This window comes from Oncorhynchus nerka, linkage group LG8 (assembly GCF_034236695.1).
Source record: "Oncorhynchus nerka isolate Pitt River linkage group LG8, Oner_Uvic_2.0, whole genome shotgun sequence".
In the NCBI taxonomy this organism is placed as follows: domain Eukaryota; kingdom Metazoa; phylum Chordata; class Actinopteri; order Salmoniformes; family Salmonidae; genus Oncorhynchus; species Oncorhynchus nerka.
The window spans coordinates 30,728,831-31,017,188 of record NC_088403.1 but is presented as its reverse complement, the minus strand read 5'-3'; the positions used below and the strand labels follow the sequence as shown (position 1 = coordinate 31,017,188).

The 288,358-nt window shown below is 43.4% G+C and overlaps 6 protein-coding genes, 2 long non-coding RNA genes and 1 pseudogene across 26 annotated transcripts in view; 8 read left to right on the top strand and 1 right to left on the bottom strand.

Moving 5' to 3' along the window:
• LOC115133126 (patatin-like phospholipase domain-containing protein 2) overlaps window positions 1-14,257 on the top strand; it is a 29,353-nt gene extending 15,096 nt beyond the window's left edge. The window contains exons 4-9 of the mRNA XM_029666037.2: window positions 1-101; window positions 7,720-7,780; window positions 8,374-8,556; window positions 10,403-10,535; window positions 12,298-12,417; window positions 12,548-14,257. The exon at window positions 1-101 is cut by the window's left edge and continues 109 nt beyond it. Of these exons, the coding sequence (XP_029521897.2) occupies window positions 1-101; window positions 7,720-7,780; window positions 8,374-8,556; window positions 10,403-10,535; window positions 12,298-12,417; window positions 12,548-12,776 (827 nt within the window). The 3' untranslated portion in view covers window positions 12,777-14,257. The remainder of the gene's footprint in view (window positions 102-7,719; window positions 7,781-8,373; window positions 8,557-10,402; window positions 10,536-12,297; window positions 12,418-12,547) is intronic.
• A 20,413-nt stretch (window positions 14,258-34,670) lies between these two features.
• Window positions 34,671-51,473, top strand: LOC135572910 (patatin-like phospholipase domain-containing protein 2; annotated as a pseudogene).
• A 57,890-nt stretch (window positions 51,474-109,363) lies between these two features.
• Window positions 109,364-111,441, bottom strand: LOC135572909 (uncharacterized). Its single transcript, XR_010464537.1, has 3 exons — window positions 111,401-111,441; window positions 111,151-111,193; window positions 109,364-109,771 (listed from the first exon to the last, which is right to left on the bottom strand). It is a non-coding gene; the product is annotated as an uncharacterized LOC135572909 (long non-coding RNA).
• Window positions 111,442-116,603: 5,162 nt separating this feature from the next.
• On the top strand, window positions 116,604-119,448 carry LOC135572908 (uncharacterized). 2 transcript variants are annotated; one of them, XR_010464536.1, is made up of 3 exons: window positions 116,624-116,861; window positions 117,069-117,111; window positions 118,489-119,448. It is a non-coding gene; the product is annotated as an uncharacterized LOC135572908 (long non-coding RNA). The 2 variants fall into 2 exon arrangements; XR_010464535.1 differs by having other exon boundaries at window positions 116,604-117,111.
• Window positions 119,449-123,278: 3,830 nt separating this feature from the next.
• Window positions 123,279-154,031, top strand: LOC115133125 (uncharacterized). Of its 2 annotated transcripts, none has more exons than XM_029666034.2 (4): window positions 123,279-123,539; window positions 146,110-151,386; window positions 151,569-151,664; window positions 152,928-154,031. In XM_029666034.2, the coding sequence occupies exons 2-4, from the start codon at window positions 146,742-146,744 to the stop codon at window positions 153,143-153,145; spliced, it is 4,959 nt and encodes a 1,652-aa protein (XP_029521894.2). In that variant the 5' UTR covers window positions 123,279-123,539; window positions 146,110-146,741; the 3' UTR covers window positions 153,146-154,031. The 2 variants fall into 2 exon arrangements, with proteins under 2 accessions (XP_029521894.2, XP_064877753.1); XM_065021681.1 differs by having other exon boundaries at window positions 123,282-123,539; window positions 151,569-151,634.
• A 6,193-nt stretch (window positions 154,032-160,224) lies between these two features.
• Window positions 160,225-236,535, top strand: LOC115133124 (DENN domain-containing protein 5B-like). Of its 12 annotated transcripts, none has more exons than XM_065021670.1 (23): window positions 160,225-160,585; window positions 198,728-198,787; window positions 201,770-201,879; window positions 205,932-206,610; window positions 211,019-211,206; window positions 213,282-213,854; window positions 218,778-219,009; window positions 220,496-220,646; window positions 220,908-221,001; window positions 221,336-221,446; window positions 223,714-223,845; window positions 224,043-224,195; window positions 225,638-225,719; window positions 225,992-226,073; window positions 226,236-226,364; window positions 228,096-228,217; window positions 228,863-229,008; window positions 229,773-229,814; window positions 230,542-230,848; window positions 230,954-231,036; window positions 232,420-232,546; window positions 233,203-233,377; window positions 233,582-236,535. In XM_065021670.1, exons 1-23 carry the CDS (start codon window positions 160,477-160,479, stop codon window positions 233,763-233,765), a joined length of 4,071 nt encoding a protein of 1,356 aa, XP_064877742.1. In that variant the 5' UTR covers window positions 160,225-160,476; the 3' UTR covers window positions 233,766-236,535. The 12 variants fall into 12 exon arrangements, with proteins under 12 accessions (XP_064877742.1, XP_029521893.2, XP_064877745.1 ...); XM_029666033.2 differs by having other exon boundaries at window positions 160,226-160,585; window positions 220,911-221,001; XM_065021673.1 differs by lacking the exon at window positions 198,728-198,787 and having other exon boundaries at window positions 160,226-160,585; window positions 220,911-221,001.
• A 743-nt stretch (window positions 236,536-237,278) lies between these two features.
• LOC115133123 (SIN3-HDAC complex-associated factor-like) lies at window positions 237,279-251,714 on the top strand. Of its 3 annotated transcripts, none has more exons than XM_065021669.1 (7): window positions 237,279-237,415; window positions 239,837-240,422; window positions 245,434-245,561; window positions 246,144-246,243; window positions 246,494-246,608; window positions 246,838-246,988; window positions 247,292-251,714. In XM_065021669.1, the coding sequence occupies exons 2-7, from the start codon at window positions 240,336-240,338 to the stop codon at window positions 247,479-247,481; spliced, it is 771 nt and encodes a 256-aa protein (XP_064877741.1). In that variant the 5' UTR covers window positions 237,279-237,415; window positions 239,837-240,335; the 3' UTR covers window positions 247,482-251,714. The 3 variants fall into 3 exon arrangements, with proteins under 3 accessions (XP_064877741.1, XP_029521891.1, XP_029521890.1); XM_029666030.2 differs by lacking the exon at window positions 237,279-237,415 and having other exon boundaries at window positions 237,423-239,936; window positions 240,236-240,422; XM_029666031.2 differs by lacking the exon at window positions 239,837-240,422 and having other exon boundaries at window positions 237,281-237,415.
• A 4,099-nt stretch (window positions 251,715-255,813) lies between these two features.
• caprin2 (caprin family member 2) lies at window positions 255,814-263,484 on the top strand. 2 transcript variants are annotated; one of them, XM_029666028.1, is made up of 21 exons: window positions 255,814-255,970; window positions 256,775-257,009; window positions 257,127-257,189; window positions 257,288-257,374; window positions 257,956-258,191; window positions 258,339-258,421; window positions 258,569-258,709; window positions 258,825-258,865; window positions 259,019-259,252; window positions 259,401-259,439; window positions 259,520-259,648; window positions 259,844-259,928; window positions 260,021-260,073; window positions 260,202-260,330; window positions 260,444-260,563; window positions 260,665-260,811; window positions 260,930-261,080; window positions 261,345-261,458; window positions 261,793-261,833; window positions 261,955-262,021; window positions 262,126-263,484. In XM_029666028.1, exons 2-21 carry the CDS (start codon window positions 256,788-256,790, stop codon window positions 262,704-262,706), a joined length of 2,763 nt encoding a protein of 920 aa, XP_029521888.1. In that variant the 5' UTR covers window positions 255,814-255,970; window positions 256,775-256,787; the 3' UTR covers window positions 262,707-263,484. The 2 variants fall into 2 exon arrangements, with proteins under 2 accessions (XP_029521888.1, XP_029521887.1); XM_029666027.1 differs by having other exon boundaries at window positions 261,345-261,521.
• Window positions 263,485-285,582: 22,098 nt separating this feature from the next.
• Window positions 285,583-288,358, top strand: part of LOC115133120 (importin-8-like) — a 25,382-nt gene continuing 22,606 nt past the window's right edge. For all 3 annotated transcript variants that reach the window (XM_065021668.1, XM_065021667.1, XM_065021666.1), the window contains exons 1-6: window positions 285,583-285,775; window positions 286,727-286,808; window positions 287,114-287,270; window positions 287,530-287,688; window positions 287,914-288,070; window positions 288,193-288,282. In XM_065021668.1, the coding sequence (XP_064877740.1) occupies window positions 285,692-285,775; window positions 286,727-286,808; window positions 287,114-287,270; window positions 287,530-287,688; window positions 287,914-288,070; window positions 288,193-288,282 (729 nt within the window). In that variant the 5' untranslated portion in view covers window positions 285,583-285,691. The remainder of the gene's footprint in view (window positions 285,776-286,726; window positions 286,809-287,113; window positions 287,271-287,529; window positions 287,689-287,913; window positions 288,071-288,192; window positions 288,283-288,358) is intronic.

The following is a 288,358-nucleotide window of genomic DNA, read 5'->3' as shown; positions in this document are numbered from 1 at the left end:
CCTTCAACTTCCACGAGCTTCGTTTCACCAACACCTCCATCCGGTTGAACCTGAGCAACATGTACCGCCTCAGCAAGGCCCTGTTCCCCCCAGAACCCAAGGTACACACTTAGCACCTTTTCTTCTATGTAGAACCTAAACGGGTTCTTCGGCTGTCCACATAGGACTCTTTGAAGAAACCTTTTTAGTTCCAAGTAGAACCATTTTGGGTTCCATGTAGAACCCTTTCCACAGAGGGTTCGACCTGGAACCAAAAAGGGTTCTCCTATGAGGACAGCCGAAAAACTATTTTGCAACCCATTTTTCTAAGAGTGTAGGACGCCCACTATGACTGCTTACCAATGTGTTATTTATGTGTTATGAAGTCTTTATGTAGGCCCTGTTGCCAAAGGTAGGATGGAGGATCAGGATGCTCCTTAGTCCCATTCATTAGATGGGTTGTTTATGACTGCTTGTAAATGCCGTATGTATGGGTTATGAATGTGTTATGAAATGTTTGGGTTACGGTGTGTAACTGAAGGAGTCGAGGGAGGCATCTCACTATGGGACACGCCCTCTTCTGCGGGTCATTTGTTGAAGTCTTATTCAATCATGCCTAACAGGCCAATCAGAGCTTTGTGGGTGTATGCATTGCATGTCTATATAACACCCTGCACTGCTCTGGTTTCCTCATTCTCAGAACTACCTCTTAGACAAGTGCAATCTGGTGAGATGTCTCCCTCATCTCCTACACTGAACTGGGGTTACATACTGTAATCCAACCTTTTCTTTCACTCGACTCGGTTCGACATTTCACTATGGGATACTTGCAAAACGCACCGATTGCCAATAGTCAGTATCCTGAGAAGCCCGTTTTGGTACATGGTAATGTACCTGATATATCCTACTGAGCTCCAGCACCAAGGATTCTGTGCACCAGGGAAGGCGCAGTATGTGAGGGGAAGCTGTGAGGGGAAGCTCAACTATCCGCCACACAAATCACCAAGACGGAGATGCCTCTGAACAGTGGCAATTCCTATAGTGGAATGTGCCCGAACACCCAGGGGAGACTGCAATCCCTGACAACTGTATGCCTTGGTGATAGCCTCCACTACCCACTGGGAGAGGCGTTGTTTGGGCAAAGCCCTTCCCAGAGCAGGGTTGCTGAAGCAAACAAACAGTTAGTCACAACTCAGGAATGGCCTAGTACTGTCTATGTAGATGCGCAGTGTGCGCACCGGACTCAACTTGTTAAGGCACTGCTGCACTGGAAAAGAGAACAGCGGAGGGTGGAGGGGACAGAGGTCAGTGGCTTGACTATAATAAGTCATGGGAATGACCTTATGAATGAATGCAGCGTGAGGCTGTATCATAACCTTGGAGTAGTCAGGGGCAAACTGAGTGCATAAAGGATGAACCGAGAGCGGATGAAGGTCGCTAACGCCTTGCCCTTGTCGAAAAATTCCTGTAGGAAGGAGAGAACGGCAGGGAAGGAACACTGAAAGGACACCAACTCTTGTCCCGAACACAACCTCTCAACCTTCTTGTAGAAGGAGCTGTGGTGCTCTGAATTGTGGCAACCACGCTCGAAGGCAAGCCCGCCGAGTCTAAGTTGGACCTCTCACAGGTCAGGTTCAGAGATCCATCAGCTCGGGATGAGGGTGGAATATTTCGCCTTGCTCTTTGGATAGCAGATCCCTGAGCTGTGGGAGGCGCCATGGTTGCGCGTACAGGAGAGGTACAATCTCCGTCAGCCATGGCTTCCGGGCAATGCGGAGCTATCAGGATGAGGGATAGACTGTTTGCTCTCACTCTGTTCAAAGTAGGGGGGGTCAGGACCACTGGAGGGAAGGTGTACAGAAGCACGTCTGGCCACTTGTGGGCCAGCGCGTTCACGCCTAGAAGAGCATTGCGTGATCTCTCATCACGAAGAACATGCGACAGGGCACATTGTCCAATGTGAACAGATCGATGGCAACCCTGCCTTAACGCCCCGACACCTCCTTGATGACTTCAGGATGATGTCACCACTCCCCTGGTAGGGGGTTCCCCCACGACAGTAAATCTGCACTTCAGTTTAGTCTACCTGGCATGTGTTGCAGCCCCGCGTCACATGCCAGGTAGGGCAGCCCCGCGTCAAGAGGGATGGATCTTTCCAGTATTGAAGTGCCGATATACACTTTGCAGAGAGAAGCACGCACCTGTGCTGGTGGAGAGACGGGTCCAAGTGGAGTGAGGTCACCCATTGCTTGAAGTCTCATGAGGAGGAGACCAAGCGGAACTGCCACAATCATGGAGGCCATGAGCCCAAGAAGCTTCAGACACATCCATTACGTGACTGATGTTGCTGGGCAAAACACAGTGGCGAAAAGCCGTCGCTGTCTCCATGGTGAGGGCTGCTCAACAGGCTACAGAGTACAGAGACAATCCCTAAAATATTTTCTGCTGGGTCGATAAGGCGTAAGCTTTTGGCACGATTTACCCTGAAGCCTAGAGCGAGCAGGTGAGACAACAGCTGGGCTATGTGCTCCGTTGCCTGCACCCGAGTGTCCACGCAGATCAACACGTCAGATCAACCAGTCATTCGAAATCTGTAGACTTTCAGATACTTGTTGAGGTGCTGCAAATCCAGGATCCCCTTTTTTTGGGGGGTCAAGAAATAATGTCTGAATAAGCCCTGGTGAGCTTCCTCCCTCAGCACCACGCATGTGGCTCCTTTGGCCAACAGAGACTGTTTCTCATCTCTAAGGATTCGGGCCGCTGTACTATTCCCATGAAAAGCGGGGGGGCCCCTGCGAATTGTAGTCTGTACCCCTGGTCTACAGTGCATGGGACCCAAGGGTGGACTGCACTCGTGCCCCACTGCTCTCTGTGAGATGTAAGGGAACCCGCCTGTCCCTTGGTGGGGATGAGGAGCCCTGTGGCAGTCACCCCACTTGGGGCAACTCCACATGTGGGCAACCTGTCTTGTGGAAGAGACAATGACACCCTCAAGAAGTTGATTGTTTTGCATGGGAACATGCTGAACCATCACCCTCAGCCCGTGGGCCTGGATGTGATGGGAGCTCTTTATTTGAGAACTATACTTGGGGAAGAGTAGTGTTGACCCGCCCCAACGGGGGCTTATGGATCTTGATGGGAGCTCCTGTGCAACATCTATACCATGTGTAAATGAGCTTGTGTGACCTCACACAGGACTCCGAGGAGACTCTGGTCGCCAAGGTCAAAGGAACTCTGCTGGATCTTCGAGCCCCACACCTAGCACTAGGTGTGCCACTTCTTCCCCTTCCCTCCAGGTGAAGCCGACGCCGTCTCCGCTGCTCGTTGCTTGGAGTGACGTCTGTGCTCTGAGGCACCGCGTTGCTGGTGAGCGTGCTGCTGGTGAGTGGACTGTGTCTGTCTGAAGAAACAGCACCGCTCGTGCTAGTCAAACAAACCAGAATTGTGGTTTAGCCCAGAGGTTGCTAGTGTCGTGGAGAATTGTTTCAAAATATAACACTTACAACAACTTGTGAATTCAATATAGGCTTTTAATACAAACATATCAGAAGCCTAGGTGGTCCGCGGAACACACACTTTCCCAGATCACTGGCTCTGTATTTATACACACACAGCATATGAGTCCATTCCATATGTTTATGAAGTTACTTCCCTCAGGTCATCTGCCACCATTATCTTTCAGTTCAGGCTTCCTGCTTGTTCATGCCCAATAACACCTGTATCCGCTCTTGATTAGATTATGATTAGATTATAATGGTGGCAGGACCCTTTCGTGTCCTATGAATGATATATGTACTATGTCTATAGTCCATCTGTTGGTCATTTGGCTGGCACCCTCCTTTGTGTGTCCCTCTGACCTTGGTATGTCCAGCTGTCCTATGCACTCATGGCCTTGCTTTGATTTCCTGTCCTCTACAATAGACGATGCACTTTACCCTAAGCATTTATGCATTTTATGGCTTTGGCCATTATGTCTGTTATTTCTTGGTTTCCTGTTTTTACCAGAATGGCAAATGCACTCTAAGTGTGTCCTCTTCCTCTTGTGGTCTAATGTGCACCTTTGCTCTACAGTATTATGTTTGTTCCTATATGTACCGTTTGCGCCCACACTAGCTAAAACACCAGTGGTGCCGTTAGCCCACTAACAAGCCAAGACACTCGAAAATTCAGCTAGCTAACCCCGAACAGTGGGAACTGATGGAGAGCTAGAAGTAGAAACATTAGTGGGAACCTGCTATTAGCGGGATGTTAAAGCAGTATAGCTAGCTAGCTAACAACGCCAATTGTTTGTAAGCCAGGCAACATGAGTACTGTAGCCAGCGGATGACAAAAAGCTCTGCTGACAAGCTAACTGAGGTAACTTCAATCGGTAAAGTGAAGCTGAAGTTAGCAGAATTTCTGAAAATAGAAAATAAGGAACTCGATGCTCCGTGGTGGGGTGGTAACCCACACCGAAAAGAACAGTTAAGTTAAGAGCTAGTTTTCGGAAGAAATTTGCTTAACTGGCTAGAAACCAGATAGTAACCAAATAGAAGAATAAGGAAACCAGAGCAGTGCAGGGTGTTATATAGACACGCGGGGGTGTACACCCACATAGCTCTGATTGGCCTGTAGGCGTGATTGAATAAGGTTTCAACCAAATAAGGGCATGTTCCATAGTGAGATGTTGAACCAAGTTGACTGAAAGAAAACCTTATTTAGGTACCCTTGAAATAGTAGTTTTCCATGGTTCTAAACATTCTATTTACTTTTCTATAGGAGAGTCTAGTGGTCTGGAATGGGTGACTGGACACCTTATAACTTGACCCCTGACCTCCCACTATCCTATTTCCTAGTTATATAACCCCAACTTCCCCCTACCCTGTCTCCTCTTCGGACTCTGCCTCATACCCTCACTCCCCATACAGTACTTCCTATCTAAACATTAACCTGCCCTGTCCCTCCCTAACTCCACAGTGATCAGTACTGGCAGGACATTATTGGCTTCTGTTATTGTTGATACATTCCCTGTGTTCCTCATTCTCCTTCACTGTCTGGAAAATGACATGGGAGTCAACTTTTAGCGCGAGGTGAATTTATCCCTTTTTGAGGTTGATCTGTGTCTCTTAGTTTAGTTTTCGCTGTGTTATTATTGTTGCTGCAATCCAAGATCTGACACTGTCTTTTGCCTCCATGGAATGTTGTGTTTTCTGGAATTTCAGGATTATGTAATCCCTGTGGCCACAAATCCCACTGACAGAGTCATGTGCAGAGGCCCTACTTAGAACAAGGAACTGTGTTTTTTTTTTACTCAGGCGTCTTTACATTTGACATGACCTTTACATGACATGCACACACATTCACACAAACTAAACCCTTCATTTTCCCTCACATGTACTAGTGTTTAACCAACTCTGACTAACTTCACACATACACAGGCTGTGTACGAATGCCCATACTTTAATCAAATCAAATGTAATTTGTCACATACACATGGTTAGTAGATGTTAATGCGAGTGTAGCGAAGTGCTTGTGCTTCTAGTTCCGACAGTGCAGTAATATCGAACAAGTAATCTAACAATTCCCCAACAACTACCTAATATACAGGGATCCAAAGGGATGGAATAAGAATATGTACATATAAATATATGGATGAGCCATGGCCGAGCGGCATAGGCAAGATGCAATAGATGGTATAAGATACAGTATATACATATGAGATGAGTAATGTAAGATATGTAAACATTACTAAAGTGGCATTGTTTAAAGTTACTAGTGATCCCATTTATTAAAGTGGTCAATGATTTGAGTGTCTATTCAGGCAGCAGCCTCTCTGAGTTAGTGATTGCTATTTAGCAGTCTGATGACCTTGAGATAGAAGCTGTTTTTCAGTCTCTCGGTCCTAGTTATGATGCACATGTACTGACCTCACCTTCTGGATGGTAGTGAGGTGAACAGGCAGTGGCTCGGGTGGGTGTTGTCCTTGATGATCTTTTTGGCCTTCCTGTGACATCGGGTGCTGTAGATGTCCTGGAGGGCAGGCAGTTTGCCCCCGGTGATGCGCTGTGCAGACTGCACCACCCTCTGGAGAGCCTTGCAGTTGAGGGCGGTGCAGTTGCCTTTCCGGGCAGTGATACAGCCTGACAGGATGCTCTCAATTGTGCATCTGTAAAAGTTTGTCCGGGTTTTAGGTGACAAGCCAAATTTCTTCAACCTCCTGAGGTTGAAGAGGCTCTGTTGCTCCTTCTTCACCACACTGTCTGTGTGGGTGGACCATTTCAGTTTGTCTGTGATGTGTACGCTGAGGAACTTAAAACTTTCCAGCTTCTCTACTACTGTCCCTTTGATGTGGATAGGAGGGTGCTCCCTCTGCTGTTTCCTGAAGTCCATGATCATCTTTGTTTTGTTGACGTTGAGTGAGAGGTTATTTTCCTGACACCACACTCCGAGTGCCCTCACCTCCTCCCTGTAGCCTGTCTTGTCGTTGTTGGTAATCAAGCCCACTATTGTTGTGTCGTCTGCAAACTTGATGATTGAGTTGGAGGTGTGAATGGCCATGCAGTCATGGGTGAAAAGGGAATACAGGAGGATGCTGAGCAGGCACCCTTGTGGGGTCCCAGTGTGAGGGTCAGTGAAGTGGAGATGTTGTTTCCTACCTTCACCACCTGGCATCGTCTGTGGACCTGCTGGGGCGGTATGCAAACTGAAGTGGGTCTAGAGTGGCAGGTAAGGTGGAGGTGATATGATCCTTGACTAGTCTCTCAAAGTACTTCATGATGACAGAAGTGAGTGCTACGGGGTGGTAGTCATCTAGTTCAGTTATCTTGGGTACAGGAACAATCGCGGCCATCTTGAAGCATGTGGGAACTGCAGACTGAGATAGGGAGCGATTGAATATGTCCGTAAACACACCAGCCAGCTGGTCTGCACATGCTCTGAGGAAGCGGCTATGGATGCCATGCGGGCAAGCAGCCTTGCGAGGGTTAACATGAATTTTGGCCCATTCCTCCTGACAGAGCTGGTGTAATTGAATAAGGTTTGTAGGCCTCCTTGCTCACACACGCCTTTTCAGTTCTCCCCACAAATTGTCTATAGGATTGAGGTCAGGGCTTTGTGATGGCCACTCCAATACCTTGACTTTGTTGTCCTTAAGCCATTTTGCCACAACTTTGTAAGTATGCTTGGGGTCATTGTCCATTTGGAAGACCCATTTGCGACCAAACTTTAACTTCCTGATTGATGTCTTGAGATGTTGCTTCAATATATCCACAGAATTTTGCTACCTCATGATGCCATCTATTTTGTGAGTTATAGCAGTCCCTTCTGCAGCAAAGCACCCCCACAACATGATGCTGCCACCCTCAACATGATGCTGCCACCCTCGTGCTTCACGGTTGGGATAGTGTTCTTCGGCTTGCAAGCCGCCCCTTTTTCCTCCAAACATAACAATGGTCATTATGGCCAAACAGTTCTATTTTTGTTTCATCAGACCAGAGGACATTTCTCTAAAAAGTATCAGCAATAACATGATTGCTAATCAGTAAGTGAAATTGTAATAGTTATAACACATGACATGATGAATGTGTCTGAGCCGTTGCCCTGTATTTTGTGTGGTTATATATCGGTTGTTATATGATTAACAAAATCTCGGCCTTATGGGTATCCTCTGTCTCTTTTATATGAGCAGTATATTTATTCAATCAACCTCTTGCTTATGATCCCCTACCTCAATAGGTACGATCTATGTGTTTTCTTTGACAGGTCATGGCAGAGATATGTCAGAGTGGCTACAAGGACGCCCTTCGCTTTCTTGAGGAGAACCGTGAGTATTACCATGTTGCCTTTGACAGTAATAGTGGGCTGTGCTACAATCATAAGCTACTGTGACATATACGCAGTGAGCATCAATGATGTCAATTGTACAGGGTTCAAAATGAAGTGTAAAGTGTAAACCAACACTTATTTATGGTGTAATATTTGTATAGACGGATTGGCTGACAACATCAGTAAAATGTGCGCGCATCGATGGTGCGAGAAGCCGTGCTTTGTTATGATTCTGAACAGTCAGATAGCTAGCAACAATGACAAGAAGCTATCGTGTGGGGACTCGTAGGTGGCTTGTTTCATCTAGTTTAATCTTGATTACCATGTCTTGTTTTGAGGTGTTTTAACTGATTTCATGTCAATGCTAATATGGCTAGCTAGCTAACCAACAACTGTAACAATGTATTTGAGAGACAACAGATGCTCATTGTGCAAATGTATTTATGGTTTCAATAAACATTGAGACAAAAACAATCTAAGCCAACCCTGTCTGTTTTGCCCCATAGTTGCCACGCTCCGTTTTTTGTGCTAAACAAACAACTAGTCTATGTTGTATTACAAAGATTATTAATGTATCGTTTATGATGTCAGATCTGCTAAAGCTGGTGTGTCCGACTGCCGGCCCCAACCTATCAGAAGCCACCTGCTGCTGCAAGCCCATCCCCATGGAAACCACTAAGAACGGGATGTTCTGGCGGCTCCGCTTCCTGAGGAAGCAACACTGGTGTTTGGATGAGCATATTGTTGACAACCTGCCAACCCAAATCAAGAAAGGTAGATAGGAGGTCATCCTAGACCAGGGATGGGCAACTTGCGTCCCGTACCATTTTGTAGACCTACGTATCGATTTCCACTTTTTTGTATATATATACCGTTCAAAAGTTTGGGGTCACTTAGAAATGTCCTTGTTTTTGAAAGAAAAGAAACGGATGATGTTTTAAATGGAATATCTTCATAGGCGTACAGAAGTCCATTATCAGCAACCATCACTCCTGTGTTCCAATGGCACGTTGTGTTAGCTAATCCAAGTTTATCATTTTGAAAGGCAAATTGATCATTAGAAAACCCTTTTGCAATTATGTTAGCACAGCTGAAAACTGTTGTCTCGATTATAGAAGCATTAAAACCGGACTTCTTGAGACTAGTTCAGTATCTGGAGCTTCAGCATTTGTGGGTTCAATTACAGGCTCAAAATGTCCAGAAACAAAGAACCTTCTTCTGTAACTCTTTAGTCTATTATTGTTCTGAGAAATGAAGGCTTTTCCATGTGAGAAATTGCCAAGAAACAGAAGATCTCGTACAACGCTGTGTACTACTCCCTTCACAGAACAGCGCAAACTGGCTCTAACCAGAATAGAAAGAGGAGTGGGAGTCCCCGATGCACAACTGAGCAAGATGACAAATACATTAGTGTTTAGTTTGATAAACAGACACATCTGGCAGCTTCATTAAATAGTACCCGCAAAACACCAGTCTCAACGTCAACAGTGAAGGGACGACTCCGAGATGCTGGCCATCTAGGCAGAGTTCCTCTGTCCAATGTCTGTGTTATTTTGCCCATCTTAATCTTTTCCTTTTATTGGCCAGTCTGAGATATGGCTTTTTCTTTGCAACTCTGCCTAGAAGGCCAGCATCCCAGAGTCGCCTCTTCACTGTTGACGTTGAGACTGGTGTTTTGCAGGTACTATTTAATTCAGGCGGTTGAATTACCTGACGCATGACAAAAAGTCACCACCAGGCTGATGGAAACATGAAATGGCGGTACAATTTAATAAATGCAGACATGGTGTGCGCTACGTCATCATGACCAGTCTTTTAGCCGCAAAAAGTCAGTTTGATGGAAACACATCTCTGGTGGGAAAATGTGCATATTGTTTTATGCAGATTTTAGAATATTCACTTGAAAATCTGTCACAGATTGGATGGAAACTTAGCTACTGACAGTCAGTCAATTAGCCCATGTCAGCAATTCTTGGGGAGATTGATAAATTCCAGTTTAGCCAGCTATCTAAACTTGCAGTAATCATGATCATCGTCGAATTACCGATCAGGGAGCCCCCATTGATTTTGTTAGTCACTCAGATATAAAAACTTTAAAAACTGCAAAATCTTTTCTCCGCCCAATGGAAAAATGTGTAGAATAGTAGCAAACGTGGTTTAAAACTGCAACATTTTCTCTACGCCCCATGGCAGAATGTGTAGAATTGCAGGAACTTAGCTCTTAAAATGCTATTTTTCCCCTCCTCTGTCAAGAGGGGGATGCTTAAATGTTTCACTTGCAAGGTGGGAGCCCCCCCCCCCCCCCCCCCAATTCAAAAAAAAACTTACGGCCACCTAAAGGCTAGGGCTGGCTCTGACTGCATGTGTGGGCATGGATGTATGTATGCAGACCTGCGAGTTCAGATTTTTTTGTGGGCACCACAGTCCCACCCCCATCCCTGACCTAGACTTTCCAATCTTTTCTGCTCAAAGCTGTTAAAATCTGTTGTTACCTAGTTATAACATTGTGTTGTCACTATGCTATTGTCAGTGACGTGTGATTGATTATGTGTCACTGAAAGTGATCTGAGGCTGTGCCCGTATCAGTGAAGTGTGACATATTGTGTCTCTATGACTGTAGTGTTCTGTGAGGCGTGCCAGCAGAAGCCTGGTCTGTATGCTCAGGTGTCTGAGATGCTGCTGGTCAGAGTGGCCTCCTACATGCTCCTGCCCTGCACACTACCTGTGGTATCAGCCTACTCAGTGGGCAAGAGGTAAGACGACATTGTATACCACTACTAGTGCTACCTACCACAAACTTACAAGCCCTCAATGACAACAGTAACGCAAACAAATCATCTTCTAAAAAGCCCAGTAATAGCCTTTAACATAACTAGCCTTTAGCATACAGCAGCCTCATTAGCCCACCACAACAACCAAATAACTACCCTCTGTTCTGTAAGCTGTAGACCATACTATCGATGCGACACTAAGACTGCACTCAATGAGCTGTATAGGGCCATAAGCAAACAAGAAAATGCTCACCCAGAGGTAACTCTCCTAATGGTCGGTGACTTTAATGCAGGAAAACTGAAATCCGTTTCACCTCATTTCTACCAGCATGTCACCTGTGCAACTCTAGACAAAAAACTCTAGATCACCTTTACTCCACACACAGAGACGCGCACAAAGTTCTCCCTCGCCCTCCATTTGGCAATTCTCACCAGGGTGGCCTAGTGGTTAGAGAGTTGGACTAGGGACCGGAAGGTTGCAAGTTCAAACCCCCGAGCTGACAAGGTACTAATCTGTCGTTCTGCCCCTGAACAGGCAGTTAACCCACTGTTCCTAGGCCGTCATTGAAAATAAGAATTTGTTCTTAACTGACTTGCCTAGTTAAATAAAGGTAAAATAAAAAATAAATAAATAACTCTATCCTCCTGTTTCGTGCTTACAAGCAAAAACTCAAACAGGAAGTACCAGTGAAGCGGAAAATATGGAAGTGGTCCAATGAAGCGGATGCTACGCTGCAGCACTGTTTCGCTAGCACAGACTGGAATATGTTCCAGCACTGTGGAGCAGGTCGAGAGCTTCAAGTGCCTCAGTGTCCACATCACTAAGGAATTATCATGGTCCACATCACACCAACAGAGTCGCGAAGAGGACACGACAATGCCTCTTCCCCCTCAGGAGGCTGAAAAGATTTGTCATGGGCACTCAGATCCTCTAAAAATGATAAAGCTGCACCTTTGAGAGCATCTTGACTGGTTGCATCACTGCTTGGTGTGGCAGCTGCTTAACATCCGACCAAGGTGTTACAGAGGGTAGTGCGTAAGTCCCAGTACACCACTGGGGCCAAGCATCCTGCCATCCAGAACCTCTATACCAGGCAGTGTCAGAGGAAGGCCCTAGAAATTGTGGTACCGATGCACCATGTCTGGAACCAACAGGACCCTGGACAGCTTCCATCCCTAAGCTATAAGACTGCTAAATAGTTAGTTTAATAATTAATCAATAGCTACCTGGAATACCTTCCTTGACCCTTTTCATACTAATCCCTTTTGATTTATCACATATGCTGCTGTTACCGTTTACTATCTATCCCGTTGTCTAGTAATTTTATCCCTACCCATATGTACATATCTACCTCAATTACCTCATACCCCTGCACATCAACTTGGTACTGGTTCCCTGTGTATATAGTGTATATAGCCAAGTTGTCGTTACTCATTGTGTATTTGAAATCGATTTTCTGAGGGGGGTCACATACACATGGTTTGCAGATGTTAATGCGATTGTAGCGAAATGTTGTTGTTATTTTTATATTATTTGTCTTTTTTTATCTCTGCATTGTTGGAAGCATGTGACAAATACAATTTAATAGGTTGAGGTTTCTTACTAAACCCAATCAATTTGAACGCACTGCACAGGGCCGCCACCTAGTGGACATTGTCACAAAATAGGCAAGTCAATCCACTGCACCCCCTACTGCTACATGACAGTACTTTGACTCTCTGTTGTCCCTCTCCTGTACTCCAGAATTGTGGAGTGGATCCCAGAGGTGCCTGCAGACATGCGTTGGCTAGCTGGGGTGGCTGGGGATGTTGCTGGGAGCTTGTACAGACAGGCCTGGAGAGGAGCGCCAGTAGACATAACCAGGTGAGAGACATGGAGTTACTACTACTGGGTTATATGATGTATGGATGGATGGAGTCTACTTGTAGATTTGCATGTCTGTCATAAAGTATGAATAAAGTCTAATGGCCTTGTGTGTTTTTATTTTTTGCAGTGATGGTTCCCTGAGGAATTGCATGAGCCTGCCCCCACCCATGGAAAGTGACGGACAAAGGGAGAGAGAATGTCACCTGTCCGGGTTCGCTCGCTCTGCTCTCAACTTCCAAAGCCAATACTGGAACATCCCCGCAGCCGCCTCTTCCCACTGTTCCACCAGCCCCCACACGTCAAGCCCCTCCCCACGACAGATCTGCTTCAGTGTTCATTTTGGCACTCTTTTTTAGATTCATTCTAGTCTGTCATTTTGACTAAAATATCATAAAATCTTAGTCACATTTTTGTGATTTGAATAATGATTTAGTCATTGTTAAAATGACGAAAAGAGAGACGTTTTAGTCAACTAAATGCCCTTTCATTTTAGTTATATTTTAGTCCACAACACATTTGTATTGCCTCATTAGCCACAAACCACGTTTCCATCCAGTTTTTATGGGAGTAGTCATATCAAAGATTTTTATAACTAACCCAAGATGGACCATAACTACTGAGATGTTAGGCTATTCAATAAATGCATGTTCAATCCGACACCTACAAGCAGGACTGCATGATTCCAGATACAGTATTTTGATGTGCAACCGAATCCAGCGATTGTCATGAATTGTGAGTTGACGATAGGGTATTGTTGTTATATTTTACTGTTAAAATAGGGCTCCAGAATGTTCTGTTTTTTTTTTGTTGTTCAATAGGGATGAATTTGCCTAAATCTTTATGTGCACTAATATCATAGGCTAAATTATTTTGGGGTTGATACACCACATGATACAGTGAAAACTCAAACACATTAGCTAGATCACTAACACTAAATATAATACCCACTGCTAGTAGTCATGTATTAATCTAAAAGTTTTTTACAGTTGTAGCACTGCTAACCTACAGACATACAATGCGCAATTGCGCATTTCTTGGACTCTGAAAGCCATGTCTAATATTTTGATTGTATAATAGTTGCTATTGAGCCAATATTAAGAGATGACAAATATAAAGTATACCCACAGAAAGCTGAGAACAACATTTGCTTCTAAATCTATGAATTTCCCGCAATTGGATTTTCAGATGTTATAGTGAAATGTTAGTGAAGCTTTTTTTCACACTCCCGGAGTGCACATCGTGGCTTGCTCATTACAGCAGCAGGCTTCAGCAGAACAGGTAAAGTGGCTGGGCAGACACTTTAATTACAGGAATCATGAGGATAATGCACTTTACTGTTTGACCAAATCATGGTTTTAGCCACTCAAAAAATAGGACGTTTTAAAAACTTTTGAGTGAGGTGACCATGTAATGAATGTTCAGCTCGCACGCCACCAATTACAGATTGAAGTCGCACAGCCAAGTCAAAGAGTTACAAAACGCCATTAAATGGTTGCAATCGAGAGCCTTGACCCTTGAAATACTGTAGCTATATTGTAATCAAAGTTGTGTCATAAGTAGTGGTCTGATACTGTAGGTTGCAAGAAAACTACAAGGTAGAATTATCAATCGGTTATTAGCCTATCTGAGCGTCAGAGGAGACTGGTGGCGGGAGGAGGAGCTATAGGAGGACGGGGCTTTTTGTCATGGCTGGAATGGAGTTAATGGAACATATCAAACATATGGAGACCACATGTGCCAGCTCAAGTTCCCTCCCAAGGGGCATGTCTACCTACCTGTGTTCAGTCAAATGTAGCATGCATTCCTCATTCCAGGCAGATTATTGATATGACTTGACGTTGACTTTTTGCCTGCACCACAGACTCCGCTAATACAGAAGCTGTGCTCTGTTATTTATTTTGTATTAGACAGGACCCTTGCACTAAACAGTGAACTACTGTGATGAGCTGTGATGTCAAGACATTTGAAATCACAATATTCTTGAAAGTTCCCTTCAGAACTTCTCTTAATGTTGACATTTGCTTTTGCTCAATAACTTTAGGTGCATAGGATTCACAATGTTAATGGCATAATCAAATATCATATTTAAGTTATCACACTGCCCCATTTATAGTAGGGTACATACTGCACTTATATTTGTAATGTGTGTAACACTGTGAAAACCTCTTCCTACTTGTGCCTAGGATGGCAGGTAGCCTAGTGGTTAGAGCATTGGGCCAATAAAGGAAAGGTTGCTGGTTCAAATACTTGAGCAAACAAAGTGAAAAACCTGTTGATGTACCCATGAGCAAGGCACTTAAGCCTAATTTACTCCAGGAGGTGCCATACTACTATGGCTAACCCTGTAAAACTGCACCTGTATGTGACAATAAACCATTTAAACATATATACTTTATTGTTGTTATTTCATTAAGGCCCTTATCTTAATAACATAAAACAAATCACATTTTTTATGATGTGACATTCTGTGTTTAAATATACTGTAACTGTTAAAATCCTATTGTGGTGCCTCGTCATTATGGAAACTGTATAATAAGTAGGGGAGAGTGGGATAAGTTGAGCCAAAGTGGTAAATTGATCTTTGTTTATACACAAAATGAACAATTTGACCAAATATTTCAGAAGAGTCCACCATTTCATGGAGTCTGAAGGAAGAAACCATGTGGAAAAAGTGGTAAACTAGTTAGGTAAAAAAAAAAAGATTTTCACCAAATCAAATTCATTTGTGTTCGAGGTTTCATGATGCTTGTATCTAAACCAACATACGTAGATCATTTTAAGGTTGTTTTATACATCAGTTGGGGTCTCAATAATCTTCAATATGAGATCCTAAACCTAGCATGAAAGTGCATCCTTGTAGCTGTGTGGGCAAATATAGTGAAGATGTTTGCCTTGGGGTAAGGTGAGACAATGACCATGGGGTAAGTTGAGACAATAACCATGGGGTAAGTTGAGACAATGACCATGGGGTAAGTTGAGACAATGACCATGGGGTAAGTTGAGACAATGACAATGGGGTAAGTTGAGACAATTACCATGGGGTAAGCTGAGACAATGACCATGGGGTAAGCTGAGACAATGACCATGGGGTAAGCTGAGACAATGACCATGGGGTAAGCTGAGACAATGACCATGGGGTAAGCTGAGACAATGACCATGGGGTAAGCTGAGACAATGACCATGGGGTAAGCTGAGACAATGACCATGGGGTAAGTTGAGACAATTACCATGGGGTAAGCTGAGACAATGACCTTGGGGTAAGTTGAGACAATGACCATGGGGTAAGCTGAGACAATGACCATGGGGTAAGTTGAGACAATGACCATGGGGTAAGTTGAGACAATGGTTGAGGAAATGGCAAGTTGAGCAAATGTAAGTGTTTTCTTCCCAGGCTTAAATGCTATGCATTATTGCTGGGATATGAGGTAACAACAGGGCCTGGCCTATGTTCAAAGTGTTTAACAAAGTACAACGTGTTTGTAACACGGAACCCAAACCGGCTGCGCGCGTGCGCCATCGTGCTCTATCATGCATACATTTACTTTGCCCCCCCACACCAAACGCGATCACGACATGCAGGTTAAAATATCAAAATAAACTCTGAACAAATGACATTAATTTGGGGACAGGTCGAAAAGCATTAAATATGTATGGCAATTTAGCTAGCTAGCTTGCACTTGCTAGCTAACGTTAATTTGTCCTATTTAGCTAGCTTGCTGTTGCTAGCTAATTTGTCCTGGGATAAAAAAATGTTCTTGTTATTTTACCTGAAATGCACAAGGACCTCTACTCCGACAATTAATCCACACATAAAACAGCCAACCAAATCGTTTCTAGTCATCTCTCCTCCTTCCAGGCTTTTTCATTTTTGAACTTATATGGTGATCGCATATAAACTTTTATTGTATTACCACGACAACCGGCAACAAAGTTTGTCTTTCAATCACCCACGTGGGTATAACCAATGAGGAGATGGCACGTGGGTACCTGCTTCTATAAACCAATGAGGAGATGACTTTCAGCGCGATCTGCGTCAGAAATAGGAACGACTTCTATTTTAGCCCTTGGCGTTGGCGTCGCAGACGCTCGTTGGCGCGCACGAGCAGTGTGGGTGCAATAATAGAATAACATGGATTTCTAAATTTATTTTGCGATGCTCGCGCACCCGATGTGTCCGGTCTGGTCAGCATGTTAGGCGTTAAGTCTGTGTTAAAAGATGTTTAAATGATTAAAAAATATGTTGTGATTGTACTGAATTGTGTTTGGGAAATAAAGATAGACATGGTTTTAAAAAGGTAGTGGTAATATTTAATTCAGTACAGACATTTGTAGGTGGCTTAACTTACCCCATACCCAGGGTAAGTTGTGCAAAGAGACAACTCAATATTAGGAAGGTGTTCCTGTTTTGTACACTATGTGTATAGTATTGCTGTGTTGCAGGCCCTGTCATTCTGCCGCCTTAGGCAAGATATATTCTGCTATACCCCCCATCGAAACTAGAATAGTCCCAGTAAGCAAAACGTCTAAAAGATATATTTTCCCAGATGTTGAAGTTAGGTTCATTTTCAGTTCTGAATTAGTTGAAAAGTTGAAAAGATGTCTTGAGTAGAGTACATTAGAGTAAATTAGGGTACAATACAGTACATTATACTTGCACTGTTGTACTCTACTGTACTTGTGAAACATAGATGTCTATGATTGGTTCAGATTTGGTCCTGTCTGTAGATGTTAAAATCAAGGCCAGTCCGGACCGCACAAAAAAAAGACAAGACAGTCAGTCTGGGCAGGACCAAAACAAAGCATCTGTGTCGATCCGTGCTTACTGGGGTGTAGCCTACAGTGTGGTCCTGCCATGGAATTTTATGAATGCTCATCCATGTGGTAGGCCCACCGTTTGTACTCGAGGCAGTTGCATTGACTTTATTAGTCCTGATTCCTGTAACTAATCATTTTGGCCATTTAAGCTCTGAATATAATCTATTCCGAGCCTATTTGCAATAAGAATCAATGCGTTTACACAGCTGGAAATGAAATGGAGAAGTATTAAATTTTTTGCTATGATCATCGTCAAAAAATGTACGGATACAAACTTGAAACCACTGATTATCATAACAATTTAGCCCAAGGGGTAAAACCCCTGGACAGCAGTTGTGAGTATCCTAATTTTCCATTCCATATTGTCCATTGTACTTTGATCTGTCCTGTATTTAGGATACTATGTTTGTTAACATGACATATTTACATCAAAGTGCATTTTTATTTGATTGGGCCCCATTTAGGTTAAACTATTTGATCTGAGAAACATGCATGATGTAAAAAGTGTCTGCCTCATGACGTTGACATACATCTCATCTCCTGCCTGTAGGCCACAGAAAAGGCCATAGACGCTTTCCACCATAGACTATAGACCCTCTTCCAGTACACAACACACTGACGTCAATCAAAGATGCATGCAATTCTTGGCAGCAGTAAGAAAGCCATGCCATCTGCGACCATTCAACAAAGCCTAGATTAACGTTTTTATTACTTCTAAACAAAATAATTTTTTTGCTGTCTCTTACGCTTACTATGATGTTTTGATTCTTGCTTGAACAGTCACTAAGATTATATTTTTGGTTGTGATCTTTGCAAAATAACTATTTTGGATGCAGCAGTCGTTAGCTAGAATGCTAATGCTCATTGATATAGGCTGTCGCAAAAGCTAGCCAAAGAGCCATTTTAATGGTTGAAGTTGAAGTGTTTTTTTTAAAAGTATAATGCAGTTGATTTGCGATGATGACACATTATATTAAGCAGGGCCTTCATAAGAGCCTTAATCAAATTCTAATCCAAAAGTAGTGTGAAATGCACTCATAAGCAACATGCAAATGCAGGCTTTTTTTTTGCGGCAATGTGCAAACACAGCAAGGTGTCTATAGGCTACATGGTTTATGTTATGCCTCGTTTACATCGTGACGTTTTTCACACGGACAAGTGTAGTGGCTGTTACGCAAGATGGAGGAGAGCCTGTCTTTCATCAGAGGTCACATTTATTTTGGAAGATTGCAAAATATTACATTTTCATTCAAGAAAGGATAAATACATTGTTTCAGGTGATAATAAAACATGTTTCTTACTTTATCCTCAACTTGTTTCTGTAACTTTACAGCAAGTCAAACTAGCTTGCACTGCAGAGTAGCTTGCTAGCTAGCTAAAAGCTAGGCTAGGCTGAAGAGAACAATGATGTAGCTAGTGACCACCTAATAATTATGATCAGAAATCAAACGTCATTACCATCCCAATAAACGGGAGGCGACAGTCATATCATATAAATGGCTTAACAGCCAACGTGTATTATTTAACATTACTATTAAAATAGTACTCACTCATAGGAATGGGTAGTTGTTTACAAGTTGCTAGCTATCCCATAAAGCCATCACCAAAAAACACATTTTTCAATCTTCTCGTGGTTTGGTAACTTCCTGTTCTTTGACGAACTCTGTCTCGACTGAAGACCTCTCAAGTGTATAAACATCATAAAGCAGCCAATGTAGCATCCGTGCATGACATGTAGCTGAAATAGCTGAATCCACTCATTTGAAGGGGTATCCACCTACTTTTGCCATGCAGTGTATATATAAAGTATTTTCACCCTTTTTAATTCTCTACTTTAGTATATTTTGTTATACTGAATGTTATCAGATCTTCAACCAAAACCTAATATTAGACAATGGGAATGTTAGGAAGTGCTATTTCTTATGTAAGTGACCAGCATACTGCTATTGCATTGTTATAACTGAGACAACACATAGCAACATATACTCACAGTAAAGCCTGTGGGGTCCCCCACAGGATAGCTCCCACATTACACACATAATCTCCTTTTATTTTTAACCGAACACTGTGCCCGAAGAAGATCCTACGATGACGGACAGACAACTGAGCCAATGGCGGAAGACTACAGACTACAACCAGCTGAACCAATCCGGAGATCCGATCTTCCTAGGGTCAACCTACTTTCTGTGACGTATATAAGAGCTGTGCTGACTGTTTACGCTCTCTCTGCCTGCCGTTCCACACGAACTAACGGAAGAGCCGTATTTACGTGTACCAGATATTCTCCCTCTGAAATAAACTGTCGCTTGTCGTACAATTTTAACACCTGGTCTGAATCGATCCTTAACGGCTCACCCTTCTAATATCCTTTTATCAACAAAACATGGTAGCCAGAGGATGGTTGAATAACGGTCCGGTCGAAGTGAGTTGATTGGGTGTGAGAAGGAGAGTGACGGAAGGACGGTTCCAAAAAGAGACGGGTGAAAGAAATTCGGGGGAGGACAATAATTCTGCTCAACTCGGGAAACTGATCTAAAAGGTGCACCATAAACAAGGTAAGCAAAACCTGTTAAATCAAACTTTGCATATTGTCGTATAGTCTGTCTAAATTCTGATCAGTATTTCCGAGTAAGTATGAATTCTTGTGTAAATTTATAATTTGCTGACGAGTCAAAGAACAGTAGAGTGAACATATGTGGTACGAGCCAGCGACGGCTGGTGTGATATAAATCATTGATGAGATATCAGTAAGGGGATAGCTGATTACTATTCATTAAATCTGGCGCCGAGGGGATAGATTGTGTAATTTTGTCCCGTGACCCGGTCAGCGCAGTCTGATAGCTTTCAATGATGAGAGATCACTTAAAGGCCTAAAAAGTTCCAATAGGGATCGGACATATATAAATTCAGTTCCGATAGGGGTTGGACATGTGTGTATTAATTCTGATAGGGGTTAGTGTGATATAAATCAGGAATAGAGATCGGTAAGGGGATAGTTAATTACTATTCATTAAATCTGGCACCGAGGGGGGAAAGTGTCATTTTCTCCTGCGACCCGGCACGGCACAGTCCGATAGAAATTCACTGATAAGGATCGGCTTTCAGGGGTCAGAGAGATAACGTGTATTAATTTTGATATTGTTAATTCGATAGGGGTCAGTAGGGGATAGAGTTGGATTCTAGAGTTGAATTCTATCCAGTAAATCCGCTTAGTTCGGTCTGATAGGGGTCGATTAATAAGAAATCAGAGATATAACCTGTAATTGTGTGTTTTGTCTTGTTTTGTCTATTTGTAACTGTTTAAATGAAAATGAAAGGTGGTTGTAATTGTTTCCATTAAGATTGTTGGTGGTCACATAGAGAGAGAGAGATAGAATTATATAATAAGGATTATTGGATAAATCCGAAACTTCTATATTGTATGTATCAATGACTTCTGTGTTGGATGTATAATCAGGAATGAAATGACTGATGTATAATTGAAATAATATCTGAACATAATATTTGAAAGTTGAGACTAATTAGTCGAATAGATCCCTTGGTTGTGCGCTCCACAAATCCCATACCGACTCATGCGTTTTTCTCGAACTAAAACATACAAAGGAGAAGCTCAGAGATAAGACAGAGCACGTGTAGCAGTGTCTCTTCAGTATATCGTGGGTATTAATCAACGTCGGGCGAAGTATATGCTAACTATATTCAGATAGAAGGAGAGGATTACGATTAAAACTACGATTAAATTCCGATTGAATTAAATTTAATTACGACTAAAGCAAATTCACAATGGCGACCCCCAATACTCCAAAACTGAGGTTTAATGAGTTTTTAGAACAAAAAATAGAATATAGATCAGGGGGAAAGGGACAATGGAAGCACATGAAGAAAGTTTGGGAGGGTTTAAAGCTAAAATGGACACAGGAAGGTCATTTAGGAGGAGGACCGCCATCCGCAGTTCAGCTGAAAACAATGGAATGTGGGTTAAAAGAGACGTTGCAGGAAGCTAGAGAGAAAGAGACAGAAAAGAACAAAATTCAAGTATTTAAGAAAGAAGGGTCAGATACGAAGGGAGCGAGATTAATGAGAATCCTAATTGAGGGAAAACTTTGGGCGTTTAAATTAGTGCTATTTTCTGTTGTTCAGATGCCGGAGTAACAAATACAGATAACTGTAAATTGGGTCTATTTGCGGAGAATCTCAGTTCCATAGCATTGGTGGTTCAGTGGTGGAGTTCTCGCCTGCCACGTGGGAGGCCGGGGTTCGGTTCCCAGCTGAGGTGTAAAGAATAGTTATATATGTCTGAGTCTTTGGTTGTAATTGAACTGGTTGTTTTGCAGAGAAAGTTATAGTCACTAGTATTGGTATAAGATATAAACTGAACGTTTTAAATAGTTTGTTTGGTTCAAATTGAAAGACTAATTCATTCAACTTAATATAAGAACGGAGATTTTGATGCAAGGCGATGTCTGTTCACTAAATGATTTGTTGGGAATAATACATTGGGAAAAGAGTCGTAATTAAAATGCTAATTCAAAGACGAGACAGTAACTTAAATCAAATTAATTCTGAATAATAACGAGGGAACAATTACGATAGATTTGTGTCCATCGAAATGTTTTTATAAGATTAGCGAATTGAGATGTTGATTGATGTTGTAAACTCTAAATCAGGATTCAACAGATGTGATAAATTAGGTTTGGTTTATCGAACCCGAAATACTGTTGTTGCAGACAGCCAACCATTATTTACAATGAGTTGAAAATCGTTGCGAAATAAGTCAAGATTGAGCGCTTGTTGATGACATCACTAGCGAGGTTTCCGTCGCCACGGAAATGATGTCTTGACTGGGGGTGACAGAGAAAATGGTTAGTGTCCTTAAAAAGGAGTATGTAAATCGTCAGGAAAGATGCTAAAAACTAGCAGCTGATTCGCTGGGTGGGTATCATTGATTTGTGGCGTTTATTTGGACTGTAATTGGGCCGTGAGAGAGAGGGATTGGATGTCTGAGTCATAAAACATCGTGATGGTGGATTCTGATGGTTGTTGATTTTTGGTTTGATCGTTTGAATAGCACCAGTGAATTTGAGCACTGTTTCCATTATGTGGAACGGTGTCAGGGTATTAATGGTGAAAAGCAACCTCTATGGTAAAACATAATTGTACATGTTTCGGTAAACTAGCGAGGTTGAATTTGGTTATTTGAACATTTCCCTTGATACGTAACAGGGGCAAGTTGTTTTTCCTTGAGGAGCACGCAGATGGTGTTTTGTTTTATTGAGATGTAAATGTGAGTTGAAGGAGCCAAGGGAAAATACGTTATTTTTATTAAATATCAGGGATTATAATATTGGGGAGAATGAGGCCATAAACGACCAAATTGGAAAGGCCTGGAAGTTTTGATTAATCATTAAGGTTTGCAAATATATACACATAAAACATTTGTTAGGACTATTTGTTTTGGTGCAAAGGTATTTTAAAGAGACACGCTCAAATATGGAACTTTATGAGTTTTTATTTTATGAGTTTTAAATTACACAAGTGAATTTGGATTTTAAGGATAAAGGGTTCTTTAATATGTCTAGTGTAGTATAGAACTTGACTATAAAAGGGTGGGTTGACTCATGGACCTTATCATGACTGTCTTCTAAGGTCTGATCAGCCTTAGGGGAGAGTCATTGGTATAATGAATGTGGTCATATTGAGTACTAGTTTTAAGGTAAATTCATTATAAAGGAGTTTAGGTTATGAGGTTAGGATAGGATATATATTAAGCCAATAGGGCAGGGAATTACATAGAAAAATAAGTTTCAGTTCTTAGGGGTGATAAATCACTGTAGACAAGGAATTCTGCACTCTGCAACATATATTAAATTCATGTTATTGTCAGATAGAATACTAAGAGTCCTTGAAGGAAGGATTTTGATATGATAAGCATTTGTTTTGATTTTTTTTTTGACCATTAAAAAAAAAAAAAAGAAATAGTATTAAATTTAACAGGTATATAGGACATCTGTGATGATTTAGGATTATTGTTAGATGGATTAAGGAAATGTAAGGACTTTAGAGATTGACACTCATAGACATGATTTTGGATAAAGTCAAACAGTTAGAAGCTTAGTGGTATTTGAGAAATATGAGAGAAAAGGTTTAAATTGGTAAATATATATTTAAGAAAATATATAAGTAGTGCAGATAGTTCTTAAGTAGATAAGAAACTTGACAGGGAATTGGTACTGGATTGACGCCCAAGGGAGAATTGGACATGTGGAAAACTAAAAGGGGCTCCTTCATGATGTCAGACATAAAGATAATATACTAATCTTACCTAAGTCATTATTTAGAGTAGGTAAGGTTGATACCTGGGCAGAGTCAGGTATCAAAAGGGGGATGGGTAAATTGTGGTCTAGGATAGGATGGGGCTTATTGGATAAGAAAAAAAAAAAAAAAAATGTAAGCTAACAATTGGGCATAGAAGTTAAAGATATAATCAGATAAAACATATGAGAAATTGTTTGTTAACCAAGCCTGTATGTCCAGGATTGTATGCATTACAGGTGAACTACAGGTGAAGTCACTCAATCCAGTCCCAGAGGCTTGGGGACCATAGAAGACCCCTGGTGACAGCTAGCTGAAAGAGCTACCCAGATTCATATCGCACGGCGGAAGGGTAAGACATTTTTCACTGTCGGACAATAAACAGAGTTCGGGAGAAGAACTGGAATTAACAGAATTCCGGGGCCAACTCTCGAATGAAGTAACCCTACCTGTCCTATCACCCCTGTTTTTGTTCATAGAGGTGAAGATGTGTCTGGCTCTGGCTAAGTGATGTGTATTTTGTTCCAAAATAAGCATAAGAGATCCCTAGATCTGGGTAGATAAGAAGTTAGAATAGAGATTACACGGTAACCGACTTCGGACAGTTCTGGGATTGGAGAAGAGGGTATCCTTATAGCATGGAGGATCCCACAAGGGTGGATAGGTTTTCCATGATATGGGGAAATCTGGGAGCAATGTTGAACTTTGTAAAGGTGATGAAATCCTACTAACCATCAAAACTATTAAGCTCTCTGATGCAGGAACTCACACCCTCGGACTACAAAGGACGAGGACAGACATGATGGGTGTGTTTTCTATCAAGGTACTGCCAAGACCAGAGGTAACCGGACACACTCCTCTACCACCACTGTGTTAAAAATACCATTCAGGTAATTAATGTTAGAGACTATTCGGCTATTGATTAATTAGAAACTGAGACTGGTTTTGATAGTAGGGACAATTTGTGGCTGTCTTATATGAGGTACACAGCTAAAACCCTGAGAGGAAAGGACTGTATTATTTGAAGTTATGCTAGACCTGTTCTGGCTACACCCATTTGCTGTAGGAGAAGGAGAGGGGTGGTTGTGTATTTTGAGAAGTTTTTACCAGGTTAAGCCCAATTCAACCCTCTGTTCCTCTTTGAGCCTTGTGTTTCCTGCAGTACCTCCTCATCGGGCCTCTTGGGGTGTTGAGGCATATGGGGGCAATTACGAGTGCATCACGGGTACAGGTAATGGCATTGATTATGGGAGATTGCCTGAAGCTGATTGCAGGAGTAACATAACCATTAATTCCACTTGGCCAGTTACAGGCCTAAACCAAACTAGTGGTCTGGCTGATGTATGGTGGATGAGTGAAGCCAAAAGAGGGCTGAGACCCATTCTTAGAGGAGAATGGCAAGGTACGTGTGGTCTGACCAGTTTGATAATTCCACGGACCATTGTTGATGTTGTTGCTGAACAGCTGCTGAGTTCTGTAACCAGGGGACCTGAAAACATTCCATCCCATGGGAGACAAATGTAGTAGTGCTCCATGGACAGAGGATGTAGTTGACATACACACTAACCTGTTGGGAGTGCCAGTGGGGATTCCTCATGAGTTTCAGGCCTTGGGTAGGAATGATGGACTCTGGCACTTACTACCTACTATGGGTCCAGCCATGGTGGATGCTGGACAGACTGCATGGATTAATTATATCTACTATGACCAACAGCGTTTTGTGAATTACTCCGTGATGCACTCACTAGTATGTCTGAACAGCTTGAGGCCACATTTGGGGTTTCCAGACAGAATAGACTTGCCTTGGATGTGCTTCTTGCCAGTCAGGGGACGTCTGCAAGATGTTCGGTAAACAATGTTGCACGTATATTCCTAATACCAGTCCAGATGATAGTTTTTAAACTTCACAATCTAAGGCGGGGTTGATGCACTATCTGCTAAGATGAGGTCCACGGGGGGGTGGAGGAGTCTGTTCTCTTGGCCTGGTTTGGTAAGTGCACTGGTAGGATGGTTACTGGATTTCTGACCCTAATTCTTGTATTATTTGTTATTGATGTGATGTGCTGCTTGCATCATACTGTGTTTTGACAAGTCTGTTACAGATGTGGTGAGGGCTTCAGGCATGATGCCTTTGCTTGATGCTCCAGTTGGCGATGCCGATACGGAAGCATGCTTTCAGGGAGGATGGGACTGACTGATGATGACACATGGTTTGGAGTCCCTGGGTGGCAAGGAGCCCACTTGGTACAGGATAGAAGTAGCTGAGAGGACCAGATGGTTTCTAATAATTCTTTACTCTGTTTTCCATGACCAAAGTTTTATCCTACATCTTACATGTCAATAACAATAAAGTTTTATCCTGTTTTTGATAAGTGACACCCTTGGGGGGAACAAAGGCATATATAACTTGTTATTAGTAATAAACTTTTTATTATTTTCATGAAATGCTATGACTGCTGAAATAAAGGATAAATGAGTGACACCCTAGCAGGAGTAAGGAGGGGGATCCAGTTGCTTATATTGATTAAGCTTCTCCATTGTATGTCGTGTCGCATCTGGGATGGGAAGAGGGGGAAATTATTTTTCTTTGTGGGCCATTTCCGGATAGACATACCTAGTTTAGGATATTTTTCCTTTTTGGATTATGTCTTCGTTTTTGCTTGGAGTAATGTATCTGGACTATATCACATCTCTTAGGAGATGTGAAGAGAGGGTATCAGAAACTTTTTCCTGCTGGAAAAAGCTGGCTAATGTGGACAATAATTTTTACTTTTATTTTGAGCTGTTCTCCGCTCTGTTAAATGAGGGTTGTAAGCCAACTTAGTACATAGTGGGATAGAATGGAGAACATGATGGGAATACATATATATCTATTTCTGTTTAGTACCGTGCCTTATTTCATAGTCCCTTAGGGAGAAGTTTTTTGTTTTGTTTGTTTTTTTTTTTTTTTTTTTTTTTTTGTGTTGTGTCTGGATCTAGTTAGGTGGTGTCACGTCTCTGAGGAGACGTGAAGAGAGGGATTTGTTAGGAAGTGCTATTTCTTATGTAAGTGACCAGCATACTGCTATTGCATTGTTATAACTGAGACAACACATAGCAACATATACTCACAGTAAAGCCTGTGGGGTCCCCCACAGGATAGCTCCCACATTACACACATAATCTCCTTTTATTTTTAACCGAACACTGTGCCCGAAGAAGATCCTACGATGACGGACAGACAACTGAGCCAATGGCGGAAGACTACAGACTACAACCAGCTGAACCAATCCGGAGATCCGATCTTCCTAGGGTCAACCTACTTTCTGTGACGTATATAAGAGCTGTGCTGACTGTTTACGCTCTCTCTGCCTGCCGTTCCACACGAACTAACGGAAGAGCCGTATTTACGTGTACCAGATATTCTCCCTCTGAAATAAACTGTCGCTTGTCGTACAATTTTAACACCTGGTCTGAATCGATCCTTAACCGGCTCACCCTTCTAATATCCTTTTATCAACAGGAACCAGAACAAATAACACAACGACATACTCACTTAATTGATTTCAGAAACAAAGTTATGCAACACCCAATGCACCTGTGTGGAAAAGTAATTACCCCTTACATTCAATAACTGATTGTGCCACCTTTAGCTGCAATGACTTCCTGTAGTCGTTGATCAGTTTCTCACGTCACTGTGGAGGAAGCTTGGCCCACTCTTCCCGCTCGTTTCAAGTCATGCCATAATATCTAAATTGGGATTAGATCTGGGCTTTGATCAGGCCATTCCAAAACTTAAAATGTGTTGTTTTTTAGTCATTTTCATGTAGACTTGATTGTGTGTTTTGGATCATTGTCTTGCTGCATGTCCCAGCTGCGCTTCAGTTTCAGCTCACAGATGGCCAGACATTCTCCTGTAGAATTATCTGATACAGTGCATAATTCATGGTTACTTCTATTAAGGCAAGTCGTGAAGGTCCTCAGGCAGCAAAGCATCCTCAAATCATCACACTACTACCACCATGCTTGACTGTTGGTATGAGGTTCTTACTGTGGAATGCAGTGTTTGGTTTTTGCCAGGTATAACGGGACCCATGTCGTCCAAAAAGTTATACTTTTGAATCATCTGTCCATAGAACATTCTTCCAAGAGTCTTGATGATCTTCCAGATGCTTTTTTTTAGCAAACTTGAGTCAATGTTTTGGACGACATGGGTCCCATTATGCCTGGCGAAAACCAAACACTGCATTCTACCTTCCTCCTGGCTATAAATTGACTAACTATCACTCCTGCCCTACTGGACTATATTACTGTCCCATGTGTCTTAACCCCATGTATTAACCCTTTACTGTCTCTTGCCTCCTCCACCACCCTCCAGCTCTCATGTTCGTTTCATGTTGGTTTTGTTTTTGTGTGTACTGTCTGTATGCTGTGATGTCTGTTTCTCTGTTCTTGATTTGTCTGTTGTTGCTTGTTTATAATAATTATTGTAGAATTTTTTATTTCTGTAATGATTTTCTTTTTACATTGTTTGAAAACGGATGTGATAAGGATTAATGTCAAAATAACATGCAAAACAGGCAAAAAAAAGTATACATATTATATATATCAGTAGTCAAAAGATTGGACACACCTACTCATTCAAGGGTTTTTCTTTATTTTTACTATTTTCTACATTGTAGAATAATAGTGAAGATATCATAACCATGAAATAAGACATGGAATCATGTAGTAACCAAAAAAGTGTTAAACAAATAAAAATAGATTTTAGATTCTTCAAAGTAGCCATCCGTTTCCTTGATGACAGCTTTGCACACTCTTGGCATTCTCTCAACCAGCTTCATGAGGTAGTCACCTGGAATGCATTTCAATTAACAGGTGTGCCTTGTTAAAAGTTCATTTGTGGATTTTCTTTCCTTCTTGAGCTAATCAGTTGTGTTATGACAAGGTAGGGGTGGTAAACAGAAGATATCCTTATTTGGTAAAATACCAAGTCCTTATTATGACAAGAACAGCTCAAAAAGCAAAGAGAAATGACAGTCCATCATTACTTTAAGACATGAAGTACAGTCAATCCGGAAAATTTCAATAACTTTGAAAGTGCAATCGCAAAAAGCATACTCAGTGCTGTAGACCTACCTGTATGATGTCTAGGCCAGGCTGAGGGTACTCCAGAACAGTAGTAATACTCAGTGCTGTAGGCCTACCTGTATGATGTCTAGGCCAGGCTGAGGGTACTCCAGAACAGTAGTAATACTCAGTACTGTAGGTCTACCTGTATGATGTCTAGGCCAGGCTGAGGGTACTCCAGAACAGTAGTAATACTCAGTACTATAGGCCTACCTGTATAATGTCTAGGCCAGGCTGAGGGTACTCCAGAATAGTAGTAATACTCAGTGCTGTAGGCCTACCTGTATAATGTCTAGGCCAGGCTGAGGGTACTCCAGAACAGTAGTAATACTCAGTACTATAGGCCTACCTGTATAATGTCTAGGCCAGGCTGAGGGGTACTCCAGAACAGTAGTAATACTCAGTGCTGTAGGTCTACCTGTATAATGTCTAGGCCAGGCTGAGGGTACTCCAGAACAGTAGTAATACTCAGTACTATAGGCCTACCTGTATAATGTCTAGGCCAGGCTGAGGGGTACTCCAGAACAGTAGTAATACTCAGTGCTGTAGGTCTACCTGTATAATGTCTAGGCCAGGCTGAGGGTACTCCAGAACAGTAGTAATACTCAGTACTATAGGCCTACCTGTATAATGTCTAGGCCAGGCTGAGGGTACTCCAGGACAGTAGTAATACTCAGTACTATAGGCCTAACAGTATAATGTCTAGGCCAGGCTGTGTCATTGATATTCACAGCCCAAACTAAACCAGTATAGTGCGATATTTAGCAAACATTTATCAAACTGTATATCTCTTTCCAAATCTTGTCTTCCTCAATGTATTTATTTAAGTGTCTCCTACTGTCTGTGACAGAGACTTGCCCTACAGTAGCGTAGGACAAGAGATTTCACAGCTATGCCAACCTCACACCCCGAATGATCTAGTTGGTTTCCATGAACACTCTCTTACAGGGAAACTAACACTCTTTCCGTGAAGTAGAGATCAGATACTAGGCAGCCTGGTTACCCGTCATTGTGCGTATAAGCTCCAGAGGCAATGACACACCACATTAAAATCCCACAGAATCAGCAAGTCCCACAGAATCCATGCATCCAACACATGATGTCTTACTGGAAACCAACTCTCAGAACAGAGCACAGTGGCACTGACCACATTCAAATAAAATAGAAATCTCAAGGTATTCCAGAAGCTTGCTTCACTGGTATTGGCTTCATGTGAGGCTTGTGAAGTAATGACAGGCCACATCATGTCCCACAAAATGAATGCCTGTCTGCATATTTTGAGCTTTTACTGGGGACAAGATGTACAAAACTTACAATATAGAGTCTAATAAGATCACATTTGGGTCCATGAAAAAAGCTATATAAAACCAGAGTGGTATTATAATTATAAGAGAGATGAGTTGTGTGTAGGGTGATAGAGTCAAAATGTCATATCACAATATTTTTCACATTTTATGTTTCTAGCGTTAGCCTAGCAGTTAAGAGTGTTGGGACATTAACTGAAAGGTCACTGGTTTGTATAACTGTGTGAAACAGATGGACGGCAGAAAATTGTTTGTAACTGAGAAGATCCGTTGGCTGCAACTATGTTAAAGGGAAATAAATAAAACCATATCCACTTTGTATTCATCATCTCCAGCACCACCGCCAACAATCTCAATTGTGATAAGGGTCTAAAATCATAAAGCCTTCTACTTTCATATCACATCAAAAATAATTGAACAAATGCAAAATATATTTACCTTACACCGTTTTAAAGAGATTATTTATTTTTTTACATTTACTGTACTTTACGCCGCATGTCTTGTTGATGAACTGTTACGCTCCGTATACATTCCGTGGCATGATAAGAATATTCCTGGAAAATGTGGTGTAGGTGCAACATAAGACAAAAACATGACAAGGGTTTGAGAGAGAAGACTGGTGTATCCAAGTAACCACACACCCCTCCAAAGTGTGCACATTTCCTAAGTAATTTCAACGCGCCTTCATGACTCAAAGAGTCTTAAGCTATAAGGTGCTTTTCTTTAACCTCCTAGCGGTGCCGTCGAGGAACTACGACAAGCACACCAGTTGTTTTGTTTGGAACACAACCCTGCATCCCCCGCCACCAGACAATTACTGTTGTTGTTTACGCAATCCAAAAACGCTCCATTATAAATCGCAATCTGGGTCAGGTGGACATCATTTGAAAGCCTGTTCTATTGCCAATACGACATTACAGTGTTAGGCTTTCCCAATGCAATTCAGGGAAACAGTCATTCTGGTGCGCATGGATAGGAGTCATGAGTGCATTAAGAGGCGTGTGCCACGGCAAATTTTCTTCACAGTAGGCAAACACATGCTCATTCTGTTCAGAATAACACAGAGTATAATGCCATGTCATCTTGTAACTGTACATCAAACACAGTGATCATAAACATTGGCCTTGTTGGCGTGTTTTATGATATAGAATTGTGAAGTGCACAATTTTGACTTACAGGTGTTTGTCTTGCTTGTATGACAATTAAAGGAGTATTTATGACAATCCTCAATGTCTCATCTTTCAAAATAGGGGGGGGGGGGGGTCAGCCAAATGACCAACTGATGAATTACAGACATCAATCGCATGACAGTGGAGACACATAAGTCTGTTTGATCTTAGACAACCATATGAAGAGAAGGTGACACATGAGCACCAGGACAGCAGCTGGACACACTAAAGCTAGAGGAGATAAAAGACACATACAAAAGGACACATGGAGTTAATTACATGGTCTAAACAGGCCACAGGAAAGAGGGATGTATATTATCTTTAGGTCAAAGCAAGGGTCTTGTCATCATTATAATCTGACGGAAAGCAGATGTGGGCGTTACTGGGCTGAACAAGCAGGATGCACAGATTGGGATGTAACTGTATTTGCATTGGGGGATGAACTGATGATGTATGTGTGGGTATAAAATGAAGAGTGAGAGCTCTGGAAAGGTGTGTGTTCCGCGGACCACTCCGGCTGGCGATACTTTGATATTAAAAGCCTATTGATTTTTACAAAGTTCTTGAGTGCGTCATATTTGAGCCGATTTGCCACTACAACAGTTACAATGTATTTTTTTAATGTTTGGGCAAAGATCGCTGGGAAATATGCAAATACTGTCCAATGCCAGGCTAGTCCTTTTTGGCCAACAAACATGTTTCACATATTTCACTGGCCATTCTGAAGCCTTTCTATTAGTTGTCTTCAGGTAAAGATCAAAATAACATCAACCCGAGCAGCTGCCACGGGACATTGTCTTTCTGAAGACACTATAGACCTACACCAGTGGCGGTCGGTGCTGTTTAAGATTAGGGAGGACAGTCATTCATATTCAAGTCAACCAACTCAATGTAACATCGATAGGTTTAGGCTACCACTCTAATTTCCCCTATACGCATCATGAGGTTCCTACAACCTAGCCTAAGAATGAAAGTTTATAGCGTAAGTACACACGTCGAGAGACAAATTGGAGTTATCAAGGTGACAGACACATTGAATACCGCCTTGCAAACTCTTGCCTGCATCTACTGTAGCTGATCTAGGGTGTAATCATTAGGCCAAACAGTTGCCAACGAGAGTTTCTATTGGACAAATTCATGTAGATTCATTACCGTTTCATTCCATTTGCTTCCATTTAAGAAACCTTTTTCAACAGAATCGGCCGAGTGAATACACCCCTGATCACCCGCACACACATAGTAGCCACATACGAACAGCATCATCACTTTGCTCGTTGTATAATTCCTTCTCGCATCTATGCACTCTCCTCTTCTCACCTTTTCCCTTCGCTCGTAGAGTTCAGTGCACAACACAATAGCTGTCTGTGACCAAGCGAAAAACCTTTCCAAGCCAAACCTTCATACCAGAACCGCTAACCGTTACACACAGCCTACATCATTGTCACCATATTAGCTAACGTCATAGTTAATATAGCTACTAGAACTAACGTGTTTGTAAACCCGCTATAATCACGTAGTACAGTGTACAGCAAGAAGTTAAGCAGTTACACCAGCAGGACCCGATGGCAATAAATTAATAAAACCGAAAGCTTACCTTGACTTGGAAGAGTTCCGGTGTTGGATAAGCCTTAGCCAGCTACTTAGCATAAATAGCATTCCTCTCTGTTTGAGCCGGGTATTTGAGTAGGCTAAATCAGCTAGCTGCATTAGCTAAGTAAGCTAAGTAAGGGAAAGTGAAAAATATACAACAAAATATAGCTACAGTGCCTTCAGAAAGTATTCAGACCCCTTGAATTTTTCCACATTTTGTTACTTTACAACCTTACTCTAAAATGGATTTAAAAAAAAAAATCCTCATCAATCTACACACAATACCACAATAATGACAAAGCAATGCACTGTAGCTCTCTCTCTCTCTGCTGCTTCTGTTCAAAACTCTTCAACTATAGTCTTTCTCTCTTTAAGTCAACTACTCACCACATGTTATGTACTGCAGTGCTAGCTAGCTTGATTAAGCTTTCAATACTAGATTCATTCTCTGATCCTTTGATTGGGTGGACAACATGTCAATTCATGCTGCAAGAGCTCTGATAGGTTGGAGGACGTCCTACGGAAGTTGTCGAAATTACGGTGTAAGTTTATGGAAGGGGATGAGAACCATGAGCCTCCTAGGTTTTGCATGGAAGTCAATGTACCCAGAGGAGGATGGAAAATAGCTGTTCTCTGGCTACACCATGGTGCTACCCCAGAGAGTGCTGTTGAGGCTACTGACCATTGCAAAACAATGTGTTTTAATCAGTTATTTGGTGACTTCAATATTTTTAGTATAGTTTTATCTAAAAATGATAACTTTTTAATTGTTAACTATTTTTATTTTTATGAAATTTACTGAGTAGGATGGTCCTCTCCTCCCTCCTCTGAGGATCCTCCACTAATACACCTAAGACCCTGCATTCTCAAGTCTACAGCATGCTTCATCTCAGGGTAGTGAGGGTACTGCACTAATATATTGCATAGCATCAACACATGCTAATATTGTTAACCTGACTTGGGATATGTGACAATCCCTATGTCGTTACATCTGAGGGAGAAGTTGGTGATCTGCTCCATCTTTCCTCTGCAGAAGGGTGGGAGCCGCACTCCAACAAACACGAAGTAGGCCTATTTGGTCACAAACTCTATCGGGGTGCTTTTTGCATGTCTGCCTCGCTCTCGACCATCCTCAAAACGGGCACCAAACGAAAATGTCTTTGTAATCAATTCAAAGGCTATAATTAGATTTGATTTGTGAGCGATAGTATGGCTTGGCTAGGACGTGATAGCGCACGAGCGAAGAACGCCTTGACCTTCAGGCTTCAGCCAATCACATCGTTGCAAATTGATGTAATTGGATGCACTCATGTGATGCGTGCGCCCCCTCCTCAGCATCAGCACCAGTTCGCTGTAGTCTCTGTAGCCGGAAGAGGAATGCCTTCAAGCATACATGAAGCATTCAAGATGATACAGGTAGGCCTGTTGTTCTTGGAAGATCAAATCAACAGATTAGGTTTTTCAATATACGTGAATGGTATCATGAGCCAATGGAATGCTCCGGTTGTTAGCCTGAATGACTCAAATCTGTTAATAATGAAGTTCGACTTGTCACACAAATAGCAGGCAGGTGAAATAAATATAGATTTGAACAGAATATATTGGAATAGAATAGACACGAATAGAATGCATCACTCTCATGTTTTACCGATGCATAATGTGGGGCGTGGCTCCACCTAAACAAGACTCAGCCTCCTTATTCCAATTGGCCAGACCAGCCCTGTTCTAGAACCGGGAAGTTATGGAAAGTCAGCGCTCCGGCGATTCTCAATACATCTCTTTGTACGTTACACAAGAGAAGTAGACAGAGTAGTGTGTGCTAGTTTGAGCCGTTCTCTTTCGGAACTGTTGTTGACATTCAGTAATGAAGGGAACTTGTCAATGACTCAAGGGTAAACATTTTGGAGTGATTATTACAAGCGCATTACCAACACTTGTAGGTCCTCGTTAAAGACTGTCCACCCGGTATGTTCGACCTAAAGAAGGAATGGAATCTGTCATTCGCCGGCTGCGGGTTCCTGGGGATTTATCACATCGGAGTGGCCAGCTGCCTGTTGGAACAAGCGCCCTACCTTATCAAAGGTGCCACCAAGATTTACGGGGCTTCGGCCGGTGCCCTAACCGCCTCGGTGCTCGCCAGCCAGGCATCCATAGGTAGGCATACTATACCCTACACTGGCCACTTGAGTTCACCACACCCTGTCATCAGTAGAATGCCTGGATGGGGACTTTCACGCAAAAGAGGCAGACTGGTAGCCTAGGCCTCTCTTTCATGTGTTTAGGCAACTTTAGATTAGCAACTAAATTACCTTTAAATAACAATCACTTGTGGCCTTGATACATGGGGTGAAAATATTTAAACAATGCTTAAAACTTTGCTCTTATGTAATAGATAGGTGGTTATACTGGGGCTCCTTTGTAGCTCAGTATAGAGCATGGCGCTTGTAATGCCAGGGTAGTGGGTTCAATTCCCGGGTCAACACAGACATAAAATGTATTCACACATGACCGTACGTCTCTTTGGATAAAAGCATCTGCTAAATGGCATGTATTATGTAATAAACTACAAATTATGCATAATTACATAATTACATGGTCAGAGACAAATGCCTGCCATAAGTATGGTAGCCTACCATTGATAAATGCCATCTGAGTCAGTTATAGGACCTTTGGCCTGTTGGTCCTCTGGATCAGAGGCCTCCCAATGGTACTGATTGATCTCGCTGACTAAGGGAAAACCCAATCACGATTAAGAGCAAATATGCCCCTGTGTGACATAGAACGTGACATGGAAAGCACTTAGGTGAGTCTCTGTGTGATACCATGGCTCTTTCACTTTCTTTTATACCTGATAAAGAGACAAAGGACTGGGGGACTGTAAGTGTTCCAATTGTGTCTTGTCTAAATGAGAGAGAGAGACAGAGAGAGAGATAGAATGCTATTTGGCCCTAAACAGAGAGTACACAGTGGCAGAATACCTGACCGCTGTGACTGACCCAAACTTCAGGAAAGCTTTGACTATGTACAGACTCATTGAGCATTACCTTGCTATTGAGAAAGGCCGCCGTAGGCAGACATGGCTCTCAAGAGAAGACAGGATATGTGCACACTGCCCACAAAATGAGGTGGAAATTGAGCTGCACTTCCTAACCTCCTGCCCAATGTATGACCATATTAGAGACACATATTTCCCTCAGATTACACAGATCCACAAATAATTTGAAAACAAACCCAATTTTGATAAACTCCCATATCTACTGGGTGAAATTCCACAGTGTGCCATCACAGCAGCAAGATTTGTGACCTTTTGCCACAAGAAAAGGGTAACCAGTGAAGAACAAACACCATTGTAAATACAACCCATATTTATGCTTATTTATTTTCCCTTATGTACTTTAAACATTTGTACATTGTTACAAAACTGTATATATACATAATATGACATATGTAATGTCTTTATTGTTTTGAAACTTCTGTATGTGTAATGTTCACTGTTCATTTTTATTGTTTATTTCACTTTTGTATATTATCTACCTCACTTACTTTAGCAATGTGAACACATGTTTCCCATGTCAATAAAGCCCCTTGAATTGAATTGAATTGAGAGAGAGACTTACTGAGTGAACAGTCAACAAAGGGGTCATTAAGAGTCAAATGAAAGTACTGGATTGTTGTGAAAATTGCCAGGAGAAAGATATAGGTTACTGTTCATGACCTCAGTTTTTATAGGGTTACATTTTTCACTGTCACTCAGTGACTCCCAGGTGTTCCACTGATAAGACTACCTCGGTATGTTTTTAATCACCCGATCTTCTTTACTAGAACTCTGTCTGTGAGCATAAAACACTTTAGATCCATTCCATCCAAGTGTAGATCAGATGAACACACATAACTAGCTCAGTACAGTTGCAGGGCAGTTAAATAAGGGAAACCAGTGGATATTTATTTTTTGTGAGCTTGGGATCACTGTTTAAATCAAATCAAATCAAATAGCACGGTGGCTAGGAAAAACTCCCTAGAAAGGCCAAAACCTAGGAAGAAACCTAGAGAGGAACCAGGCTATGTGGGGTGGCCAGTCCTCTTCTGGCTGTGCCGGGTGGAGATTATAACAGAACATGGCCAAGATGTTCAAATGTTCATAAATGACCAGCATGGTCGAATAATAATAAGGCAGAACAGTTGATACTGGAGCAGCAGCACGGCCAGGTGGACTGGGGACAGCAAGGAGTCATCATGTCAGGTAGTCCTGAGGCATGGTCCTGGGGCTCAGGTCAGTTGAAACTGGAGCAGCAGCACGGCCAGGTGGACTGGGGACAGCAAGGAGTCATCATGTCAGGTAGTCCTGAGGCATGGTCCTAGGGCTCAGGTCCTCCGAGAGAGAGAAAGAAAGAGAGAATTAGAGAGAGCACACTTAAATTCACACAGGACACCGAATAGGACAGGAGAAGTACTCCAGATATAACAAACTGACCCTAGCCCCCCGACACATAAACTACTGCAGCATAAATACTGGAGGCTGAGACAGGAGGGGTCAGGAGACCCATCCGAGGACACCCCCGGACAGGGCCAAACAGGAAGTATATAAGCTCAGGTGATGCACCCCTCCCAGGGACGGTATGAAAGAGCCCCAGTAAGCCAGTGACTCAGCCCCTGTAATAGGGTTAGAGGCAGAGAATCCCAGTGGAAAGAGGGGAACCGGCCAGGCAGAGACAGCAAGGGCGGTTCGTTGCTCCAGAGCCTTTCCGTTCACCTTCCCACTCCTGGGCCAGACTACACTCAATCATATGACCCACTGAAGAGATGAGTCTTCAGTAAAGACTTAAAGGTTGAGACCGAGTTTGCGTCTCTTACATGGGTAGGCAGACCGTTCCATAAAAATGGAGCTCTATAGGAGAAAGCCCTGCCTCCAGCTGTTTGCTTAGAAATTCTAGGGACAATTAGGAGGCCTGCGTCTTGTGACCGTAGCGTTAGTTCCGTTGAGAATCAATCTTCCTTTGAATAGAAAACATTGTCCAATTCCTCCCAATGGAAGGCCCTAACACAACTGACAGACTGTCCCTCCTTGCCTCCCTTCCTCTAGCTAAGTGCTGTGAGGATGTGATCGAGACTGCCAAGGAGGCCCGGAAACATAACCTGGGTCCCCTCCACCCCTCCTTCAACCTGGTCAAGATCATCAGGTCGGGCCTGGAGCGCGACCTGCCCGCCGATGCACACACACTCGCCTCCGGGAGGCTGTGTGTGTCACTCACTCGCGTGTCTGATGGACAAAACGTCATCGTGTCCGAGTTCAAGTCCAAGGAGGAGCTCATCCAGGTCAGTGTCCTCACTCAACCCACTTGGGCTGCTATTCACAAAACATATCCGAGTAGGAGTACTGATATAGGATCGGTTTTGCCGCTTGAGACCTGATCGTAGATCAGTACTCCTACAATGAAACACATTGTGAATATGGGCCTGATGGGAGTTTTTCCATATCCCACATTTATCCCATACATATCCCAGACATATTTGTCCTTTCAGCTCCTGGCCTTGCCATTGACTGTTTACATTAGTTGTATGAAGTGTAAACTGGGTTGGACTGTGTAACATCTCTCTCTGGTGTGTCTACAGGCGCTGCTGTGTAGCTGTTTCATCCCCATATACTGTGGCCTGATCCCCCCATCCTTCCAAGGAGTGGTAAGTGCCCAAGGCCCTAATGCCTCAACTGCTTTCTTACATTTCCTTGAACACGGTTTCCTTCATTTCTAAGAAAAATCAGCCAATGTTGGACTGAGTTTATTATGGTCTTTAAGATGCCTTTATTGCTCAGGTCATAGTCATAAGGAGTCATAAGGAGTCTGTCTGTCTGTCTGTCTGTCTGTCTGTCTGTCTGTCTGTCTGTCTGTCTGTCTGTCTGTCTGTCTGTCTGTCTGTCTGTCTGCCTGTCTGTCTGTCTGTCTGTCTGTCTGCCTGTCTGTCTGTCTGTCTGTCTGTCTGTCTGTCTGTCTGTCTGTCTGTCTGTCTGTCTGTCTGTCTGTCTGCCTGTCTGTCTGTCTGTCTGTCTGTCTGTCTGTCTGTCTGTCTGCCTGTCTGCCTGTCTGTCTGTCTGTCTGTCTGTCTTTGCATACACATTCTTGTACTTTTTTATTTGTCGATCTACCTCACCCTAGTAGCTAATCAGCCCGAGAACCATTTCCCTTGGCAGGCCAGTGGTGTTTTATATACTTCCAGACTGGCTTCTGGCCTCAGCAGATTGGGACCAGAGTCCAGGGTGGCTCCATTCTAAACTGAGTCACTAGGACATAGGAGCACAGTCCTCCAAAACAGGGTGTCTCCATTCTAAACTGAGTCACTAGGACTTAGGAGCACAGTCCTCCAAAACAGGGTGTCTCCATTCTAAACTGAGTCACTAGGACTTAGGAGCACAGTCCTCCAAAACAGGGTGTCTCCATTCTAAACTGAGTCACTAGGACATAGGAGCACAGTCCCCCAAAACAGGGTGTCTCCATTCTAAACTGAGTCACTAGGACATAGGAGCACAGTCCTCCAAAACAGGGTGTCTCCATTCTAAACTGAGTCACTAGGACATAGGAGCACAGTCCTCCAAAACATTACATTTACATTACATTTAAGTCATTTAGCAGACGCTCTTATCCAGGGTGTCTCCATTCTAAACTGAGTCACTAGGACATAGGAGCGCAGTCCTCCAAAACAGGGTGTCTCCATTCTAAACTGAGTCACTAGGACATAGGAGCACAGTCCTCCAAAACAGGGTGTCTCCATTCTAAACTGAGTCACTAGGACATAGGAGCGCAGTCCTCCAAAACAGGGTGTCTCCATTCTAAACTGAGTCACTAGGACATAGGAGCACAGTCCTCCAAAACAGGGTGTCTCCATTCTAAACTGAGTCACTAGGACATAGGAGCACAGTCCTCCAAAACAGGGTGTCTCCATTCTAAACTGAGTCACTAGGACATAGGAGCACAGTCCTCCAAAACAGGGTGTCTCCATTCTAAACTGAGTCACTAGGACATAGGAGCACAGTCCTCCAAAACAGGGTGTCTCCATTCTAAACTGAGTCACTAGGACATAGGAGCACAGTCCTCCAAAACAGGGTGTCTCCATTCTAAACTGAGTCACTAGGACATAGGAGCACAGTCCTCCAAAACAGGGTGTCTCCATTCTAAACTGAGTCACTAGGACATAGGAGCGCAGTCCTCCAAAACATCAACTACCATATAGCACTGACCTATTTATGCAGCTTTTTCTCTAGTATATTTCACTGCTATCTGCTCTTGTTATTCTTGAGGGCATATAGCTGCTATCTGGGCATGTCCCTGGCTCAGTGCCAACGTATACATCCATAGAACATAGGCAGAACACACTAGATTGTCCAATAAATATAGGCAATAGTTAGTGTGTCCTATAGTCGAGTCGGGTGAGTCAGGTTCACAGATAGCTATTTAGATATCCTGTTTAAACTCCTCCACCCCCATCCAGTCTCTCTTTCTCTCTGGTTGTCTGCTGTACATTGTGTACCATTCTGTCTCTGGGGAAGAACGGGCTCAGAGCCAAGTTTACATTGTGACTTAACACATTAACACTCATACCTGTCGTATGCCCCATCTCTCTATATAGATGTATGTCCCATCTCTCTATATAGATTTATGTCCCATCTCTATATAGATGTATGTCCCATCTCTCTATATAGATGTATGTCCCATCTCTCTATATAGATGTATGTCCCATCTCTCTATATAGATGTATGTCCCATCTCTCTATATAGATGTATGTCCCATCTCTCTATATAGATGTATGTCCCATCTCTCTATATAGATGTATGGTGGTGGAACAGCCACTTTACAATAGTGCATCTAAATCTTTTAAGGGGGGTGAGAAGGATTACTTTATCCTATCCTAGGTATTCCTGAAAGAGGTGGGGTTTCAGGTGTCTCCGGAAGGTGGTGATTGACTCCGCTGTCCTGGCGTCGTGAGGGAGTTTGTTCCACCATTGGGGGCCAGAGCAGCGAACAGTTTTGACTGGGCTGCGCGGAACTGTACTTCCTCAGTGGTAGAGAGGCGAGCAGGCCAGAGGTGGATGAACGCAGTGCCCTTGTTTGGGTGTAGGGCCTGATCAGAGCCTGGAGGTACTGAGGTGCCGTTCCCCTCACAGCTCCGTAGGCAAGCACCATGGTCTTGTAGCGGATGCGAGCTTCAACTGGAAGCCAGTGGAGAGAGCGGAGGAGCGGGGTGACGTGAGAGAACTTGGGAAGGTTGAACACCAGACGGGCTGCGGCGTTCTGGATGAGTTGTAGGGGTTTAATGGCACAGGCAGGGAGCCCAGCCAACAGCGAGTTGCAGTAATCCAGACGGGAGATGACAAGTGCCTGGATTAGGACCTGCGCTGCTTCCTGTGTGAGGCAGGGTCGTACTCTGCGGATGTTGTAGAGCATGAACCTACAAGAACGGGCCACCGCCATGATGTTAGTTGAGAACGACAGGGTGTTGTCCAGGATCACGCCAAGGTTCTTAGCGCTCTGGGAGGAGGACACAATGGAGTTGTCAACCGTGATGGCGAGATCATGGAACAGGCAGTCCTTCCCCGGGAGGAAGAGCAGCTCCGTCTTGCCGAGGTTCAGCTTGAGGTGGTGATCCGTCATCCACACTGATATGTCTGCCAGACATGCAGAGATGCGATTCGCCACCTGGTCATCAGAAGGGGGAAAGGAGAAGATTAATTGTGTGTCGTCTGCATAGCAATGATAGGAGAGACCATGTGAGGTTATGACAGAGCCAAGTGACTTGGTGTATAGCGAGAATAGGAGAGGGCCTAGAACAGAGCCCTGGGGGACGCCAGTGGTGAGCGCGTGGTGAGGAGACAGATTCTCGCCACGCCACCTGGTAGGAGCGACCTGTCAGGTAGGGCGCAATCCAAGCGTGGGCCGCGCCGGAGATGCCCAACTCGGAGAGGGTGGAGAGGAGGATCTGATGGTTCACAGTATCGAAGGCAGCCGATAGGTCTAGAAGGATGAGAGCAGAGGAGAGATAGTTAGCTTTAGCAGTGCGGAGGGCCTCCGTGATACAGAGAAGAGCAGTCTCAGTTGAATGACTAGTCTTGAAACCAGACTGATTTGGATCAAGAAGGTCATTCTGAGAGAGATAGCGGGAGAGCTGGCCAAGGACGGCACGTTCAAGAGTTTTGGAGAGAAAAGAAAGAAGGGATACTGGTCTGTAGTTGTTGACATCGGAGGGATCGAGTGTAGGTTTTTTTCAGAAGGGTGCAACTCTCGCTCTCTTGAAGACAGAAGGGACGTAGCCAGCGGTCAGGGATGAGTTGATGAGCGAGGTGAGGTAAGGGAGAAGGTCTCCGGAAATGGTCTGGAGAAGAGAGGAGGGAATAGGGTCAAGCGGGCAGGTTGTTGGGCGGCCGGCCGTCACAAGACGCGAGATTTCATCTGGAGAGAGAGGGGAGAAAGAGGTCAGAGCACAGGGTAGGGCAGTGTGAGCAGAACCAGCGGTGTCGTTTGACTTAGCAAACGAGGATCGGATGTCGTCGACCTTCTTTTCAAAATGGTTGACGAAGTCATCTGCAGAGAGGGAGGAGGGGGGAGGGGAGGAGGATTCAGGAGGGAGGAGAAGGTGGCAAAGAGCTTCCTAGGGTTAGAGGCAGATGCTTGGACTTTAGAGTGGTAGAAAGTGGCTTTAGCAGCAGAGACAGAAGAGGAAAATGTAGAGAGGAGGGAGTGAAAGGATGCCAGGTCCGCAGGGAGGCGAGTTTTCCTCCATTTCCGCTCGGCTGCCCGGAGCCCTGTTCTGTGAGCTCGCAATGAGTCGTCGAGCCACGGCGCAGGAGGGGAGGACCGAGCCGGCCTGGAGGATAGGGGACATAGAGAATCAAGGGATGCAGAAAGGGAGGAGAGGAGGGTTGAGGAGGCAGAATCAGGAGATAGGTTGGAGAAGGTTTGAGCAGAGGGAAGAGATGATAGGATGGAAGAGGAGAGAGTAGCGGGGGAGAGAGAGCGAAGATTGGGACGGCGCGATACCATCCGAGTAGGGGCAGTGTGGGAAGTGTTGGATGAGAGCAAGAGGGAAAAGGATACAAGGTAGTGGTCGGAGACTTGGAGGAGTTGCAGTGAGGTTAGTGGAAGAACAGCATCTAGTAAAGATGAGGTCGAGCGTATTGCCTGCCTTGTGAGTAGAGGGGGAAGGTGAGAGGGTGAGGTCAAAAGAGGAGAGGAGTGGAAAGAAGGAGGCAGAGAGGAATGAGTCAAAGGTAGACGTGGGGAGGTTAAAGTCGCCCAGAACTGTGAGAGGTGAGCCGTCCTCAGGAAAGGAGCTTATCAAGGCATCAAGCTCATTGATGAACTCTCCGAGGGAACCTGGAGGGCGATAAATGATAAGGATGTTAAGCTTGAAAGGGCTGGTAACTGTGACAGCATGGAATTCAAAGGAGGCGATAGACAGATGGGTAAGGGGAGAAAGAGAGAATGACCACTTGGGAGAGATGAGGATCCCGGTGCCACCACCCCGCTGACCAGAAGCTCTCGGGGTGTGCGAGAACACGTGGGCGGACGAAGAGAGAGCAGTAGGAGTAGCAGTGTTATCTGTGGTGATCCATGTTTCCGTCAGTGCCAAGAAGTCGAGGGACTGGAGGGAGGCATAGGCTGAGATGAACTCTGCCTTGTTGGCCGCAGATCGGCAGTTCCAGAGGCTACCGGAGACCTGGAACTCCACGTGGGTCGTGCGCGCTGGGACCACCAGATTAGAGTGGCGCTGCCACGCGGTGTGGAGCGTTTGTATGGTCTGTGCAGAGAGGAGAGAACAGGGATAGACAGACACATAGTTGACAGGCTACAGAAGAGGCTACGCTAATGCAAAGGAGATTGGAATGACAAATGGACTACACGTCTCGAATGTTCAGAAAGTTAAGCTTACGTAGCAGGAATCTTATTGACTAAAATAATTCAAATGATACAGTACTGCTGAAGTAGGCTAGCTGGCAGTTGCTGCGTTGTTGTTGTTCTATCTCTCTATAGTGCTGTTTCTTGTATTATGGTCTCTTGTTTCTTTAGAGGTTTCACTTTGTTGTCCTTTTTCTTTTCCTTTTTCTTCTGTCCTTATTTTGTCTTCCTTTCTTCTGTTAACTAGATATTTTTTTGTTTGTTATTCTTTGTAAGCTAGCTAGCTTCTTCCAGGAGAGTCCCTAGCAACTGCTTAGCAACAAGTAAACAATTCAGCTAGCAATTCAGCTAGCTAAGATAACTGTACAATTTTATGAAAAATAGTTACTTCTTCAAAAGCCTGTCTTTTTGGTTTGTTCCTTGTTTTGTCTTCTATTGAGTCTTGCAGTTTTCTCTTGATTTTTTCGATGTACTTCACTCTAAAAACCATTTATATCTCAATATATACAGGAGCTCATTTTTCAGCAGCTGCTCAATTTGGAACTCCGGAACACATCACATCTATCCGTCTCTCCATTTTAACGGAGGCACAAGTTTCCGACGCCGCTCATTTGAATCCGCTTTGCCACTTTGCTGACCTCAGTTGTATATATACATGTATATAGATGTATGCCCCATCTCTATATAGATGTATGCCCCTCTCTATATAGATGTATGTCCCATCTCTCTATATAGATGTATGTCCCATCTCTCTATATAGATGTATGTCCCATCTCTCTATATATATGTATGTCCCATCTCTCTATATAGATGTATGCCCCATCTCTCTATATAGATGTATGTCCCATCTCTCTATATAGATGTATGTCCCATCTCTCTATATATAGATGTATGTCCCATCTCTCTATATAGATGTATGTCCCATCTCTATATAGATGTATGTCCCATCTCTCTATATAGATGTATGTCCCATCTCTCTATATAGATGTATGTCCCATCTCTCTATATAGATGTATGTCCCATCTCTCTATATAGATGTATGTCCCATCTCTCTATATATATGTATGTCCCATCTCTCTATATAGATGTATGCCCCATCTCTCTATATAGATGTATGTCCCATCTCTGTATATAGATGTATGTCCCATCTCTCTATATAGATGTATGTCCCATCTCTCTATATAGATGTATGTCCCATCTCTCTATATAGATGTATGTCCCATCTCTCTATATAGATGTATGTCCCATCTCTCTATATAGATGTATGTCCCATCTCTCTATATAGATGTATGTCCCATCTCTATATAGATGTATGTCCCATCTCTCTATATAGATGTATGTCCCATCTCTCTATATAGATGTATGTCCCATCTCTCTATATAGATGTATGTCCCATCTCTCTATATAGATGTATGTCCCATCTCTCTATATAGATGTATGTCCCATCTCTATATAGATGTATGCCCCATCTCTCTATATAGATGTATGTCCTATACTAGGCCTAAGTAGGTCATGAACAGTCATGAATGGGACATTGTCTTTCAGTCATGAATGAATTTTGAAAAGCATATCTGAGTGCATGAGTTTGAACTTTTTGCCAGTTGACTGAGCATGTACTTCTTCAGAATACTGTACATACTATTTATTTAAAAGTTTCTTGTGAAGGTGATGCGGTTTCATTTGAACTAGATTTCATCACTGGACTACATTCTCGTAACAGTTGGTTTTGACACTCTGATAAAGGAAATATAGTACATTCTTTGCCCTCAGCCCTGAACTCATTGCCAACCTCACTGCCAAATTGAGTCTTGATCATGTGTCACGATCGTTTAGAGATGGATTGGACCAAGGTGCAGCGTGTTAAGCGTACCTATTACTTTTATTTAAATGACACCGAAAAAACAACAAAATACAAAAATGAACATAACTCTACATGCAGTGCAGAAAGCAACTACACACAAACAAGATCCCACAATCTAAGGTGGGAAAAAGGGCTGCCTAAGTATGATCCCCAATCAGAGACAATGATAAACAGCTGCCTCTGATTGGGAACCATACTAGGCCAACAAGGAAATAGAAACATACATTTGCCCACCCAAGTCACACCCTGACCTAATCAAATAGAGAATATAAAAGGCTCACTAAGGTCAGGGCGTGACATCATGCTTTGGAACTGGCACTGATATCCTTTTTCCCCCTCAGATGTTCTAAGCCTTTTACACTGGAAAATTATGAATTCATTTTGAAATGTTAGAGGGTAGCATCTGAACTTGAAATAGAGCTGCATCGGGTAATTACATAAGACTGGTGTAAAAATGTATTAATTCTCCAAATAGTGATGTCAGATTGTTTGGTCGTGAGTTGGCATTGTGGAGAAGCTGGCTAAGGGGAAATCTTGTACTGACATGCCTAATATGGCCTCAAGAGGGGAATGTGTCCTTGAATATGTCGTATCGTATCATATTAGATTTCAGTGATAACCCGAGTCGGGTTATAAGTGACATATTTTTTCGCAGAAGATAAGCGGAGGAAGTCAACAACAAATATTTTAAGTATATAAATAGAGATGTAGAACAGTCATCTCTGTCAGCCCTGAGACATCTTGACCACAGTATGCCCAGGGTCTTGTTCTGTGGAGAGGCTGTGGTCCTGATGTAAGTTGTGCATGGTTCCAAAAACACCCAAGTATTCTCACTTTCGCTCTCCCTCCTCCCTCTCTCCCCCCTCTTCTCTCTCCAGCGTTATGTGGATGGGGGGATCAGTGACAACCTTCCTCAGTCGGAGCTGAAGAACACCATCACCATCTCTCCGTTCTCAGGCGAAAGCGACATCTGTCCCCGGGACACCTCCTTCAACATCCACGAGCTTCATTTCACCAACACCTCCATCCAGATTAACCTGGGCAATATGTACCGCCTCAGCAAAGCCCTGTTTCCCCCAGAACCCAAGGTAGGGCGACCGCTATGACTGCTTACCGATGCGTTATACGTAGCCCCGGGAAGACGTTTGAAGTCCTTTATGTAGGCCCTGTCCACGAAGGTAGGATGGAGGATCAGGATGCACCTTAGTCCCATTCATCAGATGGGTTGTTTATGACTACTTGTAAATAAATGCCTTATGTATTGGTTATGTGTTGTGAAATCCTTATTTAGGTACCCTTGAAACATTCTATACATTTCTGTAGGAGAGCGTAGTAGTCTGGTATGGGAGACTGGACCCCTGACCTCCCACTGTCCTATTCCCTGATTGTATAACTCCAACTCCCCCATTTCACCCCCTACCCTATCTCCTCTTTGGACTCTGCCTCCTTCCCTTACCCCCCATACTTCCTATCTGAACTTTGCTCTCCCCGGTCCCTCCCTAACTCCACAGTGATCAATACTGGCATGACATTATTGGCTTTTGTCCTTGTTGAATTGCATTTCCTGTATTGCACATTCTTCTTCACTGTCTGGATAATAACATGGGAGTCAACTTTAGCGTAAGGTGAACTTTGCCCTCTTTGAGGTTGATCTGTGTCTCTTGGTTCAGTTTTCGCTGTGTTATTATTGTTGCTGCAATCCAAGATCTGACACTGTCTTTTCCCTCCATGTGTCTGGAATGATGTGTTTTCTGGAATTTGGGGATTATGCCGAATCCCACTGACAGAGTCATGTGCAGAGGCCCTACTTCGAAAAGGAAGTGTGTGTTTCTCTTGACTCTGCCCACCTTTGACATAGTGTTTACACATGACATGCACAGACACACACACAAAGAACACTCCACCCTACCTTTTCCCTCACGTGTCATAGTGTTTAACCCACCCTGACTAAATTCACACCTACTGTAGGTCGTGACACTGTGACGTTAGCTATCCACATACCTCTCTCCCTGTTGCTTTGTTGTTGTAGGAACACAGAATAAGGAGTAGCCAGAGAACAGGGAGAACTCTGCCACGTTGACCTTTAACCCTTAGTCTACCACTTCCTGGATTGTTGTCCATCCACAAATACAGGAGCCTGTTGCACAGGAGGGTTCTGGCTGATATAATTAATTCCCCTCTGTTTTATGTGGTCATATACAGCTGTACTTGTGTAATACGGTTGTTAACTGTCAGCAATAACATGATTGCTAATCAGTCAGTGGTAATGATAGTTATAAGTAATCACATAATGTGAGATCATGCTCTGTATTGTGTGTGGGTGGGTATATCTGAGTCCTGATGATCCTGTGATATGATTATTTATTCAATCTATCTCTTGCATATGATCCCCTACCTCAATAGGTATGATCTATGTGTTTTCTTTGACAGGTCATGGCAGAGATATGTCAGAGTGGCTACAAGGACGCCCTTCGCTTTCTTGAGGAGAACCGTGAGTATTACTATGTTGCCTTTGACAGTAATAGTGGGCTGTGCTAAGATCATAAGCTACTGTGATATACAGTACATGCAGTGAGCATCAATGATGTACAGGGTTCAACATGAAGTATGGAGTAAACCTGCACTTATTTATGGGGTAATATTTTATTGTTGTGTCGCAAAGATGATGAATTATATTGTTTATGATGTCAGATTTGCTGAAGCTGGAGTGTCCGACTGCCGGCCCCAACCCATCAGAAGCCATACACACCTGCTGCTGCAAGCCCATCGCCATGGAAACCACTAAGGACTGGATGCTCCGGCTCCGCCTCCTGAGGAAGCGGCACTGGTGGCTGGACGAGCAGATTGTTGACAACCTGCCTACCCAAATCAAAAAAAGGTAGATAGGAAGTTAACCTAGACTCTGATCTTTTCTGCTCCAAGCTGTTAGAAACTGTTGTTATCTAGTTAACATTGTGTTGTCACTGCTCTGTTGTCAGTGACTTGTGGCTGTTGTGTGTCTCTGAAAGTCTTCTGAGGCTGTGCCCGTATCAGCGAAGTGTGACATATTGTGTCTCTATAACTGTAGTGTTCTGTGAGGCGTGCCAGCAGAAGCCTGGTCTGTATGCTCAGGTGTCTGAGATGCTGCCGGTCAGAGTGGCCTCCTACATGCTCCTGCCCTGCACACTACCTGTGGTATCAGCCTACTCAGTGGGCAAGAGGTAAGACAACATCCAACACCACCAGTGCTACCTACCACTAACAACCCTCAATGAACTCAACGCGGTCACAGTAGCTCAAACAGCAACCAAGGATGACAACACTAATGCAAACAAATCAGCTACTAAACCCTGAACTAGCCTTTAGCATAACTAGCCTTTAACATACAGCAGCCAATACCTTCAAATTAGCCCTGACAACAACCACTGACAACAAAGTAGTCTTTAAAGCAGTCATTAGCCCACCACATCAACAAAAATAACACTGTGAATGCAAACAAACTAGGAACACAAACAGGTTTCCTACTAAACACAATCAATTTGAATGTGCTGCACACGCCACCTAGTGGGCAAGTCAATCCACCACAGGAATTATTGTGAACTGGCCCCCACAGTGGTACATGACAGTACATTGACTTGCTGTGTTGTCCCTCTCCTGTGCTCCAGGATTGTGGAGTGGATCCCAGAGGTGCCTGCAGACTTGCGTTGGCTAGCTGGGGTGGCTGGGGATGTTGCTGGGAGCTTGTACAGACAGGCCTGGAGAGGAGCGCCAGTAGACATAACCAGGTGAGAGACATGGAGTTACTACTACTGGGTTATATGATGTATGGATGGAGTCTACTTGTAGATTTGGGTGTCTATCATACAGTATGAATAAAGTCTAATGGCCTTTTATTTTTGCAGTGATGGCTCCCTGAGGAATTGCATGAGCCTGCCCCCACCCCTAGATAGTGACAGACACAGGGAGAGAAACGGTCACCTCGCCGGGTTCGCTCTCTCTGCTCTTGACCTCCAAAGTCAATACTGGAACATCCCCACCATCCCCTCTCCCCGCCGCCCCACCAGCCCCCTCATGCCCAGCCCCTCCCCACGACAGATCTGCTTCTTTGTTGGCTTGCAGGACGAGACTGACTGACAGTCCCATCCACCAATGAGAGGACACTGTGACTATAAAAAAAATATATGATAGGACAGTCCAGCAACTGTGAAGGGTGGTTTGGGATGGACAAAATATGGTAATGTGATCGAATAGCTTTGGAATCCAGAACTGTTTCTATAGACACACTAATGACTCAATCATGTCTTTTGATCACTCCACCATCCATATTTCATTCTATTGTACCACATTGGAAAATAATTTACCAGCTCACCACCAAAGACCTCTGCAAGTTAATTCTTTTTTGGAATTACACATTTTATAACTAACAATGTCTAGTTTTTCCAGATAACCTGTTGTCACTACAACTCTACCTACCTACCTACCTAGAGGAGGCTGGTGGAAGGAGCTATAGGATGACCGGCTCATTGTAATGGCTGAACGATATCAAACACATGAAACATATGGAAACCATGTTTCACTTCGTTCCATTAATTCCATTCCAGCCAATATAATGAGCCTGAGGTCATTTAGCTCCTCCCACCAGCCTCCCTTGCTACCTACCTACAGACAGTACACAAGAGGTTGGTAGCACCTTAATTGGGGGGGGGGGGACTCGTGGTAATGGCTGGAGCGGAATTAATGGAATGGTATGAAATACATCACATGGTTTCCATGTATTTGGTTTCATTCCATTATTATGAGCTGACCTTCCCTCAGCAGCCTCCTTTGCTACAGTACCCACCTACCCGTGTTCAGTTAAATGTAGAATTCATTCCTAACGGACTGTTGACTTGAGTTGACGTTGACTTCCTTGACTATGAGCTGTGTGTCCAGTTTTTGGGAAAGTTTCTTATTTTAAAAACATTTGACATTTTTGCCAGAATTTAGAATTTTTTTACAGCAAATTCTCTTTACGAAAATCCATTCGGATTAAATTCTCGGGTCATTTTTTTAAATTTTCAATCTTTAGAAAAACAAATTTATATAAAGAAAACACAAAATATGTTGCTGTAGTTTGTCCATACATCATACAAATTGTAGACTAGTTAAGGTTTACATTAAACTATTTATAATTAAAGTTCAAGTAATAGACACATCTGTTCAGAGGAGACTGCATGAGTCAGGCCTTCATGGTCGAATTGCGGAAAAGAAACCACTACTAAAGGACACCAATAAGAAGAAACTTGCTTGGGCCAAGAAACACGAGCAATGGACATTAGACCGGTGTAAATCTGTCCTTCGATCAGATGAGTCCAAATTTGAGATTTTTGGTTCCAACCGCTGTGTCTTTGTGAGACGCAGAGTAGCTGGACAGATGATCTCTGCATGTGTGGTTCCCACCATGAAGCATGGAGGAGGAGGTGTGATTGTGCTTTGCCGGTGACACTGTCAGTGTTTTATTTAGAATTCAAGACACACTTAACCAGCACTGCTACCACAGCATTTTGCAGCGATACGCCATCCCATCTGGTTTGCTCTTAGTGGGACTATCATTTGTTTTTCAACAGGACAATGACCCAAAACACACCTCCAGGCTGTGTAAGGGCTATTTGACCAGTAAGGAGAGTGATGGAGTGCTGCATCAGATGAACTGGCCTCAACAATCACACGACCTCAACTCAAATGAGTTTTGGATGAGATGGACTGCAGATTGAAGGAAAAGCAGCCAAGTGCTCAGCATATGTGGGACCTCCTTCAAGACTGTTGGAAAAGCATTCCAGGTGACTACCTCATGAGGCTGGTTGAGAGAATGCCAAGAGTTTGCAAAGCTGTCATCAAGGCAAAGTTTGGCTACTTTGAAGAATCTAAAATATTTAATATATTTTGATTTGTTTAACACTTTTTTGCTTACTACATGATTCCATGTGTTATTTCATAGTTTTGATGTCTTCACTATTATTCTACAATGTAGAAAATAGTAGAAATAAAGAAAAAAAACTTATGAGTAGGTGTGTCCAAACTTTTGACTGGTACTGTATGTGTAACACTGAAAACCTGAAAACCTTGGACTACTTGTTCCTTTACTGTTGTTATGTGGTGGAAAATTGTCTTAGAAATATGACATTTACAAGAACTTGTGAATTCAATAAGGGCCTTTAATACAAGGGTATCAGAGGCCGTTGCGGGTCCGCGGAAACAACAAGGTTGGTGCGTTGGAATGGACAACTCCCTATTACATCTCAAAATTCAGGCTTCATCTGATTTATCTCTACAAAAACTGTACATCGAGATCAAAGATCCCCCCCCCCCCCACACACACACACACACACAAAATGGAATTTAAATAATTGAACAGACGTAGGTTAATTAGTTGTTTAATAAACAAAAAATAATGGACATTTCGGTTATTTGCTCAGCACTAACGAAAACGTTTACCGTTTAAGAACCAAACAGAGCCAATGGAACAAAAAGGGAGGAACCTAATTAAATGTGTCTAATAAGAAACTCTTGTTTATGTTGTAAAATATTTTTAGTTTGGAGTAAACGTTTTGCAACACTCTAAACGTTTTGCAAAATAATAAGAGTAATGAATACACCCCAGTTGGTACTGTCTGGTCCTGTTGTTGTTCATTCCATAGAGATAGATAGAGGACTCTAGTGCCCGAACGGCTATGTCAGCATGGGCAGCGGCATCGAGGACATCCACCATTCCTTAACCCTATGGATTAAGAGATGATCACATAATTCCATCCAGGTCACCAGGAGGGATAAACCAATGAATTATACTTGTGAGTAAACATTCCACAACTGCAGGTGGAAGTAAATCGTCAACCTTGGCTTTATAGAGCAACCTGTTCAAACAACACACTCTAGGTGGCAGTGTATGCTTTCCAACTCATAAAAGTAGTAGAAGGAAATTGACTATCACTGCAGTCGTGTTAAAGTACTTATGTAAAAAGTAAAGTACAGATACCCCAAAAATTATTTAAGTAGTAATTTAAAGTATTTTTACTTTTTTGACAAATTTTACTTTTACTTCACTATATTCCTAAAGACAATAATGTACTTTCTACTTTCTACTTCCCTGACACCCAAAAGTACTAGTTACATGATGAATGCTTAGCAGGATAAGAAAATGGACAAATTCACACACTTATCAAGAGAACACGTGGCTGATCTGGCAGACTCACTAAATACAAATGCATCGTTTGTAAATGGTGTCTGAGTGTTGGAGTGTTACCTTGGCTATCCATACATTGTAAAAACAAGAAAATGGTGCCGTCTACATTGCTTATTATAAGGAATTTGAAATTATTTATACTTTTATTTTTGATACTTAAGTATATTTCAGAAATTATATTTACTTTTGATACTTAAGTATATTTCAGCAATTATATTTACTTTTGATGCTTAAGTATATTTAGAACCAAATACTTTTAGTTTTTTACTCAAGTATTTTACTGGGTGACTTTCACTTTTACTTGAGTAACTTTCTATTAAGCTATCTTTACTTTTTCTAAAGTATGAAAATTGGGTTTTTTTTTCCACCACGGTCAAAATGGAGATGGCCTCAATGATGCTCATGGTCTAGTTACCACAACCACAAAGTCCTAATCCCCACCTATTTCTACAATTTATCTTCTTAAAATGTGATTTTAAACCTATACTTAACCCTAACCTTAACCACACTGCCAAAATAATGCCTAACCCTAACCTTAAATTAAGATGTTTACAATATTCTTACAATATTGCCAATTTTGACTTTGTGGCTGTGCTAGAGGAAACTGCTGCCCATGCTCTAACACAGGAATTCACAAACTTCACCCTTCCCCCATGATATTTGAGTGACAAAAATTACAACACCATCTAAACTACAATGGCAAGAAAAAGAATGTGAACCCTTTGGAATTACCTGGATTTCTGCATAAATTGGTCATAACATTTGATCTGATCTTCATCTAATTCACAATCCAATTGGTAGTTACAGTCTTGTCTCATCGCTGCAACACCCGTACGGACCAGAGAGAGGCGAAGGTCGAGAGCCATGAGAAGCCACGCCTCACTGCTTCTTGACACAACGTCCGCTTAATCCGGAAGCCAGCCGCACCAATGTTTCGAAGGAAACACAGCACCTGGCGACTGTGTCAGTGTGCTTTGCACCCGGCCTGCCACAGGAGTTACTAGTGTGCGATGCGACAAGAACAAACCCTCCCTAACCGGGCGATGCTGGTCGAGCCGGCTGCAACAGAGCCTGGACTCGAACCAGGATCTGTAGTGGCACAGCGTTAGACCACTGCACCACTCGGGAGGCCCCCTAATTGATGTTTCTAAAATATGTGTAGGAACTCTGGATGACAGACAGGGGGCGCTATGTTGAACCCACAGCACAGCCTTGATACTCCTCCATGTAAAATAATGTTTTTGGAAGCCATAGGAATGCATTTATTAATATCTACATTTGTTTATTCTATTACATACACCTTGATGCACACTTTTAATTTATATTATGTGAGCTAAACATAATCTTAAACGGCACGACCTCTACTGGAGCTAGGCTAGTTAATTAGTTCGGCTCAGTTTCAGATCCAATGCCTGTCTGAATGAATGCAATTTCAAGGTAATCATTCTGTGCATGTAGTTTGGATTCAATTGGGTTTTATTGTTATCTGGCTAGGCTACCTAAATCTGTCCTTGCTGTTCAGATCTAGGGGTTCGATGCAGGAGAAGTGTTTGGCATCATGCAGGTAGAACAGGATGATATGTAGAGAGAAAGAAGGCACATACTCTCTTTCACGCACTCTTTCTTTATCTCTCTCTCTACCACCCCCCCTCTGCCCGTCTGATACATCATGGATGAGTTTGGCTCCCAGGTGCTGCACTCTGACCAGGCTAGCTGTTACATGGCCCCCTTCTTCTACACACAGGGCCAGCTGGCCTACACACAATCAATCAATCAATCAGTCAAATGTATTTATAAAGCCCTTCTTACATCAGCTGATGTCACAAAGTGCTGTGCAGACACCCAGCCTAAAACCCCAAACAGCAAGCAATGCAGGTGTAGAAGCACGGTGGCGAGGAAAAAACTCCCTAGAAAGGCCAGAACCTAGGAATAAACCTAGAGAGGATCCAGGCCATGAGGGTGGCCAGTCCTCTTCTGGCTGTGCCGGGTGGACATTATAACAGAACATGGCCAAGATGTTCAAATGTTCATAGATGACCAGTGTTATGTTCTGTTAATTACTGATGTCCCTTTAAGGATGGAGCACCCTTGGTCATGCGCAGTATTGTTCTATGTTATTCTGGTACTAACTAGTTTGAGTAAATGTGAAGCTCCAGTTCAATTGCTTGTATTCCGAGTCTTTCTTATTACATAAATAAGTACTAAGTGTTAAGACACTACAATGGCGACGAGGATGATTACCTGCAGTGTGCATCACGAATACAGATGGAGTTTGTAAGGAATTGCTATTTCGTATGCAGGTGACTAACTTACTGCTAATTACATGGCTACAACTCACAGTAAAGCCTGTGGGGTCCCCTACAGGATAGCTCCCACATTACACACATAATCCCCTATGTAACCAAACACTGTGTGCCCGAAGAAGATCCTACGATGACGGACAGACAACTGAGCCAATGGCGGAAGACTACAGACTACAACCAGCTGAACCAATCCGAGATCCGATCTTCCTAGGGTCAACCTACTTTCTGTGACGTATATAAGAGCTGTGCTGACTGTTTACGCTCTCTCTGCCTGCCGTTCCACACGAACTAACGGAAGAGCCGTAATTACGCTGTACTACATATTTTCACTCTGAATAAACTGTTTACTTGTCATAAAATGTACTACTTAGTCTGAATCGATCCTTGACCGGCTCACCCATCTACATATCTAATTACTAACAAGTTCGTAGGAAGAGAGGAAGATTTTGACCCTGTAAGCACAACAGCTAGCAAGCAGTGAAAACGAGGGGAGAGCTGACGAGAACGAGGCGGCAGATCAAAGACCCGTGGAGCCGGAGGTAAAGAGAATGGCTAGCATCGGGAAAATAGATGTGTTTGATGACACGCAAGAAAACTGGGCAACTTACATTGAACGACTGGAACAGTACTTCATTGCAAACGACATTGCTGATAACAAAAGAGTACCAGCGTTGTTGAGTTTAATTGGCCCAAAAACATACAGTTTGCTAAGAGATCTGACTGCCCCTCTGAAGCCCTCAAATAAAACATTCACAGAGATTGTGGAGATATTGCAATATCACCTAAACCACTCCTCATCGCGGAACGTTTTCGTTTCCACAAGAGAGATCAGAATGAGGGGGAGGGGGTTAGTACATATGTAGCAGTGTTGAAGAAACTGTCGGAACATTGCCAGTTGGGAGAGAACCTAAATGACACATTAAGGGATAGATTTGTTTGTGGACTGAAACATGAACACATTCAAAAACGTTTGCTCACAGAATCAGAGCTCACGTTTGCAAAGGCTGTTGAAATTGCTGTGGCTATGGAAATCGCGACTAAAGATGCATTTGAGTTGCAAAGTAAAAGAAGTACTGACCTGTCACAAATTTCCCTGCACAAGTTTTCACGCAGTCGACAGCGCCCCCGTGTGGCAGGTGTGACAGAGATGGTCACAGAGCAGAGGATTGCCGTTTCAAAGACGAAATTTGTCACAAATGCAGTAGAAGGGGGCACATTCAAAGAGCATGCAAAGCAAAATTCAATCACAACAGGAAAACTGAGAAAATTAAAGGGTCTGTGAATGCACTAGCAGAGAACAGTGGCAGTGATTCAGATGAACGATTAATTGGTACAATGGAGTTAAACACAGTGACTTCTCCCAGCAGTAGCATAATATGGGTGACACCAGATATCGAAGGCAAACCCCTCAAAATGGAGCTGGACACAGGATCTGCAGTGTCTATAATTTCCACTACTGTCTACAATGAGCATTTTAAGGCTATCAAGCTGAAGAACACAAATGTGTTGCTGAAGACATACTCAGGAGAGAGATTGAGCCCAATGGGGGCGTTTGCAAGTCAGAGTGCATTATGGGGGCAAACACAGCAGTTACAGCTGTATGTGGTGCCTGGAACTGGCCCCCATTATTTGGCAGGGAATGGCTTTCAAAAATAAAGCTGAATTGGTGTGACTTGAAAATGCTCCACACGTTCCAGTCCAAAGAGAAAGGCACAGACCAAACACTGGAACACTTGCGGAAGAAATACAACACAGTTTTCAGTGATCAGATGGGAACAGTAAAAGGCTTCACAGCAAAACTTGTACTAAGAGATGATGCAACCCCAAAATTCTGCAAAGCCAGATCTGTTCCATACTCCCTGAGACCAAAGGTGGAAGCGGAAATCGATCGCTTGCAGGATACAGGGATCCTGACGAAAGTGGACAGAAGCGAATGGGCCACACCCATAGTTCCTATTGTGAAGAAAGACGGGTCTGTTAGAATGTGTGGGGACTTCAAGGTAACTGTGAATCCAATGTTGCATGTGGACCAATACCCCTACCACGTCTGGATGACATCTTTGCTGCACTAGCTGGTGGGAAACACTTCAGTAAAATCGATCTGAAACAGGCTTACCTGCAGCTACCGGTTGAAGAGAGTTCCAAACAGTACCTGACAATAAACACACACAAAGGTCTATACAGGTATAACCGCCTGGTTTTTGGCATTGCATCAGCCCCAGCCATTTGGCAACGAACTATTGACCAGATTTTGCAAGGAATCCCAGGAACCCAGTGTATCCTGGATGACATGATCATAACAGGACGCACCGACAAAGAGCACCTGGCTAACCTGGAAGAGGTCCTGAAAAGACTGAAAGAGTATGGTCTACAGGCAAACTTAAAGAAGTGTGAGTTCTTCAAAGACAAGATTGTCTTCTGTGGATATGAGATTGACTGCAATGGATTGCACAAAACACAGGACAAAATCGAGGCAGTGGTACAGGCACCACGACCACAAAATATCACAGAAGTGAGATCTTTCACGGGACTGATCAATTACTACAGAAGATTCCTCCCAAACCTTTCAGCAGTACTCCAGCCTCTAAATCAGCCCCTGGAAAAGAATAGGACATGGCGGTGGACAGAGAAGTGTGAAAATGCATTTCTGGAGGCAAAACGGCTCATAACATCTGAACAGGTCCTGATGCATTACGACCCTGAAATGCCAGTGAAGTTGGCTTGTGATGCGTCCCCTTATGGATTAGGGGCAGTCCTTTCACACACACTGAAAGATGGGTCAGAGAGGCCAGTTGCATTCGCGTCACGAACATTGAATGATGCAGAGAAAAACTACTCACAAATCGACAAAGAAGCACTGGCACTAGTGTGGGGCGTCAAGAAATTCCACGCATACCTATATGGCAAGCGTTTCACACTGGTTACAGATCACCAGCCGTTGCTTTCCATTTTCAGTCCAAAGAAAGGCATTCCGGCAATGACAGCAGCCAGGTTACAGCGATATGCCCTGTTCCTTGCCAGTCATATGTATGACATTGAGTTTAAGCCGTCATCCTCCACACAAATGCAGATGGATTATCCAGACTGCCGTGTACAAGAGAAAGACAAAGGAGGGTGGATGCAGTGGACATGTTCCATACCGCTCAGCTTGAGGCCCTACCAGTCACAAGCACAGTTATCAAACAGGAGACAAGGAAAGATGTGACCTTGTCAAAAGTGTACACCTACACCATGTCAGGATGGCCAGCTACTGGCAGAAAGGAGCTGACTCCGTATTTCCAGCGGAGAAACGAAATTACAACGTACCAAGGATGTTTGATGTGGGGAATGAGAGTCATGATACCCCAGAAATGCCAACATCTAGTCTTGCAGCAACTACATGAAGGTCATGTTGGAATTGTCAAAATGAAGCTGCTCGCAAGGAGCCACTTCTGGTGGCCAGGTCTGGACCAACAGATAGAAAATATGGCAAAGAACTGTAGTGGATGTTTGGAAACCCTTCACATGCCTGCTCCTGTCCCAGTCCACCCATGGGAATGGCCCACAGAGCCATGGTAGAGAATTCATGTGGACTACGCTGGTCCCTTTGAAAAGCACATGTTTCTGGTTATAGTTGATGCCCATTCCAAATGGCCAGAGGTGTTTTGCACTGACTCCTCCACCTCAGCTCAGACGATAGAGTGTCTCAGAACAACGTTTGCACGCTTCGGTTTGCCACTGCAGCTGGTAAGTGACAACGCGCAAGCTTTTGTAAGTGACGAGTTTACAAGATTCATGTCAGTAAATGGAATCAAACACTCAACCTCAGCTCCGTACCACCCTGCCACCAATGGGCTGGGAGAACGCTTTTGTGCAAACCCTAAAGCAAGGACTCCGTGCAGCAAAACGAGACGAAGGGACTTTGCAAACAAAACTGGCCAAGTTCCTGGCCTCCTACCGAAACACCCCACATGCCACGACAAATGAAAGCCCAGCCGCACTGATGTTCGGGAGGCCTCTCCGCACACAGCTGGACATCATGAAGCCAAACAGGCGTAATGAAGTGCTGAACAAACAAGCCAAGATGCTCTCCGGTGGCCGGGAGCGCCATCTCCAAACAGGACAGGAAGTGATGGTGCGAGACTACAGAAGAGGAGGGAAATGGACAAGAGGGACCGTACACACACAAACGGGACCCAGAACTTACCAGGTTCAAGTGAGCCCAGACATAATGTGGCGGCGTCACATTAACCAAATGCATTCCACGGAAAACAGCACAACAAGAGAGAGAGAACAGGCACAGAGAGCTCCTGAGAGTGACACACAGGGAACTGTAGAGGACGGTGGGGCAGTAGAGAGACCCCAGGCTGAAAGAAGGGAACGTGTTGATGAAGGTGCTGCTATAGCAGACGCTATAATGGAACAAGCACACACTGAGGATGTTCAGGAGCCTCCAGACAATCCGAGGCGCTACCCAGAACGAAGGCACCGTCCACCAGACAGACTAGACTTATAAACAAACAAACAAAAACGAACTGTTCAAGTTCAAATTAAAAGATGCAAAATAACTACAAGAAGTTCTGGGAAATGTTTCAGTTGTGGTTTGGTAAAAGTAACTCTGATTGTATAAGAGAAGGAATGTTATGTTCTGTTAATTACTGATGTCCCCTTTAAGGATGGAGCACCCTTGGTCATGCGCAGTATTGTTCTATGTTATTCTGGTACTAACTAGTTTGAGTAAATGTGAAGCTCCAGTTCAATTGCTTGTATTCCGAGTCTTTCTTATTACATAAATAAGTACTAAGTGTTAAGACACTACAACCAGCAAGTTCAAATAACAATAATCACAGTGGTTGTAGAGAGTGCAACAGGGCAACACCTCAGGAGTAAATGTCAGTTGGCTTTTGTGGTGGAATATTGCCTCAGAAATATAACACTCTTACAAGAATTTGTGAATTCAATATAGACTTTAATACAGAGAGTAAAGCCGTGCTGATCCGCGTAACAACCAACCCTCCTCAGCACTGGCTCTGCTCTTATACACATACAGCATATGGGTACATCCCATATGTAAATGAAATCACGTCCCTTGTCCTTCTGCCACCATTATCTTTTAGTCTGAGTTCTTTGCTTGTTCACGCCCAAGAACGCCCATATCTACTTCAGGCTAGATTATAATGGTGGAGGGACCCCTAATGTCATACAGAAAAAAATACATTTATTGTATACTTATGTTTCACATCTTGGTCATTTTGCTACCATCCTCCTTCCTCTGTTCTCCTAACCTTCGTATGTCCAGATGTAACAAATGTAATTATGGCCTTGGCTAATTAATGTACCCATGAATTATGCCCTTGGCATGTTATCTTACTCAGAAATGGCAAATGCACTAGGTGACACCATTTCTCCATCTGGCCAATGCAAATATTGTCCTCATTACTTCCTGTTAATGTAATTAATGTTCTTATGTTTCCTCAGCATAACAGCTGCACCTATTTACATTACATTAACATTAACACTCACTTTTCAAATACGATCATTCAGAGTATCTTCTACCGCTCCTGCTGTCTCCAGAGAGTTGAAAACAGCAGGTCTGGGACAGGTAGCATGTCCGGTGAACAGGTCAGGGTTTCATAGCCGCAGGCAAAACAGTTGAAACTGGAGCAGCAGCACGGACAGGTGGATTGGGGACAGCAAGGAGTCATCAGGTCAGGTTGTCCTGAGGCATGGTCCTAGGGCTCAGATCCGCAGAGAGAGACAAAGAGAGAAAGACAGAGAGAAGAAGAGAGAATTAGAGAGAGCATACTTAAATTCACACAGAACACATAGACACTCATGGACATGTACATATATACACACACATATTCACAGTGTAGGGTTCTGAGTCTTAATGAATACAGTGACCAAAATGACAAAATCACTTCAAGATTTTATAAATCACCAGCCGTGAAGATTTGAACACGAGTAGCATACAAACTTTAACACACATGGATCTCAATCACCACTTAATCTACATTAGAGAGAGGGGAATTTCCTCAACCTGTAGAATCCATGCAATAGTAATCATAATAAATCTCAATGACAGAAGAAAACTAAACTGAACAAAAATATAAACTCAACATGCAACAATTTCAAAGATTTTACTGTGTTAACGTTCATATAAGGAAATCAATCAACTGAAATACATTCATTAATCAATGGATTTCACATGACTGGGAACTCAGATATGCATCTGTTGTTCAGATACCGTCAAAAGAAAAAGGTTTGTGAATGGACCAGAAAACCAGTCAGTATCTGGTGTGGACCACAATTTGCCTCATTCAGCGCGACACATCTCCATCGCATAGAGTTGATCAGGCTATTGATTGTGGCTTGTGGAATGTTGTCCCATTCCTCTTCGATGGCTGTGCGAAGTTGCTTGATATTGGCGGGACCTGGAACACGTTGTTGTACACTTTGGTCCAGAGCATCCCAAACATGCTCAATGGGTGACATAAAAAATAACATGGCTAGAAACATTGAACATAAAATGGCGATATATAGGGAGTACCAGTACTGAGTTGATGTGCAGGGGTAAGAGGTGATTGATCTAGCTATGTACTGTACATATACAGTTGAAGTTGGAAGTTTACATATACCTTAGCCAAATACATTTAAACTCCGTTTTTCACAATTCTAGTAAAAATGTAATTTAATCCTAGTAAAAATGTAATTTAATTCTAGTAAAAATGTAATTTAATCCTAGTAAAAATTCCCCGTCATAGGTCAGTTAGGATCACCACTTTGTTTTAAGAATGTGAAATGTCAGAATAAAAGTAGAGAGAATGATTTATTTCAGCTTTCATTTCTTTCATCACATTCCCAGTGGGTCAGACGTTTACATACACTCAATTAGTATTTGGTAGCATTGCCTTTAAATTGTTTAACTTGGGTCAAATGTTTCAGGTAGCCTTCCACAAGCTTCCCACAATAAGTTTGGTGAATTTTGGCCCATTCCTCCTGGCAGAGCTGGTGTAACTGAGTCAGGTTTGTAGGCCTCATTCCTCCTGGCAGAGCTGGTGTAACTGAGTCAGGTTTGTAGGCCTCCTTGCACGCACATGCTTTTTCAGTTCTGACCACAAATGTTCTATAGGATTGAGGTCAGGGCTTTGTGATGGCCACTCCAGTACCTTGACTTTGTTGTCCTTAAGCCATTTTGCCACAACTTTGGAAATATGCTTGGGGTCATTGTCCATTTGGAAGACCCATTTGCAACCAAGCTTAAACTTCCTGACTGATGTCTTGAGATGTTGCTTCAATATATCCACTTAATGTTCCTCCTGATCCTCCATGATGCCATCTATTTAGTGAAGTGTACCAGTCCATCCTGCAGTAAAGCACCCCCACAACACGATGCTGCCACCCCCTTGCTTCACAGTGGAGACGGTGTTCTTCGGTTTGCAAGCCTCTCCCTTTTTCCCCCAAACATAACAATGGTCATTATGGCCAAACAGTTCTATTTGTATTTCATCAGATCAGAGGACATTTATCCAAAAAGTACGATATTTGTCCCCATGTGCAGTTGCAAACCATAGTCTGGCTTTTTTATGGCGGTTTTGGAGCGGTGGCTTCTTCCTTGCTGAGTGGCCTTTCAGGTTATGTCGATATAGGACTCGTTTTACTGTGGATATAGATACCTTTGTATCTGTTTCCTCCAGCATCTTCACAAGGTCCTTTGCTGTTGTTCTGGGATTGATTTGCACTTTTCACACCAAAGTATATATATCCACAGTAAAACACGTCCTATATCGACATAATCTAAAAGGCCGCTCAACAATGAAGAAGCCACCACTCCAAAACCGCCATAAAAAACACAGACTACGGTTTGCAACTGCACATGGGGACAAAGATCGTACTTTTTGGAGAAATTTCCTCTGGTCTGATGAAACAAAAATAGAACAGTTTGGCATAATGACCGTTGTTATGTTTGGAGGAAAAAGGGGGAGGCTTGCAAGCCGAAGAACATCATCCCAACCGTGAAGTACGGGGTTGGCAGCATCATGTTGTGGGTGTGCTTTGCTGCAGGAGGGACTGGTGCACTTCACAAAATAGATGGCATCATGAGGGAGGAACATTATGTGGATTTATTGAAGCAACATCTCAAGACATCAGTCAAGAAGTTAAAGCTTGGTCGCAAATGGGTCTTCCAAATAGACAATGACCTCAAGCATACTTCCAAAGTTGTGGCAAAATAGCTTAAGGACAACTAAGTCACGGTATTGGAGTGGCCATCACAAAGCCCTGACCTCAATCGTATAGAAAATGTGGGCAGAACTGAAAAAGAGTGTGTGAGCAAGGAGGTCTACAAACCTGACTGTTTCAACAGCTCTGTCTGGAGGAATGGGCCAAAATTCACCCAACTTATTGTGGGAAACTTGTGGAAGACTACCTGAAATTGTCACGCCCTGACCTTAGAGATGCCTTTTTATGTCTCTAATTTGGTTTGGTCAGGGCGTGAGTTGGGGTGGGCATTCTATGTGTTCTATGTTTTCTATTTCTGTGTGTTTGGCCGGGTGTGGTTCTCAATCAGAGGCAGCTGTCTATCGTTGTCTCTGATTGAGAACCATACTTAGATAGCCTTTTCCCACCTGTGTTTTGTGGGTAGTTGCTTTCCGTTTTTGTCTGCACCAGACAGAACTGTTTCAGTTGTTCTCTTTGTTGTTTTGCTATTCAGTGTTCAGTTCAACTAATAAAAGATGAACTCGTACCACGCTGCACCTTGGTCCTCACCTTCTTCCAACCTTCTTCCACCATCAGTCGTTACAGAAATGTTTGACCCAAGTTAAACAATTTAAAGGCAATGCTACTAATTGAGTGCATGTAAACTTCTGACCCACTGGGAATGTGATGAAGGAAATGAAAGCTGAAATAAATCACTCTACTATTATTCTGACATTTCACATTCTTAAAATAAAGTGGTGATCCTAACTGACCTAAGACAGGGCATTTTTACTAGGATTAAATGTCAGGATTTGTGATACATTGAGTTTAAAAGTATTTGGTTAAGATGTACAATATGTAAACTTCCGACTTCGACTGTATAATACATAGCCGACAGTATCTGCTGTGTCAACAGTTTTCATTGTGTAGAGACAAGTGTCTGGCCCCGTATAGAACAGAAACATTAACTCATGCTCTGGAATGCTCTTTAGGTTTTATCACCCAAAAGACATCATAAATCTCCTGTCAGTGTTATCTCCCAGAGGCCCATCCTCAGTAGGACACACACACAATAGTTATAAGAATACTCTTTTCTGTTGCATTAAACCAACCATTTGATGCAATTAAAGTATTATTACATAGTTTTGCAATTTTCCACCGTAAGGGTAATAGGGTAATGAACCATAATTTCTCCCTTCAGGGGATCTGACCTGACCTCCTTACCTCAACCCTCCTTTGTCTATTCCACAGATGTCCATCAACTTCCCCTATAGCAATCCTGTGACTTCCTTCCGTCCACCCAACACATTCCAAGCCATCTGTCTTTCTACAGAGAACCGTTAACTTTTGACTTTAAAACCCGTTCTCTTTCACTCCTTTAGATACTATGCTTCTGATCTATCATGTCTTTGGTTTCTCACTGTTCAAAGTTTACCCCTAGTCCAACAATCTTAATTCCATTCTTTTACTTTTAGATTTGTTGTGTATTGTTCGATAATACTGCACTGTTGGAGCTAGAAACACAAACATTTTGCTACACCCACAATAACATCTGCTAAACATGTGTGTGTGTGACAAAATGCTCAAGTCATTTCAAGTCCATTTTTATTTCATTACCATTAATTAGCTATGACATATCATGCTCACAAAACCCATTTTAACAGTGTACACAGATGGGGGCTAGTTCTAAACAATCTCCATCACCCCCGGTTCACCTTCACAGAGACTGAAGAGGAGGCTGATAATTCTTTGAACCTTCTCCCACATCAGAGATTACAGGTGAACACACGCGCACACACACTTTCAACAAGTACCCAAAACACTATTCCATCATTTAATCACACTGACTCCTGTCATGGAAATTCATACCGAGAGAGACTTTGTAATTTCTTCAAACAATCATCTTTATTTAATATCGATTCATTATTGCAAAAAATGAAACTAGTCAACCCATCACTCTTGACTGTTGGACCAAGCAGCCTAACCTTTACAGAAAATGTTGTTCTTTATATAGTAGACACATAGTAAAAATGGTTAGTCATGGCTGGTTCCACCCTTCACATGCAGACCAGGGGGCACCATAAGCCACTTTGGGTTCATCCTGTGGTCATCTGCCTCTGGTGTTGTTTCCCAGATGCAAGAATGATTAAACACAATAATGGTTTTGTTATATTCCTCCAGGCTCTCTCTATCTTGGTTACACCCACCACATTTTATCTATGGAATGCCAGTTGTAGGTTTTTAGGCTCCTCTCAGTTCACACAGACATAGATGAGAACTACGTAAATACCCTCAAATATTGCATTAATCAACCATTCGTTGCATAAACAGTATTATAACATAATCGTAATCGTTTCCCACCAATACTCCCTATGAGGATCTACCCAACATATCAAGGCATGTCAAACTCCTGCATTCTTATTTCATAACAGATAGTGTTCACTTCTACAACAAATGTGGGGTGTTCACTAGAAGTGGGCTTTTTGGTGTGCTCTCTGAGCCTGTTGCCTTTGGCTGACACCACGGTGTGGTCTTAGTAAGATCACGGCTCACTTCACCACAACCCATATCTTGTGTCTGACTGCAACTAGCTGTGACAACAGACGGCACAGATACGTATATCACGCAGGTGGCCTTGCAGATTTGAGCACCTTAGTAAGAAGTGCTAAGTGACATGTAAATGATACTTCAAATTATAGTTATTTTATAGTGCATTGGGACAGAGATGGATGCTCTCTGTCCCAATGACACACACCACAGAACACTTTAACCAAAACCTCCAGGCTGTTTGGGCGGTGAGATAAGCCTCCAGGGATCTGGCCTGAGTCTTTAGGGCACCACTAATGAGAGTACAAGTGATTTATTGATAACCTTCCCATCTAGGATCAGCTCTCTCAATCCTAGCCTCGATGTGAAAAATACCAAACTAATAATAATCCTAAACTGACTATCCCCCTGCTCAAACCCGGGGTCTGTATGTCTCTCCACGGGAAGTTAAGCGAGGTACGTCCTCACGTTGTGACCATTCAGTTTCCCTGTGAGATGGTTGTCACAGTGAAGGGCTACCTCTCCTAGTGTCGCAGAGGGCACGGGGGTCCAGGGGGGCGAGTGGCCACCAGAGACATTTCACCTGCAGACCAAGGTAACACACACACCATGGTCATGTGAAAACAATTATGGAAAAGCATCCAAATTTAACCACTGCACAGCTTGATCTCTCATGTGTTTCCAAGATGGCGGAGCAGTACGACGTGCTTGTTTTCGTCCCATGTAAATATTGTATTTTTGGGTCTTGTTTATATCCATTTCATTATATCTCAATCTCTTTTTTCCCATTTTTGGATTAAATATACCTTCCTGCAACCCGCCTCACCCATTGTGGTACGGATCTGCAATTTTGTTAGACCTTATAACTGGAACCTCCATCAGAAGCTAGCCAGCTAATTAGCTACTAGCTTTATAGTCATTGTTAGCCACTGCTAGCGGTCTTTACCTTTAGCTCGAACTCCAGCCACTTTAGCCCGGATTGCCTGGATAATACCTGCCAGTCTGCACAGCACGATATCAGCCCTGAGAATATCGGACTGCTTTTTCCCCCACTACATCACCGGATTCCTGCCGCAAGCTCTGGACCATCACACGGATCTTCGCAGCTAGCTAGTTGCTACCGAGTGGTTACTGTGGCTAACACCCTTATCCAGAAGCATGCACCAGCTAGCCTCGAGCTAGGCCCATTTCCCTGCTAGCAAACGAAGTACACCAACTACAATAACCCTCTTGCCAATTGGCCTGGACACTTTGTCGACACGGAGCCCCGCCGATCCATCACGACTGGTCTGCTGACATAATTCGGCTGATGTGCGCCAACCAGCCTCCTCATCGTGGATGCTGGTGTTGATCCATCTGCTAGCCCCGGATTGCTAGCTTCCTGAACGCCATGTCTACCGCCTGCCTTATGTAGTAATCGACTACCGAACGGCTCCCTGTTTCATCTTTGCTGCTCATTGGACCCTATGATCACTCGGTTACACAGCTGATGCCTGCTCTGCCCATTCATCGCCATTTACCCGTTGTTGTTGTCCTAGCTGTTTACCAGTTGTCTCACGTGTTGTCTTAGCTCTCCCAATCAACACCTGTGATTGCTTTATGCCTTTCTCTAATGTCAATATGCCTTCTATACTGTTGTTTAGGGCAGCTCTCATTGTTTTATTTTACTGCGGAGCCCCTAGACCTGCTCAACATGCCTCCGATAGCCCCGTGTCCCACCCCACACAAATGCGGAGACCGCACCAAGCTTAACTGAGCCTTCAGAGATGAAACCTCTCTCATTGACACTCAATGCCTAGGTTTACACCCACCGTACTCGCACCCTACCATACCCTTGTCTTTACACTATGCCCTGAATCTATTCTACCACGCCCAGAAATCTGCTCCTTTAATTCTCTGTTCCCAAAGCACTAGACGACCAGTTCTTATAGCATTTAGCCATACCCTCATCCTACTCCTCTGTTCCTCTGGTGATGTAGAGATTAACCCAGGCCCTGTGTGTCAACAGGCGCTCTCATTTGTTGACTTCTGCAACCGTAAAGCCTTGGGTTCATGCATGTTAACATCAGAAGTTTGCTTTATTGACTGCTTTAGCACACTCTGCCAACCCTGATGTCCTAGCCGTGTCTGAATCCTGGCTTAGGACATTTCCATCCCCAATTACAACATTTTCCGTCAAGACAGAACTGCTAAAGTGCCCTGGACACCATATGCGAATTGATTGCCCCCCATCTATCGTTAGAGTTCGTACTGCTAGGTGACCTAAATTGGGATATGCTTAACACCCAGGCCCTCATGGAACCAGGATATATTTTAAGCCAACAGGACAGAGAAAAGATGAAGGTAGAAAAAGAGTGATTTTTATAAGCATTAAATTTAATTATGAAAATAAATATGTTGCAGATCTTAGGGATAATAAAGTACTGTAGATAATGGATCCCATACTATGCAACATATATACAATTATTGATGCGACTGAGTTAAGATTAACCCAGGTTATTGTTAGATAAAATACAGTGGACTCCCGAAAGAGAGATTTCATTAGTACAGAAAACATAGGCTATGTTTAGCAGCGTTTTGGCCTTATCTAATCATTTTGAAGGTTTGTCTTTAAATAGTAGAAAAATGACAAGAATATATGGCATCTGTTGTGACCCAGGGTCATTGAGAGTATCGGGTTAATTAAGTTGAACAATATAATTATCTTATAGGTTACTACATAGTAATGTTGAGTTCTATAAAATTCATTAGTGTAAACAGGGAGACAGTGAGACAGTCAGTCAATATTTGGAAACAGAGACCATATCTGGTACTGACAGTATTAGCTGCGGCAACAGGAAGCAGATGCGGAGGCAAAAAAGGCCGGTTTTGAACCACAGCCATTAAAGCAGCAGTTAAGAGGAAGTTAAACATAGACATAACTACATTGAAAGAACTGAGACAGATAGTGACCCGTGTGCAAATGTATTAGGTCAGTTAGACACTGACACAGGAGTAGGGGAATGGGACTTTACATGGAAGTAAATAATGCAAAGAGTGGACGCCTCGGGGTAAAATTTCAGGATGGACTTTAAAAAAAGATATGAAAATAATAAACCACTTACGGATAAATATGCTACAAGGAGAAGAAAATCTCCTCAGCTTATCGGACGCTAAATAATTATAAGTAAGGGGAGTCATAAATATTTTTTGGGGTCCAGACCAAATAGAGAGAGTCAGAACACACATAAAATAATTGGAGGAGTACATAAGCCAGGGAAGCAATGCAAAATAGCCAGACACAAAAGAGGCCTTAACCAAGTTGAATACTGCAGGCAGGAAACTGAATCTGACAAAATGACAGATAGGCAGGAAGGAAGTCAGCTTTCTCGGTTTCACAATCAGCGACGGAATAACTGCGAGTGAAGGATAAAAAGTGAAAGAGAATGGAGAAGTGCAGAGAATGGAGAAGTGCAGAGAATGGAGAAGTGCAGAGAATGGAGAAGCCACAAACAGTGATTGAGATGCAGAAATGCCTAGGTAAATCAGGGTATATTAGAAACCACATACCATGCTATAGCAGGGTAGCTAAGCATTGCTATAAAGGCATTACTAGACAAAATGACCAACTAGAGCTGTCACATAAGCAATATGGGAGAGAGCCCATCATTTGAACAGACAAAATGACTGAATCATGGATAAAGTTAAAAAAGATGGCAGCTGTAGCTCAGACTAATGAGCCAAGAAACCCCGATCTTCCCCTATGGATATTTGTAAAATTAGAAGGGGAGGACATAGATAGGGATGGGTTCATATGAGTGGCCAATGAAGGATCGGAGAGAACAGTGAAGTGCTACAGTAAACACTTAAAGGAACCAGTGATGAAATATACGTCTGAAGGAGCCAAGATGGCCCGATTTTAGAAATATATTGGAACAAGATATTATCACTGACTCAGGGTCAACAAATTATAATAAAAAACCAGGAGCTAAACAGGCTATGGGCAGACAACCACACAAAGAAAATGCTAGAGGTGACAACCACCACCTGGGACAAATGGAGAAATGTAGTAGGAACCAAGGGAGTACTCTTTGTAGCAGACAAAGGTTGGGAACAAGAAGATGAACCTCCTAAAGCAAGGCAAAGGAAGCATAAAACACCAAAAGAAAAACGCAGTGATATAGTGGTGTTTACGGATGGAAGCGAGAAGTCAGAAAAAAACAGATGGGGCTTTATAGTGAAAAATAAAGCTACAGGAGATACTCTGACCAAACAGAGTCGAACAATAACAGAGACAGCCCAAAAGGCAGAGGAAATGGCAGTGCTGGAGGCACTTTTACACTGTATAGGGTCTAACCTGAAAAAGATAGAAATAGTGACCGACAGTTATTACTGTGCGCGAGCTATGGCCTCAGATAAAAAGATTTGGCAGAATAACGGGTACAGAGGTGCCAAAAATAAGCCAATTCAATATGAGGGTGAGTGGAGGAAAATCCGTGAGTTAATGGATAAAATGGACATAGTGGTAAGTCATTAAAAGGCTCACACTGCCGAGTCAGTAAGTGCAGAAGCAGACTTTAACCAACTAGGCAATAAATAGGTAGATTAACTAGTTCAAATGGGAAGAATAGTTCTCTATAAACGAGAAAAAGACTAACTGAGAGCACTCCATGAGGATTGGGGCCACTTGGGGTCCTGAATATTCATGAAAAGGCTAACAAACGAGGGTATTTTCTATACTAGAGAAGAAGTACTAGAAATATGCAAGAAATGCATCATATGCCAAGAACAAAAGGTTAGTAACCTAGGCAGGATAGCAGGTCAACACATTAAGTGCAACACACCATGGAAGCAAATAGCATTAGATACTATGGGTCCTATGAAGATGGCCACCTCCTTAGGGCACAGGTACGCTATAGTATTTCCAAACTGCATGGTAGGAGTACAGGTAGTGACATCAGGATGGGAGCCGAAGCGGTGCACATGTGTATGGACACACAGAGGTGTGTTGGTCCAGAAGAATTGTGTGGAGTGCAGACCTCAGAAACTGAGAGGGGGGAATGACCTGTTAAGAGGTAGCCTACTCACTCCTGTGAGAAGGGAGGAAGGCCTATGGCCTGTGGAAGCAGGGCCCTTCAGATTGGCTGGAGGAATAAGTACCTACAAAAATTGTGAACAGTGGCTGGAAGAAAGGAAAGGTGACCCAGTCCCAGTGACAGGATATGGCACACAACCAGGAGAACCAGAATGTTGGATGAGGGTAGACGGGAATTTTTCCCTATGGAACCCTAGGACTTACCTAAGTCAGATGTTGACAAACAGACATGACTGGGAACAAGATGATGAATATGAATTAGACAATAACCATGAGAGAAACGACCACCATGGGGTAATGAGACGATGCTGGTGGGAAGGAACATGTAAGCCAGTGAGAGAACATCACTGGGGCAGGTTAATGAGGAAAGAGAAGACAATGTGCTGTGTCTCCAAGCTTATGGCCATAGAGGATACAGAACCCGTAAGGCAGGGGTGTCAAAGTCAAATGGACGGAGGGCCAAATAAAAAAATCAGCTACAAGACGAGGGCCGGACTGTTCGAATGTTCATTGAAAAAATTTTAAATGACGCATATAGTCTAGTGAACCTAATTGAACCTACTGAAAACCTAACAAATATATTACAATATGATCAGATAAATAAAGCAATATTTTCTTATGGCTCTGTCAGTAATCTTTAATTTTCAACAGACACAAAAGACAAATTTCCTTTATATAAATATCCCCATAACATGAACATTAAATGAAAGAAACCGGTATTCAAGGCACCATCAGTAGACTATATTTTCTATTTTAGCAAAAGTGGGCTAAATTTACTTCAAAGAAAAACAATAATAGCAATTTTCTATCATCCACTCAACTGAAATATTTTTAAAATATAATTGGATTGAAATACAAAAAAATAAAGTGCAAAAATCTATTAATCAAAAACAACACTTTGTTTAAGGAGAAGTAACATGCAGTGAAAACAAATATTAAATTTTAACTTTTAAACTTGAACTGAGTAAAAACTCTAAATATGTGATTGCACAGTAATGTTCACTTGTTTGAGGTTGAGGGTGATACTTGGTGGTGTCCCATCTTTTCCACAAGTTCATCAATGTTCGGGGTAAGGCTCTGAGCTGAAGAAATCCTCAGAATTGAGTGGAGGTGTTCAGCAGTAAGTCGACTTCTGTGTGATGTTTTGTTCAGGTTCATCAAAGAAAACAGTTGTTCACACAGGTATGTGCTGCCAAACATAGACAACGTTTGAGCAGCCTGGATGCGCAGCTGGGGCATTGTGCCGGGGAGGAAACGGGCGAACTCCGCAGCACCCACTGCCGCATATTTTGCCCTCAGTGCATCATTGCATTGGAGGTCAATCAACTCCATTTGGAGGTTTGGTGGTGAGCTTTCCACGTCAACAGCAAATGGGTTACCGAGCAGTTCCAACCTGCTTTTTTGTGCTTCAAAGTCAGCAAATCGGCGCCGAAAGTCAGCGGCAAGCATACCTATTTTATCAGCCAACTGTGTGCTCGGGAACGCACTGGTAGAGAGCTTCTCTTTCATGGTCTGGCAGCTGGGAAAGTGGCTCAAATTTTCTTTCCGCATCTGCGTCTCCCACAGAGTCAGTTTGGTTTTAAATGCCTTCACTGTACTGTACATATCAGAGATGACACGATCCCGACCCTGCAGCTGCAAGTTTATTGCATTCAGATGACTCGTAATGTCACACAGAAAAGCCATTTCACACAGAAACATTTCGTCTCGGAGTTGTGTTGTGTCTTTCCCTTTGCTGTCCAAGAACAGACAAATCTCCTCACGAAGCTCGAAACATCTTTGAAGCACCTTTCCCTGGCTTAGCCATCGCACCTCTGTGTGATAAGGCAAATCACCATGCTCCGTTTCTAACTCCGTCAGAAATGCCTTGAACTGGCGGTGATTCAAACCTTTGGCTCTGATAAAGTTAACTGTGCGCGTGATGATGCTCATTACATGCTCCATTTTCAAGGCTTTACCGCACAACGCTTCCTGGTGTATGATACAATGATAAGCTGTCAGCTCACCTGTCGCGTTTTCCTCTTGCATCTTTTCCCGTATCTTCGCCACCAGTCCGCTCCTGTGTCCCACATCGCAGGTGCTCCGTCGGTTGTCAAACCCACGAGTTTTTCCCAAGGCAGCTCCATCTCATTTACACATCTTGACACCTCTTCATACAAATCATGCCCCGTAGTTGTGCCATGCATAGGACGTAAAGCCAAAAACTCCTCTGTCACGCTTAGGTTGGAGTCCACTCCGCGGATGAAAATTGACAACTGGGCAATGTCAGAAATGTCGGTGCTCTCATCCACAGCCAAGGAATATGCAATAAAATCTTTTCCCTTTTTCACAAGCTGCTCTTTTAGATTGATGGACAACTGGTCTACTCTCTCGGCAATGGTGTTTCTGCTCAGACTCACATTTAAAAAGAGTTGCCTTTTTTCTGGGCAAACTCGTCACAAACTTTAATCATGCAGTTTTTGATGAAATCCCCCTCCGTAAATGGCCGGGCTGATTTAGCGATCTCTTCTGCCAAAATAAAACTGGCCTTGACAGCAGCCTGGCCTTGTGATTTGGCTTTTTGAACAGAGCCTGTCGAGATTTGAGGCCTCGTTTTAATTCCTCTGCCTTTTGTAGCCTTTGTTCCATGTCCATATTCTTGTTTTTGTCCGCGTGTTTCGTTTCATAATGTCGTCTCAGATTATACTCTTTCAGTACCGCCACACTTTCTCCACACAGAAGACACACAGGTTTTCCAGCTACCTTCGTGAACATATACTCCGACTCCCACCTTGTTTGAAACCCCGGTTCTCAGTATCCACCTTCCGTTTTGCCATTTTTGATGGGTATCTGAAAGTTAATTTTACTGTGATGCTGACGACTGCTGTGCCAATAAATATTGAAATGAAGCAGCCTACTGCTCGGTGCGTCACCTTTGCATTGTGGGAAATGTAGTATTGGTGCGTGTAAAAGATCTGCGGGCTGCCGGCTTGCTGCGGGCCGGTTCTAATAATAAATCAAGATCATCCCAGGGGCCGTAAAAAACCTTCTTGCGGGCCGGATGTGGCCCGCGGGCCTTGACTCTGACATATGTGCCGTAAGGGGTGACAAAAGAGAAAGGCACATGGTGAAATTGGGCTGGCAAATATACATTGCCCAGGACCCCAAAACCAAATTGGACTGTGTATATTATTATTATTATTTTACCGTATGCAAAAAATAGGTAATATAAGTATATAATAAGTATCCAGGATTTACTAATGGCCCATTAGATAGATTCCACCGGATGGAATATGGTTTCCCCCCAATAGGAAGATTGAACACTGATACCCTTATATGGATGCAGGGATTAATGCTACAGAAATGGAATACAACCATGGGAAAAATGATTATGAATGCATTGATAATGAAAGAAATGGTCATTAAAAACTTTTGACCCAATAGCAATGGGATGGGATAAACGCCCGTTAGACCCCACTCCGTTAACCGGAGGATACGTACAATTAGCATGCTATGGAGGCATTAAATTCCATGTAAACCAAGGGGATATAGCTGGCACCAGGGATCAGACCCTTCGAACAGATCCCTCTCTAGCAGATTGGGCTAGATATACCCTTGAACCCATGACCGCCCGGAGGCTGATGGGAGGGTATAAGGAATGGGCCATAAAGCTAATGTGGCCACAACAGGACGAACCATGGGGAGACCTATGGGGAAAAGGGTCAGACTGGGATAAGAATATGACCCTGACTTGGAATATGTCCACGTGTAAACAGTTATTTGACAATGGTACAGTATCAGAAGGGTGCAGTATAATTAAACGAAACTTGGAATTGTTAAAAACTATGGGGCAGGAAAACTACTGTAACATATTGAAGAGAAGGTTCTGGGACGAAGGAGCAGATGGCATAACGTGGTATCGAGATGAGGACACCACTATGAGTAATGCTTTAGGAGTTAACTGGTTAACTAGAGCATGGGGAGGTTTTACCACAGGGATGGCTAAAATGGCAAATGATATAATAGTGGAACCAGTAAATAAGGTGGTCACAGCCATAAATTACAAATGGGAAGAAGTCACTTCATGGTGGCAAGAAATAAAAGAAAGATTCTGGCTAGGGATAAGTATTACAGTAGGGATCTTGATATTCATAACGCTTATGATAGCCCTAAGCTACGCCAAAAGAATGGGACTTCCAGTAGATGCAGTACTGAGGAAGGGGTGGCTATCTCTATTTAAAATAATTAAAATAACCCTTAGACTACTGAGAGAGTTATTGAAGTTAATGCTAAAACTCTTGTGGAAAATATGCAAAGGAGTAATAATATGGACTATGGTATACGAGAAAGTACATCAAAGATCTCCTGGCCGATTAGAGCAACGGGAGACAGAGGGAACACGGGTAGACCTACTAGAGGTCACGAACTTGTGACCTGCCGAGGTGTCAACCGCAAACATACACTGCTCTAAGAAAAGGAAGTAGGCAATGCATGACAAGGGGAGGGGCTGAAGGTGAATAAAGGGGAGCTGTTTCTGCACAATAAGGCACAAACGACTTAAGTAGCCTGAGTGCAACACAATAAAGAAAAGCTCCTAAACCATAGAAACTACCAACAACCTAAGAAAATGGCATCCAACTCCTCCAACCAATCCGACTTTGAGGACAGGGACCTGACTCAAAGCGACCCCCAGGAGGAGGTAGCTATAACATTGTGTCAACTACTACAGATTATGATTTGGGGAATGTTGGGTTGGAAAAATAGGCAGGGTCAGGGGGTTATAACGTTTTTAGCAATAATACTTACTACCTTAGTGGCAGTGATTAAGTTTGGTTTATCCAAAGGACAGACTGTAATGTTGTCTATGGTACCTGTGGTGGTAATACAACAAGTGGCACCAGTACTGGGGAAGCATTATGGGTTGATACAATTCGGAGAAACTATGGCAGCAGTCTTCGGGGCAATAGGCCAGATAGGAGGCTTTAAAGTAAACATGACAGATACCACAGGGCTATGGGAACAATTGAAGGGATTTGCATACGCTGGATGGGTAATGGAAGGGCTAATTTTGGTAATAATAATAATGCAGTTGTGGAAAGAACTACAAAAACTGAAAAATAAAAGAAGCCAAATTAGGAGACAGGTTTTTAGGAAAAGCACTACCCATGGTAATATAGGTAGTTAGAGTAGAAGAGAGTAGGTGGCTATGGTGTAAGGGAGCTGAGGACAGAGTCATGATAAATTGTGGGCGATGTGGGAGATTGGCCCCCGGAGAATCGGAGCAGGAAGACATACATGGGGTAGTCCTATCTGGAACCACATGGCTATGCGAGGATTGTTATGAACCTCATGAGGCATATCTGATAGAAAGAATAGGTGAGGAGGAGTACTTTGGCGCAGTTACATCCTGGGGATTCGGGGTTAACATGAAAGCCACAGCAGGAAGGCGTAGAGTGGCGATAGGAAGGAAAGAAAATACAATAGCAGACTTCAAAGATAGTAGCAAATGCCCATGTCGGCCAGCGAATTGGAAATATGGATCACCACCTCTGGTGATGAAAAATTGAAGGACAACAATGGAAAGAGACACAAGGAGAGAGCCCCAAGTTATGCTAGGGGACTTGGAGAAATTTTGGACCAAAGAGGACTTAGAAGTCCTGGAGAAACATCAGTGCTACATGAGGCGGGATAAGGCCAGGGCGGAGTGGCACGAGAGTACAGTCAGGAGGTTTGGCCTTAAGTGGAAGATGTTGGATTGCAACATAGGGGCTTGCATGACCGACAACAGATGGGTAGAAATGATGTTAGGAGATATCCATAGGCCAAGAGCTAGTAAACAGGAGTTAGGAGGCAGACGGCACAGGGGCCAGCCTGGAGACCTATCTGGGCACTAAAGGCAACAGAGGAAAGACAATGGCCCTAGTGGGCTGGTAGACGCAGGAGTTAGGAGGCAGACGGCACAGGGGCCAGCCTGGAGACCTATCTGGGCACTAAAGGCAACAGAGGAAAGACAATGGCCCTAGCAGGCTGCCAGACGCAGGAGTTAGGAGGCAGACGGCACAGGGGCCAGCCTGGAGACCTATCTGGGCACTAAAGGCAACAGAGGAAAGACAATGGCCCTAGCAGGCTGCCAGACGCAGGAGTTAGGAGGCAGACGGCACAGGGGCCAACCTGGAGACCTATCTGGGCACTAAAGGCAACAGAGGAAAGACAATGGCCCTAGTGGGCTGGTAGACGCAGGAGTTAGGAGGCAGACGGCACAGGGGCCAGCCTGGAGACCTATCTGGGCACTAAAGGCAACAGAGGAAAGACAATGGCCCTAGCAGGCTGCCAGACGCAGGAAAGAAAAGAAAGAAAAGGTAAAACCATACAAGGAGATGGATCAGAGCATGAAGGCGAGGGACCTAGTTCAGTAGTAAGGTGTGAGGCAGCAGCAGGAGATCTGAGAAGGGAGCTGAAATACATTGGGGATGAACTTATAGGTATGGAAGAAGTAGGAAGGGCAAGAAGAAGGCCAAGAAAGGCAGGCGACAATAACATAATGGTCTAACCAATCTTCCCTGAATTATAGGAATCAGAAGCTTCAGAGGAAGAACAGATGTATGAGGAAGCAAAGATCCTAGGAGAATGGTGTATGGCTAGAATGGAGACATTCATTAAACATTGGCAAATAATGGATAGGCCTGACCTGAATGACTGTTGCGAGGGGCATATGTTGTGTTGGGAAAATACCAGGGAACTAGACTTATGTGGAGGGTGTGCATTTAGTGTAAAGGGAAATCTACAGGGAAGGCTAAATTGGCGAGGGAAAGATTTGGAAAGTGTGTGTTTATGTTGCTTAGAGGAAGCCAGAGATTGGCCAAAAATGAGGGTAATGGTAAAAAGAGGGATGGCTTGGGAAATGACCCAGGACAGAGAAGAGGCAAAGTTGAGGGTTGTGTATAATGGTAAAGAAATAGAATGGGGCAGGCAAACGGGGAAGATAGAGTTATCAGGGCTAAACAATGCAATATATTACACAGGATGGAGCCAGGACTAGGGGAGGATGGAACCATCGGTGCGAGCGTTGTTCTAGCATAACCAAAGGGAAAATAATTAGAGACACAAGATCTGGAAATAGCCTTATTACATTTTTTTGTAAAGCTTGCTTTTGTGGTGCAACATGCAATAAGTTAGGGTACTGTAAATATAATGAAGATGAAGCAGAGGACTGGCCCAAAGATGGGGCATATGCAAACATTGTGGTGAACGGAAGATTAGCCGTTAAGTCAGTAACGAGTGATGGTCAGTACCTCAAGAGTAGGTATTGGTTGAAGATGGAAGACGGACAGGAGGTTAGCTATGGCATGGTACAGAGGATAGATGGGCTAATGTTAGTGGTACGCTATAATGGGAGAATAATGAGGCAAGGAACTAAGAGAAAGGAGTGTTCAGATGCTGGAGAGGGTGTGACAAGAGATAAAAAGAATCTGCCCACTCCATCAAACAATGGGTACAACAACACAGGGCATTCACGGGACCTCATGGAACCACGGACCGCACCTGCAGAAATTGGACAAGCACCTGCAGAAACTGGACAACAGGGAGAAGCAGAGGAGATACCTATCATAGACTTCCCCAGCTGAAGCTTGACATACGCCACCTCCAGTGGTAGAAACAACCAGCTGGTATGATTGAGTGGAATCAGCCAACAGTAACACGGAAGCAGCAATGTGAGAGTCAGTAGTGCATGACCTTGAACGGTAATAATAGGAAGCTTCCGTTTAACACACAGGCCTAAGATTACGTAGGTCTACAGCCCCAGTGGGAACTTCCCCTTTAAAAAGATATATAAAGAGAACAGAGATCATAAGACAGTATGATCCTCACTAACATATGAAACAGACTTCATATGGAGAATCATCATAGGTAAATTTACTATTGCACTATACGCTTTTTGATAGAGTAAAACAATATTTTGGGAACCGGATAATTGTGCTTAAGTACTTATTGGGTCATACTCTGAAGAAGCTGGTTGAATCTTGTGAACCTGACTGAGTCTCCGAAAAACAGAGGTCTAATCACCTCTTGATCACATGGACAAAGCGGGCGTTCGCATTTTTGACACCAGAAACCAGAGGTGATTAGCAATTCAAGGAAAAATAGCCAAGTACCAGTTACAATATATTGAGTCCATACACAGAGTTGGAAGTGTATAGAGATAGTGGAATTCGGAATCTAGCGTCATAGCTGTAAGAATACCGATTATGGGAAAGTGACAAAGGGGCTGAGCCTTTAAGGTAATTGAACTATTTTTGCTATTTAGTCAATATTGTTAGAAGTGTTAACGCATTTAAAGTTTTGCAATATTATCTGGCATAGCTTAAAGCATTAAGGATTGATTGAGCATTAGTGTTGTATTGAGAAACTGTATAACCATTGAATTGTAATGATGTGTATAAGACAAAAAACAGAGTGACTTAATAAAAGCTTGAAACTTTGACAACTAGGCCAGATTAACGATCTGGAGAGCAAACGCCTTTGACACTCTCACTGAACAGAAAGTGACCCTGGTTATAGGTTAAAGTGATTGCACTAAAGAATATTTCATTGTGTGGACAATAATATATTTTTAAGAAAGTCAAAACATATACCAATACTAGTTTCCGAGTGACTACTAGCTGACGAGCATAATAACTACTAGGAGTTGTTATTAGGTATTGATATATACATAGGTAAAGATATCTTGAGGGTAAGGAAATATAGGAGGAATCCATAACGCTTAAGAATATTTAAATAGGAGTATATCTATCCAAGGCCTCATACTAGACCGGAAAATAAGGGAGTGACAACGTGAACGAAGGAACAAACCCAACTCACGCAAAGGGCCATTACGAATAAATAGAAGGGTTGGTAGGGCCGCACGGCAAGGCCCTTGTTACACCGAAGTAACTAAAGTCCCAAAGTACTCTGCCCAGCCAGAGGACGGGTAGAGGCTTTTGCTGCAGGCATTGGGCAAAAGTCAGCACCGTGACACCACCATGGCCTTTTTTGCCTTTTTACCTCCCTTATCTCACCTCATATATAGACTTGTTTCTACTGCATTATTGACTGTATGTTTGTTTTACTCCATGTGTAACTCTGTGTCGTTGTATGTGTCGAACTGCTTTGCTTTATCTTGGCCACGTCACAATTGTAAATGAGAACTTGTTCTCAACTTGCCTACCTGGTTAAATAAAGGTGAAATAAAAATACATTTTAAAAATCCAGGATCTCAGCGATCACTGCCTCATTGCCTCTGCCCGTTATGGGTCTGCTGTCAAACGATCACCCCGCATCACTGTCAAGCGCTCCCTAAAACACTTCAGCGAGCAGGCCTTTCTAATCGACCTGGCCCGGGTATCCTGGAAGGATATTGACCTCATCCCGTCAGTAGAGGATGCCTGGTTGTTCTTTAAAAGTGCTTTCCTCACCATCTTAAATAAGCATGCCCCTTTCACAAAATGTAGAACTAAGAACAGATATAGCCCTTGATTCACTCCAGACTTGACTGCCCTTGACCAGCACAAAAACACTCTGTGGCGTACTGCATCAGCTTCGAATAGCCCCCACGATATGCAACTTTTCAGGGAAGCCAGGAACCAATACACACAGTCAGTTAAGAAAGCAAAGGCTAGCTTTTTCAAACAGAAATTTTCATCCTGCAGTACTAATTCCAAAAAGTTCCGGGACACTGTAACGTCTATGGAGAATAAGAGTACCTCCGCCCAGCTGACCACTGTACTGAGACTAGGAAACACTGTCACCGCTGATAAATCCATGATAATCAATAAACATTTCTGTTTATTGGCCATGCTTTCCACCTGGCTACCCCAACCCCGGCAAACAGCTCTGCACCCCTGCAGCAATTGCACCCCCCGATTCTCCTTCAGCTGATCTTCTGAATACATTTTTGGGGCTGCCACTCGGGCTTCCAACCGCGCCGCCGTGCTGCCTCCTCAATACCACCGCCTCTCGGCTTTCGCTGCCTCCAGCTCAGCCTTGGGGCGGCGATATTCTCCAGCCTGTGACCAGGGTCCCTTGCCGTCCAGAATCTCCTCCCATGTCCAGGAGTCCTGCGATCGCTGCTGCTGCTGCTGCCAGTTACCACGCTGCTTGGTCCTTTGGTGGTGGGTTGTTCTGTCATAGCTGGCTAAAGGACTGAACCAAGGTGCAGCATGGTAAGTGTACATTTTCTCTTTATTAAAAAATGACGCCGACAAAACGAAGAACAAAAACCAAACCGTGAAGCTTTGGGCTATGTGCCCTGAACAAAGACAAAGTTAACTTCCCACAAATCAGGCTGGGGAAAAGGGTACCTAAGTATGGTTCTCAATCAGAGACAACGATAGACAGCTACTTCTGATTGAGAACCACACCCGGCCAAACACATAGAAATAGAAAATCATAGAACATAGACTGCCCACCCAAATCACACCCTGATCAAACCAAAATAGAGACATAAAACGCTCTCTACGGTCAGGGCGTGACAGAGTGGTACTCAGCAATGTGGTGTATTGGATTTGCCCCAAATATAACACTTTGTATTCAGGGCATTTTTTTGCAGTCTTACTTTAGTGCCTTGTTGCAAATAGGATGCATGTTTTGGAATAATTTTATTCTGTACATGCTTCATTTAAAAGTCATCATTGGCCTCATAGTGAAATCCCTGAACGGTTCCCTTCCTCTCCGGCAACTGAGTTAGAAAGGACACCTGTATCTTTGTAGTAACTGGGTGTATTCATACCCCATCCAAAGTGTAATCAATAACTAAACCATGCGCAAACGGATATTCAATGTCTGCTTTTTACATTTTTAGTGTTCTACCAATAGGTGCCCTTTTTTGCGAGGTGTTGGAAAACCTCCCTGGTCGTTGCTTAACTTCTTGCGTCGAGCCATCCCGGATCCGGTATCGTGACTACAGCCTCAAGCTCATTACCATAACGCAACGTTAACTATTCATGAAAATCGCAAATGAAATGAAATTAATCTATTTGCTCTCAAGCTTAGCCTTTTGTTAACAACACTGTCATCTCAGATTTTCAAAATATGCTTCTCAACCATTGCAAAACAAGCATTTGTGTAACAGTATTGATTGCTAGCGTAGTATTTAGCATAGCATTTAGCGTTAGCATTCAGCAGGCAACATTTTCACAAAAACCAGAAAAGGATTCAAATAAAATCATTTACCTTTGAAGAACTTCAGATGTTTTCAATGAGGAGACTCTCAGTTAGATAGCAAATGTACCGTTTTTACAGAAAATATTATTTGTGTTGACAAATTGTTCCGTTTTCTGCGTCATGTTTAGCTACGAAAAAAACCTGTATCCAGGATTGTGTAAATCTATCCGCAAGCTCATTAGCATAACACAACGTTAACTATTCATGAAAATCGCAAATGAAATTAAATTTATCTATTTGCTCTCAAGCTTAGCCTTTTGTTAACAACACTGTCATCTCAGATTTTCAAAATATGCTTTTGAACCATAGCTAAACAAGCATTTGTGTAACAGTATTGATAGCCTAGCATAGTATTATGCCTCTTTCACCATGCAACATTTTCCACAAAAAACAGAAAAGAATTCAAATAAAATCATTGACCTTTGAAGAACTTCAGATGTTTTCAATGAGGAAACTCTGTTAGATAGCAAATGTTCCGTTTTTACAAAAAAATATTATTTGTGTCGACTAATCGCTCCGTTTCGTTCATCACGTTTGGGTAAGGAAAAAATAATAATAATAAGTCATTAAAAACGCGAACTTTTTTCCAAATTAACTCCATAATATCGACAGAAACATGGCAAACCGATGTTTAGAATCAATCCTCAAGGTGTTTTTCACATATCTATCGACGATAAAATCCATCGTGGCAGTTTACTTTCTCTTCTGAAGAAATGGAACGCGCATGGACCTACAGATTACGCAATAATTTCGACACAGGACACCGGGCAGGACACCAGGTAAATGTAGTCTCTTATGGTCAATCTTCCAATGATATGCCTACAAACATGTCACAATGCTGCAGACAATGGGGGGAAACGACAGATATTGGAACACAGCGCCTTCAGAATCAGGGGCATTTCCTGTATGAAACTTCATCTTGGTTTCGCCTGTAGCATTAGTTCTGGGGCACTCACAGATAATATCTTTGCAGTTTTGGAAACGTCAGAGTTTTGTCTTTCCAAGGCTGTCAATTCCATGCATAGTCGAGCATCTTTTCGTGAGAAAATATCTTGTTTAAAACGGGAACGTTTTTTATCCAAAAATTAAAAGAGCGCCCCCTATCTCGAAGAGGTTAAATCTGTGTTTTGAAATTCAATGCTCGGCTGAGGGACCATACAGATAATTGTAAACTCATCAAAAAGAAACGTCCTCTCACTGTCAACTGCGTTTATTTTCAGCAAACTTAACATGTGTCTATTTATATGAACATAACAAGATTGAACAACTAAGACATAAACAGAACAAGTTCCACAGACATGTGACTAACAGAAATGGAATAATGTGTCAGTGAACAAAGGAGGGGGGGTCAAAATCAAAAGTAAGTCCGTATCTGGTGTGGCCACCAGCTGCATTAAGTACTGCAGTGCATCTCCTCCTCATGAACTGCACCAGATTTGCCAGTTCTTGCTGTGAGATGTTAACCCACTCTTCCACCCAGGCACCTGCAAGTTACCGGACATTTCTGGGGGGAATGGCTCTTGCCCTCACCTCCGATCCAACAGGTCCCAGACGTGCTCAATGGGATTGAGATCCGGGCTCTTCGCTGGTGTCGTGGATAATCGTTTCAAAATATAACACTTACAAGAACTTGTGAATTCAATATAGGCTTTTAATACAAACACATCAGAAGCCTAGATGGTCCACGGAACACACACTTTCCCAGAGCACAGGCTCTATATTCATACACACACACAGCATATGAGTCCATTCCACATGTTTATGAAGTTACTTCCCTCAGGTCATCTGCCACCATTATCTTTCAGTTCAGGCTTCCTGCTTGTTCATGCCCAATAACACCTGTATCCTCTCTTGATTAGATTACAATGGTGGCAGGACCCTTTCGTGTCCTATGAATGATATATGTACTATGTCTATAGTCCATCAGTTGGTCATTTGGCTGGCACCCTCCTTTGTGTTTCCCTCTGACCTCGGTATGTCCAGCTGTCCTATGTACTCATGGCCTTGCTATTGTCCTCTAAAATATACAATGCACTTTACCCTCAGCATTTATGCATTTTATGGCTTTGGCCATTATGTCTGTTAATTATTTTTTATTTTTTACCAGAATGGCAAATGCACTCTAAGTGTGTCCTCTTCCTCTTGTGGTATAATGTACACCTTTGCTCTACAGTATTATGTTTGTCCCTATATGTACCATTTGCTCCCACACTGGCCATGGCAGAACACTGACATTCCTGTCTTGCAGGAAATCATGCACAGAACAAGCAGTATGGCTGGTGGCATTGTCATGCTGGAGGGTCATGTCAGGATGAGCCTGCAGGAAGGGTATCACATTAGGGAGGAGGATGTCTTCCCTGTAATGCAAAGCTTTGAGATTGCCTACAATGATCACAAGCTCAGTCCAATGATGCTGTGACACACCGCCCCAGACCATGACGGACCCTCCACCTCAAAATCTTTCCCGCTCCAGAGTACAGGCCTCGGTGTAACGCTCATTACTTCGACGATAAACGCCAATCCAACCATCACCCCTGGTGAGACAAAACCGCAACTCGTAGGTGAAGAGCACCTTTTGCCAGACCTGTCTGGTCTAGTGACGGTGGGTTTGTGCCCATAGGCGACGTTGTTGCCGGTAATGTCTGGTGAGGACCTGCCTTACAACAGGCCTACAAGCCCTCAATCCAGCCTCTCTCAGCTTATTGCGGACAGTCTGAGTACTGATGGAGGGATTGTGCGTTCCTGGTGTAACTCTGGCAGTTTTTGTTGCCATCCTGTACCTGTCCCGCAGGTGTGATGTTCATTGCAGCATTGCAGATTTTGTGCCGATAAAATCAAACATGTTTGAACATTTCGGGAGGTCCGGACTGCTCAAAGACTAGATCGGTAGCCCTCAGATTGCGTCGTTGATCCGCTCACAATAAATGAGCATCGGTGACGGCCGCTCGCCATGAGTAGGCAGCGACATGGGGATTTTGTCTCCGATATCAATTTTTTTTTAGGACAGATAAATCGTGGTCAAAATCGTGTCCTGGTTTTGACCACTCTGCCTGCCCTTGAGCCTTTGCCCCACCTCTGGATTACCAACCTCTGCCTGACCCAACCCTGAGCCTGCCTGACCGCCTTGAACCTTTCCCCCACTACACTGGTTATCGACCCCAGCCTGCCTTGACCTGTGGTATGCTGGCCCTGTTGCCATAATAAACATTGTTACTCTGACACAGTCTTACCTGCAAATCTGACATTGAGTCTTGTCCTGAAGCCACTCCTGCATTGTCTTGACTGTGTGTTTAGGGTCATTGTCCTGTTGAAAGTTGAACCTGCACCCCAGTCCTGATCTCTCTGTACTTTGCTCTGTTCATTGTTGCCTCAACCCTGTCTAGTCTTCCAGTCCCTGTCGCTGAAAAACATCCCCACAGCATAATGCTGCAACCACCATGGTTTACCGTAGGGATGGTGCCAGGTTTCCTCCAGATGTGACACTTGGCATTCAGGCCAGAGAGTTCAATATTCGTTTCATCATATCAGATAATCTTGTTTCTCATGGTCTGAGAGTAGGTGCATTTTGGCTAAATCCAAGCGGGCTGTCATGTGCCTTTTACTGAGGAGTGGCTTCCGTCTGGCCACTCTACCATAAAGGCCTGATTGGTGGAGTTCAGCAGAGATGGTTGTCCTTCTGGAAGTTCCTCCCATCTCCACAGAGGAACTCTAGAGCTTTGTCAGAGTGACCATCGGGTTCTTGGTCACCTTCCTGACCATGGCCACCGATTGGCTCAGTTTGGCCGGGCGGCCAGCTCTAGGAAGAGTCTTGGTCGTTCCAAACGTCTTCCATTTAAGAATGTTGGAGGCCACTGTGTTCTTGGGGACCTTCAATGCTGCAGAAATGTTTTGGTACCCTTCCCCAGATCTGTGCCTCGACATAATCCTGTCTCGGATCATCTACCGACAATTCCTTTGACCTCATGGCTTGGTTTTTGCTCTGACATGCACTTACAAGTGTTGGATATAGACATTTGTGTGCCTTTCCAAATCATGTCCAATCAATTGTGACCAGAGACCCGTAATATGCTATCTGGTGCAACCGAAAGACTTCTGTTTTTTTTTATCCAACATGTTTATTACATAAAGTTAATAAAGGTTGATTAAACAATGTTGTTTATTGTAAGGTTCTACTCCAGGTACAGACCAGACAGACACTGATAAAAGCTCAAACTAGATATATTCACCCAACTGGATGCTTCAGCTGAATAGCATAACGTAAGTCACACAAGCATATTCAATGAGTATACGAAACATTTAAGAACACATGCTCTTTCCATGACAGACTGACCAGGTGAATCCAGCTGAAAGCTATGATCCCTAATTGATGTCACTTGTTAAATCCACTTAACGTAGCGCTACCCACTTCCCCGGTTTAATCATTAATTGGTCATGGCACTTAAAACCTTGTATTAGAACCGAAAACGTAGCGTTTGCGAATTTATTACTGGAGAATATGGATGACTTTTAATGTCTTTTTCCCGTATTGCCTCAACTATCACTATTATTGATAACACACATCACCAAAATGATTAATACTTGCTTTCCTATTTCCACATAACCTTTCATGGTTCCCCCTTATAGGGCATAAACCAACCTCTCTCCGAATTGATACTGCTACTACATGTAAATCAAACTGTGATTTTTCCATTTTGTTTTTTAACTCACTGGCTTCTAGAACTCTCGTCTTACAAAAATTCACTAGTTGCTAGAACTCTTGTCTTCTGCCTGCTCCATTTTACCGCGCAGATCTTTCTTTTTTCTTTTTCTAGTTTTATCCGCTGCTGATAAAATGCTGTGATTAGGATGCCTGTATTGTGGTTTGGACCGTTCCCTGATCTCAGTGTTCCACATTACGATTCCATCCATACACTCTTGGCTGGTTTTAAAATGTCCATCTACCGGAAAATGTGTACCAATTTTTTCCAATTTGGTACATTTTCCCAAACATTTATTTGGTTCTTAGTTTTGATCATATGCTTTTTTTGTGCCTCTAAGGCTATGGTAACATTTTCCTTTTCTACTCCTCCCTCCCCAGGAGTATCCTAGCCTCTAGAAACCATTTCAGTTCTTATTAGCACGGCGTCACCACACAATGGCGTTAAGTAATAACAGTGTAGCCTATTAGTAATTTAGTCACCTTTTATCCTTGAACCACCTTCTCTCTTTCCTGCTACTGTTACTACAGACTATGGTTGTCCAAACATTCATACACCCACATACACCTCTGACTTCATGGCCATTGTGGCTGGGACTTTTGTCTCTCTTACAGATCTTGCAAGGGAATTCCCCCACTAGGGACCTATCCTTCATGGACCCTACCCGACACTGTAATGACACCCATGGATCTCGCAGAGAATCACACACCCACTTGGGACCTATCCTTATGGAACCTACCCTACACCAGATATTCATCTGGATGTCGCAGAGGAAAACCTCTACTCGGGACCTATCCTTATGAAACCTACCCTACACCAGATATTTACGGTCATTACACAATGGGCCTACCGAATTAAACTCAGGTTCTCCAGGTCCGTATCCTATAATTGTTACCCCTGTAGGGTGGTAGGGTCCCAAAGACCCTCCCCATTATTGATTAAGGGGACCTTAAGATTCCTATGCTTGTCTCACTATTGTACTGTTGCTACTGTTGCTACTGTCTGGTTTTGACATTTTGATCTTGTGTGACAGGGGACAATGCTAATTCATTCAGAGAAGCTACTGTACTAGGTTACCTCAGCTTATTACTGCACATATACATTGAGGTAGGTGATCACATGTATATAATCAGCTGTGCCCTTTGGTTGGTTGCAGAACGTACTCTGAGACATACATGCTGTGTTTCTATTGCTAACATCTGTCTGCAATTGCATTAATAACGGTTTGATATGTTTACTTAAAGAAAATATTGCCTGACTGCTGTTTTCACCAATAAGCCAATGATTGACAAGGAACAAGGAACCTACCCCGACACCCCCAACACCGTACATAATACAGTTGTTATTGTTCTTTCTCTACTCCCATCCTCTATCTCTGTCCCTCTATCCCTTATCTCCACCTCTCCCTCATCTTTCTCTGCCTACCTCCTCCCTTTGTTTATTTCTCTCTCTACCCCCTTCTCACGCTTTACCTTGTGGGAGAAATTATATACATGATTATAGTAACACAAGAGAAAGATACACTTATGGGTTCATTTCCCGTTCTGGTAAAATGCATTGTCTATTGTATAGGACAGGAAGCCAGAGACAGGCCATGGGAGTATGGGACAGCTGGTAACACTAAAAATGCAGACACATAAACGCCTAGACCAGCTGGACATACAAAGATCAGAGGGATAGACAGAGGGGGTCAGCCAAATGACCAACTGATGGATTACAGACATCAATCACATCACAGGGGAGACACAAGTCTGTTTGATCTTAGACAACCATATGAAGAGAAGGCGACCAGGGCAGCTGGACACACTAAAAACTAGAGATGAAAGACACACATACAAAGGGACACATGGAGTTAATTACAGGTTCTAAACACAGGCCACAGGAAAGAGGGACGTATATTATCTTTAGGTCAAAGCAAGGGTCTTGTCATCATTATAATCTGACGGAAAGCAGATGTGGGCGTTACTGGGCTGAACAAGCAGGACGCACAGATTGGGATGTAACTGTATTTGCATTGGGGGATGAACTGATGATGTATGTGTGGGTATAAAATGAAGAGTGAGAGCTCTGGAAAGGTGTGTGTTCCGCGGACCACTCCGGCTGGCGATACTTTGATATTAAAAGCCTATTGATTTTTACAAAGTTCTTGAGTGCGTCATATTTGAGCCGATTTGCCACTACAACCTCTCCCCCTTCTCTCCTCTCTCTCAGAGGGAGTTGTTCAAGGCATTTGCAGAGCTCTTCCAGGCAGCCTCGTCCCGGGCCGGCCCCCCTGCTGTTTGTGTGCCTACCCCTCCTCCCAGGCCATCTATGCTGTAGACCCAATGCTCAAGTGGGGCACTGGGGACAGAGGTGAGGCCTGGGTGTATTACTGCATATGTTTGCGTGTACGTTTTGTGTACCTCCCCGCGTGTGTATGTGTGAGAGCTCTACGTTCCTCACACATTCACAAGATGGGCTAACTGTATACACTGTGAGAACAGGAGGAGAGCTAGTCTGGCCTTGAACTGGCTACAGTCTCAGAAACAATAGATGGGCTAACTGTATACACTGTGAGAACAGGAGAGAGCTAGTCTGGCCTTGAACTGGCTACAGTCTCAGAAACAATAGATGGGCTAACTGTATACACTGTGAGAACAGGAGGAGAGCTAGTCTGGCCTTGAACTGGCTACAGTCTCAGAAACAATAGATGGGCTAACTGTATACACTGTGAGAACAGGAGGAGAGCTAGTCTGGCCTTGAACTGGCTACAGTCTCAGAAACAATAGATGGGCTAACTGTATACACTGTGAGAACAGGAGGAGAGCTAGTCTGGCCTTGAACTGGCTACAGTCTCAGAAACAATAGATGGGCTAACTGTATACACTGTGAGAACAGGAGGAGAGCTAGTCTGGCCTTGAACTGGCTACAGTCTCAGAAACAATAGATGGGCTAACTGTATACACTGTGAGAACAGGAGGAGAGCTAGTCTGGCCTTGAACTGGCTACAGTCTCAGAAACAATAGATGGGCTAACTGTATACACTGTGAGAACAGGAGGAGAGCTAGTCTGGCCTTGAACTGGCTACAGTCTCAGAAACAATAGATGGGCTAACTGTATACACTGTGAGAACAGGAGGAGAGCTAGTCTGGCCTTGAACTGGCCACAGTCTCAGAAACAATAGATAGGCTAACTGTTTTTGTCCACGTTCCCATCCCACTCATGGTTTACACAGATTTGTGCCTACGCTCGATTGATAAATGAGGCCTTGTAAGTAAGCATTTCACGGTGAGGTCGGTGCATGTAATTTAATCTATTGTTTCTGAGGTCGGGCCAGCTGTCTAGCTGAGGCTAGTTCAAAGTCAGGCCAGCTGTCCTCCTGTTCCCACGGCGTATACATGGCAACTGTGATAGATGATACTGCCGTTGTAAGGAAAGGAGGGGGAGCAGCGGAGGACCAGCAGCAGATGAATAAAACAGTAACACGTGTGTATGCATTAGGTTGTTACTCTGTATTTTGTCCCTATATTTACAGACCTAAAACTCATGTATGGCTACTGGTCTTGTTGAGAATAATACATTTTTTCAAGGTGTGGAAAATGCTGGATAACAGGATAAAGAAAACATGTTTTTTTATTTTAAAAGGTTTAATAGACTCACACGTGCATGTGGGGAGACACACGTCCCTCTGAAGGTCTGTACCAATCTACTGAAGGACAAACCACTCATTACATACTCATCTTATCTCTATTCGCTCTCCAATTGCTTCGACACTGGTCAAAACATCTCCACCCTCTGGGTCAGAGTAAACTCTCATTTGAATTTGTCTATAGCTGATTACAGCTATCGGCCTTAGCTTCAAAAAGGTCAACTAGGATACCGAGTTCTATTTTATGATCTCAGGGGGGGGGAGCAGTGGAGGACCAGCAGCAGCTGTATAACATTTTGTGGACATAAAAAATGAACGACCCAACAGGCTAGGAGGGTGAGAGTGCTGTTGGTTAGTTGTCTTCTGTTATTTCAAATGTGGTCATGTGTGGCTCAGTTGGTAGAGCATGGCGCTTGGAATGCCAAGGGCTATGGGTTCCAACTTTGCTGGGGTCACCCATGCGTAAAAAGGTATGCACGCATCGGATAAATGTGTCTGCTAAATAGCATGTCTTACGCTCTCAAATCTGTCAGAGGTAGATTGGATGGTTTAACAGGTGATTAGTGATATAAAACACAGATTCCGACAGAGGTTTAGTTTCTCTAATCTGCGAACACTTCAGTGTGTAGGAAAACTGCTATATATCTTATTGGGAGTTTCCTGTAGTGATAGTTTCCCCCAGGGGATGGGTATAATGGCACTGTTCATCTATGAATCAATAGTGATACCATTACAGAGTATTACCAGTGTAGACCATTGTATACTAAAGCCCATATTCCTAATCAAATTTCTCACACTGAGTTTGTATTTCTTAATTTCTCATAAACCTCATTTTAGTTCTATTATTTAATATGTTCCATTTAAATGTCATCCATTATTAAGCCCTGCTAATAACATCCAGTGTATGATCTACCTTCTATGATATGTTCCTGGATCAGGTGAACATGTGATGAAGCTTCAGATCCTGGAGGTGAACTTCAGTCCAGACTGCGCCCGGGCCTGGTTCTACGACCACATGTTCCAAACACTCTTCCTAAATGAGGCTGATCACTGCCCTGTCACTCAGGTCTCATGATGACCTCTAACCCCGGACCTCAAACCCTTCCATATTATGCAGTTGAAAAGGTCCATTTGGAAAATGTGTATTTCCTCTTTTTAGTGGAATTTGATATTGAGTAACGGTCTGGACCAGAGGTGCCAAATACATTTTGCCTCATGGGCCACATTCGTTCTCCCCCGAGGTCTGGAGGACCTATGGACTATATTTCCTCGCCATCAACATTTGCAAATAAATTGTTTTTAAATCACTTTTGGAATGTTCTATGCTCCATAACTGTTGTTGTGGAAATATTGAATGAGCCGAGCAACTCCATGGAAGAACTGACTTGTCTTGTTACAGACCTCTGGCTTTATAGGTTTCCATCTTCAGATAACACACACAGTCACTCCCATCTATGGAGATGGTTAACTCCCCTTGGCCTTACGCCAATATTTTCTTCCTGTCCCAATTCTTGCTTGTTAATAACACCCACATCTGCTTCAGTTTAGATTAAATTGGTGACAGCGCTGTAGTGTTAATACAGAAAATAATACATTTATTGCATATATACTTTTCTAGTATAAGTGCTTTTCTAATAATACTTGATTAGTACAAACATAGGTTCTTATTACAGATACATGGCTTTGGTGCCTATATTTATTAACTAAAGTACTCATTTTCTGCCTATGTTCTGTTTTTAACATGTCTAGTGATTAACTCCATGTTGACCCAGTCTGTACACCCAGGGATTCTGCTAACGTCCTGTTTGTATATGTCCAATGTTTGTTTATCCAGCTCTTTGTCCATTCACCTGAGCTCAGCCTTTTATCTGTCTCAATATGTCTGGGAGAACAGTCTGGATACTGGAAAATCAACAATGGTCATGAGTTTTTCACCTACACTGTCTAGATTTTGTTTCGATGACTATAAGCAAACTGGAAAGACTGAAGAGACTATAAATGTAGGTTCAATATCATTTCTACAGTTTTGATTTGGCTTTAGTCATTTTAAATGTCAAATGAGTTCAGGTTGCCCCTCTCACCGGAGCATTCATCCGGGGACCTTGTGTGGTCTGAATGGTGCGTTTGTTTGCTCTCTTTGGCTAGACTGCCTGGCCTGGTGTGGGGCTGCGGCTACCTGGATATATTGTCAACACAAATCAAATAAAAACATACAATACCACTTTTAACAATTAAGAAAAGATCTGCTCTGGGTAGATTATTCACGATACCTCCCCAAGACGGGTGTCCGCTTAGGTGAATAGATAGGGCGCAGTGGGACGTTGACCCGATTTTGCGATGTTCAACTGGAAAATAAATCCTGCAAATAAAATGCTCCGTCTGGCTAAACAGGGATTTTTTAATTAGTAGGTCACTTTACCGCTCTGACGAACAGAGGACTGCACTAGGCGGGTGAATAGGGAATGATGGGACTGGACCCGATTCGGCAGAATTCCCATCATACCACAAAATCCTACAGAATAACTTCTTCCTGTGTTTGCGGAATTGTATCAGTCTAGGCTAAAAACTATAGGTCGTTTTGGGTCAAACATAGTATGTGTATGAGTAAATGTGAATAAAAGCTTGAATGAGTGTGAATAAAAGCCTTAATAAGCATAAGCTTCTCTGTGTAGCGGAAGTGTATCAGAGTAAGCTAAGACTGCAGTTAAATAAGAAAGAACATTGTGTGTGTCACTGGTCTAGTGAAGGATTACGCAAGCCTCTCTGTGACAGTTAATTGAGCGTAATTTGAGAAGGGCACATCTAGCGCTCACTGGGAAGAGGGAATAGAATCAATAGGTATTGATTAAAAATAACTATGTAAAGATAGGACATTGGCATAATAGTGTATTAGATACTGTAACTATTCTGGAATGCATAGAAATGGTTAAATAAAACCTTAAACAAGACCCATGTAGTATATACCCGTGTGTGTAGTGGAGAGATAAAACAGACAGGCATAAGCTATACTATATGGTTGAAATAAACCCAGGCTATTTAGAATAAATAGGGCAACGAATACATAGAGAATAGTATTGTGGCATAGTTCATAATGGCATTTGCTAGAAGACAATTAAAGCATCGTGAAGGACGATAGGAGAAAACAGGGAGCGATCAAGCACTCTGTAGCAACAGAATCCCTAGGGAGACATAGCCTGAAGGGAAGGACAGGAATGTAAGGTCACAGCAACTAGGAAGAGAGAGTGGGTTGGGAGAAACTCATTGAACTAGGGGATTCTAGTGCTGAGAATAGATAGAATAAATTAGGAATAAAGCAATAAGTAACAATCGGATAGGATAATATAAAGGAATAAATAAAAATAGATAAGGTACAGATATTATAAATAACTGAATTAGAAGGAAAAGGGTATTAAATAGGATTCAATACACTGAATAAAGTTAACCTCTCTAGGGTATGTGGGACGCTAGTGTCCCACCTGGCCAACATCCGGTGAAATTGCAGAGCGCCAAATTCAAAGTACAGAAATACACATAATAAGCATTCATAAAATATACAAGTGTTATACATCAGCTTAAAGATGAACTTTTGTTCAGTAATCCAATGGCTCCAAGGCGGTCACAACAGGTAGACGAATACATACTAAAAGTACCGGTAAAGTTTGTTGAAACATGGCAAACAATGTTTATAATTAATCCTCAGGTTGTTTATTGTCTTTATAGTCAATAATATTTATACCGGACAATACCGTTTTCAATAGAAAGGAAAAATAACAAACTGATAGAGGAATTCTAAATTCCTTTATGCTTTAATTGCCAAAATCAATTAGCACTCATTTCTAATTCATTAATGAATTGTAAGTTCATTAATTATGCATGAAGTAAATTGAGACCAGTCTTAAAAGCCAGGTAAAGAGCGTTTAATTCCAGAGAGTACTGAAGCATACACATTTTTCCACAGGTTATAAACTGAACATGACATCATCAGTTTATCCCCCCCCTCTCTCCGATTCTCACAAGAGCCCATTGTTCATCAGGCCTGGAACGTTTCCCAGACATTTCTTATCTGTCGGGCAAACCATAGCCTGCTCCCCCGTTAACTTTCCAAGAGGCCCAGACAATTAATTAATTCTGCTTACATTTTCAGTAACAGCTTAACCAATACCATTTTAACCAGCAATACCAATACCATTTTCATACCATAACATAATAGTATTAGAATAAAATGGTTCTAATCATTAATGTATACATAATTAAATCATCTAAACTATAATTTCCTCTAACAATCCTCCCTTTGATCAAATATTATACATTCAATTCTACATCTAGTTTTATTTAACCTGTTAAGACTCTAGGGGCAGTATTTCATTTTTGGATAAAAAGACGTGCCCGTTTTAAGCGCAATATTTTGTCACGAAAAGATGCTCGAATATGCTTGGAATTGATAGTTTTGGAAAGAAGACAGTCTTACGTTTCCAGAAATGCAAAGATTTTCACTGTGAGTCCCTTAGAACAAATGCTTCGGGCAAAACCAAGATGTATGACCGACCAGGAAATGCACAGGATTTCTGAGGCTACGTTTTCCATGATCGCCTTATATGGCTGTGAATGCGACAGGAATGAACGGACTCTTTCTCTTGTTTCCCCAAGGTCTTTGCAGCATTGTGACGTATTTGTAGGGATATCATTGGAAGATTGACCATAAGGGACTACATTTACCAGGTGTCCCGCTTGGTGTCTGCGTGGCAATCGGTGCGCAAAAGTCAGGTCCCGGTATTTTTCCATTCAAATCTCAGAACAAACCAGGCTACAAGGACGGTGCTTTCAATGGAGAGAAATATGACAAACCACCTTCAGGATTGATTCAAACAACGTTTTCCATGTTTCAGTCGATATTATGGAGTTAATTCGGAAAAAAGTTTGACATGTAGGTGACTGAATTTTCGGTTAGTTTCGGTAGCCATATGCATAGTAACAAAAGGGAACGATGTGTCCTACACAAGAATCTTTCAGGAAAAACTGGACATCTGCTATGTAACTGAGAGTCTCCTCATTGAAACATCTGAAGTTCTTCAAAGGTAAATTATTTTATTTGATTCCTTGGCTGGTTTTTGTGAATATGTTGCGTGCTAAATGCTAACGCTAATGCTAAGCTAGCTATCACCACTCTTACACAAATTAGTGATTTTCTCTGGTTCTAAAGCATATTTTGAAAATCTGAGACGACAGGATTGTTAAGAAAAGGATAAGCTTGAGAACAGGCATATTTATTTCATTTCATTTGCGATTTTTAGAAATCGCTAACGTTGCGTTATGCTAATGAGCTTGAGGCTGTAGTTACGCTACCGCATACGGGTTTGGTCGGACTATGAGGTTAATCATAAAAAATGAAAGTATAAACGAACTTGACTAACCTTTTTATAGAGGTTTATCAGATTATCATATGAATAGACACATAATCAACAAATCAATTATAAATGTTTATCCAACTCTTCACATTTCATCAATCAAATCCAACCTTAACTCCAACTGTTTTTAAACCTACATCAGAATCATAACTCTTCCTTCCGGATTTTCGTCACGACCTTCATTAAAAAAACAGTTTAATCATGGAAACAAATTACAATCTAATTCCCCTTCATCTCAACACTATTCTCATCAAACATAAATTCTCCACAAATGACAGATCCAGATTCGTCCACTTCCTCTGTAGACATGCCTTCAGTCCTCCACGGGTCAGAACCTGGAATCGGCCCATAACGCACCATCTGTAGTGTCATTGATCTCTCCAGAGTCCTGGAAACAATAACTTTCATACATACACGCAATCAACCACGTACGTACAAGACTAACACAGTCACACCGGTTAAGGTGGCCCATAACACCACATTTTTCCATAAATACTGTCTACCCAATTTAGTTCAGAGAAGTATCCACCCCAGAGTTTCTGCCAACCTGTGAGCCAGGGTGGTCAAAACAGCTGAGGCTTCGGGCACTGATTCATCCGGAGCTGTGCTACCTGGGATGTAAGACATGGTCCTGATTACCATGCCCACTTCCTCCTTTTATCTAATGCAATTCTATTCTGTCAGGTCTTCCAGCTGATTGCTTCAGTCTGTTCTACAAACCCTTTAATAACCCTTCTGGTAACTATAATTAATCCAGTCTACATTCTTATTGAGAGTAGACCACTCTAATCCTGCTAGTATCTGATTTCTTGCCTTGAACTCATCCGGCACACCTCGTGGAACCCCAATGTTATCAATATATACTCTTTCGCCAAAAGACCCAGATGGAGCATCTCTTCTCTCTCGTTTTGGCTAACTTCATGTCTTGGTGTTGTATGAGTGTAAAAGGCATTCCTAACCAGTCCAATCAGTCGGCAATACTGCACAAACTCATTCCCCGCACAACCACCAGATGTCGACACTGGCCCATTTTATTTTATTGAAGTCCCCAGAGTTCAACCAGCCTGTCAATTCAGACATGGTCTCGTCAGTGGTCATATTCTCTGTACCAACTTGGTTCCTGGGGATATAAATAGTGCAAATCAATACAACTGTCATTATTTGGCATTCCTGCTTTCATGAACAGCTTTACCATACATGCCATTCCCTTAGGGGAATTAATTCCGTTCAGTGGAAAAGGGATAGTTGTTAACTGGGGTTTAGCGTTCACACAGGCATAACATTCTTCTTTAGCCACTGATCTGGCCGTATATTGAATCCATTCCAACCATAAGTTGGACTCCCCAAACCCAGTCTCCACCTCTATAACTTAACTGGTCGAAGCCCACATACCATAACCCGAGGTCCTGAGTATTGACCGCCTTAATGTTAATTCGCACCTTTATACAATACTTCCTTTGCTCGGGAACACAGTCCAAAACGCCAACCCTTACTATACTCCAGCTGATCCCAAATTGAGTGTATGGGTTTACGTAGCCATCCCTTTCAGTGTGAGCTATGACCTGTGTCCACGATCAATATGGGGAACCTGCACTGATATCTCTTCTATTTTGGAACAAAATCCTCACCGTCTAAACCATGGGTCAAATTACCACTCTCCGCATATCTAGTAGGGCGTGCTGTATCAGGAATACGTCACCCACGATAAGACAGCTCAGACGAACAGCTTCCATGTGAAACCCCACCCTTTCCCCGAGAACACATCACTTAGCAAGAGCCAGATACATCTTCACTTCTATGAACAAAAACAGGGGTGACAGGACAGGGAGGGTTACTTCATTCGAGAGATGGCCCCCGGAATTCTGTTAATTCCAGTTCTCCTCCCGAACACTGTTTATTTGTTCGACAGTGAAATATGTATCTTACCCCCCCGTAGTGCGATATGAATCCGGGTGGCCCACGGGACTGGATTGAGTGTCTTCACCTGTAGTTCACCTGTAGTGCATAAACTCTTGGACATACAGGTTTGGTTAATAAAACAGTTTCTTATTCGTCAAACCAATTAACACATTTTTTTTTATTAGTTAATTATCCCGTAGGTCACATCCTATTCTAGAACACTATTTACCCATCCCCCTTTTGTTACCTGGCTCTGCCCAGGTAACAACCTTGCCTTATTCTTATACAATGACTTAGATAAGATTTAGTGAATTATCCTTATGTCTGAAATTCCATTTAGGAGTGTCCCATTCATTTTCCACATGTCCAATTCTCACTTTTGTCTCCACTCAGTAACTTATCTACCCACTATGTTATCTTTGCTCGTCCTGGCCCCCCTTCTAAAGCTTCTCTGTTCTCCAACCTTCAAGGTCTCTGCAGTGCGGGGGAGGGCTCCTCTGTATGTTTCTCATGTTTTCCAAATTTGAACTACATGTCTCACTGTTTGGCTCCATCCAAACTCATGGACCCTCTTTTAGAAAAAAAAACATGTCTATGAGCGGCTTTTCTCCAAATTCCTTAATCAATCTATCTTAATCCTAACAATAATCCTAACTCCTCATAGATGTCCTATAATCCTGTTAAATATAATACTATTTAAAAACTTATAATCTAATAAATGCTAACCATATTAAAAATCCTTCCTACACTAACAAGCCCTCTCCTTGGGGACCCTCAGTATTCTATCTGACAATAACATGGATTTAATGTGTTGCAAAGTGTGGAATAAAACTTTGGTCCTGTAAAACAGAGTAAAGCAGAACAAAGCATTCTTGTAACCCATCTGGTCCTCTCAGCTATTCTTATCCAGCACCAGGTGGGCACCATGCCACCCTTCACGACAGGGAGAACAAACATACATGGGTCATCCTCAGTCAGTCTTATCCTCCCCTCAAAGCATGCTTCACCTCAGCCTCTCCAACTGGAGCATCAAGCAAAGGCATCATGCCTGAAGCCTTCACCGCATCTGTAACAGACTTCTTAAAACACGGTATGATGCAAGCAGCACATCACATCAATAACAAATAATACAAGACTTAGGGTCAGAAATCCAGTAACCACCATACCAGTATACTTACCAAACCAGGCTCCCAACCAGGTGGACAGTCAGACTCCTCTACCCCCGCCATGGTCCTCATCTCAGCAGATCATCAAGCCCGTTAAGGCCCTCAGATATACTACCATCTGGACTGGTGTTATTAGGGATATACGTACAACATTGTTCACCGAACATCTTGCAGACTCCCCCCTGACTAGCAAGAAGCATATTCTAAGCAAGTCTATTCTGTATAAGACAGCCACAAATTGTCCCTACCATCAAAACCAGTCTCCGTGTCTAATTGATCAATAGCTGAATAGTCTAACATTAATTACCTGAATGGGATTTTTAGCACAGTGGTGGCAGGTTCGGTCCAGGGGTGGTAGAGGAGTGTGTCCGGCCCTGGTTCGTGTGAGACCTCCGGTTTTGGCAGTACTTTAATAGAAAACACACCCACCGTGTCTGTCCCGGTCCTTTGTAGTCCGGGGGTGTAAGTGCCTGCATCAGAGAGCTTAATAGTTTTGATGGTTAGTAGGATTTCATCACCTTTACAAAGTTCAACAGTACTCCCAGGTTTCCCCCATCTCATGGAAAACCTATCCACCTTTGTGGGATTCCCTATGCCATAAGGATATCCTCTTCTCCAGTCCCAGAACTGTCCCAAGTTGGTTATCATGTAATCCCCATACGGACACCCTCCCCCATTACACAGGTAATGTCCCCCGTCTTTTGACACTCCTGTACACGGGTGTTAAAATCAAACAAAAATACCTCAATTCCTTCCCTGCCCTGTTGGCTCAAAATATGTTATCTTCCCCTATTTATTCTCAATGATGAATATGACTTTCTCTCTGTTACAATACCAACTCCCTAATAGCCCATTCAAAAAAAAAAACTTCACAGCTAATGTTATAAGACAGAATCCTGAACCACTTTCTCATTTGCGGTTCAAACAGTAATTCTAAACCCTCAACCAAAACTGCTTCATTTCTAATGAATTTACCTTAAAACTAGTAACTCAATATGACCCCATTCATTATACAAATGACTCTCCCCTGAGGCTGATCAGACCTCAGAAGCCAGTCATGATAAGGTCAAAAGGCCATACCATATTAGACATAAATATCCCTTTATCCTTACAATAGAAATAGTCACCTGTATGATTCAAACCCATAAAAAAACATCTCATAAGGTTCCATATGTGAGCGTGCCTCTTTAAAATCTCCTTGCACTAAAACAAATCGTTCTAACAGTTGTTTTATATATATATAATTTGCAGACCTTTTTCAATTTGGTCGTTTAAAGCTGCACTCTCCCCAAAATTATAATCCCAGGAGGCCTCTAAAAGTGAGCCACCACATCCCTAACTATCATTCACTAATGCTACCTCGAATCAGAAACTCAATAAGTGAACTATAACTAAAACCTAATGATAATTCCCCTTTGACTCAAATCAATAATCATAAGTTTTAAACATCGTCTACGGATATGTTTACTTAAATGACCATGCTACCTTTAGATACAATTCACCCGATAACATTATTATCCAATGCATTACTTTTTCTCTCTGCCGCAAATGTCGTACATTTCACAGTGTAAGGAATCCGTAATTTAATCCCCGATATTTAATAAATATGCATTCTCATTTCTCTCATGGCTCCTTTAATTTACTTATTTTGGTTAACTCTCATCCGTTCCGGAACAAAGAGTTCTACCTAAACCCGCCAGAACACACTGTTCAACTAAGTTAAATCAAACCCTAAAATTGACTATAACCAATAAACAAATAAACAAAACACTTTTATCTCAACTTCTGAAAGGTTACTCGAAGCCTCGATACACACTAACAGCCATACAGTTTGCTCCGTTATTCCCAGTCTCTGGTGACAAAAGTGTCTCGCTAGTGACGTCATCATCAAGCGCTCAACCTGCCAATTCGTAGCGACTTCAAATGGATTGTAAATAATTCTTGTTCGATTAACCAAACCTAATTTATCACATCTGTTCTAATCCTGAATTATAATTTTACCACCCCAACCAACATCTCTAAATTCGCCAATTTTATAAAAGCTTTTCGATGGGCATAAATCATAATGGTCTCTTTGTTATCATTTAGAATCCATTTTGCTCTAAATACCTGTCTCGTCTTTGACTTAGTATTTTAATTACAACTCTATTCCCAATACGTTATTCAGTTGTCTAATTACAACTCAGACCAGCATTAGTGAGTGCTCGCCTTAAAAATGCCTTGTCTCTGGGAACAGGGAAATCCCCTTAACCCAAACATTTACTCCTACAACGACACCCAATAATTCTTATGATCCCTTCACGTCGTTCGTTTTAAATCTCTTGATGTTTCATGTAACTTATTTTTCTCTCTTCGAATTGTCGTCCCACAATATTTTTTCCACTGTCATGCACTCAAACCACTGTGATTACCGTGCACTGTCCCTTTAAGATAAGACATTTTATTTGTTCCCCGCAATGAGGACGGAATTCAGATCATTTTTAGAATACGTTACTTTTTGTTCAAATTCACTGGTGTTACCTTGACCAAAAATCAATAATCAGAAAAACAATCACAACTTCTTACGATTAAACTATTCTTACCTAATTTATAGTCCAAAGCATTGCACTATATAGCCCCATTGAGTGTCTAGCAATTCCGTTGCTTGGCTATAGACACAAATCTGCCCGCCTTTGTAAAATATATATTCCCTATTCAGATTGAGTTCAGTCTTAAATTCTAATCATCAGAGTAAACCCAACCGAACTTCTCAATTTACTATACCCTAACATTAAACGTACCATGTTTTTGTGTTTAACTTCTCATGTCAATTGATTCCTAAATAGCCATAACGCCCAGGCAGGCTGGAATTGTATTGTATCTCTCCGGTATCCCCTCCATTTAACTTTAGGTAACTCTCTTCTATGATACATCTATTTAATTACGACTCCCATCTCAATACATTATTCCACCAGATCATTTTGGGCGAAATAGCGTTTTACATCGAAATTGTTTCGCCGTTAATCCTTACCGTTACTAGTAGCTATGGTCTTTAAACACTTATCTATGCCCTTCTATATAATTTTAAATTCTATGTGCGTGCAGTTCTATAAATTTGTAATTTACCGTTACTTAGTTACTTCTAGTTACTATTCTGTCTGACTACGTGTGTGTCCCTTTAAAAATAATCAGTATGTATTTTCCATCTCGGTCGGGTGCGTTTCTCATGATTTAAGTTTAGCTCTTTTATGGAAATCTTACCAATAGCTTTGACTTTTGAAACAAACATTAGGTCTAACCTTACAACCATAAGCCCAGGGTTTGTAAAGCCCTAGTATTTTCCGGTTGTGTCAGAGGGCTTTTAAAGAACGCTAATAATCGTTATCTCACGCCACTAATTGTTATATTTCCCTCTCGCATTAGATTTAAGTTACCCTCTCCCCCTTATTCGGCTAAACAATCCTTCCTTTTTTGTCGTAATCTCTCATGATTAAGTTTAGCTCTTTTATGGAAATCTTACCAATAGCTTTGACTTTTGAAACAAACATTAGGTCTAACCTTACAACCATAAGCCCAGGGTTTGTAAAGCCCTAGTATTTTCCGGTTGTGTCAGAGGGCTTTTAAAGAACGCTAATCATGTTTTAAGTTTAGCTCTTTTATGGAAATCTTACCAATAGCTTTGACTTTTGAAACAAACATTAGGTCTAACCTTACAACCATAAGCCCAGGGTTTGTAAAGCCCTAGTATTTTCCGGTTGTGTCAGAGGGCTTTTAAAGAACGCTAATAATCATTATCTCACACCACTATTTGTTAAACTTCCCTCTCGCCTGGAACTGTCATGTCTAAAGAATGGCTTTTATCTCATTTCTTTAGATTTAAGTTTCCCTCTCCTCCTTATTTGGGTATTTCCCGTTGTATTAGTTGAATCGGGAAGGTGATCAATACTGCCACTATTCACATGACCAATCCAGTTATCTTGCGCTTGCCGTCTCTCTACGCCCAGTATTTGTACAAAATCACCTTCCTATCTCCCAGTACCTATTTAATATCCCTTCTTAATCTCGGGCTGGTGTGCCACTCATGACTAAGTTTTAGTTTATTTTCGGTAGTGCACATTACCACAGGTTATTTTCGAACCTGCTTCAGTGTATATCGGTTATACAAAACCCAGTGTATGATGGTCATACATACCCTGTGGGAATAGCAAGGCCCCCATTATTGATGATTTCTGAAAATTTCAGAACATCAATTAAAGAGCTCAAATCCCCCCAGAATCGAGAATAAAGGCTACTTTACCTGCTGCCGGCTGGGAAAACATTGTTCGTTTGAATCTAGTCACCCTCCCTGTCCTCTGTGATAATACGCAGGCCTGTTTAAATTTTAACCTCAATTCAGAGGTCAGGTCTTTAGTAAAACGAGTCAAAAACTAGTCCGTGCACGATTTTCAGCGTATTATCTTCAGGCACAGTGAGCGTTATTTAGATCCGGCACATCGAAGGACCAAATTGATAGAGGAATTCTAAATTCCTTTATGCTTTAATTGCCAAAATCAATTAGCACTCATTTCTAATTCATTAATGAATTGTAAGTTCATTAATTATGCATGAAGTAGATCGAGACCAGTCTTAAAAGCCAGGTAAAGAGCGTTTAATTCCAGAGAGTACTGAAGCATACACATTTTTCCACAGGTTATAAACTGAACATGACATCATCAGTTTATCCCCCCTCTCTCCGATTCTCACAAGAGCCCATTGTTCATCAGGCCTGGAATGTTTCCCAGACATTTCTTATCTGTCGGGCAAACCATAGCCTGCTCCCCCGTTAACTTTCCAAGAGGCCCAGACAATTAATTCATTCTGCTTACATTTTCAGTAACAGCTTAACCAATACCATTTTAACCAGCAATACCAATACCATTTTCATACCATAACATAATAGTATTAGAATAAAATGGTTCTAATCATTAATGTATACATAATTAAATCATCTAAACTATAATTTCCTCTAACAATCCTCCCTTTGATCAAATATTATACATTCAATTCTACATCTAGTTTTATTTAATCATAAAAAATGAAAGTATAAACGAACTTAACTAACCTTTTTATAGAGGTTTATCAGATTATCATATGAATAGACACATAATCAACAAATCAATTATAAATGTTTATCCAACTCTTCACATTTCATCAATCAAATCCAACCTTAACTCCAACTGTTTTTAAACCTACATCAGAATCATAACTCTTCCTTCCGGATTTTCGTCACGACCTTCATTAAAAAAACAGTTTAATCATGGAAACAAATTACAATCTAATTCCCCTTCATCTCAACACTATTCTCATCAAACATAAATTCCCCACAAATGACAGATCCAGATTCGTCCACTTCCTCTGTAGACATGCCTTCAGTCCTCCACGGGTCAGAACCTGGAATCGGCCCATAACGCACCATCTGTAGTGTCATTGATCTCTCCAGAGTCCTGGAAACAATAACTTTCATACATACACGCAATCAACCACGTACGTACAAGACTAACACAGTCACACCGGTTAAGGTGGCCCATAACACCACATTTTTCCATAAATACTGTCTACCCAATTTAGTTCAGAGAAGTATCCACCCCAGAGTTTCTGCCAACCTGTGAGCCAGGGTGGTCAAAACAGCTGAGGCTTCGGGCACTGATTCGTCCGGAGCTGTGCTACCTGGGATGTAAGACATGGTCCTGATTACCATGCCCACTTCCTCCTTTTATCTAATGCAATTCTATTCTGTCAGGTCTTCCAGCTGATTGCTTCAGTCTGTTCTACAAACCCTTTAATACCATAACAAACCCTTTTCATACCATAACATAATAGTATTAGTATAAAATGGTTCTAATCATTAATGTATACATAATTAAATCATCTAAACTATAATTTCCTCTAACACAAACGGTGCGCGTCCAAATCAGGTCTGCATACTTCCTCTGTCCTCTGACCAAAATAGCTTTTTACTCGTCGTTTTTCAAAATAAAAGCCTGAAACCATGTCTAAAGACTGTTGAGATCTAGTGGAAGCCATGGGAACTGCAATCTGATTCCTAACCCATTGGATTCTCTATAAGCATTAAGTTGAAAAACAGCCACATGAAAATAATTCCACTTCCTGGATGGATTTTTCTCAGGTTTTCGCCTGTGATATCAGTTCTGTTATACTCACAGACATTATTTTAACAGTTTTGGAAACTTTAGAGTGTTTTCCATCCAAATCCAATTATATGCATATCTTAGCTTCTGGGCCTGAGTAACAGGCAGTTTACTTTGGGCATGCTTTTCATCTGGTTGTGAAAATACTGCCTCCTGTCACCAAGAAGTTAAGTAATGTACCAGTCTCCATTTTTTACCATCGACTTTGAGAACAGGCAGCAAAGGTGTATTGCAAAGGCTTGGCATCTCTATCAATACACCTGCCCTGAGCAGTCCTTCAATTGTTGAACGTATCCCTTCTTCAGCTTCAGGCTTCATACGATATTGGGCTTTCCAAGGAGGTTTAGCATCAGGTTTTACTTTGATGTTAACAGGACTTGCTGACTTCACCAACCCAACATCTGTATCATGTTGTGACCATACCTCTGATGGTATGACTTTCACTGATTTGGATAGAAAACACTCTGAAGTTTATAAAACTGTTTGAATCATGTCTGTGAGTACAACAGAACTTATGTAGCAGGAGAAACCATTCAGATATTTGGACGGGAATCCAGATTTCTCAGGGACCTTCTTGCAGTTCCTACCGCTTCCACTGGATGTCACCAGTCTTTAGAAATTGGTTGAGATTTTTCCTTTGTGTAATGAAGAAGTAGCCCTGTTCAAAACGAGGGTCACTTCAAGTGTACTGTTTGTTTGAGGCGCGTGACCAGAAAGGTAGCGTCAGTTTGTTTTCTTCCTGTATTGAACACAGATCATCCCGTCTTCAATTTGATCGATTATTTACTTTACAAAATACCTAAAGTTGTATTACAAAAGTAGTTTGAAATGTTTTGGCAAAGTGTACAGGTAATTTTTTAGATATTTTGTAGTCACGTTGCGCAAGTTAGAACCAGTGTTTTTCTGGATCAAACGAGCCAAATATATGGACATTTTGGATATATATCGACGGAATTAATCGAACAAAAGGACCATTTTTGCACCAATACCATCTCCGGCTGAGTAAGTCCAAATCCAGTCTCGCGCTGGAATGAGCCAAATACCTGGTTACAGAGGGGAGCCTCTGTTGATAGACATGTCGTGTGGAGAACACATGATGGTGCCATACTTGCTACCACTACCTTATTGTCTTTACTTATTAATGATGCACATGATCTAGATCATGGTGCAAGGGGGGAAGTAATAAGAAAAAGAAAAAAACAAGGTTTTTGGTCACCTTATCTACAGGCAACAGTAGATGAAGTGTTATCAAGATGTGAAATATGTGCGACAAATAACATACCTAAAGGTATAACAGCGCCCATAGGTCACATACCGGTTCCAGAAGGTCAGTTTCGACACATTGTGATGGACTATGTAGACATGATAAAACCGATACGTGGTAAAAGGTACATGTTAGTTATCATAGACAGGTTCAGCAGATGGATAGAAGCAATACCGTCAGCTGATCAGGGATCAAGTACAGTGGTAAAATTCCTAACAAGAGAAGTAATACCTAGGTTTGGTATTCCGTCGGAAATTAGTTCAGACTATGGCTCAGCATTTACACAAAAAGTTGTAAAAACAATAATACAACAAGTAAGAATCTGCAATCGCAAGGTTTAGTTGAAAAATTTAACGGCACCCTAGAAGCGAAGATAACAAAGATCTGTGTATCTTCAGGGCTTAATTGGGTGGATGCTTTACCGCTTGCTTTAATGAGTTGTCGCATGGAAACTAACAGAACCACACATCTAACACCGCATGAAATGCTTACGGGTCGACCCATGCCTACACCAACCTTAGGAGAACTCTATAAAGGTCCTTAATTAGATCTGTTGGAAAGTGAGTTGAAACTAACTGAGATACACAAAGCTATATATTTACAGGAGAAAAAGCAGGTGCCTTAGCCAGGACCGGAGGAGCCCCGCTCGGTGATACCAGGGGGTCTGGTCTACCTTCGGGTGTTCCGAAGGAAGTGGAATCAGCCGAGGAGAGAAGGACCAGGTGAAAGGGAGCAAAACGTGGTACCATCTAAACCACTGCACCAAGGTCCCATCGCAGAGGAGGAGACAACCGCCTAGATATGAGGACACAGAGGATGCTGATTCATCAGACGGGAGCCCGGAAGGAGCAGGAGCAGCGGAGGAGATCGAGACGCCGGGGAGGAGTCAAGAAGTCAGCAGACCACCAGGTGGAAGCCAGGATACAACTGATGCACCGCCTAATGCACCAAGAGGAGGACGAAAGAAAGACAATGCTGGAGAAAAAAACTGCAAACAACGGATATTCTCTCCTGAAGGGCCATAGAGTCCAGGGTTGACATGCCTGTTACTCCTGTCGATATATCTACTCTGGCAGATCTCCCTGACGGAAGCCCTCTACAGTGGGACCCCGAAATACCACCTACAGAGTGGGAGCGACTCTTCCCTGAAATGTATGCCTTTTCAGATGGAAGCCAAGTCCGGCCAGAGGGGGGAACCTCCCAGGAGGGAGGAGAGGGAGAATTTCTACAGGCTGAAGAGGAGGGAGATTTCCCCACAATTGACTTTTCAGCCATTGTTTGGTCCCCTTAACAGACTGTTAAAAATAGAAAAATAGAAGGACAATGACATCGACATGACAAGAGCAACAGTAAACAAGGGGGAAGGGACAGCAAGCTCACGTACAATCAAGCAATATGTTGAAAAAAGAAAGAGAAGAGAGGAGCCTGCTGAACAACCCGAGGAGAATGATAAGGTTAGCATTTCTGTTCAGAGGTCCCTCTCAATCAGGAGAATCAGATCTCCACCAGAAATAGCACTCTGTGGATGGACACATCATCAGACATTGGGAGAAGTAGTTTGGGACTCGAAAGGATGCAACTTGACAATAACTAAAGGAGAAGACACTTGGCTGATCACCATGGACAAACATAGAAATGGTGAGTACTAAATGGACTGAAGAGAATAGTGTAAATATCATCCGAATTGGCCCCACGCTGGCACCAGGCCAGGAAAGGACTGTGACAATGGGTGTCATGCTTAATGGGTGTCGTGGAATATTGCCTCAGAAATATAACACTCTTACAAGAATTTGTGAATTCAATATAGACTTTAATACAGAGTAGTAAAGCCGTGCTGATCCGCGTAACAACCAACCCTCCTCAGCACTGGCTCATAATATAAAGGCCTTGAGATAGAAGCTGTTTTTCAGTCTCTCGGTCCACGCTTTGATGCACCTGAGAGAGTAATAGGATACGGCATGTGTCAAAATTGATTGATTGCTGACCTTATGACCTGATGACGTGTACTGAATATGTGCCCCCGCCCCGCCCCCCCTGTTCGTGTGGTCATGTGTTAGAGGGTGTTTGAACTTTTGGGGCCCATGCCCCCCCTCCACCCCCCAGTTTTATCTCCCTTATGGTTGTTATCTATGAAGCAGGAATGTCTGGGGCTATAGATAGCGCTGGGACATAGGCATTATAAATGTCCAGAACAAGCCATTTTTAAGACCTGAATATGTGTGTGTGTGTGTGTGTGTGTGTGTGGTGTGTGTGAGAAACAAGGAATGTGTGTGGGTGTGTGTGTGTGTTAGAAACAAGGTCCCTTGGGCATTGTGTCCATTTCAGGCTTTAAACAACAATTAAACAGCCATCTAAATAATGTTTCTCAGCCTAGTTTCCTATTGAGTTCTCTTTATATGTACAGGCACAGAGCTTCCAGATGGCTCCAGCCTAAGGATTTTCAGTGCATGTACACACGGGGAGATTAGAACCCCAAAGAAAAGATCCTAAAGGTACTTTCAGATTCAGGTTTATCATGACAGCCGCTTTATGAAAGGCATTTACTTATGGCTAAACAGCTTCTACACAGTTTATTAATTAATGCTGTGGGGTGAAATTAAGTGTTTCTAGGAGGTCTTAAACAGATATACAGTGAAACAAACATGTACACTTTACACACATATTTATTGACTTTTAAAAAGACCACAGTAACATGACAGAATTTGTGCAAAGGCAACGAAATCTGCTAGGGGATATTAAATGTACAACAGTAGTATTCTGTAACAAGCAATACGTGTTAAACATGAGGCACATGCAATCATGACCGCCTCTTTATGAAAGGCCTTTAATTAGGTGTTTCTAGGAGGGCTTAAACAAATATACAGTGAAACAAACATGGACACTTTACACACATTTTTATTGACTTTTAAAAAGACCACAGTAACATGACAGAATTTGTGCAAAGGCAACGAAATCTGCTAGGGGATATTAAATGTACAACAGTAGTATTCTGTAACAAGCAATACGTGTTAAACATAAGGGACATGCAATCATGACAGCTGCTTTATGAAAGGCCTTTACTTATGGCTAAACAGCTTCTACACAGCTTATTAATTAATGCTGTGGGATGAAATTAGGTGTTTCTAGGAGGTCTTAAACAGATCTACAGTGAAACAAACATGTACACTCTACACACATATTTATTGACTTTTAAAAAAAGACCACAGTAACATGACAGAATTTGTGCAAATGCGACGAAATCGGCTAGTAGATATTAAATGTACAACAGTAGTATTCGGTAACAAGCAATACGTGTTAAACATGAGGCACAGGCAATCATGACAGCCTCTTTATGAAAGGCCTTTAACTATGGCTAAACAGTTTTCTACACATCTTATTCATTAATGATGTGGGCATACCCAGGATTTACAGGCAGGACGTTTGATCTACACAGGGAGGGAAAACTTACGGAGTTATGATGGAGCGGGCAAGCGTCTTTGAGTTGGTGAATTTGAAACGAATAATGGTCTTGTAGCTCCCTTCAGTAACCACGAGCACAACCGTTCCATGATTTTAACTGGCGGCTTTATTCTGTAGTTTCAGTGAGAATTATCCCCTTCAGTGAGAACTATAAAGTAAATTAAAAATACAGTTAAGCACACTCTTACAACATTATCTTAGGAGTGACTTATTAGCTTGGTATAACTCTGAAGTGCTTACATACATAACAGTTTAACCGGCGTTATAACGGGTTCAGATTAAACACATGAATAAAGGAAAAAATACCTCATTGGCTGCTTATTACAGAAGGGAGGAAATCAAACTTCACACTTATTATTCCTGGCATGAATTCACACTTCATCCTAACATACACTCTTCAACCTTTATGAACTACACCCGATGACATGAAAACTTAGCTAACGCAGCGCAGGATTGCCTTCCCTACAAAAGTGTGTTGCTACAATAAGGATCCCCAGTTACAACAGTATTAGCTACGTAGTTCCGCTTGTATTATCATTTTCCCGCACAGCGGACACATAAACAATACAAACAAAAGACAAGGACATAACCTGTAAGTCTAACTGTCAGTTACAGGTCGGGGCTAACAGGACCCTTTATCTGTAAGAAATAGTAAACATTTTGGAATTATAACATGTGTTAAAATGAAGGTACTAAATATTTTGAATTAAATCACTGGTTTTAAAAATGTATCTCACGCTTTAACGATAGGGGAAGAGGTCATTTCATATTTCGTTTTAGGGGGGGTTATTAACTTTATGGAAAACAATATTCACACAAACAACACCGCTTAGAGCAGCTTGGAGATTATTAGCCATGTAAGCGGGGAGCAAAAGAGCGGATTTAACCAACTCTGTACAAACCCCGACACGGGGTATGATAACTCTGACGCGTACGTCTAATGATTATTGTAGATGTTTACAACTGAGGGAGTTGACAGTAGGTCAATGAGATGTATAAAGGCAAATTGACATAACGGACCTCAAAGACCAACAGCCTACTTAATAATATAGAATGCAGGGGTGTGTAATGAACATGTAACCATTATAAAACTAAAACAAACAAAAAAATGTCTTGAAACACACACATAGTTAGGGACAGAACGTGGAGCATATACTTTAACACTGTTACCACAGCTTTAGCGCAAACCCACAGCCCCGAATATTTAGCTGCCAGGACAGATTAAAAAAGAGATGTGAATAAGGGAATCCCTCCTAATAGATATTTCTGAAGGCTACTGGACATAGGTGATTGGGAAGCGACTGTTAGACGTAGATTCTCAGAAGCAATTTATAGTCTTTCCTACAATGGTATGTTATAAAGTTTGTAATAATGTACAACTGTAGGTCTCCAATGTTTTTACATAAAAACACTAATGATGCATGTTTAAATAGTAGTACAATTTGGTAATTAATTCGAACATGTCTTTAAAAAGTTAGTACTATATATTTTGGGTCTTAAATCAATGGTTTTAAAACAGTATCTCACCCTTTAACGAAGGGAAAATGTCCTTTCCAGCCATCAACCACGTCTGTCACGAAGAAAAAAATACAGGAAATCCGGGTGCGTGCGTGCGTGAGTGTGCGGTACAACTGTAGGCCTCCAATGTTTTTACATAAAATACGAATGATTCTTGTTTAAATAGTAGTACAATTTGGTCATTAATTCTAACACGTCTTTAAAACGTATGTACTAAATATTTTGGAATTAAATCACTGGTTTAAAAAATGTATCTCACCCTTTAACGATAGGAAAATGTCCTTTCCCGACATCACCCCGGTCTGTCACGAAGAAAAAAGACATGGAAAATCAGGGTGCGTGCATGAGTGTGCGTGTGACGGAGCAGCAGGAGTGTGTGTGTGTGTGTGTGTGTTTGTTTCAAAAACAAAGGGTGTGGGTGTGTGTTCAACAGGGGCCCAAGCATGTAGCCCCATTCTATCTGTAGAGAATCGTTTGAAACCAAGGTGTGCACTATCATGCATAAGGCATGTCGAGATATCAGCCGACCACCCGGGGTTAAACATAGATACCTCTAATCTGCGGCCGGTGACCCCCCCCACCCCGGTTGCAGACAGAATGTCACGACATCCCCTCCTGTTGTTTGAATTCATAGCCTTTGTTCTCTAAACCAAATATCCTGTATCGGAGGACCGATGAAACAGACAGTATTAGGTCTTTTTGTATGAAAGGTCTACGAACGTTGGAACATCTACAACTATTGAAGATGCAAAAAGGGGTTTTCAGAAAAACATTTGGTTTGCAGATATGTATTATTATAAAAATAATATAACATTATTATCATAATCTAAAACACTTTAAAGGAGCTCTAATTCAAACATGCAAGGATATATATATATATATATATATATATATATATATGATATGATTACCCACTTTAAAACTGTTGCTGCAAAATCACTTCTCAATGGGTGTACATTTCAAGCTTTCAACAACAATAAACCAACCAGCTCAATAATGTTTCTCAGACTTACACACTGTTGAGTTTTCCTAGTTAGTAAAGAAACAACCACTAAGTCAAAACTACACGAATTGCCATTATTTTAGTTAACAGCCACCCATGGTTGAATTTGGTACTTTTTCTTTGTACATGCACCAAGCCTCCAAGGGGGGTGACAACCGTATTCCTAATGAGAAATATAGTCTAATAAAACAAATGTCTGCATAATGAAAGACATGGAAACTGTAGCCAACAATGTATTTTGAGCTGTTTTAAACGGGGATATTGTCAGTAAGGTCACAAACTAACAATAGACAATAGTTATTGTGGGCGGTTTAGGGTTAAAATATAGGGGAAGGATCAGGAATGTTAGAGATTTGGTCACTGGGGCGATTTTGAAAGAGCGAGATTAGAACCACAAAGTAATAGGGTGGTAAGAGATCCTAAAGGTAATTTCATATTTCGGTTTAGGTGTTATTAACTTTATGGAAAACAATATTCCCACTATGTGGATTATAAACATGTACGTACATAGAGAGCCAACACATCAAGTATAACAGGGATGAGTGGGGATTCATAGTACAGCAGGAGGCTTCTGTAACCTGCAATACGTGTTAAATATGTTTTACATATATCCATGACTGAATGGTTTCACAAACTACCTTTAAAGGTTTTGTAAGAAAGTTGTAACAGGCCTCATTCACCAGTCTAGAGATGAACCCAGAGACACCAAAAACATCTACGTTTAGACCAGCTTGGAGATTATTACCCATGTAAGGGGGGAGCAAAGATGACAACCGTATACCTAATGAGAAATATAGTCTAATAAAACAAATGTCGGCATAATGAAAGACATGAAAACTGTAGCCAACAATGTATTTTGAGCTGTTTTAAACGGGGACATTGTCAGTAAGGTCACAGAGACTAACAATAGACAATAGTTATTGTGGGCAGTTTAGGGTTAAAATATATGGGAAGGATCAGGAATGTTAGAGATTTGGTCACTGGGGCAAAAGAGGGAGATTAGAACCACAAAGTAAGAGGGTGGTAAGAGATCCTAAAGGTAATTTCATATTTCGGTTTAGGTGTTATTAACTTTATGGAAAACAATATTCCCACTATGTGGATTATAAACATGTACATACATAAAGAGCCAACACATCAAGATATAACAGGGATGAGTGGGGATTCATAGTACAACAGGAGGCTTCTGTAACCTGCAATACGTGTTAAATATGTTTTACATATATCCATGACTGAATGTTTGGTCACTGGGGCGATTTTGAAAGAGGGAGATTAGAACCACAAAGTAAGAGGGTGGTAAGAGATCCTAAAGGTAATTTCATATTTCGGTTTAGGTGTTATTAACTTTATGGAAAACAATATTCCCACTATGTGGATTATAAACATGTACGTACATAAAGAGCCAACACATCAAGATATAACAGGGATGAGTGGTGATTCATAGTACAACAGGAGGCTTCTGTAACCTGCAATACGTGTTAAATATGTTTTACATATATCCATGACTGAATGGTTTCACAAACTACCTTTAAAGGTTTTGTAAGAAAGTTGTAACAGGCCTCATTCACCAGTCTAGAGATGAACCCAGAGACACCAAAAACATCAACGTTTAGAGCAGCTTGGAGATTATTACCAATGTAAGGGGGGAGCAAAGAGCTGATTTACCTCTACGGTCAAATGCATCTATAGTTTTGAATGAAGTGGTCGTTGCATTCATTTAGATGATTTCAACATAGTCTAGAACCAGTAAGAACATAGATTGAATGACCTGCTTTGTGCTATTGAGCAAGAGGCCTGACCCATTTCTATGTAAGAAGCCACTTTTTATATTCAGATTCTGAATTAACTAACTCATAAATATGTTTTTAAGTCAGCTTAATAGCTTGATACACTTCAATCATTAGAATAATTTGCATAATGTAGTTCAGATAGAGCACGAGCAGCAGGGCGGGCGATAGAGTACACAACTGTATCAACGGCTTGAATTTCTGACAAAATAATATTATCAATGTATACAATATATCTGTTTATTAGACCTACCAACATAGAACACAATAGTGTATATCATGGGTAACTCCCGTTTTCATGGTTAATGTATATGTTGTGCAAAGTATTTTGGATTCTCAGGCCACAGAATTGAACACCTATCAATTAACCATGAAAACGGGAGTTACCCATGATATACACTATTGTGTTCTATGTTGGTAGGTCTAATAAACAGATATATTGTATACATTGATAATATTATTTTGTCAGAAATTCAAGCCGTTGATACAGTTGTGTACTCTATCGCCCGCCCTGCTGCTCGTGCTCTATCTGAACTACATTATGCAAATTATTCTAATGATTGAAGTGTATCAAGCTATTAAGCTGACTTAAAAACATATTTATGAGTTAGTTAATTCAGAATCTGAATATAAAAAGTGGCTTCTTACATAGAAATGGGTCAGGCCTCTTGCTCAATAGCACAAAGCAGGTCATTCAATCTATGTTCTTACTGGTTCTAGACTATGTTGAAATCATCTAAATGAATGCAACGACCACTTCATTCAAAACTATAGATGCATTTGACCGTAGAGGTAAATCAGCTCTTTGCTCCCCCCTTACATTGGTAATAATCTCCAAGCTGCTCTAAACGTTGATGTTTTTGGTGTCTCTGGGTTCATCTCTAGACTGGTGAATGAGGCCTGTAACAGCTTTCTTACAAAACCTTTAAAGGTAGTTTGTGAAACCATTCAGTCATGGATGTATGTAAAACATATTTAACACGTATTGCAGGTTACAGAAGCCTCCTGTTGTACTATGAATCCCCACTCATCCCTGTTATATCTTGATGTGTTGGCTCTCTATGTACGTACATGTTTATAATCCACATAGTGGGAATATTGTTTTCCATAAAGTTAATAACACCTAAACCGAAATATGAAATTACCTTTAGGATCTCTTACCACCCTCTTACTTTGTGGTTCTAATCTCCCTCTTTTGCCCCAGTGACCAAATCTCTAACATTCCTGATCCTTCCCATATATTTTAACCCTAAACCGCCCACAATAACTATTGTCTATTGTTAGTCTCTGTGACCTTACTGACAATGTCCCCGTTTAAAACAGCTCAAAATACATTGTTGGCTACAGTTTTCATGTCTTTCATTATGCAGACATTTGTTTTATTAGACTATATTTCTCATTAGGTATACGGTTGTCATCTTTGCTCCCCCCTTACATGGGTAATAATCTCCAAGCTGCTCTAAACGTTGATGTTTTTGGTGTCTCTGGGTTCATCTCTAGACTGGTGAATGAGGCCTGTAACAGCTTTCTTACAAAACCTTTAAAGGTAGTTTGTGAAACCATTCAGTCATGGATGTATGTAAAACATATTTAACACGTATTGCAGGTTACAGAAGCCTCCTGTTGTACTATGAATCCCCACTCATCCCTGTTATATCTTGATGTGTTGGCTCTTTATGTACGTACATGTTTATAATCCACATAGTGGGAATATTGTTTTCCATAAAGTTAATAACACCTAAACCGAAATATGAAATTACCTTTAGGATCTCTTACCACCCTCTTACTTTGTGGTTCTAATCTCCCTCTTTTGCCCCAGTGACCAAATCTCTAACATTCCTGATCCTTCCCCTATATTTTAACCCTAAACTGCCCACAATAACTATTGTATATTGTTAGTTTGTGACCTTACTGACAATATCCCCGTTTAAAACAGCTCAAAATACATTGTTGGCTACAGTTTCCATGTCTTTCATTATGCAGACATTTGTTTTATTAGACTGTATTTCTCATTAGGAATACGGTTGTCACCCCCCTTGGAGGCTTGGTGCATGTACAAAGAAAAAGTACCAAATTCAACCATGGGTGGCTGTTAACTAAAATAATGGCAATTCGTGTAGTTTTGACTTAGTGGTTGTTTCTTTACTAACTAGGAAAACTCAACAGTGTGTAAGTCTGAGAAACATTATTGAGCTGGTTGGTTTATTGTTGTTGAAAGCTTGAAATGTACACCCATTGAGAAGTGATTTTGCAGCAACAGTTTTAAAGTGGGTAATCATATCATATATATATATATATATATATATATATATATATATCCTTGCATGTTTGAATTAGAGCTCCTTTAAAGTGTTTTAGATTATGATAATAATGTTATATTATTTTTATAATAATACATATCTGCAAACCAAATGTTTTTCTGAAAACCCCTTTTTGCATCTTCAATAGTTGTAGATGTTCCAACGTTCATAGACCTTTCATACAAAAAGACCTAATACTGTCTGTTTCATCAGTCCTCCGATACAGGATATTTGGTTTAGAGAACAAAGGCTATGAATTCAAACAACAGGAGGGGATGTCGTGACATTCTGTCTGCAACCGGGGTGGGGGGGGGGGGGTCACCGGCCGCAGATTAGAGGTATCTATGTTTAACCCCGGGTGGTAGGCTGATATCTCGACATGCCTTATGCATGATAGTGCACACCTTGGTTTCAAACGATTCTCTACAGATAGAATGGGGCTACATGCTTGGGCCCCTGTTGAACACACACCCACACCCTTTGTTTTTGAAACAAACACACACACACACACACACACTCCTGCTGCTCCGTCACACGCACACTCATGCACGCACCCTGATTTTCCGTGTCTTTTTTCTTCGTGACAGACCGGGGTGATGTCGGGAAAGGACATTTTCCTATCGTTAAAGGGTGAGATACATTTTTTAAACCAGTGATTTAATTCCAAAATATTTAGTACATACGTTTTAAAGACGTGTTATAATTAATGACCAAATTGTACTACTATTTAAACAAGAATCATTCGTATTTTATGTAAAAACATTGGAGGCCTACAGTTGTACCGCACACTCACGCACGCACGCACCCGGATTTCCTGTATTTTTTTCTTCGTGACAGACGTGGTTGATGGCTGGAAAGGACATTTTCCCTTCGTTAAAGGGTGAGATACTGTTTTAAAACCATTGATTTAAGACCCAAAATATATAGTACTAACTTTTTAAAGACATGTTCGAATTAATTACCAAATTGTACTACTATTTAAACATGCATCATTAGTGTTTTTATGTAAAAACATTGGAGACCTACAGTTGTACATTATTACAAACTTTATAACATACCATTGTAGGAAAGACTATAAATTGCTTCTGAGAATCTACGTCTAACAGTCGCTTCCCAATCACCTATGTCCAGTAGCCTTCAGAAATATCTATTAGGAGGGATTCCCTTATTCACATCTCTTTTTTAATCTGTCCTGGCAGCTAAATATTCGGGGCTGTGGGTTTGCGCTAAAGCTGTGGTAACAGTGTTAAAGTATATGCTCCACGTTCTGTCCCTAACTATGTGTGTGTTTCAAGACATTTTTTTGTTTGTTTTAGTTTTATAATGGTTACATGTTCATTACACACCCCTGCATTCTATATTATTAAGTAGGCTGTTGGTCTTTGAGGTCCGTTATGTCAATTTGCCTTTATACATCTCATTGACCTACTGTCAACTCCCTCAGTTGTAAACATCTACAATAATCATTAGACGTACGCGTCAGAGTTATCATACCCCGTGTCGGGGTTTGTACAGAGTTGGTTAAATCCGCTCTTTTGCTCCCCGCTTACATGGCTAATAATCTCCAAGCTGCTCTAAGCGGTGTTGTTTGTGTGAATATTGTTTTCCATAAAGTTAATAACCCCTAAAACGAAATATGAAATGACCTCTTCCCCTATCGTTAAAGCGTGAGATACATTTTTAAAACCAGTGATTTAATTCAAAATATTTAGTACCTTCATTTTAACACATGTTATAATTCCAAAATGTTTACTATTTCTTACAGATAAAGGGTCCTGTTAGCCCCGACCTGTAACTGACAGTTAGACTTACAGGTTATGTCCTTGTCTTTTGTTTGTATTGTTTATGTGTCCGCAAAGCGGGGAAAATGATAATACAAGCGGAACTACGTAGCTAATACTGTTGTAACTGGGGATCCTTATTGTAGCAACACACTTTTGTAGGGAAGGCAATCCTGCGCTGCGTTAGCTAAGTTTTCATGTCATCGGGTGTAGTTCATAAAGGTTGAAGAGTGTATGTTAGGATGAAGTGTGAATTCATGCCAGGAATAATAAGTGTGAAGTTTGATTTCCTCCCTTCTGTAATAAGCAGCCAATGAGGTATTTTTTCCTTTATTCATGTGTTTAATCTGAACCCGTTATAACGCCGGTTAAACTGTTATGTATGTAAGCACTTCAGAGTTATACCAAGCTAATAAGTCACTCCTAAGATAATGTTGTAAGAGTGTGCTTAACTGTATTTTTAATTTACTTTATAGTTCTCACTGAAGGGGATAATTCTCACTGAAACTACAGAATAAAGCCGCCAGTTAAAATCATGGAACGGTTGTGCTCGTGGTTACTGAAGGGAGCTACAAGACCATTATTCGTTTCGAATTCACCAACTCAAAGACGCTTGCCCGCTCCATCATAACTCCGTAAGTTTTCCCTCCCTGTGTAGATCAAACGTCCTGCCTGTAAATCCTGGGTATGCCCACATCATTAATGAATAAGATGTGTAGAAAACTGTTTAGCCATAGTTAAAGGCCTTTCATAAAGAGGCTGTCATGATTGCCTGTGCCTCATGTTTAACACGTATTGCTTGTTACCGAATACTACTGTTGTACATTTAATATCTACTAGCCGATTTCGTCGCATTTGCACAAATTCTGTCATGTTACTGTGGTCTTTTTAAAAGTCAATAAATATGTGTGTAGAGTGTACATGTTTGTTTCACTGTAGATCTGTTTAAGACCTCCTAGAAACACCTAATTTCATCCCACAGCATTAATTAATAAGCTGTGTAGAAGCTGTTTAGCCATAAGTAAAGGCCTTTCATAAAGCAGCTGTCATGATTGCATGTCCCTTATGTTTAACACGTATTGCTTGTTACAGAATACTACTGTTGTACATTTAATATCCCCTAGCAGATTTCGTTGCCTTTGCACAAATTCTGTCATGTTACTGTGGTCTTTTTAAAAGTCAATAAAAATGTGTGTAAAGTGTCCATGTTTGTTTCACTGTATATTTGTTTAAGCCCTCCTAGAAACACCTAATTAAAGGCCTTTCATAAAGAGGCGGTCATGATTGCATGTGCCTCATGTTTAACACGTATTGCTTGTTACAGAATACTACTGTTGTACATTTAATATCCCCTAGCAGATTTCGTTGCCTTTGCACAAATTCTGTCATGTTACTGTGGTCTTTTTAAAAGTCAATAAATATGTGTGTAAAGTGTACATGTTTGTTTCACTGTAGATCTGTTTAAGACCTCCTAGAAACACCTAATTTCATCCCACAGCATTAATTAATAAACTGTGTAGAAGCTGTTTAGCCATAAGTAAATGCCTTTCATAAAGCGGCTGTCATGATAAACCTGAATCTGAAAGTACCTTTAGGATCTTTTCTTTGGGGTTCTAATCTCCCCGTGTGTACATGCACTGAAAATCCTTAGGCTGGAGCCATCTGGAAGCTCTGTGCCTGTACATATAAAGAGAACTCAATAGGAAACTAGGCTGAGAAACATTATTTAGATGGCTGTTTAATTGTTGTTTAAAGCCTGAAATGGACACAATGCCCAAGGGACCTTGTTTCTAACACACACACACACCCACACACATTCCTTGTTTCTCACACACACCCACACACACCCACACACACATATTCAGGTCTTAAAAATGGCTTGTTCTGGACATTTATAATGCCTATGTCCCAGCGCTATCTATAGCCCCAGACATTCCTGCTTCATAGATAACAACCATAAGGGAGATAAAACTGGGGGGTGGAGGGGGGGCATGGGCCCCAAAAGTTCAAACACCCTCTAACACATGACCACACAAACAGGGGGGGCGGGGCGGGGGCACATATTCAGTACACGTCATCAGGTCATAAGGTCAGCAATCAATCAATTTTGACACATGCCGTATCCTATTACTCTCTCACCTGTACTGACCTCGCCTTCTGGATGTTGTCGTGGAAAATTGTCTCAGAAATATAACACTCTTACAAGAACTTGTGAATTCAATATAGACTTTAATGCAGAGTAGCAGAATCCGTGCTGATCCGCATAACAACCAACCCTCAGCACTGGCTCTGCTTTTATACACATACAGCATATGGGTACATCCCATATGTAAATGAAGTTACTCCCCTTAGTCCTTCTGCCACCATTTTCTTTTAGTCTGAGTTCTTTGCTTGTTCACGCCCAATAACGCTCATCTCTGCTTTTGGTTAGGTTATAATGGAGGCGGGACCCTTTTCATGTTCTAAAAATAATGCATGCATTGCATGCTTATGTTTCACCTGTTGGTCATCAGTCATGTTGCTACCATCCTCCTTCCTGTATCCTTCTGACCATAGTACGTCCAGCTGTCATAAATGTACGTATGGCCTTGGTTAATGTACTCTTTGGCATGTTACCCTTTCAGAAATAGAGTATGGCCTGGGTGTAATCTTCTCTTAATGTGCATGTCCATGCTACTTCAGCATGGCAACTACACCTATTTATATTTAATGCTTAGCTCCCACAGTGATAGTGGGGTGAACAGGCAGTGGCTTGGATGGTTGTTGTCCTTGATGATCTTTTTGGCATTCCTGTGACATCGTAGATGTCCTGTAGATGTCCTGGAGGGCAGATAGTTTTCCCCCGGTGATGCATTGTGCAGACCTCACTACCCTCTGAAGAGCCTTCCGGTTATGGGCGGAGCAGCTGCCGTACCAGGCGGTGATACAGCCCGACAGGATGCTCTCGATTGTGCATCTGTAAAAGTTTGTGAATGTTTTTGGTGACAAGCCAAATTTCTTCAGCCTCCTGAGGTTGAAGAGGCGCTGCTGCACCTTCTTCACCACGCTGTTTGTGTGGGTGGACCATTTCAGTTTGTCCGTGATGTGTACACCGAGGAACTTAAAACTCTCCACCCTCTCCACTACTGTCCCGTCAATGTAGATAGGGGGCTGCTCCCTCTGCTGTTTCCTGAAGTCCACGATCATCTCCTTTGTTTTGTTGATATTGAGCGTGAGGTTATTTTCCTGACACCACACTCCAAGGGCCGTCACCTCCTCCCTGTAGGCCGTCTCGTCCGGCTGTCATAAATGTACTTATGGCCTTGGCTAATGCACTCATGTTTGTTTAGCTTAATGGAATCTTGGGAATGTTACCCTACTCAGAAATAGCAAATGTACTGGGTGTCACCTTCTCGTCCTCTGGCCAATGTACTTATGTCCTTGCTACTTCAGCCTAGCAGCTGCACCTATTCATATTACATTAGCTCCCACATGGGGAGAACCGGTTGAAAGTTTCTGTCGGCTGAATGATCAACATCGGTTGAGCATTCCTACAGCATTTCCCTCCAGAAGCCTTGAGAAAGTTGTCCAGCTGTAATGCACACATAATGCAGGTGTATTGTGTGAGGGTCATTATAATATTATGTAGGGCCTTCCTTTGAACCCATAATGGTTCTGTTTACTACTCTAAGATTTCACAATACATGTATTGGATAATTACCCATAGAACAAGAAAGAGGTTGGGAAGGTGATCTAGAAGGCAAGTTTTCGACGATTCTTCACGAAACAATGGAGGAGGTTGACCACTGCACTTCCTGCTGGAGAGGACCGCTGATCAGGCAGTCTCTGTCTCACACACACACTTAAGCCCTTCACTCCTACATATTTGTTTCCTGTAACAGGGAGAGAGAGTGAAGTAAGCGCCTTGCACTGTTCTGCTCTGTGGCTTCTCTCTGTCTCGATCCTTCTCCAACTTCCAAGGAACACTGGTTTCTTTTGTACATTTTCTGATTGGTATTAAACCTCATGGAAATGTTGAATGAACTGGCAGTGTGGTGTGTTGCTATTCATTTGTATGAAGAGACATTTTTTATTTTATTTAATTTGTTCAAGTTAGTTAAGAACAAATGCTTAATTACAATGATGGCCTACCAAAATGCAAAAGACCTCCTGCAGGGACTTGGGGCTGGGATTATTTTTTACTTGTACTTTTTTTTTTTTAAATAAACAATTTAGGACAAAACACACATCACAACACTACATAAAGAGAGACCTAAGACAACAACATAGCAAGGCAGAAACACATGACAACACAGCATGGTAGCAACACATCATGACAACAACATGGTAGCAGCACAAAACATGGTACAAACATTATTGGGCACAGACAACAGCACAAAGGGCAATAAGGTAGAGACAACAATACATCACGCAAAGCAGCCACAACTGTCGTTCATAAGCCGTTCATGTAAGTATGTGTGATTCATACAGACTGATGGGTTGCAGTGTTGTAGAAAAAAAAGAGTTATTGTAGTCGAAAAAACTGTTAAGCATTCACCCAGGGTTTATTCAGTAATGACCTGCGCAGGGGAAACCTTTTCTGGACTTTCTTGGACACCTCTATTTTAGCTTATATCGGCAAGGAACATCTGGTTTGGAACAGTATTCTCTTTTCTGCAGAGTTTTCTTGGTGAGCTTATCTATTATATATTGTCACGTTGGTTCTAGTTCAACTTGGATAATAGCTAGCACACAGTACAGTTGTCTAACACAATTGTCATTACGCTTATTTATTTTCCTTCTGTGAGCATATCTTACATTGATCAACTCCAGAAATCGATGTATATGTAGATAGTGTAGGACCACACTCGCGTGTCTAGAGACAAATATGTGTATTAGTTTCCCTTTCCACAATGTCCTGCGGAGTCAACATTGTTGTTGTCAATGGATGGAATTTCACTATTGAATATGCTTTCGAAATATCTGTAGAGTCAAGAAAAGGTCACGTTTTCTATCTATAGATAATCATTCCTCCCATATTACTAAGCATTGGTGCAGTAATACATGACACAACGAAACAACTGGCTATTTGTTTGAGCTTGCTCAACGGTCAAATTATAGCAGGAAGAAACAATTATAAATGATAGCAAAAACAAAACTTAAAACCGCAGAGAAATTATAACGTATTTATGTTCATTAATAATTTGTCTTGTAATATTGGTTTTAGTTTTTAGTTATTTGCTTCAATAAATTACGGGTTAGAAAATATTGTTAATCAGTTGAAGGAGCAGAGAAAACTCTGGGGGCGTGGAACTCGAATCTGCTCGTACCAGCCACGCTCGCTCACCAGATACACATTTGAAGAAGTTCTAACAGAAGAAAGGAGTGTTTTTGGCAGTAATGCGCCATAACGTTGGATGCCAACCGCTGATAAACCCTACAGACGAAGAGTGTAGTTGTTGATTGCTAAATCTCGGTTGGGAATATGCATGTTTACCGTTGATCTCCGGTATGTGTGAGGAGAGGAGCGGCGCGGCGCAGGCTTTCTGTAAGTATCCTGTGTCTATATTCTCTTAGGAAAATCCAATGGTTGACATTGAACAAACAATGCTGTCTATGTTGATCAGTAGTTTATATTTGTGTAACAAAAGCATCGGATTTAAAGTTACGCAAAGTTATTAATTATCCAGGAGTTATCCAAGTAATATGAAGGACCGTTTAAATGTGTTTACTCGTCACTTTGTAACACATCTTATGGCAGCAATCAGCAGTAGAAACAATAACGATGTGAATCCCTAACACTGTTTCTGTAAAAAGCTGAGGGTTGGGGCTGGAGAAATGTAACCACTCTAAAATGTGTATATATAGCGCTATGGACTCAAGGACTGACCATCCATGATATAAAAATTATAGTTTTAACCAGGGGCGAAAATCTGATATCAACTTTGGAGAGGACAAGTACATACATTTTCTCAAGAGCAAGTGCTGTAACACATAGCCTACGTTGTATTATGTTAAATGTATATTGAGGAACCATAATTACTACTACTGGATAATTGATAGGTACAGTAGTTAACTGAAGGGTTGTCCCAACTTGTTCAAATGTTTAAATCATTATAATAATACTACTACTACTACTAATAGTTATAGCAGTGTTCCTTATCAGTCCAGTATGTATGCAGGTATTTGTATTTACGACCAGCAATACCAGTAGGTGGCAATAGTACTGTACACTGTATGGGTGCAGGTTTCGTAAATACAATGAACATGGTGTTATCTCGTCTAAAACACTTCATTGAGAACCATCACAAAGTCTCCGTGTTGAATTGACCTTTTTATTTGACTTTTTCTGATACATTCATATAGTCATTAAATATGTGCCACTGGCCTGACTATTACAATATCTTTACAAGAACAAAATGCTCAAAATCAGTACAATTCTAAAAGCGAAATAACTACTTCAATAAATAACCCAAACAAATCAAACAAATTATCCTTCAAAAATACTTATTTATTGTTTAGTCAGTGTCTCAACTCTTCAAACAGCAGCTATGGACAAGTATGTCACCCAAAGTATGCAATTTTAAATAACATCAAACAAATAATTAGTGTACTGTCATGTACTAAAAACTGAAAACGACAAAAAAAAGAACATATACTATACACCAGGGGTTCTCAAACAGGGGTCCCTGGTGTAATTGCAAGGGGTCCGTGAAATAAAAAAGTGTAAAAACCGTATTCAGCACAAGGATTCCAGTAACTTTACAAATAATAGAGGGGGGTGGAGGTCCCTGAGGACCACTCAAAAACTTTGCCCGCCTTGCCTCAAAATACACAGGGGTTCCAGTACCCCAAAAAGGTTGAGAACCACTGCTATACACACTACTGAACAAAAGAACCGAACAGATGTTTGCAGGTTTCAATGGATCCAACAAATTGCTGGCAGATATTTTCCCTCGAGATGATCCTGCCTTTGTGTACATTACAGACAACTACGCCGTTCAGTCTCTCTTGGTCCATGCTGGCCCCTAGCCAAGTCTTTAACCTGTGGAGTGCACTGAAACTCCTCTCAGCCTCACATGAAGGCACTGGCACCACAAACAAAATTCTGATCAGCACCTCAACTTGGTCAACCAACCCCCGCACCTCCATTGAAAGCCTCCTGAGGACCTCTGCTGCCTCTCCACTGCTGCTACAGGGGTATTTGTTGCGAAAGAGAGGCAACTGCACTGAAAGAGAATCTATGTTTAGCTCAGGGTACTGATCTAGAGACTCATCCAACTCCCCCGTGAGAAGCGTTCTTTCCAACTTTTGCAGGACGTTTAGACTGTCCTGGTCAAAACGGCCGCCCAAACTGAACCTCCACACCATCCAACACTTAAAAAATGCTGCCCTATAGTGATCCACTGCTTTGCCAGCAAAACATATTGAGTGTGTCTCAATGGATTTAATCAATGTTGTTGCTTTCTCATACAGTGGAAGGTAGCTTTTGTCATTTCTGCTGTTTACCACACGTGCTGGATAACTGGACACTGATTGGATTTAGCTGGTGTGCTGTTACAGTTACACAGTGGCGGTGGGTTTGGCTGTTTTGATGTGCTGTTACAGTTACACAGTGGCGGTGGGTTTGGCAGTTTTGATGTGCTGTTACAGTTACAGTGGCGGTGGGTTTGGCTGTTTTGATGTGCTGTTACAGTTACACAGTGGCGGTGGGTTGGCTGTTTTGATGTGCTGTTACAGTTACACAGTGTTTTGATGTGCTGTGGGTTTGGCAGTTTTGATGTGCTGTTATGTGCTGTTACAGTTACACAGTGGCGGTGGGTTTGGCTGTTTTGATGTGCTGTTACAGTTACACAGTGGCGGTGGGTTTGGCTGTTTTGATGTGCTGTTACATTTACACAGTGGCGGTGGGTTTGGCTGTTTTGATGTGCTGTTACAGTTACACAGTGGCGGTGGGTTTGGCTGTTTTGATGTGCTGTTACAGTTACACAGTGGCGTTTTGATGTGGGTTTGGCTGTTTTGATGTGCTGTTACAGTGGCGGTGGGTTTGGCTGTTTTACACAGTGGCGGTTTGGGTTTGGCTGTTTTTGATGTGCTGTTACAGTTACACAGTGGCGGTGGGTTTGGCTGTTTTGATGTGCTGTTACAGTTACACAGTGGCGGTGGGTTTGGCTGTTTTGATGTGCTGTTACAGTTACACAGTGGCGGTGGGTTTGGCTGTTTTGATGTGCTGTTACAGTTACACAGTGGCGGTGGGTTTGGCTGTTTTGATGTGCTGTTACAGTTACACAGTGGCGGTGGGTTTGGCAGTTTTGATGTGCTGTTACAGTTACAATGGCTTTTCTCCAGTTCCTAAATCCTGCACTAATGAAGGCAGCATCTGCTCTTTGGCCAAAAGATGGCTGGCATGAAAACCCTTGGCTACAGTGAAAACACAACACCCTTTTGTTGATGGATTATAAGGTAGCCAGGGGAAATCGCGAAACCATCTCTCTTGAAACGTCAACACTCTGTTGGCCAGAGTTTGCAGTCCCCTAAATTATGGATGTGGCTGATATGGTTTTGTGCCATCACTGAGGTAACCGCACAATGCTGTGCCACTGTCCCCTATACTGGTGCTGCTGGCAACAAGGTTGACACCTGGTCCTGCCGTGGCTGTGACACTGTCCTCTGAAGTCTCTCTCCCTGGCTCTTTCCCTTTCATCACCCTCACTGCCTCACAGTCTGTCTCCTAGAAAATAAATAAGGTGTTTGCCGTACTCCTAACTACCAGTACCCAAAACTACACAATTCATCACAACAGCAACACCATTGCCTTAAACTGGTGACTGAACTAAGATTTGTTTAAGTTGAGAGTGGGGGTATCCATGGCATTTTCCAATTATGTCCCTATTTTACAAGTCTAAAAAAGAGAGAATCTTTCATAATGTTGCCAAACAAAGACTCAACAAACATACCTGAGACTCCCTGTCTCTGCCAGTCTGTCCCTGCCAGTCTTTCCCTGCCCATCTGTCCCCAGCTCTGCTGTCTGTGTGCCACCTGTCCCCAGCTCTGCTGTCTGTGTGCCACCTGTCCCCAGCTCTGCTGTCTGTGTGCCACCTGTCCCCAGCTCTGCTGTCTGTGTGCCACCTGTCCCCAGCTCTGCTGTCTGTGTGCCACCTGTCCCCAGCTCTGCTGTCTGTGTGTCACCTGTTCCCTGCTCTGCTGTCTGTGTGCCATCTGTCCCCAGCTCTGCTGTCTGTGTGCCATCTGTTGCCTGCTCTGCCTAATGACATCATTGTGAAACATTGCCATTAGCATTTCACGTATTTCTTATGAACATTTGACCAACTAGTCTTTGAGATATTAGCGCTACTAGCGTTCTTACTTTGCGTTTTGGTGTGCTGAAAAATACTCTGATGTCTGTCTTTTATCTGTGTGGGAGTAAATGAGACACATAGATAACACAGAGGTATAGGACAGTTGGACCCACTAAAGACAGAGGAGACACATAGTCTGCTGATCCTAGATAACCACACGAGGAGAAGGCGACACATAGGCGCCTAGTACAGCTGGACACACTAAAGACAGAGGAGACACAGTCTGCTGATTCTAGATAACCACACGAGGAGAAGGCGACACATAGAGGTATAGGACAGTTGGACACACTAAAAACAGAGGAGACACATAGTCTGCTGATCCTAGATAAGAACACACATACAAAAGAACGCATTAAGCTAAGTGCAGGGCCAAAGCATAGGCCTATAGAATAGAGGAATGTATAGTATTTTTAGGACAAAGCAAGGGTCTTGCCACCATTACAATCTGACGGAAAGCAGATATGGGCGTTATTGGGCGTGAACAAGCAGGAAGCCTGAACTAAAAAGATAATGGTAGGCAGAAGATTTAGGGGAAGTATGTTTATCTGTATGTTTATCTATATGTGTATAATACAGGAGCCGGGGCTCTGGGAAGCGGTGTGTGTTCCGCGGACCACTCCGGCTTACTATACTTTATTAAAAGCCTATTTGATTTCACAAGTTCTTGTAAGCGTTATATTTGGACCGATTTTCCACGACATCTGCCATTTTTCTACCTGGCTGGCTACACACACACAAACACAGTGTGCAGGTTATTTACAATAGGGGATGGACTTCTATCATCTATTATTTTCTATATGGGCTTCAATCTAAAAGGTAGCTAGCTAGTCAGCTAGCAAATGTGAAACGGATTGCAGTGACAAGGGTTGACAGCTGTATGAGTTCACCATTTACACAGCGTATGCTGCAACCTTTTGTAATTTTAATATAGTTTATGTTTTACATTGGCTTCCAACATTAGCTGAATTTGCAGAGCTAGCGAGCACAAATTCAGTTTCTGTGGTGTTTGCTATAGCTTTGCTATCGTCAGTTTACTCCGAGATCGGCACACATGTGCTTCAAAGTCCCCTACCAACAATTTAGCTTTTGCAACGAGACCATTAAATATATTTAAGACAATGGAAGAAGAGAGTGTAGTTATGTTCAGTTTAAGGAAGCAAGGAAGGAAGCAAAATTATGTGGATATATTGAAGCAACATCTCAAGACATCAGTCATGAATTTAAAGCTTGGTCGCAAATGAGTCTTCCAAATGGACAATGACCCAAAGCATACTTCTAAAGTTGTGGCAAAAGGGCTTAAGAACAACAAAGTCAGGATATTGGAGTGGCCATCAAAAAGCCCTGAGCTCAATCCCATAGAAAACTGGTGGGCAGAACTGGAAAAGCGTGTGTGAGCAAGGAGGCTTTACAAACCTGACTCAGTTACACCAGCTCTGTCAGGAGGAACGGCCCAAAATTCACCCAACTTATTGTGGGAAGCTTGTAGAAGGCTACCCAAAATGTTTGACCCAAGTTAAACAATTTAAAAGGCAATGCTACCAAATACTAATTGAGTGTATGTAAACCTTTGACCCACTGGGAATGTGATGAAAGTAATAAAAGCTGAAATAAATCATTCTCTACTTTCATTTCACATTCTTAAAATAAAGTGGTGATCCTAACTGATCTAAGACAGGGAATCTTTACTCTGATTAAATGTCAGGAATTGTGAAAAACTGTGTTAACTTCCGACTTCAACTGTATCTCCAGGGGCGCAACTTTGGTTTAAGAATTGAGGGGAACATCATTTTTTTATATCCAGTCAGATAAACAATCCAAACAGCCTACCCGACCACTCTGAGGCATCCACATGGTCCTAAAGCACACCGTTGCCTCATTTTGTATCACATTCCAATGATAAAACTGGGGGGGACAAAAATGCAATTTTAGAATGTGTGGGGGGTGGCATGTCCCCAGTGAAAGTTGCACCCCTGCATATCTCTCTGGTATATGACATCAGCAGCATAAAATACATTTTTGGAATCAAAGTTGTGCTGTGCTCACATGAACAGGAAGGTGGCTCGGCGGTCCTTCTTGTGGTCAAAATTTGTCGTAACTTTGTCATCAAAGTCTTGCGTTCTCTGGATTTATGGTGCTTTCAAGACAACTGAGAACTAAAAAAAACTACGTTGAATCATGACGTCGGTGATCTTCAGGATGGAGCTCTGGAAATAGACCCGAGTTCCTGAGTTGGATGACCTTTTAAAAATGTATTTTCTCAGTCTGAGAGTTCTTGAACTCACTGAAGTCTGAGATTTCCCAGTTCTGAGTTTCCAGTTGTTTTGAATGCGGTAGAAGTCATGCTGGATTGAAAGCATGGCCAATGTATTGAAACTTTTCTGGCCCATGGTGTTGCGTGTGAATGTTTAACATTTTATCTTGTAAAAGATCTTGTAAAATCTAGACTTGGATGACACACCTTCTCCACCGAATAGCAGGCAGGGGAAGCAAAATAGGGATTGCTTTGCAAGGCTTGCAGTTAGCCACTGATCCCTTCCAAACCACTCATTGTTGAATTTGTGATTTCCAACTTGTTCTGTAATGTTTATGTCCAATGGCCGATGAGCACCAGTCTATAATTTCTCTTCATATGACAATGATTGAAAATGATTTGCCAGTAGATTGTCTACATGATTCACGATGATGACTGCTTGTCTAACTTGCTAGCGAAGATTTTGAAAGTATGATGTTGACATGATCAGTCCAATCAAAGCTATTGTAGATATTACGTGATTGATGGATGGGCACTTCTAATGTAAATCTGTGGCAGCACCAAAGGGGGCTTAAACTTTCAAACTCTCCCTGTAGATTTTGCAGGGACATACTGTCCCCATGAGTGACAGAACACTGAGCCAATCACGGTGCAAGAAAGCAAAAAGAGACCATGTTTGTTTGCGGCTTTATTAACTCAATATATACAGTTGAAGTCTGAAGTTTACATACACCTTAGTCAAATACATTTCAACTCAGGTTTTCACAATTTCTGACATTTTAATCCTAGTAAAAATTCCCTGTTTTAGGTCAGTTAGGATCATTAATATATTTTAAGAATGTGAAATGTTAGAATAATAGTAGAGTGATTTTATTTCAGCTTTTATTCCTTTCATCACATTCCCAGTGGATCAGAAGTTTACATACACTCAATTAGTAGTTGGTAGCATTGCCTTTTAAATTGTTTAACTTGGGTCAAACATTTTGGGTAGCCTTCCACAAGCTTCCCACAATAAGTTGGGTGAATTTTGGCCCATTTCTCCTGACAGAGCTGGTGTAACTGCGTCAGGTTTGTAGGCCTCCTTGCTCACACATGCTTTTTCAGTTCTGCCCACAAATTTTCTATAGGATTGAGGTCAGGGCTTTGTGATGGCCACTCCAATACCTTCACTTTGTTGTCCTTAAGCCCTTTTGCCAGAACTTTAGAAGTATGCTTGGGGTCATTGTCCATTTGATTGACCCATTTGCGACCAAGCTTTAACTTCCTAACTGATGTCTTGAGATTTTACTTCAATATATCCACCAAATGTTCCTTTCCCATGATGCCATCTATTTTGTGAAGTGCACCAGTCCCTCCTGCAGCAAAGCACCCCCACAACATGATGATGCCACCCCCATGCTTCACGGTTGGGATGGTGTTCTTCAGCTTGCAAGCGACCCCCTTTTTCCTCCAAACATAACGATGGTCATTATGGCCTAACTGTTCTATTTTTGTTTCATCAGACCAGAGGACATTTCTCCAAAAAGTACGGTATTTGTCCCCATGTGCAGTTGCAAACCGTAGTCTGGCTTTTTTATGGCTATTTGGAGCAGTGGCTTCTTCCTTGCTGAGCGGTCTTTCAGGTCATGTCGATATAGGACTTGTTTTACTGTAGATATAGATACTTTTGTACCTGTTTCCTCCAGCATCTTCACAAGGTCCTTTCGTGTTGTACTGGGATTGATTTGCACTTTTCGCACAAGTACGTTCATCTCTAGGAGACAGATCTCCTTCCTGAGCGGTATGACGGCTGCGTGGTCCCATGGTGATAATACTTGCGTACTATTGTTTGTACAGATGAACGGGGTACCTTCAGGCATTTGGACATTTTTCCCAAGGATGAACCAGACTAGTGGAGGTCTACAATTTTTTTTCTGAAGTCCTGGCTGATTTGTTTTGATTTTCCCATGATGTCAAGCAGAGGCACTGAGTTTGAAGGTAGGCCTTGAAACACATCCACAGGTACACCTCCAATTGACTCAAATTATGTCAATTAGCCTATCAGAAGCTTCTAATGCCATAACATAATTTTCTGGAATTTTCCAAGCTGTTTAAAGGCACAGTCAACTTAGTGTATGTAAACTTCTGACCCACTGGAATTGTGATACAGTGAAATAATCTGTCTGTAAACAATTGTTGGAAAAATGACTTGTGTCATGCACAATGTAAATGTCCTAACTGTCTTGCTCAAACTATAGTTTGTTAACATTACATTTGTGGAGTGGTTGGAAAACGAGTTTTAATTACTCCAACCTAAGTGTATGTAAAGTTCTGACTTCAACTGTATTCAGTACCAGTCAAAAGTTTGGACACACCTACTCATTCCAGGGTTTTTCTTTATTTTGACTATTTTCTACATTTTAGAATAATAGTGAAGACATCAAACTGTTTAACAGATATGGAATCATGTAATAACCAAAAAAGTGTCAAACAAATAATAACAAATCTACAAAGTAGCCACCCTTTGCCTTGATGCGTACTCTTGGCATTCTCTCAACCAGCTTCACATGGAATGCTTTTCTAATCATTTTAAAGGATTTCCCACATGCTGAGTACTTGTTGGCTGCTTTTCCTTCACTCTGCAGTCCAACTCATCCCAAACCATCTCAATTGGGTTGAGGTTGGGTGATTGTGGAAGCCAGGTCATCTGCTGCAGCACTCCATCACTCTCTTTGGTCAAATAGCCCTTACACAGCCTGGAGTTGTGATGGGTCATTGTCCTGTTGACAAACAAATGATAGTCAGTCCCACTAAGAGCAAACCAGATGGGATGGTGTATCGCTGCAGAATGCTGTGGTAGCCATGCTGTTTAAGTGTGCCTTAAAGTCTGCCCCACCCACCCTGAATGACGAGTTGACACTATTTAGTGTTTATTTATAGACTTTGGCGCGCAAAACAAGCGTGTATTTTGGGTTCTGATGGGGTACGACAGCTGAACTAAGCTCATGAGGAGATTGTATCTTTATTCAAGAAACAATCATCTGATATATTGAATCTATATTCTATTATTGTATCTATATTATATATATTGTATATATATCTATATTCAAGAATCAATATATTATACATTCTTTGTATACAAAATTTGATGTAGCAACTGCTGAATATGGATAATAATGCCTCATATTTTGGTGGTGTTTTTAATGTTAATGTCATTGCCCCTTGTTAGGTTCTAATTCTCTGAGTAAATAACTCAACGGACACTGTGAAATCTGAACCAAGTTTAATTCTTCCCAGAGAGTCAATACAGCTGCTTTAGACAAAAGCATTTTCACACAAGCACTGATATTTAACCATTTCTCCTAGGCTGAGTCTTCTCCTACCCATCTGAACAAACATTATCTCTACTGCTTGGCAGGTAACGAGGTGATACGTGCCATACACTTTTATTTCTCCCTTAACCTCTTCTCGGGACGCTTGCGTCCCAACTAGAGCTCTGGAAATGCAAATGTACTACGCTAAATGCTAATAGTATTAGTTAAAACTCAAAAGTTCATTAAAATACACATGCAGGGTATCGAATTAAAGCTACACTCGTTGTGAATCCAGGCAACAAGTCAGATTTTTAAAATGCTTTTCGGCGACAGCATGAGAAGCTATTATCTGATAGCATTCACCAATACACTACAACACAAAAGCACAGCAGGGGACGTAAACAAAATAATTAGCATTTCGGCGTTACACAAACCGCACAATAAAATAGAAAACAGTCATTACCTTTCACCATCTTCTTTGTTGGCACTCCTAGATGTCCCATAAACACTATTGGGTCTTTATTTCGATTAAATCGGGCCATATAAAGCCAAGATATCGTTATATGTAGACTGTGTGATAAACGAAAAAAACAGCCATTTCACAACGTAACGTCATTTTTTAAAATTCAAAAAGTAGACGATAAACTTTCACAAAACACTTCGAAATACGTTTGTAATGCTACTTTAGGTATTAGTAAACGCTAATAAGCGATAAAAATCATCCGTAGGCGATGTAAAAATCATTAGCTGTCGTCTTGGAAAAAATTTCACGAGAGAGCTCTTCCAGAATGATCTGGGCGGAGACTGGAGGTAAGTGGTTCCCCTGTTTCGGTTCAACCAAGAATCAAAGATGATTCAATTCACAAGACTCTAGACAACATGGGGATGCTGTGGGAGTTGAATGCTCGGTCTTATCTAATTCGGCTCACTGTGAACAATTGCTGGAAGTGGCGCAAGGATATTTATTTCCATTTTCTGTGATCAGGTTTTCCTGCGCTTTCCGATGTAACGCACGTTATGTTATAGCCACAGTCGTGATTTAACCAGTTTTAAAAACGTCCGAGTGTTTCCTATCCACACATTCTAACCATATGAACGTACTATATTCCTGGCATGAGTAGCAGGGCGCTGAAATGTTGCGCGATTTTTAACAAAATGTTCAAAAAAGTAGAGGGTAGGAGCAACAGGTTAACGTGACCTGACCTGATCTTGACCCCCCTTCATCACTAATCCATGGCTCTCTCCACTTATCAATGCTTGCCACATATGATCGCATTCCCTGATCCATTTCCCTCTCTCCTTCAGTGACATGAATAAGTATATTTCATATTCTCAGAACCCAACACACTACATTTACAACTATTATTAATTACTTCACCAGTAAGGATGTTAAGCACATTTTGTTGAGTATTATAATAGTGGTCTCCTTCATACACTTAAAGGAAATTGTATTTGTTTCATTAGTACATTATTGATATAGTACCAAAATGTTTTGCATGTCAGGAATCAAGTTTAAGATTTTTATATATATATACGCTGTGTATATATAAGAATTTGTTCTTAACTGACTTGTCTACCATATATATATATATAGATATAGAATCTGGGGACCCATATATATATGGGTCCCCAGATTCTATATCTATACCTATCTATATATATGGGGTAGGCAAGTCAGTTAAGAACAAATTCTTATTTACAATGACTGCCTACCCCAGCCGAACCTGGACGATGCTGGGCCAATTGTGCACCACCCTATGGGACTCCCAATCACAGCCGGAAGTGATGCATCCTGGATTTGAACCAGGGACTACAGTGATGCCTCTTGCACTGACATGCAGTAACTTAGACCGCTGTGACACTCGGGAGCCCCAACACAACTTTCGAAATAAGGCTGTATGATGCATTTAGCATAATATGATGCCAAATCAAACTTTATTTGCCACGTGCTGAATACAACAAGTGTAGACTTTACCGTGAAATGCTTACTTACAAACCCTTAACCAGTTCAAGAAGAATAAATTATTTACCAAGTAGGCTAAAATAAAAAAAAGTAATAAAATAAGAATAATGAGGATATATACAGGGGGCACCGGTACCTAGTCAGTGTGCAGGGGTACAGGCTAGTTGAGGTAATCTGTACATGTAGGTGGGGGCAAAGTGACTATGCATAGGTAACAAACAAAAAGCAAGTAACAGCAGTATACAAGAGGGGGGTCAATGTACATTTTCCGGTGAAATTTTTTATGAATTGTTCAGCAGCCTAATGGCTTGGGGGTAGAAGCTGTTGAGGAGCTTTTTGGTCCTAGACTTAGAGCTCCGGTAATGCTTGCCGTGCTGAAGCAGATAAAACATTCTATAACTTGGGTGACTGGAGTCTCTGACAATTGTATGGGCTTTCCTCTATTATATAGGTCCTGGATGGCAAGAAGCTTGGCCCCAGTGATGTACTGATGTACAATGCCGTTCGCACAACCCTCATGGTCAGATGCCGAGCAGTTTTAAGAATCTGGCGGCCCATGCCAAATCTTTTCAGTCTCCTGAGGGGGGGAAAGGTTTTGTCGTGCCCTCTTCACGACTGTTTTGGTATGTTTGGACTAGAAGTCGACCGATTTTATGATTTTTCAACGCCGATACTGATACCGATGTATTGGAGGACCAAAAAAAGCCGATGCCGATTTTAATTTTTTTGTTGTAATAATGACTATTACAACAATACTGAATGAACAGTAACTTAATATAAAATCAATTTAGCCTCAAATAAATAATGAAACATGTTCAATTTGGTTTAAATAATGCAAAAAAAGTGTTGGAGAAGAAAAAATGCAATATGTGCCATGTAAAAAAGCTAACGTTTAAGTTCCTTGCTCAGAACATGAGAACATACGAAAGCTGGTAGTTCCTTTTAACATTGTTACGCATGCCTCTATGAAGAGGGAACGCAACACCCTGCTACAACTAAACTCTCTGTGAAGTGAAAAAGGTATGGACTGTAGGTGCGAGTAAGAATGACAAGCAGAATGTGGTACCGTTTACAAGGACTTTATTCCTTTACACGGTAATATGGGGAAAAGGGGCTGGACGGAACCAAAGCAAAGAAAGTCAATCTCAAACCCCCCCCCTCCCTCCTATCTTACCTGCCTACCCACTACTTACCTAATTTAGCACCACCTGGTGCCCTAACCAAAATACAGGGGGTGGTCCGCCCAGGTCTTACCTAGTGTGCCTAGAGAGCGAATATGCTACGGGTATATGTATGCCCGCGGGCCTCTTGCCTAAGCACTCCCTAGGTGCCTTCCCCTTCCCCCCTGGGAACAAATGAAACAGAATATTAAACAATTTCACCAACAAACTAAGAAACAAAGGACATCAAAATAAGCTCTATCTGAGCAACAAACTCACAAAACATACCAACTCTCAGCAATGAACTCCCAGCAAAATCCACCTCTAGCAAAATCTCTCTGCAATGACCTCCCAGAAAATCTCTCTACAAAAAGATCTCCCTCCTGAACAGAACACTGGCTTTTATATAGCGTCAGAAGGAATGGGTAATTGGAGACAGCTGCGTCTTGACGAGGGGGCGGGGTCAGCTCTCCAATTAGCCATGGAGTCGACCAATCAGCTGCTTGAGGGATTTCAGGAAGCCATTTCCTGAAATAAACACATGCAAATATACAAACTACAATACATAAACTGGGGAACGTAACAACATGAGTCTTCAATATTCCCAGGTAAGAAGTTTTAGGTTGTAGTTATTATAGGAATTATAGGACATTTTCTCCGTATACCATTTGTATTTCATATACCTTTGACTATTGGATGTTTTTATAGGCACTTTAGTATTGCAAACGCACTGTTCCTAGGCCGTCATTGAAAATAAGAATGTGTTCTTTAACTGACTTGCCTAGTTAAATAAAGATTAAATAAAGGTGTAAAACAAAATGGCCAAATCGGTGTCCAAAAATACCGATTTCCGATTGTTATTATAACTTTAAATCGGCCCTAATTAATCGGCCATTCCAATTAATCGATCAACCTCTAGTTTGGACCATGATAGTTTGTTGGTGATGTGGACACCAAGGAACTTGAAACTCTCGATCCGCTCCTCTACAGCCCCTGTTCGGGGCCTGTTCGGCCCACCTGTTCCTGTAGTCCATGATCAGCTCCTTTGTCTTGCTCACATTGAGGGAGAGGTTGTTGTCCTGGCACCACACTGCCAATTCTCTGACCTCCTCCCTATAGTCCATCTCATCGTTGTCGGTGATCAGGCCTAACACTATTGCGTCATCAGCAAACTTAATGATGGTGTTGGAGTTGTGTTTGGTCACTCAGTCGTGGGTGAACAGGGACTACAGGAGGGGTTAAGTACACACCCCTGAGGGGCCCCAGTGTTAAGGATCAGCGTGGCAGACATATTGTTACCTACTCTTACCATCGATGAACAGCATTCTCACATAGTTGTTCCTTTTGTCCAGGTGAGAAAGTGTGGTGTGGATTGCATCATCTGTGGATTTGTTGGGGCGGTATGTGAATTGGAGTGGGTCTAGGGTGTCCAGGAGGATGCTGTTGATGTGAGCCATGACCAGCCTTTCAAAGCACTTCATGGCTACTGACGTGAGTGCCACGGGGCTGTAATCATTGAGGCAGGTAACCTTCGCTTGCTTGGGCACAGAGACTATGGTGGTCTGCTTGAAATATGCTGGTATTACAGACTTGGTCAGGGAGAGGTTGAAAATGTCAGTGAAGACACTTGACAGTTGGTCCGCCCATGCTTTGAGTACACGTCCTGATAATCTGTCTGGCCCCGCGGCTTTGTGAATGTTGACCTGTTTAAAAGTTTTTTTCACATTGGATACGGAGAGCGTTATCACACAGTCATCCAGAACAGCTGGTGCTCTCGTGCATGCTTCAGTGTTGCTTGCCTCGAAGCGAGCATAAAAGGCATTTGGCTCGTCTGGTAGGCTCATGTCAATGAGCAGCTCGCGTCTGGGTTTCCCTTTGTAGTCCGTAATAGTTTTTCAAGCCCTGCCACATCCGGCGAGCGTCAGAGCCGGTATATTAATCCTGTATTGACGCTTTGCTTGTTTGATGGTTCGTCTGAGGACATAGTGTGATTTTTTTTTTTTTATAAGTGTCTTGATTATTCTCCCGCTCCTCTAGCCTTTAGCTCGATGCGGATGTTGCTGTAATCCATGGCTTCTGGTTGGGATATGTACGTACAGTCACTGTGGCGACGACGTCATCTATGCACGTACTGATGAAGCCAATGACTGATGTGGTGTATTCCTCAATGCCATTGGCTGAATCCCGGGACATATTCCAGTCTGTGCTAGCAAAACAGTCCTGTAGTGTAGCATCCACATCTGACCACTTCAGTATTGAGCGAGTCACTAGTACTTCCTGCTTTAATTTTGGCTTGTAAGCAGGAATCAGGAGGATATAATGGTGGTCAGATTTTCCAAATGGAGTGCGGGGGAGAGCTTTGTATGCATCTCTGTGTGTGGAGTAAAGGTGGTCTAGGATTTTTCTTCCCTGGTTGTACTTGTGACATGCTGGTAAAAATTTGGTAAAACTGATTTAAGTTTCCCTGCATTAAGTCCCCGGCCACTAGGAGCGCCGCTTCTGTGTCAGCATTTTCTTCTTTGCATATGGCCTTTATAGAGTTTGTTGAGAGCGGTCTTAGTGCCAGCTTCGCTTTGTTGTGGTAAATAGACTGCTACGAATAATATAGATGAGAATAGTGTGGTCGACAACTTATCATAAGGTGCTCTACCTCAGGCGAGCAATACCTCGAGACTTCTTTAATATTAGACATCGCGCACCAGCTGTTATTGACAAAAACACTCACACCCCCACCCCTCGTCTTACCAGAGGTACCGTCTCTGTTCTGCCGGTGCATGGAAAATCCCGCCAGCTCTATATTGTCAGTTTCTTCTTTCAGCCACGTCTTGATGAAACATAGGATGTTACAGTTTGTAATGTCCCGTTGGTAGGATAGTCTTAATAATAGGTCATGTGAGCGTACCAAGTAATTAGGCGTCACTCTAAAGCGGGAAGGTGGAATAAACGAGTCAGGAAAAAGGTTTTTCTGATTGAACACGGTTCTATATTGAGAGTATTTTGTCAACAAAAACATTCAAACATAATCAATGAAAAATCTTCCAAGGAAAAACACACATCTTCTTCTCCAGATGAAACAAGAACACAATAGGATAATCTTTAAACTACAACAAACATAAATCACGGTTTTGTCACCGTCTTAGTGGTTCTTTCAGCACAGCTTCTCTCTCTCGGTGGCCATCTTCCAGAGATAGTTTCCCCTTCTCTCTTCTGGTTCCATTCTCTCTTTTATAGGGGAAGGAGAGTATCTCATTAGTACCGTCAGCTGTGCTTAATTGACTCTGGTTACCTTGTCTCCCAGGCTCTGTTGGGCAACTATCCATGAGCCCAGCCTGCCCTCTAGTGGTCCGTCCACATACCTTCCCCCCCAGGACCGAACCGGAGGGTCGGGCGCCAGACGCACCGTCTTGGTCGCGTCGGGACAGCGCGTCTGCATTCCCGTTCCTCGATCCGGCCCTGTGGATGACATGGAAAGAGAATGGTTGTAAAGACAAAAACCATCTGGCTATTCTGTTGTTATTGTTTCTCTTACCAGCCATCCACGTGAGGGGCGCATGGTCAGTAACTAATGCAAACCTCCGACCCAGTAGGTAGTACCGGAGATAATCGAGGGCCCACTTGATGGCTAAGGCCTCTTTCTCTACGGTCGCATACCTCTGTTCCCGATCGCTGAGTTTCCTACTAATGAAGAGAATCGGCTTCTCTGCTTCACCTTTACCCTGAGCTAGTACGGCCCCGAGCCCTGTATCCGAGGCGTCGACCTGCACAATGAACTCTTGTGAGAAGTCCGGAGCCTGTAGAACGGGATCAGAACACAGGCCATCTTTTAACAATTGAAAGGCCTCTTCCGTCTCGTCTTTCCACTCTACCTGGTTTGGCAGGTTTTTCCTGATGAGGTTTGTGAGGGGGTTGGCAATGGTTGCATATCCCGGGATAAAACGGCGATAATATCCTGTTATCCCTAAGAAGGCCCGAACGTCTCGCTTGGTCCGGGGTCGAGGCCAGTCACGAATTGCCCTGGTCTTCTCTGCCTGTGGGCGTATTTTCCCATTCCCCACGGTGTACCCCAGGTATTCCGCTTCGGACAAACCCAGGCAGCATTTATTTGGATTGGCTGTCAACCCTGTGGCTTCCAAACTCACGAGCACCGCCCGTAATCGCAGGAGGTGACTATCCCAGTCCTCGCTGTGGATGACCACATCGTCTATGTACGCCGCTGCATACTCTTGATGGGGCCGTAGAATGGCATCCATGAGGCGTTGGAAGGTTGCAGCGGCACCGTGCAGTCCGAAGGGCATCCTCACATACTGGAAAAGCCCCTCTGGAGTGGCGAAGGCAGTCTTTGGGCGATCCTCCGGAGCCACCGGCACTTGCCAATATCCCTTCATCAAATCCAGGGTAGTGATGAACTTGGCCTTTCCTAAGCGCTCCAAGAGTTCATCCACGCGGGGCATGGGATACGCATCGAATGTAGAGATGGCATTCACGCCCCTAAAGTCGTTGCAGAGTCTCATACTACCATCGGATTTGGGGACCAGGACTATGGGACTGGACCACTCACTCGTCGAGGGCTCGATCACGCCCATCCTCAACATCTCCCCTTATATAAGGGACAGTCTCTCCCGATCAATAATGGCACCTTCAGCTGCAGCACTTTCCCGGCCCTGACTGTACACCTTCCTTTTGGAGTGAGAATAGGCAGATTCACAGTGGGGTAATAGTGGGTGTCTCCATGGATACAGGATACGGCTACTTTGTCTGGTAGCAGTGTTGCGGAGGTCACCATCCGCTCCTCTACTAACGTAACCATACTTCCCGAGTCGAGAATAGCTACCACATCTTGTCCTTCGACTTGCACCGGAATCTCTGAGGCTGGGGCTATCTCTGCTAACCAACAGTGTTGATCCTGCCCCCTCAAAACGGGATGTGTGGGGGTAGGCAGTGATGACTCCGTGACCATGGGCTCATCCTTGCTAGGACATTGTGGGGCATAATGGTTGGGAGACTGACATTTATAACACCGACCCTGCTGTGTGGTGGCTGACTTCTCCCACCTCCGGGAGGGGCTTGGACATTTCGGTGGCGAGCGCGCCGGGGTGAGTCGTGGTACGGGATTGCAAGACTCCTTCCGTTCCTCCTTGTCACTTTTTAACAACTCCCCTGTAGACCGATATGTTTCCACCGCCTGGGCTATGTCGTCGGCTGACAACGGGTTGGCTTGCCCCACAACCCTTTTAAGTCACTGGGTAATTCTCTCAATATCTTGTCCACTACGAGAGTCTCTATCACATGTCCTACTCCCTTTCCAGGTTCTAGCCACTGTTTCGTCAGTCGTATTAAGGCGAAGATCTGGGCACGGACGGGTTGATCAGCTGTATAGGTCCATTGATGGAACTTTACAGCCCTATCTCTGGCAGTCAGCTGGTACCGGGACAGGATCTCGGTTTTTAGTCGCCCATAGTCCGCAGCTTCGTGGGAATCCAGGTCAAAATAGGCTTCCTGAGCCACCCCGGTCAAAAGAGGGGCTAATGCGCCGCCCATTCTGTGGGCGGCCACTCTTCCAAGGTGGCCGTCCTTTCGAAGGTCATGAGGAAGGCCTCAATATCATCCTCCTTGGAGAGACGAGGTAAGATGGCGTGAGCAGCCGCTCTTGGCTTAACTCTAGGTTCTTCTAGTCGGCTCAGCTGTTGTTGCAGGAGTTCTATGGTTGTCTGCTGTGCTGTGAACAATTGTTGTAGTAGGGCGTTATCCATCGTTCTTGAATGGTTCCTCCGGGTCTACTGGAAGAATCTTGATTTACTCACTTATCCTTGTGTCACTCGTCCACCTAATGCCCGCATCCTCCACCAATGTGAGCGTACCAAGTAATTAGGCGTCACTCTAAAGCGGGAAGGTGGAATAAACGAGTCAGGAAAAGGTTTTTCTGATTGAACACGGTTCTATATTGAGAGTATTTTGTCAACAAAAACATTCAAACATAATCAATGAAAAATCTTCCAAGGAAAAACACACATCTTCTTCTCCAGATGAAACAAGAACACAATAGGATAATCTTTAAACTACAACAAACATAAATCACGGTTTTGTCACCGTCTTAGTGGTTCTTTCAGCACAGCTTCTCTCTCTCGGTGGCCATCTTCCAGAGATAGTTTCCCCTTCTCTCTTCTGGTTCCATTCTCTCTTTTATAGGGGAAGGAGAGTATCTCATTAGTACCGTCAGCTGTGCTTAATTGACTCTGGTTACCTTGTCTCCCAGGCTCTGTTGGGCAACTATCCATGAGCCCAGCCTGCCCTCTAGTGGTCCGTCCACAGTCATCAATGTTATTTTCCCAACGATTGCACTTTAGCTTCTTAGAAGGGTCCCCGAGCTGCGTCCCCTTTTCCGGCGTCTTTTCTTCACGCCAAAGGTGTGGATCTGGGCCTGTTCCAGTTAAAGCAGGATATCCTTATCGTCGGACTCGTGAAAGGAAAACGTTTCTTCCAGTACTTGGTTATTTTCGGTCATATTAGACGGTAGCAGCAACATTATGTACACAATAAGGTTTAAAAAATAAGTTCCACAAAACGCCCCCAAAAATTACAAAATTGTACAATTGGTTGGGGGAATGTAAAACATCAGCCATGTTCTTCGGCTCCATCTTGTCATTTATGTAAAAAAAAAAAGCATCCTACTGGCTGCATGGCATGGTGGAACAATATGATGGAATATGCAGAATGGTTGGCCTGTCAGTCTCAAGGTTCTCCTCTCCAGAGCTGATGGCCTTTATACCTACCTTAGACAGGAAACCCAGTTTCACCTCTACATCCTAACCCCCTGTGACTCCACACCACTGGATTACCTCATCCCTCATCAGTCAGTCCCTCTCACGGTTCCAATCAGTGTTTCCTGCTTATGACTACTAATGTTATTGTCCTCTAAATGTTTTTCTTTACTGTAACACCAGTGTTACACTAGTGTATACATCCTGATGTTATACTAGGGAAAGTGTGTTTTGAGTGAGTACTTCAACAAGAATCAGCGACCTCTAAATAATTAAGACAGTTGCTCTGTGAGAAGGTGAACACCCATGTTCTCATTTAGCCATTGTTATGTAAATGCTGGCTGGAAAGTACCAGTGGCCTAACCTTGGCTCTAAGTCGGAGCAGGTTCACTGGAGGCCCAGCGAGACACGGGTGCCATCTTGGGTAGACAGATAGAGAAAAGTTAGAGCCTTTTGGGTAAAACCTCAATGGAAATGCGCCATCATGTCCTTTTTTTCAGGCCTATCGCCAGGCTATCAGACTGTTGAGCAACCATCACTAACCGTCTACCAAGTGATGCTCACTCACACAAACCACACACTCTATCAAACACACACTAACACACACACACAACCAATGCTGTTGTCCCATTTTATAGAAACATTAAACCACTGGACACTTCCCGTTTCACCTTGTGTATTTAAATACTGTATTCTTGATAAGATAATTATGTTCTCCAGGTACATAACCCAATTTAATTATGTTACTCTCAGTCTGCAGACCAGAATGTGTAAGATCCTGGTCGAATGAAACAGACGGAGGCCCAGCTAAATAGTCAAAAAGGTTTATTCACAGGAACGTTCCAAAGTCAAGAATACAAAATAATTCATTTTATACTGACTTCTCACGCCCACACATATGCACACACATTCACACAAACATACGCACACGCATACACACAAACATACGCACACACATGTCCTGCTACGCACACACTGTCTGTCTCACTACCCAGCCGACAGAGATAGTGACCTTGTCCTTGAGACGTACTCCCTGTTCTCTCCCAAATTTCTAGTCAGTTCGGCACCAAGCTCAGACAGTCTGTGTTTAAAATACCATAAAGACATATTGTTTTACCCTAATTCTGACTAGGACTACACATTTATTGATTATGATTTTATACATTGTAATCAATTCCATACAATTATATGTTTCAGGGCGGAATATTCTAATCATTCAATTAACAGGCAATTCTCACCTATCAATTCTCGATATGGCTCATTCTAACATCTCTACCACTTTACATCACATTTTAGTTACACTGTTTATACTGTTAGGTTCTGAACAAACAGACTAAAAACTCAAACGGAAGACTAGAAAAAGCTCAAAGCAAGTTTAATCACCCACTGGGTCAAACAGCTGCAAAAGACCAGGTATGATTACACAAGCGCAAGTATTTATACCTTCCTACTAGACGGAGTCAACTCCTTGCACATCTAGACAGCCAATACATCTCTGTTGCTAGTCAGGAACTTAATTGGTTCTTCTCCCTGGTGTCATCATGGCCTGATGCTAGAACCTTTGTGGGCGTGGAAGGATATGTGTGTGGGAAAAGACTGTTTCTTCTCACTTCATCAGTTTATTTGACCTCGGGCCGAATTCCTCGCTCCTTCCTGTCCCGTCTTTATCAGTGACTAAAACCAGATTGTTTTCCTTTGCCGTTCTCCTTAGGACCGTTGATATTCAACAATAGTTTACAGTCTGTAGCAAATGTTATCTGCACTCGTCTCACTCATTAACGTTCCATACACCATGTTCCTATTACCCCCTTCATTGACCCCAACCTTCCTTATACATCCAAAGTAATCAATAAGATATGGTAACATCAAGAAGTATATTTTAAGCTAGAATCAAACAATACACACTTATTTATATGCTGGGGTAGCAGGTAGTCAAGAGTGTTGGGCCAGTAACTGAAAGGTCGCTGGTTTGAATCACTGAGAAAAATCTGTCCCTTGAGCAAGGCAGTTAACCCTAATTTCTGTTAACCCTAATTTCTGTTAACCCTAAGTCTCTCTGGATAAGAGCGTCTGCTAAACGGCAAATATAATGTATTCTTGCCATAGCTCGCTCTAATATATAATTCTGATTATATCTTGTGTAAATTCATCCGGTGTGTATATATACATATAGATTACATTTAGACTGCTGTTACAGTCCTGTTTGGGTTGTTAATTGGATTCATTACGATGTGATTTTATGTTGTCGTTTTTTAAATACTTGTTTGACATTGTACTGCATTCTCAGGAGCTAGTAACAAGCATTTCGCTGCACCCAGCTGTAACATTCTAAACTGTGTACGTGACCAATAAACTTTGATTAGAATGTATTCTTTTTTTCCTGTGCAGCCCAGAGGGTTCCACTACAAAGCAGGACAAAAGGAGTTAGTCTGCTAACTTGCCTAAATATGATTTAACTTTATTTTTTAGAAAGCTACGCTTGAAATGGGCATGGTCGACAAACGAAAACCCATATCTAAGTTTAGCTTCTTTTTTTTTTTTTTTTTTTATGAACCAGAAAATCAATAGTTGTATCTGGTTGCTTATTGAAGTTAGCTGGCTTAATTAATCGTGACTGTAGTATTCCACTCTGGTCCAACCTGAGATTGGGCTCCCGGGTGGTGAAGTGGTCTAAGACACTGCATCACATCCAGCCGTGATTGGGAGTAGCATAAGGCGGCGCACAATTGGCCCAGTGTCATTCGGATTTGGCCGGGGTAGACTCTCATTGTAAATAAGAATTTGTCCTTAACTGACTTGCCTATAAAGGTCAAATAAAAAAACAATGTGCCAGTAGTTTAAAAGCTGGTGTGACTTGAGGGAAGTTGTCTACATAGCTAGGAATGAAGCCTCTGTTGTTATGTTAACTGTTTAACATTCACTTCAAGGTTGCATCACCTCACGGTTGGAGATAGTTGTTGTGTGGTCAGTTGTCATAATTTTGATTTCTCAGGTTTAATCCTGAGAAAGGGCATTGGATATCAACAATGCCATATTATACACCAAATAGATGTGGAGGGTCAACTTGACCTGAGGTGGAACTCTCCTCCTGCCCAGGCTGCTATTTGTGGGGCACAGGCTCCTCCTAATATGAGTGTGTACAATGTTGATGGTGTCAGTTGGTTGTGAATTGTGCGCAGCTCTCTAAATTTCAACCCATAATGTCTGAACTGGCAGTCACATGTCCTAGACATGTTTCAGAGATGCAGTGTATGTTAGAAAAATCAACACCTTGGTTGATGGATAACCATTGCAGAGTTTTCACAACTGTTTCCCTCTTCTTTTTTTTCTCTAGAATTAAACTCTTCAATTCAACTTTTGAGGATGGTGCCCCATAATGCTTGAAATGCTACTCAGCTCAATGTGCTGGGACAGATAGAGCTGACACAACATGTATAACGCTTGTGAAAATGCCAGATCAAGAGACTGGAGCGACGGTGACGGATACAGCCGCCATAATATGGCTCACTGGGAAAGTGCTCCCCCAGCTGGAGAAAGACAGTACCTCACCCAACAGGCAAGGGAACACCAGTGGCTGAACCGTGAGGATGAAGCTGCCGTGCGGGCCCACTACAATTCCCATCAACAAAACTCTCAGATGGACTTCCGTGGACATCGGACACAAGAGACCCAGCCGCCTCTGTATCATCAAGACCATCACAGAAATCAGAACATAAGGGATAGGCCCAATCTCTATGGACCCTTGAGAGAACCGGCACCTCCTAATGTAACCTTACACTGCAGTGGAGAGAGAACAGTAACGTGGGCTAACCATGAACCCCACTTCCCCAGCAATGACTTTTTACCCCACTCAACGTCGAAAGAGGGCATGAGGATATTTCCCATCACCATAACACCGACCAGGATTATCTGGTTGGTCGTGGAGTGAATCATAACAATCTCCATTACTTGGAAAGCAAATGGCAGATGTTCGATGGACATGCTAGAGGACATTGCCATGTACATTCAAGGGGACATTTTACTGAATGCTCAAGGGGATGTTCTAGGGGTGATTCCTGTGGAAATTCTAGGGGTGGTTCTAGTGTATGTTCTCTGGGTGGTTCCAGGGGTCAGTCTAGTGGACGTTCTCGGGGTGGTTCCAGGGGTCGGTCTAGTGGACGTTCTCGGGGTGGTTCCAGGGGTCAGTCTAGTGGACGTTCGAGGGCCCATTCCAAAGCAGCCAGCCATGGTATACTAGGACCTAGTGTTCCTTCCCAAGCTATAACACAAAAAACAGATAATCTTCCTGGCAATGTTGCTCTTGTTTCTCACACCCAGACCTCTGTCACCACTGACCAGCAATATGCTCCCTCTCCTCCCAAACCTCTCACTGAGACACTTCAGGAAAAACCTCCTCATAAACATAAGATCTCACTCAATGAAATACAGGACTGGCTCCACAGTGTTTTAAGATCTAAAAATGGACCCATAAATGGGAACAACTCAACACAAGACCCCTCCCAGGCACAACAATTCAGCACAGAGAAGATGGATATTTTACAAGCAGGCAAAAGGCACCTACATAGTAACACCAAAGACAACCAGGCGAGGCCCCCTGAGAGGTTTAGTCCTGAGGACTCCACTATACGGCTGGAGATTAAGTCCACCCCCAGGTGCATGACCCTGACGGCAGTCGCCACCACTCCGCCCCCTGTGGCTATTGTCCCTCCAATGGGTCCACAGCAGTCCCCAGAGCCAATGGAGACAGAGAATACAGGCGATGAGCTGCCATTTAAGATTTTACGGGCCTGGTCCATCAACGAACAACAAGTGGAAAGCCTGTGGGAAAGAGCTAAAGATGATGCAAGTTCTCTCTCTGTCCGAAATGAGCCGGTTCAAGTTGAGAGTTTTATGGAGTATGATAAGCCTGTAGATGCATCTGCAACAAGTTCACTGGCATCTACTGGAGAGGACAATGATGAGGTCCTTCAGGTCATCACACAGACAGACAAGAGTTCACCTTCACCATTTGTCCACACCATCCCTCAGGCAACTGATATTGTATGCACCGGAGGTACCCAGACAATCGTGGAAGTTAGCTCCAACGGCGCAGATGAGAGATCTCTTGTTTTGTCCACAATTGCTGAAGTTCAGTTCAAGTTACGTACGCTGCAGCAACTGGTTAGTTATCGGGAGAAGGCAGCAACAATCACAGAGGCAAAGGATGGTTGTCTAGAAGCCATATTGGAGCAGTATTGGGGCGGGGAAACCTCTAACCTGGTAGAAGCTTTAAAAGATAAAAGGGATAAGGAAATCATGCGAGATGTGTCTGCCTGGGCCGCAGAGGATGAGGAAGCAGTGGTTCTCTTTGCAGTCAGTGGTATATCACTGGGGGAAGTGGTCGAGAAGTTTCCCATTCAAGCGCATGTTGACAGCTCTTCCCAAGTGGGTTACAGGTCATCCTGGTTAAATGTCAACGAGAAGCTGAATGACATTGACAAAGAATCTGGAAGAGCTTGGTCTCTCTGGTTCATACCAGATAAAGCAGAGGAGAGTTCCAAAGTTGTTGGGGGAGTCAAAATGGATGACACCTTCCACAGCGAGATGGAGACTGTGGAATTTCCTGCACGACAACCTGTTGAAGCAACAGACTCAGACCTCAAAACAAACATAGACCTCATGATGGTTGCAGACTCCTCAACAGGCACAGACCTCCCAACAGATGCAGACTCAGAGACCGAACCCCTTTCCCCAATGATTTTGACCGTCCTCACACCAGAGGATGCTGTGAAACTGCTTGCTGAAACAGAGGCACCAGGCGCAGACCTCACAACAGACTCAAACTGCCCAACAAATGCAGACCTCACAACCGACTCGGACACAGACCCCCTTTCCCCAATGCATTTGACCGTCCTGACATCTGAGGATGCCATGAGACTGTTTTGCCAGATCGAAAATGGCTCTGACCTCCAACTCGGGTCCCATGAACCATGCTCTGAAGACAAAGACGAGACAAAGACAAAGCAACCAGAGAATATAGAAAGTGGCAGCTTAGATAAGTCCTGCTACTGTCCTTGTATTATTGAAACTGACAATGGGTTTGAAAGTGGCCTATGCACCAGTTGTCAGAGGGAGAAAGGACTGCAGCAAGGTACAAGATGCTTAACAATCGCTCAATGCTTTACCCTGTTAGATACAAGCGACAATTCAGATCAGGAGACAGAAGAGGTCCCTAAGGACTCTGGGGGGAAGGCGACTGGGGACAATCAATGCAGGGACAAGAAGCAGATACATTCAACTGAAGAAGAGGGTGATGACAATCAATCCTGTGACAATAAGACAGAGGGAGAAATGCAGCAATGGACAGGTGTCATACCGATCACTGACTTTTTTTTCTGGTCAGATACAATTGAGGATTCAGATCAGGAGACAGAGGAGGACCCTAATGAACAACATGCTCAGATTGAGGCTCATGCTTCTAATGTTAAAAGGACAGAGCCTGAAACTGATGCCAAAGCACCATGTGAGTCAGCCCAAGAACATACTACCCAAAACAAAGTCAGTCCTGGTTCTGAGGATAGGGAAATGCCGCAAGAGAAGGACCAAGACTGCAGGACGAGTACATTACCACTTCCCAAGGTTGAAAACCCCTCTAAGTTAAGAGCTAACATCATAGCAGACAAGTGGTGTTCACCTGTAGAGGACTGTGGTTCACCTGCAGAGAAGTATGACAAAGTTGCTGACTTTGTCACTCAATACAAAACCTGCAACTCAAAGAAAAAAGTAAAAGAAAAAATGGAAAAGGAGGAAACCCTCCATCCAACATCATCTGACAGACAAAAGCCCAAGAAACGCCATGGGAGAGCAGAGAGGGGACAGTCACCATCCCAACCCCCTAAGAGCTCTGGGGTGAAGGCAACTTTGAATAATCAACGCAGGGACAAGAAGCCACATGCGTCACACAAGAGGAGACATTTGACTGAGAGCGATGAAAGTCGATGCAAAGACAAGAAGAGGGGATCATCAACCAAGAAAGAGCGTGAGGGCAGTCAATCCAGGGACAATAAGCCACCGAAGAGGAGACATTCAACTGAGAAAGAGAGTGAGGACAATCAAAGTAGAGGCAAGAAGGGGAGACTTTCAATGGAACAACTGGGTGAGGCCAGTCAATCTAGGGACAAGACGTCACAGAAGAGGAGAAATTCAACTAAAACTGAAAGCAGGAACTCCAAAGAGTTCCAGTGCCAGTTGGTGGAAAGCGAGAGCGACAGAGGCAGTAAGAAGTCACCGCCGTGCCCTGGGGTGAAAACCCTCCATGTGCTGGGATCCTCATCTACCACTGTTCCTCTCAAACTCTCCCTAAACATCTGCAAACAGCCTTCCACAAATGGCTCACCCTCAACACATACTGAGGAAGTCCCCAAAAGGCCAAAGACTAAAACCCCATACAAAACTAGCAGACACCACTCCCCTGCAATGTCGGTGTCTCCTGTTGTCAAAGAGAGGCAGAGGAACGGTGTGAAACACAAGCAAAAAATTCAACCCCTAAAAGTCAGATTGAAAAAGCTGTCCTTACCCAAACATCTGGTCAGGAAAGGTTCACCACCAAGGCAGAAGAGGGTGGAGGATAGAGGAGACCCTCTGAGTTTAGGGGTAATGGTCTCTAAGAATCCTGACTCGTACAAGAAACTAAAACGTAAGGCGGAGCGCGACTTGACATCCCAACAGATGTTGTCAAAGATTCCGAAGGTGTTGAATATGAATGAGACAGGAAAGTTGTCAAAAAGCGAGCGTGAGCGCGACTCGCTGCCCCGCAAGCCAAAGCTGCCAAGGATTCTGAAGCTTCTAAGAACTCAAGTGGTTTCAAAGGATGGGAATGAGAGAGAGAACAGAGAAGAGACATCTCCCAGTGCTTCACCTGAATCACAAATGCTGAACAAACCTGCAAGAGTGGCACACAAGCCCAAACCTTGTATCAAGCCTGCCAGTCCCAATGGTTATAGCCCAGGTAGTCATGCTTGCTCTAATCCGGCTAGGATATCAGAGCAACATGGCAATGGACATTTTGGGGCAAAAGTTACTGCGAGGCAGCAGGTGTTCTCAGATTGGGAGAGCAGCTTTGTCCCGACTCCAACCCCCCGGACTCGTAGACGATCAGGGTGTCCTCCAGAGGAAGTGGAAGGTCCACAGGCCAGTCCCAGGTGCAGCTCGGAGACCAGGATTATTCGATCCATTCTAAAACGTGTCGATTCTCTGCCGAAACCCAAGCGGAATGTCAGCTTTCCTTTGGATCCAATGAACGTGCACTACTTCAATCCCCGTGAATATGAAAATCACGTAATGTTCAACAGGTCTTACACAGATCCGGAAGATGCACAGCCTTCTGACGATGAAGAGGAAGATGCTTCTGTGAACTGCCAGAATCTGAAGGAACAGTCCCCTCTTAGGGAAGAGAAGCGGCAAGATGTAGGGGAGCTGAAGCCTGGACCAAGCGCTGCATGTGATAAGAGCTTCAAAAGGAAGTGGGAAATGCAGGAGCCTGCTGCCATTTTGATGAAGAAGAGCATTGTTCAGGCAAAGCATTTGACAAAGTCTCTCCATCATGAACCTCCAAAAGACTCCAGACACTCGGGTAAGGACACTAATCACAAGCCACTGGCAAAAGAAAATGGCATGTATTCCCTCTACGTTTTTGTGTAATATGTATAGCTAGCATTGGAATTCAAAACAACCACACAGAATAACACACGACAAGTCGATATTTAGATGCATTTGATTGGATTTCCAGTTATTGACAAGTTCTTCTGGTTACAGCAAGAAAAACTGGAGTTTGTTACAAGTGGTCAGAGAAGCAGAGGAAGAGGCCCAATGAAACTGAAGGTACGTCGCAGGCTATGCCAGCCTCACGTGGTAGGCTACTTTTGCAATTGCACCAATGATTTCCCAGTATTTCAAACAGAGTTGAATATGTATTTTTACTTTTAGAAAAGTGTCAGACGTAGACCGTTTCATGTTGTGTTCTGATTGGGAATCATCTAGATGAAAGGATATTATGTTATTTATAGGAGCTGGGTAGTGAACTCAAGTGTATTATGCAATTGTACACAGGCCTGTGAGCCTGGTTCAATATGACCTAAGTAAAATTGGGTGGACAGACGGGTGTATTTTGAAACTCTCACAGAATGGGACTTAATTCATTACCATATGTAATTGATAATTCCATTTTTATTTCCATCACATTTTGACCACACCCCTTTTGATTTGAACAGAGCGTCCCGTACATATTTGCCCATGGTAGAAGATGTCAGAAAGTGACTTTTTGGACCAAAATGCCAAAACATTCAGGAGATAGAGGTGCCCAAAGTTGACAATTTTGCATACCCTACCGTACATCCATGTCTTCATCACTGGAAAGGTAAACGGTTGAGTTTGATATCATTTAAAAGCTTCCAAAAAAGTATTGGCAAGAGTATGCTGTGTCTCAACCGATGGTGGTCACAACATATTCACCTCAGATTATGTAAATGAGGGTTTAAGATACAGTGGATGAAAAAAAAAAACAAGAGTTTACATTTTTTTGATAATTGATGTTAAAAGTAAAACAAATAATAAAGAGTTTAAAGTTTTTGCATACACTGAATGGGATATGCAAAATTGGTCAACAACAAGCACTTTTGTCTCCTAAATGTTTTGGCATTTGGGTCAAAAAAGCCACTTTTCCAACCACTTCTACCATGGGCAAATATAAATGGAAAGTTTCATTCAAATCAAAAGGGGTGCAGTCAAAAAGTGATTCTAATCAAATGGTTACGACCCATAAAGCATAGAATGAGCTTGGGGAAAATGTTGATGTACTTGTTCAGAGTGTACAAAACCTTTTTATTAGAAATCAGCCTCATCGATGAGAACGTCAATACCAACTTGTTGGGTAACTGAAACCCATGTAAGTGTGACTTGTGTTGACTGGGTTGGAATATGTTCTAGCCACGTTTTTAAGTATATGCTGAGGCAGTGTTCCCAGGATCCTGTGTACATTGAATAGACTTTTGAACTGAAAAGTTGCCTTACTGATCCTTCATCTCCACTTGGAAAGCCACTTGCTGGGGGGACGGCTACTTCCTACAGTGCTAATGTGAATATTTATCACCTGCTTTCTTATGCTTGCCTCTTTAGGCACCTCTCTGAATGCAAGCCTCCCTCACGGTCACCATCCAGGTTCCTCTCAGAATGCAAGCCTCCCTCACGGTCACCATCCAGGTTCCTCTCAGAATGTAAGCCCCCATCGTGGTTACCATTCATCCTCCAGCCAAGGGAGAAGAGTTGAGCCAATGGCCAGTCACCATAGCTCTCCTGTCGGCGAATGGAACGAGCGGTGGTCAGGAGATTTGTAAGCATATCAGTCGGCCCTGACAGGATACACGAGACGGGAACAGTAGTTGATGGCAACTGGCAAAGATAATACTTTTTCCTCAAACCTGACATTATTCATATGCTGTTCTTTAAAAAAAAAAACTTGAAACATTACAGACAGCCATATTTAGGCTACATTATGCAGTTGACTTTTCTACATGTTTTTATCTGTTTTTAAATGAATAGACATCTGATTTCTCTCCCTATAATAGGTTCGGTTAGCTGTGGTTGAAACCGTCAGACGTATGTTTTATATACCACGTGTTACTGTTACTCTTAAGGGTGATTGGTGTTCGGTTACTCGTACACTTATAGTATTGTTTGCCTACATTGTTAGAGCGTCATAGTGATTGAATCATCATAGTGATGGTATTGTACATTGTATTAAGTTTGTTTACAGTCTTTTTTTAAATTGACTATTTGTTTTATTGCAGCCAGAACCAAAGCTAAAGGGGAGAAACCAGACTGAGCGTATTGTTTTATGAGATTCTGCTGTCTCATACACAAAGAAATGTGTCAATTGTAACATGTTTTTTTTAACACTGGTGATAAAATGAATCAGATATCCGTCATCAAATGATATTTGAAGCCAATGTCACTTTGTTTGATGTGGTTCCTTGCACTGGGTTTTTAGTTATCTGTGGCAGTAGATGTTGCTTGTAGTTAAATTCAACTACTGCTAATGTTTTGGGTATTGTGGAATGGTGTGTACTTTACAGGTCACTGGTTTTATACTTTGTCTTAAACATTGGTCGAAATGCCATTTTTGTTTTTCAGATTTTGTCCGTTTTGATATTGTACTGTTTTATTTTACCTCTGATGTTTACTGTGTTATGGCACTGAACTAATATAAAAATACAGAAAATATGTTTTTGTTGGTACCTGTCCTCTCAAGACTACACAGCATCCAAGGAAGAGAATTGTAGTATTATTTACCCTACACCACCAGCCAAAGACCACATTTGAGAGACACACAGTTACGCCACCAGAGGGAAGCAAAGTACAATGTTAATGTTCCTTTCATTTCAGTCACTCGCTTGTGCAAGGCTTCTCCCTTCTCCTATGTGTTGAGACTTGAGAGACTCACATAGGTGAGTGGATCAGAACAGATAACAGAATCTTCAGTCATGTTTTCTGTTTCTACACAACACTTATTGTGCATTTATTGAAGAAAGCCAAGCGGAAACTGCTGCCTACAAGGACCAAGGGTGGTGGAGGCCTGTTGAGAATGTCTAGAATATATAAGGCATGAGGGTGTGTGGTATATGGCCCGCGTTGTGTTATGCCTAAGAACAGCTCTTAGCTGTGGTATATAAAATAAAAATCCTTTATTTAACTAGGCAAGTCATTTAAGAACAAATTCTTATTTACAATGACAGCCTACACCGACCAAACCTGGGCCAATTGTGCACCGCCCTATGGTACTCCCAATCACGGCCAGTTGTGATACAGCATGGATTCGAACCAGGGTGTCTGTAGTGATGCCTCTAGCACTGAGATTTTTATTTATTTATTTTATTTATTTCACCTTTATTTAACCAGGTAAGCAAGTTGAGAACAAGTTCTCATTTACAATTGCGACCTGGCCAAGATAAAGCAAAGCAGTTCGACACATACAACGACACAGAGTTACACATGGAGTAAAACAAACATACAGTCAATAATACAGTAAAAAAAAAAAAAAAAAAAAACAAGTCTATATACAATGTGAGCAAATTAGGTGAGAAGGGAGGTAAAGGCAAAAAAGGCCATGGTGGCAAAGTAAATACAATATAGCAAGTAAAACACTGGAATGGTAGTATTGCAATGGAAGAATGTGCAAAGTAGAAATAAAAATAATGGGGTGCAAAGGAGCAAAATAATTAAATACAGTTGGGAAAGAGGTAGTTGTTTGGGCTAAATTATAGGTGGGCTATGTACAGGTGCAGTAATCTGTAAGATGCTCTGACAGTTGGTGCTTAAAGCTAGTGAGGGAGATAAGTGTTTCCAATTTAAGAGATTTTTGTAGTTCGTTCCAGTCATTGGCAGCAGAGAACTGGAAGGAGAGGCGGCCAAAGAAAGAATTGGTTTTGGGGGTGACTAGAGAGATATACCTGCTGGAGCGTGTGCTACAGGTGGGAGATGCTATGGTGACCAGCGAGCTGAGATAAGGGGGGACTTTACCTAGCAGGGTCTTGTAGATGACATGGAGCCAGTGGGTTTGGCGACGAGTATGAAGCGAGGGCCAGCCAACGAGAGCGTACAGGTCGCAATGGTGGGTAGTATATGGGGCTTTGGTGACAAAACGGATAGCACTGTGATAGACTGCATCCAATTTGTTGAGTAGGGTATTGGAGGCTATTTTGTAAATGACATCGCCAAAGTCGAGGATTGGTAGGATGGTCAGTTTTACAAGGGTATGTTTGGCAGCATGAGTGAAGGATGCTTTGTTGCGAAATAGGAAGCCAATTCTAGATTTAACTTTGGATTGGAGATGTTTGATATGGGTCTGGAAGGAGAGTTTACAGTCTAACCAGACACCTAAGTATTTGTAGTTGTCCACGTATTCTAAGTCAGAGCCGTCCAGAGTAGTGATGTTGGACAGGCGGGTAGGTGCAGGTAGCGATCGGTTGAAGAGCATGCATTTAGTTTTACTTGTATTTAAGAGCAATTGGAGGCCACGGAAGGAGAGTTGTATGGCATTGAAGCTTGCCTGGAGGGTTGTTAACACAGTGTCCAAAGAAGGGCCGGAAGTATACAGAATGGTGTCGTCTGCATAGAGGTGGATCAGAGACTCACCAGCAGCAAGAGCGACCTCATTGATGTATACAGAGAAGAGAGTCGGTCCAAGAATTGAACCCTGTGGCACCCCCATAGAGACTGCCAGAGGTCCGGACAGCAGACCCTCCGATTTGACACACTGAACTCTATCAGAGAAGTAGTTGGTGAACCAGGCGAGGCAATCATTTGAGAAACCAAGGCTGTCGAGTCTGCCGATGAGGATGTGGTGGTTGACAGAGTCGAAAGCCTTGGCCAGATCAATGAATACGGCTGCACAGTAATGTTTCTTATCGATGGCGGTTAAGATATCGTTTAGGACCTTGAGCGTGGCTGAGGTGCACCCATGACCAGCTCTGAAACCAGATTGCATAGCAGAGAAGGTATGGTGAGATTCGAAATGGTCGGTAATCTGTTTGTTGACTTGGCTTTCGAAGACCTTAGAAAGGCATGGTAGGATAGATATAGGTCTGTAGCAGTTTGGGTCAGAGTGTCCCCCCTTTGAAGAGGGGGATGACCGCAGCTGCTTTCCAATCTTTGGGAATCTCAGATGACACGAAAGAGAGGTTGAACAGGCTAGTAATAGGGGTGGCAACAATTTCGGCAGATAATTTTAGAAAGAAAGGGTCCAGATTGTCTAGCCCGGCTGATTTGTAGGGGTCCAGATTTTTCAGCTCTTTCAGAACTTCAGCTGAATGGATTTGGGAGAAGGAGAAATGGGGAAGGCTTGGGCGAGTTGCTGTTGGGGGTGCAGTGCTGTTGACCGGGGTAGGAGTTGCCAGGTGGAAAGCATGGCCAGCCGTAGAAAAATGCTTATTGAAATTCTCAATTATGGTGGATTTATCAGTGGTGACAGTGTTTCCTATCTTCAGTGCAGTGGGCAGCTGGGAGGAGGTGTTCTTATTCTCCATGGACTTTACAGTGTCCCAGAACTTTTTAGAGTTAGTGTTGCAGGAAGCAAATTTCTGCTTGAAAAAGCTAGCCTTGGCTTTTCTAACTGCCTGTGTATAACGGTTTCTAGCTTCCCTGAACAGCTGCATATCACGGGTACTGTTCGATGCTAATGCAGAACGCCATAGGATGTTTTTGTGTTGGTTAAGGGCAGTCAGGTCTGGGGAGAACCAAGGGCTATATCTGTTCCTGGTTCTAATTTTCTTGAATGGGGCATGTTTATTTAACATTGTTAGGAAGGCATTTTTAAAAATATCCAGGCATCCTCTACTGACGGGATGAGATCAATATCCTTCCAGGACACCCCGGCCAGGTCGATTAGAAAGGCCTGCTCGCTGAAGTGTTTCAGGGAGCGTTTTACAGTGATGAGTGGAGGTCGTTTGACCGCTGACCCATTACGGATGCAGGCAATGAGGCAGTGATCGCTGAGATCTTGGTTGAAGACAGCAGAGGTGTATTTAGAGGGGAAGTTGGTTAGGATGATATCTATGAGGGTGCCCGTGTTTAAGGCTTTGGGGGTACCTGGTAGGTTCATTGATAATTTGTGTGAGATTGAGGGCATCAAGTTTAGATTGTAGGATGGCTGGGGTGTTAAGCATGTTCCAGTTTAGGTCGCCTAGCAGCACGAGCTCTGAAGATAGATGGGGGCAATCAGTTCACATATGGTGTCCAGAGCACAGCTGGGAGCAGAGGGTGGTCTATAGCAGGCGGCAACGGTGAGAGACTTGTTTTTAGAGAGGTGGATTTTTAAAAGTAGAAGTTCAAATTGTTTGGGTACAGACCTGGATAGTAGGACAGAACTCTGCAGGCTATCTTTGCAGTAGATTGCAACACCGCCCCCTTTAGCAGTTCTATCTTGTCTGAAAATGTTGTAGTTTGGAATTAAAATTTCTGAATTTTTGGTGGTCTTCCTAAGCCAGGATTCAGACACAGCTAGAACATCCGGGTTGGCAGAGTGTGCTAAAGCAGTGAAAAGAACAAACTTAGGGAGGAGGCTTCTAATGTTAACATGCATGAAACCAAGGCTATTACGGTTACAGAAGTCATCAAAAGAGAGCGCCTGGGGAATAGGAGTGGAGCTAGGCACTGCAGGGCCTGGATTCACCTCTACATCGCCAGAGGAACATAGGAGGAGAAGAATAAGGGTACGGCTAAAAGCAATAAGAATTGGTCGTCTAGAACGTCTGGAACAGAGAGTAAAAGGAGGTTTCTGGGGGCGATAAAATAGCATCAAGGTATAATGTACAGACAAAGGTATGGTAGGATGTGAGTACAGTGGAGGTAAACCTAGGTATTGAGTGATGAAGAGAGAGATATTGTCTCTAGAAACATCATTGAAACCAGGAGATGTCATTGCATGTGTGGGTGGTGGAACTAATAAGTTGGATAAGGTATAGTGAGCAGGACTAGAGGCTCTACAGTGAAATAAGCCAATAAACACTAACCAGAACAGCAATGGACAAGACATATTGACATTAAGGAGAGGCATCCTTAGTCGAGTGATCAAAAAGGGTCCAGGGAGTGGAGAGGTTGGTTTGGGGGTCACGGCGATTTAGACAGCTAGCCAGGACATCGGTAGCAAGCTAGCATAGGATGGAGGTCTGTTGTTAGCCACCTCTTGCGTTCCGTCAGTAGATTAGTGGAGTTCCGTGTTGTAGAGGGGATTAGTCCAAATCACACAACAACAAAAAAATAAAAACAATAGATATAGTTATAGAGGCCCAAGAAGAAACATGTTAATAATAAAAATAAATAAATTGTCTATTCTGAGAGCATCCGGTAAGACAGCTAACGGTTAGCAGGCCGCAGATGGGCATTCAGGTAACGTCGCGACGGAGGAGCAAGCCGGATCTCCTTCGGGTAGATAACGTCGGCAGTCCAGTTGTGAAGGCCCGGAGGGGCTCCGTGTAGGCAGTAAAACGGGTCCGGATAGGTGACTGCAGCCCAGGAGTGATTGACGGAGCTCAGGAGTGGTTGACGGAGCTCGCTAGCTCCGGAGTAATTGATGTTTGCTCCGGAATCGACGAAAGCAGATAGACACACGGATAGCAGCCAGCTAGCTGTGAGATCCGGGAGTGAATGTCCAGAGAGCAGTTGAAATCCAGGGACATGGAGAGAAAAAAATCGGTCCGGTATGTTCCGTTCCGAGCCGCGCTGCGCCGTACAAAACTGGCGATAGATTTTCGAGTTAAAGGATAGCTAATGACCACAAACCGTGGTTAGCTGAATACGAACGAGTTGCCAGTAAAGAAGCTAACTAGCTTCTGATTAGCTTCTGGCTAGCTCCTGGCTAGCTTCTGGCTAGCTTCTTGGAGGATTGCAGATTTGATTGCAGATTTGAGGTAAATAATACGTATTTATACATATCAATTGGTGAGGCAGGTTGCAGGAGAGTGTATTGAAGATGAGTTGATGGAAAATAAAAATAAAAATAATGCAGTGCCTTAGACCGCTGCGCCATTCAGGAGCCACAAAATTGGCGATATACCACAAACCCCGAGGTGCCTTATTGCAATTATAAACTCGTTACCAAAGTAATTAGAGCAGTACAAATAACTTTTTTTGTCATACCCGTGATATACGGTCTGATATAACAGCCCATCAACATTCAGGGCTCAATCCACCCAGTTTATAATAAAATATCTCTTCATGAGTTGAAAAGTCCTAAACTTACATACTTGATGTCAGCTTGCTTTTGTTTCTGTTTTCCTCAACCCCAGTTTTTTTTACTTAATAGGCTACAGGATTCTGTACATGGCTGACCTTGCCTGGGGGATCGTAGGGTTCAAATCCAGCCAGTATTCAGCCAATGTAATGGTAGCCTTTCTCTTCTATTCTCCTCCCTGTTCTCCCCTTTCATTTCTCAGACTCTGTGACAGGAAAACAGGTTCTCAGCAAGGGGTCATAATATCACACTGTCCTCTGACTGGCTGTAAATGAGCTGTGTGTGTTTTGATCTCAGCTGCACAGGTGTCAGAGGAGAGGCACTGGGCTGTGGAGGAAAAGGCCCTTCCCAGCACAGTGCTAAAACTCTCATGGTCATTAACCTCACCTCGCCAGTCATTAACCTGAGGAAGTCCATTGTGTTTGTTGCATGGGATAGGAATATTGGGGAAATAACAGGCTTAATACTGTATGTTAGGCCCATCTCATGAGATAATGTCCATTATAAATAATTGAATTAACCTTAATTCTGAGAAAATTAAACAGCCTGCAGAATATTGATTAACATGTAGACAACATACAGTGCACATTATCCACCTAATGTATGCATCAGATTTGATTTGAATGTCCCGCCCTGCCACGCGTCGAGCCTCCACCCTCGCGAGGCATGGAAGCAAGCACTCACACACTCCGAGCTCATCCCATTCGGTTCGATCAGTATTGTCTGTGCGACCGAGAACCAGCAAGTGTTCTCTTCGATATTTCAATCAATTTAAATATGTATTTGACGAAGAGTAAACTAATTTAATCTTGCGTCGGAGCACTATTATTCTGCCATTTACAAAGACTAAAGGATAGTTTTAAAACCAGATTCATTATCGCTATGTAGATGTCTCGGTTGGAGTACTAGGAACGGGAGGACACTGATCTGTGTTCCAAGATGAGTGGGACCAACGCGGCGTCTGGAGCGGCGCCCTGCCGCTTCGCTCACTACTTTGTGATATGCGGAATAGACACCGAAACTGGGCTGGAACCGGACGAATTAGCCGGTAAGATTACTTACTTATTGAAATTAACCTTTTCCATATGAGGTAACTATACAAAAACAACTGTTTTTTTTCTTTAAACGGACTATTTCAATTTAAACTAATACACATGAATCTTAGTGACATTATCAGTGCATATCATTTATTTGGAACAAAGTTTACAGTCTCTGAAGGTCATAAATGATGTGCTGTGTTTAAAAACAACATCATTAGGACAATGGCTACAGTTGCAGCCTGACTTCACCTTGTTTACATTATTGTAGTCTCTGGTAAACTGGGTTAAAGGTATTGGGGACATTTCTCCACTTGTTTGTCAGACCTGTCCTTGCTGATTGTGTGGACTAAAGAGAGAGAGAGAAAGCAATGGCTATAATGTCGTCATTTCAACGATAAAACGCCAACACTTCTCATGAGGCTGGTGTTTCAGTGCTGAACATTGGAGGCTTTTATGATGTTTTTGTTTACAAAGGCTGCTACTAAGGATAATCATTGTTATTTGAATAATAAAATAGTTAACACCCCCCATTAACCCGTCCTCAGTCAAGAAGAGCTGAAATTCTACATCTGCACATATTCAAGGTTCAATCAGCTTTGGACTCAGGTCCTTTCTCTGTTTAGTGAGGCTGTGTGTTTGTTCAGTGCAATTGCAAGCTCTCAGTACTCCCTGTTAACCATGCAGGTCCAGTATTGATTTCAGGGTCGCCCCCTTCAGTTTTGCATCAGTGACTGAACAAAGTGCACAGCCCCCTAAGCACAAAGTAGAGACCCTCCATCGATCCTCAGCCAGCCCCCCACTGGGCTGCGTTCAGGGGCCAACTGGGCTGCGTTCAGAGTCGCTGGAACACTGCCAAATTGCAGTGCTCTGGTGTTGCAGCATGTTTTTAATTTGTTTGCAGCCTGTTCATATTGAATTACCCGGCAGATTCCGACTCTTATTCTCCTGTTGAATATAAACCTTTCCTCTGTGACATAATACTTCTATAGGAAAGGGAGCTTTCTTTGACATTGAGAGCTTTGCACATGTGGTTCTGTTGGATGAGTAGACGGTGTTACCGTGTGGTCGTGTCATACTGTTGTTGCATATGCATACTTGACGGCCTGTGTGTGTGTTCATGGAACAGCCTTACCTGAAGTGAGTGAGCTGTGCTTCTGATTTGAATCCTTTGTCCTTCGGGAAACAGCTCTTGTAGTACTTTCCAAGCACTAGAATGGGAGGATTCGGGATTCCTTTAGTTGCGTGTTTAATCAGACACATTTAGCCTCTCTATGGGGGCAGGATGTTAGGACAGTCAAAGAGTGCTGTCGGGGTGTTATTTTGTGGCTAATCGTTTGATTCTGTGAGGATTAGTTTATGACACTGTGGGATGTTCCTGTCTCGTCTCTATAAATGTGTGTGTGTTGTCTCTGTGATTAAGTTCATGTTTCTCTTTATCTGCTTGTGGTTAGGTCTGCATCGGAGCCATTTGTTGCCAGTGTGTGTGTTGCTCTCAGGCTGTGGCGTGTCGTTGATCCTCAGATGTGACACTGCTGAGCATCCACCACACTGAGCCCATATGCCTCCCTGTCTGCTGCCCTCACACTGATCACCCCAACCCTCTGATCATCTGCCTGTGTGTCTGTGTGAAACTGGGGCACAAGTTAACAGTCGGAGGAGTTGAGCCATCGGCTGTTAGGAAAGGAGAGGAAAGGACAGGGTGAGAGAAAGAGATGGTGTGTCGGAGTGATTTGGTAGAAGAGTGGACAGAGTGATGATGCCAGTGTTGCTGTGGATTTAGATCATTCAGAGACTGTATCTCTGGTGTGGTGATTAACAAAGCATTGTGGGACCGAGTTTTAGTTTCTTTAGGGGATTTGTCAAATCTGTCTCCAGACATTAGTTGAGACGCCACCATCTGTCAACTTTACTGTTAATCCCACATACTACTACTACTCAGCGAAGTCTCTCAGGAAGTACTATACCTGTACTTGGGCATTATGGTACAGTGTGTCTACGGGTCTCTGTGATTAGGTTGTGTGTTTGAGGAGTATGGTAGTTGATTCTACAACATTTTCTCCGTTGATCTTCTAGTAGTTGATCGTGTGCTGTTGTGGTGGTCCGTTAACGTAGCGCTGTTTATCCACAGACACGGCGGGAAAAGGTCTAGTAGAATCCATTACAGGAGCCATTTGTAGACCGTTATCTCCTCCCCCTCTCCCTCGCCTCTTTCCCCCTCCTCAGCATCCCAATCTCTCCCCAGGGCTTTGTCATCTGCCCCGGTGAACAACTGAACATCCCACACTGACATTAATATGCAATTCAGATTAGGCTGCTCGGTCGCCCATCACTCTCCTCCCCCACGACACTCCTCAGATGGCCGTGATGGATATCATTGACATCAACATGTCGCCACTCGCTATGGGCTTCTTCATTCTTATCTGTCGCTATAGCAGCCCACGCCTGACTTGTATCCTGTTTTACAGTGGCTGGTTAGGTCTGGGCTGGTTTCGGTCTGATCCACATTAAGCTCAGGCTCGGCCTTTCTTATATTGGGCTATGAATGTGGCTATGATTCCCCTCCTTCCATCCCCCTCCCAGTCCCTTTGTGCGGCAGTAGGCCAGTTTCCCCAGGCCCATTGTTCTAGGCACCCGGGCCAGACTTCCTCTGGATTTGAATGCATGCTTGTGTGTGTGTGGGTGGGGGGGTGTAACTTTCCCAGTGGATGCCATCTATTTCCCTAGGTGTGTGTGTAGTATTTTTACATTCAGTGAGCATGGTAGTACCACACTTTTCGTTGGCTTTGACCTCCATGCTTGTCCTTCAGAGATGAAACATTTCCAAAGTGGAGGAGAGTTGAAGTGGCTGTCACTCCAATTAAAGAGATAGTTTGGGATTTTGTCTATGAAGCCCTTTATCTACTATCCCTTAGTCAGATGAACTCATGGATACCATTGTTGTGTCTCTGTGTCCAGTATGAAGGAAGTTAAGAGGTACTTTTGCGATCCAATGATAACTAGCGTTAGCACAATGACTGGAAGTCTATGGGAACAGCTAGCATGTTACAAGTGCATCTGATTCTTGGGAGGTAGATAAAAGGCTCCATTGCCAAAATCCCAAAGTATCGCTTTAATGGAGGCACTATAATAGAAGTCTCACTCACTGACTTGTCAGAGTCTTGAAGTGGTTTATATATATCCTGGCTGTTGACTAAAGCGACAGAAATAGTTCCACTCTTACAGAGGCCCGCCACCAATGTGTTGTTCATTCCCTGTATTCTAGGACCAGGTGCATTGTGGTCAGGGGGGGGTGGCGCTGAAAAGTGAGACTGGGGTGTGTGCTATTCTGGGAGGCAGGGTTGGCACCAGCTGTAGAGGGAAAGCTATTAGGTCTGTGCTCCTTCCTTGTGAGCCTCCCCTCTCCTCACCCCTTCCTCACCTCGTACGCCTCACTCTAATCCCCCACTGATGGGAAAGACATCCAGGAAAGCATCCATAAATATGAAATGAAGTAGTCTTACCGACAAACATCACAAACACACTTAAGATACAGCCTGTACCAGTACACAACAGATTAACAACAGATGTTTAGGTTCGGCTTTCAGTAAGCAGTCCTGCAATGATGCTATGTACACCGTCAGGTGAGAATGTTCATTTGTAGTCGATCCGGTCTCTTTGGAAGGGGTGTGGAAAGGGGAGAGTCTCTCCATCGGCTCCAGGGTCCCAGACCTCCTCTTTCTCCCCTATCTTTTATCCCTGTCCATTCATCCTTCCTCCCTGTCTTCCTCTTTCATACCTCAGACTCCTCACACCTGTCTGTTCTCCTAACTCTCCCACACTAATCTTTCTCCCAGTCACACTCAATTGCACATGGACAAGTGTCTTCCCACTTCTATTCACTGCATATTATCCTGTTATTACCTATAGGATCATGTATGCCATATTTGACACTGATGGATTAAGATGATGGCAGGTAGCCTAGTGGTTAGAGCGTTGGGCCAGTAACCGAAAGGTTGCTGGATCGAATCTCTGAGCTGACAAGGTACAAATCTGTCGTTCTGCCCCTGAACAAGGCAGTGGTTCAGTGGTTACCGCCAATGTTCCCCGGAAGGCCGTCATTGTTCTTAACTGACGTGCCAAGTTAAATAAAGGTTTAAAAAAATAAGGAAAAAAAGGTTGTCTAAGTGAAATCTTAAGTAATTCAACCCCATTCATAAACTGTGTTGCCTAATACATGCACATATTTACTAGTGTCTGTCTCTAGAACTCTATACGTGTCCCTGGAGAGCAGGGGTGTACAAGTGTACTAGTGTTTCTGGTGTAATGACCTACACGTTGATAACGGAATGTAGGCCTGTAGGGACTAGCTAAACTGGGCTGAGGTGGGACAGGGAGTGTCAGAAAGCCCAGTGAAGGAGCCTCACAAAGGGATTTGATGGGCTTTACTGCTGTCCTTGGCCATCTGTCCTCCAGGGGCCAGTCTGGAAGTCAGCACAATGCAGCCCTTGGATAATGCTAATACAACACTGGCATATGCTAATGATGACACAGGCCAGCGCTGACGCATGCCCTTGTTGACATATGCTAATGATGACACAGGCATGCCCTTGTTGACATATGCTAATGATGACACAGGCCAGCGCTGACGCATGCCCTTGTTGACATATGCTAATGGCCATGTAGGAATCTGATAACATAAACCCATAGGCTAACACTTATGCTAATTCATATTAATAGGTCAACATTGTGGCTAACACCTTCTGTTCTCTGGTCATGTGACCAAGGGGGTTTCTCTAGACAAAGAGGAGTGGAAGCTAAATGTCCTCCATAGCTTTTAATGGTCACACATTGAATTATTTCTTCTTCCCACTCTCTTCTCTCTTGTATGAGTTTTTCTTTCTCTCTTTCTTTCTCTATCTATCTCCCCCCCTTCTACCCCCCCACCCCTCTCTGTCTCTCTTTGTCTCTCTCTCTCCACTGTGTAGCGATTTCCTCCATCTCTCTATGCCAGGGGTGTCAAAGTCAAATGGACGGAGGGCCAAATAAAAAAATCAGCTACAAGACGAGGGCCGGACTGTTCGAATGTTCATTGAAAAATTTTTAAATGACGCATATAGTCTAGTGAACCTAATTGAACCTACTGAAAACCTAACAAATATATTACAATATGATCAGATAAATAAAGCAATATTTTCTTATGGCTCTGTCAGTAATCTTTAATTTTCAACAGACACAAAAGACAAATTTCCTTTATATAAATATCCCCATAACATGAACATTAAATGAAAGAAACCGGTATTCAAGGCACCATCAGTAGACTATATTTTCTATTTTAGCAAAAGTGGGCTAAATTTACTTCAAAGAAAAAAACAATAATAGCAATTTTCTATCATCCACTCAACTGAAATATTTTTAAAATATAATTGGATTGAAATACAAAAAAATAAAGTGCAAAAATCTATTAATCAAAGGAGGCCTCGTTTTAATTCCTCTGCCTTTTGTAGCCTTTGTTCCATGTCCATATTCTTGTTTTTGTCCGCGTGTTTCGTTTCATAATGTCGTCTCAGATTATACTCTTTCAGTACCGCCACACTTTCTCCACACAGAAGACACACAGGTTTTCCAGCTACCTTCGTGAACATATACTCCGACTCCCACCTTGTTTGAAACCCCCGGTTCTCAGTATCCACCTTCCGTTTTGCCATTTTTGATGGGTATCTGAAAGTTAATTTTACTGTGATGCTGACGACTGCTGTGCCAATAAATATTGAAATGAAGCAGCCTACTGCTCGGTGCGTCACCTTTGCATTGTGGGAAATGTAGTATTGGTGCGTGTAAAAGATCTGCGGGCTGCCGGCTTGCTGCGGGCCGGTTCTAATAATAAATCAAGATCATCCCAGGGGCCGTAAAAAACCTTCTTGCGGGCCGGATGTGGCCCGCGGGCCTTGACTCTGACATATGTGCTCTATGCCATCGTCTCCTGTGTGTAGTAGTGTGATCTGTAGTCAGGCCAGTGAGCTAGGCAGTAGGTAGAGCTGTCTATCGGTAGGCTGTGTTAAGCCTGTTAGTTTAATCCATTCAGACAGCTCCTCGAGGCTACACTGAGCAGTGCTCCACGCTTCAACACTAATAACATTTATGCCAAAAAGCAGTGACAATGTCCAGACGCTGAAGTCGACGCGGACTGGAATTCAATGGAGAAAAAAACAATTTATTTGTTTGGTATAACGCAGGCTACTCTGTCCTTACAGCATAGTCTGGCAAGAAGCTCATTAGATCCATGTCAGGGACACTGTCACCATCGTTACCATCATTGATCACTGTCGACCTGTCAAGTGTTTTAAGTTAAAGGTCAGAGGATAAAAGGTGTAACCGACCCACCTGATCTTGATGGATACCCAGCCTCGGGGAGGAGTGGGCGATAGGTGGGGCTGCTGTTGCTGGGAGCCTGTTGCCACGGTAGCACCATCGGTCCCCCAAACCCCGCTCCAATCACACAAATACCCCACGACCAGTCTCAAAACGAGCAGTTGATCACTGAGGACTGTGCGCCCTATTTCACACCACTCCCTGTTTGACCCTTGACCCGGTCTCCCATATGCTCCCTCTCTCCCTGGGCTCAGCAACAGCAGGCGTGGGAGAATGGGGTGTAGTGGGTGAGGGACGAAGAAATGAAAGGAAAAGGATACCTAATCAGTTGCACAACTGAATGCATTCAACCAAAATGTCTTCAATCAATCAAATATATTTATAAAGCCCTTTTTACATCAGCCGATGTCACAAAGTGCTGTACAGAAACCCAGCCTAAATGGGACAGGGAGTTGTTGTTTTGGTAAGGCCAGCCAGAGGCTTAACGTTATTTATACTGGTGGCCTAGGAGCCTTGTTTAGATCGTGGTGTTCAGTGTTAGTATGCTATTGAGGAAATCACATTTCTGTGGCTATAAGCTTCTAGCAGATTCTCTTACAGCTTTTGTAGATTGATTGTTCTGAAGTGACACTGACTGTGTTGCTGCTTTTCTGTCTCGTTTTCTTCCACTTTGTCTTTTTCTTCTACACTAAAATGACTCTCAGTCCACAATGGGTACTAGGTAAAGACATATTAATGGTGATCGGAAGGTAATGTGTGTTGTCGTCGGTTATTTTTGAAGTGCCACCGTTTGTCAGTTATGGATCATGTTTACTGTTTAATACCTCTGAGGTTTGTGGTGTTCCATATAACGCAGCTCTTTGTATGAGCGGGCCTGTCTTCATCCTGTGGTTAAAAACTACGTTTCTACATCTCTGGAGGTTAAACAACATACAGTGCCAGTCAAAAGCTTGGACACACTTACTCATTTTTCTTTCTTTTTTATATTTTCTACATTGTAGAATAATAGTAAAGTCATCAAAACTATTAAATGACAGATATGGAATCATGTAGTAACCAAAAAAAAGTGTTAAACAAATCAACATACCCTTCGCCTTGATGATAGCTTTTGCACACTCTTGGCGTTATCTCAATCAGATTCATGAGGTAGTCACCTGGAACGCATTTCAATTAACAGGTGTGCCTTGTTAAAAGTTACTTTGAGGAATATCTTTCCTTATTGTGTTGGAGCCGATCAGTTGTGTTTTGCCAAGGTAGGGGTGGTATACAGAAGATAGCCCTATTTGGTAAAAGACCAAGTCCTTATTATGGCAAGAACAGCTGAAATAAGCCAAGAGATAGGAATAGGACAGCCATCATTACTTTAAGACATGAAGGTCAGTCAATCTGGAAAATTTCAAGAACTTTGAATGTTTATTCAAGTGCAGTCGCACAAACCATCAAGCGCTATGATGAAACTGGCTCTCTTGAGGACCGTCACAGGAAAGGAAGACCCAGTGTTACCTCTGCTGCAGAGGATAAGTTCATTCGAGTTACCAGCCTCAGAAATTGCAGCCCGAAATAAATGCTTCACAGAGTTCAAGTAATAGATCTCAATGTCAACTGTTCAGAGGAGACTGGGTGAATCAGGCCTTCATGGTCAAATTGCTGAAAAGAAACCATTACTAAAGGACACTAATAATAAGAAGAGACTTGATTGGGCAGAGAAACATAAGCAATGGATATTAAACCTTTGGAAATCTGTCTTTTGGTCTGGAGTCCAAATTTGAGATTTTTGGTTCCAACCGCCGCATCTTTGTGAGACGCAGAGTAGGTGAATGGATGATCTCTGCATGTGTGGTTCCCACCGTGACGCATGGAGGAGTAGATGTGATGGTGCTTTGCTGGTGACACTGTCAGTATTTTATTTAGAATTCAAGACACACTTAACCAGCATGGCCACCACAGCATTTGCAGCGATACGCCATCCCATCTGGTTTGCTCTTAGTGGGACAATCATCTGTTTTTCAACAGGACAATGACCCAAAACACACCTCCAGGCTGTGTAAGCGCTATTTGACCAAGGAGAGTGATGGAGAGGTGCATCAGATGACCTGGCCTCCACATTCCCCCGACCTCAACCCAATTGAGATGGTGTAAGGGACATTTTAATGTTTGTGCTATTCTTATAACTAATAATATTCTTAACTCATTTTTGTGTTCTCTTCATGAGCTGTTCTGTAAACCGATGTCTGTGTTCATGCAAGTGGTTGACTGTTCAAATCACACCTATCAGCAGCTGCAATTTGGCAGTACGCCCAGACATTGTTTTGAGAGCGAACGACCGTGTTTTGAGAACGAACTAAATATATCTCAGTTTCAAGGTCTCAGCTTAGAAAGAAAGAAGCCTCGTGAGGTGTTGGTCTGTCACATCTGTTGGTCTGTTATGTTATGTTTGTCTGTTATGAAACAGTATTGGTCGGTCACATGAATGAAACAAAACGGTAATGATGAATTAATTATGCTAAATAATGCAAAGACAACTGTTGGAACTGCCCCGAAGAGTTTTCTGACAGACGTGTGTACTATGGTGCATTGTGCAGCGTGTACTATGGTGCATTGTGTTGGTTGGAACCTCTCCAGCACGCTGACAAATAGACAATGATTCATTTAAGATTGACTTTGAGTGTTCCTGTGTTAGGATTTCCACGACAATGGTTTGGGTTGAGTGCTCAGTATATGTGGGAACTCCTTCAAGACTGTTGGAAAATCATTCCTCGGCTACCTGGGGCAGCAGGTAGCCTACTGGTTAGAGCGCTGGACCAGTAACTGAAAGGTTGCTAGATCAAATCCCTGAGCAAACAAGGTAAAAATCTGTTGTTCTGCCCCTGAACAAGGCAGTTAACCCACTGTTCCAAGGCTGTCATTATAAATAAGAATTTGTTCTTAACTGACTTGCCTAGTTAAATAAAGGTTCAATATTTTTTAAAGCTGGTTGAGAGTGCCAAGAGTGTGTGTGCAAAGCTGTCAAAAGGCAAATGGTGGCTATTTGAAGAAATATAAAATATATTCTGTTTTGTTTAACACTGCTTTTGGTTCTACAATGTAGAAAATAGTTTTGAAAAATCAAGAAAAATCCTTGAATGACTGGTACTGTATGTTTGTGAGGCGGTCCGCATATGGAAATGTCACTATCTGACATTTCACTCTCTCTGTTTCCATCAGTTATTATTATGCCGCTATCTGTGTCCAAACAGTACTGGCAGAGAAGCCTATTGACTAGGAACAAATTATCTGCCATAATAGAAGTGAAAGCCACAGGAATGTGCTGTCAATCACTCTAACCAAATATTGTAGCTTTACACTTTGAGGAGAAGAGACTAGTGGAATAACTATGCCTCAATCATCCTCATCTGACATTCAAATGACTGGAGTGTTGTGTGATACTCTTCTCTTGTTGGACAAGACATGGATGCTCTTAAAAGCCACTATGGCTGTGATTGTTCTAGGAATATGTCCCCTTTTGGAAGGGATTGAAGCTGGACTTGAACAGACACTGTAGAGTGCCATTGTTATATTGTCAATCTCAAGAGCACTTGAAGACTTCCTGTGGTTTTCTACAATGAGTCAGTCTGTACACTCTGCTCAACTATGAGAATCCTGGATGTATGTTACATACAAGCCCACGTCAGTTAAGCCACAATATATGACAATCAGTGGTAGCCTATCCTAGCCTGACTCCTCACTCGCGACAGACTTTAGTCTGAATCTGGCGTATTTAAAGTTGTTTGGGTGACGTGGTTTGTGGTGAAAACAAATTGGTCAACGATTGGATCGTCTATAACCAATCAAAGTATCAAATCCAATTTTGTACTTCGAAAACGCCTCTTCACCCCGTGTGTTCTGTCTCTGGCCCAACCCATTGGTTTCTGGGACCAATCGGATGGCCCGAATGTGTTCATATTCGGTGAAGGGTTTGTTAATATCCAGACTATGGTAATATCCAAAAACAAACGTCAGTGAACGTGGCATAGCATTTGAACGGAGAAAGGAGTCTGGGTAGCCAGGCAAAGCCTACCCGGTACATGTAGGCTCCCGAATGGCGCAGCGTAGTGCCAGAGGCGTCACTACAGACCTTGGTTCAATCCCGGGCTGTATCACAACTGGCCGTGATCAGAAGTACCATAGGGTAAATAGATATGCCATAGGGAGAGATTAATAGATATGAATGAGAGGGTTACAGACGGTGAAGGGAGGTGGGGACTCAGGGAGACAGGCAAGAGACAGGCAAGAGAAAGTCATCTCTTGGGAGAATCAAATGAGGAAGAGCAGAGAAGAGGTGGAGAGAATTTATGAAGGGCAAGAGAGGGATAGAAATGCAGAAGAAGAAAGATGCTTCTGGATGAAAGCGAGGGGGAAAGTCCCTGTCAGATGAAGAGCTGTGTGTGATTTTAATGCACGCTGGTTCATTTCCATCAATCACAGGATGATAATAATACTACACCGCCCAGCGTCCCTAGCAACACGGGTCACACCGTCAGCAGAACAGCACCCGGCCTCCTCCTCATAATAACGTTGCGCTGTTATGTCAGGGGCGCCGGCTGTAAATCTCCTTACGTAACTAACACCCGATAGCCATTACCACGGCAGCCATCCAGGGCCGTCTCCCATGATAGATTACAGCCCAGGGTAGTGGTAGGCTACAGGGGTGCTGGTGGTGCCTTGCAACAGGGCCATCGCAAGTGTAAGGCCATGCCACTGGACAGTCAGGGATTATTCATGTTGCGCAAATCAGAACATTTAAGAGCTGAAATGTATTTCTTACATAATTTCTGTGTGCCAGCCAGACAAGTTGATGAATGAGAAGAGAAGCATGTTTTTATAGAGATTGCTAGAGTGTGTTATGTTCACAGACATGCAATATCTGTGGGCTTAGTGTGGCAGATGTGGTTTTCGAGCCCTTTTCTCATCTGTGAATCTGTCCAACAAGCATTTTTATGTCATGTGTTAAAAGGGAAAATGCTATTGCAACCTCTTTGCAATAAGGAATTGAGACCAAAAGCTCAAGAGACGTTTCAAGTGTTTAATACCAAGGAGACAGTCAGCTGAGTGCGTCCATTTAGAAAGTTCACAAAGCATCTTATACTCTTCCCTCCTTTTGGTCAACCCCCCCTCGTGTAGGTGTCACCTCCCCAGCTATAGACTTTATGACCCCAATGAGTTTCCCTCCTTTAGCCTGTGGAATGTCCATGCTTCTCTCTTTGTTTAGCCAGATGTCAGAATCACACCTCGTCCATCTTCTGTTCTGGGCCTGACCCTGCTATTTGATCCTAGGCAATTTCCTCTTATCTGATTAGGTCAGCCTTTCTAAATTAGTATACACACAGTTTCATGGCCTGAACTCCATTCATACTCACAGTAATCATTCACTCAACTACAGTTTAACTCGAAAAACGTTTACATTTTATTAGAATCCGTCAAATGTAAACATGTATGAATCTCTATTTTAATATCGGTTTTAAATGTACTTAGATCGGTGATGAATATTTAGATACATTTGAGAGAATTTGTGAATATATTTGAAGGGCTCCAGTGTAGCCGACAGTAAAGTTGATTCAACGTCTTGATGGAGACTAAAGCCGAGTCACATTGGCTGTCCAGTCCAGAAGTCCAGTAGGAAAACGACAACCTCCAACAAACAAGCAGGCCCTCGGAACATTCCAGAACATCTATTCGCCATGACAACCCCCAGAATATGAATCTAATTGGTTGACAGTATGGTCTGCTGGGGATTACTTGGAAGACTTTCTCTGTTGTGGCTGCTGGGATTCGATCTTTCAACATGATGTGTGCCTTCGACAGAGTGTGGGTGTGTTTATGTCTGTCTGGTGACGCTTAGCTGGCCGGTCATGTTGACTTTGACCGAGCTCCAACTCATCCAGCGACCTGTGCCCTGTGATGAACCCGCTGGGTAAACAATATGTGATCGCAATCAGATAGGACACATTGATCTCTCTCTGTTTCTCTTTCCCTCTCTCTGTCTCGCTCTCTCTCTGTGTCTTGCACAGGACATTGACACGCGCGTGCACACACACGGTCCCCAGGCTGTCCCTACAAGTCTCATGTTGACAGCCTCTGCTGCTCTCTCTAAGGGCTCCTCAGTGGCCTACAGATACACCACCATGATAAAGACATGTAATAAGTATCTCCGGGGGGCGGTGTCACGGCAGTCATGAAGACTGTGGGTAATCATTGGCTAGGACTGTCTCTTCCCCGTCACATGCTGGTGATTCATACAGAGCGGCGATTATGGAAAAGGATGGCACAGAGAGGGACAATGGGCTGGCAATGCAGGACTAACGCTAACAAAGAACCCTGTCTGTTCTAGCCATTCTGTTTCTATGTAAAACATACATTATACCTCTGCTGTCTGCTCCATGGAAATATAATTAATGATCTGCTGACAGTAGTGATGTGGTGGATTGTCCTTGTGTAGGCTACCTGTACAATGAAGTGGCAAGCACTGAGTGTCTACAATGAATTAAATTCAATCAGATGGTCTATTTTATTGGTGTTTGTATTGTCTGATGATGAGGATAAATAGTAGGACTCTTGGTGTTTAGTGAAAAGGCTCAGACGGATGTTCTGTTCAGTGTGTCAGATTAGGACTGCACCACTGTTAACATAAACTGAATATCTCAGAGAGAGATGGGGAGGGATGGGGGAGGGAGGGATGAGGGAGAGAGATGGGGAGGGAGATGGAGATGGGGGAGATTTGGTGGAGGGAGAGATGGGGGGGGAGAGAGATGGGGGGAGGGAGAGAGATATGGGGGAGGAATGGTGGGGAGAGAGATGGGGGGGGAGGGAGAGAGAGATGGGGGGAGGGAGAAATGGGGGAGATTTGGGGGAGGGAGGGGGAGAGAGATTGGGAGGGAGAGATATGGGGGGAGGGAGAGAGAGAAAGAGATATGTGGGAGATGGGGAGGGAGGGAGGAAAAGAGAGATGGGGAGGGGGGAAGAGAGATGGGGAGAAAGAAGAAGAGAGATGGGGAGGGGGGAGGAAAAGAGAGATGGGGAGGAAGGAAGGGAGGGAGGGGGAGGAAGGGAGGGAGAGAAAGAAAGAGATGGGGGGGAGCAATGGGGAGAGAGAGAGAGATGGGGCGGGAGGGAGGGAAAGAGATGGGGAGGGAGTGGGAGAGCGAGAGATTGGGGAGGGAGGGAGAGAAAGATGGGGAGATGGAAAGTGAGAGAATGAGGCGGGTAGAGTGCACAAGAGGGCAAGGGCAGAGCATGAGATTTAAAAGAGCATCTAGGCTTGTGATGAAAAATAACATTGAGGAATAGCTTTTTGATTTTTGTCTTCGTGCAAGCCCCAGTCTTGGTTTGATATATCCTGTAGGGAACTGTCAGTCAGTAGCAGTGTCTGGCAGCACAGATTAACCTCAGTCACTGGGTTCTATTTTTACTCACATTGGTCTTGTCTCAAATGGCACCCTATTCCCTAAATATTGTACCACTTTTGACCAGGGCCCATATGACTTTGGACAACAGTAGTTCACTTTATTGGAAATAGTGCCATTTGGTATGTAGACAGTCACACTGCTGGAGGACTGTGATTCTATGCTGCTAATGCTCTTTTCTGTAACACACTCGGCAAAAGAAAAAAGCTCCTATACCGTGACAGTATAAATTAGTTTGGTGTTGAGGAGTTGGACTGGAGTTTCTAATGAGAGCGCTTCCATTGAGAAGAGGAAAGTAGGAGGGAGGGGTTGGATGTGGTCAGTTGCTTTTCTCCTGCTTCTTAGAAATGTGTTTGATCTTGTAATAGACCTAAGTCCATGAATTGCGAGACTTTAGAAAGATTCTGTATTTTCCTATCTGACAAATGTACTGGACAAAATCTGACAGAGACATTCTGCGTTCAGTTCAGTTGAAATATCTCACTGCTCTTGGCTCTCCGAACCACCTGCTCTCCATTGAGAGGGAATTGGCTGGAGTCTGTAATACTCCGCTGTTAAAATGAGAATGGATTGGAGTTTCGAGATTGTGAATGAACAGTAGTAGCTACTTTATATGTGGATGGGCATAATCTCCCTCCAGCTGTTAAACATTTATCAGGGCAAACGCCAATGTCATTGTGTGTTGTCCTGGATGAAACACAAAGCGTAAATCTCTGTTCTCTGAAAGCCTCATTTCCCCACCCAGGGAAATAAGCTCTTTTGTTGTACCTAACTCTGCTCTTCTTTGCTTAATTTGTGTCCGTCTGTTGGCCGCACTGACCGAGCTTGTTACAAAAGGCACTATGCTTTAGGTACCCTGGTTTCATCTGTGCTGATCAAGACCGTAAACGCCAGACTGACTACCTAGAGGCAGGCTGCCCCCGTGGTGGTATTCGTACCCCACTTCGGATAGAGTCTCCTCCTCATCTCTAAACATTGCATCATTCTTGCTATGCAGGGAGCTAAGTGATATGATCCTTCAGCGGTTTCTCCCCTTATCAGTACTGCTACATGCGACCGTGTTCCCTGCACTCAACACATTCCAAGCTTAGTTGCACCCGCTATATACCTTCGTCCTTACCACCCTTAACTTCTGGTGTAGACCTTCTAAACCTTAGCACTCCATCAGTGACGTGAATAAGTATATTTTATGTGTGTTTCAGTTCATCTTTGTGATGGCCTTGTTTTTATGTGTTATATGCCGTAGGTTACATGAAGATGAATGTTACAGTAGACCATAGCAAAGGGCTGTACTGAACTATTCAGAGTAAACATAGATTATTCCCATACGTTAGGGTTAGGGGTGGTGCTGTCTGTTAACCTTTGATAGTATTCATTGTAGTGCTTGTGTAACATGGATCAAGTCAACCCTTGACCCTCAATGGATCAGCAACACTAACCACTACTCCAAATGACTCCCCTCGTAGGATGGCCAGTAGTGCTGAGCGATTAACCAACATACCATTTTTTTTTGGGGGGGGGGTGTATTAAACAACCATTTGACTGACGTCTGTTCAATTACTTGAATTCCATTTAGTTCAGGTTTTTCTGAGCCCACCGCGTCATTTCTCTAGGGAGAAATTAAATCATTCACGAGAGAGTGGGATGTTGAGCTGAAGGGAATTGTAGTTTTCATTTAAGCAAATATACTCAGTCAAGTTCAGCGCAGAAACGTGGTATTAACTACTATGACCATAATCCATTGCGCCTGTTTTTTTCTGTCTCTGACAGAGATGGATACACTTGTACGCCCGCTACATTAGGTTAAATTCACACCGACCGCATGAGAGAGGAAAAGTACACAACACAACGACGAGAGAGAGGGATAGAGACAGTTCGTGAAAGTATGCCTTAGCTACTTTGAAAAACTAGCAAAATGATGGTTGGGCAGTTCTGCAGCATGCTTAGGCAGGCTAGCCCAGCTAAATAGGATGACTAGACAGTGAAGTATGGGGAGCAGGGAGAATGTTGGCTGGCTGGCTGGCTGGCTGCTGCCTGAGTAGAGATGAGCTGATGATGGAATAAAAAACAAAATATTTAATTAATTCTTAGTAATTTCCTATTTTTCGATTGCTGTCTATGCGATGTGGACCTGACCGAGACAATGGAATATTTTCAATGTTTTGGCAGTTGATTGTAATGTATTGCAATTGAACTATTTTTAGCATTGGAATTTCCATAAATTTTTGTCATTATGTAATAATGCATTTAATGTTTGTTTTTTTAGTATCGAAACAGAAATAAAAAAATGTGCTTTTAAAAAAAATGATCGAACCAAAACCGAATTGACTTTAAAAAGCACTAATCAATGAAGGCTAGATGAAAAAAGTGGTAGAAAATTCTGAATCCACAGGACATAAAACAATATAGAGGGAAGATGGAGACGTTGTATTTTCATATACAAGTTTCATATTAATTCTAAAGATTTTTCACGAAAGATACCTTAACTCTGTGAAATTGTTATTTTTTAAATTTGAAATGTCAACGGAGCACTGAGAATATACCAATCATTTTATTTTCAAAGCCTTTTACATTTAATTCAGCTTGTCATGCTAACTTAGCATTTTGCGACCCTTGGAAACAACTTTGAAGACGACGACCACTAAATGTAAAATCCTCAAAAGTTGTTTACGAGAAACCGGCACTGCTATATCGACAGAGCTCGGTGCTTATTATCGGATGTATTAGGTTACGGAATAATCACATTTATTTTATAACATAAAGTACATTTTTGTCACCAATGCGCGTTTTCACAACCTGCTTGTAATGGAGACAGATGGACTGTTGCATGAGATCTGATGGGGCCTTGGTGAACGCAGAGCTCCACGCCATGGTGATTGATGAAAGGTGTCAGTGGCGTTATGATGGGGGAAGTCCAGCTGTATTATCTTACAGCTCTATCTGATGTGAAGGATGGTGATGGTGGCTTGTAGTGCTGGCTCGTGGAGGATGATGTGCTGAATTACAACTGGTTCCGGTTCTGATTTCTGAAAGCCTTAATCCATCCACCATTATTTAATCTCTTTTCTCATATATTTTCTCTTTTTCTTCTCTCAGCTTTCCTTCACATCTTATCCATCTGTAGTCAAGTTGTACGGTGGATGTTGTCTTTATACTCCACTGTTGAGGCCTCAGTCTGTGAGCTGCTTTATGTAAAGTGGCATGCTATTTCAGCTTGTTTCAAGATGCTGCAATCCGTGCCAACAGATGAACACATAGATTGTTAATTTGCATGTTGCCTTAGAGAGAGACACACATACACACACAGTTGCTCAGGTGTCGTTAGGGCTCAGTGATCTGTTTCCTCTCTGGCCATCTGTAGCAGTAAGCATCACCAGGTAGTTGTGGACTGTTGACATTAAACAAGAGATTCTTTGTCTGTTTGTATAAACATTTAGGGGTGAACAAATGATTTACCCTAAGATGTCATTGGAGAAGAATTCAGCCAATTGTGTTTTTTTGTTCGTTGATTTGCGTTGTTTGTAACTTATTTTATTTTACTTTACATTTACATTTAAGTCATTTAGCAGACGCTCTTATCCAGAGCGACTTACAAATTGGTGCATTCACCTTATGACATCCAGTGGAGCAGCCACTTTACAATAGTGCATCTAAATCTTTTAAGGGGGGGGGTGAGAAGGATTACTTTATCCTATCCTAGGTATTCCTTAAAGAGGTGGGGTTTCAGGTGTCTCCGGAAGGTGGTGATTGACTCCGCTGTCCTGGCGTCGTGAGGGAGTTTGTTCCACCATTGGGGGGCCAGAGCAGCGAACAGTTTTGACTGGGCTGAGCGGGAACTGTACTTCCTCAGTGGTAGGGAGGCGAGCAGGCCAGAGGTGGATGAACGCAGTGCCCTTGTTTGGGTGTAGGGCCTGATCAGAGCCTGGAGGTACTGAGGTGCCGTTCCCCTCACAGCTCCATAGGCAAGCACCATGGTCTTGTAGCGGATGCGAGCTTCAACTGGAAGCCAGTGGAGAGAGCGGAGGAGCGGGGTGACGTGAGAGAACTTGGGAAGGTTGAACACCAGACGGGCTGCGGCGTTCTGGATGAGTTGTAGGGGTTTAATGGCACAGGCAGGGAGCCCAGCCAACAGCGAGTTGCAGTAATCCAGACGGGAGATGACAAGTGCCTGGATTAGGACCTGCGCCGCTTCCTGTGTGAGGCAGGGTCGTACTCTGCGGATGTTGTAGAGCATGAACCTACAGGAACGGGCCACCGCCTTGATGTTAGTTGAGAACGACAGGGTGTTGTCCAGGATCACGCCAAGGTTCTTAGCGCTCTGGGAGGAGGACACAGTGGAGTTGTCAACCGTGATGGCGAGATCATGGAACGGGCAGTCCTTCCCGGGAGGAAGAGCAGCTCCGTCTTGCCGAGGTTCAGCTTGAGGTGGTGATCCGTCATCCACACTGATATGTCTGCCAGACATGCAGAGATGCGATTCGCCACCTGGTCATCAGAAGGGGGAAAGGAGAAGATTAATTGTGTGTCGTCTGCATAGCAATGATAGGAGAGACCATGTGAGGTTATGACAGAGCCAAGTGACTTGGTGTATAGCGAGAATAGGAGAGGGCCTAGAACAGAGCCCTGGGGGACACCAGTGGTGAGAGCACGTGGTGAGGAGACGGATTCTCGCCACGCCACCTGGTAGGAGCGACCTGTCAGGTAGGACGCAATCCAAGCGTGGGCCGCGCCGGAGATGCCCAACTCGGAGAGGGTGGAGAGGAGGATCTGATGGTTCACAGTATCGAAGGCAGCCGATAGGTCTAGAAGGATGAGAGCAGAGGAGAGAGAGTTAGCTTTAGCAGTGCGGAGCGCCTCCGTGATACAGAGAAGAGCAGTCTCAGTTGAATGTCTAGTCTTGAAACCTGACTGATTTGGATCAAGAAGGTCATTCTGAGAGAGATAGCGGGAGAGCTGGCCAAGGACGGCACGTTCAAGGGTTTTGGAGAGAAAAGAAAGAAGGGATACTGGTCTGTAGTTGTTGACATCGGAGGGATCGAGTGTAGGTTTTTTCAGAAGGGGTGCAACTCTCGCTCTCTTGAAGACGGAAGGGACTTAGCCAGCGGTCAGGGATGAGTTGATGAGCGAGGTGAGGTAAGGGAGAAGGTCTCCGGAAATGGTCTGGAGAAGAGAGGAGGGGATAGGGTCAAGCGGGCAGGTTGTTGGGCGGCCGGCCGTCACAAGACGCGAGATTTCATCTGGAGAGAGAGGGGAGAAAGAGGTCAGAGCACAGGGTAGGGCAGTGTGAGCAGAACCAGCGGTGTCGTTTGACTTAGCAAACGAGGATCGGATGTCGTCGACCTTCTTTTCAAAATGGTTGACGAAGTCATCTGCAGAGAGGGAGGGGGGGAGGGGGAGGAGGATTCAGGAGGGAGGAGAAGGTGGCAAAGAGCTTCCTAGGGTTAGAGGCAGATGCTTGGAATTTAGAGTGGTAGAAAGTGGCTTTAGCAGCAGCGACAGAAGAGGAAAATGTAGAGAGGAGGGAGTGAAAGGATGCCAGGTCCGCAGGGAGGCGAGTTTTCCTCCATTTCCGCTTGGCTGCCCGGAGCCCTGTTCTGTGAGCTCGCAATGAGTCGTCGAGCCACGGAGCGGGAGGGGAGGACCAAGCCGGCCTGGAGGATAGGGGACATAGAGAGTCAAAGGATGCAGAAAGGGAGGAGAGGAGGGTTGAGGAGGCAGAATCAGGAGATAGGTTGGAGAAGGTTTGAGCAGAGGGAAGAGATGATAGGATGGAAGAGGAGAGAGTAGCGGGGGAGAGAGAGCGAAGGTTGGGACGGCGCGATACCATCCGAGTAGGGGCAGTGTGGGAAGTGTTGGATGAGAGCAAGAGGGAAAAGGATACAAGGTAGTGGTCGGAGACTTGGAGGAGTTGCAATGAGGTTAGTGGAAGAACAGCATCTAGTAAAGATGAGGTCGAGCATATTGCCTGCCTTGTGAGTAGGGGGAAGGTGAGAGGGAGAGGTCAAAAGAGGAGAGGAGTGGAAAGAAGGAGGCAGAGAGGAATGAGTCAAAGGTAGGCGTGGGGAGGTTAAAGTCGCCCAGAACTGTGAGAGGTGAGCCGTCCTCAGGAAAGGAGCTTATCAAGGCATCAAGCTCATTGATGAACTCTCCGAGGGAACCTGGAGGGCGATAAATGATAAGGATGTTAAGCTTGAAAGGGCTGGTAACTGTGACAGCATGGAATTCAAAGGAGGCGATAGACAGATGGGTGAGGGGAGAAAGAGAGAATGACCACTTGGGAGAGATGAGGATCCCGGTGCCACCACCCCGCTGACCAGAAGCTCTCGGGGTGTGCGAGAACACGTGGGCGGACGAAGAGAGAGCAGTAGGAGTAGCAGTGTTATATGTGGTGATCCATGTTTCCGTCAGTGCCAAGAAGTCGAGGGACTGGAGGGAGGCATAGGCTGAGATGAACTCTGCCTTGTTGGCCGCAGATCGGCAGTTCCAGAGGCTACCGGAGACCTGGAACTCCACGTGGGTCGTGCGCGCTGGGACCACCAGATTAGGGTGGCCGCGGCCACGCGGTGTGGAGCGTTTGTATGGTCTGTGCAGAGAGGAGAGAACAGGGATAGACAGACACATAGTTGACAGGCTACAGAAGAGGCTACGCTAATGCAAAGGAGATTGGAATGACAAGTGGACTACACGTCTCGAATGTTCAGAAAGTTGAGCTTACGTAGGAAGAATCTTATTGACTAAAATGATTAAAAATGATACAGTACTGCTGAAGTAGGCTAGCTGGCAGTGGCTGCGTTGTTGACTTTGTAGGCTAGCTGGCAGTGGCTGCGTTGTTGATTCGGGGCTAGCTGGCTAGCTAGCAGTGTTGATTACGTTGTTGTTAAAAGAACGACAATAGCTGGCTAGGTAACCTAGAAAATCGCTCTAGACTACACAATTATCTTTGATACAGAGACGGCTATGTAGCTAGCTATGTAGCTAGCTACGATCAAACAAATCAAACCGTTGCACTGTAATGAAATGAAATGAAAATGTGATACTACCTGTGGAGCGAGGCGGAATGCGACCGGGTTGTTGAGTTCTATTCGGTAGACGTTGGCTAGCTGTTGGCTAGCTAGCAGTGTCTCCTACGTTGAGGACGACAAATAGCTGGCTAGCTAACCTCGGTAAATTAAGATAATCACTCTAAAACTACACACTCTAAACTACACAATTATCTTGGATACGAAGACAGCAAAGACAACTATGTAGCTAGCTAACACTACACTAATCAAGTCGTTCAGTTGAGGGTAATAGTTTCTACAGTGCTGCTATTCTTATTGACTAAAATTATTAAAAATGATACAGTACTGCTGAAGTAGGTACATAATGTTGCCGCTACCGTCTCTTATGACTGAAAATAACTTCAAGACATCAGGACTGCGATTCCTCACCACGGACTAGCAGAATCCTTTTTTTCTGACGAGTCCAACGCGAAAGGAGGCACTTCTTTCTCGGGAAAGGCCCCGATCCCCGTGATCTGTGTGATCAGGCCCCGATCCCCGTGATCTATGTGATCAGGCCCCGATCCCTGTGATTTGCCTAAAATGGACGAGTTATGCGGAAGATGAATCTACCAACGGGACATTAAAAACTGTAACATCTTATGCTTCACGGAGTCGTGGCTAAACGACGACAACATCAACATACAGCTGGATGGTTATACGATGTACCGGCAGGATAGAACGTCTGGTAAGACTAGGTGTGGCGGCCTATGTATTTTTGTAAATAACAGCTTGTGCATGATATCTAAGGAAGTCTCAAGCTATTACTCACCTGAGGTAGAGTATCTCATGATAAGCTATAGACCACACTACCTACCGAGTGAGTTTTCATCTCTATTCTTTGTAGCTGTTTACATACCACCACAGTCAGAGGCTGACACTAAGACAGCATTGAATGAGCTGTATTCCGCCATTAGCAAAGAAGAAAACGCTCACCCAGAGGCGGCGCTCCTAGTACTTCAGGGCCTTTAATGCAGGGAAACTTAAATCCGTTTTACCAAATTTCTATCAGCATGTTAAATGTGCAACCAGAGGAAAAAGAACGCTGGACCACCTATACTCCACACACAGAGACGCATACAAAGCTCTCCCTTGCCCTCCATTTGGAAAATCTGACCATAATTCTATCTTCCTGATTCCTGCTTACAAGCAAAAATCAAATCCAGAAGCACTAGATCAATAAAAAAGTGGTCAGATGAAGCAGATACTAAGCTACAGGACTGCTTTGTTAGCACAGACTGGAATATGTTCCGGAATTCCTCACTGTAACCATACGTACATTCCCCAGCCAAAAGCCATGGATTACAGGCAGCATCCGCTCTGAGCTAAAGGCTAGAGCTGCCGCTTTCAAGGAGCGGGACTCTAACCCGGAAGCTTGTAAGAAATCCCACTATGCCCTCCAGCAAACCATCAAACAGGCAAAGCATCAATACAGGACTAAGATCGAATCGTACTACACCAGCTCTGATGCTCGTCGGATGTGGCAGGGCTTGCAAACCTGTACAGACTACAAAGGGAAGCACAGCCGAGAGCTGCCCAGTGACACAAGCCTACCAGATGGGCTAAACTACTTCTATGCTCGCTTCGAGGCAAATAACAGTGGAGCACGTTGAGAGTTCAAGTTCCTTGGTGTCCACATCACACAACAAACTAACATGGTCCAAGCATACCAAGATAGTTGTGAAGAGGGCACGACAAAACCTATTCCCCCTCAGGAGACTGAAAAGATTTGGCATGTGTCCTCAGAAAGTTCTATAGCTGCACCATCGAGAGCATCCCGACTGGTTGCATCACTGCCTGGTATGGCAACTGCTTGGCCTCTGACCGCAAGGCACTACAGAGGGTGGTGCGAACGGCCCAGTACATCACTGGGGCCAAGCTTCCTGCCATACAGGACCTCTATACCAGGGAACGCCCTAAAAATTGCCAAAGACTCCAGCCACCCTAGTCAGACTGTTCCCTCTGTATTAAGTAAGCATTTCACTGTAAGTTCTACACCTGTTGTATTCGGCGCATGTGACAAATACAATTTGATTTGATTTTACCCTACCCACCACCCACACACTGTCTCTCTCTCTCTCTCTCTCTCTCTGTCGCTCTATCTCTACACTTTTCCCCTTCACTTTTCATTCTTCCATTTGAAGGCCACAGTATGAGGCCTAGGGCTGGAGGGCCTTATGCAACTGTCCATATTCACCCTCTCTCCTTCATCAAGGGCATTTCAATCACACTCTCTCTCTCTCTCCTTTCTCACTCATACCACATCTACCCTTTTTCACTCTCTGTAATAAAAGTGACCCTCTCTCTCATTTGATGTGAAATTACCTTAGCATTGTCTGTTGGTTGTCAATCAACTCATGTGTCCACTCCTCTGAACATACAGGTACCCCTCTCCGAGGTGGCCATGGTGCTTCTATTGGGGTGACGCAATTAAAATGCGTTTATAGGGTTGAAAAGAGATGATGTAACCTCACTTCATCCAGGGCCATTAGTCTCGTCACAGAGCGTCGGGATGCGTAACGGGTTGCCATGGTAACCAACGGCTTTTAAGCAAAACATATTATGCCGTAGGGGTGGATGGGGTTGTTCGGTAGAGGGAGACCCCACCCCCTCCACCACTACAGTCCCATTCTCACTCTGCCTAGGCCTAATTATATTTAGGTCATTTATGTTGGCTGTCAGTTGATTGCCTTTTGGAAGCATCGAGGCAGCAACATATTTGACCCTTTATGCACACAACACATTCACGCGCACACAGCCACTCAAAGAAAACACATATTTCTCAATGCACAAGTATAGTAATTTTAAGAAATGGTTTCCTTTCTTCAGAGCCCTCACTGACACTACGGACAGCTCTTGGAGACGAATGGATCAAACACAGGCATTCAATGTGCCTGTTTGTGTGATCTCAACTCTTGGAGTGCTGATAGGGGCTCTTACATGGTCGTGCTGCATGGATGTGTGTACAGCACTGTGGGGAGGAACTAGTCTACAGAAGGCTCCGTAATACTACCATAATTAGTCTGAGGGCCAACCAAGCCAAAGCCTTATCTGTGGATATCAAAGGAGACTGAGAGAGAGTTTCAGATGTTTAGTTCCTCTCGCTCTTCTACGCTCTCCCCCCGCACTCCCTCGGTCTTCCTCCCCCTCTCTCTTTTTCTCCCCCACCTCTAACTGATGACAGTTCCCTCTCCTCAAGTGCCGAGGTCCAATCTGCCTCTGAGGAATTGAAATGTGCTGCCAGCATCAGTTTTACCACCGTTATATTTGTTATTTGATTTAAATAAAGTGATCATGAACAATCTACCATGTGATTACTGGTGTAGAAATATAGCAATCCTTTACACCTGATTCAAAACCTCCCGTCTGCCATTATACTGTATATCCTGTTTTTGGACAGAAAGGCTGTTTATTTTGCAGGAATGGCATTGCTAGGCTTTTCGTGGGCAAGATAATGACGAAGATAAACTGTTTGTGGCTGGTTATTTTGGGATGGTGGAAACTGTCAGGCAGTCTGGCAGAGTTTGCCCCTGGAGGTTTGAGAGCTGGCACTTCTCCCTAGTGTACACTACACTGAACTCTACAGCTGTTTTCTCACTTCCTTCTTTATCTCCCTCTTTTACTCACTCTCCTTTGTTCTCCCTACGTCTATCCCTCTCTTTGACATTTTCATCCACACACTCCCTCATTCTGGTCACCTTTTGCTCTGTGCTCGTCCTCTAAGGCTCTCTCGCTCCCTCTTTCTTTTTTTCCCCCTTCACATTCCATCTGCCATTTCACTTGCTTGCTCTCTGTATTTCTCAGTCCAACAATTCCGCCCTCCCTCTTCAGTGTTCTCTCCTCCTGGCAGGCTCTCTCCTTTCACCTCGCTCTGTCTTTCGACAGGAGGCTGGGTCAGTCAGGCTGTACTCTACTGCAGCTGGCTTCTACCCCTGTGGAAATAAACATTTGGATGAACCTACATGAACTTTTTATATAAACCCGACATGAACCTACTGAACCTAGATGGCTCTTCTAGAGGAACACCTGGCCACCTGAATACACTCAGCTTGGTGGACACTTGAGTCAGTTCAGGCCAGTCATCATCGTCATCGTTTTCATCACCTTGTTATTGCACTGCTACCATGAAAACAGCCGTCAGTACTGCCCTCATTCAATTGCTTAATTATATGTTGCTCCTGCCCTCATAACATAATTAGGACAGGTAGCTAATAGCTGCCCTACTACAGTTTTCTCCACAGGTCAGTCTGTTTCCCCCTTTCATCAGGTCCCACTTCCAGGATGGGTAGACGTTTTTTGTCCATCTCCTGCTTCATGTTCACTCCCCAGTGCACCACTGACAAACACAGGACTGCCTGTGTGTGTGTGCGTCTCAGACTCCAGTGATGTTGCCCCACAGTACTAAACCCCTCCTGGAGTGTCTTACTTTTGTTTATATCCGTTTATCACTCCTGAAACAGCCTGTACCGCCCCTTGCACGGTGTTACAGCCGCCAGCATGCACGCACACCCCCTGCACAGCATGATGGGAAATCCTAATCCCAGTTGCATATACCTGCCATCTGGGGCATGATGCAAGAGTCACATGCCTGTCATTATGCAAAATAGTCTCGTAACTTTGTTTATAAGGGAAGAATCGGTGTCTGAAACTGTGTGCTGCCACCACCATGAATTACAATGGAGTATGGAGTATTAACTTCAAGGTTTCTCTGTTCTGTATCTCCCTTTACAGTTGGGCTGGAATTGCCAGGGGCCTCACGATACAATATTATCACATTAACTTAGGTGCCAATTCTATATGTATTGCGATTCAATACTGTGATTTTTGTGTTCAACATATTGCTCACCATGTCTGTTGCAGGGGGCCTTGAGAAAACAAGTTTTGATCAGTCATGGAAATAAGTGCTGAAAATTGAATTGGGAATGGGGGAGACCTAGTCAGATGGGCAATTGAATGCCTGAAATGAGTCTTCCGCGTTTAACCCAACTCCTCTGAATCAGAGAGGTGCGGGGGTGCTGCCGTAATCAACATCCACGTCTTCGGCGCCCAGGGAACAGTGGGTTAACTGCCTTGCTCAGGACCCTATTTTAAAAAGAGGATAGAGAACAAGCTAGTTTTGGTGCAGCTACAGTAAACTAGCGCAAAATAATATTGTGACGTTGTCAAGACGATACGATATATCGTCAAAAATAATATACAGATTTGTAACTGTATCGATCTTCTTCTTTTTTTCTCCAACACTTTAAAGCTCCATCTTTCTCTCCCTCCCCTCTATCTCCTAAACAAACGGGGCTGATGATGCCGTTGTGTCACGGGGAAAGAATGTTGGACAGGTTCCACTGTGGTGAACCCAGCTTAGCAGGGATAGAAGATCTGTTGCGGATGCCTTTTCCCCCTCCTAAATCCCACATCACAAACACGTGTGCCATATTTTCCCCTCTGTTTTGTTCAGAGCCATCAGTTATTACAGGGTGTAGAAATGCGTCTTGTGTTGATTCATGGGTTGTTATTTCCTTTGTTTTGTGATGATTGTTATATCTATAGTCTAAACAGTCTTTATTAAGCGGCACCTGTACTCACTCCCTTCCTCAGCTACACCTCCACATTAAGCATACGGATCAGCAACACCTAATTGACCTGTCATAGGATCATGTTACAGTGAGTCACTAAGCTGGGATAACTCAACCTGGCTCAACGAAGGACCCCTGGGAGAGTGGTGCATGTGCCTGAATAAAAATGAGTCATCCACACACCAGCTCCTTTCCCCCTTCCTTTCATTTCTCTCGCGTTCTCCTCACCCTCCTCCCACTAACCCGGGCTCGCATTTCTCTTTCCCTCTGTTTTACCCCTGTCCTCCCTCCCTGCCTCTCTTCTCTCCCCCCCATGGAGAGAGGGGACAAAGCAGTGGCTGAGAGAATGACAGAGTGGTGACAGCACCGTACTCAGATCAATAGAGGGCTGAATAGGGCCATCAGAGCCAGGCTAATCTGGGCTGTGACACATGACCATTGTGACAACACACACACGCTGCCACTGACAAACAAGCAAGCAGAAAGCAGATGTACACTCACACCAACGTATTCATGCACACACTGTTCTTCCGTCTCACACTCTCCCACACACACATCCTGCCCGGCACATCAAGACCCCTCATGTTTAGATCATTCATGATAATTAAGAGACTACAAGGTGGCGACTCTGCCCTCTACCCGTTTATCTTGTTGCCAGGAAACAGATGTGGTGCTGCTCTATTGCTGGTTTCACTGTAGCACTGACAGTCTTGGTTGGGTGGGTTCAGCACTGTAGCACTGACAGTCTTGGTTGGGTGGGTTCAGCACTGTAGCACTGACAGTCTTGGTTGGGTGGGTTCAGCACTGTAGCACTGACAGTCTTGGTTGGGTGGGTTCAGCACTGTAGCACTGCCAGTCTTGGTTGGGTGGGTTCAGCACTGTAGCACTGACAGTCTTGGTTGGGTGGGTTCAGCACTGTAGCACTGACAGTCTTGGTTGGGTGGGTTCAGCACTGTAGCACTGACAGTCTTGGTTGGGTGGGTTCAGCACTGTAGCACTGACAGTCTTGGTTGGGTGGGTTCAGCACTGTAGCACTGACAGTCTTGGTTGGGTGGGTCCAGCACTGTAGCACTGACAGTCTTGGTTGGGTGGGTCCAGCACTGTGGTTGGAGGTTATGGGGGAAGAGTTGTACATGATCATGTATGAGAAAGTGTGTCTTCATTCACCTGTCTTTGTATCTCTGTATGTATGTGTGTGTACATGACTGTGTGTATGTGTGTGTGTGTGTGTGTCCTGACTAGGCCCAGTGCCCAGCCTGAACAGGTGCTGGTCTGGTGCATACTGGAATGTGTTCAGAAGCCCAATGGGCCAATGGGAACAGGGCCAGCACTGCAGGAGGCAGCACAGCTAACTTTTAACACTGAGTTACTGTTCCTAGCTGGGGAAGGAAAATATTTGCCAAATCATGAAATGTTACTAGCTATAATAATACCATTTTATTAGTCTTGCAATTGTATTAGTCTTAAATCATGACTTAAAGCTTTATCTTTTTCATTTTACAACATGTACATGTCTCATATATTTTCCTCTGAATTCTTTGTTCCTAATCTGTCATTTCACTGGCTTCATTCACTGAGGATAGTGGCATAATGTATTCAGGAGACACTCCGATATGGAGATGCTTTTTGAAGTTAAAGTCTGTCATGATGGACCCTACTGCAGAATGTCACATCTATCCATTCATAGTGCCGGCTCATGTCTCTGTCAGGGCTGGGTGACGATCGGGACAGACTGTTGTCAACCACCCACAAAGCAACCCTGTCTGCTACGATCCCACAGAGCTGATTCAACCCAATGACACACGCATGCATGCATATACAGACATTGCCATACACACACAGAGACAGACACACACACACTATGGCTACAGAGACACACACACACACACACACACACACACACACTGGCTACAGCCACATCTAACAGACGCCAACTCTGTCATGGCAACAAAGCCTCTGTCATTCTTTGTGGCTGCCATTCCCAGCTGCATGTATTGTCTACTATAGTCTCCCTCAGTATAGCACGTATGAACACCCTGCAGCCCAGCCTGCTGAATACAACATGTATTATACATCACCGTCTGGAGCTACACTGTGTGTGTGTGTGTGTGTGTGTGTATAGTGATGGGTGTGAATGAGACTTTCTGATTGTATAGATGAGCTGATTGCTGCTGTAATTGGCCAGTGTTTTGGGTGCTGATGCTGAAGGGGGAGATGGGGTCTCCCTCGTAATGAGGGAGAATATGTGTGTGTGTGTGTGTGTGTGGCTTTAGTTCTTTATGGATGGAAATAATTACCGCAAATGATGTGTGTCATGGAGGGACAATGTGAGAGGTAGAGGTTGGGAGAAAGAGGAGGGAAGGAATAGAGGGAGAGAGAGAGAGAGGTAGGTAGGAAAGTGAAGGAATGAGAGGGTGTTAGAGAGAGGTAGGTAGGTAGGTAGGAAAGAGAAGGAATGAGAGGGTGTTGGAGAGAGAGGTAGGTAGGTAGGTAGGAAAGAGAAGGAATGAGAGGGTGTTGGAGAGAGAGGTAGGTAGGAAAGAGAAGGAATGAGAGGGTGTTCGAGAGAGAGAGGTAGGTAGGAAAGAGAAGGAATGAGAGGGTGTTGGAGAGAGAGAGAGGTAGGTAGGAAAGAGAAGGAATGAGAGGGTGTTGGAGAGAGAGAGAGGTAGGTAGGAAAGAGAAGGAATGAGAGGGTGTTGGAGAGAGAGAGAGGTAGGTAGGTAGGAAAGAGAAGGAATGAGAGGGTGTTGGAGAGAGAATGGCTTTTGCCGCCTTTGATAGGCCATGAAATGAATGAGCACATTGGATAGAGTTCCATGACTACATACCTGTCAATGGATTTCAGCTCATCACAATTACCGGTAGATAGATGTGAAAATGACACTTTCAGAAGTGTCAGAATAAGGGAGGCTACTTGTCTTGTTTTAAAGGTGTTGTCACTTATGAGTGTTGTGAGAGTGTTTGAGATGGTAACCTGTGTGCGCTCCTCTGCACTACTCCATCCAAATCCTTGATCTGTGGTTAGCTCACGTTCTGTCTGTCAGATGTTCGGGTCTGGCTCTGACTAGGGCTGTTGCGGTGACCGTATTACCACCGCACCAGCAGTCATGACCACAGACAAATTCCCTGTGACCGTTGGTCACGGTAATCCCAATCCAAAACTGCGCAAATGAATGGCGCTGATGGGTAGCCTACAAATCTGGCTAACGGCCCACGTTAATGACCTGGTACCAAGCGCTCTAGTGTCCCTATAATCATTCTCTAAACACTTCATGATTGAATTTGAATATTCTGAATGAGGACAAATGGTGAGGGGAGTTAGAGGTCCTGTTTCAAAAGGCAAAGAGCGAGCAGCTGTTAGGGTGTAGAGGCCCCGTGTGTGTGTGTGTGTCTGTGTGTGTGTGTCTGTGTGTCTGTGTGTGAGAAACACACAGGATGGAGGGAGAGACTGCAACTTCTGTTGACTCGCGCTAGACTAACTTCTTGCCCGTTATTTGTCATCCCATCTGATTACAGAGTACCTGTCTTGACTGAATCAAACCGAGAGAAGCTATCTAACTAGGCTAATTGAGGCTAGCCATAATGACGTCTCACCATCCTACAGTTATCCTACACATAACAACAACTCCATTCAGATTATAGTGTAAATAGCAGCCTACCTGTTGGCTTTTGGTCGTTGTAGCCTTTCTTTCTCATTTCACTTTTAATTCTGTCCTTTTAATTCCAATTTCCATTGATAAACTATCTACTAAGCTTCTTGCTACACAAGCAGAGCAGCAATGGAATTGTCTCTCTCTCTCCGCTGGTAGTGCAACCATCAGACCCTTACCATCAGAGCCTTACCATCAGAGCCTTACCATCAGAGCCTTACCATCAGAGCGCATGCCTTTATTAGTGACTTATTAGTCACATCATGCAGTACTTACGTTTTTCTAAGTGATTTCTAAGACATTCCCGGGTTTATAGGCCTTTCACGACAAAATAAATCATACGTTTTATTGTGATGGTCAATGCTACTTTGATGTTAATTAACGGTCAATTACCGTGAGTCCTAGGTTGGGCTGCTTTGATCACTGTCTGTCATTGGCCAAAATATCAAATATCGTACACACACGTTGTCAAACACACACAGAGTAGAAGGCTTGGCTTTGGCTCGCGTTGACTGATCAGAGCTCAAATGGATGTAGGATTTCAATGTATTATATCCCATGTCTCTTTTTTTGTTCTCCTGAATTATACATCCACGGGAATGTTGTGGAACATCCACTGTCTTTATCCGCCCCCTTTGACCTCCCACCTCTGAACTTCAGTCGACCTGTCACACTGACAGCAGGGGGAACACAATGATGAATCTCAGGTTTTTTCCTTTCTTATTACTCTGTGTCAAAGGTCATACTGTCACTTATTGTCCTCCACTTTTCCGTGTGTGTGTGTGTGTGTGTGTGTGTGTGTGTGTGTGTGCGCACGCTTCATTTAACAGTAGCAATCTTCCTCCTCAGCTGGTTGCTCTTTGAGGTAGCAGGTTCAGGTTCTTTGAGGTAACAGACACACACGCATACACTTTTACAGTTATTGTTTTACAGGCCTTGTGCTGTGATGTAATTGTCTCCCGTCCAAAATGTCCCAGGTTTATGGACCATAGTGAGATCTGATGAACACTGCCCAGCCCTGGATCAGAGCAGTTGATGAGCTGCCTGACATTAAAGAGATGGACAGCTCTAGACTGCCAACCACTACAGTATAATAACCAGTAAGAGACTGGGGGATGGAGGGAGATGGGGGGGTGTTATCTTAGGGTCTATATAAAGCAGATGTGAATTGTGATTGTATTGATGCTCATGCAAGGTTACTCATCGTGCGAGGTTAGCTTGCTGAACTAGCTTCACTTCATGTCCCAAGCATCAATTTCTCTATGAGCAATAGGAGCACAGGAAGAGAGAGAAATGTAACTTTCAGTGGCTCCTCGTGGCATGAAGGTATAGTGGAAAACAAGGTGGCTCAACGTAAACAACAACAGGGAAAAACTCTGGTGAACAGGTGTGTGATTCAATCTGCACTGTGTCCTTTGTGTCTGAGAGAGTGGAAGAACAAAGGGGAGCGCGAGAGAGAAAGAACAAGAAATTGTGTGTGCAAGAGAACAAGAGACAGAGAGAGAGAGGGAGGAGAGAGGGAGGGAATGAGAGAGGGAGGGAATGAAAGAAGGGAAGATATAGAGTGCAATATAGAAACCCAAATCAAAATCAAAGTTCATTGGTCGCGTACACCATTTTGCAGATGTTATCGCAGGTGCTCATTTTATGCCTCTAGCTCCACAGTGCAGCAATAGCTAGCAATACAATAACTATACACACAAAATCCAAAAGTATAAAAAGAACAAGAAATTAAGACATCACACACAAGCTGTGGCCTCCTCTGATTAAAAAAAGAAAAGAAAAAAAAATTGGAATGAGCAGACCGTTTGGCAGTGTGCTGGGAGGGTTTTCCTCACAGAGGTTTGCTTTCCCTGTTCTAGGGGTTGACATGGCAACCAGACACTGTCTGGACTACGGGAGATGAGAGGGGATGCCCCTGCTCTCCTCCCTCTGACTTTGAAGAAGAAAATGAAGAGGGGAATTAAACTGTGAAAACATGTAGTTGATGTGAAGTTGAATAAGTGTTGCTGCTATTTTGAAATAAAATAACCTCTTCGTTCCCAGGAGTAAGTGTACGTGCGAGTGATGGCAGGCTGAGTGTGATTATGGGATTGTCTGTTTTATTGCTTCAGTCACAGACAGACAGGTTTCTGAGGCTTTCTCCTCAGTTTATTCATTTGTGTTTGTCTGCGTGTGTGACTATTGTCAGTGTAATGGACGACTGAGCTGTTATCTGGTGTGTGACTATTGTCAGTGTAGTGGACGACTGAGCTGTTATCTGGTGTGTGACTATTGTCAGTGTAGTGGACGACTGAGCTGTTATCTGGTGTGTGACTATTGTCAGTGTAGTGGACGACTGAGCTGTTATCTGGTGTGTGACTATTGTCAGTGTAGTGGACGACTGAGCTGTTATCTGGTGTGTGAGTCTAAATGAATCTGCATGTGGTGTTTAATCCTGTTAACTGTGGTCACAGTTCCACTTCTCACGTGAAGCAACAGGGGACACACACACACACACACACAATATTACACACATATGTGTGTGCTAGGGCTGTCCAGACTAAAAAAAAATGTTGGTCGACCAAAAGCCGTCTGTTCTTTTGACCAATCGATTGATTGACATGTTTAAACGTGTATTTTTTCATATATACACACCCTATGTGTTTTTTATTCAAATCAACTATATGCTAACCTTAACCTGACCCAACTATTCTCCTCTGGCTCCTAATGGCTGGTAATAGGCTACACAAGGAGTTGGCAACATTTCTCATGTGGAATGCTAATTTATCTTACCATTTCTACCTATCTGCATGCCAGTTATGGTTTTCATATGCACATTTTTATGAAACAGTTTCATTTAATTTATAATAATGTCTTTATCTCAAAATCATTGTCAATGTGGTTTTATAAAAAAAAATCAATCTAAATGAAAATGATACAAACCTAAAAAGTAACTTCTATTGCCATTGCCAACTATGTGAAAATAGCCTACCTAAAGCAAACAAATAAAAACATTGCAGCCTGCAGGTAGAAAATATCCGGATTAGAAATGAATATGCTATAAATCGCACGCTGAGTGGTTATCGAAAGGGAGAGAGATCGGAAGATGTTTAAAATACATTGAGGAACTATTGTAAATCTCAATGGATGTAAAACAGACTTAGTTTGCTTGCCGTTTGAGGTGAAGAAAACTACTCTGAGAAGCTCCACAGGTCGTTAGTGGTGGTGCGTTAATTAAGCCAATCAGAAAAACTATCAGATCCCGAAATGAGCACATCTCTATGCCTACATTTCTGCACAGGCCAGGTAGCCTATATGGCTACTTCTATGTACAATCAGGCCAGGTAGCCAATAGGCCTACTTCTATGTACAATCAGGCCAGGTAGCCTATAGGCCTACTTCTATGTACAATCAGGCCAGGTAGCCTATAGGCCTACTTCTATGTACAATCAGGCCAGGTAGCCTATAGGCCTACTTCTATGTACAATCAGGCCAGGTAGCCTATAGGCCTACTTCTATGTACAATCAGGCCAGGTAGCCAATAGGCCTACTTCTATGTACAATCAGGCCAGGTAGCCTATAGGCCTACTTCTATGTACAATCAGGCCAGGTAGCCTATAGGCCTACTTCTATGTACAATCAGGCCAGGTAGCCTATAGGCCTACTTCTATGTACAATCAGGCCAGGTAGCCTATAGGCCTACTTCTATGTACAATCAGGCCAGGTAGCCTATAGGCCTACTTCTATGTACAATCAGGCCAGGTAGCCTATAGGCCTACTTCTATGTACAATCAGGCCAGGTAGCCTATAGGCCTACTTCTATGTACAATCAGGCCAGGTAGCCTATAGGCCTACTTCTATGTACAATCAGGCCAGGTAGCCTATAGGCCTACTTCTATGTGTGCACATCCTTACTCAACATTGATAGGGGCGCTCCAAACAAGACACTGACTAAATAACCAAAACTCGTAAATGGAATGAAATAAACCAAGTGTAGCATAGGTTGTTTCCCCCGCGAACAATGTGTCCACTATGACAATGAGAACGCGTAGACTGGAATAATAATATTGAATGCCTTAAAATAAATGACCGTAACCCAAGTAACAAACGTTGTAGATTAGAAATGACATGTAAATTTGATAAATGTACGACTGGTGATATATGTAGTGGCGGAATTGACATACACTGACAATCAAATGCGAACAATTCACACAAGGAAGTTGTGGAACGGTGGATGTGCACCCATTGGCAGGAGAGAGCGCATTCTGGAGAGAGAAGTGCATTGTGCATCTGGGCGCATGGTCAATCTGACGTCTGCATTGGCCGTGCAGAATTTAGGGTGATTATGGCCTCAGCAGAAGTCAGGGCGTTCATACTTCTTGCGCTTTGCAGAGCTATTTGTGTTGATACAGGATGTACCGCCCCCCACCTACCGTCAACAAATCATGTCCATGTGGAGCTATACAGAGCCCTCCACATTGTTACAACATTTTGGAGGCGCATGGCGATGAGCTTGATTTGCCCTCTGCATGCCTCTGTAGGCTCTGCATTTACGTCACACCCTCCATGTGGCTCCTACCACATTTTTGGATCAAACATATTGGCTTTTTCTAGGCCTCCGCAATGGATTAGTTCACTGAGATGGGAGCATATATATTCGGCTTCGTCTCTGTCGAACAACAGCCTAATGACAAAACAGTCAACTAATTGGGATTGGTTTTCATTGAGCCTGGTCTCCCGGTAGAATCCCAATAGGACCCCGTAACCCATTCCAGCCTGATGGGTAATCCGCTTAATACCGCTGCACATTGATCCTCATATCATTTCTAATCATTACAATCACTCACAACTAGCTTTTTATTGGGGACAACAGATCAATTTTGTTTGCGCACGTTTCTGCGAGTGTGTATCCATGTGAGCGAGCATCTCTGTCTGCGTATATGCGTGTATGTTTCTGTGAGTGTGTATCCACGTGAGCGAGCATCTCTGTCTGCGTATATGTGTGTACATTTCTGTGAGTGTGTATCCACGTGAGCGTGCATCTCTGTCTGCGTATATGTGTGTACGTTTCTGTGAGTGTGTATCAACGTGAGCGTGCATCTCTGTCTGCGTATATGTGTGTACGTTTCTGTGAGTGTGTATCAACGTGAGCGTGCATCTCTGTCTGCGTATATGTGTGTACATTTCTGTGAGTGTGTATCCACGTGAGCGTGCATCTCTGTCTGCGTATATGTGTGTATGTTTCTGTGAGTGTTTCCACGTGCATCTCTGTCTGCGTGTGTACATTTCTGTGAGTGTGTATCAACGTGAGCGTGCATCTCTGTCTGCGTATATGTGTGTACGTTTCTGTGAGTGTGTATCCATGTGAGCGTGCATCTCTGTCTGCGTATATGTGTGTACGTTTCTGTGAGTGTGTATCCATGTGAGCGAGCATCTCTGTCTGCGTATATGTGTGTACGTTTCTGTGAGTGTGTATCAACGTGAGCGTGCATCTCTGTCTGCGTATATGTGTGTACGTTTCTGTGAGTGTGTATCAACGTGAGCGTGCATCTCTGTCTGCGTATATGTGTGTACGTTTCTGTGAGTGTGTATCAACGTGAGCGTGCATCTCTGTCTGCGTATATGTGTGTACGTTTCTGTGAGTGTGTATCCATGTGAGCGTGCATCTCTGTCTGCGTATATGTGTGTACGTTTCTGTGAGTGTGTATCCATGTGAGCGTGCATCTCTGTCTGCGTATATGTGTGTACGTTTCTGTGAGTGTGTATCCATGAGCCCTGCCCCATGTAACACCACACAGTGTGGTGCTGACTGACACACACAGTGGCCTGGCAGACACACACACCTGAAGGTCACCATCAGTTACAGACAGCCCTCCCCTTTGTGTTTTTGTGTGTGTGTGTTTCTCACTGTGTGTGTGTTTCTCACAATGTGTGTGTGTGTGTGTGTGTTTCTCACAGTGTGTGTGTGTTTCTCACAGTGTGTGTGTGTTTCTCACAGTGTGTGTGTGTTTCTCACAGTGTGTGTGTGTGTTTCTCACAGTGTGTGTGTGTGCGCATGCCCATGAGGACTCTTATCTTCTCTTATCCCAGTTCATCAGCATCATCATTCTATATAAACCATCTTCCAGTTCAGTTACAACAGACATATCAAAACAACAGATTTGAAGCTGTTTACAAAGCAGACTATTCTGTAAATAGAGACTGGGATAAAGAATGTGTCTGCAGAAGTGAAGGACAAGGACATAGAGGGGGAGAGGGAGGGAGAGAGAGAAAGTGCATAGATTGCAGCCTACAAATATGATAAATGCTCTGGCATTATATTACCTAGATATAGAGGTATTCAGTTGGCGTGTGCCTGCCTGTATGCGTACATGCTGTAGTGTGTGTGTGATCTCCATGTCAGGGTTGGAGTAATGATAGTGACCGCTGTAATGACTTGACAGAGCCCTGTGCTGCTGTCGGAAAGCTGTACAACAGGGAGGAGTATGGTTCAGAAAGTGCTAACCTCAGGGTCTGTCATTACACAGCCCCCGCACACACACCTGGCCAGCGGACACAATGTGCTGCTGTATTGCTGTGCTATAATCAAAGTCTGGCAGAGAGAGAGTGAGACGCTGTGTCATAATGACCCCATATTGACCCTTCAGTCTCCTGGGCTTGTGTGTTTGTAGAGCTCGGTTTTCAGGGCCGATCCCTTCAGTGAGAGACAACACACACGCGCACAAACACACACCGGTGGCTCCACTCTGGTCATTGACCTGTTTAGTCATGAGAGACAGTCAGAGGTCTGTGGCTTAGTCAGTCAGTCGTCTGGGAGAGGTTTAATGACTTAGCTAGGGCCTTTAATCTGCAGACCAATGGCTCTGAATGACTGCGCTTGGAATAGGAGAGACTGGGCTGTGCAGTGTGCATGCCTGATTTAGGCATGTTTGTGTGAGAGAATGTTTGCTAGTGTGAGATTCAAGATGGTGCCGTTTCTGGCTTGTGAGTGTGTGCAATGAGTATACCAAACAGGAACACCTTCCTAGTATTGAGTTGCACCCCTCTCTTTTCCCTCAGAACAGCCTGAATTCACCGGGGCATGGACTCTACAAGGTGTCAAAGGCATTCCACAGGGATGCTGGCCCATGTTGACTAATGCTTCCCACGGTTGTGTCAAGTTGGCTGGATGTTCTTTGGGTGGTGGACCATTCTTGATACACACGGGAAACTGTTGAGCATGAAATATCCAGCAGCATTGCAGTTCTTGACACAAACCGGTGCGCCTGGCACCTACTACCATACCCTGTTCAAAGTCACTTAAATATTTTGTCTTGCCCACTCACCCTCTGAATGGCACACATACACAATCCATGTCTCAGTTGTCTCAAAGGTTAACGAAGGATTTTTAAGCCATTAAATTCACTACATCTACACTGATGGAAGTGGATTTAACAAGTGACATCAATAAAGGATCATATCTTTCGCCTGGATTCACCTGGTCAGTCTGTCATGGTATGTTCAGGAAATCTACAGGAAACAAAATGTATCGTGGTGCTTGGCTGAAGCTGTGAGTTCTGCTACACCACAGGTCCGGGGTTTGGGCAGGCTGCTTCTGTTTTGACTTTGCCAGGGAATGTCATCCTAATGACATGGTCCAGCCTGCAGCCAGACAGCCTGCTGCTCACTAACTAACGATAAGCCATAAGCCACTGCACCCTCTGCGCCATCATGTCACACTGTCACTGCAACATGCTAATACATTTACTCTGTCTGTCCCCAGTACTCTCACACGCCTGCCTCTCCAGTGTGTCTCTTCTCCTTCACTATCACTGATACATATAAGATCTGGATAGATTGATAATGTATTGCTTATACCTATCAAATGTTGTCGGATCAGTGGTCGTGAAGGAAAGGAAGCGGTTTGAGACTGTTGGGACTTGCCATGTTTATTTCCCATGTTGCTATGTTCTGTTTTGATGTGTCAGACTTACGTTTCATGTTCATGCTTGTCTCATTCATCGTGCTTTAATCATCGACTCATTTTGCTTTTGTGTGCTTTGTTTGCGTTTGTTTTGACATGGGCTGTTTTTTTGTTTGTTTCCTCTGTTCCCTTTTCTGCATGTGCCTCCACCATAGCTTTGTACCAATGGCTAGAGGCTGACCGCCAAGGCAGGGACCCCGATACAGCAGCCACAGGTAAACTCCACCAACTGAATCCCATGTAGGGGTGTACAACTCTCTCTCCCTTCAGATACTAACTTGCATAGTGTCCACTCTCTCCCTTCAGATACTAACTTGCATAGTGTCCCCTCTCTCCCTTCAGATACTAACTTGCATAGTGTCCCCTCTCTCCCTTCAGATACTAACTTGCATAGTGTCCCCTCTCTCCCTTCAGATACTAACTTGCATAGTGTCCCCTCTCTCCCTTCACATACTAACTTGCATAGTGTCCCCTCTCTCCCTTCACATACTAACTTGCATAGTGTCCCCTCTCTCCCTTCACATACTAACTTGCATAGTGTCCCCTCTCTCCCTTCACATACTAACTTGCATAGTGTCCCCTCTCTCCCTTCACATACTAACTTGCATAGTGTCCCCTCTCTCCCTTCACATACTAACTTGCATAGTGTCCCCTCTCTCCCTTCACATACTAACTTGCATAGTGTCCCCCGGTCTCCCTTCACATACTAACTTGCATAGTGTCCCCGGTCTCCCTTCACATACTAACTTGCATAGTGTCCCCTCTCTCCCTTCACATACTAACTTGCATAGTGTCCCCTCTCTCCCTTCACATACTAACTTGCATAGTGTCCCCTCTCTCCCCTCAGATACTAACTTGCATAGTGTCCCCTCTCTCCCCTCAGATACTAACTTGCATAGTGTCCCCTCTCTCCCCTCAGATACTAACTTGCATAGTGTCCCCTCTCTCCCCTCAGATACTAACTTGCATAGTGTCTCCTCTTCCTTCATCTCGCCCTCCTCCTTTTTCAGACCCTCCTTTTCTCCATATCTATCTTTCCATATATATCTCGCTCTCTCTTACGGTCGACCCTTCCCCGGTCATTTGTATGTGGGTCAGATTCTCTGAGCTTGTTATTTGAATCAGTCACTCTCCTCTGAAGTGGGCTATTTTTACCTTCATCCTCCTCCTCTTTCTCTTATGAAAGAGTTTTACCAGGCTATTTCTCTCTTCTCTCACTGTTGTTTTTGAGAGTGGAGGTTTGGCTTTCTCCTCTCTCTCTCTCTTTCTCTCTCCCTTATTTCACGTGTGTTTCCTAGTTTAACTTTGAGAGACAGAGTGAGTAAGCGAGATGGAGAGAATGAGTAAGAGAGAGAGAGTGTCATTAGAGAGGAAAGAGGCTTAGGCCCTCTCCTCTCTGTCCTGTCCACTCCTGTTTGTCTCAGCTAAGGGCCTCAAGAGAGTTTAGTCATCCTTCATTTGCCAGTTCAGATTACTGCACCTCCACACTGACACAGAAACCAGGAGCTAACCCACTGGCACTGCAACCCACAAGTCACCTAGGCAAGAGATGGCAGGATAGTGTGTGTATTTCGAGAGAAAAGCAGATGCAGAGTGCTTAACAGCAGATATACGTCTTGGCGTTGTGTTTACATGCTAAAGACATGCCATCCATTTAGCATAGGATATCTGGAAAGTCTAGTGTTGGAAATTCAACGATTAACACACACACACACACACACACACACACACACACACACACACACACTGATACAATAACACTAATGCCTAAAGCGTTAACCAAAGCCCTAGCTCACGTCAGCCATCAGTATCCACCAAAGCAGTGCAGGTTAAGGCTTGTCTAACATCTCTACTCTTCCATCTCCTTACATTAACTCAGCAGTGTGTCCCCATCTCGCATCATTCCTCCCCCACACAGCCCTCACATACACAAATGGTTCGTCTCCGGAGTGTATGTCATTTCCTTGTTTACTAGTATAGGAGAAGAAGATTGCCATGGTAACTGTCCACGAGATTGTCCCACTACGACAGCAAACTAAAACAACAACCTGTACATCTTGTGTTGTAATCACTGTAACCTTCCAATCGTTCTTACTGATGGTGATAGACTATTCATCTTACGATCTCTGCAAAACACATTACATTGATCTGAGATAGTTGCATTCGCCATGGAGACCACTCATTGTGTCACATTTAAAACAATCACTCTGCTCCTCCCTCCGTTCTCCTCATCCTTCCACGACCCTCTGACCTCGCTCGTATCATCAAAAGGCGCGGAAACGGTCATCATGATCGATACGACCCGGCCCATCTAACGGTTCTTTTCACTTGTCTGAAATCAGTGGGGGTTGGTCTCCCTTTTGTTGCTGTAGTATTGGAGACCTAGTCACCCACAGTTAAATAAATGTGCCTGGATTATCACTAAGATTTAATGGCCGACTAAGACTTCTTTGTAAACGGAGTTGATTGGAAGCAACAGTCAACAGTTGGACAATCATGATTATGGCTTGTTAGTTTTGGTATTGAACCCCAACAAAGAGACAATGTCTGTAGTAACTAGGTCATCTGATTCCATGCTAGGAAGCTTCAGAGAAGGCACACAGTAGTGAAGGAAATGGATACGACTCGATTGCACACATCTTATTACTGCTTAGCTAAACTAAGCTAATGACACGGTCCCAGCTGCTCCTTGCTCAGTGGACCTGATGTTGTAGTCAGTGCAGCTGTCTGACACATGAGCCAACATGGTCCTGCTTATACTCCATTAGACACACTGCTGCCCCATTAAAGCATTGAAGCACTGACGCTTTTAGCAGCCTAGCATAAAGGCTGGGGATTAATGATGTAGATGTGTTGTTCACTACACCTTGCTGTTTTACACATGAGGCTGGCAAAGTGAGGGGAACCAGAACAAGAAAGGCCGTCAAGGGGAAATATTTATTGTTGTGTGTGGGAAGAGGAAGTGGAAAGCTTCGTAGCACATCTGTTGACAGCATTCTGAGATATCCCAGAATGCTGTGCAACATACAGCTGTGCTCATTCTTGTTTTCTTCCTCCTTGTATTCCCTTATGATGATCTTTGATCCCACTCTTATGCACACACACACACACACTTTGACACACACCAATATCTTTAGTTAGTCAACTTGGTTGTCCAGAGACTTGACCTCTCTCTCTCTTTCTCTCTCCCTCTCTAGGGGAGAACTTTGAGCAGAGCCCCCTGAAGAGGACGTTTAAGTCTAAAGTCCTGGCCCACTACCCTGAGAACGTTGAGTGGAACCCTTTCGACCAGGATGCTGTCAACATGGTGGGTGAACCATCGCTGAGCTCTGAGCCAAACTGAGTGGTGAATGGATGGATGGAGGGACCATATTGGAGAAATGAGGGCAGGTTTGGGGGGTAGCTGATAACTTATAATCAGTTACATGTAATCTGATTACGGAAAAACTGTAACTATAATCAGTTATGTAACTGGCAAAAAAAATGTAATCAGATTAGATACTTTTGAAAAACTAGATTACTTATTGGATTACTTTTTAATTCAGAAAGGATGTTTGTGAAAAAATACATCGATACTTTTCTGTTTTCTCAGTGACGTTCAATTCAGCATTGGAAAAACAGGACGTGTGTTAGTTTGTTCCACATGAGCAAGTCTGACCACAAGTCAGAGACCACTATGATGACACACTACATGTGTTTGATGGATCCTTTTTGTCTTCATCTAATGCCTCTTAAGGGGAAAGTAATCAAAAGTAAAGTAATCAGATTACATTACTGAGTTTGGGTAATCCAAAAGTTACTTTACTTATTACAATTTTGGACAGGTAACTAGTAACCGTAACGGATTACATTTAGAAAGTAACCTACTTAACCGTGAATGAGGGGAGTAGAAGGACAATAAACAGGCTCTATTCTATCTAATGAGTGGGCAGCAGGGAACCAAACTGGTTGGAGGAAGAAATGGATGGAGGGACCTTATTGGGGAACAGGTGGAGGATAAACGGGAGCTATTGACTAACAATACCCCAACTAGGCATTGAAAGGCCTTTTAGATTGTTTACAGGGGAAAGGAAGGGCATGCTAGGATTATTCCAACCAATGCTTTAGGAAATAACAACGCACACACACACCCCATTGGAGTAGAGAGGCCCATGATTAAGACAATGCGGTGCCTTCTCTCGAGGGTATCCTGGGTAATGGTGCGAAGGCACCAAATCCCTTCTGTCTCTATGGATTTACCCAGGATTAATAAATAATATATATATATATATATTTATAAATTTTTTTGGGGGGTATTTAAATGTGGGAGTATCCTATCTTGTCTCATCGCGCACCAGCGCTCTAGGGCTCCTCCTCCGATACACAACCCAACCAAGGCGCAGTCTAACACAGCACGCATCCAACCAAGGTTGCCAGGTGCACGGCACCTGGTTTCTTCCGCCCGCCACATTGGATGAGGCTGGCTTTTATACCCTTGGATGACGCTAGGCCAATTGTGCATCGCCCAACGGACCTCCCGGTTAAGAAGTTACGACAGTGAACCAGGAGGTGCTTGGTTGGGTTGAGGGTATCAGGGTGGAGTCACTTTAGTGGAGGGAATATCTGATGAGACAAATATCTGCATTCATGAGAAAAAATGGAAAAGTTAAGATGGTGATGATGAAATTGTATCTTTGCTTTAGATTTTATAAACTGGGTGGTTTGAGCCCTGAATTATGATTTGGCTAAAAGCCATGATATATCAGACCGTATACCACGGGCATGACAAAACATGTATTTTTACTGCTCTAATTACATTGGTAACCAGTTTATAAAAAAAATTAATAAATAATATGGCCAATATACCGTGCCTAAGAATGTTGTGCCTAAGAACAGCCTACAGCCGTGGTATATTGGCCATATACCACACCACCTCGGGCCTGATTGCTTAAATAACCCACACACTGCAGGAAATGACAAACCAGAAGACTACGTTAGTCATGTATTGAATCACTCAAGGCCTGTCATGGAAGGGAGTGCCAAAGGTCCCGCTGACTTGTCACTCAATGATCTGGGTCCACTGACGTGTATGTGGTTGAGGGATCATATGTTTGTGGTGTGTGTGTGTGTGTGTGTGTGTGTGGGTCAATGTGTGTGTGTTTGCCTAGCCCAGCATATTGAGCCCCAGTAGAGGTAGCTGACCTCGTTACCTGTCCTTCAAGTCCCTATAGAGGAGGTTCAGGAAGCGCTGGGTGTCTGCTCACCGTTGCCTCTCGTGATGCAAGGTCACTATTCTTCCGTTGGTGCTGGCCATTACGTCACACACTGGCGTCAGAACCGCTGAATTATTAACACCGGGTTCTCCGCTTACGTCGGCATGGAAACGACGGCCCATTGTGCGGTGTGTTCCAGGACTGAAATGAAACAAGCATGTCCAAGTCTGAAGTGCACCTATGAAGGCTTCGATGGCAGAACCATTATGAATCTCAGCCCTCTCCCTGCTTGCCTCAACCTAACCCCCTTTATTCATATCTATAGTATCTCCATCCCGCTCACCATCCATATCCCCTTTCCCTCTCTCCCTTCATTCCCCTCCTCTCTCATCTCTACTCTCTCTACCCATAGGGTGACCTTAGTGTAATCATGCTTCCTGCCCCTTTGGGCCTAGCAACAAAGCCCTTCTGATGATTGCTTCTCATATCCCAATCCTTTTCTCATAAATCCCCCCTCGATTATTATTTATTTATTTATCTCTCCCTTTATCTCTCCCTCTATTTATTTATCTCTCCGTCCGTCGCTCTGTCCATCGCTCTGTCTGTCTGATGTTGGCACTAATTTGATTTTCTTGTTAATCGGGCCCTGAGTCAGTGTGTGTGTGTGTGTGTGTGAATAAGGAGAGCTGTGTGTGTGAGAGAGTTCCCAAGGATATGCATGAGTGTGTGTGTGAGAATAAGGAGAGCTGTGTGTGTGTGTGAGAGAGTGGCCAAGGATATGCATGAGTGTGTGTGTGTGTGTGAGAGAGTATGAATGTGTATGTGTTTCAGTTTGTTGAGCTTATTGCTTCATAATCAACAGTGCGTCATTCACCCAGAACCCCCACAATTCCTGTGTCCGTGCCGGAATAAGGGGATAGTTTAACACCATGGGAACATTACCTGGGATTATCCAAGAAAACTGTGAAATGTTCTGCTAGGAATTCGGAAATGTCTATCGGAAGTCATTTTGAGCCTAACAGAGCTGAGGCCCAGGTTGATGGCCCCAGACACAGTTACGGTTGACAGGAGGGTGGGATGACATTTAAGCCTGGAGCCTTTACTGTAAACCGTCAACCGTTTCTGCTCCCTTTGTTAGAACAGGAAGAGAGTTTTGAGGGAGACTTCAATGGAAGTGTGTCAATGGGATTAGATGAAGCCGCTGTGCTACGGAGTCACTTGTATGCAACACGTCAGAGAGTGTTGAGTTGTTGATACTGTATAATGTGTTTCAGAGCAGCGTTGGTTTAGGGAAATGTTCTCCAACATGAATGCAGAGTTGTAGTAGATGATTGCCTGTTGATATTGATGTTTCCACGGTTTCAACCTTCAGTAGGTCGAAAATGTGCAGGTTAATGGGACCAACTCCGTCGCTCATTAGCACAGATGGGCCCAATTGTTGCAAAAGGATATTAGAGTCCCTTTGTCATCTTTAACAGGTTTCAACTCCCTCCCTTCCATGGAGGAATATTTTCTCCTTGATCCGTATGGTTTCATGATATTTCTTGGGCGAGAAGGATTTGATTTGGAAGCGTATAGAATCTCATTTCTGGGGAGAAAATGCAGCATTTCGGATGTTTTTCATTTGCCTCTCGGTTTCCACACAGAACAGACAGATTGAGGTAGTGTGGGAGGATTATCTTGTCAGTAGTGATCAGTTGAAACCATGATTCACTCACCACTCTTATAATCCATACCGAACAGAACATTGGCCAACTACAGGGCTGTGCCTGTTTGCTAGTTTATCTGTGTTAGCGACATGGGTTTTGTGTGTGTGTGTGTGTGTGTGTGTGTGTGTGTGTGTGTGTGTGTGTGTGTTATGATGCATTTTTGTATTCAGCTCAGCTCTGCAAATCAACATAATGATAATCAACCATATTTTATTTCATGCTGGCTGCTGTGTTGCTGACTGGGTTGCTATCAAAGCAGATTATGCTGACTTGATTAGAGATGCGACACACATACACATGAATGTAGATTTACACACACCAACACAGTCTGGTACACACATAGTCTGGTACGTGCAGTCTCAGTAGTTCCATATGTAAGGCCTCTGTATTGGTTCTGTCAACTATCTCAGTTATTAATACCACATTAATAATCATCATTATTGTCTTTCTCTCCGTAGCTCTGTATGCCCAAAGGCCTGTCGTTCAGGACACAGGCAGACAGCCGCGAGCCCCAGTTCCACTCCTTCCTGATCACGCGGGAGGATGGCTCTCGCACCTACGGCTTCGTCCACACCTTCTACGAGGAGGTGACGTCGCCTCAGATCTGCTCGGCCATGCAGACCCTCTACCAGATGCACCAGGCTGAGAACCCTTCCTCCGCCACCCCCTCCTCCTCTTCCTCCTCCAGCATGGACTCTCTGGCTAGCAGCCTCGACGAAGCAGATTCTCCATCTTCCTCCTCGTGCCGGTCGGCGGCGTGCGGCGGCTACGACGCGTCGCGGGACACCCTCTACGTCTCCAAGGCGTTGTGTCTGATCACGCCCATGCCCTTCATGCACGGCTGCCGCCGTTTCCTGTCCCAGATGCACCGGGCCGTCACGGCCGCCTCGCCCCCGCCCCTCCCCCTGGAGAGCTACGTGCACAACATCCTGTACGAGGTGCCCCTGCCCCCTCCGGGGCGCTCGCTGAAGTTCCACGGGGTGTACGAGCCCATCGTGTGTCAGCGTCCTGGGCCCGGGGAGCTGCCTCTGGCTGACTTCCCTCTGGGCCAGACCTTTACTCTGCTGGGGGTAGAGAACCTGGTGCAGCTGTTCAACTGTACCCTGCTGGAGATGCAGATTCTGCTCTACTCACAGGGTAAGAGATGCTTATTATACATACACACACACACACACACACACACACACTCCTCTCTGCCTCTACATTCCTTGGCAGCAGGTTGTTGAGTGGGGGTTGCTTCTCCAGCCAGGTGGTATGGTGATGACTGATACCAGGTTGGGGGATGGTTCGGATAAGTCATTCCTCCCTATTCCTCAACACATCCCCTCAGCTGGAGCCAATGGAACATGACTGGCTGTGTCATTACTGGGGTGTCATCTGTGGTCCTGCCCCTGACTCCCTGGCCCAAATGAGTTTAGGATTAGACTACTGTAATCTGGGTCTGGTAGAGTGTCGTTCCTCTCCCTGGGACTGGAGCTATGTAGGTTGACTGACTGGACAGCAGCAGGATTAGGAAGCATGGTCAGTCAACGGACCAACAGCCAGACAGTAGTCTGTAGACTTCCCATAGACTTCCCTGTAGAATACAGTAGACTAAACTACAGGATGCCATTATCTGATTGGCTGAAGACTGTTGCAGAGAAAGAGACATTGAGAGTGCTTCTTGTGTGTTGAATGTTTGATTGCGTGGTTCTGGTCCATTGGCGTCCTTTGTAATGGAAAGTAGTCTTGCCTAATGAATGAATGGGTTGCGAGTTTCCATTAAGTGGCTCTTGATTTGTTTTAGAATTGATGGAGTTTAATGTCGCTAATGTAATGATCTGTAATGCATGGGAGTTGATGGCAGCCAAACAAAAGGACTCCACTGTTACTAGCACCATGCCATTTCTGTCTGCTTGAGAGAAAACGACAGAGACGGGCCTCTCCCTCCTCCTACCACTCCTCTCATCCTCATCCACCCCTCCGCTCCCATCCATCCCCACTCATCTGCCGTCTGTCCTTTGATGAGAAATGATCTCCCATGTTTAATTTATTCAACCAACTGTCAGACGGAAACAGAGTGACTAACCTCTCGCTCCGAATGAAAAAAACATTCCAGTAACGTTTTAATGTTCCTCATTTTTCACCGGGAAGCGTTGGCGGCATCCCATTTAGCTCCTACCCTGCGACACGGCTGCTAAACGGGATTCTAATTCCTCTATAATAAAAACAATGTGCTTGATTAGCCTGGAGGCGCTTTCATGGAAGGGTTGATGCACGTTCTCAAAGATTATATAACGAATACAAAAGTATACAGGTCCATTGTCTTCTTCTATACATTATATCTGGTTTTAGTCGACACTGAAAGCGCTTTTCCATCCTGAAAATTAGGCGACCAGAAAAAAACGCTTAGGCGGGCCCGCCCAAGGATTTCAATAGCAGAAAAATCGCTGCATTCATCCAGAGAGACTTAGTCAGTCAGCACACAATAAGGTGGCTGCTCAAACGCACACTGTTCCTATGAAAATGAGGGGACTTTACACCATGTCTCCTTCTCCCCTCTCTCTGTGCTGGGAGTGCACCTGGTTTCTGTTGTTTACCATTATTGGCTTGTCTCTTCCCTTCTGAGACTGTGTCTGATAGGGACCAGTCCCAATGACTGACAGTTTCACTATGAGTTGCCTCGTTTCATATGTTCAGCCTTGAAACCCAGATGCCGATCTTTGTCTCTTCCGTTCGCATTTTCCACTTGGCCTCCGCAGGATTGTGATCAACTGTATCTACATTTTTATTTATTTATTTAACTAGGCAAGTCAGTTAAAGAACAAATTCTTATTTTCAATGACGGCCTAGAAACAGTGGGTTGTTCAGGGGCAGAATGACCGATTTGTACCTTGTCAGCTCGGGGATTTGAACTTGCAACCTTTCGGTTACTAGTCCAACACTCTAACCACTAGGCTACCCTGCCGCCCGACAGATGTTGACAATGCAATGCATTCCCCTATTTATCAAGCAATAATATACAATATTTTACACGTAAACCTCCATTGGAAAGCAGTATTGGAAGGTCTTGTGAAAGTTTAACGGCCCTGCAAAATAGAGTTGAACGCTCTCGCATCATCTCTGCCTGAAATCCCCCCCCCCCCCCCCCCCACCGTAGTTCAGCTGAGGTCAACATCGGGGGCGAGAGAATAATATTATTCAGTTTTTTCCACTCTTATCCCCCCCCACCCCCTATGAGCTTTTGTAGGGTGCTTTGATGTTTTTCGTGTTGGGGTCTGACTTCTGACGGGTTGAATATTAAATTAGGAAGAGCTGGTGTCAAATCATCACGGCTTATGTATTAATGAAGTCTGTCGAGACGCAGCGTAATCGTATTGAATAAGGGGATAAAGTTCACGTAATACGATCATAACCGTGGATGAGAGGGGAAGGAAAGCGGGGATAGAGTTGCTGAGACGTGAGTGAAGTACCACGGACCATCCTTTTAATAAGAATCACTCTTTCGGTCGGTGCATCACAGAGCAGGCTGTGTCAAGTTTAAAAACCCTCGACACGCAGAGGCTTGTGAGAGTATATTTGGTAATAAACTGGGATATCCTCATTTTTTTAGGGCTCTTATCTCCCTTGTTGTGGCTCTAATTGCTTGGTTTATTTCAGAGAGAGACTGGTTTCCCACAGGGAATGCCAAAAAGGCATGTTCAAGCAATTGACCCCTTGGTTGTTGGCAGCACTTTGAAGTAGTTACCGGTAAAATTATTGCCAGAGTTTCTTTGGTAGACTAGAAGCCGAAGGGCAAATGCTATACAAATACATGGGTGTTAGTGTGCTGTGTAGTTTCCTTTTGTATGCATTGTTTTAGTAAAGCCATGTAAAAGTTCCAAGTTATCTGCAGCTCTTCTAGGTTTCCCCCTCATACAGAATTGAGTATTGCAGTGTGAGGGGTTTGGCTTGTGTACGGTCAGTGTGTTATTGTACGAGTGTGTGGGTGTGCAGTGCACCACAGCTGAGCTAGCAGGTTTACTCACCAACTCTCACACACTCTTTTTAATTCTGTCTTTCTCTCGGTTTCTCCCACTCTTTCTCACTCCGTCTCGCTCTTTCGCTACCACACTTTCTCTGTGTGTTGCTCTTGATCTCTTTTCTCTGTCTCCCTTTTCTTATCTGAGATCCAATCGTATACAATGCGTGACTGTGATTCTCAAACCACACCTTCACAGGGTTTCGGGAGGACTCTCGTTCCATTTTCTGCATGTCCTGTGGCGCAAGTCTTTTATCGGCGTATTGTTACGCCTATCTATCGTGTGCGTCTTCTAGTTTTCTCATAAATATCCTATAAGTTCGAGCCCCTACAGATGCCCCTCCCCCCACACACACACCTTTTCACACCGGACCCCCTTCCTTTGCTCCATCACTACGAGTCATCTCCACGGGAGGCAGGGTGGCAGGTGGGGTGAGTTATGCCCCTCTTCAGTCTGAGATGTATAACGTCCATTACAGTTGCGCCTGCCAGCACCCCTGTCCTTGTTCCTAATGACTTGTTTGAAGCCAGGCCTCAAAATGGAGAATTCGAGGCGCCGACAGTGGCTAATGGACACAGGTGCTCCTGCAGTGTGCGCGTGCACACACACACACACACACACTGATTAATGGCCAGGTCTGGTGTGCTCTCTCCACAGCGTTAGTGTTAGCGTGTCATTAGTATGATTAGTCACACATGAGACGGAGAGGAGGAGATGCTAAAGTAGAGCTGTTGTCACCTCTCTGAAAGAGCATCTGGAGCCTTACAGAGCGTCCATCTGTGTGTGATTCGCATGCGATGGTCTGTGTGTATTTATATCTGAGTGGCAAGGTGGTCACTTGCAGACGGACTTTGAGGAAAGATAGATGCACGCACACACGCCCACACACACACACACACACAGACTCTCAGACACACGCAATATAAACATGCCAGGTCCCCTAGTTCTCTTGTAGAATGTAAATTGGCTAGGTCTTTGTTTAATGCTTTGTCGACCTTGAAAAGTGTAACGCATTTTGAATGAAAGTACACAGAACCGCTGTGCCTGAGCAGCGGTGAGCGTGAAAGCGAGCGAGGGATGGAGGAAAGGGTGGAGGGAGAGGGGTTCAGTGGATAAATTGGTGTAGCGTGCTGCTGTTTTATGATGGAGGTCAGTCAGGCTTATGGTCTGATCATTTTATTCGTATCTGATGATGGAACTCTTAAACTCAATAGCAAAGCCAGGCTGAGATCACTGGTCCTAATCTTTAATCAGGAACAGGAGACACTGCAGGCAAACACACACACACATGAACCCACACACACACACACACACACACACACACAGAGAATGGTGATTTTAAATTGAATCCATCAAAACAGAATTCCACCCGTATTGCCCCCAGATTCAATTTTGATTGGTTGATTTAAAGTGATTCTCTGCTTCTTCTTTCTAACATCTCCCTTTTTATTACCCCCCCAATCACTCACTCCACCCCTCCTTTTCAACCACCTCTCCCCCTCCCAACTTACCCCCCTTCCTTCCCTCACCCTACCTCTCTCCAGACTACCAGCGGTTGATGACAGTTGCGGAGGGCATCACCACCCTGCTCTTCCCGTTCCAGTGGCAGCATGTCTACGTGCCCATCCTACCCGCCTCACTGCTGCACTTCCTGGATGCCCCCGTGCCCTACCTCATGGGCCTGCAGTCCAAGGAGGGCACCGACCGCTCCAAACTAGAGCTGCCACAGGAGGTATGGGCTACTGTGTGTGTCAGTGTGTCTGCAACTGCGAATGGGTCTGTTTTTTTTATTTGTAAGTGTGTGTCTCCACACAATAGGCAGTTACAGTAAGGGCTCATTGTTGCTGAATGCACACTGTCCAAGGCCATCCAACCCTGACTCTGCACAATGAGCCTCCCACCCACACAGGAAGACAACCTGGCTTCTATTCAGACTGAGCGGGAAGTGTAAAAATGCAGCTTTCAGAATCTTATTGTGGAGGAATGTCTATTATAAGTTAATTTTAGTTTGTTGGAAAGCACTTAAACCTCTCTGAGATACTTCTATTGGTTTTGTCACTCACAGCCCAATGTTTTTGCATAGACCCCTATTACTCCTGTGTGGAAGGAACTCAAACGGACATTTCTCAAGAACGGCTTAGTGGATTTTGGGATCGTGTGTGTGTCTATACCCTCTGCCTCCTCCCAGCTTGAGCGGCCTCCTCCTCCGACAGTGAAAGCGATGGAACCCTCGGTGCACAGCATGTGTGTGTGGGGACGAGATAAGACTCCTAATGGTCTGGAACGTCCCAAAGAGATCCCCAGCTTCAGGGCTCTCCCTCCCTCCCACCCCCACCACTCATTAATCTGTCCCATTCCGTATGCATGGTAATTATCCGAGTCAGTGCGGCATCCGACGACGTTCCCTGGTGCTGCTCCTGCCTCCTCACAATCCAATTTTCTGCCCCCTGTGTTCCTCCGGATCCTCCCCTAAAGATCACACGGTGCCAAATGTTTTAATTTAGGAATATCTCTCTTTTCTGATTGATTCTTTGAAGTGAGGAGGATGAAATGGAGGGATGAAAGAGGAGCTGAAAGCAAACGGAAAGAAGGGAAGGATCATAGAGAGAGGATGTGAATGAATGAATGACTTGCCTTTTTTTAACCCTGGCTCTGTAGAAAGAATTCATCTCATTTCCATTTCAAATGGCAGAACAATAATTTGTCTCCTAATCATATTAGTCATGTTTGCATAGAAAAGACCAAACAAGTACATGCACATGCACACACTCATGAATGCCAACAGTTTCATGTAATTTTGTCCCTCTTGATCCTACATCCTTTCTATTGAATGCAAAAGAAGAACCCATGGCTTTTAACCGAAACTAGGCCAAACATTGTGTGCCTGTACAATCACCCAGCGGGGGTGCGTGCTCCTTTTTCCGCAGCTCCTAAATCAGGCGGATGGCCTGCAGTCTTCTCCGCTACCTAAATAAACCTCAGTTAGGCCAATCCACATCAGGTCAGATCTGTGCACAGACAGCTGATGCAGCCCTCACAGAGCCATGCACATGAGTCAAACCTGGACCCAGAAATACATGGAGAAGAAAATGTTGAGTTTTGAAATTCACATCTGGAGCCTAGCAAATGCTGTTATTAAACTATAGTCAATTGGTAGTAAACCCAGCGTTTCAGATGCCAGACAGAAAGGTGTACAGTAACTCCTAGTCATCCTCCCACAGGGACAGTAGAGCCTGGAAAAGTGTGTGTGTGTGTGTGTGTGTGTGTACAGTATCATTGTTCCCCTGTGTGTCTCAGATGGAGGAGTGCTATAGAGCTGGAGTGGCAGTGTAATACATTAGACTGGGGCTTGGGGAGAGAAGGCTGTAAGCCCCGTTTCTACCACTGGAAGCTGTCATTTGTGGTTGGTTTTTGAGTGTGTTGCTTTGTCTGTTAGAGTAAGACACCAGGGATGGTAGGTGTGTTTGAATTTGTATGTGTGATTTTATGTGAATTGTGGTTGTGATTGGTGTGCAAGCGTGTGTATTTGTTTCTGTCTGGCACACTACCCTTGAGCACAGGGTTTATGTCGTAATGCTGGTGGTTTGTCACAGTAACTCAATTATGTCAGATTTGGGTTTATTACTGACATTAATCTCTTTTTCATGTCAATCACATACTGACCCAGTTACCCAATACTCAATCTGTGCATGTCCATTCCTCAACCCCAACACACCCCTCTCTGAGTTTCTATTCATTGAGCAATAGCTATGTTATAATTGTTGTATAATCTTTCATCTTATTCCAAACCTCCCTCTCTCCTAACAGGCTAACCTGTGCTTCGTGGACATTGACAACCACTGCATCGAGCTGCCTGAGGACTTCCCCCAGTTCCCTAACAAACCAGAGTTCATCCAGGAGCTCAGTGAAGTCCTCCTCCGCTATGGAATATCCCCAGTGGGGGGCGCTCCTCCAACCTCTGTCCCCACCACCACCACCCCTGGGTCCGTCTCTACCCGTCACCCTGGTCTGAAGAGCCAACAGGCCCTGAGGGAGCTAGAGGACGATGGGAGGAATGGGAACCTAGGAGGGGAACAGTTAGCTGTGTTGGAGCTTCTCCAAGGGAACGCTACTCTGGAAAGACTCCAGGCTCTGGCTAAGAGAACGGGGGTCCGTGTGGAAGCCCTGAGGGGGGTAGGGGGTGAGGGAGAGGGCCAGGGGGGGAGGACGGCAGTCGAAGAGGAGGAGCTGAGGAACGCTAAGCTGAATGTACAGCTGAGGGAGGTGTTCGCTAGCAGGTTTACCACAATGTTCGCGGACTATGAGGCCTTCGTCATCCAAAGCGCTCCGGACCTGGAGTCCTGGCTCACCAACCGAGAGCAGATGCACAACTTTGATAAGGTGATGGGTTGACACACAGAGACATGTACACACACACACACACACACACACACGCGGTTTATCTTGACGTAACGGGCTGTTTATTGAGGCCTGTGTTGTGTGATAGTGGAAGTCCACTGTGGCATTACCGTGTTTGTGAGATGCTGGATTCAATTCTTTCCTGAAACCCATCAACCTTGAAAATATTCCATTTGATAAATAAGTAAGACGAACAAGGCCGGAGCTGTTAAGACACGGTATTGGCAATAACAATGTTTGCATTTATAAAATCACTGGGGAAATACATTCATATCAGCAAGCAGACAGAAAACAGAGTTGGTTGCTGTGTGTTTATGCTACGTGCTGTGCACCCAGAGTTGGTTGCTGTGTGTTTATGCTACGTGCTGTGCACCCAGAGTTGGTTGCTGTGTGTTTATGCTACGTGCTGTGCACCCAGAGTTGGTTGCTGTGTGTTTATGCTACGTGCTGTGCACCCAGAGTTGGTTGCTGTGTGTTTATGCTACGTGCTGTGCACCCAGAGTTGGTTGCTGTGTGTTTATGCTACGTGCTGTGCACCCAGAGTTGGTTGCTGTGTGTTTATGCTACGTGCTGTGCACCCAGAGTTGGTTGCTGTGTGTTTATGCTACGTGCTGTGCACCCAGAGTTGGTTGCTGTGTGTTTATGCTACGTGCTGTGCACCCAGAGTTGGTTGCTGTGTGTTTATGCTACGTGCTGTGCACCCAGAGTTGGTTGCTGTGTGTTTATGCTACGTGCTGTGCACCCAGAGTTGGTTGCTGTGTGTTTATGCTACGTGCTGTGCACCCAGAGTTGGTTGCTGTGTGTTTATGCTACGTGCTGTGCACCCAGAGTTGGTTGCTGTGTGTTTATGCTACGTGCTGTGCACCCAGAGTTGGTTGCTGTGTGTTTATGCTACGTGCTGTGCACCCAGAGTTGGTTGCTGTGTGTTTATGCTACGTGCTGTGCACCCAGAGTTGGTTGCTGTGTGTTTATGCTACGTGCTGTGCACCCAGAGTTGGTTGCTGTGTGTTTATGCTACGTGCTGTGCACCCAGAGTTGGTTGCTGTGTGTTTATGCTACGTGCTGTGCACCCAGAGTTGGTTGCTGTGTGTTTATGCTACGTGCTGTGCACCCAGAGTTGGTTGCTGTGTGTTTATGCTACGTGCTGTGCACCCAGAGTTGCGCACTATTTCTGTTATTTGTATTTGAAATATGTATTTCAATTACTTCTGACTATTTAGTTAATTGTATTAATTGTGCATCCGGAAAGTATTCAGACCCCTTGACTTTTTCCATTTTGTTACGTTACAGCCTTTTTTCTAAAATGGATTAAATAAAATACACATCGTCAGCAATCTACACATAAAATACCCCATAATTATAATGCGGAAAAAGTTTTTTTTTTAAATTTTAACAAATGCATTAAACATGAAAAACAGATACCTTATTTACATAAGTATTCAGACCTTTGCTTAGAGACTCAATGTATCATCCTTGAGATGTTTCTACAACTTGATTGGAGTTCACATGTGGTAAATTAAATTGATTGGAAATTATTTTGAGGGGCACCCACCTTTCTATATAAGGTCTGACAGTTGACAATGCATGTCAGAGCAAAAACCAAGCCATGAGGTCGAAGAAATGTCCGTAGAGCTCCAAGACAGGATCGTGTCGAAGCACAGATCTGGGGAAGGGTACTACAACAATTCTGTAGCATTGAAAGTCCCCAAAAACAAAGTGGTCTCATCATTCTTAAATGAAAGAAGTTCGGAACCACCAAGACTCTTCCAAAAGCTGGCCGTCCAGCCAAACTGAGCAATCGGGGGAGAAGGGCCTTGGTCAGGGAGGAGAGACATGCGGTCTCTCCTTCACTGCAGCCGAGGTGAGTAAGACATTTAAACGTGTTAACCCTCGCAAGGCTGCAGGCCCAGACGGCATCCCCAGCCGCGCCCTCAGAGCATGCGCAGACCAGCTGGCCGGTGTGTTTACGGACATATTCAATCAATCCCTATACCAGTCTGCTGTTCCCACATGCTTCAAGAGGGCCACCATTGTTCCTGTTCCCAAGAAAGCTAAGGTAACTGAGCTAAACGACTACCGCCCGTAGCACTCACTTCCGTCATCATGAAGTGCTTTGAGAGACTAGTCAAGGACCATATCACCTCCACCCTACCTGACACCCTAGACCCACTCCAATTTGCTTACCGCCCAAATAGGTCCACAGACGATGCAATCTCAACCACACTGCACACTGCCCTAACCCACCTGGACAAGAGGAATACCTATGTGAGAATGCTGTTCATCGACTACAGCTCGGCATTCAACACCATAGTACCCTCCAAGCTCGTGACCCTGGGTCTCGACCCCGCCCTGTGCAACTGGGTACTGGACTTCCTGACGGGCCGCCCCCAGGTGGTGAGGGTAGGCAACAACATCTCCTCCCCGCTGATCCTCAACACGGGGGCCCCACAAGGGTGCGTTCTGAGCCCTCTCCTGTACTCCCTGTTCACCCACGACTGCGTGGCCACGCACGCCTCCAACTCAATCATCAAGTTTGCGGACGACACAACAGTGGTAGGCTTGATTACCAACAATGACGAGACGGCCTACAGGGAGGAGGTGAGGGCCCTCGGAGTGTGGTGTCAGGAAAATAACCTCACACTCAACGTCAACAAAACTAAGGAGATGATTGTGGACTTCAGGAAACAGCAGAGGGGAACACCCCCCTATCCACATCGATGGAACAGTAGTGGAGAGGGTAGCAAGTTTTAAGTTCCTCGGCATACACATCACAGACAAACTGAATTGGTCCACTCACACTGACAGCGTCGTGAAGAAGGCGCAGCAGCGCCTCTTCAACCTCAGGAGGCTGAAGAAATTCGGCTTGTCACCAAAAGCACTCACAAACTTCTACAGATGCACAATCGAGATGCACAATTGTGTCTGCACAACGCATCACCGGGGGCAAACTACCTGCCCTCCAGGACACCTACACCACCCGATGTTACAGGAAGGCCATAAAGATCATCAAGGACATCAACCACCCGAACCACTGCCTGTTCACCCCGCTATCATCCAGAAGGCGAGGTCAGTACAGGTGCATCAAAGCTGGGACCGAGAGACTGAAAAACAGCTTCTATCTCAAGGCCATCAGACTGTTAAACAGCCACCACTAACATTGAGTGGCTGTTGCCAACACACTGTCATTGACACTGACCCAACTCCAGCCACTTTAATAATGGGAATTGATGGGAAATGATGTAAATATATCACTAGCCACTTTAAACAATGCTACCTTATATAATGTTACTTACCCTACATTATTCATCTCATATGCATACGTATATCCTGTACTCTACATCATCGACTGCATCCTTATGTAATACATGTATCACTAGCCACTTTAACTATGCCACTTTGTTTACTTTGTCTACATACTCATCTCATATGTATATACTGTACTCGATATCATCTACTGTTTGCTGCTCTGTACCATCACTCATTCATATATCCTTATGTACATATGCTTTATCCCCTTACACTGTGTATAAGACAGTAGTTTTGGAATTGTTAGTTAGATTACTTGTTGGTTATCACTGCATTGTCGGAACTAGAAGCACAAGCATTTCGCTACACTCGCATTAACATCTGCTAACCATGTGTATGTGACAAATAAAATTTGATTTGATTTGATGGTCACTCTGACGAAGCTCTAGAGTTCCTCTGTGGAGATGGGAGAACCTTCCAGAAGGACAATCATCTTTGCAGCACTCCACCAATCAGGCCTTTATGGTAGAGTGGTCAGACGGAAGCCACTCCTCAGTAAAAGGCACGTCATCCCACTTCGAGTTTTTGAACTCTTTGGCCTGAATTCCAAGCGTTACGTCTGGAGGAAACCTGGCACCATACCTACGGTGAAGCATGGTGGTGGCAGCATCATGCTGTGGGGATTGCCAACCTGACAGAGCTTGAAAGGATCTGCAGAGAAGAATGGGAGAAACGCCCCAAATACAGGTGTGCCAAGGTTGTAGCATCATACCCAAGAAGACTCGAGGCTGTAATCGCTGCCAAAGGTGCTTCAACAAAATACTGAGTAAAGTGTCTGAATACTTATGTATTTGTCATATTTCAGTTAAAATATATATATTAGCAAAAATGTCTAAAAACCTGTTTTTACTTTGTCATTATAGGGTATGGTGTGTAGGCTGATGGGGGAAAAAATTATTTAATCAATTTGAGAATAAGGCTGTAAGCTAACAGTCTGAATACTTTCTGAAGGCACTGTATTTTGTAACAAGATACTTCGAGAGCTGTAATTTGTATTTTCAAAGTACAAAATACTTTTCTATAACTTTTATTTATAGCTGTTCACAATTTTGTGGCCACCTTTGATGTCACTATGGTGTGATAAGCGCGCCTTCTATATTAACTCAATATAAATGTTTATGAAAAAATGAACTATTAAAAAGCATGCAGAGTAGTATTTTAAGGATCTCCACCCCGAAGCAAGGCCAATAAATATACCCAGTGTGCTTTGCAGTTAATTTTAGTTCATTTTTACATTTTGGTCATTTAGCAGACACTCTTATCCGGAGTGACTTATAGTCAGTGCATTCAACTAAGGTAGATAAACAACAACATAACACAGTTATAGTAAGTAAATGTATTTCAAAATACAAAATACATGTATTTTTAATCAAATACTTTTCAAAAGACAAGTATTTTGTAGTTTATTTTGATACATTGATCTTTATGGTGTTTAGTAAATGTATTTTGTAGTTTTTGTCCATCCCTGTGTGCACCTATATCATTTTGTAATTACATTTGTTGCTTTCCCTACCTACTAGTATTTGTCTTATCTTTCCCTGCAAGTGCATGCATGTTAATGTATCTGTGTCTGTACTAACAGATCTCCCCTCTCTCCAGGCATCCTTCCTGTCTGACCAGCCAGAGCCCTACCTGCCCTTCCTGTCCCACTTCATCGAGACCCAGATGTTCGCCACCTTCATCGACAACAAGATCATGTCCCAATGGGAGGAGAAGGAGCCGCTGCTCCGCGTGTTCGACGGACGCATCGATAAAGCTCGTCTATACAATGTTAGAGCCCCAAGTCTGAGATCCTCCAACTACCAGAGGTGCACCGTCCTCAAGGAGTCAGGTGAGTGAGAAGAGAGCAGGGAGTGGGGTGGGGGAGTGTGGGGGGGGAGCGCGAGAGAGATCGACAGAGAGGGATAGGTAGGTAACAGAGAAATAAGGAGAGGGACTAATTGAAAGTTTGGAGTTGAATTAGAATGTCCTCTCCTGCGCCGTCTGTCTGATCAGCATGCTGTGGATGACTGCTGTCTCTATCAGTCTGTCTGCCTGGCTGGCATACCAACGATGCTTTAAGAGGTCACACAGGACTCCTTTTAAATCCATCTCTTTCCACATCCATCCTATTACTTTCCATCTCATCATCCTCTTCTCCTTCTTGACCTCTTTCATGTGTTCATTGGAAACAGCAGACTTCTCTCCACTCAGCAGGTGCTCCCCTTGGCCTATTCTGCCTTTTTGTCTTTGTCTCAAAGAAAGCCTCACCCCACAAAGCTCATTCTTCTATGCTCTATTTCTCTTCTTTCATTCTCTCTCTCACACGCACACACACACACACACACACACACACACACACACACACACACACACAAGCGCTTCCCCCAAAACACTCCCGCCGCCCCTACCCCACTCAGTCAGTCCTGAGTCTGGCTTCCTCACTTCCTTTTGCCTACGCAGCAGAGACTTAACAAGGGCAAGCCAAATGGGTACTAATTAAGATTTAAAAAAGACCTGACCAGACACTCTCACAGACAATGAATAGGGTGTGTGTGTGCGTGCTCACGTCCGTGGTACAGGTATAGGTGGAGTCAATTGGCAGGGTCTGACCTGGCAGACTTTAATGGAACGAGTTCTGTAAAAGCCTAATTGTTCAGGGGGAGCTCTTTCAGAGGTGGTGGCGCGTGCAGTTCCCCAATTATACACACAAAAGAAACTCTTCTATTCTACTTAATTTCCCTCAGTCACTCCGGTGCTCCTCTCTCTCCTGTCTGACAAACAATGAGGACTGAGATTGGAAGATACATTCGGAGGGTTTTGTTAGACAACAACAAAAATATCTCATACGAGCCATGTAACGAATTACCTCGCCAACAAATGCGCTGTTTATCACCGTGAGCAGAGGTTAATTGACAGATGCCTTGTTGGTTTGGATTGAGTCGTACTGCGTCTGTTTTCTCTACCTTGTGTCCATTAAAGGAAATTGTTAGAGAAGGAGGTAGGTTTGGAGAGCAAACAGAAAGACGGAGAAAGAAAGAGCAAGCAGCGAGATGAAGAGAGCGTGGTGTTTATAGATAATGAGGGAGAGGGGAGGAGGAAAGGGCCGCAGTACAGCATGTCCTGTAGTGAATTGAAAAAACACTATGCTTTGATGACCTGCCAAGCTTTGTTTAGAGGAGCACAAGAGTGGGAGCTTGTGTGGGTGTCTCTTTTCATTCAAAGTCAACTCAAAAGGTTTAGTCCTAGCATTGTACTAAATGTATTCTCAAGTAGTGGTTATACCAAAAGAAGGCCTTACTCAAAATCCCCCCTCTTGATTTGATCTCCCTGCCCAGCCCAGGCCATCGAACAGCGGCTGATGAAGATCGACCACACAGCCATCCACCCCCACCTGTTGGATATGAAGATTGGACAGGGCAAATATGAACAGGGCTTCTTCCCCAAGCTGCAGTCTGACGTGCTCTCAGTCGGACCCACCAATAACAAGTGAGTATATGATTCCATTACCGAAGAGCCAACCAATAACGGCCATTGTTTCTTGGAAAAAATGGTACTGGTAACGGTTTGAACACGTTACAGTTGTGTTATGGTGATGTAGTCCAAGTTAACAAGTGTTTATTACCAATTTTCCATCTGTATTATGTTGTTTTTTTATGTTTTAGTTTTTTAAATGTTTTTATTTTTTATTATGTAGTTGAGTAGAGTCTATATAAATGTTTATGTGGTTAACAGTGTTATGTCTGTCAGCAGGTGGTCCAATCGTACCGCTACGGCTCAGCGTAGGAAAGACCGTCACAGACAACAAACAGAACACCTGACTCTAGATAACGACCTCAAAGAGGTACGGGCATGTCACACCGTCCTCCCTCTTCATCCTCTCCTCTCCCTCTGGTTCCATAGCATGCCTTTATGTTCCTTTTTTATTTGATTTCTTTTGAGTTTCTTCTTTTCGTCTTAGCTTGGTTCCTTTTTCAAAGCCTGTCCGTCCTTGTTCTTAACTGATGTCATGTTTTGTTTCTGTAGCTTGTTTTCTCTTGAACTTCTCTTTGTTTTTTAGTTTCTATTATTTGAATGTCCTGTGCATTCATGTGCATGGTGCTTCTTTTACTTTCTTTTCTCGTTCCTGTCTTTTCTGTGGGTCCTGTGCGTTGGGGTTGGGCCGTACCACCTCTCAGCAGGTAGAGGGGTGTCTAGTCCTGCAGAACTCCATGGCGTTTTGGGAGTGGGACAAGGCGTCTCCCCCGCCCCTCAAACCACCAAAAAAGTCTGCCTCTGAGTGCTGCCTGGTATGTGGAGGAGTGACGGACCCTCCCACTAACCCCCAAAAACTGCCTCTACCCCCAAAATCTACCCCTACCCCCAAGATGACCCCCACTCCACTTCTCCACTCCAGTCCTGCTTCACACATACACACAATCCCTGCTTACTCACACACACAGTGGCTCTGTTTGATAGATCCCCCATGCACCTGTCACATTGGTTAAAGTCGACAGCACTGAAAGAGTAAGTCATGGCTCTGCAGAGGATCTTGTTTTCCCTCATCTCTCTCCTCTTCCTACCCTTTTATAGTTCTGTATCTCTGTGGGGAGGAGAGAGATGAGAAGGGAATTACTGAATCGTAACGATACAAAATCATATAAGATGGCAGAATCATTTCAGATTCAGGCCAATTTAAGTCAACTAGAGTGAACTCACCAGAGTGTGTCACTGAAATGGGCTCAGCGCCTCAACTCTCTGTGGAGAAGTAAACAGAAAATGATATTTTTACTTTGCCTTGTTTTCTCTATGAGCACATAACCCCCCGCCACATCCCAACGTTTGCTAAAAGGTATTCAAGACTGTACAAAAACCACAATGTCTGCCCTCAATTCTACCCTTACACAACCTCTCTTACAGTTGGACCCAACTGAGAAATGTCCCTCCATCCACCTGTAATGGTTAATATTAGTTTATCGTGGCCAAAAGTTTTGAGAATGACACAAATATACATTTTCACAAAGTCTGCTGCCTCAGTTTGTATGATGGCAATTTGCATATACTCCAGAATGTTATGAAGAGTGAATAGATGAATTGCAAAGTCCCTCTTTGCCATGCAAATGAACTGAATCCCCCAAAAACAATTCCACTGCATTTCAGCCTTGCCACAAAAGGACCAGCTGACATCATGTCAGTGATTCCCCCTTTAACACAGGTGTCCTCGTCAACACTCACAAGGCTGGAGATCACTCTGTCATGCTGATTGAGTTCAAATAACAGACTGGAAGCTTCAAAAGGAGGGTGGTGCTTGGAATCATTGTTCTTCCTCTGTCATCCATAGTTACCTGGAAGGAAACACGTGCCGTCATCATTGCTTTGCACAAAAAGGGCTTCACATATGCAAGGATATTGCTGCCAGTAAGAGTGCACCTCAACCAACCATTATCAGATCATCAAGAACTTCAAGGAGAGCGGTTCCATTGTTGTGAAGAAGGCTTCACGGCGCACAAGAAAGTCCAGCAAGCACCAGGACCGTCTCCTAAAGTTGATTCAGCTGTGGGATCGGGCCACCACCAGTACAGAGCTTGCTCAGGAATGGCAGCAGGCAGGTGTGAGTGCATCTGCACGCACAGTGAGGCGAAGACTTTTGGAGGATGGACTGGTGTCAAGAAGGGCAGCAAAGAAGCCACTTCTCTCTAGGAAAAACATCAGGGACAGACTCATATTCTGCAAAAGGTATAGGTATTGGACTGCTGAGAACTGGGGTAAAGTCATTTTCTCTGATGAATCCCCTTTCCGATTGTTTGGGGCATCCGGAAGATGGCTTGTCTGGAAAAAAACAAGGTGAGCGCTACCATCAGTCCTGTGTCATGCCAACAGTAAAGCATCCTGAGACCATTCATGTGTGTGGGGTTGCTTCTCAGCCAAGGGAGTGGGCTCACTCACAATGTGCCTAAGAACACAGCCATAAATGAAGAATGGTACCGACACATCCTCCGAGAGCAACTTCTCCATCCAGGAACAGTTTGGTGACGAACAATGCCTTTTCCAGCATGATGGAGCACCTTGCCATAAGGCAAAAGTGATAACTAAGTGGCTCGGGGAACAAAACATCGATATTTTGGGTCCATGGCCAGGAAACTCCCCAGACCTTAATCCCATTGGGAATTTGTGGTCAATCCTCAAGAGGCGGGTGGACAAACAAAAACCCACAAATTCTGACAAACTTCAAGCATTGATTATGCAAGAATGGGCTGCCATCAGTCAGGATGTGGCCCAGAAGTTAATTGACAGCATGCCAGGGTGGATTGCAGAAGTCTTGAAAAAGAAGGGTCAGCACTGCAAATATTGACTCTTTGCATCAACTTCGTGCAATTGTCAATAAAACCTGTGAAACTTATGAAATTATTGTAATTATACTTCAGGAATCTATAGTAGCATCTGACAAAAATATCTAAAGACACTTAGGCAGCAAACTTTGTGGAAATTAATATTTTTGTCATTCTCAAAACTTTTGGCCATGACTGTAGAGTTTTACAGACAGAGCTGACTGTTGCTCCATCTCTGTTTCCATCAGAAGTACATGCAGGAGGCTCGGAGCCTGGGGAAGAACCTCCGTCAGCCCAAGCTGTCTGACCTCTCACCTGCCGTCATCGCTCAGACCAACTGGAAGTTTGTAGAGGGACTACTCAAGGAGTGTCGCATGAAGGTGAGTCAGTACATGTGAAATATATTGTGGTATTGGTCAAGTTGCAGTTGCTATGTGTCTCCAATGTATATTGGTCCAATTTTGTGTTGCTTGGTGTAGTTATGAGGGGATTGGTTCCTGTCTACAAACCGGTTGATTGTATCCTATGTGTAAGGGTCATGTTGTGTTGACCATGTTGCTGTGTCTCCTGTCTCCAGACTAAGCGTATGTTGGTGGAGAAGATGGGCAGGGAGGCGGTGGAGCTGGGTCATGGGGAGGCCAACATCACAGGTCTGGAGGAGAACACTCTCATCGCCTCCCTCTGTGACCTGCTGGAGAGGATCTGGAGCCACGGCCTACAAGTCAAACAGGTCTGTAGAGACACACAAACACACACACGTGCATACACATGCACTGAACAGAAACACACACATACATGCACACACACTCTCTCTAATCAGGTTTTATCGTAATGATGACATTGCGTTTATAATGTAAACCCTCCTCATGCTCAGTGCTCTACTTGGAAGAGCCTGCTATTGGCTATAGGTCAGAGGTCAGTCTACCAACACTTTGGTTAATCCGGTCTTATAGTAATAACCATATGACCCTATTTCATTAGGCTTATTGACTGGTAATCCTCTATCTATAGTCTAGTATTATTAGTGAATGTATTAGCTATTGGAAGTGCATCGTTTCCTGTATTAGGGAGTGTATTGGCTATTAACTTCTTACGGATCATTGGGACGCTATCGGCCCACCTGGCCATCATCCGGTGAAAGTGTCGAGCGCGAAATTCAAATTATAGAAATCGTAATATTAAACATTAATGAAAATACAATTGTCATACATCATTTAAAAGCTTCTTGTTAATCCAGCCACGTTGTCAGATTTCAAAAAGGCTTTATGGCGAAAGCACACCATGCAATTATCTGAGGACAGGGCCCCGCACACAAAAGCATTACATATATTTTCCAACTAAGCAGAGGCTTGAAAGTCAGAAATGGCGATAAAATAAATCACTTACCTTTGAAGATCTTCATCTGGTTGCAATCACAAGGGTCCCAGCTACATAACAAATGGTCATTTTGTTCGATGAAGTCCTTCTATATCCCAGAAAAGTCTGTTTCATTGGCGCGCTAGACTCAGTAATCCACTGGTTTCCCTCGTTAAAAATGCATACAAATGAATCCTGTAAAATTACCAATAAACTTCTTCCAAACATATCAAATAACGATCATAATCAATCCCCAGGTACCCTAATATGTAAATAAACAATCAAATTTAAGACTGAGAATACCGGAGACCATTAACGGAGATAAATAATGAAGTACGCGCATTTACCGGAATACGAAACAAACACTACAGCCAAAATGGGAGCCACTTACTAACACTATAAATTCTAACAATTTTTTTTTTTTAAACAAGCCTGAAACTCTTTCTAAAGACTGTTGACATCTAGTGGAAGCCCTAGGAACTGCAATCTGGGAGGACTTCCTTTTATATTCCCATTGACAGCCATAGTAATCAAGGGTGAGCTGGAGAAAAAAAAATTCTGGATGGATTGTCCCCTGGTTTTTGCCTGCCATATCTGTTCTGTTATACTGACAGACATTATTGTAACAGTTTTGGAAACGTTAGAGTATTTTCTATCTAATACTACCAATTATATGAATATCCTAGCTTCTGGGCCTGAGTAACAGGCAGTTTACTTTTGGCACCTCATTCATCCAAACTTGCGAATACTAACCCCTAGCCCAAAGAAGTTAAGTGTGTGGGTTGACCTCTAACCTCTGGACTGTGACCCCTGTAGGGGAAGTCAGCTCTGTGGTCCCATCTTCTGCACTACCAGGCCAGAGAGGAGAAACTGGAGCAGCATCAGGCAGAGTCACCAGGTAAGAACACCCACATACACATATATAAACACACACACACACACACACACACACACACACCTTAATATACAACATTGACATAAAACACATGTCACTCCTACCCTCAATCCATTCAGTCACACACTATCCATACCCAATAATCCACTGAAATACTACATTTTCAAATGAATCTACAGACCTTTCACACTCCAGTGGCATCTGATATATTTATTTTAAATTGGAGCGCTGCCAAAGCTGAGATGTGTGTGTGTCCTTCTTTCTCCCTCCCACAGTGTCAAATGGTCCAGAGAGACGAAAGTCTGAGTCGTCAATAGGGATGCCATCACTGCGAGCGTCCGTCATACAGGATATGAGGTATGAATTACCTACCACTACCTGTACATTACGATGTGTCATAGGTTGTTGGTAATATCTCACAAATTAATCCATGTGAGTCAACAATTTGTTTTGTTATTTGCTGTTATATTTCTAACCTCCTCACCTTCTCTATCACATCTCCACGCCTCCCTTTCTCAGGCACATCCAGAGTATGGGGGAGATAAAGACTGATGTGGGCAGAGCGAGGGCCTGGATCCGTCTTTCTCTGGAGAAGAAGCTACTCTCCCAACACCTCAAACAGCTGCTGTCCCGCCAAGCCTTAACCAAGTACACACACACACACATACAGTTGAAGTCGGAAGTGTACATACACTTAGGTTGGAGTCATTAAAACTAGTTTTTCAACCACTCCACACATTTCTTGTTAACTAACTCTCGTTTTGGCCACTCGGTAAGGACTCCTACTTTGTGCATGGCACAAGTAATTTTTCCAATATTTGTTTACAGACAGGTTATTTCACTTATAATTCACTGTATCACAATTCCAGTGGGTCAGAAGTTTACATACACTAAGTTGACTGTGCATTTAAACAGCTTGGAAAATTCCAGAAAATGATGTCATGGCTTTAGAAGCTTCTGATATTCTAATTGACATCATTTGAGTCAATTGAAGGTGTACCTGTGGATGTATTTCATGGCCTACCTTCAAACCCAGTGCCTCTTTGCTTGATATCATGGGAAAATCAAAAGAAATCAGCCAAGACTTCAGAAAATAAATTGTCGACCTCCACAAGTCTGGTTCATCCTTGGGAGCAATTTCCAAACGCCTGAAGGTACCACATTCATCTGTACAAACAATAGTACGCAACTATAAACACCATGGGACCACACAGCTGTCATACTGCTCAGGAAGGAGACGTGTTCTGTCTCCTAGAGATGAACGTACTTTGGTGCGAAAAGTGCAAATCATACCATGTGAAGATACTGGAGGAAACGGGTACAAAAGTATCTATATCCACAGTAAAACGAGTCCTAAATCGACATAACCTGAAAGGCCGCTCAGCAAGGAAGAAGCCACTGCTCCAAAACCGCCTTTAAAAAGCCAGACTATGGTTTGCAACTGCACATGGGGGACAAAGATCGTACTTTATGCAGAAATGTCCTCTAGTCTGATGAAACAAAAATGGAAATGTTTGGCCATAATGACCATCATTATGTTTGGAGGAAAAGGGGTGGCTTGCAAGCTGAAGAACACCATCCCAACCGTGAAGCACGGGAGTGGCAGCATCATGTTGTGGGGGTGCTTTGCTGCAGGAGGGACTGGTGCACTTCACAAAATAGATGGCATCATGAGGTAGAAAAATGATGTGGATATAATGAAGCCACATCTCAAGACATCAGTCAGGAAGTTAAAGCTTGGTCACAAATGGGTCTTCCAAATGGGCAATGACCCCAAACATCCTTCCAAAGTTGTGGCAAAATGGCTTAAGGACAACAAAGTCAAGGTATTGGAGTGGCCATCACAAAGCCCTGACCTCAATCCCATAGAACATTTGTAGGCAGAACTGAAAAAGCGTGTGCGAGCAAGGAGGCCTACACACCTGACTCAGTTACACCAGCTCTGTCAGGAGGAATGGGCCGGAATTCACCCAACTTATTGTGGGAAGCTTGTGGAAGGCTACCCGGAACATTTGACCCAAGTTAAACAATTTAACAGCAATGCTACCAAATACTAATTGAGTGTGTGTAAACTTCTGACCCACTGGGAATGTAAATAAAAGCTGAAATAAATGATTCTCTCTACTATTATTCTGACATTTCACATTCTTAAAATAAAGTGGTGATCCTAACTTACCTAAAACAGGGACTTTTTACTCTGATTAAATGTCAGGAATTGTAAAAAAAAAAAATGAGTTAATGTATTTGGCTAATGTGTATGTAAACTTCCGACTTCAACTGTACACACACACACACACACACATATTATTATTATTATTATTATTGACAGTGTGGAAGCTATGGTTAATGTGTATTAAGTGTGTGTTGTGGTGTTCCCAGGAAGTTGTATAAGCGCTACGCCTTCCTGCGCTGTGAGGAGGAGAAGGAGCAGTTCCTGTTTCACCTGCTCTCCCTCAACACTGTCGACTACTTTTGTTTCACCAGTGTCTTCACCACCATCAGTGAGTAGGACTTCAACATAACCACGGTTCAACCTCAATATGACCATAATATAACCACTAAATTACCTCATCCTATACAGAACACAGTCACATCATAAGACGGTTGACTAATTCTATTTCACCTGTGCCATTACCTCGATCAGTCTGCACACTAGCTAAAACAACTTAACTAGAAGTCAACCACTTTAACTTACCACAAGTCACCCACAGCAAATCTTTCCACTCTGCCACTGCGGAGAGGATGGATGGTAGGCTTTGGAGAGTCTTAACTGGTTTGATTGCCTTGGCCTATCACTGTTTTCCATGGAGGTTAATGTAGATGGATAGGAATATAACTTGGATCAATGGCAGAGACAGTGTTAACCTGAATAAAGCATGAGGCGATGAGCATGTAATCAAAGATTGAAAGATCACCAATAGCCCTGGGTTAGCTTTCTCTGGAACCCTTGCCTGCCGTTAGGCAAAACTGTGATAATTTTTTTATAGTAAAATTCATACATTTATTATTACTCTAAAGCAGTGCAATCCACTGAAATCTCCCTGATTTAGTTTGCCCTTGTTATATTTAACTATAAAACTATGAATACATTTATTCTTTCTGTGTTGCACTGAGAGGGACTGTACTACTTTTTTTTGTCCCTGTAGTGATCCCGTACCGCGCCGTCATCATCCCCATCAAGAAGCTGAGCAACGCCATGACGACCTCCAACCCGTGGGTGTGTGTGTCGGGTGAGCTGGGTGACTCGGGCGTCAGGCAGATCACCAAGAACATCCTGGAGATGACCTTCGATGTGAGTCTGAACTATGATCCAACAGCCAGGGCCCCTACTCCTCCTCTCATGTCTCTGTGATGTTCTGCAGCAAGATTACATCAGCATCGATTGATGGTTTTGCTGAGACCATCACTGAGTCATTGTTCGCTGCCCACTGGGTTGAAGTGGGTGGCTGTTTCCTTTTTGTGGCATGAACTCACGCATGGTCTCATAAGGCAGAAGACTCTGTCTAACTCGCTCTCTACCATTCCATACTTACTACTAATCCCCTATCTCCTCATTCACTCGTTCATTTATCCATTCCTTCCACTCAAAGCCGGGGTTGATGAGTTAGAAGTTGGGTTCATGTAGCTGATTCCACTTGATATTCCACTAGATATTGGAAGTATGCTTGAATAGTAGTAAACACTGTGAGATGCTGCCAGGCACAATGAGCGGATGGACCCAGACTTCCCGTTCGTCCTCTTTCCTACCTGCTTCCTCTCAGGAAGTGCATGATTCTACCTACTGAGCCTTTTCATAGTCTCTACTGTTCTGAGTGGTGCCGTGTTCACTAGTGGTGGGTGGTAGCTCTTTGTGAGCGGTTTGGGGGATGGCTAACTGTTCAGTATAGCTCTGTGGACCATCTCTCTAGAGAAGCTTTGCTACTATGGTGGTGGTTTGGGTATGCGCCTGGTTTGTAGCCTGGTGAAGGGTAGTCTACCAGAAACCAGCATCCCAAGTCCATCCATTCCCACTCGTGCTGTCCATCATGTCCTAACACATGTCTTCATCTCCCCCAGTCTGCTTTCAGGCCACACACTCACATCGACGCCATGTTCAAGGTTAGAAACGTCATCTCCCTCTCCTTCCCTCCTCTCCACCGGACCCATTTGTATCATCCCAGGCTCAATGTTCACTGTGTACCATAGACTCCAGGGTCGTATTCATTGGGAACCAAACGGAAGAAAACTGACTGAAATGGGGGAGGGGCTACCTGAAGTTGTCCAATAACAAACACTCCTATTTCTGTTATCCGTTGCAAAACATTTTGCTATGGTGTGCCCTAATGAATACGACCCAGCTCTCTCTGGCTTGAGGGCTTCGTCAACGATGGGTACCATCTGTTGGTTATATGGTATTCATGGTGTTCTAGATTTATGAAGGGGTATGTGTTTGTTCTTGAATGCCACTTTGTGTAGTTTAGCATTACATTAACATTTCCTTGACATGGTGCTGATGTTATGCATATCACTCAATGCACCAAGCTCACCTTCAACTAAAAGGTCTGGAAAGGGGACACAACTTTCCCCTAAGTGGCATACAAGGGCATATTGTAGGAATACTCCCCTGTCATTGGCTGTGCATTGGTCTAATGTCAACTTTTTCAGTTGATCAATTGGATAGATGAGTAGGACTAGATTTGATCGAGGACGACACTGCATAGTTATAGAATTAGCAGTCATACTGTTGTTAACAAATGATTTCTGAATTATCATTGTGAATTAACATTAAAAAAACATGTAATGACATCTCGATGCTGATTCTTCTCTCTCTTGTCTCTCTCTATAGTGTCAAAACATGGGTAAGCTGACTACAGTCCAGTTGGGTCATGATAACTCTGGGCTGCTGGCTAAATGGTTGGTGGACTGTGTCATGGTCCGCAACGAGATCACAGGACACACCTACAAGTTCCCGTGTGGGCGGTGGCTTGGCAAAGGCGTGGACGACGGCAGTCTGGAGCGCGTTCTGATTGGTGAGCTGGCGTTGCCCAACGCCGATGAGGATTTTGGGAGAGGGTGTCGCACGCCCGACATGCAGCATTCGCCGGGTCAGACCAGACGCGTCAGCATCACCTCGATGGGAGGACGCGGATACAGTGAGTAACACCCCTTCATGACATGACATAACATAACCAATACCTGATTTACTGTTGACAACTATAGATATTCACTTTTTGTCTCCTCTCGCTCTTCCGTTACAGAGCCCACCTCAGCTCAAATCCAGGAGGCCATCGGCGAGGCAGTGAACAGCATCTGCAAGCACTTCCACAAGCCTGAGAAAGAGGTGTGTGTGTGTGTGTGTGTGTGTGTGTGTGTGTATGTGTGTGTGTGGTAGAGAGAGAAAGTGCGAGACAGACTGAGATAAAAAATAAAAAATAACAAGCACCTTGTTCTCCATTAAATCTGTTCATTTGAGTTCAGACAGTGAAGGATCTGTATAATAGGTTTTTGACTGCTGCAGCACTCTCCTCATCTGGCAGGTTAATAGTCTCTCTGAGGTGCTCTGTCTGGGAAGGATGTCAGGACAGAGAGCAGATGCTGTTTCTCTTTCATTATAAACACGATGAACTCATTCTAGTGCTTAACAATCCCTTCAACCCCCTGTCTGCACACTCTCTCTTTAAATATACTCTTATTCTCTCTGTAGAATTACTCTCTCTGTGCTCCCCTCCGGCTTTTCTCTCTCTCCCTCCCCCTCCCTCCCGCTCTCTCTCGCTCTCTCTCGCTCTCTCTGAGGTCTGATACCAACAGGCTCAGAGACAGTTTCTCTCTATGAGACAGCAGACTGCTGAACACTTGAAGTGGACTGACCACCTGCTGTTTCTCTGCACTTAATCAATCATCACAACTGCTGCTACCAGACTCTTATTATACTGCTACATTTATACAGTGGCCCCCCATCTGCCCCTTCTCCAATACACATGGAAATATTATACTAAAAATGGTGCCTTCCTGTATCATTCTTATGCTAAAATGTTTATTCTATTCTACTGCTATTTACTTTATGTTCGTATTCTTATCTTTTACTATTTCTTATTGTTGTTGCGTTGTCGAGAAGGACCTTGCAAGTAAGCATTTCATTGGACAATGTACACCATGCGTATCCCGTATATCTGACTAATAAAACTTGAAGCCAGTCTAAACCCCTGGAGAGAGCCGTTAACTCAGCATCTACATTAGTTTAACTGGAGGAATAGTATAGCATTAGCCGCAGCTAATAAAGGTCTTTATAAATGCTCTACACTGTCATAGGCTGGATAAGTCTGTGAGGGGGAATATGACAACAGTGTTTCTTTTTAAAAACATTTTACCTTTATTTTACTAGGCAAGTCAGTTAAGAACAAATTCTTATTTTCAATGACGGCCTAGGAACAGTGGGTTAACTGCCTGTTCAAGGGAAGAACGACAGATTTTGTACCTTGTCAGCTCGGGGATTTGAACTTACGTTACTAGTCCAATGCTCTAACCACTAGGCTACCCTGCCGCCCGTTGAGGAGAATAAAGGGAATGTTGTGTTGATTTTAAGTGAACATTTCACTGTTTCTAGTTGGTGCTTCAAACGGGTAGTGTTGCGAATCAACAAACGGTACCTTTTTTTAGTCTCAAAGGTTAATGAAATGATACTACAGGTCTCTATCTGAAACACTCCCTCCCTCCTCCTCTCCAGAGGGGCAGTCTGACCATCCTGCTGTGTGGTGAGGTCGGTCTGGTCGGGGCTCTGGAGCTGTTCTTCCACAACGGCTTCAAGTCCGCCCGCCTCTTCCAGAAGACTGTCTTTGTCTGGGACTTTGTGGGTGAGTGGCCTACCTACACACCGCTGCCTCCATCTAGTGGAATGACCTAGAAATACCACACATTTCTCCCTCCGTATGATGCATTGAGATGGATTCAGGGGTTATTCTTCTTCTATGAAGGTGCTAAACGTGCACCCGCTGTCCATCTTTATGGTAGGATTCTAGATCTTTGTGATAGGCTTCCCTCTAGTGGTGAAAACTAGGATATCGCATACTGTACTTCCCCAATGGAAATAAAGTAGTCCATTTAAAAAGTCCCTTTGATACTCAAAGTAACCCTGCAGGTAGCTGCTTCAGCTGTCGTATGAAACGGCTGCTTCATCCTCTTATTAATATTCATAACACAGCTTTTGACTGATATGATGAAGGATATGAGGAGAGGATGGTTTCCATAGAGCACTTTACTTGTACAGATCAAAGGTTCAAATACAACAGAGGGAGAAAGAGTGAACCCCTGTAGACTAGACATACTCTTTTAGCTCTAAATCAATCAATCCAAAAAATGTGTGTGTGTATGTATATATATATATATAAAGCTCTTTTTAGCAGTTGTTACAAGGTTCTTCTACAGTAGACCCTACCTCCATGTCTCCTCTTCCTGTTCTCCTCCTCTGCTCCCACCTGCCTAACATATCTCCTCCTCTCCCCCTCTACAGAGAAGGCGGTGGCTTACATGGAGTCAGCAGACCAGATGGGGGACATGCAGGAGACTGCTGAGCCCCTGGGCCTGACCTGTGTCTCTCTCTGTCACTATGTCAGTGCCATCAACTCCTCGCCCAGGAACATTGGCAAGGACGGCAAGTTCCAGCTGCTTGTCTGCCTGGGGGCCAGGTGAGGGCGCCACTCACACACAGTGAGACAGAGGCGGGGCTGCTGAACTGTGCTGTAGTTGTTATTGGCACAAAGCATCCAGAGGGCTGTATTGGGAATCAACATCACACTTCTGAAAAGTCTCATTGGTGACATGGAACCAGCTGTTTAGCAAACATACTCCTAATGATCTTCTCTCTCTCTCGCTCCTATCTATCTATGTAGAGATCGTCTGCTGATTCAGTGGCTCCCTCTGTTGGTGGAGTGTCCAGTGATCCAGCGGATGTACGAGGAGTCTGCTCTGCTGCGGGACCGGACCACAGTCAACGCTCTCATCGCTGTCCTGCAGACCCTCCACGACTTCCCCATCACCCTGGAGGCCTCGCTTGTCAAGGGCATCGACCTTTAACCCTTACCGCACAGCCTGCTGGGAAACCACCCAGCCCGTGACTACATTACCCACAAACCCTTGCTCGGTTCCCTTTTGCCCTTTCACTGTTGTTGTTGTTGAGGCATGCTTCAGCTGATTCACTCTGGGAAAAGTCACCTCATAGGGAGGAAGTAGGAAGTGAGGACTATGTAAAGAGACGAGATGGTTCGCTACCAAAGCAATCGATTCCACTGCTGCAGAGCAGAAGCTTGGGCTTTGGATCATTGAGTGATGATGCAGTATTATTATTACGTAGTTTGTGGTTTTGAAAACGATCCTTTTTGATATTTAGTAAGAAGGGACCGTTTTTAAAGAAAACCCATGGATGTTCCACTATGTGCTAGATGTGTGTAGCCCACTGTAGGTAGCTCTTCAATGGACACTTAGCCTGTGTGATGGAGATCCTATCTCTCTGTCTGCTGGATCCTGCTCCAACTTCAGCTAGCGTTAGCAAGCATGCCTGTGGATCATAGTCAGCCAGGAAAAAGGAAACCAAAACAGAAGGTGACTGTTTGCCCCTGCTGCCTCTCCATAGTCTCTGCACTAGGAATATCTGTGGGTGAAACCTCATCATTTGGATGAAGATGACAACAAAGGAAAGGAGAACTGGATTCATCTGCTTTCAGCACTACACTGAGGTGTGTGTAACACAGATTTTTGATTGGATGTTGGCTCATTTCTCTGTTGGACTGGATTCACCTACTGTGTTGGACTGAACATTTGCTCTGCTTTGAGATTGGCTAGCAGATCTTGGTGGACACAACCACTGCACTGGATTGGATAAGTCTTTCCTAGGAGGACAGCGGCTTTTCTAGGGTTGCGTGGACATTCCAACCAAATTACCGGCATTGACCTGACCCTATTTCAAACTGCGTGTGTGCGTGTGTATGTACAGAGTGTCCAAAACCATTAAGAACACCTTCCTAATATTGAGATTTGGGGCACCTCCCCCTTTTGCCCTCAGAACAGCCTGAATTCATCGGGGCATGGACTATACAAGGCGTGAAATGTTCCACATGTTGACTACAATGCTTCCCACAGTTGTCAAGTTGGCTGGATGTCCTTTGGGTGGTGGACCATTCTTGATACACATGGGAAACTGTTGAGCGTGAAAAACCCAGCAGTATTGCAGTTCTTGACACGAACCAGAGCGCCTGGCACCTGCTACCATACCTTCAAAGAACTGTAAATATTTTGTCTTGCACATTCACCTTCTGAATTGCACACGTATATAATCCATATCTCAATTGTCTCAAGGCTTAAAAATCATTGTTTAACCTGTTTCTTCCCCTTTATCTACACTGATTGAAGTGGATTTAACAAGTGACATCAATAAGGGATCATAGCTTTCACCTGGATTCACCTGGTCAGTCTGTCATGGAAAGAGCAGGTGTTGGTAATGTTTTGTACACTCAGTGAATGTCTTCTGTTATTTTTACATTATGAATTGTAATGGTCAATGAATTCAATTTCATCCTGGTTTCTGTCATGCACAGTTTGTGTGTGTGTGTGTGGTCTGTCAGATCTGTGTGATTATTGATCTCAAATTGACATTTTAGGACAGTTTCCTAATCTTGACAAGCATCACTGTGTGGTATTGAAATGTTCCAGCCCCTTATTTAATGTGATTCATGTGAAATACAGTGGAATATAAAACAATTGCAATAAGAACCTAACCATACGACCCCTAATGATGTATTTATCATAAATGCCTCAAACCTTCCTATGATAAGTGGTTCTTTTCTGTGTTAACTCCTTCTGGGACTATTTCTAGCTGGTTGTATTTTTCAATCTAAAATAGATCTCTTGCCACTTTTTCAATCAACCTTGATGAACATGTTCCTATATTTCTGTAACAACAAGTGTAAATATGACGTTTATGCATGTGTACTAAAAAAAGGGTGATCAAAATACCAGACAATGGATTTGAACCCAACCAAAAGGGAAAACAACTGACAGATTCCTAATCACAATTTTAACTCAGTGTTTCAACCACAGTACTTATGGTTTGTTTTTTTCTCCAGTATTAACCCAGAAAAGGACAGAGCATTTGTTTTTAATGTTCTGATTTGATGTATTTATTCTTAGAAACTGTGGTAGTGATCAAGAAACTTTGAGACACTGTTTGCGACCGGGGCAAAGAGCCACCTGTGAAATATTTGGACATTTCATTCTGTATGTTGATCCTTGTGACTTTCCTTCTGTAACATTCACAGTTTGGTCCTGCGACTAGGTTCCTACTGTCTTATGTATCACGGATTCCAACAATAACAAACCTATCTACCTGTATGTATAAGAAGCCACAAACGTAGGAGGATGATCGACCATATGTATAGGTGTTTTTAGTGCATTGCTGTGAGAAAGGTGTCTGTCTAGTGGAGAGAGAATAGGGTCCCTCTTTGCATCTCCTAAAGTGCTTACTTCATGCGGTGTGCTCTGCTATTCGGCTGTATACTTTCTCTTAACACACTGCTACAGCTAGACTCATTCAGTAGTCCTGTACTTTACTTCTGTCTTTGTTACATAAACCTGTGTGACACCCCCCCCCCCCCCCCCCGTCCTAATGTTACCAGGTAGGCAATGCGACTACTGAACCTTTTCTTTCCCACAAGTGCAGACGTAAACTGTATGTCCAGTGGGAGGAGATCATGTAATGAATGGAGTCCTATGTCCATATAAGAGTCAATGATCACTGTTCTGTTCTGATATTTATGATGCGCTTCATTAAACATTTGCTCAATATGTTAAACTGTTTAGTGCGTGTGTGTGTGTGTGTGTGTGCGCGCCCAGCCCTCAGGTAAAAATACATGTCCATTGTGATACTGAATCACCTCTATGGTTGGAGATGACATCTGATCCTCATGAGAATTCAATGGTAAACAATTTAACGTTTTACTCATTGAGCAACTTCTGATTCCTGTTTCACTACCAAAACAATTATTTTTTAAATACATCCTGTTATTTTACGACTATTTTCTAGTTGAATTACATTTTCATTTTTTGTTTATTGCATTTTTACTACTTATTTCAAAATACGCATTATTTACTGTTTTTTCCTTCAAAATAATAGTCTAACGATCTACTGTGCTCCACGTACCACACGTAGCCTACCTACAGACATGCTGCCACTATATTTTTTAGTAGTCACGCCTCCTTTCTTCGATTCACAGCGCACAGATTTCAACTGGACCCCCCCCATTTCCCGCGTAATTCCCCTCCTTGTATGGGCAAAACAATGCAGACGCAGTCCAAACGTCAGTTTCGTATGTAAATTGGTTTGATTGAAGAAAATCAGAAAATGGTGGAGTTGCCAAACGCGCATGCGTAAACATTTATAATACTCCTGGGAGAATCGCAAATGTGCGCTCCTCGCGTCCTCTCTTGCTCTCCTCAAAACCCATTGGATGAGAAAGCCAGAGGTCTCGTCCCTCCGACATTTTCCTCCAATGGGTTTTGAAAAGGAGGTGAGGAGAGAGGACGCGAGTTAATACATTTGAGATTCTCCCCCAGACACGCATGTAAAACGGAAACATCCGAACGGTGTATTCATTGTTACATGCGTTTAAATAGCCTACTAACGACGTCTTTTATCATATTTACAACTCATTCATCATTGACTGTAACTCAAGGTAAGGACATTACTTTGACAAACAGACAACCAATTATATTTAAAATAATCTTCACACTATGTGCTGAAGTTATTCGAGGATGTAGGCTATTTAACGTGGTTAAATATATCGGTAAGCTATGAAAACCTTTTTTTTAATATCCTAAATTGTTTTGAACTTTTTGATGAGTTAACTAATGTGTTTTACTTCAGTGTTTGGCAGCCAATGACAAGCACTGGGAATTGTATTCGTGTTAATATGCGCGCTCCTTTCTTCTGCTTGGCATTTGGTGTCCGGTGACAAGGAATGCTCACATTCCTAGATCAGGACTAGTCCTACAAATGTTTGTTTCTGTGCAACTCAACCATTGTAACCCGCACTGTTTTAATTTAGTTAGATGTATTGTTTTTTCAGTTAACTTATTGATGTTATGTAGGCTGGTTTCGTTTTCAAAATACCCCATACTTCCGCATCAACAAAACCTTACATGCAAACGGTGTAGGCTATTTGACTGCGAGTTAACAATTTCGTTGTGATTTATCAAATGACAATTCCAATCTGAGTGCAAGACTGGGTGTCGTTTGAGTGACATGTGGGTGTGTGGCTCTGCGCCAAACATGCCACTGGGTCTCCTTTCAATATTGTTCAACCCTGGAACTTGTTTGCATACATCGACTGTTCGGGTCTTATATCCTTTATTTCACACTTGTATTAATACAATTCCTAAATGTAAGTAGCAAACAGCTTCTCTGAAAATGTGCATGTTTACAGTCCGGTTATGAGTTTGGAACCTTCCCATTGACGCATAATTATTCGGGAAACAGAGACTTAGTCATGCAGAAAGATGCGGTGTTAAGTGACACTTTGTATCAAGTAGTTGTTTTACGAACTCTTTGAAGCAGCATTCGTACTCGTAAGCTGGTCAAATTGTGTCTTAATATGGATGCTGCGTGGGAACCAGAGGGGACCATGCTTTCTCCGTGGGTGGTAATGATCGATGTACATTTTCGACGCATGTAGGGCTTTTAAACAAACAAACAAAATATTCAATAAACCAGTCGGCAATGCAGTGGTTGTTACATTTGATCTAATTATTGATGAAGAAAACGATTCAAAGCAGATATTTTGATCGTAGTAAATTTCGCAAGCAACACCACGGGTTCAGTGTACAGTCGGCACCATGCCGCCCGCCTGCATCCTTCGAAGCATGTTGCCATTTTCGAGTTAGGCAATAGGCCCTACGTCAGAGCTGGTATTATACAATCGTTTGTGCTGTTCAAGATTTACGACCAGTCCCACTGACCATATTTATGGCTTTTACGGTGTGATATTTGTTGTTTCTAAGTAGGCTATTCAGTTCACCGTCTTTAGCTTAACATTTTTGCATGATGAAACACAGCCTCAATCACGATGTATCAACTCCCTTTTATCGATTTTCATATCATAATCGGCTCTGTGACCACTGACATTTGAGCATCACATGGATGCTGCCACATGCCCGCAACCCTGCCATAGGGTGTCAGGACCACATGGCTTTTCGTTGCATCAGCACTGCGGTTGCATAACAGCGTCGCTGTACATGGCCAGGCTGTCCTGTTCTGGTCTCATTGACGTGATGACGGATATCCTAGTTCTCTGTCTGGGATGCAATGCTAGCGTTAAGGGGGCTCGTCTCCACAGCATTGTGTGACGCAGGCCTATGACTGTATATTATGTTCATAGTAATGCATGAACAGGGCCATATCCATGTACTGCTTTTCTATACAACTAAAACACTCCAGAATGCTGTTTGGAGAACAGCAAAAATGACTCCATCCATTATCTTGGCTGCTGTAGGTTGTTTCACCTCAGTCAATCTACAAATACAGCTTATTAGCTATACAATTGTAATGTTAAGCTGGGAAATGTGAGAAATTATTCATACTTTAGCATCGGATGAAATTAGAATTTATTACATTTTATACAACTGTATTTATTGATTGCATTTTAATGTAGGCCTATAAGGGAAGATATTTGAATTTAAAACATGTTTTTTTAAGCTTTTAACTTTTTTGAGAATATTATTTAGATTCTCAGGGGACCGCCCCAAATGAGGCACTGACTCCCAAGTTTTGGATCCACTGTACTAACCTCTGAGTGCATCCTCTCTGTCTTTGCGTTCTCTTGCATGCAATTGCACATGCCTCAGCCACACCACTTTCTCTCAGTAGCCTACTTACTCTCTTTATAGCAAAGTTATGAGGACTTAGTAGTAGGGTTGCAAAGGGTCAGAAACTTTCCAGAAAATGTCCATGGGAAGTTAAGCCAGGGAATTTTGCAAAAATGTATCCAAAAAGTTAGTTTATAACAGTGAATTTTTGTTGTGGGATACATAAGGCAATTCTAGGTCTTGTGGCATATTCTAGTTAAACGATCCCCAATTGCAACCCTCTGCATGCACAGTGCATTCTTCCATCATATGTACAGCTGATTCTCAAGATCTTGCAGACAATGATATGCTATTGAGCCCACACTACTGCACTGGAGGACTACATGCTTTCTGGTAAGTTTTGATTACGATACTGGGTGGGGTGAATATATTTTGACAATTTTTTTTTTCTTAACTAGCAAAGTGTGTTTTGATCATTTATAACTTAACAATTTCTGCTAGTTAGATTTTTCTACCATGTGGGTTTTAGCTTGCTTGAGCCTGAAACCATGCGTGTTAATTCACCGGTTTCCATGCATGTTTCATTTTAAAACGTTTATCTTACAAAGGAGTTGTTTAATCTAACTGCTTAACTATTTATCTGTACATGGAATTGTATTTGAGTTTATTAAAACTTTTTTGTCTTTTTACAGAAATGCCACAGGCACTGATGTGTGGCGACATTTCACTGCAGCTAATATAGAAGGAAAGCTGTGTACATTTGCAAATGCTGTGTGAAATCATATGTGAAAGATGCAGAATCATCTGGCCAAGTGCATAAAGTTCCCCCAGCGCTCACAACAAGCAACCTCTGACAAAGTCCCTCTACTTCTATTCAAGGTGAAAATGATGAATCAGACAGACACCTTAACGATAGCAACAGCTCATGGTCCTCCTGGAATCAGAAGTTTGTTTGACTCAATGGAGGAACGTAGTCAGAGAAATGCTGATGAATGTCTTGCTTGAACTGTGTATGCAACTGGTTCACCTCTGATGCTCACAGACAATGTGTATTGGAAGAGATTTCTGAAAGTTCTTTGCCCAGCATACACCCCTCCAACCAGACATGCTTTTTCATTCATTGGCTGGTTGCAGAGTTCAAGTGAAGGTCAAGCAAATCATAGAGAAAGTGGACTGTATAGTAAACACCTCTGATGTGTGGTCGAATGCTGGTGGGCAAGGAATAATTGACTACATCATATCCACCCAACCAGTATTTTACAAGAGCACAGACACAAGGGACAACAGACATCAGTCTTTACATTGCAGATGAGCTGAAGGCAGTCATCAATGACCTTGGACCACAGAAGGTATTTTCACTGGTGACGGACAATGCTGCGAACATGAAGGCGGCTTGGTCTAAAGTGGAGGACTCCTTCCCTCACATCACACCCATTGGCTGTGCTGCTCCTACATTGAATCTGCTCCTCAAGGACATCATGGCACTGAAGACAATGTATACACTCTACACGATAGGAAAGGAAATGGTTAGTTATGTGAAGGGTCATCAAGTTATAGCCGCAATCTACCTCACCAAGCAAAGTGAGAAAAATAAGATCACCACATTGAAGCTGCCTAGCAACACCTGTTGGGGTGGTGTTGTCATCATGTTTGACAGTCTCCTGGAGGGGAAGGAGTCTCCAAGAAATGGCCGAATCAGTCTGCCAATATGCACAGCCCCATCAAGAGGATCCTCCTGGATGATGCGTTTTGGGAGAGGGTGGTAAAGCAGCAAACTTCCTGAAACCTATAGCAGTAGCCATTGCACGGATTGAGGGAGACGATGCCATCCTGTCTGATGTTCAGACTCTGCTTGAAGATGTAACAGAAGAAATTAAGCGTGAAGACTTCTGCCTGAAGCCCATACATGCCGCAGCGTATATGTTGGACCCTAAGTATGCTGGCAAGAGCATCCTGTCTGGTGCAGGCTTATGGTGTCATCGCTACTGTGTTTTGGCACCTTGGTCTGGATGAGGGCAAGGTTCTTGGCATTCTGGCGAAGTACACTTCCAAGCAAGGGCTTTGGGACGGAGATGCAATATGGCAGTCTTGCCATCATATCTCATCAGCCACCTGGTGGAAGGGACTGTGGCCCTGAGGCTCTTTCCCCTGTTGCCTCCAAATCCCACCAACCTCAGCGAGCAACTGGTCCTTGTTTTTAGAACACACACACCAAAGCACGCAGCAGGCTGACCAATACAAGGGTTGAAAATTTGTTGGCCATCTGGGAAAATTTGAGGCTTTTTTGAGCCTGACAATGAGCCATCCTCAAGGTTGGAAAGGGACGGTGAAGTTGAGGCCTCAGTCTGTTCAAGAGGTGGACGTCCAGGGAGAAGACATGGAAGCCTGAGAGGAAGACAGCCAAAGCTTTAGTTTCTAGACTATCATTTTAAAAACGTTTTTGGGAGATGTGATGGATCATGGATCATTCAACATTCCCCTTTGTTCAGTGAGATCATCCCATGTGAAGAGTCAACTCATCTGAATCAAGTTCAATTTGTAACTAAACAATTTTTTTATTTCTATTGGAAGGATTTAATCATTTGCAATGATGTCTACTTATGAGAATGTTTGTTTGTCTCCATATGGTACATGGATCCAGTGCATAAAACATCGTCATTTAAATGGTATTAATATTCATTTGCATATATTCCCACAGAAAGTTTCCACCTCTGAATATTCCCAAAAATGTGCAACCCTACTTAGTTTGTGTGTGTATATATACTGCTCAAAAAAATAAAGGGAACACTAAAATAACACATCCTAGATCTGAATGAAATATTCTTATTAAATACTTTTTTCTTTACATAGTTGAATGTGCTGACAACAAAATCACACAAATTATCAATAGAAATCAAATGTATCAACCCATGGAGGTCTGGATTTGGAGTCACACTCAAAATTAAAGTGGAAAACCACACTACAGGCTGATCCAACTTTGATGTAATGTCCTTAAAACAAGTCAATGAGGCTCAGTAGTGTGTGTGGCCTCCACGTGCCTGTATGACCTCCCTACAACAACGCCTGGGCATGCTCCTGATGAGGTGGCGGATGGTCTCCTGAGGGATCTCCTTCCAGACCTGGACTAAAGCATCCGCCAACTCCTGGACAGTCTGTGGTGCAACGTGGAGTTGGTGGATGGAGCGAGACATGATGTCCCAGATGTGCTCAATTGGATTCAGGTCTGGGGAACGGGCGGGCCAGTCCATAGCATCAATGCCTTCCTCTTGCAGGAACTGCTGACACACTCCCGCTACATGAGGTCTTGCATTAGGAGGAACCCAGGGCCAACCACACCAGCATATGGTCTCACAAGGTGGTCTGAGGATCTCATCTCAGTACCTAACGGCGGTCAGGCTACCTCTGGCGAGCACTTGGAGGGCTATGCCACCCCACACCATGACTGACCCACTGCCAAACCGGTCATGCTGGAGGATGTTGCAGGCAGCAGAACGTTCTCCACGGCGTCTCCAGACTCACGTCTGTCACATGTGCTCAGTGTGAACCTGCTTTCATCTGTATAGAGCACAGGGCGCCAGTGGCAAATTTGGCAATCTTGGTGTTCTCTGGCAAATGACAAACGTCCTGCACGGTGTTGGGCTGTAAGCACAACCCCCACCTGTGGACGTCGGGCCCTCATACCACCCTCATGGAGTCTGTTTCTGACTGTTTGAGCAGACACATGCACATTTGTTGCCTGCTGGAGGTCATTTTGCAGGGCTCTGGCAGTGCTCCTCCTGCTCCTCCTTGCACAAAGGTGGATGTAGCGGTCCTGCTGCTGGGTTGTTGCCCTCCATGTCTCCTGATGTACTGGCCTGTCTCCTGGTAGCGCCTCCATGCTCTGGACACTACGCTGACAGACACAGAAAACCTTCTTGTCTTGCTAATTGCCTATAATTTCCACCTGTTGTCTTCCATTTGCACAACAGCATGTGAAATGTATTGTCAATCAGTGTTGCTTCCTAAGTGGACAGTTTGATTTCACAGAAGTGTGATTGACTTGGAGTTCGATTGTGTTGTTTAAAGTGTTCCCTTTATTTTTTTGAGCAGTGTATATTCCACAGTTGAAGTTTACATACACTTAGGTTGGAGTCATTAAAACTTGTTTTAAGTCAATTAGGACATCTACTTTGTGCATGACACAAGTAATTTTAACAATTGTTTACACAGATTATTTCACTTATAATTCACTATCACAATTCCAGTGGGTCAGAAGTTTACATACACTAAGTTGACTGCCTTTAAACAGCTTGGAAAATTCCAGAAAATTATGTTATGGCGTTAGAAGCTTCTGATATGCTAATTGACATAATTTGAATCAATTGGAGGTGTACCTGTGGATGTATTTCAAGGCCTACCTTCAAACCCAGTGCCTCTTCGCAAGTATAAACACCATGGGACCACACAGCCGTCATACTGCTCAGGAAGGAGACACGTTCTGTCTCCTAGAGATGAATGTACTTTGGTGCGAAAAGTGCAAATCAATCCCAGAACAACAGCAAAGGACCTTGTGAAGATGCTGGAGGAAACTGGTACAAAAGTATCTATATCCACAGTAAAACGAGTCCTATATTGACATAACCAGAAAGGCCGCTCCGCAAGGAAGAAGCCACTGCTCAAAAAACGCCATAAAGAAACCAGACTACGGTTTGCACATGGGGACAAATACTGTACTTTTTGGAGAAATGTCCTCTGGTCGGATGAAACAAAAATGGAACTGTTTTGCCATAATGACCATCGTTATGTTTGGATGGAAAAGGGGGAGTCTTGCAAGCCGAAGAACACCATCCCAACCGTAAAGCACGGGGGTGGCAGAATCATGTTGTGGGGGTGCTTTGCTGCAGGAGGGACTGGTGCACTTCACAAAATAGATGACATCATGAGGGAGGAAAATGACGTGGATATATTGAAGCAACATCTCAAGACATCAGTCAGGAAGCTAAAGCTTGGTTGCAAAGGGGTCTTCCAAATGGACAATGATCCCAAGCATACTTCCAAAGTTGTGGCTGATTTTTATTTTTACCATGATGTCAAGCAAAGAGGCATTGAGTTTGAAGGTAGTCCTTGAAATACATACACAGGTACACCTCAAATGATGTCAATTAGCCTATCGGAAGCTTCTAAAGCCATTACATTTTTCCAAGCTGTTTTAAGGCACAGTGAACTTAGTGTAATGTGAACTTCTGACCCACTAGAATTGCGACACAGTGAAATAATCTGTCAAACAATTGTCGGAAAATGACTTGTCATGCTCAAAGTAGATGTCCTAACAGACTTGCCAAAACTATAGTTGGTTAACAAAAAATTTGGAGTGGTTGAAAAACAAGTTTTTAATGACTCCAATCTGGGTGTTGTTAAACTTCTGACTTGAAGTGTGTGTGCAATAGATCTATATATCAGCTGGTATAGAAGTCTCTGCCAGCAGCTAGCCTCCTGACTGACATGTAAGAAACTACTTGCCACTTGTAGTCATTCTTCAAGAGTTGCTTTTGTTTGTTTGGACAGGAGTCGCAGGACAGTTTTTAAACTTTTCAAATTCGGAAAAATTAACAGTCCTTGTATGTAGTTTACAGCCATGTGTGTGAATTATGACGACTTCTTCCATGCTGTTGTGAACTGAACTCTCATGAGATGGTTCTAGGACTGTTAACTCTTATGAACAGTGGACCTTTTGAATAAAAACACTCAACCTACCTGTATAGTGTTGAATCAGTGAGTAAGCTATCCTCCATGAAATAGACAGGTGTGTCATCATAATCCTGGCCAGATTACATATCATATCCACAGATTATTACAAAGATATCTATGTAAGTTATCATTTGCTTAATTTCCCCCATCCTGTGTGTTCCAGATGTTTGGCTTCCATAAGCCCAAGATGTACCGGAGCCTAGGCGGTTGCTGTATCTGTCGGGCCAAGTCCTCCAGCTCCCGCTTCACCGACAGCAAGCGCTATGAGCGGGACTTTCACAGCTGCTTTGGGTGAGTGGACCACTCCTCTATACCCTGGCTCAGACCCAGACCCTGGGCAGATCTAGCTCTTAGCCTCACTCTGCAGCTTAACTCTGGGGGTAGAGAGGTCTGAGGCCTTCAGACTTTCTGTCAGATTTGGACAATACAGAAATTGTCATTGTTTTAGGATTCTTGTCAGTGTTCATTCTCATGACTATTAAGTCACTGTAATGCAATTAGATGTTCATTTCGTTTTGGAAACAGTTTTGTTTTAACTCCCAGTGCAATAACTTAAACTCCTTGGGTAAAATAATTATTTATCAAACTAGGACACATTTCCCTTTTCATCTCATTAAATAAGTATTTTTGTATGAAACCAGAATTGAAAGTTTTACGTCCTCACCTTGTCACTTTGCCTCTCCGCTATTGGCCGGGCCAGTATGCGTCGGTTCATTGCTATGGTAACCGGTGACGTAAGTCAACAGGAGAAGCGTTCTAGCAGAAAATAGCTCTGACCGACTCGCACTGACTGGAGCAGGGATCATAATAACCATACGCTGAGCTTCAAGGCTGTCATCATTCATTCTTTCTCCCCTATAATTTTCCCTCCAGGCTGAGTGAGGTGCGTTTTGGGGAGATCTGTAATGCCTGTGTTCTCCTGGTGAAAAGGTGGAAGAAACTCCCAGCTGGCTCCATAAAGAACTGGAATCACGTAAGGCCTCTCAGAATCCATCCATACTCCGTCCTACTCCCATCCACTCTCACTATTCCATATAAGTCTTAAACAACACTATTACTGGGAGTGACTGACGTAACACCTGTAGGCATATAATAACCGCTTTTCCTTAGCTACAGTACATTGTTTATTTGCTGCCCTATAGGCCACTCTATACATTTATGCAGTTACCTTGGAAGCAGACATCCACCCATCTGTCACTCAACCCTTCTCTCCCGTGTCACAGGTTGTTGATGCTAAAGGTTCCGGGTCGAGCTGGAAGATGACCGTGAGGTCCAAGAAGATGAATAGAGCCAGGCCAAGCCAGATCAGCCGAGTGCAGAAGGAGCTCAAGAGACTCAGTAAGCAGATGATACTCTGTGCTCGGCTATGCTGCCTTGTGCAGTGTTAACTTTTGGGTTTCAAAAGTAAATGGATCTCAACTCTTCTCTCCATTATTTGTCCTGCCTAAAGGGCTGTGAAACAAGAGACCTTGATTGATATTTCATATTACAGATGTTTACCTGTACCGTGCCTGCTATGTTATGAATAAGTTGAGATGAGTTTCTGATTGTGCCCTGCCCCCCACAGACTCTGACGCCCACAGCACCACCTCCAGTGCCTCCCCTGCCCATTCTCCCAGCTACAGCAACCAATCAGACGAGGGCTCGGACATGGAACTCTCACCTGGTGCCACCCACTCGCCAGTCTTCTCTTTCCTGGACCTCACCTACTGGAAAAGGTAATGGCTAGGATGGTGGAATCGGTCATTTATCAGGCCCCAAACGGACAGAAACTAATGAGGAACTACCTGAACTTTTCCAATGAGAAACCATTTTTCTGTTGCGAAGTGCCTTGCTACGGTGTACCCAAATGAACCCATGTTATACTCAACCAGTTTTGGTTCAGATGCTGTTATTCCTAATTTTAATGCATAATTAACTCCATAGCCCCATTTAATCCTCCTTCATGGCACATTTGTTTGGTTTGGTTTACTCTCTCACTATAGTGCTTTGCTGTCTTGACCGTCCTCTGTGGGTTTTAGGCAGAAGGTGTGCTGTGGCATCATCTACAAGGGACGCTTCGGAGAGGTACTCTTAGACCCCCACCTCTATAAGCCCTGCTGCCAGAAGAAACAACAGCATGAGCCAGAGGAGGAAGCACAGGCGAGCAGGGCGAACGTGATGAGCCCCACGCCACCGAACATCCCACTCACTCCCCCAGGTCAAAGATGAGGGGCGGAGGAACAGTGGGGATTTGATGTCATAATGTCTCACAGAGAAATCACATGACACTCTACAGAAGTCAGGTGGAGACCGTTGGGATTTTATGACGTTCTGGAGCGCTCTCAAGACAGTCTTCTGGGATTGCTTTCTATTCAAGGGCAGCTGGACTACTTCTAAAATGTTGCGTTCTGTACCAGGAGGGCAAGGTTTGTAATTTTACATCTGTTAACAATGATGGACTCTTGCCTCCCCCCTTCTCTCTGAGTGCTATGAGATTGTGAATATTCACAATTTGTTTTCAATATAAAATGCTGGATCCACTAAAGCTGTATGAGAAATGGAGACCTCTGGAACTGTACCTTTTTGTAGTAGGATAGAGCCATATCCATTAGGATAGAGAACAGCCTTCCACACTCTGCCTTCTCCTGTCCTGTACCCCATACACACACTGGGTCTGGTCACTTTCTGAAAGGATTTATTCTCTTTTATTTAGCTTGTCCTTCCCTTAATCAACATGGTCATTGATCAGACTCCTAATAAAGGGTAAAGCTGTAGAAATTTGGCAAAATCAATTTGTCAGAGGTGTGGGAAGCAATTCAGCTGTTTTTAAAAAAAAATCTGACCAGAGCCTTATTCTTTGAGGTTTCTTTGTTAAAGGGACACGTCTACACAACCAATGTCATATCCAGCCTTGATTGTGCACCGGGTGTACTCTCTGATATATTAATACTATACTCTTTCCAGTGCACAATTTAACATTTGATATTGTAATATGTAAGGCCAGTGATATTGTTCCGTGTCTTTGGATGTACATACAAAGCACATTCAAACGTTTGAGGGAGCCTATAGTGTGCCCTATAGCGCTCTCGATCGCCAGTCCTCACCTGAACCAATATAAGCTAAAAACCCACAAACTGACCTTGGAGCAGCACTTTTTGAACACTTCCTATCTCAGTCTACAGACCAGTTCCATTTAGTTTCCTAGCCCCTTAGAGCATATCTGAAGGTGACGGTATAGTGGACACTTATTTATTCCTTTTTAGTTCTTTGAACACAAACGGGGTTCCGGGAAGGGGCTATGGTGCTAAATGGAACAAGGCCTATGGACCCTCTTATGATGTCAAGAAAAGACTGGCGAGTGGGCCAACCAAAAAGCTTCCCTGGTTTTCTCCTATTGAGAATTTTGATGCCCTTTAATTGTGCTTTAAGTTTGCTGCCTTTCCAGAACTTTTCGAGTCCTGCGCGATAAGTTGTACAAATCCGTCTACATCTTTTGCATGATGTTAGTGGTGAAATAATAACACTATTTTCGTCTGCCACTTGGCCTCTGGCGCAAATACTGTACAGCTCTGAATATTTTTGTGTATATAAGGGGGGGGGGGGGGGCTACAATGTAATGAATAGATCGCAAAAAATATTGTTCTTAGTATTGTTATATATGTCTCATGGATATTGAGGGTGGTTCTATACAATTGTCAGTACATGACGTTAACCGAGAAAGCCCCTCCAACATCCCTCATGTAGGCTACTTTTGTCGTCACTTATTTCAAGAAATGTCTTTTCAAGTTCTGTACCTCCTGCCCTATCCACTACTGTTCATGTAATTTAAATATTCTTAAACCATGGTAATATTTTCTGAAACAGACATTTCATTTCTAAGCTTTTTATTCCCCATGTCAGTGAAATAGACTAGAGCCTGTATCAACATTGCATATTGGGGGGGTATTGTAGAGCTCTGTCCATGTATTTGTTCAGTTAGTATCTAGACGTGAAAGCTCACATGCCAAATTAACGCATACTCATTATTGTGTGAACTCGTGCTCAATTGATCGTATTTTATTCTCTGCATCTGGTTAATATTAGCACTGAGTGTACAAAACACTTCCTCTTTCCATGACCGACAGACCAGGTGAAAACTATGATCTCTTATTGTCACCTGTTAAGTACACTTCAATCAATGTAGATTACGGGGAAACAGGTTAAATAAGGATTTTTTTAAATCCTCGAGACAATTGAAATATAGATTGGGTATGTGTGTCATTCAGGGGGTGAATGGGTGAGACAAAAGATTAAAGTTTGTTTGAATGGGGTATGGTAGTAGGTGCCAGGTGCTCTGGTTTGTGTCAAGAACTGCAACGCTGCTGGGGTTTTCATGCTCAACAGGTTCCCGTGTGTATCAAGAATAGTCCACCAACCGAAGGACATCCAGCCAACTTGACACAACTATGGGAACTATTGGAGTCAACATGGGCCGGCATCCCTGTGGAAAGCTTTTGACTTCTTGTATAGTCCATGCCCTGAATAATTGAGGCTGTTCTGAGGGCAAAAGGAGGTGCAACTCAATATTAGGAAGGTGTTCCTAATGTTTTGTACTCTGTATGATGGCAGCTATTTCAACATACAGATGGTCACCATGGTTTGATCAAAGCTTTACTACAGAACCCTATTTGTAATGTATTTATGTATAAAGGCATCAGACATGGGACTATATATAAAAAGTGATGTTCCTTTAGATTCCTCTAATCTTCAGGTTTGATTGAATGTTAGGGAAAGTGGTCATTGCTCTGTTAATTTATTTGTATGCGCTTGTATAATTTTTTTGGGTTGTTTATTTTATAACTTTCTCCTGTAACTGTCATAAATTTGTTCTATTAAAGTAGAGGGCCAATAGTATTCAATTCACATTATGTAAAATGTTGCCATATACTGTGATATGGATTGTATCAAAACTATACTATTATTCATAGATTATGTTTGTAACCAAACTAGGTGTAATTCTCCTGAGATCTCCTATACGGCTGTAAAATGTGCTTATTGTATGTGGTAGTGCTACTCACGTGGTGGATATGCACTGTTATTTGTCTTGGAAAGTCCCAATTATTTCTCAAAACACATTTTTGTATTTTTATACACATTTGAATTTAAACTTGTTCATTAAATGTAGTTTGTCTAGTTTGGGAATCAGTCACATTTTTCTCAATCTCTGGAATATGCCTAATTGTTTTGAAATAAATGTATCTTTACACAAAAGCCATGAACCTTCTTGAAGCTTTGTCCCTTTTAATCCAAGGATACAATAGCATGGCTAAAAAGTACAACTTTAACTATAATGAAATTGAAAGAGGACGAGTACAATGATTGTACTTCCACTATACTGTCTGAACCAGCCATCATGAAGACGGTCTATATTAGCCATAGAATATTACTATCATACTGTATTATAAAGGTGTGTGTGTCATCGGGAGTAATCAAAAACCCAATAACGACCACCTGGAAAGAGGCAGGGCCATTCCTAGTATAAATGGTGCACACCTGCATTCATTAGGCCTCTTTCCACCAACCAAACTGGTTCAACAGAGTCCAAAAGGTGCTTGTATAGAAATGTAATGGCTGTGGTGTGTAGCCCAAATGTTTATATTGTTTGTATTTAACTACAATGTTGTTTCTAACTAAACATTCTAATTGGAGGCCATATTTAAAGCCTCAATTATTGCTATAGCCTGAGTGATGAACACTGATTGTTGCCAATTTTGTAGCAACCATGTAGAATCTTAAAAGTTCAAGTATATTTCCTTTATTGCCCACGAGAAGATGCCCTGTTTTGACATGGTTTGTGTTTTTATAGTAAAACCATCTGTCATCATCCTCAAACAAACCATGTTTTTCAGATCATATACATTTTTGAATAATGATGTATTGTGTGAAGTAGGCTAGTCTCTAGCTGTTTAGTTAACGGTAATCAACTGTCATATGCATTTAAGGGATATTTTTATTTTATTTTTTATGATTCACCAACCTTGTCTAGGTTGTTGACCAACTCTTCTCTACGGTGCCTCCACAGATGTTTCTGGCCAGCCCCTGAGTGGTAGTTTAAAAAGGTTTATGCAAATCATTCTACGTGTTCTGGAAAATTCAGAGGCATATTTGAATGATGTGGTAGTATTGAGTGAAATTTCCCAAGCAACGGTGAAGTACCTAGGAAAGGTGGTGGATACTCTTGGTTTTACAGGCTGATCAAGATGTTCGACTTGAGGGCCACCATAATGTATTTTAACACTAGGCCTACTTAATATGCATGTATTTGACAATGTCTGTAACTTATGTATGTCGCTGTGGGTGTTTGTCTTTATTTTTCGTTATTTGAACTGCAGTAGCCTAAGTCTGTCAACGTAATGTGTCGTTTTATGGAACTATATCTGTGGTAATCTTAAATTGGTGTCTAATTAAATCTGTAAAAATGAAGATTGTGTACTGTTATTTTGAACCTTGTGGGGGGTGGTGTGCTACACAGGGTTATTTTGATCACCTAAAGGAAGGGGAAGAGTTTGGGTCCCCCCCCCCTGGAAGTCAGGCCCCCTAGATATGGTGCCTTCAGAAAGTATTCACACCCCTTTACTTGTTCCACATTTTTGTTACAGCCTAACAAATGAAAAGCTAAAATGTCTTGCATCTAAGTAGTGAACCCCTTTCATGGTAAGCCCAAATAAGTTCAGTAGTAAAGATGTGCTTAATTTACACTGAACAAACATATAAGTGCAACATGTAAAGTGTTCCCGTGTTTCATGACCTGACAAAAAAAAAAAGTTCAATATGCACAAAAAGTGTATTTTTCTTGAGTACAAATTTGTTTACATCTCTGTTAGTGAGCATTTCTCCTTTGCAAAGATAATCCATCCACCTGACAGGTGTGGCATATCAACAAGCTGATTAAACCGCATGATCATTACACAGGTACACCTTGTGCTGGGGATAAAATGACACTTTAAAATGTGCAAATTATGGTGGAAAATAAGTCAATAACAAAAGTTTATCTCAATACTTTGTTATATACCCTTTGTTGGCAATGACAGAGGTCAAATGTTTTCTGTAAGTATTCACAAGGTTTTCACACTGTTGCTGGTATTTTGGCCCATTCCTCCATGCAGATCTCTAGAGCAGTGATGTTTTGGGGCTGTTGCTGGGCAACACAGACTTTCAACTCCCTCCAAAGATTTTCTATGGGGTTGAGATCTGGAGACTGGCTAGGACACTCCAGGACCTTGAAATGCTTCTTACGAAACCATTCCTTCGTTGCCCGGGCGGTGTGTTTGGGATCATTGTCATGCTGAAAGACCCAGCCACATTTCATCTTCAATGCCCTTGCTGACGGAAGGAGGTTTTCACTCAAAATCTGACGATACATGGCCCCATTCATTCTTTCCTTTACATGGATCAGTCGTCCTGGTCCCTTTGCAGAAAAACAGCCCCAAAGCATGATGTTTCCACCCCCATGCTTCACAGTAGGTATGGTGTTCTTTGGATGCAACTCAGCATTCTTTGTCCTCCAAACACGACGAGTTGGGTTTTTACCAAAAAGTTCTATTTTGGTTTCATCTGACCATATGACATTCTTCCAATCTTCTTCTGGATTATCCAAATGCTCTCTAGCAAACTTCAGACGGGCCTGGACATGTACTGGCTTAAGCAGGGGGACACGTCTGGCACTGCAGGATTTGAGTCCCTGGCGGCATAGTGTGTTACTGATGGTAGGCTTTGTTACTTTGTTCCCAGCTCTCTGCAGGTCATTCACTAGGTCCCCCCGTGTGGTTCTGGGATTTTTGCTCACCATTCTTGTGATCATTTTGACCCCACGGGGTGAGATCTTGCGTGGAGCCCCAGATCGAGGGAGATTATCAGTGGTCTTGTATGTCTTCCATTTCCTAATATTTGCTCCCACAGTTGATTTCTTCAAACCAAGCTGCTTACCTATTGCAGATTCAGTCTTCCCAGCCTGGTGCAGGTCTACAATTTTGTTTCTGGTGTCCTTTGACAGCTCTTTGGTCTCGGCCATAGTGGAGTTTGGAGTGTGACTGTTTGAGTTTGTGGACAGGTGTCTTTTATACTGATAACAAGTTTAAACAGGTGCCATTAATACAGGTAACGAGTGGAGGACAGAGGAGCTTCTTAAAGAAGAAGTTACAGGTCTGTGAGAGCCAGAAATCTTGCTTGTTTGTAGGTGGCCAAATACTTATTTTCCACCATAATTTGCAAATTAATTAATTAAAAATCCTACAATGTGATTTTCTGGATTTTTTCTCCTCATTTTGTCTGTCATAGTTGAAGTGTACCTATGATGAAAATTACAGGCCTCTCTCATCTTTTTAAGTGGGAGAACTTGCACAATTGGTGGCTGACTAAATACTTTTTTGCCCCACTGTAATTTAATGTTCATTTCTCTACCATAAGCTGCCTCCAATGTCGTTTTAGAGAATTTGGCAGTACATGTTCATTTCTCTACCATAAGCTGCCTCCAATGTCGTTTTAGAGAATTTGTCAGTACTTCCAACAGGCCTCACAACTGCAGAACACGTGTAACCACGCCAGCGCAGTACCTCCACATCTGGCTTCTTCGTCTGTCGGAGGGTGCTGAGGAATATTTTTTTCTGTAATAAAGCTGTTTTGTGGGGAAAGACTCATTCTGATTCCCTGGGCCTGGCTGCCAAGTGGGTGGGCCTGTGCCCTCCAAGGCCCACTCATGGCTGCACCCCTGCCCAGTCATATGAAATCCATAGATTAGGGCCTAGTGAATTTATTTAAATTGACTGATTTCCTTATATGAACTGTTTTTTATGACTACCTTATCTCTGTACCCCACACATACAATTATCTGTAAAGTCCCTCAGTCGAGCAGTACATTTCTAACACAGATTCAACCACAAAGACCAGAGAGGTTTTCCAATGTCTCACAATGAAGGGCACATATTGGTAGATAGGCACAAATAAAACAACATTCATTGAATATCCCTTTGATAATGGTGAAGTTATTAATTACACGTTGGATGACGTATCAATACCCAGTCACTACAAAGATACAGATGTCCTTCCTAACTCAGTTGCAGAAGAAGGAAACTGTTCAGGGATTTCACCATGAGGCCAACGGTGATTTTAAAACAGTTAAATGGCTGTGATCGGCAAAAATTGAGAATGGATCAACATTGTAGTTACTCCACAATACAAACTAACCTACATGACAGAGTTAAAAGGAAAAACAGGCCAAATATACGAGTTGCTTACCAAAACAACGTTGATGTTCCTGTGGCTTAGTTACAGTTTTGACTTAAATCTGTTTGAAAATCTATGGCAAGATTAAAAAATGGCTGTCTAGTAATGATCAACAACCACCTTGACAGAGCCTGAATAATTTTTTAAAAGAATAATGTAAAAATATTGTACAATCCAGTTATGAAAAGCTCTTAGACTTACCCCCGAAAGACAGCTGTAATCACTTCCAAAGGTGATTCTAACATGTATTGACATGGGGGTGTGAATACTTATAGATATTTCTGTATTTCACTTTCAATATATTTACTAAAATTTCAAAAAAAATGCGTTGGGTGAGATTTTTATTTTTATGTCATCCATTTTGAATTCTGACAAACACAACATATGGAATAAGTCAAGGGGGATGAATACAGTCAGAAGGCAATGCATGAACAGGCCTAGGAACAGCGAGATAACTGCCTTGTTCTGTGGCAGAATGACAGATTTTTAGCTTGTCGGCTAGGGGATTCGATCTTGCAACCTTTCGGTGACTAGTCCCTCTGTGACAATGTATTTTGTATTAATTTAATGGCAATTCTTATTTTGAACCGATTTCTAAGCTTTTTCTCCCGCTTCGGAAACTGTCCCAATAATGTCTATGGTCCCAACACTGAGTAAAATACAATAAAGTGTCTTTGGCTGTGCTAGTACGTTCTCAGTTATAATTACGACATTTAACAAACTAAACATTAAAATGGTAAAAATCCAAACCGGTCCTATAAACAGTTTATACGATTAATCGCCCAGTCCTAAATTGGGGTGTTGGATGTGGATGCGCGTGCAAATCAGGTGCTATATGATGTCACGTCGATTTTCTGCACCCCAGCAGTCCCAATAAGGGAATTCGATTAATGCCACGGAACTTCCCCGGTGAACCGGGTTTGATTATTTTCGTTTTGGAACCAGACTGCCTCCCAGGCGTGAGCCAGGTCCCCTATTTTGGCCGACAGCGAAGTGGGCTCAAAATTAAAATGGGTAGGTTAAGCAGGTGGAGTAGGACTAATGAGCAGTAGGACTATGTTTTCACATGCAAAAGTAATTGTTTTTGTTGTTGCACAAAAGCGTTTGATAAAAAGGCTTTATCTGCATTTCCAATTAAAACAAACTTGAAAATTCGAACATATATTTTGTAGAAAATAGAGCGGAACAGATTACTGTTCAATTTGAGACTGTTGCCCCTCCCCGCTTTTGCACATTCAAGTCACGGGCCATAGCAATTACGCCTAATCGAACTCCCTCAATGTTTGGGTATAGAAAGGTAGGCCTATATAAAGGCATGAGTTCGCACACGTTTCCCTCTGTAAACTTACATCACTGTTTGTACGGGTTAGAGAGGTCTACCAGTACTTTATCTGGTGTTTGGATAGCCTGGATTCGGGATTTGCAGCAACAGCATTTTCAACACAACCAGCCACGAGGTTAGTCAGCTGTTTTCTGAACGTGGCACTTTAAACAAGGATGACGACGTGGGTTTTCAATTTCTAATGTTTACACATTTTTCAAGAACTGCATACTAGTTGTATAATGATGGCTTAAGAAATTAGAGTATTCGAGTTGCTCTGCAGTCTTAGAATGTTGGTTTGGGATGTGTTTGGGGCATCTGTGCTCTGTAGAGAGTAGGCTTTTGAAGAAGAGATGCGGGGCACGTCGGGGTCTGAAGGTTGTGATACTGATAAGGTGGAAGCTTTTTAGAAGATTCCATAGAATGTGCACGCCTTATTTTTCCCAAACAAATTGTTTAAAAAATACGCAACTTTAAGCATGAGATGAATCCCGTCGGCGACACAAAATGCGCACACTTTGGGTATGTGTTTGGGAATCCATTTAAAATAATAACCATTGTTTTAACGATTTGTTAGTAACGTTGTCGGGTGCTATGTGATTTCTATCTGCTGTTTCACGATTCTCATTAAAATCCATCAACGCCATACGTAATCACACCGGCTGTGCAATGGACAAAAATGCACTATCACGGGTTTGGCAATCACCCAGTGGCGGTTGAGGCTAGCGCGTTACTGGAACATTAGCACATTTATGGAAACTGGAAAGTAGGAAAGGATCATTGGGAGGGGAACATGCTTTCTATTAGAAATTAAATTGGCCTATTTTTAAAGGAACATCTGATAGTGATTATGCAAGAAGATCACACGTTTCATGGTCAACATTTACATCCAATCGACACCAGTCATGATATTACCTGTTCTGTGTTGAACCCCCTCCAGTGAGAATCTGAACATGGTGCAGCTTTCTCCATCCCCAGACCGGGATGTCTCTCCTTCACCTGAGTGCTCAGAGAAGGGGAGGCAGGGGAGCCCCAAGATTGGCTCCCCTGGTGGGCTGAGTCCTCTCCAGCTGGCCCTGGCAGCCTCCACCACCATCTACCAGGGCTACGAGATTTACATCGAGGACGGCCTCATCTGCCTCAAGCACAAGATCCGCAACCTGGAGAAAAAGAAGGTAGGATGGAGGACTTGACAAGATTAGGGGTTTGAGTAGATGGAGACATGGCCATTCCTTTCAGGGTTTCCTGCATGCTACTATAAATGAAGACATTGTAAGTGTTTGTATCCACAGATTAAATTGGAAGACTACAGGAAGCGTTTGCAACACGGGGAATCACTCAATCAAGACCAGATAGTAAGAACAGGATTTCCAACTGTGGTAATAAAAGCAGTACACTTCTTTCAACCAGACGATTGAGATGTTGCCTTTTGAACTCTTTCAATGTGTGTCAGGATGCAGTGGAGAAGTATGACGAAGTGATCCACAACCTGCAGTTTGCCCAGGAGCTGCACAAGACCCTTGGTGGCCTAACACAGGAAGTAAGGATCTCTGTTTGCCACTGCTTATCGTAGTGCTGCTGTGTGTATGAATGGGGATGGGCAGAGCAGCACATGCATTCCTTTTGGTAGACCAGGCATAGTTTCTCATGCGTAGTCAGAATAGCGCTTCTCCGTTCATTTCAAGTGTCTGATAATAGGTCAATGATGGTAGAAAGGGTGTGACGTATTGGATTGGAATCCAGCCTCGTCAATGGATTGGAGGCTTTAGCCCATTTGCACAGTTGGGAATTAGCACACCGCTGTTCCATTGTCCTGCTTGAATGCCTTGATTGCTTTCATGGTTAAGTTTGACATTCCTTGTGTCTGTGTATAAGTGCATGGTCAGATACAGTGTCAGTAATGTAGAACTGTTAGCTGGTCAACAGATCACTTGTTTCTCCAGATTCATGATGAATCATCTTGTATTTTTGCAAGACAACATAATGGACTTTAACTTGCACCCATTCAGACATCTGAAATCCACAATAGCAAGTTGACTGGCCTAGGTCTAGTGATCAGGCCTAGGTGTAGGAGTATTATTGGGATTGTTCCATAGAATCCATCTAACCACCCCCCTTTAGCTGCTAAAGGCCCAGAAGAAGGCGTTGCGGAAGGAGCAGATGGTCAAGCAGGAGGTTGAGAGGAGAAGGCTGTGCATAGTGCTGCAGGTTAAGTTCCTCCTGCAGACCCTGCTGCAGCACGAGCACATCAGGAAGGACCTCCTCTCTGCCCGCAACCCCCAGCTCAAGGTTGCAGAGCTACATAGCCTGCTTGAGCTTGCTGAACTACTGGGGGTGAAGAGGGACAACAATGTGAGGTACTGGGGAAATAGATGTGTGCACCATACACCCCACACACGCATTCTGTTGGACTTGAGGGACAACAGCATAAGTTACTATGAAACACACTCTCACACGTCTGTGTTGATTGAAGACTAGTCTGATCCCCTTCTACTGTGTCCCAGTTTGGAGGATCAGATGGACAGAGCAGCCCTGGTCTACCTGGACCTGCTGGAGGGGAATAATAAAGCTGTAGCTGGAACCACCTGTGAGTTTAAACACTACCTGTCCTGTACCCTTTTAAACACCTGCACAGACACTACATTTACTATGACTGGTATCCTTAACTTTCTCTGCCATTTGCTGAACTACTTTAGCTGCCGTGTTTAAAATGCATGCATTTGAATGTTTGCAGACAAGGTCCTGAAGGCTAAGTTGGCGACGCTGATGGATTGTGGGTACTTTGATTGTGTACCGCCGCCACCGACCAAGAGTCCCAAGGAAGTGGAGGATCCCATGACCAAGAAGACGGTGTCTGAAACAGCCAGCCTCTCTAGTAACTCTACAACAGTGCAACTATTCTTATTCAAAAGCTACTTATCAGACTGGGTATAGAACAATGAATGTATACAACATTTTGTCATTTAGCTGGATGTTATTTTGCCTTGCAGCCCTAATGATGTCAAACAAAAAAGACGTGCCTAGCAGAGAGGTAAGAACCACTGACATGCATTTCCTGCAAGTTGTGTGCCACTGCTTTATCAACGTTCAACCAGCGTTCTACTTAAGCTATTTACCTGAGTGCACTGTGGGTAATGCACTGTGGATATCGTATGTTGTGCTGATAGTCTGTGGGTGATGCCAGTTTCTTAACAGACACTACCTGCCTGACACAGACCCCAATGGGTGTCGAGACACTCCCGTTACTCCGAACTGGAAGGCTGAGTTCCAGGCTATGAAGGAACAGGAGCCACCGGACTCATGGGATATGGAGTCCGACTCCACTCAGCCTGTAATCCAGAAACCATGGAGAGGGGCGGCTGTGTTAATCTCAAAAGTTCCAGTTACCTCCAAGAAACAAAATGCCGAACCCAAACAGGTGAGCTATTCTCTTATACCTGAACTCTCAGGGCAGTTGGAACTTGAGACGAGTTGTGACCTCTAATAATGGTCAAGGTTAACACTGGGATCGGGCTAGCTGATCTTAGTTCAGATCAATCATACAACTCAATGACTCGTTTCCCCAGAGAAGAGCGAAGTCCAAAAGGGAGCGGGACGCCACAGCTGTGAGTAGACTCTTATCCTTGCATCTCTTACGTTCGATGGACCTGTCCCTATTACTCCATCATATTGTAATTTCCATCAGGCACTTCGTGTGGACACCCCTGTGGAGGTGTTCAACTCCCAGTCTTCCTTGCCCAAGGACCCCATCCTGCGCAAACAGCAGCTGGAGGACCTGATGACCAAGATCAGAGGCTCCTTCAGCTTCATGCAGGTACAGTACTGCCCAAAGATCACTTCCAGGTGAAAAGCCATCGATCATTTCCAATGTTCCACCTGGGTCGGGTTTACCACGTCACACTGACGAAAACAAAAATAAACGTTAAGTCCATGTAGTCCCTCCCTGTTTAAGTCTGTCTTTTGTTGGATGCCTAATAAATACAATCCTGGATTAATCCTCTGTCTCCAGGATTCTCTTCTGGATGGAGAAGGAACATCCACTAACGGCCATCCTAGACTGGGCCGGCATACCTCTGGATCCCCCTCTCCACTCGGTAGCCTACCACAACAAAGTTGGTATTTAAGTGGCTGTCTTCTAGCAGAACAGAGAATATTCAACATGTGTTTTACCTCTTATTCTCAACAGTACAGAGAGATTCGAGGAGAAGCCCAGTGGACCTTCTCCCCAAAACACTGCATGTAAGATCTGGAGAAGTGTGTGAGATGGCACCATATTCTAGTGCACTAATTTTGACCAGGGCTCTGTTATTTAAGCTTTTGACTGTTGGAGTCAGTATTTTAAGATGCATCTTTTTGTCCTCTCTCAGTCCACTCCATTGCTTTCTAAACTCCTCCCTGTTGATGACAAACCCAGTCTGACCAATGGAGACGAGGGTTGTCTAGAGAGCTGTGACCTGGACCTGACTACAGAGGACCTGGCTCACGTCATAGCCATTGTAAGAACTCTCCTATCTGTTAAATGAGACCCATTGAAACAATGACATTTTCTTCTTTTAGATCCACAATTGTTATGAAGCTTTTTATAAAGCACAATGGTTGTCCTCTCCAGGATCCATGTCTGCTGCTGTCTGAGAGTGAGACTGCCTGCCCCTCTCCTCCAGCTCCTCCTCCCCTCTACCGTAGGGAGTCCTCCATCTCCATCACCCTGGACGAGAAGACATCTGCTCGGGTAAAACAACTCATTCCCTGAACATGTAGGATTGGCAAGCCTAAAGTGCATACTATTCTGATTTTAAGTCTCCCCTGACAGTGTTCCCTCTCTGTACCCAGACTCCCATCTCTGAATCCGGTAAGCAATCCCCCTGTAACGGGGTGGTGCCTCCTTGTACCCCCACCCAAGGGCAGCCCTTTTCAACCCCTCCCAGCAGACGTACACTCACCATGGTGCCCCCTGTTCCCTTCCAGACCATGCATTCGGTAAGTCTACCCTACCATACTTTTAACGTGGTCATAGAATGGGCAAGAGGCTTTGAATACACTCCGTTAGTCTTTGAGACATTTTAGTATGAGCCTTGGGTCTGTTTTGTCGTTGAAGGTCTTCAAGGTGAACGCCCCCTTACTTCCGACTGTAGACTTTAAATCCGATATTATCCCCTATTCGGACTCCAACGGCCTGTGCTATGTCACCACCAGCACCCAGACCCCACCGGAGTTTGCTCCGTCGGAGGACGAACAACTACAGTCGGGTATGCCAGATTTGTGTTCATTAGGGCAGGAAATAAAAAATGTTTTGCAACGGAAAACTCAAATTAGTTAATTGGGCAAGTCCAGGGGTGTATTCGATACACAGGAAACAAGTTTCTATTGGACAAATTCAGTTGGGTACCTCCGGTTTGGTTCTTATTGGTGAACGGTTTCCATTGCAAGACTTAATGAATAAACCCCTTGTTTGTCTGTTTTCTTCCAAATTAATACGACCAAGTCTACTCTTATTTCTCTACCTTGTGCAGTGAACCAGTCTGAATGTCTGGTAGGTAGTGGTGGGCAGATCTTCCTGTCCCCTGGCCAATCGGGTGGCACCATGGGCCGTTCTGACCAATCATACTACAGAGGATCTGTTAGAGGTATTGCACGTGGTGGCAAGGGGCTGGCACACTCCTACTTTCGCTCTTCTGGTGGGCACAGAGGTATTTATCCTCTTCTCTCATCCTTCAATCCTATGTTTCATCCTTTCCCTCTATCCTATCTTGTTCTGCTTATGCATGTCTCCTATTGATTCAGATTGAGCTTCTAAACCTTAATGGATTGGATCAAGTGAACTCTATTCCCTTGCCTCACAAGCTTCCACATGACATTATCATAATATTGCAAGGTTTTGAGTTAGCCTTCACAATCCAATTTTCATCTGTCCCCCTCCCCTTGGGTTTGATGGGATTCTGGCTGGTCTGTTCTCCCCAGGAGGAAGCTTCATCCCCCAGGCTCACCTGTACGGAGCTCGGGTAAGACACTGCTTCCCAAATCTGTGTGGACAATCTGATATTGTATGTACATTAGTATAGATTGCTGAAGTGATAGGTTTAGAGGTTTTGACTTGTGTAATGGTGTGTTCTTCACCATTAGGATATTGGCTACCAACACAGCTACAGGCGCGGTGGAGGCAATACAGGACAAAGGCACAATAATAGTGGCAAGTTCACTTCATTCTTCTAGCTTGATACAAAACACAATCTCTGATTGGTTGGGTATTTTGGGGGCTTAGTTGACTGGCTTTTGATTGGTCCTCCTCAACAGGTTGGAGTGATTCTTCCCAGGTGAGCAGCCCAGACCGGGAGGGCAACTACTCCCTGGTGGACTCCGCCCACGGTGACTCGCTGCAGGGTGTTGGCATGGACCTCACCCCCCAGGTGACCCCTCATGCCCCCCACACCCTGATGCACGTACCCATGTACCCGCTCCCCCAGCATCCCCAGCCCCTCCGCGTGGCCTTCACAGCAGCCCGCACAGCCAACTACACCCCGGGCACCCTGGACCAGCCCATCGCCTTTGACCAGCTCCACAGCAACCTGGGGGAGATGTTCAACACCAACGTGGGTCGTTTCACCTGCCCAGCCAACGGCACCTACGTCTTCCTCTTCCACATCCTCAAGCTGGCGGTCAACGTGCCGCTCTACGTCAACCTGATGCGCAACGACGAGGTGATGGTGTCTGCGTACGCCAACGACGGGGCTCCGGACCACGAGACGGCCAGCAACCACTCCATCCTGCAGCTGTACCAGGGAGACCAGGTGTGGCTGCGGCTGCACCGCGGCTCCATCTATGGCAGCAGCTGGAAGTACAGCACATTCTCTGGCTTCCTGCTCTACCAGGACTGAGCTATTGTGGCGTCTTGAGCCAACATGGAGGATACAGGTGGAGGAGAGACTATTGCTTTGCACTAAAAAGGAGAAACTGACATTTTCCATTTCATGTGGCAGACTGCATACCCACCCAGTGCTGGGTTCATTGCCTACCCCCGTCCTGGAGTGTATGGGGTGTGTTCATTGTTCAAACCTTTCAGGATCACCCTTTTGTTTACCCTGTAAATTGCAACCACTAACTACTTCCGGGTCACTAAGGGGCAGAGGGGAAGACTTCCTGCTGGCTTGACGTTCCATGACCCATAATGTGAGAATTTTCCCATTTAATGTTTGGTTTTTGGTTGTGGTGCTTAGAGACCGACACTCCATTTACTGACTAAAACTGTTAGATTGTGAATAGTTGTGACACACAAACTCAGAAAGCTGCCTCTACTATACACTGCTGCTGCTGTATTGGGTGTCACAATTTTAGTTCTAGTAGCAGGACCGCTTTAGATACAATGTGTCAGGTCTCTAAGACCTTAAATGAAATGTTATGAATTGGTGGCTTTTTGTTTGTTTTATGAATGACTGAGTAAATTCATTGAAAGGCTAATGTATGGTTGGCGAAATATTAATTATAATGGACTGTACTTGACAATGCTAAGCACTTTAAATGCATTCTGTGCTGCCTTGCTGTGTTGGGTGGGGGGTTATGGTGTCTGATTCTGAACACTAAAGGCCATATTGCCTATGGAGATGTGATCCCTCAATGTGCCTGAATTAAAAAATAAAAAATGTTTCAGCAGTTGAACAGGGTTGTGTTCTGTTTTTGCATGGCACTACCTCTTTCTTCACTTGTAAGTGGTTGGTCCATCCATTGTCAGCAGTAGGCTATGCCTACTAAAACCTATAGTCTTCCATAACAAGCCTTGGGTATCAAATCTAAAATCACTACTTAATGAAGGCAGTTTATGCTGAGGGTGATTGACAGGCTTTAAGAGATGTACAACGTGAGATCAAAAGACTGATACTGGTGGACAAGGAGGCATACAAGCAAAGTGTGGAGGGGACCCTCAGGAAACTCAAGGGTGGCCTGGCCAAGGGATTAAATCCATGGCTAGTGCCCCCCACAAAGGCAGGGAGAACCAGTGCTGACCTTGGGAGACATGAGGGCCAGAACATGGCTAATGAACTAAACGTTTTCTTAAGATTTGGATCTGACAACTTTTTCAGTGGTAAAACAAATGGAAGCGTTAAATGTTGAAGAGGTTTGTTAAAAAGGCTGTTTAGGGGATGTAAAGCACACAAAAGCCCAGGCCCAGACAAAATAAGTGTGCTGTGCTGAACAACGGGCTGGTGATAGATATTTTCCAATCCTCGCTCGACCAGCAACACGTGCCAGTATGTTGGAAAAACTGTGCTGAATGACTACCACCCTGTCGCCTTGACATTCTTAATACTGAAAAGCCTTAAATTGTGAAGTCATATTCTCAGCGTCACCCAGAAGCTCCTCGACACATTTCACTTTGCCTATAAGCCCAGCAGAGGAGTTGACGCCATTCTTACTCTCCTCAATATGGTCTACAGACATCTAGAGGGTGCCAAATCCCATGTTTATTTGACCTTTAACTAGGCATGTCACTTAAGAACAAATTATTTTCAATGACGGCCTAGGAACAGTGGTTTAACTGCCTTGTTCAGCGGCAGAATTACAGATTTTTACCTGGTTAGCTCGGGGATTCAATCTTGCAACCTTTCGGTTACTAGTCCAACGCTCTAACCACTAGGCTACCTGCCGCCCCCATGTCACGCCCTGACCTTAGTATTCTTTGTTTTCTTTATTATTTTGGTTAGGTCAGGGTGTGACATGGGTGATGTGTGTGTTTTTGTACTGTCTAGGGGTGTTGTATGTTTATGGGGTTGTTTACCATCTAGGTGTTTATGTCTATGGTTGCCTAGATTGGTTCTCAATTAGAGGCAGCTGTTATTCGTTGTCTCTGATTGGGAACCATATTTAGGCAGCCATCTTCTTTGGGTATTTCGTGGGTTATTGTCTGTGTTAGTTGCCTGTGTCAGCACTATATTTAGCTTCACATTCGTTTAGTTGTTTTCGTAGTTTGTGTTTCTTCGTCGTCATTATTAAAATAACATGTATTCATATCACGCTGCGCCTTGGTCTCCTCCATTCAACGAACGTGACAGAATAACCCACCGTAAAAGGACCAAGCAGCGTGATAAGGAGGAACAGCGCTTTGGGGAAGAATGGACCCGGGAGAAGGATGAGTGGGTAACAACCTGAGAGGTGGTCGATCGATCTAGAGAGAGTGCCAGTGCCCGCCTGGGATTCGATGGAACAGTGCGAGGAGGAATACAGGAGAATGGAGGAATGGCGACGATATAAGGGTACACGGCTAGCACGGAAGCCCGAGAGGCAGCCCCAATAATTTTTTTTGGGGGGGCACACTAGGAGATTGGCTAAGTCAGGCAGGAGACCTGAGTCAACTCCTCGTGCTTACCGTGGGGAGCTAGAATGAGCATCCAGCCAGGAAGGAGGGTGCCAGCTCAGCACTCCTGGTCTCCAGTATACCTCCGTGGACCAGGATATCCTGCACCGGCTCTGCGTACTGTGAGTCTGCACAGCCCTGTGCGTCCTGTGCCAGCAGGGCAAGTATAACCATCCAGCCAGGAAGGGTTGTGTCAGCTCTACACTTCAGACCTCCAGCACGCCTCCACAGCCCAGTACCACCAGTGCCAACACCACGCACCAGGTTTCCTGTGCATCTCCAGAGCCCTGTACACCCTGTTCCTCCTCCCCGCACTCGCCCTGAGGTGCGTGTCTCCAGCCCGGTACCACCAGTGCCGGCACCATGCACCAGGCCACCAGTGCGCCTCCAGGGTCCAGTACGCCCTGTTCCTCTCCTGCACTCGCCATGAGGTGCGTGTCCCCAGCCTGGCACCACGCACCAGGCCTACAGTGCGCCTCACCAGTCCAGAGCATCCCGGCGACAGTACCCAGTCCGGAACCTCCGGCGACCGTACCCAGTCCAGAGCGTCCGGCGACCGTACCCAGTCCAGAGCATCCGGCGACCGTACCCAGTCCGGAACCTCCGGCGACGGGTCGCAGCCCGGATCCGCCAGAGTCTCCCTCCAGGCCGGGTCCGCCAGAGTCTCCCTCCAGGCCGGGTCCGCCAGAGTCTCCCTCCAGGCCGGGTCCGCCAGAGTCTCCCTCCAGGCCGGGTCCGCCAGAGTCTCCCTCCAGGCCGGGTCCGCCAGAGTCTCCCTCCAGCCCGGATCCGCCAGAGTCTCCCTCCAATCTCAACCATCAGTCCAGTGGCGTCCTCTAGTCTGTGGTCGGCAGTGAGAGTTCCCGCTCCAGAGACATTGTGTGACGAGTCAGAAGTGGAGCGGGTTCCACATCCCGAGCCAGAACCGCCACCTCGGAGTCATGCCCACCCAGACCCTCCCATATAGGTTTAGGTGTGCGGCCGGGAGTCCGCATCTTTGGGGGGTGTACTGTCACGCCCTGACCTTAGTATTCTTTGTTTTCTTTATTATTTTGGTTAGGTCAGGGTGTGACATGGGTGATGTATATGTTTTTGTACTGTCTAGGGGTTTTGTATGTTTATGGGGTTGTTTACCATCTAGGTGTTTATGTATGTCTATGGTTGCCTAGATTGGTTCTCAATTAGAGGCAGCTGTTATTCGTTGTCTCTGATTGGGAACCATATTTAGGCAGCCATCTTCTTTGGGTATTTCGTGGGTTACTGTCTGTGTTAGTTGCCTGTGTCAGCACTATATTTAGCTTCACGTTCGTTTTGTTGTTTTTGTAGTTTGTGTTTCTTCGTCATTAAAGTAACATGTATTCATATCACGCTGCGCCTTGGTCTCCTCCATTCAACGAACGTGACACATGTCAGAGTTTTGTTTGACTTTTCTTCTGCCTTCAACACTTATCAGCCTTACGTTCTGGCAGAGATTCATTTGGGACGTCTCCTTAGATGAGGGGCTGGTTTTGTGGCTGTTGGACTTTTATTTCACCTTTATTTAACCAGGTAGGCTAGTTGAGAACAAGTTCTCATTTGCAACTGCGACCTGGCCAAGATAAAGCAAAGCAGTTCGACACATACAACAACAGAGAGTTACACATGGAATAAACATACAATCAATAATACAGTAGAAAAATCTATATACAGCATGTGCAAATGAGGTAGGATAAGAGAGTTAAGGTAATAAATAGGCCATGGTGGCAAAGTAATTACAATATAACAATTACACACGGGCATGGTTGTATGTGCAGAAGATGAATGTGCAAGTTGAGATACTGGGGTGCAGAGGAGCAAGATAAATAAATACAGTATGTACAGGTGCAGTGATCTGTAAGCTGCTCTGACAGCTGGTACTTAAAACTAGTGAGGGAGGGAAGAGTCTCCAGCTTCAGAGATTTTTGCAGTTCGCTCCAGTCATTGGCAGCAGAGAACTGGAAGGAGAGGCAGGCCAAAGGAAGAATTGGCTTTGGGGGTGACCAGTGAGAAATACCTGCTGGAACGCGTGCTACGGGTGGGTGCTGCTATGGTGACCAGTGAGCTGAGATAAGGCGGGGCTTTACCCAGCTTCCTGAGCCAACGGTCACAGCGGGTCGGACATACGCAACACCAACACAGGCTCTCCTCAGGGATGTGTTTTGTCCCCACTCCTGTACATCTTGTATACTAATAGTTGTACTAGTTCCCATCCTGACAGACACCTCGTTAAGTTCGCTGAGGACACTGCCTTGATCAGCCTGTTGCACGATGATGAGGCACACCATGGCACGGTCCTAAATGAGTGGTGTGACGAATCACACTTGGTCCTCAATACCAATAAGAACAAAGAGATGTGCATAGACTTCAGGAAGAGTACAACAAATACCTCTGCAACATCTATCAGAGGTCAGAACAAATATCTGGCTGTCCTCTTGGACAATAAGCTTCAGTGGAGTAAATATACAAACCTGATCTACAAAAAGAGTCAACAGAGACTGTACTTCCTCAAAAAGCTGGCATCTTTTAATGTTAATTGTACTTAATTGTTAATTGTTAATTGCTGACTCTGTTTTACAAATCTTTCATTGAGACTATTTTAACTTTTTGTATAGTTTGTTGGTTTGGCAATGCCACTGTCAGTCATAGAAATATGCTGAGAAGGATTATCACCACAGCAAGCAAGGAACTTGGAGTCAAACAGACAGGCCTGGATGATATCTTTAAGGTCAGGGCCCTCCGCAAGGCTCACAAAATCAAAAATTTAGACCCAAGCCACCCCCTGTACCCGGACTTTGAACTACTCCCTTCTGGGCGCAGGTATAGGGTACCCCTCGGCAGGAAAAACAGAACTAGACAATAATTTGTGCCAAATGTGATATCCCTCCTAAATAGCTTGTGCTAATGTTCCTATTGACCCAGTAAGACCAGCAGGCTAGTCTCTTTTTATTGGTATGTAACGTTGTATTGTCAATTTGCTTTGTATTTAAATACCACTTTAAACGTGTACCTGACACTGCAACAACATTTCCCCACGGGGACAATAAAGTCAGTAAAATAAAAGTAAAGAAAAGATGGCATTTTATCTCAATTGTTAAATGCATTTAAGATGCTGTACAGTTCTACTCAACGACATGCATCTTCTTGAAATGTATAGTCCATGCGGAAACGCAAGTGTATTCGTTTATTTTTCCAAAGGATGTACTTTCTGGGTACTTTCTCTTCCTCTGTCCTGGTCCCGAGGAACCACTGCCCAGGCTTTTGATCCAGCCCTAAGGGTCAATTATCCATTGAAACTCCAGACTAGATTTTGTTCATACTTGTGTTTGACAACTGTAATTATTGTCAAGTAAAAAACAGTGTACAAAACATTAGGAACACCTTCCTAATATTGAGTTGCACCCCCTTTTGCTCCCAGAACAGCCTCAACTCGTCGAGGCATGGACTACAAGGTGTCAAAAGCATTCCACAAGGATGCTGGCCCATGTTGACTCCAATGCTGGCTGGATGTCCTTTGGATGCTAACCCATTCTTGATACACACAGGAAACTGCTGAGCGTCAAAAACCCAGCAAGTTGCAGTTCTTCACACACACACAAACCGGTGCGCCTGGCACCAACCATATCCCATTCAAAGGCTCTTAAATATTTTGCCTTGCCCATTCACCCTCTGAATGGCACACATACACAATCCATGTATCAATGCTTAGAAATCCTCCTTTAACCTGTGTCCTACCCTTCATCCACACTGATAGAATCAGTGATCAATCAGGGATCATAGCTTTCACTTGGTCAGTCTGTCATGGAAAGAACATGTTCCTAATGTGTTGTACACTCAGTGTACAGTACGTAGCCAAGTCCCATTGCTGGTGGTAATAGCCGAGGTCAGTTGACACCATGAGGCCCTCACTTATACCACCTCCTATAGTAAAACAGCAAAGTGAACAACCCAGACACACCAGGGTTACTGCTGCTGTTCAAACCCTTCTCTAGGCAGCCAGTCTCTAACGCAGTACTGTTCCTGGGGACTGTACAGGCTTTTGTTCCAGCCCAGTACTAACAAACATGACTCAACCAATCAGGGGCTTTAGTAGCCCACTGGGCAAGAACTAAAGCCTGGATGGTTTCCCTGGAGTGTCTAACACTGTAACTGCATGATATTGTCTGACCATGATATAAGATCTTCAGTGTATGTATACTGAACAAAAATATAACCTCAACATGCAATGATTTATACTGAGTTACAGTTCATATAAGGAAATCAGTCAATTTAAATAAATTAATTACGCCGTATTCTTTGGATATCACATGACTGCACAGGGGTGCAGCCATGGGTGGGCCTGCAAGGGCATAGGCCCACCCATTTGGCAGCTAGGCCCACCCACTGGGGAGCCAGTCCCAGCTAATCAGAATGAGTTTTTCCCCACAAAAGGGCTTTATTACTGAAATAAATTCTCCTCAGTTTCATCAGCTGTCCGGGTGCCTGGTCTCAAACTGTGACAACGCTCCCACTCTGTCTGCTGAATTCTTTCTCTCTGCTCTTGTTTTCCTTCAAAGCATGTCGGTGGGCGGAGCCGGGAGGGTCATCAGCTAAATGGGACACACACGGGCTTGGGTGTGTCCTGGGGATAAATACACCCCCCCACACACTCATTGAGGAGACACTCTCCATGCATAAACTCTGTTGGAGGTTGTTTGGTGTGTTGGCAGCTTGCAACACCCCTCATTATCACATTGATGCATGCAACCACTCACTTACACACCATTGTTACTTGTTTGTAGTGTACTTAAGTATAGTTAATAAATATTTTTGTTACTCCTCGATCTCCACGTTGTCTCCATTTTTTTGTTAGGAGACGGTTTGTGATGTGGGGGCTCATCCGGGATCCTAAGGTTGGTTCTTCAACATTTTGGTGGATAGTATTTTGTTGCATTATGATGGATCAATGCTATTTGGGATGTGTTTTGGTTGGTATTCACTGCCTAGTCATAAGTGTTCGGTGTAGTGCCTTAGAGACGTAGCAGTGTTTTTGGTTGTCCGGTGATATCCAGGCAACGCACCGTTTTGATGACCGGTATGACCAATACTAGTGTTAAGATCACTGGTGTGAGTAATTTCTTTGGGAGAAAATGTGGAGTTACAGAGAACTCTGTAGGTGTTTTGTTTGTCTCGTGACAGCTTTTTTGAATTGCGTAGTTTGGTAGGCCTGGTGTCAGTAGGTTATTTTTTTGACTTGCTACTGGTGGATAGGTGGTGGTCTGCGTTGGAGAGTAACTTTGGTTAGTTTCCAGGCCCCTGCCTACGCTGGAAACTCCTGTACCAACAGTAAGTAGAGCATCGGTCTGAGTAGGTGAGTACAATCTGCTATGTACCTCAGTGGGAGATTTGGGCAGGGTAATGTCATTTGTTACCAGGAGCTATAGCCTGTCTTTTCCCCTCTTAGGCTTAGTAACGTGTTCCACTTTGGAATATGTTGGGCATGGTTATTGTTTTGTTGGTGTTCCCTGGATTTATGGGGGTGATGACCCTCCCACTCTGACATGCTCTTAGTTTGTCTTAATAGGATGTCGGTGGGTGGAGCTGGGAGGGCTGTCTGCTAAATGGGACACATGGGCTCGGGTGTGTCCTGGGGATGAGTACACCTTCCCCCATTCATTGACTCTCTGCGGCCACACAGACACACTGTTGGATTTTGGTTGTGGCTGTTTTTTTACATTTGCTTTGGCACCTCAACACCCCTCATCACATCTATGCACGCAACCACTCTCTTACATGACTGACTACACACACACCATGGTTACTTGTTTATAGTTGACTTTAGTTTTAAAATATTTGTTATTCATTGACCTTCATGTTGAATCCCTTTTAAGGGCTATGAGCCGGATCGTGACAGACATCCCGCAGATGAAGAAGCCGGATGGAGGTCCTGGGCTGGCGAGGTTACACATGGTCTGTGGTTGAGGATGGTTGGATATACTGAGAAATTCTCTAAAACGATTTGAGGCAGCTTATGGTAGAGAAAAGAAAATTGCATTCTCTGGCAACAGTTCTGGTGGATATTCCTAGAGTCAGCATGACAATTGCATGCTCCCTCAACTTGAGGCATCTGTGGCATTGTGCTGTGGCAACTGCACATTTTAGTGGCCTTTTATTGTCCCCAGTACAAGGTGCCCCTGTGTAATGATCATGCTGTTTATTAAACAGCTTCTTGTAAGCCACACCTGTCAGCTGGATGGGTTCTCTTGGCAAAAGAGAAATGCTCACTAAGTTATGTAAACAAATTGAGAGAAATATTTTGATTAACTGTTCAGCAGGCTTATGGCTTGGGGGTAGAAGCTGTTAAGGTGCCTTTTGGTCCCAGACTTGGCACTCCGGTACTGCTTGCCGTGCAGCAGCAGAGATGTCTGACAATATCCTCACTGGAATAGAATAATTATCAACCTTTGAAAGCAGCATAATGATGAGATTCTGATTAGAATCACTGATCTGATTCTGACATGGTTAGCTTGAAAACATTAAGTTGGGAACCTGGAAATCAACAATTATATTAAATTATAACTGTTGGTTCCCCTGTCTTTTGGGGGTGTTTTATTTATATCATGCACTTGGATATTATTCAGTAATGAAAAGTGACTTACAAATCGTTTGAACCATTTTGTCACTAAAGCAAACCCTCAAGGTTCCAGATAAACCTAGAGGTCAAACAGGGAAATGGTTCCATTTCATTTTTCCCATAGGGGATTTTAGTAACACTTAAAATAAGGGCTGTGTTTCCTTTAGGCTTACACTGGTGTGACATTTTGATAACCATGTAAGTCTCTCTCGGACAAGGGGACTTATTAATAAATTCGTCCTCCAACCTGTTCATGTCTGTACAATCTGGGTGTTTCACTCTTCAGGACTCCTTTACATTTATGCTTTTGTTTTGATAAAAGTTTTGATAAATTGTAATACGAGTTATATTCGGATATCTCGTTTTAACCAGCATTCTTTGTGCCAAGTACTGTGATGACCCTCCTATATTTGACATTTTAGTCATTTGGATGCTCTTATCAAGAGTCAAGTTTCTTGCTCAAGTGCACGTCGGCATATTTTTCACCTTGTCGGCTCGGGGTGTCAAACAGCAACCTCTCAGTTACTGGCCCCTCTCTCTCAATGGGGGTCCAATGAACCTGGAGAGGCCCATCCTGACTATCTTACAGTACACATGTAGGCTATGCAGCTCAGCTTCAGAACAGCTGTGTTCTGCAGCTACTGCTCACCAACTACTGAATACCCTAAAACTCATCCATGACCAGGAACTTGGCTGTCCTTGACTCAACGCTGGGTGGGAAAACTACTTTAGGCTTTGGCCGGGGTAGGCTGTCATTATAAATAACAATTTGTTCTTAACTGACTTGCCTAGTTAAGGTTAAAAAAATAAAAAATAAGTGTCAAGGACTGGATAGAAAATGCTCCTTCAAAACATCCTTATCTTGCTCACGCCTACGCTCACCAAAAGTGGATGTGACTACAGTCTCCCGTTTCCTCTTGTCAATGCTGAGACTGCACTGTTGAGCAATATAGATGGCCTTTCTCCTTAGCTCCGCAAAATAACTCATCTCTAGTGCTGAAATAGTCCACAGTTCTAGCTAGGTCAAGTGAGGGTGACTGAAGCATGTCAGAAATACAACTGGTGTCACCCAGCACTTTTCTAAATGTCGCTAGGAGCCCAATAAAAGTTCTGTCAATCTGGTTAAGTAGGCCCTGTGCCTTCCAGACCTGTTCTCAGGGCCTACATCCTCAAGGACATGGAACAACGCAGATAGTCTGTCCATCAGAGTGCGGCAGGCATTGTGCCTGCATGTCCATCTGGTGTCACTGAGCTTCTGTATGTATAGCCATTCTAGTAAATTTGTATAATAATGAAAGAGATAAATAGGTTAGCTAAAATGGGAGTTTGTCTTGCACTTTTGTAAAATATTTTGCAGGGACTTGTGCTCAATTAAAAGTCCTTAACCATTTGGCCTAAACAAAGCTACATTTGATATCATTATATTCTGTGATGTTACTGGGAGAACCACCACAGATATTAGCAAGCTAGCTTGAGGACTAGCCTCTTTGTTTGTCTGACAAAGTTATCTCATTAGCTAGCCCTACAGCATAATTTAGTTGGAGTTTGCCTACTCTATGCCCAGTCCATATTATATTTAAAAAGCAGCATTTATTTTCAACGAGTGAACCAGAGAAAATGCACCTTTTCCAATTGGCGGCAGGTAGCCTAGCAATGAAGAACTTTGGGCCAGTAAAGGTGTAAAAATCTGCCCTTGAGCAAGGCAGTTAACCCCCAACAACTACTCCCAGGGCACTGTTGACGTCAATTGAAGGCAGGCCCCCACACCTCTGATTCAGAGGGGTTTAGTTAAATGCAGAAGACACATTTCTGTTAAATGCATTTAGTTGTGCAACCCCTCCAGCAACCTTATGTTAATATGATTGATATTTAAGCTGGAGTTTGACAGGCTTTCCATCTTCCCCAAGCCCTGGAGCTTTTCTGGGAGTTTCTCTTTTTACCACGTGGCCTGATTAGAAACTCTAGTCCCATCATTGCCCATATTCAACCTTTTTACAACAGTCTAATCACGTCAACGTGTAATGTCCAGCGTTTTACCTGGTTAGGCTACCAGATCAGGGAAAAACTAAAGGGCCCAGGAAAAATCACTTGCTTCACCATTGGGACCTGTGGTGTGCCACCTCTGCTCTGTATGGTTGCAATTAATTCTGCCTGTTACCCTCTCAGAAATGCCCAGTTCGCAGTGTGTAGGCTAGGCTTACAGGGCGCAAAAAGCCTGTGTCCAACGCATATCTCCTGGGTTCTGGTTGAGAGATGCAATGCTCAACTGACTGGAACAATTTTGAAGTTGTCTTGCCAAAATCAATTCAAGTAGCCTATAAAGGTTGTGTTGCTATATAGATTACATAGCCTATGGCCAGACAGGATGATATTAGGTATATTGTCATTTCAGTAAGTTACTCCAATGACTGTATATATGAATGGTGACACTAATCATTCCTATTTGAAGCCTTAATAGCACATTGAACCAATAGCTACCCAGACTATCTGCATTGACCCTTTTTGCACTATTTAACTCATCACATACACTGCTCTTACTGGTTACCTATCCCTTTTCCTAGTCACTTCATCCCTTCTTCCAGTGCATTCAGAATGTATTCAGACCCCTTCACTTTTTCCACATTTTGTTACGTTGCAATCTAAAATGGATTCCATTTCCTCACCATATGGAACATTTCTGGGATCTTTCATTTCAGCTCATGAAACACGGGACCAACACTTTACATGTTGCGTTTTATATTTTTGTTCATTGCATGTAGCCTTAGAAATAAGGTTTATGAAATCAGTAACATTAATATTGGCCATCTGAGTCTCACTATAATAATCTGTTTGATACAGCAGTAGCAATACCGGGATATAACATCTCGAGAACAAACAGGAATGCCTATGGTTGAGTTGTGCATTTTCAGAGTCATATTCTTGTGAAGTTTAGAGGATCTCACGTCTAATGCTGAAGTGTTGTGGTTGCATGTTCACCTGCCTCATCTAAAGCCTCTTCTTTAGGGTGCTGCTATAGGCCACCAAGTGATAACTAGCACTAGTTGATAATGCAAAGGATGACCTGAATATAGACCGGTTTTCATCATACTATCTTCTCACTGTAACCAGCAGTGCCTGTAATCTGGTTCAGGTTATTAATCAACCTATGAGGGTGTTTAAAAACAGTACAGAAACTATATAATCGACGTGTATTGATCACATTTCGACCAATGCTGCATAACCCTCAAGTTGTATCCAGACCCTTTGTCTGTACTGATGTATTTGGATGGACATACCTAGAAAAGCCAAAGTTCCAAAGGTTGGGTCTAAAATGGTGTGAGATCATACAAAACGTTTTGTACTGATTCCATTGTTGGAGATACACAAAATATTTGTGGTGTAATGAGGAGCATCCCAGACACTTGACTTGATGCATTTACAAAAGTAGTTTATTGCAGTTATTGATAAGCTTGTACCTAATAAGAAACTGACTGTTAGAAGTTAAAGCCCTGTGGATTGATGAGACATTTAAAAGCTGTCTGGTTGAGGGACGAGGCAAAAAGTGATGGACAAGTCTGGCTGCACATCTGATTGGCAAACTTACTGTAGTGACAAATTATGACTAAACAAAATAAATTGTATTAAGCCAAGAAATTACAAGAAAATAAAAAAAATAGAAAAAAGCTTTCAAATACTTTAAATTAAATTATGGACAGACTAATTGAAATATTTTGCATCGAATCAGTTTGTTCATTTATCAACCTTTTGATGGTGCCAATTACTTTAATTACTATTTCATTGGCAAACGTAGTAATGAAATGCCCACAAACTTTGTGCCATCCTATTCATGCATAAAATACCTAATACTGAAAGAAAAGCATTGTAATTTAAAATTCTGCTAAGTTAGGTTGGGTGAGGAGGAAAAATGTATTGTCCATAAATAAGAAACCCCTGGTTTTGACAATTTAGACAATTTGACAATTTAGGATGGTAGCCGCACGGCCGGTCCGCTCTTTAGGTAGGACTAGGCCCGCCGCCTGTGGCAGCAGATTAACGAGGGCGGCCTTTTCTGAGCTAAACTGACCAAGACTCACCAACAACACACAACCTCACATAATTCTGACCAAAAACACTCTCAACCAGTGGCATATGGACTTTTTTAGGTGATTCCTGATGCCGCCCTTTAATAACCATTCCCAGCATGCATCTCTGCAGCACTCCACCTACATGCAGTCCAAACAATGTACAGAAATCATGTAGCAGATTTAGGATATGGAAGAAAGTATGTGTCCTTTTCTGTAGCCTACAGGATGGATATAAAAATGTATGAAAATGTAATGAGACAGACACTTTTTACATCATGAAGCTTTCTCTGATCAAATAGCCTAACCTAAATGGCCCTCAACAAAAAAAAACTATTTTAAAAAGCGCTGTCATGTTAATTAACGTCTCCTAAAAAATAGGACGTGTCAAAGTAAAATGGACAATCACTGTTGTCCAGGAGTTTTACCCCATTGGCATGATTTAGTGCTTTCAAGTTTGTGTCTGAATTTTTTTTGACAAGCTGATCATAGTTCAAAAAAAATACTATTGCATTTTCCGTTGTGTAAACACATTGCAAACAGGCTTGCGATAACTCCTGATAAAGTTGGGTAGCTGATATTCAGAGATGACACAGTCAAATTGGTTGGTCACAGCAATCAAGACTAATAAAGCCAATGCAATGACCTGTTTTACAAACTGTGGACCTACCACGTGGGTGTGCATTCATAAAATGACATTGCTGGCTGACATTGTAGGCTACACCCCAGTAAGCAGGAGCAAACATCTTTGTTCGGTCCTTTCCGGACATAGTTTATGTTTTGCAAACTGTATGCTTACCACAGATGGGAATTCATTCAAGGCAACACTCTAGTCGACACCTCAGTAAGCAAGGACTGACGCCATTTGGAAGTCTTGTGTGGTGTGGTGCAGTTCCGGAATGGCCTTGACTTTTACATCAACTGAAAATTGGTTTTTGGTACTTCCGGACCAAAGCTGAACCAATCATGGCCTTTCATGTCTATAAATGACATCTTTTCAACTTTCATTCAGAAGCAAAAATGTGCCTTGATTTCTACATCTGGAAAATCCATTTTCAACGACCCCAGGCTGTGTCACAACCAGCCGTGAGAGTAGCAGCAATGACAAGATCAGAATTGGATATCACGAAATTGGGGAGAAAAAGGGGGTAAAAGTGTTTTTTAAAAATATTTAAACACAAAGATTGGGAGCTGTACTGTTAAATTTCAGTGCAGCCTTTTGATATTATTGACCACACCGTGTTGAAAAATATTTGACATTTCAACCTCTGCCATATCATAGATTCAGAACCATCTATCTAATAGATCAGAGGGTTCTCTTTAATGGATGCATCGCTAATGTTAAATATGTAAAGTGTGGTGTGCCCTCTACTCTATTCTATTTTTTACTAATGACCTGCCACAGGCATTAAACAAAGCCTGTGTGTCAATGTATGCTGATGATTCAACCCTATACACTCAGCATCCAGTTAGTGAAATCACTGCAACCCTGAACAAAGAGTTTGTCACTTTTAGAATGGGTGGCCAGTAATAAACTAGTCTGAAACATCTAAGCGCATTGTATTTGGTACAAATCATTCCCTAAATTCTAGACTCAGCTGAATCTGATCATTAATAATGGTTCTGTTGAGGAGACTAAATTACTTAAACATATTGATTCAATGGTTGTAAAGACTGGGAGAGGTCTGTCGGTGAAAGAGATGCTCTTTTTTGACTCCACAAAGCAAGTCATGCAGGCTCTTATGTAATCGTATCTTGATTATTGCCCAGTTATATGGTCAGGTGCTGTAAAGGACCTAGAAAACTGTTGCTGGCCCAGAACTGAGGCACATTTGAATCAGTATTATCAGAGGGCTAATATCAATACTATGCATGCCAGTCTCTAGGCTAAAAGGGTAGGGGAGACATTGACTGCATCACTTTTCTTTCAATTGGGAGTGTTAAATTCCCAATTGTTTGCATAGTTAATTTACACTCAGCTCTTACACACACTTACCCCACGAGACATGCCACCAGGGATCTTTTCACAGTCCCTAAATTCAAGAAAACGTACAGTATTATTTAGAGCCATCATTGCAAGGAACTACGTTCCATCTCAGATTGCTCAAGTGGACAGCAAATGTGGATTAAAAAAAACACCTCATTGCACAATACTGCTCCCCTATTTAACCTAGATTGTTTTGTGAGTGTATATACTGATATGTAGGCTGTGTGATGTTTTAGATGTATTTACACTGAACAGAAATATACATGTAAAGTGTTTGGGTCTCATTTTTCAGGAGCTAATAAATATCCCAGAAATGTTCCATATGCACAAGACTTCTCTAAAATGTATATCCCTGTTAGTGAGCATTTCTTATTTGGCAAGATAATACCTGACAGGTGTGGCATATCAAGAAACTGATTACACAGCATCACGCAATGCCTTTACCATAAATCATTAAACAGGTACACCTGTGTTCACAACTTCAGACCACGTGTATGGGCAAGTGGGTTGCTGATGTCAATGTTGTGTCCCATGGTCGTAGTGGAATTATGGTATGGGCAAGCATAAACTACGGACAACAAACACAATTGCATTGTATCGATTAGAGCGTTAATTCACAGACATACCGTGACGAGTTCCGGAGGCCCATTGTCGTGCCATTCTTCCGCTGCAATCACCTCACGTTTCAGCATGCTAATGCACGGCCACATGTCGCAAGAATCTGCACACAATTCCTGGAAGGTGACAATGTCGCAGTGGCCTGCATACTCACCAGACATGTCACTCATTGAGTATGGTACGTACAGGTTGTCTACATTACAACCAGAAACACAATGTGTATATGCCGTATTATGCTAAAGTATAATAGTAACTCTCCCACCACCATTCTATTTTACAGGCATGTATAGATCGGTTCCCTGAGGACCACGCTGTCGTCAAAGAAAATGTCTCAATGTTGAAAGATGAGGACTAAACTATCCTAATAATTGTGTTTTGTGAAGGCTACCCATGTTAAATGAAGTGTAGCCTACTTAAAAGTAGGGCTGAGCGTTGACTGGAAGCCCGCCGTTAAATTGCATTGAGTTCTACTTAAGGCAGAAACTAGCGTCTGAATCAGGAAAGTTTCCTCTCTCGAACTCTATTAGGCGAGAATATAATGTTGAATAAGGGCTGAGAGAATGTTGCAGGAAATGTCCTGTAAAACAGGGGCAGAGGAAATGTGCCGTTTTTTATAGCTCATCTCATGCTGTACTACACATTTTGCGCTTAGAGAATTTAGCAGTTTTAAAGCTAAAAACGAGTTGATAAAGGCACAGGATTATTTGCGGTCTTGTTCGCTAAATGCAGACCAGCCAACTATGCATTGGAAGTGAGACACGCATTTCACCCTTTTCTCATGCACTCACCGCACGGCACACCTCTTATCTCACGCATTGAAAAGTACTTGTTTTATTTAACTTTGTCGTCAATTGTATAGTTGGCGAGTTAACTTTATCTATGCTCCAAATCTTTTTGAAATCGGAGCATCTGCGCCTGCAATTTAATTTAACATCACGTGCGTAACCTCTTGTCTTGCCACAGTACTGTGAACTGCGGCACATTGACTTATATGATTGGTCTAGTTATGTAAGGGATTGGATGGATGTTTTAAAGAAAACACCCAATGGAGTTCAATGGAGATCAAGAACGTTATCCACTCAGTTGATAAAACTGTGAAAAGTATTTATGTACAATATTGTCAACATAATAGGTTGTTTTTACTCCTGTCCCCATTGCACAAGGCAACCTTTTGACAGCATGTACTAAAGTCGATTTAGAGTTTGGCATTTAGGCTCTGACAGCGAAAAGGCAGCACCAGACCTACAGTATGTTTCAGCAGGGACATTTGGTAGGGTTACCTGATTTGTAGCGATGTACATTTTTGTGAAACTGATTGTGAACCCAAAAGTGTAAGTTTGATTCTAGAGGGGGGAGGGGGGCAATAAATATTTAAAAAATGTTGGTTTGGGTGTAGTGGCAGATTTCATGTCTAGTTGTCTAGACTTAACTTAGAACAACATTTGAAGTATAATCTTGAGAATCCTGATTAAAATAGTCCAGAAGATTGAGATATCTATTTATTTTAGTATGATCAGTGGAACAGTTCTCATTCTTAACAATGGGCTAAAATAAAGGGTAAATGCTCCTCAGTTTCATCAGTTGTCTGTGTGGCTGGTCTCAGACGATACCGCAGGTGAGGAAGCCAGGTGTGGAGGTCCTGGACTGGCATGGTTATACGTTGTTGGACATACTGACAAATTCTCTAAACGACTGGGACCCACGCCGAGAGTACTTACATCCAGACCACAGCACCAAAAGCCACACCCCAACCAATCAACAGCCCCCAAACCACACGACCAACAACATTGGCCACTTTATGGAAGACAAAGCCTTCATTATCTCCTCCTGGAATATCCAAGGCCTGAGGTCATCTGCCCTTGGCATAAAGAGCAGGAAGCTGGATTTCACCAAAGAAATCAGAAATACAGACATTGTCATCCTACAAGAAACATGGTATAGAGGAGACGGACCCACTGGTTTCCCTCTAGGTTACAGAGAGCTGATAGTCCCATCCACCAAACTACCAGGTGTGAAACAGGGAAGGGACTCTAATTTCGTATAGAGCAGACCTAACTCACTCTTTTAAATCAATCAAAACAGGAACATTTTACATTTGGCTAGAAATTCAAAAGGAAATTATCTTAAGAGAAATGTCCTCCTGTGTGCTACCAATATCCCACCACTAGAATCTCCATACTTTAATGAAGACAGCTTCTCCATATTGGAGGGAGAAATCAATCATTTCCAGGCCTAAGGACATGTACTAGTCTGGCGTCCTAAATGCCAGAACTGGATAAGAACCTGACACCCTCGATACATGGGGACAAACACCTGCCTGGAGGTGACAGCATTTGCTCCCCTATGCCACCTCCTAGGCACAACTATGACAACATAACCAACAAAAATGGGTCACACCTCCTGCAGCTCTGTCGCACGCTGGGTATGTACATAGTCAATGGTAGGTACACCTATAGCTCCTCTCTTGGCAGTAGTACTGTGGACTACTTTATCACTGACCTCAACCCGGAGTATCTGAGCGTTCAGTCAGCCCACTGACACCGCTATCAGATCACAGTCTACATGAACAGCTCAATACTTAATAATGAGGCATCAAAGCCAGAGGAACTGAATAATATTAAGAAATGCTATAGATGGAAGGAATGTAGTGTGGAAACCTACCAAAAAACTATTAGGCAACAACAAATTCAATCTCTTTTAGACAACTTCCTCGACAAAATGTTCCACTGTAATAGTGAGGTGTAAACTTGGCCGATAAAATCTAAGCAGTATATTTGAGCTCTCAGCTTCCCTATGAAATCAAAACATTTTGAACAGAAAACCAAAGAAATGTTACACTGACAATTAGGTTTTTGAATTCTTCATCAAACCAAGAAAGAAATTGAGAAACCTATCCAACCAAAAACATAAAGACCCAGAAAACCTTAGTCTACGCCTTCACTATGGTGAATCATGCAAACAATACAGAAATACACTACGGAAAAAGGAATAGCACATCAGAAATCAGCTCAATGTAATTGAAGAATCCATAGACTAACCACTTCTGGGAAAATTGGAAAACACTAAGCAAACACAGCGTTATCTATCCAAAAATGGAGATGTATGGGTTAATCTTTTTGGCCCTATAGGGCAGCAAAAACATATACATGATCAAATACAAATATTAGAATCAACTATTAAAGACTACCAGAACCCACTGGATTCTCAAATTACATTGAATGAACTGCAGGAGAAAATACAAACCCTCCAACCCAAAAAGGCCTGTGGTGTTGATGGTATCTTCAATGAAATGATAAAATATACAGACAACAAATTCCAATTGGCTATACTTAAACTCTTTAACCTCATCCTTAGCTCTGGCATCTTCCCCAATTATTCAAACCAAGGACTGATCACCCCAATCCACAAAAGTGGAGACACATTTTGATCCCAATAACTACCGTGGTATATGCATCAACGGCAACCTTGGGAAAATCCTCTGCATTATCATTAACAACAGACCCGTACATTTCCTCAGTGAAAACAATGTACTGAGCAAATGTCGAATTGGTTTTTTACAAAGTGACCATTCGACAGACCATGTATTCACCCTGCACACCCTAATTGACAAACAAACAAAACAAAGGCAAAGTCTTCTCATGCTTTGTTGATTTCAAAAAAGCCTTTGACTCAATTTAGCATGAGGGTTTGCTATCCAAATTGATATAAAGTGGTGTTGGGGGAAAACCATAAGACATTATAAAATCCATGTACACAAACAAGTGTGCGGTTAAAATTGGCAAAAACACTTTCTTTCCACAGGGCCGTGGTCTAAGACAGGGATGCAGCTTAAGCCCCACCCTCTTCAACATGTATATCAACGAATTGGCAAGAGCACTAGAACACATTTACATTTAAGTCATTTAGCAGACGCTCTTATCCAGAGCGACTTACAAATTGGTGCATTCACCTTATGACATCCAGTGGAGCAGCCACTTTACAATAGTGCATCTAAATCTTTTAAGGGGGGGGGGGGGTGAGAAGGATTACTTTATCCTATCCTAGGTATTCCTTAAAGAGGTGGGGTTTCAGGTGTCTCCGGAAGGTGGTGATTGACTCCGCTGTCCTGGCGTCGTGAGGGAGTTTGTTCCACCATTGGGGGGCCAGAGCAGCGAACTGTTTTGACTGGGCTGAGCGGGAACTGTACTTCCTCAGTGGTAGGGAGGCGAGCAGGCCAGAGGTGGATGAACGCAGTGCCCTTGTTTGAACAGTCTGCAGCACCCGGCCTCAACCTACTAGAATCTGAAGTCAAATGTCAACTGTTTGCTGATGATCTGGTGCTTCTGTCACCAACCAAGGAGGGCCTACAGCAGCACCTAGATCTTCTGCACAGATTCTGCTAGACCTAGGCCCTGACAGTAAATCTCAGTAAGACAAAAAATAAGTGTTCCAAAAATGATAGTCGCCAGGACCACAAAGACAAATTTCATCTAGACATCATTGCCCTCGAGCACACAAAAAACTATACATACCTCGGCCTAAGCATCAGCGCCACAGTAACTTCCACAAAGCTGTGAACGAGCTGAGAGACAAGGCAAGAAGGGCCTTCTAAGCCATCAAAAGGAACATAAAATTCGACATACCAATTAGGATCTGGCTAAAAATACTTGAATCAGTTATAGAACCCATTGCCTTTTATGGTTGTGAGGTCTGGAGAAGCGTCCCCTAAGCAAGGTGGTCCTGGGGCTCTGTTCACAAACAGACCCAACAGAGCCCCAGGACAACAACAAAATTAGACCCAACCAAATCATGAGAAAACAAAAAGATAAGTACTTGACACATTGGAAAGAATTAACAAAAAAAACAGAGCAAACTAGAATGCTATTTGGAGACAGAGAGTACACAGTGGCAGTTTGGGTATTCACCTGACCACTGTGACGGACCCAAACTTAAGGAAAGCTTTGACTGTACAGACTCAGTGAGCATAGCCTTGCTATTGAGAAAGGCCACTGTAGGCAGACCTGGCTCAAGAGAAGACAGGTTATGTGCACACTGCCCACAAAATGAGGTGGAAACTGAGCTGCACCTAACCTCCTGCCAAATGTATGACAATATTAGAGATACATATTTCCCTCAGATTACACAGATCCACAAAGAATTCGAAAACAAACCCAATTTTGATAAACTCCAATATCTACTGGGTGTAATACCACAGTGTGCCATCACTGCAGCAAGATTTGTGACCTGTTGCAACAAGAAAAGGGCAACCAGTGAATAACAAACACTATTGTAAATACAACCCATATTTGTTTATTTATTTTCCCTTTTGTACTTTAACTATTTACACATCGTTACAACATTTTAAATGTCTTTATTATTTTGAAACTTCTGTAAGTGTAATGTTAACTGTTCATTTTGATTGTTTATTTCACTTCTGTTTATTATCTTACTTCACTTGCTTTATCAATGTTAACAAATGTTTCCCATGCCAATAAAGCCCTTGAATTGAATAGAATTTAAATTAACATTAAATTCTCTGGCCAAAGCTCTGGTGGACAAACAAATTTGTGAGAGAAATAAGCTTTCTGCATATGGACATTTTCTGCAATCTTATTTCAGCTCATGAAACATAGGACCAACACTACATGTTGCATTTATATTTTTGTTCAGTATATTTTTGTAGCCATTCATGGGCAGTTTTGAACAAGTCCTACAAATAAGCATTGGATATGAAATGCTGCAGGAATCAAATATAATATGACATTTTAATATTGTGGTCATGCTAGGCAACTCAAACACATTTTCTAGAGTAAGATGATGGCAAGGATCTTTAACCAGTAGGCATAAACCTCTTGAATATTGATATTCATTAGATTTCTCTTGAAGGTTTGGTGATTTAGAGAAATTAATTATTATAACAAGAACATTTTCAAATACCCAGCAATTGGGAAACACAGATCAGGGGTTGCCAACCCTCCTGAAGAGTAAGCAGGATTTTTTTCCTAAACCTATTTTAAAGTGATAGTTTACCCAAATTATAAAATGTTTGTGTCCTTACCTTGAAAGCAGTATATGGACAAGGAGACCCACTGCCATAAACCATTAAAATGTCCTGGCCAAAAACTTGATGTAGCTGTAACACCCTGCCACTTGTTGCACACAACTTTCCACCTGAGAACAGGGATTAATCCCTGCTTCCAACCTTCGCACCGTTTCTAGCATTGGCCTGTCTCCCTATCTCATTGCATTACTGTCTGAATAGTGTCAAACCACCTAAAAAGTGTTTACATTTTTTGGCATACTTTGTATTTCACCCACCAAAAATGGCAAAGTAGCAAGGTGTCCAATTTTGAGTGTTCATTTAATGTTCAAAGCATTCTGAATACACCTGACCTGTGTTTAAAAATATATATTCCACCCTGGTCATAGGCCTAAGCCATGTCAAAATACATAGAATTGCAGGAAATTAGCTTTAAAACAGTAACATGTCCTCCTGTCTAGGGGTTGTGCCAGGGGGCAATGAAATTCACATAGCAAATCTCACTCCAAGCATTCTTCAAAAGTTGGCAGCTGTGTCAAATGACCAAACGAAGTAGGCAGTGGCATGGTGTATTTAGCCAAAGAAGCACAGTGACATGCCTCAATGCAGTCATATTGGTTGGTTATTGGGGGTGTGGCTTTCAGTTGGCTCTTTTTGGCAACCCATCCCGTGTGTTAATCTGTTCTGTTATATTTCAGCAAATCGGACTAACTCAGTGCACAGCTTGCTATGAATTCTATATGATGGTGTTTGCATGTTTATGTAAAAAGTATAATGGCCTGTTTGAAACACTGACAAGTAAAGAGCAGTTTTCTTGTTGTTGCTAAATCTGATTTGGTGGGCCTGGCTCCCCAGTGGGCCCACCCTTGCCTACACCTCTGGTTAAGAAACATCACGTCAAATCAAAGGTTACCACAAATTATTGACTGAAGGGATATTTTCAGTCATGACCACTCCAGTTCTTAAGGTGGCAGTAAATACTAATCTCTGCACTGTCTATACCTATTGCAGAGAGAAGAAGAAATAGGGGCTACCGTAAATCGCCACTATTTACATTGCTTTGCGTCCACCGCCTGCTGATTGCCGGTAAAATGGGGCAGGGCTAGGGCAGCTCCATAACGCTTTGCCGAATCTGAAGCAGTTCATATATGTGATTGTGAAACATAGAAATTACCACTCGATTAGACCTGGATTTGACATTATGGATCCCAATCGGATAATTCAAGCCCTGAAAGGGACGATTGATCCCAACCTCCGGATAGCGGCTGAAAACGAACTCAATCAGGTGGGTGGATGCCCAAAATAACTTTGTTGTTTTTGTTATCCGGTCAGCATGAACCCATTTCCAGAAAGGGTTGTCCGTGTTTATGATTTGGGATTGCAATAAGGCCGTGTTTCGTGATCAATGATTAGTCCTTCTATAACTTATGTTTGCATCTCTCTGTTTATTGTGTAGGACACGAAACGGTAGATTGACATGTAATGTAACTTGCAACACAAACTGTTGCACCGGAGAACAATATAATTGTGAGGGAGAGAGCGCCCACTGTGCAGTAGTCCGGAGATGGAGCTATTCGTGAAACTATGTAACTAGCAAGTGTCCGATTGGATTGGAATTGTAGACGTCACGCGCGAGTTGAAACATTGTAACAATTGCAGCAATTTCAGCCAGCGATAGTAAAAGTTTACAATTTCAATGGTTCATTGGATTTGACCGGTGAATTCTAACCGGGACAAATGATTGGTGTGTCTGTATGAAATGCCTGTCAGTCAGTGATGCAACCAATTGAAATTAGGAGCATTTGCTGGAGACAGAACACTGACAAGGAGAGGAGGGAGATAAAGAAAGAGCGAGGTAAAGAGAAAGAATTCGGTTTCAAAATATCCCTCCTTTTTTAATTGTTGTTTCCTGGTTATAACTTTGACAGACCCTGGCTCTTTTTTACAACCTCAAATCTGATAACTGGTCTGGCAAAATTGATGTGAGTGTGAGAGGAGCGAATAGGCTGCATGCTTCACCTGCTCTGTGTTTTCCTTGTTCTTCAGTTAGTATTGACATCAATAAACAACCTGGGAGTCCACCTCCTTACACTCTGCTCTGTCATCATATAATTGTTTTGACCACTGTGCGCTGTAGATGTGAAGATGACACCTGAAGTAGTCAGGCGCTTAACTTTATGTGGTCCGATTTGGGTTGAGCTCATTTTAAAGCAGTGTCTTATTTTGTGTGTTCCAGTCGTACAAGATCATCAACTTCGCCCCCACTCTGCTCCAGATCATTGTGTCTGAACAGGTGGAGTTCCCTGTTCGACAAGCAGGTGAGAACCTTGCCTCAGAACATGACATAAAGACCTGCATCTGGCTGTTTTTAAAACAACACTGGACCAATGCAACAACTATAAACAACACTGATAATAGCCTCACTTTGGGCCGGTGTCCAGGACACAGATTAAGCCTAGTCCTGGGCAAAAGATCACTTTCAATGAAGGTTCTTCATCAAGCATGCTTTTTAGTCCAGGACTAAGCTTAATCTGTGCCTGGGAAACTGGCACATGAATGAATGAATGAATTGTAAGGTATAATTGTGTCAGTCTTGCCAGTCTGAGTGATCTCTGTTTGCCAGCGGCCATCTACCTAAAGAACATGGTGAGTCAGTACTGGCAGGACCGCGAGCCCTCTCTAGGGGAGGTGGTGTTCCCCTTCAACATCCACGAGAACGACCGCACGCAGATCAGAGACAACATCGTGGAGGGCATCATCCAGTGTCCCGAGTCCATCCGGTGGGTCCTGCTGTCCTAACCTCCTTTACCTCCCTTAACCCACTCACCCTTACCTCTTAGCCTGATACTCAGGGCAGGTGGTGCCCTGCTCCGGTCCTCTGCTCTGATCTACTTAGAGTCTTTGAAACCGGGTCACTTGACTGTATAGATCATCTGTGACTACAAGTGCCCAATGAAGAGGGATGGGAGGATCGTTTAGTGATGGCATGTTATAGAAAGAATACAATGCTGATGTATGTGTGTGTATTCTCTCTCCCAGGGCCCAGTTGACAGTGTGTTTGCGAGCCATCATAAAGCACGACTTCCCTGGGCGCTGGACGGCCATAGTGGATAAGATCGGCCTGTATCTGCAGTCTCAGAACAGTGGCAGCTGGTACGGCAGCCTGCTGGCCCTCTACCAGCTTGTCAAGACCTACGAGTGAGTCAACCAACCGGCGCTGTTTGTCCCACCTGAGGACCCGTCACTCTCACTAGTGATCAAGTCGTAACGATGCGGTGTTTTGAGCCACCATTTTCAGTCCTAGTTTAGTAGTTCTAGTGTATAAGCTGAGTGATATAAATGATTATTTAATTTACATTTTTCAGTCATTGCACCCAGCCTGTTGTCGACGATATCGTGTGTGTGTGTGTGTGTGTGTGTCAGGTATAAGAAGGCGGAGGAGAGGGATCCACTGCTAGCAGCCATGCAGATCTTCCTGCCCCGTATACAGCAGCTCGTCACCCAGCTACTGCCTGACGGCACCATCTTCTCTGTCCTCATACAGAAACAGATCCTCAAGATCTTCCACGCACTCGTACAGGTGAGAGAAGAGACTGTGTGTGACTGACTGTGCGTGCAAGTGTCTGTGACTGACTGCATGTGGCATGTGTGTGCAATTGTGTGTGATACTAATACCAGTGTCTCTCTATTCTGCTCCTACAGTACTCCCTGCCTCTCCAGCTGATTAATAACACAGTCATTACCCAGTGGATGGAGCTCCTCAGAGCTGTTATGGACAGAGATGTCCCCCCAGTACGTTTTATTTCTTCATCCTTTATTGTGTAGACCTGCCAGCCTTCTGCGAATTCTTCGACCTACGTTTTTTTTA

What these genes read in the sequence shown, in the direction of transcription:
- LOC115133125 (XM_029666034.2), top strand. Translation starts at nt 146,742, where the DNA reads ATGTTCGATGGACATGCTAGAGGACATTGCCATGTACATTCAAGGGGA. An exon ending in AAAAGACTCCAGACACTCGG is followed by an intron (nt 151,387 to 151,568) that starts GTAAGGACACTA and finishes TTCTGGTTACAG; the next exon opens with CAAGAAAAACTGGAGTTTGT. An exon ending in GGCTATGCCAGCCTCACGTG is followed by an intron (nt 151,665 to 152,927) that starts GTAGGCTACTTT and finishes TTGCCTCTTTAG; the next exon opens with GCACCTCTCTGAATGCAAGC.
- LOC115133124 (XM_065021670.1), top strand. Translation starts at nt 160,477, where the DNA reads ATGAGTGGGACCAACGCGGCGTCTGGAGCGGCGCCCTGCCGCTTCGCT. An exon ending in ACCAGGATGCTGTCAACATG is followed by an intron (nt 201,880 to 205,931) that starts GTGGGTGAACCA and finishes TTCTCTCCGTAG; the next exon opens with CTCTGTATGCCCAAAGGCCT. An exon ending in AACTAGAGCTGCCACAGGAG is followed by an intron (nt 211,207 to 213,281) that starts GTATGGGCTACT and finishes CTCTCCTAACAG; the next exon opens with GCTAACCTGTGCTTCGTGGA.
- LOC115133123 (XM_065021669.1), top strand. Translation starts at nt 240,336, where the DNA reads ATGCAGAATCATCTGGCCAAGTGCATAAAGTTCCCCCAGCGCTCACAA. An exon ending in CCATAAAGAACTGGAATCAC is followed by an intron (nt 246,244 to 246,493) that starts GTAAGGCCTCTC and finishes CCCGTGTCACAG; the next exon opens with GTTGTTGATGCTAAAGGTTC. An exon ending in GAAGGAGCTCAAGAGACTCA is followed by an intron (nt 246,609 to 246,837) that starts GTAAGCAGATGA and finishes TGCCCCCCACAG; the next exon opens with ACTCTGACGCCCACAGCACC.
- caprin2 (XM_029666027.1), top strand. Translation starts at nt 256,788, where the DNA reads ATGGTGCAGCTTTCTCCATCCCCAGACCGGGATGTCTCTCCTTCACCT. An exon ending in TGGATCCCCCTCTCCACTCG is followed by an intron (nt 259,929 to 260,020) that starts GTAGCCTACCAC and finishes TATTCTCAACAG; the next exon opens with TACAGAGAGATTCGAGGAGA. An exon ending in TTCTCCCCAAAACACTGCAT is followed by an intron (nt 260,074 to 260,201) that starts GTAAGATCTGGA and finishes GTCCTCTCTCAG; the next exon opens with TCCACTCCATTGCTTTCTAA.